Source organism: Cheilinus undulatus, linkage group 19 (genome assembly GCF_018320785.1).
Source record: "Cheilinus undulatus linkage group 19, ASM1832078v1, whole genome shotgun sequence".
Taxonomy (NCBI): Eukaryota; Metazoa; Chordata; class Actinopteri; order Labriformes; family Labridae; genus Cheilinus; species Cheilinus undulatus.
The window spans coordinates 32,349,687-32,638,044 of NC_054883.1; the positions used below are offsets into that span (position 1 = coordinate 32,349,687).

Below are 288,358 nucleotides of genomic sequence, written 5' to 3' on the forward strand. Positions count from 1 at the left end.
ACCTCAGTCATCTAAAACATCAAACAAAACCAACTGGCAGAATCAACTGTTTGGCACTGGCAGAGACGATTTGGCAAATTTCTCATGGGTGCAGCCCACATACTCAGTTCTGCTGCTCATCCCACAAATGCATGTTCTTTACAAATGTGGCTCCATTTAAAAGGTTAATAAACAGGCTTTCCAACGGCACAAGATTTATTGCCAAGTATTATCATTACAACAAAGAAATAATCTGCCAAACACAAATTTACTTAGCTTTTGTGTTAAGTTAAGCCAAAGTCCACACAGTCAGGTATTACTGGCCTTTCATACACACACAGACAGTTTAAGGTCACTGAAAACCAGGCCCTGTATGGTTTATCTAGAGAAATGGGAGCATCCTGGTGGGTTGGGCTGCTTTTAGGGTTGCCAGGACCAGTTTACAGTGACACTATGTAGATCATAGAGTTGCACTTGATTATTAAGTTTGTTACATTTAGCTGCAGCAAACTGTCAAGTTTTCCATTTTTCAATCTGACCATTTTATTAAATGGCTTATTAACTATCAACTCAAACTTATTACAAAGATCTTAATATAAGGTAAGACCCATTTAAAATTAAAGTTTACTGAAACAAAATTTAAAAAATGAAAAACTCTAACTTCCATCATATAAACTGTTGACTCCAATTAAAAATAACAAATCATGTATCATCAAAAATATTGTTAGATTTGAGACAGATTATTAGCCAGTGTGATTTATTTCTTGTTAATGGAATTCTAAACAAATCACCCGATTGGCTGAATGAACTTATGGTATCATCAGACTGAAATACACGCTGTCCTCTGAGCTGCTTCGATGCCCTTGAGCAAAGCGCTGAACACAGAGGAAAGAGTTTGTGTGACTTGTTTACTCGGTTATATAACCACTCTCTAACAGCAGAGGGGGAGCCTGTGTTCCTCAGCATATGTTAAATGGAGCTTCCCCATCTGTCTGTCTGCCAAAAATCAACTCTGACTCTCCAAAAGGAACAGTCCACTCAAATAGGTGGATATTTATCACATAAATACTGGAGTAAACTGGTCATTTATAGGATGTACCAGATGGTTCCTTCACAAGCTGGGGACAGAAGGCTTTGTCTAAAGGGGACTTCAAAATGGGACAGTCTATCAATAGTTTCATCCACTAGAATGCACTCTAGAGGGAACTACAACTTATTGCCCACGAGTAGGACACTACGAAGGGTGCTTTATCATGTTTTTTTAACCAAGAGCACCACCTAGAGGGCACTTTGACCACATTTTGGGGCACTTTGTCCTGTTTTGTCCACTGGGGCACCTTAGAGGACTTTGAATCATGTCATGTCCACTGGAAGGCCACCCTTTTAGGGCAATTCATCATATCTTGTCTACTACAAGGCCCCCTTAGAGGGCACTTTATCACAATTGTCCAGTGTAAGGGCATGTAAGAGGGCATTTTCTCAAGTTTTCTTCACTTGTAGGTGTCCTATAGGGCAATTTATCATCTTCAGTCCACTGAAAGCACACTGAAAGGGCCCCTTACATCATGTATTGCCCACTGAAAGGGCATCCTTTCAGAGCACCTTAGGACACTCAAATTTAACTTCGTAGGGGAGATTCCTATAGGGTATTTAATATGTTTTGACAACCTGAAAGAGCCACTTGAAGAGAACTCTAGTGAGCACTTTATCATATATTGCCCGTTGGACAGGAACCATAGGGGGCATTTCATCATATTTTGTCCATTGGACAGCAACCTTAGGGGGCACCTAATCATACTTTGTCCATCGGACATGAACCCTGGGGGGTACTTTATAATGTATTACCCACTGAAAAAGAAACCAAGGGGGCACTTTATCATGTATTACCTATTGTACAGGAACCCAAGGGGAACTTTATCATATTTTGTCCATTGGACAGGAACCCTAAGGGCACTTTATCACGTATTGCCCATTGGACAATAACCCTAGAGGGCACTTTATTATGTATTATCTATTGTACAGGAACCCTGGGGGGCACCTAATCATATTTTGTTCATCAGACAGGAGCCCTAGGGGGCTCTTTATCATGTATTGCCCATTAGACAAGAACCATAAGGGGCACTTTATTATGTATTGCCTATTGTACAGGAACCCAAGGGGAACTTTATCATGTTTTGTCCATTGGACAGGAACCCTGGGGGCACCTAATCATATTTCGTCCATCGGAAAGGAACCCTATGGGCACTTCATCACGTATTACCCATTGGACAATAACCCTAGAGGGCACTTTATTATGTATTGCTCATTGCTCATTGGACAAGAATATCATGTATTACCTATTGTACAGTAACCCTAGGGGGCAAATAATCATATTTTGTCCATCAGACAGGAGCCCAGGGGGGCACTTTATCATGTATTGCCCATTTGAAAAGAACCATAAGGGGCACTTCATCATGCATTGCCCACTGAGAAAGAACCCAAGGGGGCACCTTATTATGTATGGTCCAGCAGAAGGCCACCCTAGGGGGCCCTTTGTCAAATTTTCACCCCTGGAAGGTATCCCTAAAGGACCTTTGTCTCGTATTGCATATTGGACAAGACCTGTGTAGGACACTTTATCATTTATTACCCATTGCACCACCACCCAAGCGGGCACCCTAGCAAGTTTTCCCTCTTGAGGGAGTTTGTAGAGGGAAGAAAATATTTTGGCCACTAGAAAGCCACCTTAGAGGGCACTTAATCCCATTTGTCATGTGTAAGGGCACCTACTGGAGCACTTTCTCAGGTTTTCTTCTCATGTAGGTGTCCATCTATCATGTTTCGTCCACTATAAGCACCATTTACTGCCCACTAAAGGCTTCTTTCAAAGCACTTTGTAATGTTTTGCCTATCTGTAGGGCACCTTATAGGGCACTTTATCATGTTTTTTCTATGGATAGGGCACCTTAGAGGGCACTTTATTATGTTTTGTCCATGAGAGGGCACCTTAGTGGGCACTTCACAATCTTGTCTAATGAAAGGGTACGCTAGAGGGCAATAATTTATTATTTTTGCATAAGGGAAGGGCATCCTTATTGGTCACTTTGTCATGTTAAGTCCACTGGAAAGGCACTTTCAAAGTTCCCTCCTGGATGTCCCTTTAGTACATAAAACAAGATTAGGTGCAATCAAATGTGTTTTTTTTTTTTTTCAAGCAACAGGGTACCTGGGGATGCAGCCACTGGATTGGGACAGCGGACTGCAGTGTTTGACACAGTCTGAGTCCATTGATAAACACAAAAAGCTTTACAGGAGCTTTAAATAAAAAGTTTTCAGCATAAGAGCAGCTCTGTCCTCTCTGTCATTACTTCCTGTTTCACTTCCTCTCTCATCCTCCTCCTCTTCTTTCTCCTCCAGTGTGTATTCAATCTGACGGCGGCTCTCTCTGCTGGTTAGCGTCAAGCAGTGACACCAAAAACACACGCTGCATTGTAAACACACACACAGACACACGGAGCGTACAGGCTGGACAGTTGCTGAGTCAGCATGAATGAACGAGCGTGTAATGTCACTCGTTTCTTGACGGGTTTAGTCATGAAACACACAGTAGAGAGGGATTGTGTGCTTCATCTTCTCCTTTTTTTAGACTCCATCATCTCACCGTCCTCCCCGGTGTTTGGGACTCCCAGGAGAGACCTTTACTCTGGTTGAGTCTGTGCTCTCCCCGCCATGGCAGCCAAGTGTTGATGAGGTCCCAGGACGATTGGCGGGGGAAAGATGAGTCTGTTCCCTGACCTCTCTCTCCAGAGGGATATCACACACTTTCAGTATAAGACATGGTAATTATCAGCATTTTTGTTACAGGTTTTTTGTATTTAGTTTATATCTGTAGTTTATTTTTCAAACTAAGTCTGTCAACATTAGCATGTTCATCATGATGCACATACAGCCTCATATTAACTCATTAAATGTCTTTAATCACATCCCTGCAGAGTAGGGGTGTCAAACTCAGGGCCCGGGGGCCAAATCCGGCCCGTGGCACAGTTATACCCGGCCCGCAAGGTCATATCATACTCTTATTATAAGTGTCTCCATCAGTATGTAGTCTGCAGATTTTAAAATCACTTTTAAGGATGCTTTGACAGTAGGGGCCTGGCTCTGGCTTGGTGTACACTTGAGTCCAAAGTCTGGTTCTGTATGGTCACCATGAATGACTAAATACTAGTGTGAACTGTTGCACAATATCCAAATACAGGATGGAAAGTTGAAGTGGTTATATGACATTGTTATAGCATCAACATTTTTTTTCATTGGTTTGGCAGTTTGTCAACACTTTTCTATTTCATTTAAATCTATTTAACAAATGGTCTGTTATGGCCTACTTTGGCTGTATCTGAACTTGTGGTTCTCCTGTGATCTTGTGATTGCTTGTCTTTTGCTGCTCAGGACTGCACTTCAGAAATAGATCCAGTGGGTGAAAGCATGAGCTGTTGGTGGAGAAAGAGCAACACTACTGACCTCTGTTTCTCACTTTGTAGGTAAGTCTGCTTCTCACATCACTGATGGACACAGATAGGTGGGGGGCAATCATCATAATGTTTGACAAAACACTGCAAAGGTAGCCTCTTGGATTCCCCTATGGGACACAAAGTATGATGAATTCACCCCCATGGTGCCTCTCCAGTGATAGATCCATTCAAAAGTACCCTTTATGCTCTTCCAAATGTGATAAGGTGCATCTATGGTTCCCTTCCAACAAACAAACATGGAAATAGCCCACTAGCGTGGTCCTCTAGTACAGTGGTTCTCACCCTTGGGGTCAGGATCCCTTTGGGGGTTGCGAGACACTGAGAGAGGGTCTCCAGACACTTAAAAAAAACGAAGAACATCTTTTAATTTTACTGTTGCCAATTTACACCAGTTTTTTTCAAATTTGAACCCATTTTTATCACTTTTTCTGACCAATTTTTCCAATTTTAACACATTTTTGCAGCTTGAAACCCATTTGTTGTCCATTTTAAACATTTTTTACCACTTTTTTCTGCCTGTTTTTGCCACTTCTAAACCAAATCTTGCAACTCTTTGCCTATTGTTGGCTCTGATGACACATTATTGCTACTATTAACCCCTTTTACCACTTTTTAAGTAACATTTCTCATTTTGATATGCCCATTTTTGCCAGTGTCTATTTTTGCTTCAGTTAACCCCTTTTTGCCAGTCTATATCAATTTCCATCCCATTTCACCAAATTTCCACCTATTTATGCCACTTTAATGCCATTTTAGCCACTATTGAATCTCCTTTTACCACTTAATATGGTCATTTTGCCGCTTTCACACATTTTTGACTTTTTAATCTAATTTTTGCCTCTTCTAACCCATTTCTGCTACTTTTAAAATCTAATCTCCCCACACTTCCACCATCTTTGCCATTATTAACCCTGTTTTACACCCAAATTGTTTCCCATTTTAACTACATTTCACCATTTGATATGCCCAATTTTGGTAGATTTAACCAATTTCTGCCTGTATCAGCCTATTTTTTCTTTCTCAGTTAACCCTTTTTTTTGCCAGATTATATTAATTTTGCCATCCCATTTCACCAAATTTCCCCCCATTTTTGCCAATTTGAAGCCATTTCAGACACAATTGCACTCCCTTTTACCACTATTTATTCCCACTTTTGCCATTTTAACCCATTTTTGACCATTTTTATCTCATTTTTGCCACCTTTAATCCATTTCTGCCACTTTTACAATTTAATCTACCACCCTTTCCACCATTTTTTTTTGCTATTATTAACCCATTTTAGCTATTTTTCATGTATTTTAATTCTGTTTTTAACAAAAGGATTTACATTTTTAAGAGGGCTACTTACTACACAAATAAATAAAATTTGTTTCTTTGATAAGAGTGGCTATTTTCAGGTTAAATATAAAATAGCTACCAGAGTTTAACTTTACAATGGACCATGATATTGCTGGCCCCCAGAAAGTTCTTCCATTTTCCCCCCTAATGGGCAGCCTTGTCTGCACATGACTATTGTGAATGTGCATGGCTTCAGGGCCAGTAGGGGTCCCTGGTCACTGGCACCTTTATTTTGGGGTCACAGGCTGAAACGGTTGAGAACCCCTGCTCTAGCAGACAAAATGTGATAGATTGCCCTCTAAAGTGCCCTTATATTTAGTTGAAAAATTGTTGAAATGGCCTTGTAGGAGTCCTGCAGTGAAAAAACAGTGTAATTTGGAGTTCCTCTCTTATGTGGAATGTGATAGATTGCCCTACAGGTTGCCCTTCCAGTGGGCAAAATGTGACTAAGTGGTTCTGTTGTATAGTGGACAGAATTGAACGAAGTCTCCTCTATAGTGCTGTTCTAATGAACAAGACTGGATAAAGCACCCTCTAGAATACCCTTCTAGTGGACTGAATGTGATAAAGTGCCCTCTGAAGTGTCTTTCTAGTAGTCAGAATGTGATGAAATGCCCTCTATAGTGCCCTTTAATTGGACAAATGTGATAAAGTGCCATCTAGGATGCCCTTCTAGTAGACAAAATGCGATAAAGGGCTCTCTGTAGTGCCCTTCTATTTCACAGAATATGCTGAAGTGTTACCTGCCAGTTTGCCTTTTTATTTGACAAAATGAGATAAAGTGCCCTCTAGGGTGCTTTTTCAGCAATCAAAAAGGAAGAGTGCTCTTTAGTTTGCTCTATCATTGGACAAATGTAGTAAAGTGCATCTATGGTGCCATTCAAATGGAAAAAGAAACTGATAAAGTGCCCTGTTTAGTGTCTTTGTCCTGGAAAAAAAGTGAAAAAGTGTCCTTTAGGACAGTGATTCCCAACCTTTTTCTTTAGGGCTGCCCCCTATTCAGGTCTGAGAAAAGCTAAGGCCCCCAGGACCCACTTGATAAAATCAGATAAATTTAAATTGTTTTCAATGACAAAATCTGAACATGATAGGCCTGCACTTGTTCTTGATAAAAATCAATGTATAAACTACCCATTATTATGAGTGTATTAGGGCCACTCTTGAAAACAGCAACAGAGAGGATTTGTTCTTTTTAAGAAAAATCTCAAAATTCTCAAGTTTAAAAGGTCAGCAATTTACAAGAAAAAGTCAACATTTTTTACTTTAAAAGTTGAAAATGTAAGTGAACCAAAACTTACATTTTTTAGATTATTAAGTAAAAAATCCAACCACTATTTTCAGTGTGGTTTCTTGTACATTTTTGGCCTAACACTATTGTAAATCTACGGATTTTAAAATGTGACATCTTTGAGTTTCTATTATCATATTTAAGGACTGTATATACTTGAGAGTTGCAAGTTTTTCTAGTAAATATCCTATAGTTTGAACTCTGAAATTCAGAGATGTTTTCATATAAATAAAAAAAACTTTATAATCTCATAATCGCAGTCTCCTAAACATGTTAACTTTTTTGCTTAGAAATGAACAGATTCTTTTCATTAAAAAAAAAAAAAGCTTTAAGGTTGGCCTTCATACATTATGCTGCTAATCATGAGTCAATAAAAAATATATACAGTACGTACATCTATTTTTGACAGCCTGAGATCTTTGACCCCCCCGAGGGGTGCCTGGACCCCAGGTTGGGAAACCACTCTAATGGATGAAGGTGGTACGGTATCTTCTAGGATGCCCTTCCAGTGGACAAACATAAAAAACAGCTGCCCCCAAAAAAGCCCCAGAGTGCTCCACCTAGGGACAAATGTGTCAAAGTCTATAATGTAACCAGCCTTTCTATTAGTCAGGAGTTAATACAAGACTGATATACAATGTATATATATATTTAACAGAGTGCAAATAAAGAGATTGATTTGCAGTGATTTACAGTAACCCATCAATTGAAATTTAATTTTTTGGAGATTATAGGTGAGAAAACAATAATTTAATCTTTGTCCAACGTAAAAACATAAGAAATAAAATTTTAAAAGGTAAAAAGACAAAGCCAAGGGTTGCTGACTTTAGTGTGCAGGCTGAGCACAGACAGATGGCCTACTTCTCCTAAAAACAGAAAGAAACACACCTGAAAAGACAAAATAAGTAGAAGAGGCAGAAAGACAGGAATGAACCAGAGAAAGAGCTGAATGTCAAGCCCGCACTAATTGTTTCTATTTTAGAGAGCAGAGCTGCTTCTAGACTGATTTAAGGAGAGTCTACGTAAAAGTGACCCAAAAACAAAGGAGAGAGCCGGCTGACGCTCTCTGATAACACACACAATTAGACACACACACACAGATAACACTCACACAAAACCCCTGACTCAACATGAAACTCCACATGTATTCTCCTCATCTTCATCGTTATTATCACTAATCATCAGTTTAATACACAAATCTGTTTTTATTTGAGTACCAAAGAAAAGAGAGGAGGAAAAAATAAAGGACAGCAGGAGGAAAAGAGAAGAAAAACAGAAAAAAATCTATTTTTTTCTTTTAAATGGAGAGAAAGAGAAAAGATGCGATAAAAAGAGGAGAAATAACAGAGACAAGTTGAGATGGAGGAAAGAAGAGTTAGGAGGGGAAGACGGGGGGGGGGGGTACCTGCCTAATCTATCTGTGGAGCTGTGCTGCCACCTGCTGGACAGACAGAGGGTAAGAGGAGGAAACAGCTCCTTTCAATGGAGACATAAGAAAGTAACTGTATAAAATAGTGTTTCAATGTGTTTAACTTTTTTTAAAAGCATCTGCAGAAACATTTACAACAAAGAAAAACGAGGAGAAAAAAGAAAAACAATGGGACTGCGGCAGGGCCCCAAGGGTTGCAGTAAATGCTTGGCATACAGCACACCAAACTGTTTTCTCCACACCTGAAAATGCTTGATTAATCAGTTAATTATTAGTTGTAGAACATTTATTAGGACCTATAATCTGGCTCAACCTCTTTTCCTTAGAAGAATGTCCTCTCCTGAGCTTTGAGGAGGTCTTCCTGGAGTGAGTCCGTGTAAAGATTTTGGAAAACATCCATTAAAGAGGGGGTATTATGCCGTTTTTCAAGGCTTTGCACATCTCTCTTTCTGCCACTTGCTGACAATGTTATTAATCACAGATAGATAAATAGATGATAAATGCATAAATTGACCCCCCTTTTTTGCATAAACAGCAACATGGCATGACATGATGCCAGGCTGTCAACAAACAAAGGGCCGTTCCATTCCTGTTTACAGTACTTGGAGTCCTTGAAGCCTCATGTACTCTGACACTTTCCAGATGCAGTCACTTACGTCCTTAAAAGGAACCCAGCATGATCAGGCAAATTCACCTTACTGGATAGATATTTATATCTCTCATATTTATACTGAACTGAAAAATTTACTAGATAACTGCATTTGAGTAAATTTGAGCTTATAAGCTCACCAGAACCCATTATTGCCATAAATAATCCTTACCACTTTTTACGTCCATTTCTTCCCATTTTAACCACATTCACTAATTGTTATGTCCTTTTTTACCAGTTTAAACTATTTCTGCCACTTTCTGCCTTTTTTCTGCTTCAGCTAACCCATTTTTGCCAGTTTAGACCCATTTTCCCCACTTTATAAATCCCAATTCCCCACTTTTCCACCCATTTTTGCCCCTTAAACCCCATTTCCTCCTATTTTTAACCTAATTTGACAAATTAATTTCTGATAAGCACTGCACATAATTAGTGTATTTAAAACGGGATCAAAACGCGTTGCACGTAGAATCCCGGTATAAGGAGGCAGAGAAGGAGCGAGGAGGTCAGGTAAACGATGTGAAGCAACTAAACAGACAGTGATTGTAGCTACAGGGGTTTTATATTTCCTCCAGCTGCAGCTGCAGGAAACTTCTCAGTGTCATTGATTTTTTTTATATTAAAGAGTTGTATCTGAAAAAGGGGGATAAACTGAGAGTCAATCCTTGTAGAATGAGAACTTAACCCATTATTCAAATAAATAACTTATCATTATTATTATTATTATTATTATTATTATTATTATTATTATTATTATTGTATTTTCTGGTGGAAATTAGTATCAGTTAAAATCAGGGATAACCATGTTGGTCCCATGACCTACTTGAGTGGTTCCCAAAGTGGGCCGAGCCCCCAAAAATTAAAAACTAAGACATTATATGTACATAAGTATTCACAGCCTTTGCCACAAAGCTCAAAATTGAGCTCAGATGCATCCTGTTTCCACTGATCATCCTTGAGATGTTGCTACAGCTTAATTGGAGTCCACCTGTGGTAATTTCAGTTGATTGGACATGATTTGGAAAGGCACATACCTGTCTATATAAGGTCCCACAGGTGACAGTGCATGTCAGAGCACAAACCAAGCATGAAGTCAAAGGAACTGTCTGTAGACCTCCGAGACAGGATTGTCTCGAGGCACAAATCTGGGGAAGGGTACAGAAAAATTTCTGCTGCTTTGAAGGTCCCAATGAGCACAGTGGCCTCCATCATCTGTAAATGGAAGAAGTTCAGAACCACCAGGACTCTTCCTAAAGCTGGCCGCCCGTCTAAACTGAGCGATCGGGGGAGAAGGGCCTTAGTCAGGTAGGTCACTCTGTCAGAGCTCCAGTGGTCCTCTATGGAGAGAGGAGAACCTTCCAGAAGGTCAACCATCTCTGCAGCAATCCACCAATCAGGCCTGTATGGTAGAGTGGCCAGATGGAGGCCACTCCTTAGTAAAAGGCACATGGCAGCCCTCCTGGAGTTGGCCAAAAGGCACCTGAAGGACTCTCAGACCATGAGAAAGAAAATTCTCTGGTCTGATGAGACAAAGATTGAACTCTTTGGAGTGAATGCTAGGTGTCATGTTTGAGGAAACCAGGCACCGCTCATCACCTGGCCAATACCTTCCCTACAGTGAAGCATGGTGGTGGCAGCATCATGCTGTGGGGATGTTTCTCAGCGGCAAGAACTGGGAGACTAGTCAGGATTGAGGGAAAGATGAATGCAGCAATATACAGGGACATCCTGGATGAAAACCTGCTCCAGAGCACTTTTGACCTCAGACTGGGGCGACGGTTCATCTTTCAGCAGGACAACGACCCTAAGCACACAGCCAAGGTATCAAAGGAGTGGCTTCAGGACAACTCTGTGAATGTCCTTGAGTGGCCCAGCCAGAGCCCAGACTTGAATCCGATGGAACATCTCTGGAGAGATCTGATAATGGCTGTGCACCGACGCTCCCCCATCCAACCTGATGGAACTTTAGGGGTGCTGCAAAGAAGAATGGGGGAAACTGCCCAAAGAGAGGTGTGGCAAGTTTGTGGCATCATACTCAAAAAGACTTGAGGCTGTAATTGCTGCCAAAGGTGCATCAACACAGTATTGAGCAAAGGCTGTGAATACTTATGTACACGTGATGTCTTAGTTTTTTAATTTTAATAAATTTGCAAAAAATTTCAATACTTTTTTCACATTGTCATTATGGGGTGTTGTGTGTAGAATTTTGAGGAAAAAAATGAATTTATTCCATTTTGGAATGAGGCTGTGACATAACAAAATGTGGAAAAAGTGCAGCGCTGTGAATACTTTCCAGATGCACTGTACATTTTGGACTGGAGTGGAAAAATAGTGCAGTATCCACTGCTAGGCTCAAGGGCCTTGGCCACACTTTTTTCCTTTTGCAACATCCAACCTGAGAGAGATAGGTTTTATGCTGTTGCCTCAGTTAAGACAAAAAAAAAAATCAAAGTTGGACATTGAAAATGAACAGCGATTGGCAGTCTCACAACTGTGCCCAGTACTCAAGAACATCTGTAGCACAAAATAAGCTCACAGTCATCATTGAAATTATTCCAGGACTGGGTGTATAAATCTTAAAGATTTTAAGTTTTTATTTTCAGGGAATTGTTCAGCTTCAAAGACTTAGAATTTTAAAACTCAAAATTTTTAGGTTTTATGTTGTGGTAAATTCCATAAAAAAGGTGAATTGTGAATGATGGTATGCTAGTCGTACATTTACATGCTGAATATAAGGTGAGGGGTAGGGGGCCCTGAAAATTTTCACCTGCCAAAGGGGGGCCTGACAGAAAAAGTTGGGAACCACTGACCTACATGATCAGTGTTTCAGTTTGGGAACAGTTAGTGATGGACCTAAAATGAACATCCATTAAATAAAGCGTAACAAAAAAACTTTCTGATTTGGATAAAACTTTTTTAAAGACAAAATTGGTATCATCCAAAACCTTTATCAGATTTGGCCCCATATTTTTGCTCTCAAAGTACACTAGTTTAACGTATTTAACTTTGAAATATACAATTTGTTTTCTCCCAGAGGAGCATACCCCTGAACCTCCTAGAAAGGTCCCAGTGCACGTGATCAGACTGGTGCTACCTCTGTCTCAATTTAAGCCAGGAAAACCCCTGAAAATTAAGATATATAGTGAGTTTTTCAGTGCAATATACTGTAAATATGAGAGATACAAATATCTAACCCTAACCCTGATCATGCAGGGTTTCTTTTAAGGGCTCGGGATTTAGGGAGGAGATTGTGTGCAGAGACAAAAAAAGCACCAAACACAACAAAAAACCCCACAACCAAACTTAAAACATGAACTCTGTACACAAACTAGCAATAACAAGTGCCAAAAACAGCACACAAAGACAGAAAAAGTTAGGAAAGTTAACACTCACCCAGAGCTCCACACTCTCTCAACCATAGCACACACCATTCAGAGAGAGAGAGAGAGAGGGCTCAACTGTTTACTACAGGGAGGAGCAACTTTAACCAGGCGGCTTCAAATGTTCTCAAACAACAGGAAGAAACGTTCAGCTCCGGGTTGAATCCACTAAACTGAGCATTAAACTGAAGGCTTGTGTTGGGTGAGTGTAAATAAAATCACATCAGCAGTTAGAGATAAAAGCAGAAGTTGGTCAGACCTTTAATAATCAGTGCTGTGCTTTAAAACCAGTCAGTGAAATCTTAACTTTGTTTCTCAAACATACTGGCGACCAGTGAACGTGAGCTGAAACAGGGAAAGGGGTGAAAAAAGTCTGTTTATTCCGGTGAACCCGACAGACAGCGTTTGAAAGAATTGGCAGATGCATGAATATAAAGAGTTCTGATGTGTTCACACCAAGCGCGAGTAAATTTGTTCGCGCGAGTTTCTGACTGATTGTGACCCAAGAGAAACCGGTTTCCGCTTTGTGCTCGTGGTCTTAGCTTGCAGGGATTGCTCTGGTTCACATCTAGCGCGAACGATCGCTTTATTTGGAATGAACTGCACGCGCGTGCTTGATGTTTATTGATTCGCGCGTCAAATCCAAGCGGCAACATCCGGTCCTTAAAAAAAAAGAAGCCAATGCGGAAGTGCAGAGGGCTGGCTGAAGGAAACACCAACACCCGAAGTCACCTTGGACATCTGTTGAACAGACGTTTTGTACACAAGAAATAAACTAGTTTATAGCCTGGTTCAAAAGAAAAAAGAAACCAAACGTGTCTCCATGTCCTCATTTACCCTGTCAGCTATTTTTTGAACAAGAGATTTAACTTTAAGGTGGACTTTTGTACATTTTGTTCATTAGAGATAGAAACCATTGATCATTTATTTTTCCATTGTCCTCAAATTAAATTGTTCTGGTCTGATGAAAATTGATGACATACCCTCTATCACTTTTAACAGCATAATCTACTACATGGAGGATTTAAATGCAAATATCTCAGATTTGGTTAATCTTGTTATAATACTGGGTAAATATCATAACCATACCTGTAAATGGAAAAGCTGCAACCACTCTTTCTCTGCCTTTATCTTTGATTTCACCCACTACTTTAAATCATTGAAATGTCTAGAAAAAAAATAGAAAACCTGTAAAGCTGTACAACTCTATATCAAAATCCCTGTTATTCTAACACGTCATGCCTTTGCTTAAGTGTGCGCTTATATGATGGTTTGGATACCTGTTTTTTATTTTATTTGTATTCTTGTTCTTTCTTATATCTCAGTTTGTATTCTTGTATCATTCCACCATTGCTGTCATTGCAATCAAAGTGGCTGTTGTGAAACTTTCCCTTTCTTCTTGTTAATTTCTAATTCATCCAATGAAGGAGGAAAAAATAGGGCCACTTCCTCCCGGGCCAGTCCTCTTCCGGAGACCTCCGGGGATGTCAGCGGAGGATCTTCATGCTGATTGGCCATCACATGGCACGATTGCTCCGATTTTTCAACTCTCGTGAATACGCGATGACGCGAATGGTGCGTTGAACAAGGCCCAAATTCACGTCATTCGTGCGAATTACTGGCTCAGTTCGCACGACACGTGCCGAAAATTCACCTGATTCGTGAAGCCCGAGGCAAATCGGTGTTTGCTTGCGTCTTTACATTGACTTTACAGTTAATATACTTGTCAGAATAATTTTACTTGCGCTTGGTGTGTACACATGCAGCCACGACACAGCCGTTACACACACTCTGAAATCGCAAGATTGGTATTTGACTGAGGCTTTGTTGAATGAATTATCGTGTTCACACCACTGGGATCCATAATGTAAACCATAATATAAACCATGTTGCTGTTTGCAGATGTACATCCAGCAGACAGAGCAGAATCTCTTGTTCCCAGCTGTGTGTCTGTGAAGATCTACTCTTCCAAAGAGGAATCTCTAGTCTTCAAACATGGACCCGGACTCCAAGACAAGACGTAAGAGAAATATCTAACACCTTTTCACCTCTATTTTCATACTGCATATTTCTTCTCTGATGTTGATTTTTGCAGATGTGGTTCTAAAAGACAGATGGAAAAGTTCCAAGAGGATGGATCCTCCACTGAAGTTATTTAAAGAACCTGGACCCTCAGATATAAAGTAAGTCATCTTTCTGAGTCATTTTCCCTCTGTTGATTCCTCATAGTGTCTGTCAGCCACCTAGTAAAGCTGTAATCTGATTTAATTTGATGGCTCATTAAATCTTTTCCAGATTGTTGATTAACAAACCTGACCAAATCTGAAATGTACTGATGTCATCATTAATTGATATTATTTTAACCAATGTCCTACATGAGAACTCTCCCGTGTCTATTTTTGCCAATGATATTCATGATCACTGTGTCATTGCAACAGTAAGAAATGCAAAAATTCAAAAGCCAAGCCACGTATCATAAGAAAAATAAATATTCAACATTTTTTGGAACAGACTTTTTTCATGACCTTGGCGCTTTTGATTGGGAAAAACTCAGTCTTGTTGATGATGTTGAGTGTGCTTGGAAATATTTTTATGCTGGTTTTATTAGTATGGTTGACAGGCACACACCTTTAAAAAAAATCAGCATAAAGGGGTGTGGTAACCATGGTCTCTGAATGGCAACGTCAGCTAGAGGCAGTAACAACTACCCTTATATAGTAGGAAATAGTATAAACCTACCGATGGTCGGTTTCTACCTCTACCTACCTTTTAATAAAAGAATTTTCAAAGCAGATGTCCGTTTGAGCTAATTAAAAGTCATAAAATGCAGATTTTTACCGGTTGCAAATAATAAAAGGTGCACATGCCAGAAATAACGCCAGCATTGATGTGTCTAGTTCAGTCAGATACTTTAGTTTACAGCTGAAAATAAATGTTAAAGTGTTCACTACTTCTTTAAGAACACTGGACTTGTCTCTGTGTGTATCTGTGTTTACATTGTATTTTTAGATTCTTGATACTTTCACCATCAGTCAACAGTCAGTTTAGTAATAAGGACATCTCTTTACAGAGAGAGGAAGATGAGTTACAGTACGAAGAAGCAGCCGTCCCACTGTGCTGCCTGTTTGGGCATCCTGGAGGATCCATTCTCTACCAGCTGTGGACACTGGTTCTGCGGACAGTGTATCACCAAACAATGGTACCACCATGGTTCATCAGGAGAGTTTGCCTGTCCCCAGTGTGGAAAAAGATCCAGAAGACTGGAGACAGCTGGTCAGAGCAGCCTTCAACAAAGTAAGACTGAACACCTGTCTGATTCTGTCATCACCATTTCAGCAGAACTAAAAATAATTGTTCCATAAGGAGAAACATAAATTATTTTGATAAACTCCATGTGAATCGTTCATTTTTCAGATTTGGGAAGAAAACTTGTCGTGCCACAGGATATAGTTTGCACTAGTTTGATGCCTGTTAGTTATTTTATTTTATTTTATGATATAAGTATAGTTTATTTTATAGAACTGATGCTTTAATAGGAGGATTCTGTGGAGGCAGCTTATGAAAGGCTAAAGCTTAGATATGCAGATTTGGGGGCAGAAGCTGAACAGCAACGATGGAAAGTTAGGACTCGTCCAGTAGAAGTGGGATGTAGAGGATTTGCAGCAAGCTCAGCTGATTTATTGCTAAGAGAGCTGGGATTGCAAGGACAGAGGTTTCGAGAGACAACTAAGGAGATGTCAGATGAAGCAGTTTGGGCCAGTCAGTGGAGTTGGATGAGGATGAAATAATGCTGGCTTGGGGCAAAAATAAAGTACGACCAAAGCCCTTAACAACTCTGTTCATTTATTTTTATCATAATCTGCTCTCCTCATTTCTTTTTCCCTCATGTAAATGAGGGAGTAGGGGTAGGTAGAGCCACAAGCCACACCTGGAAGGGTGAGTGGTTGCCCCAGTCAGGGCCCCTCTCCTTAAGCTCTGCCTCCCCCACCCTACTGCTAAGCTCTCTCTCTTCCGGTATTTCACATTTTATGTTTTTTTTAATTTATTTTTTTTAATAGTTTCATGTGTAATTTCTGTAGTCTTTTTGTAGTTGCAATTATGAGTGGTATTAGCACAGGCAGTATCAGTATTGTCACTATCTGGAACTTGCATGTATGGAGCCTGAGTCTGTTGGAAGTGGCGATGCGGTTTGAGTTATGATATGTTAAGTAATTTGTTTGTTTATTTATTTCAAGGATAGCCCCTTGAGATGCATCATCTCATTTTCAAGGGGGTCCTTACAAAACAAATACATTCATCAGTAGTACAAAATCATAATTAGAGATAAATCCAAAACACAATACAGAAACATTTAAACGTAAAGACACCCACTCCACACACACACTCACAATCACTCACACTTAATGCTCCCCCAAGCCTAGCCACCCACCCCCCAAATACACAAGTAATGTAGAGAATATCTCTGTGTTGGGTGGTGGAAGCTGACATGGATGGGGGTGGCTCTGGGACTCTGGAGATCACTGTTCAGCTCTCTGGAGGTGTCGTGGGACTAAGTGAAACAAACATTTGCAAAGGGGGTGATCCCACTTGACAACCCTGGTGAAATTCTGGCTTTTTGTCTCCCATTGGTCTGCACATTTGGCCCGTGGGGGCCAATAGTAATGGTCAGGAATTTCTTCACTGAGCACCCTTTCTTTAGGAGACAAGAATCTGGGGATGATTAAAAATATGCATTTAATCCATCTCACAGGCAGAATTTGATCCCTCACCCAGGGCTTCTTATTTAGTTTCTATCTTTTCACATATTATGTATTTATTTATTTATTATATTTTTATCTACCTATTGGGACAGTGTACATTAATGAGCATGGACTTGTAAATGTGCAAGAGTGTAGCCCTTGGCTAATTTCCATCCGTAGTCCTTGGCAGTTTGATGGTATACATATAAAAAATGTGCATGTACATAATGAAAATATATATAAAATTAGACAACACATGAAGACCAAACAACATAAACAGTTAAACATTATGCAAAGACATACAGTTCCATGAAAAAGTATTTGCCCCCTTTCTGATTCCTGATTTTTTTGGATATTTATCACACTTAAATGTTTCTGATTACCAAACCAGTTTTAATATCTCACAGAGACAACCCAAGTAAAAACAAAAGACAGTGTCTAAATGATGATTTTATTTATTAAGGGAAAAATATCCAAACCTATCTGGCCCTGTCTGAAAAAGTAATTTCAAAGTCCTGACTTAAATCCAATTGAGATGCTGTGAAGTGACCTTAAACGTGCAGTTCATGCTTGAAAACCCTCCAATATGACTGAGTTACAACCAGCACAACCAGTTATTAGGTTCAGGGGGCAATTACTTTTTCACACAGGGCCAGATAGGTTCGGATTGTTTTCCTGTTAATAAATAAAATCATCATTTAGAAACTGCATTTTGTATTTACTTGTCTTTGTGAGATATTAAAAATGGTTTGATGATCTGTAACATTTAAGTGTGATAAATATGCAAACTAATCAGGAATCAGAAAGGAGGCAGATACTTTTTTTCACTGTAGTGTAAATAGTGAAAGACAAGTGATTTAAGTCAGTTTTACATCAGTTTCATTGAATTTAACAGGCATAAATAAGTTCCTATTTTACATAAAACTGGGGGGATGACCATTACTTACAGAGTATTCAGAAGCTTGTCATGTCTTGCCTCAAAAAGAGGTCATACTGACAACTTTTCCACTTGTCTTGTAAAATGAATATTTTGTATCTATATAACTTTTTCATGTAAGTAAATACTCAATAGTGTGTGTTCATTTTAATTTTTATTTATTTATTTTACCATAAATGTGCAAGGAACCATTTCCAGTAATGTTGTTGATCTTGATTTTCACCATTGTTATAACAATCTGGAAAATTTGCAAAAGCCGCGCTGTATTCAGACAATCAGTCTTCTCTGTTACAGGAGCTAAAGTGTGGAACTGAGCTGAAAATGCAGCATACTTTTAAAGATTTAACAAAAGTATTAAATCATGGCTGAAGGAGCAACTATACAGTTCCCTCACATAAAACAAGTGCTTACACATCTGTTAATCTAAAGGAACCATTTCCAATAGAACCTTCTGATTTTTGTATTTTATCTGTCTTGTATATTTCGACTTTACTGTTTTTGCGACCCACTGTGTTCTTTCTTTTTCCGTTATCTTTAACCTCTAAAAGCTCAATGTGGATGGGTAGTGAAAATTAGCACTTTGCTATAAACACTTCCTGCAATTTGTCTGAGACCTGTGCATGATTAAATGCCGCAGCATCAATGTTACTGTGTGTCAATGTTAAAAAAAATTAATGGAAATGAATGATCTCTCAGTATACCAGGAGATCCAAGAGATCCCGAGGTCAGAGGACAGGTCAAAGCAGAAACTCTTTGAGATCCAGTGCTCTGCTCTGGCCTACATGCTGCTCATGTCAGAGGAGGTTCCAGATGAGTTGGACCTGGAGAAGTACAACACATTAGAGGAGGGACGACTAAGACTGATTCCAGCTGTGAGGAGCTGCAAGAAGGCTGTGTAAGTCCGGATGTGATAAGTATTATAAATCGGTTTCATTTGCAAACAAGATCTTATATTGAATTGGTGGTACATTTTTTAGTTTTTGGGATTTTAACCATTTAAAGGCCAGTATGTTTACACAAGTCTACTGTTTTTAATAGAACAAAGTCACAAAAACTCAATTGAAATACAAACACACATTTTTCTTTTACACACACCATTATCCAACATCAATAACAGTGCACACTTACCATTTTAGTAGCAAGGCACCCTTGCAGAAAACAGTAAAAAGTGTGAAATTTTACTGCATGCTTTGAATGGGAAAAAAGTAGTGCCATCTGATGGGCAAAAAATAAAAATTAAAAATTGAAAGCTAGTAGTCAAAATGAAATCTTAACATAAAGGAATGCATTAGTATATGTTAAGATAAATGTGGGATCAACAATGGCATTTTCAATGGGACATTTTTGTCTTTAGGGACAAATGTGTCAGTTTTTGTATAGCTTAGCCCTTTAAGGCTAATTTAAGGAGCTGAGAAGACAATTCTGAAAAAAACATCCTCTAGCAAATTTGAGTTATATTTATTCAACACAGCCAAAATGGCTTGCAAATTTAAAAAATACTGAGTGAGAGTACAAAATGTCCCTAGTTTCTCTTAAGGGTTAAACAATGACACAAATACCATTAATGTGTGATTCAAATGTAATCCAGGACAGAGGGTGTCACACAGTTGGTGTGAAGATACATCCATAGATGGGACACATCATCAGCGATGTATCTTGAGGTCATTGGTGTTTCAGGTATCACAACATCATACACCCTCACTCAGGCGACCCAGCCAGGGTTGATCAGACCCTGACTTGTGTCCCAGCAGCACTGGCCCACTTCAGTTAATAGTCAAATGCACTACATAAATACTTTGTGCCCTCTTTTTCAAGTAATCTTAGGTATTATATGTCAAAACAGGATTTCTGTCTGGATGCTCTCAGAGGCTCACTGTGAAGTCATAGCCTCAGCTCTGAAGTCCGACCCCTCCCGTCTGAGAGAGCTGGAGCTGTGGTCCCCTATCGCTGATTCAGGAGTGAAGATGCTGTGTTCTGGACTGGAGAGTCCAAACTGTAGACTGGAGATTCTGAGGTCAGCTTACTCACTATATCTTATGAGCCAGTATATGAAATATATTCACTGTTGTTTTCATGTACAGTATTTTCTATAACCCACATCCTTTAGATAATTTAAAAAAATTTTCACACACACATGGAGTACAGGGGACATTTAAAAACACATAAGAAACAAGAAACGTGTGATGGTGAGGGTAGAAGCCTATAAGTCGCTTGTATAAAAACCACACCCAGGAGACATAAGGTGAAATGGTTGCCTCATACTTCTTTTTCCCATTGAATCTAGCTGTTGTGCCTTCCTATTGATGCTATCCATGCTTTTTAATACCTTATTGCCACATTTTTTGTGAGCCTGGTATCTTTTCAAGACTTTAAAGAGTGAATCCACACCAGTAAACCCGATAGTGAACATTTTTTTATCCTTTTTAAACCATCGAATTGAAATCGGTAACAGGAAGGAAAAAATGGTGTTGGAACACCTCTACTAAATAAGTTGAAAGATTTTTCCAAAAGCCAAATTAGTGATAATAAAGATTATTTTGTGTCTAGGTGATTCAATAATCTTTTATATACCAGCTTTTAAAGGATTTTAGAAGAACAAGACAATACAGAAATTGGGAAAATGATCCAGAGTTGTCTGATTTAAATAAAGTAATGACTTTGGCTACTTTGAGATTTTAGGGAATAATGTATGTTGCTAATGACAAACTAAAGATGAAGGTTTAAATTTTTTTTAGGAGGATATGATTGCTTTGATTAATGACCTGGAAATTCCATCATGACCTGAAATGGTGCAGAGTGAACCGGCTGTTGTGGTTAGAATAATAAGCAGAATTCACTGGCCAAATGGTTACACCAAAACGGGATTCAAGCTCTACTTCAGTGGTCCCCAAAGCCATGGATGGGCAAACAACATTTTCATGGGCCGACCATCAACAAGTAGGGGATAAATACGAAATAATAAAATGATTAATAAAAAATGGCATAAAAACAAAGTGCAGAGAAATACATCTCACTGTAATGCTGACTTAGTGGGGGCCCTGAGCTTGTTTCTCTGCAATGAAACGGTCCCAGTGGGAGACAATGACACCCAAAGTGTGTTCCTTATGTCCAGTCTGCTTCTTAACTTTGTTCTGGTTGCTGTCAACCAGAACAAAAATCAAGGCAGGATATTCTGCCTTGATTTTTGTTCAGAATCCTGCTAGAGTTGCTGTCTCCCACATACTTTTAAGGCCACCAATATCCAGCAGGTGCTCTTCGTCCTGCACGGACGGGCTTGTTACACCTGATATGTTTATAAATGGGTCGTGGATCCATGTCTCTGCACTTGGTGGGTCTTTTGTTCTTGGTGGTAACGAGCAAACTTATTTAAAAGCAAAGATAGGTGATCCTGCATCAGCTGGGAGAATGAAAGTCAAGGCTTAGTCTCACCCAAAACCCCTGCTAATGATGAAACTTGTCAAATGTCCTTCTGTTTGCTCGCCATCTCCACAGTTCCAGTTTGGCTTTGAATGCAGGTACTTTATCTGCCAGCTTATAGACAGATGTCATTCTCCCCTGAGTGAGTTTTTTTAATTACACTTTAAAACATATATACATGATGGAGTCTCCTCTCCTCCTCCTCCAAGGCTGACAGTTGAAGGTACCCATTTAGAATTAATTTGATTCACAAAACCAGAACACTAGTGGTATAATAAAAAGATCTAAAATTATGGCTGGTGAGACTTTATGTTGTTCCTCCTTGTTACAGTTACGTTCTTGTTTGAGTGGTGCCTTTTTAAACGCTTTGATTGGTCCGTTGGACGACGTGCTGTCAGCGACACACCTGCTGAATAATTTCAGCGCTACTGTTGTTGTTTTTGTCCACTGTTGTATTTTACTGGGAAACAAAGTGTTCTTAACAGGACACTGTTATCTGGGAATATTCAGGCTTTTGCTGGCGTTCGCTGTGGTTGTGTGGTTAGGACAGTGTGACAGTGCGTTGTTCTCTGGTTTCCTGTTCCACATGTATCCCTTCAGTACATGTCTGTACCGTACAGAGAGGCCCGTACCAAATGGGTACAGTACGAATGCACATACCTTTACACCCCTAGTATGGAGGGTGACTAACAATGCATAAAAGGCACTTAGTCTACAAATTGTATTCTATCCTTAAAAGCTGGCATTCACAGTTTACTATTTTATAAATGTGCGCTTACTGACAACATCACGTTCAACTAAATAATTCAATCTCAGCTTTATTTATGTTTTGTTTTTTTGTTTGTTTTTATTGTTCAGATTAGGAAGATGCATTTTGTCAGAGTCCAGCTGTGCATCCATAGCCTCTTCTCTGAAATCTAATCCCTCCCATCTAAGAGAGCTTGATCTCAGTGTCAACATGCTAAAGGACTCAGGAGTGAAGCTGCTTGGTGATTTTCTGCAGAGTCCAAACTGCAAACTGGAGATTTTGAGGTCTGAAACTCTTGTCACTTCATTTCATCTTCCCTTTTTTTTTTAGTTACAAGTGTCAGTGTGTTTCAATAAAAGAATCAGATCATTTGGTTGATTCCGCAATACGATTTTAATCTGTGCTGAAATTAATTTAACTAAAATGGATATTTTTCAGATTAAATATTCAGTTAGAGTAGCCCCACTGGCATCAGATCAGAGGCCATATTTTTAATGAAGAGCCTTCTGAGAAGCGTAAAATACTGTTTCAACAACAAAACAAACTGAAGCCATAAAAGTTTCAAATTCAATGACCAGTTTCAAAAAATGTATATCTGAGTAGAGTTGCAATCAATTCAGGGTGAGATTTATTTTAGTTCAAAATCAGACTGTAAATTGTTCCAAGAAAAGAAAGTTTCAGAGCTTTTTTGTCAACTCAGTTGAGTGGATAATGTGCGTGGTAAGCTTATAGTAAGGTGACTGACAATGACTAAAGACATAGACACTTGGTCTATAAATTGTGTTTATCCTTAAATGTTGCTGTTCATTAACTCATCAATGTGCACTTACAGTGCTAATTTTGACTGTAAGTTTCAATTTTAGTCTCAGTCTTAGTCTTTAGATTTAAAGCCTTTTAGTTTGCCATATTTTAGTCATTTCTACCCTTTATAGTTTTAGACTAGTTTTAGTCAACGGACATTCAAAAACATTGTACTCTAGTTTTAGTCCATTAAAAGTCCTTACATTTTAGTTTTTACCGGTAATCCAAGAGTTTGTGCTCTTGCCTTACTCTGGTACCAAACCATGGTTGCGTGTTCTATGCACCCTGCCAAACCTGGGATCCCTGCTTTCTACAGCTGAGAGGCAGAATAGCTACAGATGCATGTATTTTGACAGATTGACCCACAGTGGAGAAATGTCATGGATTTTGAATGTCCAACAAAAACATTTTAGTCTAGTTTTAGTAATCTTGATGAAAACTAAACTTACTTTTTTCAGTTTTAGTCACCATAGATATATTTTTGGCTAGTCTTAGTCTAGTGTTTCCTTTAGAAAGAAGACAGATATAGTCAACAAAATGTACAATATGACTCAATCCCACCAACATTGACATTTTTTTTTTCCAGATTGAGTGTATGTGGTTTGTCAGAGCTGTGCTGTTCTTCTCTGGCCTCAGCTCTGAGGTCCAACCCTTCACATCTGAGAGAGTTGGACCTGAACTTCAACGAGCTCCAGGATGCCGGAGTGGAGTTTCTGTGTGATTATCTGCAGAGTCCAAACTGCAAACTGGAGACTCTGAGGTTAGATATTCTGGTCACTTTGATGTATCTTTCCTTCTTTATTTTGTTATTATTGTCAGTGTGTTTCGATCAAAGTATCAGATTATTTGATGATTCTGCAGTATGTTTTTTTTTTCTCTGCTGAATTTAATGTATCTGACATAGATGTTTTTGAAATTACATTTTCAGTTAGAAAGATTTACCGAAATTGAGATCAGAGGTCTTTTTTCCAAACTTGACCCATCCAAGAAGAGCAAAATACTGTTTCAACAACAAACATATTCAACCAGTACAGAATAAAATTCAATTATATTTTTTTAAACTCTCTTTTGTCAGGTTTGGGTAAAAAACAACTCAAAAAGAAGGACCCACATGCCGAATAACTCAAAAAGGTTTAATAAAACAAACAAAAGAACTTACTTCAAATAAATCCAGGAAAACCAAAACTCACAGTCCAAAAAGCAAAGAAAATGCACACGAGTCACTAGGAAAAACACGAGGAGTAACACCAAGGAGAAACATGTAAAAAGACATGCGACAACAGGTGTGATAAACGAGACTCAGGTGAAACTAGTGAGGGTAATCACAGTGAAGGGAACTGAGGCAGGAAAAAAAAAACTGGAATCACACACACGAGAACTATAAAAGAAATAATGAAACACAAAAGGTCATTTACTAAACACACTAGAAACATAAAAATACACACAATAAACACAGGAAAACACTAGAGACCAGGATCATGACAGCTTTTTAAGTATTACGAACATAAATTCGGGGAAGGTGGGGTCAGAGATTTTTTTGTCTCCCCAGTCGATGAGTGGATAATGTGTGTGCAAGGCTTAACGTATGTTGATTAACAATGAGTAAAGGACAAAGACCTTCTATAAATGGCATTCTATCCTTAAATTTTGGCATTCACAGTTCATCTCATAAATTTGACATCAGTTCACCCAAGTAACTCAATCCCATCTTCATTGATGTGATTTTTTTCAGATTGAGTGGATGCAGTTTGTCAAAGATCAGCTGTTCTTCTCTGGCCTCAGCTCTGAGGTCCAACCCCTCCCATCTGAGAGAGTTAGAGCTGATTGGAAACAAGCTCCAGGATTCAGGAGTGAAACCTCTGAGTGACCTTGTGCAGAGTCCACACTGCAGACTTGAGTCTCTGAGGTTAGTGAAAGAGTTAAGGCAGCTCATGTTGTTTGAAAGGTGTTAAACCCTCTGAGACTGGTTCTGTTGTATACAAACAGAGGAGACACATGTAATTCAATTTAAATAACTTTTGAACCATCAGTTTCACTCGTTAATTCCTCTGAAACACCTATGTCGGCTCTTATAGAATGTTTTCCAGAAAGCCTGGAACTTGGCTTACTTTCAGGGTCTTTAACGATTAATTCCAAACCATTACAGCCTGATTTATGCTTCCACATCGTGTCGACGGTGTTGACCATTCGGAGTTCTGCGTCGAGGGAACGCATCGCTCTGCAATTCACCGCCATGCCGCTAGGGGGATGTGGCTGTGTCATGCAGTCAATGACCTCCAGCCCTGTGTCCCTGGAACTTTCTTGCCAGGAGTTTTTTGCCATTTGGCAGTCCTTGTAGTGCTTTGAAGACGAGTTGTAAAGGTGGTCATATTTACTAACCTCCTCAATTATTCTCTCTTCGACTTGATCCATCGTTGAAACATTGACCGCTCCACAAAAACTTTAAAAAATGGCAGTGTTGCAGGAAGAAAGACCAGAAAAACCAACTGCCAGAAATGACGTTTTGAGCGGACCAATCACAGCCCTTGCGGTCCTCGTCGCCGCAACGTGTAGTTAGGATTTTTTGGAGGTGTGCGTCAGGCTATGGCCTAGGGGTCCACGTCGACACGGAGGGCTACACATAGCTACACCGTTGACGCGACGCAGAAGCATAAATCAGACGTAACTCCAATTTTAAACCTTTTGATTTACGATCCATTTTTGATCATTCTTGCAGCTAGCAGGTTTAGCCCACTGCCATATTACCTGTTTGTATCTTAGAATGCATTGTGACTGGGCTTTGTCAATCACTGGCAGGCTGTTTCGTCGTCACGACATGTGTTGCCAAACAGCACATGTGCACAGACATAAACTGGAGGAGGGAGCCTGAATGATTCATTATTGGGGAAAGAGACACAGAGAGGCTTATATATGGCCCTCAGAGTCACTGCAGACAGGACCTACTGTAAATGATGGCTTAAATTCCCTAAAGCACTTTTTTTTTTTTTGTAAAATGTGAATATTTTGAAGATTTTTTGTCACAGAATGCTTATTTTAAAAAAATTTTGGTCCCAAGGACATAGAACAAGTTTGTACAAAAAAACTTTTTTTACTGTTTACTGTGTTTAGTTACTAAAAATCTTTGAGTTTTAATTTCTGATTAGTTTTGTCTTTTGTTTCCAGTGACATTACTGCAGCATGCATATTCTTAAAGCCTAGGTTATCCTGAAGAAAATGGATGTTTAAAGCTTGACTGTGCACCACAGGGTTGATGTCTTACAAGCATTTTAAGACAAAAAAGTCAAGGAGAGTCACAGTGGTTAAAAAAAAGCTTCGGGCTCAGAGGGTTAACTTGAGGGGTAAATTTCTGTTAATAGGTAGTATCCCAGCTTTTCTAAATCTACTGCATGAGCTCAAAAATCAACCAGTAAGAGGAATTGAGGAGCAGTGGCACAGAGGCACTTGTAGTAGTGATCAAATGAACACCTCTGGGATTTAAGCCTTAGGATTCTGCAGCGATAGCACGACTCAGAGGAATGCTTAGTGGTACGCAAACAAATCAGTGATGCTCTGAACTAATCTCCTGTATTATTTATCTGATTTTATTTATTGTAATTATTGATTTCCAGCATTGAATTCAAGCTGACTTTTGTTGTTATTCAAGTTAAAGTTATTTATGATTTTTAATCCATTTTTTTCCAACAGTTTTAAAGTCCTATTTGGTTTGATTGGTTATTTTCTTTTGTGCAGACACAAATTGTGAGATTCAACAGATGGTTGTATTCTTTACAGTGGAGATATAATCTATTGTAATTAATTTGATATTATGATGTGCAAAAGATTGTAAAGTTTGCTAACTAAGAGAACTTTTCTTCCAACTGGATCAATAGCTTTGGGGAGTTTCCCTTCGATAAGAGGATCACAGCTGATAAAAAAATATGTGAGTTTGAAACAATATATCCCTTCCTCCAAGACACTGTATACCAACAGCTGTTGTTTCTCATTAAAGTTTTTTCATACCTTTTTCAAACAGCTCTGAAAGCCCAACACTCCTCACTATCAAGAGACTTCAATGTCAAAAAGGAGAAGGAAGACTTTCATCTGCTTGATGATAGAACGGTGAGGATAATCCATTGGCCAGAAACTACTTGAATTTAAAATTACTGAGATTTCACTACTGAGATAACACATTTTTCAAAAGCATTGAGTTTAGTATTCTATCACTCAGAAATAAATCAGATAAACTTTAATAAAACAATTAAGAAGTTAGGCTTTTGTAACTAAATAACATTCTTCTTCTCTTATTTCCAGGCTCCATTATCCTTCTTACCTGAAAAGACCAACTGTACATACAGGTAATCTTACACAAGGCTTTTCCAGCTTCACTGATGGTTCATCAGTTTCAGAACCCACTGTTCATCATCTGACAATTATATGACTATCTGAAAATGTAGAGGGGATTTTAATTTCTTTGAACTAAATGGAATTATGCCTGTTAAAAACATCAATAAATCACGAACTGATGACTTGGTGAGTTTTAAGCAAAGCTCTGCCCTGTGTAAGACTGTAAGCAGTTAAGTGCTACTGTGACAAAAATATGATAATACATCAAACAAAGTGTAGATTTGAAAGTTACCAGGTCATGTGACCAGCAGGTCATTACATACAATTGAAGAACTCATATATTTGAAGAATTCAGAAGTACCTCCATCTGATGTGTCTGTGTGAAAGGGTTGCATGAATTCAGACTGTATTTGTTGCAGGTTCAGGTGTCCTGGTCAGGGTTTGTTTCAGTGTGCTTCGACTGGGCTGATGTTTTCTATGGCAAAGGAGGTAGAGCTTCGGTACAAGACTGTCCAATGGGATGAGGAAGTCCTCATATCAGCTGGCAAGATGGCCGCAGGGCCGCTGTTTGACATCCAGTGTCCTGAAGAAGCCGTGTGTCAGCTCCACCTCCCACACTGTGAATCAAAGGAAGGTAGAGTAAAGGCTGTCTTTAATGATGTATCACTGAAAATGTTAAAGTGGGGGTATTATACTTTTTTTCAAAGCTTTAGACATCTCTCTGATACCCACGTAGTAGCTTCACATGGTTTACAGCTCAAGAAACTCCTCATGTTTCTCACACTGGCGTCCAGAAAAACCCTTATTTTAACCTCCATCTGAAACGCTTCAGTGCTGTCTCTTGAGCCCCCCTCCCACGGACCTGCTTTCCTCCAGTTGGCTGATTTTCCCGGAGGCTGGCCGGCAGCAGGACTCAATGTTTTGTGCACGCCCCCTCCAATGTGGCTATATTGCTATGCTAGTACTTGTAAACTTTGAATGGACCGGTCCAACTGAGTAAAATATGGCGAGTGGAGTCTGGAGTATGGAGTCTGATCCTGATAGTTTGGATAGTTTGGAGAGAGAGGGGGAAGAAAACCAGCAGCAGCGAAGGATAGAGCAGGACATATCTGTTTGGTAAGTGTTTAACTACTGTGTTACTAAATGGTTAAAAGGCCTTGTGGGGGCAGTCTGTTCCGCTTTGCCGGCAGAACGGACAAACCAGTCAGGAGATCCTATTGCGATGGCCTCATCAGTTCGCTCCATCGAAATCTCATCTCTTGATCTTGGAGAGATTCCCAACCAACCGTTTTCATCAGTTTACACTCTAATTCCAAGATAACTGCCACATATGTTTATCTTGCGGTTTGAAAATTTGCATAAGTGAAGTATGGACAGCCAACATTGGGACTTTATATTTATGTTTTAAAAATCAGAAAAGTATAATACCCCCTCTTTAAATTAACGTGTTGGAATTATCATACAGTGATCTGTTAGAGGCACAGTGTATAATATTCGGCCCTGTAGCAGTTAGTTGATCAAACTTGGTTAACCTGAAACATAATCTTTGTAAGTTGACCTGTCTAAATGAGTGTTTAATCACTTTATTATAGACACATTTTGGACTCGGCCATCTTGGATTTGTGCACCTTGCACGTTTCTACAGCATCGCAGGAGAGACTAAATAACACTCATTTTTTTATTCTAATGTTTGCCACAGTTACTACCAGAAGCAAGTATTGCCATGAACACAAAAAAAAAAAACAGAGAAACCTACAAGATATGAGAGCCTAGTAACTCCCATGGAGAGTTCCTAACTGCTGTGGCAGCGTGTTTTGCCACACGTCTGACCTGATTTTAACAGTACGCCCTAGTTTGGTGAATGTTGATTGCGTCTCTCTCTGCTGTCAAAGCCCTCTCATTCTCCATGAGTTTTAACTCGGTAAATCTTCCTACAAGTGACTTAATTCAGTGTATAGTGAAACTGTGCCAGGAGTTTTTTTTTTATAAACAAAACCATTTTGTACAAATGTAGGGAGTTTTCCCCCCAAAACAATGCTAAATCAGGCTTTTACTCTGAAAAGCACAAACTAGACTTGTACCCATACTGTGTCTATCATTCCTGTGACATGTTGTACCAGGGTGAAAACTTGCTTCACAAGTATTAGAAGTTTAGGGAACAACTTTATTTAACAGACGCATTTTAGCTTCTGGCTAAACAAACTGCAAACGTATTCTACTGACATATTTTTACAAGGTAAATGTGGCTCTATTTCTTTTTATCATTTTCCTGTCTATCTAGACTGATAACTGTACAGAAAAATGGACAAGACCTCAATTCTCGAGTTTCTCCACGCTTGAGACGTAGCACTATCACAGTCAGTCTGAAAGCTCTGACTTGTTAACCTGCAAACAAATGGCTCTTTTCCACCGGCCCTTCTTAGCCCTACTCTACTTGACTTGACTCTACTCTGTTTGTTTTGTTTGTCATGGCTTTAACTAAAAATAAAGCCATGTCACGGCAAAGACGTGTATCTCATGTGTCCAGTCTGAGGTGGGCTTAAGAACGCCACCCCCAGCAGTCTCAGCCCAAAGCAGCACAACCATGGTCTGGTCCAACCCTAACTACATTTTAATATTAAGGAAGGTCTTAAGCCTACTCTTAAAGGTAGAGAGGGTTTCTGCCTCCCAGATTTTAATGAGTAGATCAATCCACAAGAGAGGGGCCTGGTAACTGAAGACCTTACCTCCCATATTATTTAGAGAACTGACCACGATAAGGCCTGCATATTGGGAGCATAATGTTTTAGAGGAGTAATATGTGGCACTATGGGCTCTATGGTGACATTTACATCATTGAGATTCATTGTTTGTTCGTTTGTTTGTATCCACATTAGTCACTACTGAAATAGGAAGTACTCATTCTGGGTTCCACACAGACAAACACTAAAAATTAGGGCTGGGCAATTAATCACAAATTAGATTAAATCGCAATATGGCCTGCTGCAGTTTTCAAACCGCAGAAGGTGCAATATTTCTTTGACCTGAAATTTGTGTCAAAATACCAGTTTAAAACATTTTTTGCAGCAGAGACGTTGTGCGTTATATTCCATGCAAACATTCAAGTGGCATATTTTAACAGTAGTGTACAAAAAATCTATTTTCTTCATTTTTGTATGTTTTTCTTGTTAAACATTAGAATTATATAAAATTATCATTCCCTTTAATACAACAGTTCATATCCAAAAATTGCAAAATAAGTCAAAATCATCGCAATTAGATATTTTTTCAAAATTGTTCAGCCCTAGTTTTATCTAATATTGTGTTGGCTGTAGTATAGAATAAATTATTGATTATTTTTGTTGGAAAATACATGAAATGAGGAACTTCAGAAATAATCACATATCAAATCACACTCGCAATATTGGGTTAAAAAAAAGATTATTTTTCCACATCGCTCAGCCCTTCTAAAAATGGAAATGAATGCCATCAAGTAAAAGACCTTATTGAAATAAGGGTGAAATAACAGCACAATAACAGTTTCAACAGATATCATTACAACCAAGATCAATTTATTGGCATTCCAATCAGGTGTGTCGGCGTTGGCGTGCTGTGTCAAACCTGGGAGCCGGTGACACCGCCTCCGTCCACAATTATAATTGGTGATTCCATTATAAGGAATATAAAGTCAAACCTGGCTGTAACTTTCTGTTTTCCTGGAGCTGCTGTCTCTGACATAGTTCGTGTCATCCCTGGCCTGCTTGCAGACCACCCCTCTGTGAAGAAGGTCGTTGTTCACGTCGGCACGAATGACACCAGTCGGCAAAAATCCGAACTCACAAAAAGGGATTTTTCTGAACCCTTCAAACTGCTGCAGGCCAGTGAGTGGATCATTTTCATTTCTGGCCCAATTCCTATGCTGGGTCAGGGAGTGGGTAGCTTTAGCAGGCTCCTGAGTCTGCATGAGTGGCTTCACTCTCAATGTAGAGTGCTAAACTTTACATTTATTGCGAACTTTGATTTATTTTGGCTGCGCTCTGCTTTCTTCAGAGGAGATGGGTTGCACCCAAACAACCTAGGTTCTCGAATGTTGTCATCAAACATATTCTACCATACTATGTCCACACAAGCATGACTTTTGACAGCTCCTGCCCCCTCTATGAATACCCACTCCTCATTGGCCAATAGTCTTTCCCTTACACTGTCACCTACAAATATATTTAGCCACGCCCCCCTCTGCTGGTTACACAAGTCATTACTTCCTCCAAAAACTGACCCTCCCAAATGTGGTCCTTGTGTTGTCACACCCAAACAATTCTCTCATACTTCCCAATCTGCTTCTAATATAAGCCCAGTGTCATCTACTCTCACCCCTTTGTCCATTCCTGTGATAATTACTGAAAGACCTGATGAACCATATTAAACACCAACTTTTTTGCCTCATAGTAGTAACAGGAACAACTTAATTCCTATAAACCCTGCCCCCGTTTCTGTGCCCTATGCCTCAGCTCCTCTCAGGGTTGCACTGGTGAATGCTCGCTCTATATCAAATAAATCATTTCTGCTCAATGACATAATCCAATCCAAAAATCTAGACTTCATGTTTATAACTGAAACCTGGCAAAGGACCAATGAAGATGCCCCCCTAATTGAGTTATGCCCTCATGATTTCTCCTTCATAAGCTTGCCCAGAACTTCTGGCCATGGTGGAGGACTTGCTGCTGTGTTTAAAAATAATTTTTCTTGCCGTTTGGTGAACACTGGGTCATTTTCTTCTTTTGAACTTCTAATGATTAAAATTGGCCACTCTAACCCCTTTTATGCCATTTTAGTCTACCGCCCACCTGGCCCAAATAGTTGTTTTTTAACTGATTTCAGTGATTTTTTGTCCTCCATCTTAAAACTCCCCAGATTTTTACTTTTTGTTGATTTTAACATTCACATTGATGAGGTCTCCGATAAGTTTGCTTCTGACTTTCTAAGCATTACTGAGTCATTTCATCTGACCCAGCATGTAACAGGCCCTACTCATGTCAGAGGTCATACACTAGACCTTGTCTTTACATTTGGTTTAAAAGTTGACTCTGTTGTTTCTGAGGAATTTTTTATCTCCGAACATTATGGTATCTTATTTGATCTGTCCTTCAACCTAGATACTCTGCCCTGCCGTCGAAAAATCAAATCTCGCATCCTTAATCATCTCACTGCAGAAAAGTTTTCTGCGTCCTTTCATTCCTGCCATTTGACATTACTGGGTGATATTGACACACAAGTACAGTCTTTTAATGAGCACTGTCTTTCTGTTTTGGATGAAATTGCTCCCTTAAAATCCAGACTGGCCCCTTCGAAAAAGCCGCCCCCCTGGTTAAATGATAATATCCGCTCCTTTAAGCGAACATGCCGTAAAGTAGAACGGTTGTGGAAATCCACCCGTCTTTATGTCCACCATCAGCATCTAAAAGAGCTTTTAACTGAATTTAATAGTATGGTTAAGGATGCCAGAGATAAGTATTTTGCAAATCTTGTAACACAGAACAGACATAATCCTAGAGTCCTGTTTGAAACTATTAATAATGTTGTCTCTTCTCCATCACCCACCCCCCCAATTTCCTCTGATGATGAGTGTGAAAGATTTCTTTCCTTTTTTGTTAGCAAGATCAATGACATCCAAGCACAAATCACTCCATCTTTTTCTTCTGCTGTTCCCTGCCCACCTCACCAAACAATCCTGGACAAGTTCTCTCCCATCTCCCTACAAGATCTAAAGAATCTGGTTAGAACTATGAAAATTTACTCTAGTCCCTTTGATATACTGCCCACCCAGCTACTAAAATCTGCAAAAGATTCCATTGGCCCATACATTCTTTCAATTGTCAATAAATCATTAGAATCTGGTCACGTTCCTTCATATTTTAAACATGCTGCCATTCAACCACTTCTCAAAAAAACAAACCTGGACCCCTCTCTGCCCCAAAACTATAGGCCCATTTCAAAACTACCCTTTATTTCTAAAAGTCTAGAAAAAGTGGTTGCCAAACAACTTACAGCTGCCTTGGACACTCATAACATCCTGGATAAGTTTCAGTCTGGTTTTCGTCAGTCCCATTCAACGGAATCAGCCCTTCTTAGAGTTTTTAATGACCTCCTGATCAGCTGTGATGAAGGTAAATGTTCTGTGTTGGTTTTATTGGATCTCAGTGCAGCCTTTGACACTGTGGATCATGTTATTTTAGTTGATAGGCTGAAGCAGTGGGTGGGCATTTCTGGCTCAGCCATTGATTGGCTTTCCTCTTACCTGTCAGAGAGAACATTCTCAGTCACTGTTAACAGCCACAGCTCTTCAAATTCCCCCCTGGTCTGTGGAGTTCCCCAAGGTTCAGTCCTTGGCCCAACATTATTTTCCTTGTACCTGCTCCCACTCAGCCACTTAATCAACAGTTTTAAAGACATATCTTATCATTGTTATGCAGATGACACCCAGCTTCATATATCTTTTACACCTCAAAATTACACTAAAGTGTCGGTTTTTACTCTGACAAAACAGAGGTCCTTGTCTCGGCCCCAGATGGTTTAGTGCCAGGGATTTTGGAGGAACTTGGTACCCTGTCTACTTATGTAAAACCTGTTCTTCGTAATCTTGGTGTTTCATTTAGCCACTCTCTATCTCTAGATCAACATGTCAATAATCTGGTCCGTTCTTGTTTTTCCCAACTAAGAAATATCGCACAACTCAGACACATTGTTTCTACAGCTCAGATGGAGATGGTTATTCACACTTTCATTTCCTCCCGTTTAGACTACTGCAACTCACTTTTCACCTGTCTTAGTAAAACATTTATAAATCATCTACAATTAGTACAAAACGCTGCAGCCAGACTACTTACCAAGTCTTCAAAAAGGTCACACATCACACCAATTCTGTATTCTCTCCACTGGCTTCCCATACACTTCAGAATACATTTTAAGATTCTTGTGTTTACTTTTAAAGCCCTGCATGGTCAGGCACCAGCCTATATTATGGAGCTCCTAAAACCTTACAATCCCAGCAGGACTCTTCAGTCCTCTGATCAGGGTCTGCTGGTTGTTCCACACTCCAGACTAAAAACTAAAGGTGACTGTGCATTCAAGGTCATTGCTCCAACTCTTTGGAACTCACTTCCATTGAATTTAAGATCAGCAGAAAAAGTTGATTCTTTTAAAAAGCAACTTAATACCTACTTGTTTGGTCTGGCCTTTACTGGCCTTTACTGGCCTTTTGTGTACTGTGTATTCTCTTTTTGTACCTTTGCATTAATTGCTTGTGTTTCTTTTACCTTTTTGTAAAGCACTTTGTGACCTCGCTGTTCTTTAAAGGTGCTATAAAAATAAACTTATTATTATTATTAATTTCTCTTTTGCTCATTTCAAATGAACTCAAAATTCATTTTAAATAAAAACTATCTTGAATTGTATGTTTCCTTATAAAACAGTGAGTGCAGTACCTACACAATGACACAGAGCTTCAGAACAAAGATAACCAGGAGATTCTACAGTTATGATTATGTAAACTCTCCAGAGCTGACATCAGCAGATACATTCTGACTCTCAGTGGTAACATACTCTAATAAAACCGCTCTCTTCTGTCCCAGGACTGCTTGTTGATGGAGGCTTGTCTGTTGTCCATATCACTGATGATGGGATGAGCTTCTTGGAGCCGTTGGAGATCACAGACACTCATGTGGTTGTGAACGTACCTCACCTATCCGCCTTTGGTCTGGTCTGGAATTTTTTTAAAAGGTTTCTGGAAAATTCCCAGCCAATAATTGGAGCAGTCCTGCTGTTCCTCCGACCTCCCTACATCAGACATCAAGTGCTTGATGTGTTTCTGGTGCCAGTTAACATAGACATGGATAAGGTAAACCTTAATATCATATCTGCTTTTATGATGAATGTCTCTGAATCAGATCATAAGCTTTGTATTGGGATTTAGGAGAAAAATATTTAATTTCTTGCTGTCTCTGAAGCTTGTTGAACAGCAGGAAGGAGCAACTAGAATAAGGATGTCTTCTGAGTGTCACCTCAGCGTTGATCAAAATTACAGTGTCTGCTGTGAACCTCAGGACTTCAGAGTACAGCCACTGGTGGGATAATCTCCTCTACTTATTCAGATTTACCACAGACATAATCATGAAAGAAATCAGTTTCATGTATAGAAGAGAAACGCTGGAATGTTTCTATAAGAGCTTGGTAGGTAATTTTATGCTTTTCTTACTCCAGCAAGCAACCTTTCGCTCAAATCATGGACCAAATTTTTTCTCAACATTTGAAGTTTTCCTCACGCCAAACCAAGAGGAACTGACTCTGATCATCCAGGACCAACACAGTAGAGAAGTCTGGAGACGTTATGTGCCTCTTACAGGTAATGTGACTCCATCCATCTCTCTTTGGGTCCTTTAGTCCACCCTGCAAAGAATTACCTGATGTGAGAATTAATGTAATATTATTTGTTTAGTGATAAAATTGTAAAACTGAAGAAATTAGGTATTAAACGAAGGTCTTTTTCTGTGGTTATTTTCCAGGCTCAAGGAGGGAATCTCTGCCAGGGACAGGGACAGGGGGCAGGGTTCTATCAGAAGAGACCCTGTTGTCAGTTAGGACAGAGTTTGTAAATAGAGTGTCAGTTCCTGTTCTAAACCAACTTATTGATAGACTCCTGGAGCACGGTGTTATTCAAGATGAAGAGATGGAGTCCTTACGCCCAGCAGGCAAAGCAGACAAAGCACGGGCAGTGATTGATTCAGTGCGAAGAAAGGGAGCTGTAGCCATATCAGTCCTGATCACTGCTCTTCTTCAGGTGGATCCAGTGCTTTGCAGAGTGCTAAACTTAAGATGAAAGCAAAGAAAGATCTGTGGGATGATGTGATGATGTAAAGAGCTGACTGTTTTACTGTTACACCTCATTTGTTGGAACCTTAAAATTATATTTTGAGGATGAAATATTCCCTCCACAGCAGAGTGTTGGTCAATATTTAAACATTCCTGTGCTGACACTTTGTCCGTCTTAGTAATTCTTTATTTCAGTACCAACCATTTCTTGTTTTTCACAGTTTCATTAATTTCACACCATAGATCAGAAAAATATGGACTAGGTTTATTCATAGATTTAAAAGGCATTTGAAACAATAAATCACAACATATTAATAAAAAAACTAGACATTTACAGTATCAGAGGGGTGGTCTTGAACTGGGTGGGACAGTATTTGAGCACCAGGCAACAGGTTGTGAAGTTTATGTGATAGTTTCTCTTCATGCTTGAACATGGCTTGTGCCCCCCCAGGGGTCAGTGTTGGGCCCTAAACTGTTTATGTTATACTTTACTTACATATGTAATGTATCAAAAGTACTGAAGCGTGTTTTGTTTGCTGATGACACAAATATTTTTTTCTCTGGAAATTATTTAGTTTTTATTGGAGATCACTTCTGAAATGAGGAAATTAAAAATGGGTTTTGATAGACATAAATTATCTTTAAACTTGAACAAAAAATGGTGCTTTTTGGGAATTCAAAGTAAATATTATGGTACATTTTTGGTTATATTTCTATGAACCAATCTCTAATAATGCCTTTTAACAGCTTTTTATAAGTAATTACAAGCATTCATAATTTATGACTGTTTATGAGCAGTGATTATAAGCTGTTATATAGAAATGCATTATAACTTAACATGTAACAAACTAGAGCATCTTATAAATCCTGGGTTTCATAAAGCATTATACCTCCCCCAACGTTAACCAGTTATAAATGTTCATTGAAAAGTGACTGAGTGCATTATAAGCAGTTCCTCTGCTCCTCTTCAACCTGAGTTATTCCAGCTTGAAATAAAGCAATTGTTTGGATAAGTACTGTGAAGCATTTTTATTTTACACTTTAATTACAGTCACAGTAGTTCTCAAGAAAACATGAAAAAAATGCAAACCCTTACACTGACGGACATTTAACACTCAGAACCAAAGAAAACAATCAAAGGAAAACCTTGTATCATCAAAACTCAGGAAAACACAAAATAATCAAACTTCCAACAAAGAACACTCCAAATCCCATCTCCCAGTTCCCCCAGTTTGTCTGCTTTTTGTCAAACACAAGAAGAAAAAAACTTAAGAGAAAAAGTTCATTTTAATAGAAAAAAGTTTTCATAAGTAATGGGAACCCTTGTACCTTTGGGATCAAATATTTTATTTATTTTATTTTGTTTGTTTGTTTTTGCTTACTGTCAGCCCAGTACGTTGGGGATCCAGTTTGTGTTTTGGCTGCTGGAGAATGAAGAGGGCCCAGCTTCCCATTGAAGATTGACAGCTGAGCTGTGCCTGCAGGATGAATCAGGAATTTTGCTTTTACCAGGCAATGAGCATTTTTGCTCCAGCTCAATTTAATCTGCTCAGGATGGGGAATATACAGGGGAAGAATGGAATAGTGGTACAAATGACCAGCAAATGGGTTAGTAAACAGAGGGGAATGGGTGTGAATGTGGGTGTAGCGTCTGAGTCGAGACAGTGGACAATCTGGTTGTCACAGTGAGTCACACCCAGTTTGTCAATTCCCCAGACCTCCCACCTCTTTATCCTCAGCAACTTGCATGCATATTCACACTGACATGCGCTAGATTTATTGAGCTGCATCCAAGACACCAAACATTGGTGTTTCGTCAAGACCACACTATCCAAGACATGCCTGAGACCAGAGTGCACCGAGCCCAAGACAAGACTAAGTGCAGCCGAAAAGTTAAAAAAAATGACTCCCTAAGTCCTTTTCTATCCACTTTTCCTTAACCCTGAAGAAAAACGTCACAGGGTCAAGGAAAAGTGGGAGTAGAAGGGTGGGAATGGAGAACCTTAGGAACCTTCCTAAGCAAAAAGTGGTATTAAAACACTTCCAACGACTTTTGGGGTCAAGATGGAGTTGAGACCAAGACAAGACCAAGACCATAAAAATCATTTTTAAAAATCATCGCAGGGTTGAACAGTAAAAGAGCACTCTCTCTTTAATGTAGTTTGCTTTTAAATAATTTTTTTTCAACAAAAAACAAGGTGTCTGCAACTACTTTCAAAGCACCACAATGCAAAAACCTCAAATCTTAGTGAATTTGTTCAACTAACTTCATTAAAAGCCACTGGCAAATCCAGAACTGTTTTAAATATCTGAAAATTAGAGATTTATCCAGATTTGTCAGGTGAATGAGGCCTAAAGTTAGTTTTAAGATGTATTTCTGACTCCTCCTTTCCAAGGAAGCAGAACATTCGGTGACCTAACGGCAGCTGTTTTAAGCCACATTTCAACACTAGTTAATCAGGAACAGTAAGGGCCAAAAGTGAGGCCCCAAGCAGACTCTGGTATGAGGCCCCCACCAAAAAAAAAAAACGTATGTATTATATACATTTATATACACAGACTGAAGTCTGCTAAGGACAACCTGAAGAAAGATTCTGATACTGGAAGCATGTCCTTTATTCAGATGAGACCAAACTAGAGCTGTTTGGACAAAGAAGGGAGAGGAGTATAACCCAAAGAACACCATCCCCACAGTGAAACACGGCGTTGGGAGGATTATGCTGTGGAGATGCTTCAGTGTGTCTGAAAATGGGAATCTGGTAGAGGTGGAAGGAATCACAAGGAAAAAAGGATATGTGAAGATTCAGGAAGAAAACTTGAAGCAGTCAGCAGCTAAAGTGGGTCTGAGTCGTCTCTTTGTCTACAACAACAATCCGAAACATCTGTGGCTCCTGGTGAAGAACTACCTCCAGAAGTAAAAAGTGATCCTTAGTGACTGGCCTGACCAAAGCCCCAACTTGAATCGTATTGAAAATCTGTGGGGTGAACACCAAAATCCATGTAGGAAGACCATCAGATCTGGAGGATCTTGAGAGACTGGATTGGATCTTGAGAGATTTTAAATAGAAGAAAAATCATCATCATTTAGACCCTGGTAGTTTTAAAGGAGGGTCTTCATTTAGATCCTGGAAGTTCTAATATGGGGTCATCATTTAGACCCTGGTAGTTCTAAAGAAGAGTCATCATTTAGACCCTGGTGGTTCTACAGGAGGGTCATCATTTAGACCCTGGTAGTTCTAAAGGGGATGCTCATTTAGTTCCTTGAAGTTCTAGAGGGGATCATCAGTTAGACCCTGGAAGTTCTGAAGGAGGGTCATCATTTAGACCCTGGTAGTTCTAAAGTTCTAGAGGGGATCCTCATTTTGATCCTGGTAGTTTTTCTTCTGTTGTTGTTGAATAATATTTTTGTGTGCAAAGTAAAATAAAGTTAGGATCTAAATTAAAAGTAGGGTGTTTAAAAAAGCTGGGTTGAAAATGCCTTGCTGTGTTTAACAACACCTGGGAAATACTTAAAGAATTACATTTTCTTTGGAGGGCTAATATTTTTGGGGAAATAACATCAAGTATTTATGAGTGAAGTGACATGAATTATGACCGTTTTGGCGTCATTCAATGCAAACTAGGAAGTGCACACAGAGTGAACGACAGAGGCAGATCAGTTCTCTATCAGTCTTTTCTTCCTTGTTGATGTTACGACAACCAGATCTGGAAACTGGAGAGAGACCAAGAACCTAATGGAGCCACAGGTTAGGAACCAACACACACTTCATAACTTGTTTGAATGTTTAACAGCTAGCAAAATAAAAGGGATGTAGTTTGATGTAAGAACTCTGATTTTGGCGACTGTTTCATCATTTAAGTCTTGACATTCAATTGGTCAGATTTATCTCTCATGCTTTTACAATTTCACTGCAATTTTAAGAGCTCTGCATTGGCTAGCAGTTTGATTTAGAACTGATTTTAAGATTCTTTCATTAGTTTTTTAGATCTCTTAGTGGCCTTTTTTATTTCTTTGGTTTGCTTTTGAGCCCAGTCCACAGGTTTTCAGGAAGCACCCTGTTAACGAGAACAGGAAGTGCTCTGTAATAGTCTCCAAAGTCAGACCTAAAACATTTTGTTTTATCTCATCTGGGGAAAAGCTTACCTGAAGACCTGAAGCCCTGCTAATGTTAATGTTTTTTAAAGCAAACTCTAGACCAACCTCTTTAGTCTTGCCTTTAACTAAATTTTAGATCATGCGCAAGTTCCTGTTGTTACAGAATCCATTATTTCTGACATATTTGCCAATGTTGCGTTTGGACTATGCACTATAGAAAATAACCTGCTCATTTAAACTGAGGTAAAAATTTGCACTCAGTTTAACTGAGTAACTTTCAACCAGGGGTGGAGCAAGGTGTTGCCAACATTAGGGGCTTAGCCCAAGACCAATGTTCCCTCTAATTGTCAAAACTCCTGGGCAGACATTCAACCCTCCTGAGCACCTACTTCATTAATTGTGGGCGTCATGTCACATACACTACGTCCACATGGCAGTACCATAGCAGCACCTCTCAACCCCATATATCATTATAAGTGACTCATGATTAATAATCACTGTTCAAGACATGAATTTCACCATTCATTTATTCACAAGCCACTCTCAATTTTAGCTAGCCACAATTTTGATGTCTGGAAATCTTGTTTAATTTTTATCAAGGTTTATTTCAAGGATTTACAATCCTTTGAATTGTAAAAGAAAACTGTGATTCTACCTTACAAGCATTTGTCCACAGGTGAAAACAGACATTACCAAAGTTTGCAGTTTCATATAAAAAGGCAGAAATCTAGAACATCTTGGATGAGACAAAACACATGCTCTGTTCTCATGCTTTATCAACCTAATCACAGTCAGGTCTCCTAAAGGACTTCTACCTGCACAAGTTAAACAGCACATTACAGAGAAATCACACTGTTAGAAACATCAGGGCTTAAATCCTTTTGTTATCAGTCCATTAGAGGAGATCTAACTCTTTCCTGGTCTCATTGTAGATCATTTTAGCCAGATTAATTCTTTAAAGCACAGTAATTACATAAAAATAGCCATCTATTTATTGTTAAAAATCATTAATAATTGTTTATTTAAATAGTAGATTATTTGAATGTGTTCAATTAAGTTTACACGGGAAAGATGTAATCAGCTGTTTTAACTCTTATAACTGTAATAAATAGAATGATAAAAACAGAGAAGTTTACAGCTTTACTATTTTCAGCTGAAGTCTTTTAACTCCTGTAGAAGTTTTCTCCTCCTGGCTCCTGCCTCTGTCTCTGAGGCTTTATGGTGTTTTTGATCAGTCAATTATCAATATACAGTAAATCTATCATTTTACTTGCAACGTGGCACTTTTCAAATGTTTTGATAATGAGCTCATGTACTGAGGTTAATCATTAGGGTGTATCGTCATGATGAAATGTAGAAGTGGAACGCTCGCTAGTGAGAGAGAGAGAGAGGTTATTTATATAGACAGTAGATTTAGTACATTTAAAGCAGGAGAAAAGTTCAGTTCTGTGTTGAATCCTTTTCTCCTCTGCAAAACGAAGCCTCAGGTCTACACCACCAACACATTAGTTTGTGTTTGTCTGTCTGTGAGTGGTGTTCATGTTTGTGTCGCTGTGTGAACGGCATGAAGCCAAAAGTGTCTGTGCAAAGATGCATGACGGACACATCGATAGACTCAGCCACATGGCAGTTATTTCGGGGGGAAAATTCAAGATTCAAAGATTCAAAGTGTTTATTGTCATGTGCACAGTTAGGAATCATGTTCCCCTGAACAATGAAATTCTTTCTTTGCTGTCTACAATGAATGCCACACAGCAAAGTATAAGATATAAAACATATAAATACAAGGAAAAACTACAAGACACAAAAATACACACAATAAAGAAAATTAAATATAGGCTATATAGTAAATATACATCTGAATGTACAAAAGGGCAGTGAAATAGAATAGACCGTTGAGCAGCATGTCAAGCTGAAAGTGATGTAGTGCAAGGCTGTATGTGCAGTACCTCGGCTGTATGTGTGTTGCCTTGGCAAGGTGCAATGTTGTGCAAACGGAGTTGTGCAAACGGAGTTGTTACTGAAAGGTTTGTATTTACAACAGTTTGAGAGTCCTTTTTACTTGTTTAGGAGTCTGATGGCAGTGGGAAATAAAGAGTTTCTGAGTCTGCTGGTCCTGCATTTCACACTTCTGTACCTGCAGCCTGAGGGCAGAAGTGTGAACAGTCCCTGCTGTGGTTGGGTGGGTGGGGTCCCTGAGGATGGAGGCAGCTCTCCTGTGGACTCTGCGGTGGTAGATGCTCTGCAGAGAGGCCAGTGGAGTCCTGGTGATCTTCTCTGCAGTCTTTACCACTCTCTGCAGGCGTTTGCGGTCCAAAGCAGAAGTGCTGCCGTACCACACAGTGATGCAGCTGGTCAAGCTGGTCAAACCACCCTGTATGTGTAAATCAGTCATTGAAACAAATATCCAGTTCACACACACTGGCACTAAGGGCTGAGCACAGTTAGAGGGAAGTAGAGTTTGTGACACTGATAAATCTAACTCACCAAAGTGCCTCACTGAGTAACACTCCGTGGCTGGAATCCACCCATATTCGGCTGCTGTCAGTATCAGGCCCTGCCATCGGTGTGTCGGCTGTTACATTATGCGATAGCCACACTTTACATCTCTCACGTATGAGGCATCCATGGAGGTATAAACCCTCGGCTACAGTACTAGATAGATTTTAATCAGAGTGGTTAGTCTGTGACTGAAGTGACACAGGCACAAGCAGACACACGACGTGAACGAGCTGTGAGCTCAGGCTTAATTAATGTGCTGTATGTTGGCTGTCTACCAAATCATACTTTAGAAACTTTACCTGTATTTTAGTCCAGCACTAACATTTTTTTCTTTTCCAATCTCCTTGACAAAAACCAAACTTACCTTTTTGCTAGAGTTTTGATTACCAAATATCTATTTTTAGCTAATCATTGTCTCGTCTTTCACATGTAAAGTTTTCTGTCGTACTTTAAGTTGACAAACTTAACTGTGATCTTTGTGCTTCCCCAGGATTCATCATCCGGAAGTGATTTGGAGACTTATGATGGTATTGGAGAAATGAAGATTAGATTGCCGCCTCAAGGATTCAACCATCTGTTGGGCAATTATGATGATATTGATGATGATGATGATATTGATGATGATGTTGTTGAAGAAATGGCGATGGAATGGAAGCCTCCAGCATCCAAATCTCTGTTCACGAGAAGTGATTCGTTAAATGTTTTACCCCCAGATAATCAACCAGGACCCTCAGACACAAAGTAAGTGGGAGTGTTACGTGTGGCTGGCTGCTTGTTTGGTTAACCTTCTCTTTTCGTGATTAATTACTTTGTTTGTTTTACCAGGCTTTTCTTTTTCCCAGTTAGATTATCTCTCCCAATGCATGTCAAGATTGTTGGGTTTTGTTGTTTTAGTTTGGCTGTAGTTCGCCGGTAGTCATGTTTTCTTGTTGTTTTCTTTTCTATCTTGAGTAGTTAGTTTCTTTTTGGGTTAGGTAGCTTCAGTTAGGGGTGGTGGCTGGTCTGATGGCCCATTGCGTGCTTAGCCACGTCCACCACCCCTCTTTTGTTCTTTTTGGCCAGCGCCTACAGCCCTTTTCATTTCACTGATTTCATTTATTAACTGATTGCCTTTATTAATTTGTTAAATTAGGCTTGGACTATTTATTTTGAAACTCAAAATCATCTGTTTGTGTCCTTTTGTATATGTTGCTGGCACTGTGCGAAATACGGGGGGTCTAGGGGGGTCTGATACCCCTTAATTGACACAAGAGACCCCTTGAAACCCTCAACTGCAAAATTTTGGGGGGTCTCTTGAGAAGTATTTATAATGTCATTTTTTCAATTGCTATTGTCACTACAGATACCATTTGAAAGCATGTCATGTTTGTTTTAATTAAGTTCATTGTAAAGAATTTATTCACATATAATAAGGAAGAATAATGTCTTTGATAAAGCTTCCAAACATGGGGGGCGCTGTTTCAAATGCTCCGCAACAATGACCTCACGTAACCCTGCCATACAGCTTATGCATTTCTTACCTCAGTGTGCTTAAATTCAGCGAAATATGTCAAAGAGAAAGCAAAGTTCTTTGCTTGAAAACTTTGGATTCACATCTAAAAGACTAAACCGAAACAGTGGTGAAGATGTAGCAGAGACATTCCGAGCTAATTCTGGCGAGGCAGCTGCTAGCACATCTACCGGTGAGTTGGGGACTCCAAAAAAATCTATTAAACCCAGACTTAATTAACTGTATGCGATAGACCTGCTGTACTGATATATATATTTCGCCATACGTCGGTTGGCTGGGTTCATAAGTGCGCATATGCGTGTGTATATTTACGCGAGCCCGCACGAGAGCGACGCACCAGTGTCCTATTTGGTCACAGAGCAGAGTTGTGCTGTGGTCCTGCAGCTGTGTGCAGCTTTGTTGATGATGATGCTAGACTGGGTGATGTGTGTTTAATGTGTGTGTATGCATTACTTGTGGTCCTGTATACTGCATGCTGTGTAACTTCAGCCTGATACTGGAGCGCTAGTTAGGGTGGCCCCCCGATTGTGGCCGGGTATTTCGCACACTGGTTGATGGTCTCTTTTGTTCGAGCCCTATTTTATCTATTAATAATCCAAGAGGCCATAACACTTAGTCTAAGTTAAACAAGTATTTATCCCATTAATTTTCATGAAGAGAGATATGCAAAGTCTTAAGTGATTAGAACCTATTGTGACTTCATGTACTTGAAGGGGTAGTGAGGCAGACAGCAGGAATAGGATACCCCCTTATGGAGTCTAGACACTGGTGGTGGTGTTCATGAGGGATACAGGATCAGAGGACCAGTGAGGATCAGGACTAGATGCTGATGAACTGAATGGAGGTGGCTGGGGTGGAGGAGTGTTGTGGTGTCCATACTGAAACGGCAGGTTGACTGTGAAAGAGAGAATGAGATTTAAAATATGATAGGTACATGATGATTGGTCAAAACATGTGGTGACAGAATCTGTTTAGCTGAGTATGTAAGAGAGTGAACACCCAAAATCAGCTGATCACTGAGCGAGAAGAGATAATGAGATAGAATAAGAGCTGGTCCTCTAGCTCCCAAACGGCTCTTCATTTGTAACCACTTTGGATATCTAAGTGTGTATTTATATAACTCAAAAAGTAAAAAAGATTAAACTGGCTCTCAAATGTGAGCCAGCTTCTGTCGTTTTCATTAAAGAGTCAGCTCATAAAAACCGTCTTGGCCTTGAACAGGACGTCATTACTTGGTCTCATACCTCACAAAAATTATATGTTTCATAGTATACCAGCATTTCCATTGAAAGCATGTTTAGAACAAAAAACAAAGGAAAGGAATTACTCCTTAAGGGAAGGCTATGCACTTTACATTCTTCTTCTATTTTTTTTTTAAGATTTATTTTTTGGCCTTTTCATGCCTTTATTTGATAAAGGAAGGACAGTGGATAGGCTTGGAAACAGGGAAGAGAGTGGGGAGAGACATGCGGTAAAGGGCCACAGGCCAGATTTGAACCCGGGCCGCCCGCGTACATGGGTAGCGCCTTAAACCACTTGACCATCTGCGTTCCCACATTCTTCTTTTTTTTTTGATAATTTTGGCCCTGTTCATGTGTATTGCATAAAAGTACACTGTTTAAAATCAAGAGTTACACTCAGGCTGTTAAGCACAAAAAAATTCCGCCATTGAAACCCAGTCAAACTGCACTTTTTTTTTTTTTTTTTTTAAATCTTGCATCAATTAAAGCTTAATACATGCATTTTATTATATCTGGGTGTCAGTCTGGGCTTTTGTCTTGGAATTGATCAGTTTCACTACTTAAAAGATGGCATCATTTTGATCATATTTGGCACATAGAGAAAAAAACATTCTAAACATGCAAAAATTAATGCATAAAAACAGTGTTGCTACCAATAATTGACATATCCCATGCTGTAATAATTAACACAAACAAATTTACTTTGCATGTAGTATACTGATAATAATTATAAATGATAATAAAATGTTTTTTTAATTGAAAAAACATGGTGGTATCATGACAAAAAATGGCATTCAAAGGTTTAAAATCTTTTTAAAAAAAATTAGGAATATTTGATATCATTAATTAGGTCAGTTATAAGTGAAAAAATAGCTCCATTAGAGTATAATGAAATATCAATGTAAAATATTTTTACAGCTACCATATGAAAAGCAAGTTTTCTGCACTTTGCAGCCTGAGTGTGAATCATATTGAAACCATCCCTGAGGATTAAAGGGGCCCAACTCGCTTCTTGACTCAGTATAAGACTCCTCCCATCATCCGTCTAGGCGTCAAGTAGGAGTCCTGCAGGGCAAAGTCACTTGTGATACTGATTTTCTCCACTCCAGGTAAATTAGTTATTTTGTGGTAAAAGTATCTTTTTTAGGACTTCATACCTAAAACCCCTTAAACTTGAAACCCACAACCTTCTTGGCCATCTGAGCATCTAGATTGTGTTGGTCAAATCTTGGTATTTCCAGCATCATTCAACAATCCGTTAAATTACAAAGACATATCTCCACAGACAGAAGAGGGGTCATATGGAGGAGCAGCCGTCCTGCTGTACTGTGTGTCGGGACCTGCTGAAGGACCCAGTCTCTACCAGCTGTGGACACTGGCTCTGCAGACAGTGTGCTTCCTCATACCAAGGACAGTCTGGTTCATCAGGTGACTCCCCCTGTCCTCAGTGTGGAGAAACATCCAGAACAGGACATGGACCTGAGGCAGCCAGTCAGACCAGTCCTGAACGAAGTAAGACTGTACTTCTGTCTGCTTCTGCTTACAATCAAATCCAACCCAAGTTTACCTCCATGTTTTTTCTTGTTCTTTTTGTCTTGTCCCACAGTTTAGCCTGCTGTTTACTCGCCTCTCTTAGAAAATCTGAATTCAAAATACTCACATGGCCCCTGTCTTTGTATTACTCAGTCAGAATGGTTCCTGGTCTTTTTTAATGTACAATTTCTGCCAAAATCTGAATGTCAATTTTTACATAGTAATTTTAGTCAATACTGGTATCAATAACAATGTATTGTTGTACTACAGGCCTAAAACTTCAGATGTTAAAATGCAATTCTAGGAATAGCTGATATAGGTCTGTTGGTCCTGCCTAAAACTCAACAAACTTTCTCATCAGCCGAAATTAAAGAGACAATATGTGCAAATGTTTAGCACAGATATATATTAATTTAAAAAGTGACTTTTTACTATGTTATAATCTTACTATTATAATTGGTGCCATGTCTGTCTATCTGTGTGTCTGTGTCGATTTGCATGCCACATCATTGCTCTAATTGTCCTTGAAACCTCTCAGAAGACTTCTTGGGTGTACTGGTTTGAAACTGGAACTGTGAATAAGTCTGTTAAACCCTAAAACATTGCGGCTAGTTATCTTAAGGGACTTCTGCTGCGTTCCATTTACCTCAGAAGTCAGAGCTGAGATTTGCCATCACACCAGAGTTTCCATATGAACCATCAACAGTCACAAAGTTACTCTGATGGCCACTCAACAGTCCCAGTCATCTTGATGACCCTATATGGTTTAAAAACACTGTGCAAAATACGGGGGGTCTAGGGGGGTCTGAGACCCTTTAATTGACACAAGAGACCCCTTGAAACCCTCAACTGCAAAATTTGGGGGGTCTCTCGAGAAGTATTTATAATGTCATTTTTTCAATTGCTATTGTCACTACAAATGCCATTTGAAGGCACGTCATGTTTGTTTTAATTAAGTTCATTGTAAAGAATTTATTCACATATAAGAATAAGGAAGAATAATGTCTCTGATAAAGCCTTTAGTAACCATAATTGCCAGACTAAGTTTCTTTGTTTTGGTTGATACATTTCCCATTTTTAGTGAGAGGCGGTCTCCATGAGGTTTTGGATGACCATAAGATCAGCCTGACGAGGAGATGTGAACGTGTGACTGAAGGCGGCGATAAAACAGGATGCAGAACCCTCTTAAACAGGATCTACACAGAGCTCTACATCACAGAGGGACAGAATGAAGAGGTGAACACCCAACATGAAGTGAGACAGTTTGAGACAGCTTCCAAAAGGAAGATCATCCATGACACACCAATCAAGTACCATGAGATCTTTAAAGCCCTCCCTGACCAACAGAAACCCATCAGAGTGGTTCTGACAAATGGCGTCGCTGGTGTTGGAAAAACCTTCACGGTGCAGAAGTTCACTCTGGACTGGGCAGAGGGTTTGGAAAACCAGGACATCAGTCTGCTGATTCTGCTGTCATTCAGAGAGATGAACTTGATCAGAGATAAGCGCTACAGTCTTCTGGAACTGCTCCATGTTTTCCATCCAACATTACAGAAGATCAGAGCAGAGACGCTGGCTGTCTGTAAACTCTTGTTCATCTTTGACGGCCTGGATGAAAGCAGACTGTTGTTGGATTTCAACATCAGTAAGGTTGTTTCTGATATCACACAGAAGTCATCAGTTAATGTGCTGTTAATAAACCTCATCAAGGGGAATCTGCTTCCTTCAGCTCTCATCTGGATAACTTCTCGACCTGCAGCAGCCAATCAGATCCCTCCTTCATGTGTGGACAGGCTAACCGAAGTCCGAGGTTTCACTGACACCCAGAAGGAGGAGTACTTCAGGAGGAGGTTCACTGATGATCTGTCCAGCAGAATCATCTCCCACATCAAGACATCCAGGAGCCTCCACATCATGTGTCTGATCCCAGTCTTCTGCTGGATCACTGCTACAGTTCTGGAGAACATGATGAGCACAGAGCAGAGAGGAGAGCTGCCCAAGACCCTGACTGACATGTACTCACACTTCCTGTTGGTTCAGACAAAGAGGAAGAGGCAGAAGTATGATGGGGAACATGAGACCAGTCCACAGGAGCGGTTGGAGGCTGAAAGAGAAGTTCTTCTGAAGTTGGGGAGGCTTGCATTTGAACATCTGGAGAACGGAAACCTAATGTTCTATGAAGAAGACCTGGAGCGCTGTGGTCTGGATGTCACAGAGGCCTCAGTGTTATCAGGAGTTTGCACAGAGATCTTCAAAAGAGAGACTGGGATCTTCCAGAAAACAGTCTACTGCTTTGTTCATCTGAGTGTTCAGGAGTTTCTGGCTGCAGTCTACATGTTCCACTGTTTTACCAACAGGAACACAACAGTACTGGAGGCTTTTCTTGGAGAAAACCTGTCGGGTTCAACTCTGGATGTTCTCCTTAACAGAACAATGATGAAAGCGCTAAGAAGTAAGAATGGCCACCTGGATCTGTTTGTTCGCTTCCTTCATGGACTGTCGCTGGAGGCAAACCAGAGACTCTTAGGAGGCCTGCTGGGTAGGACAGACAGCAGTCCAGAATTGATCCAACGAGTCATCAACAACCTGAAGAAGATGAATAGTTATAATATCTCTCCTGACAGAAGCATTAACATCTTCCACTGTCTGATGGAGATGAACGACCTCTCGGTGCATCAGGACATCCAAGAGTTCCTTAAGTCAGGGAGCAGACCTGAGGAGAGGCTCTCTGAGATCCACTGCTCTGCTCTGGCCTACATACTGCAAATATCAGAGGAGGTTTTGGATGAGTTAGACCTGGAGAAGTATAAGACAACAGAGGAGGGAAGAAGGAGATTAATTCCGGCTGTAAGGAATTGCAGAAAGGCTCGGTAAGGTCAGATGTGATGCGTATCATACATCAGTATCAGCTGATAATTAAGGTCTGTGAATGAAACAAAATCATATATTTTACTTGTTCATCTATAAAGAAAAGGTCAGCTTTAGAATTTTTTACACATGCATTGCTTTATTATTTCAATTTTTTGCCTCAAGTTAGATAAAAACTTTTTTCAGTTGATAGATTTGTATAGCCAGTATGTTAACACAATCAGACCTGGTCTGTAGTACTTTGATTATTAGTGAGGTATTTTCTCTGGAGGGGTCCTAATTTTAATCTCTGCAGGGATGAAAGTTCACAGTTAAACCAATGTGACAGTCTGTTAAATCTTTTAAGTCAATATATTATCCAACATATGGAAGTAAGCTAGAAAACCGATTTTGTCACAAATGCACTGTGTAAATGCCGTGTGTCCTCTTTCATAATTCATATTTCCTACTATGTATCCCAACAGACTGTCTAGCTGTGGTCTATCAGAGACTCACTGTGAGGTCGTGGCCTCAGCTCTGAAGTCCAACCCTTCTCATCTGAGAGAGCTGGAGCTGAGCTTCAATGAGCTGCAGGATTCAGGAGTAAAGCTGTTGTGTGCTGGACTGGAGAATCCAAACTGCCAGCTGGAGACTCTGAGGTCAGATTCAGGTTCTCTTTATTGTCCCATAAGGGGGCAAATTAGTTTTGCAGGAGGAGCACACATGTCCAATCTTTGATTGTAGTTTCTAGACATGTATTTAAAATAAAAATCCAATTCCAAAAAACTTGTGATATTTTGTAAAATATGATTTAACAGAAAACAGTGTTTTGATCCTATTCAACTTACAGTATAATAAATCAGACACAGTTCAAAGACAAGATATCTAATATTCAAACTGAAAGATGTTGTAACATTTTTTTGGAAACATACGCTCACTCTGAATTTGAAGTCTGCATCACAATCCAGAAAATCTCCCCAAATCTGTCCTTCTTCAGAAATTATGGTGCTAAAGAGGGTTCGTTTGGTGATAGGGATGGAAATTGATTAGATAAGAAAAGTAGATATACAGGTTTTTACTAACCTTGCAAAGCTGATGTGACATAAGAAAGCAGCAACAAGAGGCCGGTGCCATTATGGCGGAAGAGCTTAGCATGGATGCTGCTAAAGCACCAGTTTATCAGAACTTGATGACATTTCTTTTTCTAAAGAAGAAGAACGAACAGTAGTGAGTTGTTTTCTTTTCAAAAACAACAAAAGCCGTGTACCGACATGTCTACATGTTATGCAGTTCTATATGGTAGCTGCGCATGTGCACCTCGGTAGCGGCGATGACTTCATGTGTTTTGTTGATGACTGGCCCATAAAGATGTGACAGACAAAACGTTCATCAATTACACACCCAGTTTTTTTTTCAAAGTCTCTACCCTTTCCCAAACGCTGTATATCGCGGCGTGTCAGGTTAGCTTTTCACTGTTAACAACTCAAATTTTATCGAGTCTCTTTCTTTGAAGAAGATGTATGCCACCTTCAGTGAGAGTCAAAGACAAGCACACTTCAATTACTGGCTGTTAACAGTTAAGATAACTACAAATGTTAAACATCAAGTGTTTGGAAAGAGAACATGCTAAAATAAACCGAAATTCTCTTTTTTGTTGAAAATGTCTCAGTTAAAACAAACTGCTCTCTGGATGTTCAATCTCTGAACTTGAATTAGACTACAATATTACTGCTCAACAAAGCCTTAAAATAAATATAACACTAGTCTCTGGATCCTAGATCTCTGGATGTCTAAAAATAAATCAACATCTTATATAAAATTAAGGTCTTGTGCAAAAAGATGCATGCCTTGCATGAAATCACTGTACGACAGATGTTGCATGGTGCGCTGCTTGTGTCTTTTTTTTTTTTTTTGGAGAAATGAAGCCACACTTTTGACCACTTTAACCTGTTTTTGTGACTTTCTGCCATTTTACTTCCTCGACTTTACTGTTCTTGCTCATTTTGCTGACTGCCTCTCACTAGACCTTGTTTTTCAAGGTACATAGAAGTAAGGCATTGATAAAGCCGGGCATACACTGTGCGATTTCAAGCCAACCATACAACAGTCGTGGCAGAATGTCAACTTATACTGTACGTCTGAAACGCTTATGATGCACGACCATCACGCACGATTTATGTGCTCACACTATATGGCAGAGCCAGGAGAGATAATAATAATAATAATAATTTAAAAAATGATAATAATAATAATTTCTCCGTATTTCTTCGTATTTTTCTTCATTCAGGCTGAGTCGCTGCTTTCTGACAGAGATCAGCTGTTCTTACCTGGCCTCGGCTCTGAGGACCAACCCCTCCCATCTGAGACAGCTGGAGCTGAACTACAACAAGCTGCAGGATTCAGGAGTGAACCTATTGTGTGACTTTCTGCAGAGCTGGAAATGCGAACTGGAGACTCTGAGGTCAGTATTTCAGTCTAGCTTTTCTATTTTACCTTCTCATACTTTATCAGAAGTTTTATAATTGTAAATCATTTCTAGCTCTAGTTGGCATATGAATATTATACTATAGCATAGCTCTTGAACTCAATTAATGAGTTCCATCAGCAGTTTGTAGTAAAATTCATTCTGCTTCTGAGAATGACTCCCTTTCTTGTCATTTGAAAAAAACAGAACAAAATGAAGGAAAAAAAACTACAAATGTCCACTACGGAGGACATTTTTTAAACATTTCAATACTCTGTTAAAATACAGTTAAAATAATTCAGACAATGTTTCAATGTGTTGTTAGGAGGCTTGTATAAAATATGCCAACAACAATAAAATGCTCAGTAAAAAGTATTATGCAGTTACTTTTCCTCTTCCCATAAAATGCGCTTACACTGATGGACGCCATTTTCCTTAATGAGAAAAAGAAAGGGACCAAAGCCCCACCCCTTCACATTTGGTATCAGGGAAAAGCCTTAAATATCCTCTGTACATGTCAAAAGGTGTTTATTCAGTAGTATGCAGTGGGTGGGAGATATTCAGGTTTACAAATGTCCTCCACAAAGGACAAATTTTAACTACTGGTAGTCAGGAGGCTATGATGATTTACAGTAACATGATGACAGAAACACTGTTTCAGTTTAGGAAAAGCTCAACAATTCAAACATGGTTATGTTACGCTACACATTCAAAACATGACCATATGTAACTGGACATTAAATAGACTTGTTTTATTAACAATTATTGTTTTTCAGATTGAGCCGCTGCAGTTTGTCTGAGGTCAGCTGTTCTTCTCTGGTGTTAGCTCTGAAGGTCAACCTCTCCCACCTGAGAGAGCTGGAGCTGAGCTACAACAATCTGCAGGATTCAGGAGTGAAGCTGCTGTGTGGTTTCCTGCAGAATCCAACCAGCAGACTGGAGACTCTGAGGTCTGTCACCTTGTATTTCCTTAGGGCGTAAAAATAATGTATGGTTATAATAAAAAAGGCCACATCTTAATCTTACAAATTAGTTTAATGTAAAACACCGATACGGTGAACAACAAAAAATAACTTATTTTGGATCATTTAATGCAATATGACAAACCTTAGTGGACTGTGCTTTGGTGGTGAATCAAATATTGGTTGGACATGTGTATGTACATTACTTTGCATGACCTTTAGGCATGTTTGGGCAAAAAAAAAATTGGGGCTGCATTAAGTCACGCTCTGGATGTCCTTGCATCTTATCAGGGGCATGAGAAAATAACTTGTTGTCATGCTAGTGGTCTCTGGGCATTTCACCAGGGGTGAGATAGTCAAGATCTGCTGTTGAACTTGACTTTGGCTGCTAAATGGCAAGATGTGTGAGACGAAATTAAGCGTTGAACAATATTGTTTTTTCTGTGTCGATATCAATACCGATTATCAGTGGTGACTGATAACCAATATTTAAAATCAAATGTGTTTGTTATGACAAACAGAATATACTTCATGTGACAAATATAAAACTGCATTTTGAAAAATTAAGGACAGTACACAATGTAGTATTGCTTCTACCAACATGAGAAAGCACAGAGCAACACAGTAGCAGCAGGAAACAGGATGTGATAGAGGGAAAACAGCCAGAGGGTAAGACACATCTTGCAGTGGAGGCAAAGTAGCACACCTTTAAATTAACAATTTTTGTATGATTATCAATACAATAAATTGCTGATACTGATAATTGGCTGAATGCAAAATACATCGTCACGGACGATTGTCTACCCCTAGTTGAAATGTGTCAGGGTTGACTCTAGCTCCCCTTACTGTCTCTCTCTAGCCCCAGTTGTGGCACATCAGGCCCCATGATGAATCTGTGGTGCCCTACATGTCTGAAACTTATGCACATGAATGTATGTGTCAGTCTGATTTTATTTTATTGTCAGATCTTCTCCATGAAATATTCTTAAATGAAAGTTAACTAGAGAAGTTATTCAAAGTATCATACATGAAAATATATTCTACGATTTGAAAATGTACTGTAAGGAGGTTTCATCTGGTTATGAAGTTGACTTAAAACATAAAATGATTAACTTTCATGACTGACAGAAGTGGCAGACACCAACATCTGGATAATTTATCATTTTTGTATGGTTATTTTATGTCTGTCCTTCACCACATAGTTGGCCAGCAGAGTAGTTGCACAATGACTTAAAGAGCCTTTTTTGAAACTTTTACAGAAAATGCTTACCATGAATTGAAGGTTGCAAATTTGAAGAAAATCATTGGGAGTAATGCTAAAAGTTGTACAAAATGACACATTCGTTGCAGGAGATCCAAGTGTTAAACTGTACAAATAAATAGGAGGTAAATATATTATTAATTAATCATTATAAAGTCCTTATTTTTTTTTGCATGCATGGATATCAGTCACATCAGTGAGCATATGGACTTCATATAATTACAATTTAAATACTTTTTTTTTCATTTAGGCTAAGTGGATGCAGATTGTCAGAGTCTAGCTGTTCCACTCTGGCCTCAGCCTTAAACTCCAACCCCTCCCATCTGAGAGAGCTTGACCTAAGCTACAACAACGACTTGCAAAATTCAGGAATGAAGCTGCTGTGCAATTATCTGCAAAGCCAGAAATGCAAACTGGAAATTCTGAGGTTAGTTCACTGACTATAGCTTATAAACACATATACTCTGCTTCACTGGTTGCGTATGTCATTTTTTATCTCACTGGTCATTTTAATAAATTCAATCCACCTCTCTTTAGTCATGTTTCAAGTTTCAGGATGAAAATATTTCTGTGTTTCCTTGTAATAAAATCTGTTGAATTTGTTTGGAGGGGAGATTTTTATTAAAAGAAATGGCTAAACCAGTCAGTCAGTCAATCACTCAATCAATCAATCAATCAATCACTCAACCAATCAGTTTATTCACAACCATTAAAATACAATACAATCCATCGTGATACTTCATTAAAAAAAAGCTTATTTGTGAAAAGGGACTCCCGAGAAGCTATGTAGAGCTTTTAAATGGGGTCCAGACATAGTTTTAAGCAATTTGGGTAGTTGGATGGACTAAAGGAGATTTGGTATGATAATGTCACAAGTTTTCTGACTTTCTGTGATAAAAAGTGTCATGCATTTGTTAGGGCATGACACATATGAATATTCAAATAATTATGTGGATTAAAACAAAAAAATATACTTAAATATCTGTTAGTAAAATGTTACTGAGAACATACGTATGCTACACTTGAACATCTGAGCACGGGTGGTTGGGTTATAAGTTAATTTTTTTTTTATCTATGCTATGTTAATTCAGATTGAAGAACTGCAGTCTGGGAAAAAAGAGTTGCTCTTCTCTGGCCTCAGCTCTGAAGGCCAACCCCTCCTATCTAAGAGAGCTGGACCTGAGCAGGAACAAACTACAGGATTCAGGAGTGAATTTGCTGTGTGGTTTTCTGCAGAGTTCAAAGTGTGAACTGGAAACTCTGAGGTCAGTCACCCAGTTTATTTCTTGGTTTATTATTATTACTATTATTATTTTTATTATTATTATTATTATTACTACTACTATTATAAGGGATGCATAATAATTATCAGTACTGTTAAATTATTGGTTGATACTGCAAATATTTCATACAATTTTATTACTCAGTTTATACAATTTTTACTGTTTTAATCCACTGATAATAAAGACATGCTGTTCACTTCATGAGACTACACATTCAGAAACAGTAGGTGGTGTTGCGGTACGTGACATGTCTTTAAGATCCGAAGAAAAAGGAGAAGAAGAAACCTCTTGCTGCACAGAGAGTTTTTGGTGGGCTTTACTTTACTAGTGTGAGAGTTTTTCAGTCTTTAGGAGGATAACACGATTGTGTTTGTGAAACATGCTTCACAATGATCCTGAAGAGAGGGAAAAAGCCCCAGGGGTAGCCTGCAATGTGAAATATTAATACTTTTTTGTTTTTATGTTGATGATTACGGCTTACAGCTCACCAAACTCAAAAATGCACTATCTCATAATTTTAGAATATCCCAAAACACCAGTCCAAAAAACAATGAATTCATATCACAGAAATATTGAACTTCTGGAAATTATGCTCATTTATGCACTCAGTACTTGGTTGGAGCTCTTTTTACACGAATTACTGCATCTATGTGATGTGGCATGGAGCCAATCAGTCTGAGGTCCTGCTGGAGTGTTATGAAGCCCAGGTTGCTCTCATAGCAGCCTTCGGCTCATCTGGATTGTTCAGTCTGGTGTTTCTCATCTTCCCCAGAGACTCTGTATGGTGTTCACGTCAGACCCAATCAAACACGGTAATACCATGGTCAGTAAACCAGTTTCTGGTTGGTTTGGCTTTACTGTGGGCAGGTGAAAAGGAAATCAGTATCTCCATAAAGCTTCTCAATAGATGGAAGCATGAAGGGCTCTAAAATCTTTCGTTAACCTGAATCCTATTTAGTGTGGGTGTTTAGTGATTCCATTTATAACTATTTAAATTGTGAACGTTTCTTAATCTCAAAAACAGATCATCAAGACTGAGTATGGTTGAACTAATTTTTTGAAATGGTTTATTCTCATTTCTAGACTGAGTGGCTGCAGGTTGACAAATATCATCTGCACTTACCTGGCCTCAGCTCTGAAGTCAAACCCTTCCCACATGAGAGAGCTGGTCCTGAGTGAAAACAGCCTGCAGGATGAGGGAGTGAGGCTTCTCTATGAACTTGTGCAGAGTCCACACTGCAGACTAGAAACTCTGAGGTCAGTGAAGAATCCAAGGCAGTTCATGATGTTCAAGAAGGGTTAAACACAACTGATAACTGCTCCAACAGGATATCCCAGATTTTCACCGTCTACTGTTAGCTTTTAGATAAAACATCCAAAGGTGTTAGTATAGATGAAAAATTAGTGAAAAAACACTTCTATGGATGATCAAAACAATACCACTCTAAGTGGGGCTTGGATCTCTGTAATGGTATCACTACAAAGGGTCAGCCTAACTCAAGCTTGTGTGATATGGCCTAAAATGTATATCATGGTTTTCTTTTTCCCTGAAGTAGCATTAGTATTATATTGCAGTATTACAAAGTAGAAGAGCTTCATTTAAATGCTTATTCTGGTGTTACAACCCCATTTCTTTCCCTAAAACAAACCTGTGATGGTACACTCAACTCATGTCTGTGCTTATAATACAGAAAAGATTTTAAAATTCTTTCTATGTTCACTTCTTTGCAACTGATCCCAGGGCTGCCACTGGCCAAAACGGGGCCCTAAGCAGACTCTGAAATTAGCCCGCCCCATTCACTGTCCAATACGTGGGGGTTGGCCTGCCCAACATTTAAATGGTTGTTTAAGCCGTTACACGATGAAGTGCTGCAGCGTCTGGCCAAATACAAATCGAGCCGATTCAATGCAGCATGCAGCACTTGTTAAAGCCCTGGACTGGCTGACAGAGATGCTCTGCAAAGTGTACACTTTTGCTATGTTGCTTTTATTTTAGACATCCTACTCAGAAAGGAAAGAACACATGTTTTACTCCTCGTTTCCACATATGTATAGTTATGGAGGCAAGTCAACCGGAAGTCCTTCATTCCTATGACTGGGTGCTGAGTGGTGTCTGACCTGCCTGTGAAGATTTCTCCTCCCTTTCGTTATATTTTCATCTTGAATGTGCCACAAATACATAGAAAGGAACAAAAATTTTACGGTAGATTCCATAGAGGCCTTATGCCAGTATGCTAGCTTACCAAGCTACTAACAACATCACAGGTTAAGGTCGGCCACACACTAGACAATTTTTAAATCTTATGCAATTGTAAAAACGTGGGAGACCACAGACATCAGGACAATTGTAAACAATTTTTCATCTTTAATGCTTTGAACGCACAGACTAAACATCTCAGCCAGACTGTCAGATCACTGGAGACCACACACCTGCCAACATGCCTACGACTTCAGAAAAAAAAAACCCACAGTGTCTGTGATACCTTCTTGCTGTCCCTCCACAACAGGCGGCCCTGGCATGCATTGCCATGCAGCAAAAGTCATTAAACAAGGGAAAGACTCGGGATGAAATCCTGGCTGGAATGAAGCTACAGTTGTGTTTATGGTTGTAAGCGGTGAAAGTATGTATGATCCAACTGGGGACGCTACCCCGTCTGCTTGCTCTTATTGGTTGTTGTGGGTACTTTGTCAGTGACACTACAACCTAGAATCATAAATATCAAACATGTTCTGACATCATTAACAAGAGTTCTTTAATCTCTTTTAAAGCATCTCCACACTCAGGCAATGGTGCTGCGGGTGGAAATGGACACATACTGTCAATGAATTTCTTATAAAAGTGTACTCAATATGCAGTACTGTCATCATGACATTAATTAAAGCAGTACCGTGGTCATTTGTTGTTACCCCGGTACACCCTATTACCACAGTACTGCCCATTCTTACATTACATTGCAATTATATGTCTTGTGCAAGGACTTGGACTTGAAGTTTGCTAACTTAGAGAAAAGGAATTTCTTTCAAATTGGATCCATAACTTTTGCAATGTTGTATTTTTGAAGGATTAAGGGAGAGTGGGTCACAGCTGATGACCATGAAAAATGTGAGTATTAAGGCAATGTCTGCATTCATAAAGCTTTTATGAACCATTTATAAATAAGCAGATGCTCCTTGTTAACTTTTGTCCTTCTCTTCTTAAGCTCACAATCCTAATGTCACATCACTCCTGTCAAGCGACATCAGTGACAAACAGGATGAGAAGGAAAAGCTTCACCAGCCTAATGATGATAAAGAGGTGGGGGAAACACCTACACAGTTTGAAATTTTAACCATAAATGACTTAGATTTAAAATTTTTGAGATTTCACCACTGTTATATTTAAGTCAAACATCAATTATAAAATAGATTTTTAGGATGATAAGTGAGATATTTTTTCATGTATGGTCTCAGAGGTTTTGATTTTAAGTGGTTGAAAATAGAGCATAATAACTTCAAAATCACACAACAGCTTTTTCCCAATTCTTATTATAGCAAAATTAAAGTCTTCACATCCACTAGTTTATATAAGAATTGATCTGGAGAGCTTTTAGACTGTAAAGTTCTCCTTTTCTTAATTCCAGGCTTTGCTGTCCTTCTTACCTGAACAGACTAACTCTTCATACAGGTAATCAAATGCAACAACAACACATGATGAGCTCCATTTACAGTGCCTATAAAAAAATTTGACGTCCTTGCATATTTTACCCTTATATTGATTTTATAAATCAGTCATGGTCAATATAATTTGACTTTTTTGACCAAAAAAACCCTCTTCAGTGTCAAAATGAAATAGAGATTTCTACAAAGTAACGTCAATTAAACAAAAATATGTAGTGTTAAATAAGTGACTGCATAAATATTCACCTCCGTTAAAGTGACTGACCTAATTCAACAGAGGTCCAGAAAATTTTTGCTAGTAGTCTCACAGTTAGTGAAATGGGGATCACCTGAGTGTAGTGAATGTGTCACAAGTAGTATAAAGATTGTAGTAGTAAAGACACCCGTGTCTGGAAGGTCCAGTCACTAGTTAATCAGTATTCCTGGCTACCATTACACCATTAAGACAAAAGGACACTCCAAGCAATTCAGAGGAAAGGTTATTGAAAAGTAGAAGTCAGGGGGTGGAGACATAAACATTTCCAAGGCACTGAGCATCCCCAGAGTTCAGTTAAATCCAATATCAAGACACAGAAGGAATATGGCACATGTGTGAATCTGTCTAGATCAGGCCGCACTCACAAACTGAGTGAGCGTGCAAGAAGGAGATTAGTGAGGGGGTCTACCAAGACACCTATGACTACTCTGAAAGAGTTACAAGCTTCAGCAGCTGAGATGGGAGAGACTCTGCATCTTTTTTACATCAGTTATTGGTGCTATCAGGCTGCAGAATTTCAGATAATAGGCTGTGAATTAGGCTGTACAATGACAGAGTCCACACATTTAAAGGCAGATGTGCGGTTGCTATGTGTCATTCCAACCAACAAGTGGAATGAGTGGTTAATGAGTTTTAATATTTAGAAATGCAAAAGTACTTTAGCACGTCAGTTTTAGAAGTAGGTAACATAACACTGATGACCACAAACACACCACCCCCACAGTGAAGTACGGTGGTGGCAGCATCATGCTGTGGGGATGCTTCTCAGCAGCTGGCCAGGAAGGCTTGTTAAGATGGAGGGTAAAATGAATATAGGACAATCTTATTCAGTCTGCAAGAGAGATCTGTCTTGTCTTTGACCTTAAAAAGTTGTTTTTTGTTTTTGGCCAAAATCCAAATTCTATTGACCATGATTGGTAAATAATATCAATAAAAGGGTAAAACATCCAAGGGGTGAATGCTTTTGACAGGTAGTATATTTCAGAGCCCACTGTTAATCACCTGATAATGATGATGACTACCCTTAACAGTTAGCATGCCACATAAAGAGGTGCTATATTGGATATGTATTGTTTATGTCTTAATTCTGAATGGTATTGAGACTGTTAAAAATCACAAGCTTTAAGCAAAGTTCTGCTCTATGAAAGATTGTGAGCAATTAAACTGTGACACAGATATGACAGTAGATCAAATTAAATGTGTCCTTGCAAGTTCATTGGCCATGTGACCAGCAGGTCATTAGATTTCAATGAATATCTTGGAAAATAAGCTTTTATACAGTCAACAATTTCTCACTTTGAAAGCACATCACTTCAAGATGTATAAAAATATCATACTAGTTCTGCCTGTTGGTGTTTGCAGGTTCAGGTGTCCTGGTCAAGGTTTTTTCCAGTGTGCTTTGACTGGACTGGTGTTTGTTACAACAAAGGAGGTGGAGCTTCAGTACAGGACTGTCCAATGGGATGAGAGCCTCCTCCAATCAGCCGGCAAGAAGGCTGCAGGGCCGCTGTTCGACATCCATGGTCCTAAGGAGGCTGTGTGTCAGCTCCACTTCCCACACTGTGAATCAAAGGAAGGTAGAGACAATGTCTTCAAGTTTATATCAGTGGAGATTTCAAATATGATGTTTCTGATTCTTGTGCATTGCTTTGTTGAACTAACGGGCAATATTGGTAAGATATTAATGACATTGAACAATGCTTTTCCTTCCCAGCGTTGCTTGTTGATGACCTGTTGTCAGTCATCCACATCAATGATGATGGAATGAGCTTCTTAAAGCCACTTGAGATCACAGATACTCACGTGGTTGTGAGTGTCCCTCACCTGTCTGCCTTCGGCCTGGTCTGGGATTATGTTCAAAGGTTTGTGGGATTTTTCAAGCCAGTAGAGGGCCTAGTCCTGCTGTTCCTCCGACCTCCCAGCACAAGAAATCAAGTGCTTGATGTGTTTCTGGTGCCAGAAAACATTGACATGAACAAGGTAAAGCTGAGCATCATATCTTTATTCTCTTTGATGATTTTTTACTGAATCTGTAAACTTTGGTTTTTCATTTGGATCAGATGGATCTTGAGAAGGAAAAACTCACACTCGACTAAATATGCTTCCTTATGGATATGTTTTCATATAAAAATACAGTGCATTCAGGCCTCCTTCACTTATTCCAATTTAGCCTGATGCTACAGTTGTTTAAATTCATTTTTTCACTCATCAAGCTGCACTCAGTAAATTTATACAAAATAAAAGGACTGAAATATCACATTGACATTGGTATTCTGACCCAACACTTGGAAATCATCTTGTGGTAAAATAAATTGATTGGAAGTGATCTGGAAAGGCACACACCTCACAGGCGTGAGGTGGCCTCACAGCTGACAGGGATTTCAGAGCAAAAGTAAGAGAGGAAACCAAGAACCAAGATGAAAACGTGAAGGGGGTCTGAATTATTTTTCAATACACTGTACATCAACATATTGCATTGTTATGCAGATGACATGTAGTTGTACCTCTGAAGCCTGGTGTTAAAAAAATCTTGAGGTTTTTGTTCATCCCAAACTTTTATTTTTTCAAATCTATTTGTTCTTTTTCTAGGGCTGTCAGGCGGAAATTTTTGAAAATTTGGAAAAATGGAAAATTGGAAATTAAAGAAGAAGAAAGATAAAGATTTTATCACTTTTCAGGGCACCTCAGGTAGATTGCAGGTTAAGACAGGAAGTTAACCACGGAAAAGGAACTTTTATAGATTGAAAAGGCAATATGGGAACATTAAAAGGTAGATAGTTGATGACATAAGGTTAAGATAACTTCTGACTTAACCACTGAGCTGTCTGTGTATTTTTTAAAGTGAAATGATACATTAAGGAGCAGTGGTGGACTTATCTGACATTACTGAGGCCTTGTCCACATGGAGATGGAAGTAATATATTTATACAGAAATGCACCAAAAAGAGAGAAGAACAATACAGAGCATGCATATAAAGCACGAGCACAACCCTGTAATCCACCATTTTTGTCTTGGACCCCCGCATGCAGCTTAAGTGGGCTATGCTATGTATGACGTAATCGTTTCAAGAAAGATGGCCGTCCACATGGAGACAAAAAACAAAAACGTTTGCGTATACTCCTGAGTTTGTCTCCGTGTGGACAGAGCCTGAGGCTCCAGAGAGGCTTATGTGCCATAACCAAAGTCTATTGAAAGGGGCAATAAAGCATGAGCACATTCAGTTTGATTGATTATGATTGCCCTTAATGGTGTTGCAATGATGCATGGCTTTTTTTTTTTTTTTTTTTTACTTTTCTGTTGTTTATTGTAATTCTCTGTAAAGCACTTAGGTCAACAGTTTAATTCCTGAATGTGCATTATAAATTACATTTAAATTTAAACAAATTAAAATTGAAATATTTTTTCTGAAGCTTGTTGAACAACAAGAAGGAGCTATGAAGATCAAGACCTCTTCTAATTGTCCTCTCAACTTCGGTGAAAACTGCAGCGTCTGCTGTGAACCTGAGGGTTTCAAAATACAGCCTGAGGTCAGAAAACCTCATTCACTTCTGATATAAATATGTAGCCATGATTAAATATTAAATTCACAGCAATTCTGTTTCTATTATATTCCTGTTGAAGAGAATAAGACCTAAACATTTCTTTAGAGGTTGGAAAATAACAGTTTGCTTTAATATTTACAGCATGCAACATTTCACTTAAAGTATGGACCAAATTTTTTCCCAACATTTGAAGTTTTCCTCACTGCAGACCAAGAGGCAGTGACTCTGATAATCCAGGACCAAGACGGGACAGGGGTCTGGAAACGTCATGTGTTGCTGACAGGTAATTAGAGTCTACACAGGAATTTTTTTTGTTGTTGTTTTTATTTTACCCAGCAGTAGAAGCTGTCCTTTGATTCTGCATCAATGCAGAGGCAGAAGAAAATCACGGCACACTGACATTGCTTGTAGATTATCTGCCCTGCAGCTGGCTCTACTAATTTTCATTAACAACCAGTTTCCCTTTCAAACAGGGCTGATTTCTAAGCTTTTCAACAATAGTTAATTGTAAATGGCTCAGCTGTATCCTGAAAGTACATGCAGAAGTCCTGCATGTACATTCAGGCTACAGGTGATGCTACTTTTTGACTACTGATGGTGATATCGAGCAGAATTTGAACAAGGGGGGCCAGCCTTACAGATATGATTAGATCCAGGGAAAGAGAAATCTTTATCTGTGTAAATGAAGAAGTAACAATGACAAATATTAATGCAAAGAGGGAGCCATTGTGACACAGTGAAGACATTATCCCTCTGCAAAATAGGTCTTTAACCTTCATGTGTCCCTTTTGGGACAATTTCATTTTCATCTCAACACCATTTTACGAGTTTTCAAGCCTAAGGCATGAGCTATGGTGATATTTTTTTGTATTTTCATGGCATTTTGAAAAATGTTGTCTTGACTCATATCCCATTTCTAATATGTACTGGATACAAAAATTCTGATGTTTGTGTCCTTATAGAGTCCATTCACCTTCCATTATAATTAGATTTTTTTTTTTATTATCCTGGAACAATTAGAACAAAAAAACGTGCATGCACTAAATGCTGGGAAGTTTTCTTCAGTATGTTTGTGGAAGTTGTTATTTTTATTATTTATCACCAGATGGCATCATTCCTCTATTGTGGTCTATGGGGAAGACTTGAAAATGTGTGTGTGGATATATGAGTGTGCCAGTGTGTCTGTAAATGTGTGTTTGGGTGTGTGTGTGTGTGTCTGTTAATTGTTGCTTAATTAGTTGCTTTCTACTTAGTTGCTTTCTACTTCTTTCTTTTTTTGTCTTTTTTCATATCTAAGTACAGGGGGTGTCATGACAGAACCTGGCAAGTCAAGGGTTACATTTCTTAACAGTTATGAATATTTAATGTTTATGAGTTGAGGAATATTGGTTTACAAAAATAAACAAAAAGAAGTTTGAAAAAAATCTTGTTTGATACTTTTATAGCCTAATGTATGAAATGAACCATTTTGGTGCAAAGGGACACAAATGGATGTAAAATTAAAGGGATGCATGAAGGTTAATATAGAGGAAAAAACATCTCTATAAATGTATTTAAATATGTCAATATTTATCAATGACATCTGACATTAAACAAAGTCTTTGATGTGAATGTTTTACAGGTTCAAGAAGACTAACTCTGCAGAGCATCGTTCCAGCAGAGGACAGGGTTCCTGCAGAGGAGAGCGTTTCTGCAGAGGAGATGCTGCGATCAGTTAGGACTCAGTTAATTTCCAGCGTCACTGATCCTGTTCTGAACCAGCTTCTGGACAAACTGCTGGAGAGTGGTGTTATAATCAACGAAGAAAAAGATTGGCTTATGACCAAAGTCAGAGCAGACAGGGCAAGAAATGTGATCGACATGGTACAAAAGAAGGGACCAACAGCTAGCTCTGTCCTGATTGCAGCTCTTCGTGATATCGATCCATGGCTCTGCAGAGAGCTGAACTTACGATGAAGAAAAAGCGAAACCTGTGGGATGTGATGTTGTGAAAGGCCAGCTGTTTTACAGTTGAACAATTCTAGGTGTGGGCGTTAAATGGGAACTTTGTGGCTCAATCTATGGATGCACATTTGACAGAGGTGCTTGAAAAACATAGACTCATGTCAGAATTGTATAAAGTATGATGCATCTGGTTGTAGATGTTTTGACTGATGACTTGTTGCTCTATGAAATGGATTTGTTTGATTTCTGTTTGTAATAGTTTCTCTGTTCTATGTCTGTAACTCGGTGATTGTGTTGCTGCTGGTCTTGGCCAGGACACTCTTGTAAATGAGATGCTTTATCTCAGTGAGGTTCTCCTGGTTAAATAAATTTAACCCTCAGAGCTCACGTGGCACGGATCCATGTCGCAGGCACATTTCTTTATAAATCCTTTTGTAATGTTTGAACCGTAGGTCGTAGACACTTCATTTTTTTAATTTGAAAACTCTCCGTTGTGTCTTTCTGATTATGTCCTCCAATGATTCTTAGCTCTTACAGAACATGTTCCAGTGACCCCTGAACTTGGCTGACATAAGTCAGCATCATAAGACACTCTTGTTTTTCCTCAGAAAGCTGACCTTCTTGTCATTTGTTTGCTACCCTCGATATCTCCATAGCTCTGAAGGATGCTGTTCTAGCAAGCCCAGAACTTCGGTGACTTTTTGGGGTCTCTACAGATTGAATCCCCGGGGTTAGATCTGATAATAAGTGTCTTTTTATCAATTTTTAATCTATTTTTGATCATTTACTTAGGCTTTTTGCCCAGAGCATCGCTGTGTTGTTTACCGCAATGCACTGTGGGAGTTGCAGTCAACCAGTTGCGTCTTTACTGCCTAGAGGAATGGCACAAATGAATCTAATTGCAAAGAAGCACATGGACTTTTCTTTGTATCTATGTAGATATTTTAAAAACTGTAAGTCACAAAATGTTTGTTTTTTCACAGTTGTGTTCCAAAGAGAAGGGAGAACAACTCTGTTCAAAGAAAAGGCTCAGTCACTAATGCTTTCTGTGTCTTATAAATAAAAATCTCAGTTTCAAAATCCGATTTTTTTCTTTTGACTGTAGAGTCCAATAACTTTTCAAAAATTCAAGTGACATTACTTTAGCAATTATAAGATGTCATTTAACCATTTAAAGGTGTGTAAATGTTAACACATTTCACGTCACTTAACAGGAAAAGTCAACAGTGAAATTTTCCTTTACTTTAGACAGGATGGGATCCATGACAGTTAATGGGTTTCAGTTTACACAGAAATGGTTTAAAGACAACAAGGGGAATGTTCTAGAGTGGCTGAGTCAAAGCCCAGACCTCAGTCCAATAGAGAATTTGGAGTCAAACCTGACTGACTTTTGGATGTGCTGTGGAGCCATCATCACCTCTTTGACTCATGAATCTCCAGTGGGGCCAGACTGAGTAAATTTTGTAGAGTTAAATTATCAGTTTATTTGCCGTACTACTTCTACTGCTAATAATATTGATAATTAAAATGATAATACACAATGCTTTCAGTTTCATTAAGGTTCTCGCTCTGATGTCAATGTCCAGGCTTTAGAAATAAGATAGCAACATCAAAAATAAAATCTAATGACATGATAACATTATAAATACTGCATTAATCCTCCTATTACTGTTGTTAATAGGAAGATATCCTAACTTTTCTTTAAGGACAGAGTTGTGATTTATTCTCCAGAATTTTATTATGCAAATATAAGACTGAAGTCCACGTGTTCTGACCAGTTTTTTGTGCTCAGTTGTAGTTGTTCAATGAAAAGGTGATAGGCCTTGGACAGTTAGTAACCCTGACATTGCTTTTATTTTAATCAGTTTATCCTGATAGTAAGTTGGATAAAACAAATTTAAACACAGATTTGAATGTAAACGGTGAATTGTGACTTTGGTCTCACTCTGTGGGCAGCTGTTGATAGCTGAAGCATGTCTGCTGATGGATGTTTCTGGAGCAGATGGAAGCTGGAGACTGTTTGTCTTCAGCGTTTTCATCGTCACAGTCATCACAGAGCCTCTTTCTGTATCCGACACAGACAACCTAAAAAAGAGCCATAAAACAAAACAAATGAAGAGGTTTTTATACAGTAATGTAAGAATTACAGATAGACCAATCACAAAAATCAGGGCTAATACAGATGCTGACATTTTGTCTTCTCTTTCATATTTAAAGCAAATATTTTTTACCATTTAGGATGAGAGTATAGCTATGAAAATGGTGAATAAACCACGGCAACAAAAACCAAGTACAAAAACAAAAAAGTTTTACAAGTATATACAAAAGACAAAAAGTTTGATGAGGAACATTAGACCCAGGGATGATGATCTACAGGAGCAATTTCAAGACTTCTGTGTGTTTTGTACTTGACGTTGACCAAATTATTAGTGTATTTGTAAAAAGATTCTAACAATTTCTTAAAATTTGGCTCCAGTTTTTACTGAGTGTATACTAAGCACAGATGAGAATGAAATTATTAGCACCCCTACAAATTTTTGATGATCCCTTCAAAATCAAAACTGTCTTCAGAAAGACAGTTTTTAAATTTGGATTGAAAGTGATGCAAAAAATACTGAGAACATTACTCAAACCATGAAGATTTGCATGTTGACCTACATAAAAAACCCAGACCTTGCACTTTGACAAGGACCATGCAAAGATTATATTGCATGTTTCATAACTGCTGGATGATGCAATCTACCGCAGCATTTTCAAAACTTTCAAACAACATAATGTTCAGTCTAGATCTGCCCTTTGATAAATGTCCTAAAAGAATGGTTAAAAAGATAAAGACTGGTTGATTAAATCTGTTTTTAAAATGGGAAATTTTATTTTCTCATAAATATACACTATATGGACAAAAGTATTCTCTCTCCCAACCATTCCACAAACAGAGACTGTAATGACATTGTATTCAAATCCATGTACTTAAATATGGAGTTAGCCCCAATTTTTGCAGATACAACAGCCTCCACTCTTCTTAAAAGGCTTTTCACATGATTCTGGAGTGTTTCTGTGGGAATTTGTGCCCTTTCATTCTGTAGAGCATTTATGAGGTCAGGCACTGATGTTGGACCAGAAGACCTGGCTCACAATCTCTGCTCCAGTTCATCCCAAAGGTGCTGGATGGGGTTGAGGTCAGGGCTCTGTGTGCACCAGACAAGTTCTTCATCAAACCATGTCTTTATAGTCCTTCTTATGCACTGGGGCAGTCATGTTGGAATAGAAAAGGGCCTTCCCCAAACTGTTACCACACAGTTGGAAGCATAGCATTGTCCAGAATGTCTTGGTATGCTGAAGTATTAAGACTAGCCTTCACTGAAGAAAAGGGGCCTAGCCCAAACCCTGAAAAACAGACCCATACCATTATCTCTCTAACTTCACAGCTGGCACAACGAACACGTTTCCACTGCTCCACAGGCCAGTGCCGGTGTGCATTACATCACACAATTAGATTTGGTGATGTGAGGCTTGCATGCAGCTGCTCAGCCATGGGAACCCATTCCTGAAGCTCCTGCCACACAGTTTTAGTGTTTGCATCAATGCCAGTGGAAGTTCAGAACTCTTCTGCTATGGAATCAGCAGTGGTGAAGACATTTACACACCATGTTCCTTAGCAGTTGTTGACCCCGCTCTGTGATTTTATGGGGTCTTCTGCTTCATGGCTGAGTTGGTGTTGTTCCTAGATTCTTCCACTTTCTAATATCCCTGACAGCTGACTGTGGAATATCCAGCAGGGATGAAATTTCACCGTCTTATTGCAAAGGTAACATCCATCACAGTACCACACTTAAAGTCAAGGAGCTCTTCAGAACGACCCATTTAGGATCACAGATGTTTGGAACTGTGGACACGGGTCTGATCGAAACACCTGAATTTAAAAATTAACAGGTGTGGCCAAATACTCTTGTCCATATAGTTTTCTTACCTGTACCACACACCAGGCAGCATCACTACAGAGCACACCAGAAGGCTTATACCAGGGGTCAGGAACCTTTTTAGTTGAAAGAGCCATTTTTACCAGCAGAGAAAGGAAATCTTGCAGCTTAAATAGCCCGCTAGTTTAGGAGGATGCTAGTCATGTGATTTGATTAAGATGCATGTCAGGTATGAATGATTGTGCTCGAGATTACTGGCAGAACTAACTCGCAGGCGTCATTTCATTTTGATGCATTTATAGAATTTAGAACTGCAATAGAAATGACTGTGTACATATTTTTATTTTTATCTATAAGTGCCATTATCAGCATTATTTATTTTTATCCTTAATGATACTGATAAAATCCTGATCATTTCTTCTTTATTCATCAAAACACACTCCTTACACCTGCTGTCAGACAGAGTTAATGCAGAATGTTGTAGTAGCCTACTGTTCACCTATGGATGAAACCTTCTCCACTTCATCTTCATCTATGCTGCTGTGTCTGCCTGTCTACGTCACATACAGGTGTGCAGCAGGAAAGACGGTTTTGGCCTAATCAATAAAGTAGCATCCATGATCACTGGGTTACAGACTGCAATAAACAATACAGTCAGAAGGACAAACCGGAGCAATCAGGAATCACAGATAATCATTTCAAATGTCCATGAAAGAGAGTAGAATCAGCTGTTTACAGCCTTTCTCCCTCTCTGAGTGACACGTCAGCACCGTGGACAGCGGCACATTAACGCACGTGACATTTCCAGCTCAAACATCAACAATCTGATCTGTAACAACACAAATACACACTCCTACACTGAACCTTACATTGATTACAAACCAAAAATATTTAAATAATCATAAAATGTATCAATCTTCTGAATGAGGCAGACAAAAACACTCAAACGATGTGCGTAATAACAGCGCGTAATTGGAACAGCTACACAGCTGATTCAATGAAAGCAAACGGAGCTTAAAAACATACGTTTCACCAGGATGCTGTTCTTGTCCCTTTTATCCAAAAATCCATCATAATGGGATAATTCCACAGTGTCATGCTGTCCTCTCTGTTATCTCGTTGGCTCAACAAGCTAACAACGCGGGGTTATGGCACAGAATGTTTACCTTCCGCTGGTATGGCGTTACGTGCCAGCCTGACTACAGGAAGAGAGAAGGACAAACAAGTGCTTCATGGAGCTTCCTTTTTTTCTTTCTCTCATTTCGAAGCCACGGAAGAGAGGAAATTTGGGATTTTTCTTTCAGTAACGGATTACTTTTATGAAGATGTAACTAATAAGGGGATTACTTGAATTGTAAAACTAACGCGTTACGATACTCGTTACAACAAAAAAGTAATCTGAGTACTCTAACGGATTACTTTGTAAAGCGTTACCCCCAACACTGCTGGTGTATCAGTTTAAGTAGTGACCATGTAAACTAGTAACAATGTCTCTGTTTTTAATTGAACCGTCAAAATCTCCTCATCAGATCTGTATTTAATAAAATTAAGACAAACAGTCGTGGGCGAGCTCAGCTGGAAGTTGCATGGTCACTTTTAAAACTGAAACAGCGATCATGTTTTCATTGTTTTTACATATTTTAAAGCAGGATTAATCAATCCCAGCTGGTTTAAATGGCATTTGTCTTTGATAAACTACATCTGCACATATCGTCTTAAAAATTTTAACCCCTCGTTTCTGCCATGAAGTTGCTTAGTGCAGCCTTGCAGCTGTACACAGAATAAAGTGTATTTCTATACATTTGCTGCAGCTAAAAGAAAAAACTTCATGAGTTTCTCTTTGTTCTAGGAGAAAAAAGCATCATTACCTGTTCACCTTTGCCTTGAAACATGTCCATCTATCAATGCAGCGTGCAGCTTGATCCGTGTTTAAAGAAGAATAAAGCCACCTCCAGAGATCCAGGCTCACTCCTCTTTACTCTCATTCTCTGAACCTTGGCCTCTACTATCTAAAAATAAAATCAGAGGACATTTATTTCCTTCTAACCGATGTCGTCATATAAACCCTCCTCATCCCCACACATTAACCAAGCAAGTGAGGTTAACACTCAAAGGAATGAAGGCTTGACCTGGATGAATGCATGAAATTTGAAGAACCTTATAGATTTAAAAGCATTTCTAGCCCATGGTTATTTTACCTTAAAACCAAACACCCCACAGTTTAAGATGTACAATGAAATGTGCGTTAGCAGTTGTGGAAAAACTAAAATTTTATATTTAGCAGAATAGTTTCTAACTAACTTAATTTCTCAGCTTTAAACTCACTCAATAAAATCCTAAAAACAGAGAAAAGAAAACAGAGGCATTAGAGTTTACAGCAAATCATCAAAGTTTATTCTCTGCACATTTAAAAGCAAATGAAAGTAGAAGCTTGGATCTGTGAAAGACATCCCGTCATTTTAGAGAATAAAAAAACAAAACTAAACATCAGCTCAGCTCTCTGAGGATCTGTGATCCGTATCAGACGAGTGTTAGTTTTATGTTTCTGCTGCTTGTCTGATTTTCAGCAGTATAAACCAACATGAAACAGAAGTCTGGATCCAAACTCAGAGGTCATGTCCTCACAGAACCACAAAGCTTTAAAACTCTGCAGAACAGGTACTCTAAACCGAGCCCAGAGCCTGCAGAGTGAATCAGTGCCGCCCCCTAGTGGTAAAATAATAAAAAAAAAAAAACAGTGCACAAACCCCTGCCCTGTCTGTCAGCCCAGTCTAATAAATTAGCTCAGTAAATTTGCAGTCGTCTACCATCAGCCAGTATTTACACCAGTGCTTCAGCCAGTTCAACATTTTTACATTTCAAAATAAAACAAAAAGACTCAGATTTACTTTCAGAATAACGGTCTGATTATGAAAAAGATGGTTAAAGAGAGAAGCGAGAAAAGTAGAAAACAGGCACACGTCAAGGACTTTTAACCCCTTAATGGACAAGAAGAGAAGAATAAAGATCCATTTCTTCAGTCAGAAATCAATGACCTACTCTACTGACTTTAAGACTGTCTTATTTATTTAGGGCATTGTTAGGGCCACATTCAAGAAGATTCAAACTTTTTTGATTTCAACTATTAAGTCTCATAGGCAGAGAATAAAATTTTAATAAGAGCGAGTCATTATGAGATACTAGTGTTTGAAATGAGTTTCCTCAAAAGGGCGTCTGGAGATAGGGGAGGAGCTCAGAGTAGAGCCACTGCTCCTTCACATTGAATGGACCAAGTTAAGTTGGTTTGGGCATCTGATCAAAATGGTTGCCTCTCTTTTGAGGCGTTCCAGACACGTCCAAATGGGAGGAGACACCAGGGCAGACCTAAAAGTAACTGGAGGGATTAAATATCCCATGTGGCCTGTGAATACCTCAGAATCCTCCAGAAGGAGCTGGAATATGCCACTAGGGAGAGGGATGTCTCCTGATTGCCTCCATTTGGAGGTCTTCCAGGCATGTCCAAATGTATTAAACCCAAGGCACACCCAAAAGTTACTTTAGGGATTACACATCCCACCCAGCCTGTAAACACCTCAGAATCCCTCAGGAGGGACCAGAAAATACTATTCTGGAGAGGGATTTCTCCTGATCGCTTCAATTTGGAGGTCTTCTGGGCTTGCCAAAGAGGAGAAAACCCCAGGGCAGACTGAGAAAAACTTGTGAAATATCTAGCCATAGCATAGCCATGCATAGCAACATAATGACTTCATTATTGTAAATTTGTTCAAAATGAAAGAATTTAAGTGCAAGTATTTGGATTATTTTTTCTTAAATGTGGCTCTGACACTGTCCTGTACCAAAGTAAGCCATTTTAATTCCTCTATGTAGTGAAAAAATCTGAACATTTTCCGCAGACATACATCCACACTATCTATTTTGCTCTGATAAATACTTTTCTGTTGTTTCATTCAAATCTTGAGTTATTCATATCAGGATAGAAATGCTGCTTTTGCCATGATAAAGACTTATATTGTTTTTTTTTTTTCAGGGTATTGATTAAGTTTCCTCACACTAGCAATGCTAGTTTTCCTGTGATTCACTGTTGTGTCAAGATCTCGAAAAACAGCTGAATTTTTTTTTACTCATAACATGAAAAACAGCATTGTTATACCAAAAAACAAACAAAAAAACCCCCAAAAAGGCCTATGCAATGGTCTTTTTGGGCTTCCATACAATACACTATTTGGAGCTTCCTTTTGTTTAGACTGCAAGAAGATATATGTAATAAAAATACTGCATATTCTTTTTTTTTTTTGCAAGAGTCAGTATTAAGACAAATGCTTGCATGGAAAAAAAAAAACAAATTCAATCAAGGACATTTTTGTTTCAAAAGAAGAACATGTCCAAACACTAAAAAATAAATGATCCAAGAAAACATCACCTTGTATAGCAGTTTTCTCTGGTTTCCACAGACAAAATGAAAGGAGTTATTAATTTCATCATTGAGAGAAAATGTTTAAGCACTGAATAGATTTTTTGCATCCATTTTTAAAGGTGGGTTAATTAGAAACCAAAAAAAAAAAAAAGCAAGAGATCAAAATTCTTAAAAAAGCTGCAATAAGAAGTAAAGTAGTTTAACGGCTATTCTGGCATTGAAGTTGGCATTTTTGTTGTTGTTTTTTTTTTTTTGACTATAAACTCAGCAGAGAGTGAACAATTTTACCGGACTTGAAAAATGCATCAAGCTTTTTTTCTTTCTTGCCTCTCAGGGCTTTCATACCGTTGAGCTTATTTGAAATTATGCAGTGAAAGATTTCCCTTAGTTTCTGTAACCTGTGAGCTTCGGAGATTTCATTTGGTGTGTTGAGATTGAAGTGGAAGAGAATTGTTGAGCTGACGGATGTCAACGGATTAGCGGACAGGTTTTAAAGACACTTCGGCTGCTCCTTTTTTCCTGTTTTAGGTTTGCAGATCTAATCATAAACAGGAAAAAAGGAGCCTATGGAGTTATGTTGCCACCCTGCTGATGTGGTATCCTAACTTGTGGGCATTCCTCATTATTTCAGCAGACTTTTGAGATCCTTTTGAGTCAAAATTGTGAAGTAAAACTCTTTAATTCTGCTATTTGTCTTCAAATGAGTGCAGTGAAAATGTCTATCATGCTGTTGTCAAGTCTTAAAGCCTCGTTGCTGTTGTTGCTTCATAAGTTCAAAAGCCAAGGCCAAAATCCTTTCAGAGATGACCGAGAAACATTCATGTTTGAGAGGTCAGAATAATGACTTTAATTTCTGCTTTGACTCCTCCCTTAACGTGAACAAGCCCATATTATCCCTCCATATTTTGTGAACCAAACACTAGATTTTCACATGGCTTTCACCACGTTGATACCAAGTTCATCCAGCATTTTATGAGCCAGGTTCAAAGGCAGCACCACAATTAGCATAACTGAAATAAAGTTTGATTTTCTAGGACTGTTTTCATGCAATAACAGGACATAAAATGACACTGGGATTGCAAGTGAAACCATTCTTGCAAGCTCCTCTCATTTACGTTTCTCTTCTTTTTGACTCTTCATTTGGTTGCATTTTTTTAACCCAGATTTAAAAGCATAATTGAAAACCTTTTGCAGGTTCCTTCAGACCAAAGGAGCTCAAAATGTTTGACTCTGCTATATTTAACAAGAGGATGATGTGAGGGATGTGTAGACTTTTCTGTTGCAGCATCAGAAGTGTGAATCTGTCATATCCGAATATTCTCGGGACCAGTGCATTGAAAAGGAATAAAAAAAAAAGCTACAGAGCTGAGAGAAGAGATCTGACACAATTTCCAAACTCAAAACTACAGAAAAAGTTAACAATCGACAAACAAAACTGCATTTGTTACCGGTTTGACACACCAGAGTAGGGCTGAAAACAATGATCATTTTTGCGATTGAGTAGAATATGACCGTTTAGTCTTAAACATAGAAAAACAGCAACAAATGTTTATCACAAGTAAAAGCCGGAGTTCCAACAACATAAACATATTTGAAGCCAAACCGATTGGTTAACCATTATTTTTCAGCCGTACACCAGAGTGGGAGGTAATAAACAAAGAAACAATCAAAAGTGTCCCATAATGATCAAACAGCAGTTCTCTTACAAAGGCAAACATCTAAAATTAAGTATAGAAAAACGTCCTCACCTGTCTTTAACCCCACACACCTGCTCCGAGACGATGCCTCCCCCTCTCTTCTGAAAACAAACCTGCCTGTCTATGTGTCTGTATATGTCTGTGGTTGTGTACTGAACAGTTTTTAAGCTGAAAGTAGAGCCAGTCATAGCTGTGCTTGGCACTGGTTAAAGTTCATCAGTAAAGGGGGCAGAGTTGCGCTCAGCGTGGCGCTCACAGCCCTCCCTCCCTTTCCTCCTCCTACGTAGATGGGTGGATAGGATCTGCCGCCGTGGCGTCAGGCACCCGTCACTCGTCTGATCCGGCTGAGCGCTTTTGGCTTCTTTTGCGAGGAGATCTTTTTGGAGATGCTTTGTCTGAAGAAGAAGGAGAAAAATAGAGTGTGACTGGTGGATTTACATAAAACAGGAAATTCAAACAAATTTAATACAAATCTTCTTATCATAGTTTAAAGCAGGATTTCCCAAACTTTTTCAGCTCAATTCCCAAATAACAAGTTTGCATTTCCCATGGGACCCAAACTTAGAGCAATACATTCTGCAATGTAAGGATGCACAACCTTATCAGCATGGGCAGATATTTACTTACAAAGTCCAATATTGGTATCAGCAGATATGAAAAATTTCTGCTGATATGTACAGCCGATATATCAGTCATACATATCAGCATTATCAGCCTTAAATATTGGCAAATCTAACACTCTACCATCAGGTGTAAGTGGGTGACTAGGATGCCACACTCTGAAGGGGGCCCACCATGAGCCCTGAACATCTCGACCTAAATGTAAAAAACTACCAGACTTGTCTACCACCCCGCTCCTCTCTCAGTCAGTCGCACTGAGCCTCTATGCACAAGAAGCACTAGGTGTTCTTTATAATAAAAAAAGGAGTGTCTATAATCTCCATCGGCTGAAATGAGTTTGAAAATATTAGCATATTGGAAATTAGCAAAAATCCACTATTGTACATCCCTAATGTGGCCCCATGGAGTGTTAGCGTTCAACCTAGTACATAGAGGAAAAAAAGAGCACCAGCTCTGTTAAAATGTAGCCATTTTCTATGCATTTTACTCTGCCTGTCGCCCCATGAAAACAGGCTACCATAGGAATGGGTGGTAATACGGTAATACCTTATCCCAGCGTTTTAAAATAGACACAGTGATGCTCTAATTACAGTCATGAAGTCGGTGCCATGTAATGAGTGCATTTTCATAATAAATACCAGAAGAATATGTGTGTGTTTATACCAGCACCACTGCCTGTGTGTAAAGATGCTTAAAAAGTGATGAACGAAATCCTGAGAATGATTTTGGTCCAATTTGGCAAACAACAAATGTGCACATGTATTCCAGCGTATTGATATCCATGTGCTTAGGCCTGGCACCATGCTGGGTTCTCTAAAGTTAGACTATTAAATGTGCATCACTACCTGTAATGTGATTCAATGCAATGCAAGTTTAAGAACACTTTTATTCTTCTGTGTGTAGATCAGTGATGAGAGCTGATGATGTACATGCCATTGATAAATAAAGCAAAAAAATAGTAATAAGGCTTATCTGTATAAAGCACACAGAACACTATGCTCCAAGATTATGTGCAGTAATAGTTGTGGATTATTTTTTTCATATTTCTCCTTAAGAAGGGTGGGAAGAAAGTTCATCAGAGCCGTTATGCACAGAAAGAGAGAGGAAAAGAAGGAGACAGCAGGATTATCTGATCCTCTCCTGATGTAACTGAGTTTAGCTGTAAGTGAAAACAATGCATTAATAATAAATCTCCTTCAGCATCCCCATAATGCAGTTTTTTTCTTTTTAGACTCAAAGTATTTAATTACAAGATTGAATTAAAGGCCGTTTAACCACCTGACAGTAATACTGTATACCCCAGTACAATTTGGGGAAAGTCTGATGGTATTAAAAAACATATACCACTGAATCCTAGGTCCATGAGTTAATAAAAAGGCAGGTTTGAAGCAGTGGGTGCCAGACAATGTATACTCAGGACCTATCATTACCTCCTTAATAGCAAATCGCAACCCAAATTTAGAACCTAATTTACACACAACACACAAATGTTTGTGATATAACAGGAAAAGCTGCATTTCATGCATTCTCTGTTTTGTTTTGTTTTTGCCATGCCAGTAAGCATTATTGAAATATAATTTATGGGCTGGGGGGCATGTTCATGCGCACATCCACAATCCACTAAAAATGACTGGCCTAATTTCTAATGATCTGATAGGTCAGTTTTTAAGAACAATGATCTAGTAGAAGCATTGTAAAGAAAGCAGCTCTACTGATTTGAAAGGAAAACAACCGTTTGTCAATGAATGCTGCTGATCAAATACATTAAAGTACAAGAATTAAAAAATATATTCAAATCAGTGTTGAGGAAGAAATTAAAAGAAACAAGCTCCATGTGGTTCTCACAGGGTTTAAACACAAACGCACTCTGACAAGGTAAAGCAGACCTCACCTCTGCGACTCTGCACTGAAGACGCAGGAAAAGATGACAGCAAGGAAGGCAGAGAGGGAAGAGAAGAAGAGAAGAGAGAGTGATCGTCATGCACAGTGAAGTTAAAAGTTTAATCAGGAGCAGGTGAAGCAGGAAGAGATCAGACAAACACATCAGCTGATTCTGTGAGCAAACAGAGAGACGGTCGCAAAGTGTCTGAACGCCAACATCATTCTGTGTCTAAATATACTCCTTTGACTTAAAGATGGGGTTTCTACACTTTTAAAAATAATATGTAAGACTTTCTTCAAGACCTGAACTGAGAAAAATGAATACAAGTTTTTGCACGATGAACAGTGACAAGTGAAAAACTAAGTGGCTTGAAAAAACACTGCAGAAAGGTGCTGAATTTAGTCAGTGAGGAAAAAAGGTGCAGGAAACAGAAGCAGAAGAGTTGAGGTGAGGTTTGTGTTGAGGAGCATGTGTCCAGGATGACTCATACGTACTGATCTGGTTGAGCGTTTCCTGTGGGATCCAGCTCAGGTCGACATCATTGTGGCTCGAAGTTCCCATTTCCACTTTTGGAGCAGGACGCCTCCTCTGCACACAAAGAGTAAGAAAATAGGCATGTAAAATCAGGATTACGACTGCTTGATGTTAATGCAAATCCATTGTCTTCAGAGCTGACTTTTAAAGAAGCAGTAAAAAAATAAATAAAGAAAACATTTTTTTGTTCTGATTCTTTGCTTCTACTGCTGTCTTTTGTCTTAAACGTCCTTTAATATATGTACCTTCCTCGACTCCAGCAGCTGGTGAAGGCCGACAATGACCAACAGCCCGAGGCCTGACAGGAAGACATACATGAAGATCCTGAGAGAGGAAGAAGAGAGAAGCATGTGCAGATGTAAGAATAAACAAGCCTTTGGATGAAGGACAGAGAAGAAAATTATAGTTGTTGCAGACAGAAAATTCAAGCAACTAAAAAGCAAGGGTGTAAGCAAACACTTACGTCTCTCCATCTAGTCCATCTTCTTTCTCTGTGATTGTGACTGTTTGGTTGAAAACTGCATCCTGGAAAATGTTTCCCTACAGAAAAACAACAAAAAAGGTTCAAAAGTGAGTGAATACATGCAAAAAAAGATAGGAAAACAGGAGAGAAACTATGAATGAATATTCAAAGAAAGCAACGGCAAAGACTGGAATAAAAGGGACGGCGAGTCAAAGAGATCAGAGGAGAGGAAGTGTTGATAACAGAAAATGTAGTATTAGATAGGTTACTTTCTCTTTGTCATAACTGTTGAACTCTGCCCTTCTTATCACTTTCTTTGAGAAACATCTCGTCAAGAATATTTGGAAAAGCTACCTGCAATAAAATACCTTATAATAAAGGGAAACTGTTTTGTGAAAAAGTACTTAAACAGTTGAAGGTTTAATGCCTAATTCACACGGGATTAGTATTACCTGGGAAATGCTTGTAATTTGTAATAATCATGCAGGATGTCTGCTTTTCACCCCTTGTGATTCAACCATGTCTGTGATGCAAAGTAAAACATCCAGGGTCAATCACCAAGCATTTCAGCACAGAGAGGTCCATTGGTAAAACTAATGCGAATCAGCATCTCTGTAATTACGGTAGTAATTACGTGGCTTTTTACAGCCCTTGTGGATTTTCTGCTCTTTCCTCATCAGTTCATTTCTTACGTTCACAGACTACTTTATTTTGCTTTATTTACTTCATTTTAACTTTCAAATGCATGCACACACCTCTGCTCTCTTAATACATATAACACTTCTGCTCTGCTTCCTACAGCTTCTCTTCACGAGTTCCTGATCTTATACTGGGGTTATCTAACTGTACACTTCATAAATAACAGTTTATATTTGTGATATGTCGTGCAGTACTCGGTGACTAAGCTACAACAGCTGATCTGTCTGAGGAGGGCTGCTGTTGGTACATAATGATCCAAACCCAGTACATTACAGACTTTGTTTATCCTGTGCGAATGCAGGCGACAAACACTGATGTCAGGGGGTAATTTCTAAATGATCAGAGGTCCACAGGTAATACTTATCCTGTGCAAATAGTACTTAAGACTGAATAAATTACCCACAGATGTATCCTCTTTAAGCCTGGCACACACCAAAGACTTTGTAATCTTAACCAGTTTTAAAATATTCTGGTGCTCTTGCATGACAACAGCTTTATAGTCATTTTTTATGGTGTTTGGTGTGCAACAAGAGAAACGACATGGCACACCACACACTGACAGATTCAGTCACCAACAACCAGAGTCTCCACTCTCAAAATTAGAAGTCTCACACACTCAAACATCACTTAAGAGTAAACACGCCAAATGGGGATAGCTGTTTGCCACCGTCTACTCCTCTGTGGAACCTCTCCCTGTCAGCTGGACTGTGGTATATTTTTCGGTCCATGTTGTATTAACACTGGTGTTGTTGCACAATGTTCCTCCATTTCTCACATCCATATAACTTCATGCTTCACCTTTACCATCATCGCCATGGCTGTCAGCTTGCTTCCTGATTGGTACACTGTGAGGTACAAGTATCTAAATAACCTGAACTAATCTAGAAAATGTTATAAAGCTTGTGTGAAAATGCTTATGACCCCCACGTCTCCTTACACTGCTGTCCTTGTAATTGAGGTTTATAACGAGTCCGAACGGCCGCCCTCCCATTGGCTCTGCTGGGATGAAGGAGTACTCGAAGGTGGCCTGTCTGCCGGAGGGAACCACGGTGCCGAGCTGGAGAGCGGTGAAGTTCTGGATGTAGAACTGGTAATCCTGACAGAGAGAGGCAGAAAAAAGGAAAACAAGTCAGAATCATTTCCCTGTCAGTCCAATGATGCTTATTCTATCCAGCTCTGCAAACATAATGGTCAAATGTCGATTACTGTTTTATTTTTGCACCTGTGGGTAACGGAAAGAGGCGTCCAGGGACTCCACAATGAAGTTCTCTGATCCTTTGTTGGTGAAGCCAAGCAGGAACTTTACGATGTTGTTAGCAGGGAAGTCTGGAGGGAAACAAACACATTATTACCTCTGAGTTTGATCTACCTTTCACTTAAGAGTCATTGGACTAAAAAAATATATAATTTAAACAAAAAAGAAAATAAAAGTACCAAAATATGATAACAAAAATTTAAAATAAATAGAGAAAAGGAAACTAAACCTACAAATATAAAAGCAATTACATGCAACATTTTAAGTGAGTAGTTCATTTATGCCTTTGTACATAGCTATACTGTATATACTCATGTGCATAATGCAAGCATACAAAAGGTCTATTTTCCATGCTATATTTTGTAATTACTTTACTTTTATGTCATTTAATTTGATCCTGTTTCTTTCCTGCTTGTTCCCTTTTGTTTTATAGGTATTTACAGAAGTCAAAATGTTAATTAATTGGAATTTCTTTTTAATCATTTTCAAGCCTTAAGTTGGAAAAAATAGACTTTAAATACACGAAAACACAATAAAAAGACAAATGTACACGTATAAAGCACTTGCTTTAGGATTTCATTATTATATGCATGGACTATTGTATTTTGTTCAGCATTTTGGCCTGTATTTGTTTGAGATATGCTATAAAATCAAAGTTATAAAAGTTTTAAAAATATATATCATTCAAAGTGAATGAAAACATCAAGGAGAAAACAAATACCTACGATTACTTCACCACAGTTTTAGATTTTTTCAAGTAATTTTATTCTTTTTTTCCACTTAAAAAACATTATTTTCTTTTTCCCCCACATTTATTCTCTTTGACTTCATACAGCACATCTCTACTCTTGCACCCCTAATAAACACAGCTAGTATTTTACTCCATATACTTTTAACTGTTATCCTGTTATGAAATCTTAAGAAAGAGTTACCTTCTCCTTTGACAAACAGGATGGTGGTGTCAGCATTTGGAGAAGCTTTCACCTCTCCCACCAACGCTTCTTCTTCTTCATCTTCTTTTTCTTCCGTCTACAGACACATGCACACGTTTATGTTTATGATGGTTGTGGAAAAGATCCACTCATCAGGTATTTTCTTATTTTTAAAGCTACTCAACTTGATGATGAACTGCTCCAAGACTTTTTTTTACTTAGTAACTCACCAATTCTACATTTTCGTCATCTTCCACTTCTGCCTCATCGTCTTCATCCTCTGCTGTCACATCGTCCACAACATCTTCATCCACAGCCTCTGCCTCCTCATCCTCAGTCAGATCTTGGGCGCTCACCACTGGCCCTGACAGATGAGGAAATATGGATAATTTTACAAACACATGCTCTTTATGGGTGTGTTTTTTTAATCTGTATTATAAATAAGGACAATGCTAGGTAAACTTTTAAATTTGAGAGCTCATATGTTGACCAAAACCAACTACCTAACCATACAAAATTTCACTAAACATAAATGAAAGTTTAAATCCAAGTTGACTCCGAGACTTCAATTATCCTCTGTGGTTCAACACACATTAAAACTAATATTAAAGTAGAATTTAGGATTTGATAAAAGATCGTGAAGAAAATATTCACTCAGGAACAAAGACAGATTTAGAGATGCAACAATCATTCAATGTTCCTCAATGTATCATATTATATTCAAGGAAAAATACTGCACATGGGAACTCTTTTACAAAGCGGACCTGGCCAAGAGGTCAGCAGAACATGCATAATCAATAATACATAAACTTAGCATAAAAAGTAAGGAAATTTGTGTTTGGTAGATTATTTCTTTGGTGTAACAATGCTTCTTGGCGATAAATCTTATACCGTTGGAAAGCCTGTTTATTACCCTTTTAAATGAACAAGGAAGTGAAAATGTCTCAAGAACGTAGGGCATAGCGGCTCTTAGATCTTTGAAGAAGAGAACATAAATAAGAAGGAACTAAGCCAAGAAGAGCCTTGTATATCAGAGTCAACCAATGAGTTCACCTGTGGACACTCAAAGAAGACCAGTCAGATTTAACAGAGTTCACAGGGATGAGTGAAGCAACTACAACCAGTGACAAACCTCAAAGCACAGTGATGGACAGTATTTAAAGTCTGTAGACATTTGGCTGACGCACTCACAAACAGACCATCACCATAATCAATCAAAGGTAAAAATGTTACAGGTACAAGATGTTTACAGGCTCTGAGGGAGAAGCAGGGTTTAATATGAGCAAGTCTGCAATATGTGCTTTGAACAACAGCTCATGATCAATACGAAAACCCAGATATCTATAGCTTGAGACTAGCTCAGTAGGTCTGCTTTGCAAAGTTATAATTGATCGGACATTTCCTGGTAATTCACTTGAATTAGAGCATACCAGGAGTTTGGTTTAGTCTGCAGTTAAAACATCCAGGAAATGGATGGACAAGACACTTAACCACAAATTGCTCCCACTGCTGCGTTGGTGCAGTGTCAGTGTGTATGAATGTGATTAGTGAACACTGATGGCCACTCTGCATAGCAGCTCTGTCATCAGTGAGTGAATAGGTTTGAATGAGTAGTGACCAGCAGTTTAAAAAGTGCTTTACATAGTAGGGTTGTGTATCATTTAAGTTTCTGTTAATACCAGTGCTAAACCATTACTATTTATACTGTGCTGGTGCCTAAATCTATACTTTAAAAAGAAAAACAGTGCATTGAAAGTTAGTGGGAGATAAAAATCAGTTTGGGTATCAAAAATGATTTGTAGAAATATCTAGCAGTACATGGAATAAGAAAAGGAAACCAGTTTAACTTCTTTATGCAAGAGGCTCAAGCTAAATCCATATACTGGCTATGTGTCAGACACAAACAACAAAGTAAATGTATCATATGAATATTTACATGGTAGGAAAGCAGAATCACAGACATTAATATAGACAGCAAAACAATTTAAACGCATTTATGCTCAGCTGGAATAAAGTAAGTGTACAAGAATCACACAAATTCCTTCACATATTTCTTGCCTCTTATTTAGGCTAGCAGGGTATAGAAATGAGCTATTGATATCTGTGTTGTAATTCAGTTCAGTAGGAATCAGATACTGTATTTTAAAACTAATCTCTATAAGTAGCTGTCAGTTGACTAGAAAAAACTCTAAAAAGGCTAAAGTCAATTTATTGTTCTTGTTTCAGCCAAGCTGGGTGGATGAGAGCAAATCAATCTCACCATGTTCATACTCGCTGCACCTGTATGTGACAAAAAAGAGCCTAGCCCTTTGAAAATACTGAACCATGTGAATACAAATATATCTCTAACACAGTATTAGGATCAAAGCTCCTGAATATATAAAAACACAAGACAAACTGTAGCTTCTGCTTGAGTTGTGTCACTGAAATGCATCCCTAGTCCTCCAGAATCTCCCTGCTTTCAAAATGGATTTTAAGTTGGTGTGTGTAAAAAACTGGAAGCCATAAAAGCTAACAATAACTCAAAAGTCTACTGGCTGGAGGGCTGAATCACAGCCAATATTTAAGTTAATCAGATCTGCTTTGAAGCTCAGCCAGTCACACATTTAAGTCTTCATAAATAATGACATTTATGATCATTATACTATACTTTTTTTCTTCATACATCTAAAGGCTTGGTTCAAATTAAATACCTGGTTCATCAAATCACAAATTTTAAGGTTTTACTACCCAATGTAGACAACCACTGAGTGAGGCTCCTACACTTGAGCCGTTAGCTGTTACAGCTGCGAAGGCTAACTTGACAACATGTGACATTAGCCTTTTACTGCACCTTTCTTTGTATGTATTCATCAGTGGTGGTATACGATACAGTAAGCTGAGATTTTAGGCTTCTTTAGTATAAGTCTGACTTGATATACATCCATGAAGCTGTCATAAGGGGCAGTTATCATGTAAGGGGAGCCACTTAGCCTAATGCTAACAGCTAGCAGACAGCCAGTAAGGACACGTCAGTCTAATCAGTCTGATAAACTACAAACATGAAGCAAACTACTGTGCTAATTTCTTGGCAATTAAACATTCATATCAAGAAACTCCACCGGCAAATTCATCGCTAAATCTCTGAAATAATGGAGAAATATCTGATTTTAAAGTCCACATTCACTTAGAGCTAGCACATGTCAAACAGAGAATGGCCTTCCTCTTTTTACAGCAGCTAGTTAGCTGAGCAGCTAACGTTAGCCTGCTAAGGCTTGATGGCTACTTAAACACTGTTCCTTTTAAACAAAACATCGTAAACAGATGAAACACAAACCTACCTTTGACAAGAAGTGACGCCGGGAAGGCTAATAGTGCTAGCAGCAGTAGTTTAGGTAGAAACTTCAGCATTTTGAAGCCGATATCAGTGCGTTCTCATTCAGTGTCTGTCAGACAGCCAGGCTGTGAGCGTTGCTGTGCCGCTTCCGTTACGATCACTAGAGCGCATGCGCAGGAGACAGCGAGCAGTTGGTGTATTGGCGGAGCGTGTCTACCTTTAAAAATAGTGTCTACCCTGAGGTTTTTTTCTTATCTGTGTAAATTTACGATATCGATAAAGTAGGAATAGGAAAATGTTTTAAATGCAAATGAGTTTAGGCTAAAGACAACTTTTATAGGGATAAAGACTGAAACCGAGCTTAAAGGGGGAACATTTTTCGACTGCGAAACAGATTTGGCCAGTACACCGGAAGTTTTTCATTTTTTTTTTCCTTTTTTCTTTCTTTCTTTTTTTAAAAAAGGAGAATTTACCATATACATATATAATATTTCATTTTAATCAAGTAAAAATTCTAAACAAGCATTTTTTTTAAGTATTGAGGTTTCACTGATTAACTGTTCTATTTGATATTTGTATATTTTGCGTTTGTTATTTTTTCTCATTACTTTTTCTTATATTTTGTTTCTATTCACACATCTTATTTATACTCATTACCACATATTCTAATGCAGTCAGTGTTATCAATTCTTTTCTATTTTTCTCTGTCAGGCACTTTGAATACTTTATAAATGACTTTCAGAAATAATTAAACATTTGATGTGTTGTCTTTAATTAAGGGGTTTCATTCTAAGAAAATGTAGTTGGTGGCTGTAATGCAACCACATACAATAATGACAGTCATTTACATTGTTTCTGACATTTTCAATACTTTTCATAATATTTTAATTATAGTTACTATTATTTTATATATTAAGCTGTGTTTAGATATGTTTTACACATCATAGAATGAACTATAAACACGCCTGATGTGTAGCAGCATTTATCATGCCATACAGAGCACCTATCAAGAAGAAGGTGGCCTGTGTACAACTGATGTTGATGACTTCTGGTTTTAAAGAACCACGTTTCACTGCCAAAGGTCTGAATGTAAGAAAATTCTTTAAAAAAGTATAAATGTATCTCTCTAAAATCATATTGACCAATAATGCTTAACAAATACTACAATATTAAAAAGAAATCTAAATCAAACAAACCCTTCCACCAAAGGAGTTTAAACATTGAATCTCCCCTTGAGAGATTAATAAAGTATATCCTCAAGAACTTTAAATGAATCAGTGTGAGTCAGTTCTGATAAAACATGTCAGTGTGAAAAAGAAAGACACATTATTGTTGACAAAGTATGTTTTTATTTCTACCACATGTAAATAACACACTGAATTCTATGCCAAAGTAACATAACTGAGATTAAATGATAAAGAATCTCAAATAATATGTAAATAAACTTAATATATCATGTGTTGACCAACAGAAAACTTTACAAATCGTGTCATTAGATGTCAAAATTGCAGGAAAATAAAAGTTTATAAAATGAGGCAAAGTGCCTCAGTTAAAATATGAACACTCAGTAAATTATATTCTATTGCATTTAATCTTAATGAAATCAAACATATAAAATATTCTCTGTTAGAATACACGATGACGGCTGAATGAAGATTTTTTTTTCATTTAATACATGACCAGGATGCAATCCACACAGCAAGACAACAGACCCTAAAAACACTAACTACTTTATACGTACATAAAAGAGTAAAATATATCTCTCCAAAACATGGACAGAGCCCGTGTATCAAAATACTCTGCAACATACACAAATCTCCATTTCTCACTCAGTCTAATCCATAAAACCTTGTTTGTGTGTACAGCACGCGACGTGAAAATTTTTTAATTGGAGTTAGAAATAAAAACAGAAATCACTGATGAACAGAAAGACACAGTGTGTTAGTTCAGTCCTTTAGAAACACCAGGGTTAGTGCTGCTGTGCCATGTGATCTCTGTAGATAATGTCAGAAGTTTGAACTACACTCACCTGAACATGAAAACTCAAGATAAATAAACCACCCCCTTCCTATGACGTTGATAACGTCTTTAATTCCTCCTCTCATCCCTCTGTTCTCTCTCTGTCCTTTGGTTACATCAGAATTTTTTATCTGCCCACCCTTAATATTAAATTCATGCCTCATTTCTCCTCGCCCTTAAACTCAGCTCTTATAAACATACTTGTTTCTACATCTTCTGCTCCTCTCTACTTCTCAACCCTCCTTAAAGAAAAAGTCTGGTGATAAACAATACAACTCCTGTCAAAACTAAAAAGTCAGTCTCCCAGGTCCAAGCTGATTTGACTTGCCTTGGATCCAAATCTTTAAAGAAATCCAAACTATTCTGCTTAATGTAGAACATCAGGATATAGTGCATCTGTGGGGACTATCTTAAGAAGCAGGTGTGTTCAGATTTTGTCCTTGTAGGGGTGTTTTGTGCAGCAAAGTGCTCTGAATGAAACAAATGAACCACAGTGTGGTCCAGCTAATAATCATTATACTGTATGTTTCTAAGGTGTCATTAGATGACTAAAGTACTATTAATGCAGGACTAGTATTACCTGAGGATCTCTGATAATTTGTGAATGCTCCCCTGACATCAGTGTTTGGTGCTTTTGCACAGGATAAGAGAAGTCTGTCACTGTACTCCAATTTACAGACATTCTAAAGGAAAACATATGGGTAATGCATGGCTGCAGCAATGAAAACAGTGAATTTTGATTTATAAAGTTCATACAAAAAATGCCATGCTATGCACACCACATCCTGCAGATGACACTTGCTGCATTCTTCTATACATTCTGTTAACCAGAGCGTGCACTGAACAACATGAGCTCAAGCCTTTCACATTCAGAAGGCTGTGGGTTCGATCCCCAGCTCCTCCAGTCACAGACACTTAACCCCAGTTTGCTTCTTCTGGGGGCTTCTTCAGTGGTGTGTAAATGAGTATGGATGCATTTAAATGTGATCAGCTGATACTGTTGGCCAATTCTCCATAGCAACCTCTGCCATCAGTGAGTGAATGAGTAGGTGTGACCTGTGGTGTAAAAGTGCTTTGAGTACTGTACAAGCTCAAGTCCATTTACCAAAGTCAAGCATCCCTCAAGTTAATCTCCTGAGAAAGGAGAACATCTTATGTTAAATATGAACCTCTCCTGTTACTTTTGATAGTTTCTAAGCAGTTGATGTTGTCAATATCATTCGGCACTGTGTTACTCAGGAATTTTGACTCTGCAAATTACAGACATGGTGAAAACATAGATGTCCCTTGGTAATAATAGTCCCGTGCAAATATGGCATAAGGAACTCAAATGAAAAGACTACACAGATGTAATGTATGCAGAGGAAACAGTGTCAGTGTTCTTGTGTTGTTTGTGCATATTTTGCTTGGACACACTTTTTGCATGGTTTTAAATCCAAGCTGTCATATTTTTCTTTAAATCAATTTGTTAAAAATATTCACTTGGATCGCAGTTTCTCATTGAGAAGTTGCATCAGTGTACTTTGAGGCAGTTCAATTTGCTGGTTGAAAATCTGGGGCAAATGCCGTTATTTAATTTTTAGTTTTTAAAAATAGAGAAAAACCAAACACACAGACAAAACCCCCAAAAAGTTCAATTTCCTAATTTTTCATTTTTGATCAAAACAAAAACTGAAATTCAGAAAATGTGTCAAATATTTGTTTTGTCAATTCTGTTTTTTGTTTTCTTGTTCTAAAGAAAGACTTGGAAAAAACTGGTAAAAATATGGACCAATAAGAAATGGAAAAATAAAAATAAAAGCCCTCGTGTCAAAATAAAAGCCTTTATAACCGTCCATGGTGATTACAGTATGATAATAGGCCTGCGGCCTTTTGCAATGCATCACAGATGATGTTAACACTAAATTTACTGGTGAAATAACAGACAACATTATCATTTGAAGAAAAATAAATAAATATGAATAAACACATCTGGACTGCTGAAGATATTTATCCTTGTACACAGCGCCAGAATATTTTTCAATTGATAATTGTATTGTTTGGGGAAAATGTTTCTTTATAATTGCAAATGCAAATGAATATAGAAATAAAATGTTTAAGGAAACTTAATTGAGAACAGTGAAATAATTTTAGTGATGTCACACAATTTAGGGATTATTTGTACGAATAAATGTTTGCAGTTAGCCTTAAATTAGAACACCACCTCTGTCTTTTGGGTGGCTGGGGGTCGGGTTTAAAATCATTTTGTGTTGCCCCCTTCTCTCAAGCCCTTCAGCATCTATGTGTGAAAAGCAGTGAACTCTGTAAGCAAAGCTCCATGCAGCAGAGCGTGCAGTTGAAAACAGCCTTGCTGCACAATCTGGTGAAAAACAAGAGCTTCCTGCAAATAAGTGTCTTTTTGCACTTGAATATTAAAAAGACGACATGCCTTATGAATAAGACGTAGAGATTTAGCAAATAACAAAACACTAAATGCACATATTACTGAGCTATTATCTGTTTCCATACATGTTTAGCAAATATACCCCTCAACAGTATTTATTTTAATGCAACTAATAGAAAATAATAGAAATAAAGATTATCACCAGACTTGTCCATAAACATCCCATCCTGATCACCTGTTTTATTTTCCATTTTTTACTTTTCTTGTTCATATTATGCTTGAATTCTTGAAAAAAATCCAAGTTGATAGTCTAATAAAGATTGTTCCAGGCTTTAAATATAATCAAAAGTCTCTAAGCCCTCAAACCTTCCTCTTTCATGCATCCTTCCTCTTTTGTTCCTTCCTCTACATGAAAGATTTGACCTAATGTATTGACAGCATGCTGGATTTATACCTTAGCTTCACTCTCCTCATTTCCAACTCCAGATACTCTTTAGACTTGAATCAGCAGTCTGTGATGTTCCATGTATTCCAGCGGTTATTTTCTAATCATGTAATTTACCCTTGGACAGCTTTGAATTCTCATTTCCACCCAGTAAGTAATCTCCTACATTTCCCAAAATGCCTTTCAAAAACAAGAAAAGATGAATACAGCTCTGTAGAATTGGCTGATTGTTTTTTATGGATTTGATGGGCTCTCTTTGCTTGATTGAAAAAGTGAAAGCTTCATTTTATTGTAAAAGTTTTAAGATATGTTGTTGGAGAATGTGACTGATCCCTGAAATACACAGAGCATCACCTGCCGCTGATTTTCTAACAGTGATGTAGGATCTTATTTGTACATTTTAGCCCTCCCTGACCTCTTTCCTTCCTCCCCTTCTAGTTGCAACACTCCACGTAGTTCGCCGGCAGCATGCCCGACTTTCCGGTTCTCTGCACGGTGCCATACATCCAGCCTTCATCAATTGGCTGAGCGTTGATGATGACATCGCCGTCCCTGAATGAGACCTCATCGTGGTCCTGAGCCACATAGTCGTACAGCGCTCGGTAAACACGCTGATGAAGAGACAGAGGCAGAGTGGGACATTTGAGCTTTAATGATATGTGATTAAACTTTAATTTCTCACGAAGCTTCAGGCTTGGTTTGGATGCTGCTAAAATGCATATTTTAATTTCTTTTAATGATGTATTCTGCTGAAGTCCAAACCCAAAAATAGGTTAGAACTGTGCAAAAACTTAAACTACCAGCATTTCCCTATTATTGAGCTGGTGTATACATACCATGGTGGCTGAGTGTGGCGGGGAGGTGACGGATCTGACTGATGACATGCTGGTCTGGTGCATGTAGCCGTGATACTGCTGCTGCTGCTGCATCTGGACACCCTGATGATATGCTCCAGGAAGGACGGGAGCTAAGAGAGAAACACAGAGAGAGAATAAGTGCAAGAAACTCTTCCTGCAGCTGTTGGATGATATTCTGAGCAAACGGTGACTTTTAGGGACATTTCAGGGAACATCAAACCCTGTAAGAAGACTGTGAGTTAGTTAAAATTGTGGATTACAGTCAAACACATGTGAGTACATCTCTGTGCCATCGCCTTCGTCCTGTTACTGTGAGCTGAAGTGAGAAAAAACCTGGGGAGAGATACCGGGAGTGTCGTTGCTGCTGCGGTCCCAGAGCTCAGAGAGAGAGCTCATAGATTGAGCCTGACTGTGGGTCAGGGACTGCTGAGAGTGCTGCCGGCTCAGTCTACGATCAGCCCGCTCTGACAGGCAGACACCAAAAGAGGGCGGCACAGAGCAGAGAGAATTCCAACAGAGAAAACAAGGAAAGAAAAGATGATGGATCAACAGAGAGTAAGGACTTTATTTATGAAAAACAAACACAAAAACCTATGAAATCTAAAACTTTAAAGACAAACATGATTTGGTGATATTCTACATTTTTTTCTTCTCGGTAACAAATGCCACAAAATCTCCTATCTGAGATGGGATTCTTAGAAAAAACATTGAAAGAGATATCCATCCATTTTCTACACAACTTATCCCATTAGGGGCCAAAGGGGACGGGTTGCCAGTCAATCACAGGGCTGACATACAGTATAGAGACCGACAACAAGGCCCGCTCACACTCACACTTACGGGCAATTTAGAGTCACCAATCAACCTAATGAGCAAGTCTTTGGAGGTGGGAGGAAGCCGAAATACCTGGAGAGAACCCATGCATGCACAGGGAGAACATGGAACCCAACCAGGAACCTTCTTGCTCTGAGGACACGGTGCTAACCCCCCTGCAACAAATATATTGTTGCAAAATTGTTTTTGAAGATCATAAAAAGGCTCAGCCATGTCTATAAAATTAAAGCAAAACAAAGAAATGGAATTGTGCATATGAATGAGAAAAATGTAGAATATCACCTGATTTTAAACAAATGCAAAACAACTTAATTATCAAAATGAAATAAATAAAACCAGAGGCTTGTTTTTGCCCTTCCAAACCCGTGTTATTTCAAACAAGTGGAAAACCATCTTTTTAGACCTGACTTTGTCTTGTGAATCTGTTGTTAAAGTCGGAGTTTAAAAACACTTTTTCTTTGGTAGTTTTGTCAGAGATGAGAGCCAGGTGAAGTACCAGACATCCTGCGGAGGCTTTTTGACTGGATGTTGTCCTCCAGAGGGTCAAAGTCAAAGATGGAGCCGGGGTCTGTCCTCCAAACCTTCAGGTCTTCAGAGAGGAGGGAAACACTCATTAAGACAGAATGATTTTAACATGAAATAAGATTATCCAGCACTTGAGTGCTATTTGCACTAATGCTGCCATATTTAAACTGCCCTTGCATGGCTATGCTTTGCTGCTCCTTCTGCAAGCCTCTTTTTACAGCCCTCCTCCACCTCAGCTCCTCCTTTATTCTCCCTGTGACTTCATCAGTGTCATAACTGCTAATAAAGAAAATCTATTTATAACCACACATCATGTGTGTTTCATGACAAAGTGGTCCTGACTGAACTTAAGTTATTGTATAATTGTAGAAATTACTTAAGGTTGTACATATTCCCATGGAACAATAAGACTTGGCTTAAGGCACACAAGTGTGTCTTGTCACACCATTTGGGAACCACTGGCCTTGGGCACTGTCTGGGTGGGTAGTAGGGTTTCCATGAGGCTTTGGTCATGCTGTGGATGTTCCAGGGGCCTGAGAATGCTGATGGTGTCCAACAATGTGCGACAATATGTGTCTAGCTTGATGCTGGCCACCCTCCCTCCTCTCTTTAGCCCCAGGTTGTGGCATGTTGGGCCCTGTAATGAATCTTTAGCGCCTTACATGCTTATAACTAATGCACATTGCTGTATGTCAGTGTAACATTTCAGTTTTTTCTTTTTAATAAATTTGCAAAAGTTTCTAATTTCTGTTTTCACTTTGTCATGATGGGGAAGTGAGTGCAGATTAATGAGAATAAAAATGAATGAGAATGACTATAGCATCTGACTGCAATGTAGCACTGTACACCGAATGTACTGTACATCTGTTCATGCAGCTTGAAACAGGAAAGGTTAGAAAATAAGGATGATTAAAAGACAAACTAACCTGGAAACCTGGAAAGAAGTAGCAAATAAAGTTTGTTAGGCTTGAGCATCATCGGTCTTGCATTCATATTATGGACTGATTATAAATGACAAATGTCTCTCGATCATAATTTATTTTTAAAATGAGAGCGAAAAAATATCTCTTGACGCAATAAAAGTGCAAACTTTGTGTTATCTGGCAAATTATATAGCATAAAACCTAAACATAGTCATAACAAAGCTTATTATTTAAAACAGTCAATTTGCTGTAGTCAGTTGAGCAGCTCTGCGCTCCTTAATCACAGAATTTCAGAGAAAAGGCTGTCCGGCATCACTGACCTACGATGATGCCTCCCGGTCGTCTGTCCATCTCCGTCATCTGGGGGTGGATCCCTTTGCTGTATCCCGCTTCTCCCATCATCTGATTGGCTCTCTGGTAGCGTTCCATGCTGGGGTCATCCAATCCTGGTGTAAAGCCTCGACCGCGCGACCGCTCAAAGTCCTCATGGTACTTGGCCTGTTGAAGGAGATGAATCACAGCAAAAACATTTATGATTCAGGGGCAAAATGATGAATAAGTCAAAGATTTAATCAAACAGTGAAGTTAGAAATCATGTGCACAAACACTCACACACATATATATGCATACAGGTGGGGGTGCAGTTGGTCAGTGAGCAAATGAAACACACAAGAGTTATTTTAAAAATCCTTTATTAATAGCAAACACACACACCAATATTACACGATTTTTGTAAGACTCAGGAGCTGCTGTTTAACCTCTTCTTTACTTCCTTGTGGTAGAAACAATCCCTACATAAATACATCTTTATGTGGGAATAATGTGTAAGATAGCAGGTTTCAGTCTTTGTGCAACTATAAAAAAACATGAATGTTGTCTTGTACACAGACATTTAGGAAAAGACGCAGAAGCAGAGCTGAGGTGGGCATCATACACACCAATAAATATGCATATTTAAGATGAACCTTTAAGGCTCAATTATGTTCTCTCCCTGATACATGTCTACATGCTCTCTGGGAGTTTACAGATAATAAACAGTTGCAGTACCACTAGGCCTCTGGTGGATGCATTGTTTGACATCCACCCCAAATTAATGTGTACCTATGTGGGCATTATTTCATTTACAAGGAATAAAGTATGTCTATTTTCATACGTGAGGGGTGCAAAAATAAGCCTTAGGCCTTAAGGTGTTTATGATTAGACCATGAAAATGACCTCTACTATCCTGTTGTAAAACCTATGTTGGTAAAGGACTTCATTTCTGGTGGTGCTGGGGATTTACTGCATCATAAATTCTCACCATAGCAGCCTGTTTTGAAGTTCACCTGGCCTAATTAAACATTTCGGCTTTTAAGACCAAATGTATGTTTTGAACCAGGCTGTAAACATGTTAATTTCTGCCACTAATAGAACCCTAATGGGGATGCTTTAGCTATGGGAGCCAGCCTCAAGAGGTCACTTAAAGTTCTGCAGATTTTCAGAATATAGGAGGTTGCACCTTGATTACAGCGCTCTGGTTAACAGAATAGATCCTATCTAATGTAATGTTTGTTTCCGTAATAAATGCTAAAACACGTGGTCGACCAACAAATCCTGTGTTTGGAAAGGTAGAAATACTGTTTTTTATTTTAAAGCGTCGGCTGCTTTGGAAGAGACTTGAAATAGCAGATTCCTGAATTTAAAAATATCCCAATTTTAGCACAAAATTCTGGTCCAACCTGACTGGTTCATATAACAGCATGCATATTTTTAACATTCATCTGGGAAACCTCCCATATAAAGCATCTGGGACTTTTCAAAAAATACAGTCTGTCAGATTTTGTGTCTGTGAAAAGCTTTAAGTGCTGCTGGCTGTCACCACGTCATTACCCACTATCTAAATCCGCCTCTCCACAGTCCTATCTCAAAAAGCCCCCAAAAATCCATCTTTAAAGAAATGTTGTCCAGCTCTGATAAAACTGCTGCCATAAGGCCAGCTCACACTACACTATGTTTTTGGTCATTCATGACTGCAACATGTCAGACTATGCAAATAAAATCTTGTCTTGGTCAACATCCTGGTCATTCTACATATCCCGACGTTATCGTATGCTGACGTCACCACTGTATCCTTGACTGAGTGCAAGTTCACAGGTAGTTGGGGGGGTGGGTCAAAGAGTGTAAACTCTTCAGCAGAAGCGCTCTTTGTGATTGTAGTAGTAAGCATGTGATAACATAAATAAAATAAATACAATGCCTCCAGTTCCCTGGAAGGAGAAAAGTAGGGATTCTTGTAAATGATGATGCAAAGATAAGGAGCAAATGCTCTCCTGTTGGTAGGCATGAGGATTCATGTGGTTGACATCAGGTCAGGGTGTCAAACTACATGATGATGTAAGAAAAATTCAGACATGCTAGGCTTGTTGAGTCGGGCATCTTGGATGCGTCATTAATGATGTCATTCTACAGACCATTTGTCATTCCCAACGGTCAAAATCGGTCCCAAGTTTTGACGATGTTAGAAACAGCCAAAATCTGGTTGAATTTGTGTAGTCTGAGCCAGCCTATACAATAGCTACATCCAAGCTAAACGCTACACTAATGGCAGCCAGCACTATCTGCTTCCAGTCCAAGAAAACCCACCTGTAGCTACCGCCTTGTTCCCCTTAGATAATGCTGACTGGTCTGGCCCGTTCTCAGATCAGGCACAGTCCTTCAGTACTGAAGCTTTGCAAGATGGATGACAGTTATGGAATTTGGACAATCCATCTGCTTTGCAAATTAAGTGTTGTGTAGGTGGAACACAAATTATGTTTTTATTCTTACATTCAATGGTACAATAAGACGTTTTCCCCTCATAGCAGAAATCTGGCTTACTTCTCTTGACTTCGTCTTTCTGTTTTCTGCAACAGTAATACACCCCAAACTACTGTATCATACATGACTTCTATTCCAAAATGATCTATTACGCTGTCAGAAACTTAAATATTAAAAGGCTGAACTTTAACGACAACAAAATTATTCTTAGCTTATAGCAGATATACACAGATGTCCTTCAGCATTCTGTCAAACTACACTTTTAGGTTTAAGAATCTGTTCATCTCTGCTGCAATCACGATTTATTTTGAATAATAAAGTCAGTTAAGCAGCAATGCTTTAGGATCATTCATGTAAATTTTCTCCTTTATGTTAATTTTAAGGTCTTGAATAAGTGACTCATTAGATCACACATTCTCACACACTCTCAGGCCTCCATGCTGTCTGCTGGTTTGTCGTTAGTAGAAGTACGTCAGTCCCACACGAGGTGCCACACCAATCATGTTAGCTCCTCCCACAGGTCGACCACGAGCCATGGCAACAAGTCCTCTACCATGGAGACGGAATCCTGCGTCTTCCTGACGCGCCTGTACTCAGGCGTGTCCAGCTCAGTGCAGCTCCTCCCCCTCAGCTCCTGAAGACCACGCTGGTATTTCACCTGTTCAAACACATTCAGACAAATTCAACACAAAGTGTCAGCTGGAATAATAACTGTATCTGTGAGGGTTTATGTGTGAGCGTCTTGCCGAGCTGATGTTCTCCTGGTTCTGTCGGACTCTCTCCAGTTCAGGAGTCACGCCGACGCTGACAGCCTTCACCGCACTCTGTTTGTACTTAACCTGAAAAAAGGCAGACAACATGATCTAAAAAAAGATACAACAGCAATTATTATTAAATAATTAAATATTAAATCATTATTTTATAATAATTATTATAAAATAATGATTATTATTTTGCTGCAGCATGATCGAGAGACATGGCTGAGATTTCCAGCCAATTTAAGCTCAAATTTCAGGTCACATGACTAACTTGGAAGTCAGACTGGCTTTTAGCCTGATTATACATTGTTTGTCATGCATGGTGCATGACTGCTGACCAAGGCCGCCCATAAAGGGGAGATAGGGGAGAGTTTTCTGTGGTCTAGTTAAACAGGAGGGCCTATGGAGGTCAAGAAAATCACAGCCCATTGAAAAGTTAATCTGTGGTAGCCATATTCTATATTTATCCTAAATAGTAACTACTCGTATCAAAGAAACAAAAAATAAACTTTGTTTTTATTTTGCTCTAGTACAATACAGTCTAATTTAAATGTAAACCCCCTTTCCTTAAAATTTACAACAAAAATCACAGCTGCTCATGTCAACAATATGGATGGGCAAATTGACCAAAATATTTGGAATGTAATTCCAGACCTCATAGTTAATGGATGATGTGCACAAATGTCAGGATACCAGAGAATAAAGCAGAGGGAACTGAAATAACTTTAAGGGGAAAATAATTAAGTAGAAAAAGAGTAGAAAAAGAGAAAAAGTCAAAAATGGATCAAGAAAGGCAAAAAGGGCAAAAGTGAACAGGATGAAAAGCAGTTATAAAGTTGCAAAAAATGGGTTACAAGAGGCAAAAAGGGGTCAAGAAGGCAAAAAAAATGGTAAGAAATTTGTAAAAAATGGTTAAACACTGGCTAAAATGGGTTAAAAGAGGGAAAATACAGTGAAGAAGGCAAAAAAGGGTAAAAATGGAAGAGGAAAATAGTGAAAAGAAGTTAATAATTGGTTTCAAGGAGACAAAAAAGGGTCAAAAAAGTAAAAAGGGCAAACACAAGTTGGAAAATGGTGAAAAGTGGTAAAACACTGGCAAAAATTTGTCACAAGAGGTAGAAATTGGTCAAGAATGCAAAACAATGCATAAATGGATAGGAAAAAGGGGAAAAGCAGTTAGGGAGGGGCAAAAAGGGTCTAAAAGAGGCAAAAATGGGTCAAGAAAGGAAAAAAGGGGCAAAAGTGGATAAGAAAAACTGTGAAAAAAGGTTAAAAGTTGGCTTGAATAGGATAAAAGCAGAAAAAAATGTAAAAGATTTGGAAAAATGGGCAGAAACAGCAATGAAAATTTGGGTATAAAACGATGAAATCAGTTTGAAATTCCTCATTCCTGTTCAACATGGTAAAACACCGCGAGCCTACTGAATATGAAAGAGTCCGCATTAAAGCACTTCATGATGCTGGATGGTCTCTGAGACAAATGTGACAGGTGGTCTAATAAATTTGTTAAGCACTGTACATCAGAACCCAATAATAGTAGGACACACTTTTCAGCTCTGAAATGATGTAACTGTTAGCCAGGATGCTAGCACCAATGTTACTGATCCAACACACATGCTTACACATACACACATGCATATATCAATAAATTAACCATGAAGGGCCCATCCACTGGGGTTTTCAGGGTCCCAGGTAATTCTGTGGGCAGGCTTGCCACCAACCACAGCCCCACCAGCTGATCCAAACTTATCAGATGGATTTCTGACGTGGTCAAAAAACTGCACAGACTCACAAAGAACCAACAGAACCATGAGCAAATTTACCAACTTTGTTTTTTTTTTTTTTTCTTTGTGAACTGTCAGGGGGCGTCTTAAATCACCACAAAAACTACAGGAATGATGTTTGATGTGCCTACTCTGCAATAAAGGAAATACATTTGCAGGAAACAGGCCCATCTGCAGACCTTCAGCTGACACAGAATAATTGTTATTATTTAGCTGTGTTTGCTCGCGATGCTGTTTATGTGTGTGTGAGGGAGATGGCAAGAGTGGTTTCAACAGTGTAGAAGTTGGAAGTGTAAAAATGAGACAACAGATCTGATTTAAATCTCCACCTATGAGACATTTTCAAGGAAACTCCAATGGCACTTGTCACGGTCCTATCAAACATCACTCTGACAACATGGGCACTCAGGTTGTGGCCAACCATCAGACTGTACAGTGTGAGCACAAAATGTGCCATGGTTGTGACAGACACGCCACCAGTTATAGTAGTAAGATGTCAGATAATAATAATAATAATTATAAATGGCTTGTAAAGGTAAAATGAGTACATTTGGAAATGTAAGTGACTATGTTTGTGAGTGCTTGTCCTCACTGAGCTGATGTTCTCCTGGTTTCGTCGGACTCGCTCCATCTCCGGTGTGTCCATAACAGCGGTTCCACAGCCCACTTCCTCTCTGTACTTGACCTGATGGGGCACAACATACTGCTGTATGAGTCCCTAAGAGATTATTTAACTCTAAAACTTTTGGGCTAAAACAAAATAGCACAGAGTTCCTTATGTTAGAATGCTTCTAAGCTGTTTTTACCTCGTATACTAACACTTAAAGATACTTCATTGCTATTAGTTAAGACATGATTTAGCTTTATATCAAATAAAAATTTAAAAACATTGAAAGCTTATCAGGAACAAGATCTAAGATCTCTTCATTCCAAGGTGAACTTCCTGTCCAATTTTCCTGAGCTATTTTCTAACTTCACACCTTTACTTTCACTAGTGTTACTTTTGTTACCACCAAAAATGAGAAATCTTAGTAAAATTAGCTAAATAAGCTTATTATGTTGTTTTGTCTTTTTATTTTTGTGAAGGTAGCTCTCATTTTTTTACACCAACCGAAAGAGTAAAAAAGAAACCTTAAAGCTGTAAAAAGGTACAGAATTTTACATTAATTTTACATCCTCATCATTGCCTGCAAATCTTCCAATCACCTTTTTTATTTTTTATTTTTTATTTTTTTTACATATGATGTGCATGCATATTTACATCACTGATCTTTTTGGCGTTCTCTCTGGCAAGAACGATTTCTGGTGTTTCTGTGACTGAAGACATCAGACCTCTCATCAGCTTTGAGTCCCAGCAGTACCGCAGCTAGAGGGCGAGAGAGAGCTGTGTTAGAAACGCTGGGTGAGGACGGTTAAAGCCCAGGGTTGTTTCCAGGGATACACACTGCAAAAGTTCAATTTAAACACATTTTTTGTCTTACTTCTTGTCAAAAATACATCATTACACTTATTTTAAGCCACATTCCTCAGAAAAATCCACATTAACTTTTTATTTAGGCCTGACATTTTTATAAGAATGTCAACTATTTTCTTGTCCTTGTATCAGATTTGCCTCCATGCCGAGGTTTAATGCAAAGACAAATCAACACATGTTAATCTCAAATTCCCTCTAAGCTGAAACTCAGTTAAAATAAATGCATTTTAAATACCCTCCTGGGACAGAAGAATCTTGCGAACTCTACTACTGTCTCTGCCTCAATGACAGCAGATTTAGCAGTGCTTACTTACTGGTATTTCCTTGTTTTAAATATTTGATTATCAATATTTAACAGTCAGTGGTGAGCTCTGAAATGCTTCTAATGGTACATCAGAGTTAGTTCATCCCAAACTGACCGACGTCAAATGTCATTTTAATGAAACCAACATATCAGGTTTCTCAATCTTGAAATAAAACAAAATGTTTTTCTGGTCTTGTCAGATAACTGTGGCTTAAATTTAGTGTTATTAACCAGGAATTATAATTATTCACTGGCTTGGATTTCAGATCATGCAGTCAATGTTTAGATATGTCATCACTCACAGAACTGATGTGTCTCTGGTTGGCTCTGACTCTCTCCATCTCTGGTGTCTCTGAGACCAGACTGTAGTGTCCCTTCAGACGCTCTGCCTCATCTTTATACTTTTTCTACAAGAAGAAGGAGAATTAGGGAATAAATCAGCCCACCAGCTCACACTCTGAGATCTGTAGGATGAACATTTATTTTTATGTTTTAAAAAGTATGTATTTGTCATGAATACAGTAAAATAAAGTCTTTTTGTGGTTCTGAGGCATGAGACTGATAAAAACGCACACTGACAGTCTTTGGATAACACCGTGTCATAACAGTATTGCATGCTCTCTGTCAACACTGCATCTGCTAAATCTCTACCTTTTGAATTTTAGTTTCCCCTTGTACAAATAACATCTAGCACTTTTAATGCAGAGGAACACAACTGTGGTGTTTTGTACTGAGCCAAATACAAATGCAATGAGTCAAACAGTTTAGCCTCCATGATGACCCAAGTCAGAACAATAAAATTTCAAACATGGATATGGATGCAAGTGATGCAAAACTATCTCAAGCTCTGTAGAGGGAGGGAAGTGAAAGAAAATCAAGCAGATATTCCTGTCCGACACTCCTGATACCTTGTCATCTACCTTTTTCATTGTTCCTCTCCCATCTCAGTGTGAGTGACAGAGAAAATAGGAACAGGGTAAAAAACAGCAGGCTGCGCTGCACTGCTTCATATGCAGACTATCAGGTTACAATGATAGGAATCAATATAATCAGACTGGTTTCATCGCATCATCATCATCATGCCATCATCATGGCATTAATAATCACACCTCTCACACACCTGGCTGTAGACGTCTTTAAGGTAGGAGGCGTGCAGCAGTTCAGGTGTGTCTGTAACCGTCCCGTATGAGTTTTCTCTCAGCTGATCCATCTGCTTGTAAGACCTCTGAGACACAAACCATCAGAACATTTATTATTAAACGATAAAAAATATTTAAAACTTTTAGTTTTTTACTTAGTTTCCTGTCTTCTGTCTAGAAAAAAAGAAAGATTTCTGCTTGTTTATTTTTTATTTGTGCTGTAGAGTTACAGGTCAGTAGGCTACAGATGAATATGACTCAAATTTCAAAAATGTTGGGGCACTGTGTAAAATGTAAATTTAGACTGAACATAATGATTTTCCAAATTTTGTTTACCTTTTACACAGTGCCCCAACTTTTTTTGGATTAGAGGTTGTATAAAAACTATGTTTCACAACCTGCGCAATAAAGCTTAGACTATTTTCTTTTTTTTTTTTTTTGTTTATTGTGCAATTATTGGTTATTGTGAAATTATATTTGTGTTGTGTTGAGTAATTTAATGTAAAAATAAAAATAAAAGTCAGAAATGGAAATTTAAAGCAACTTTGGAGAAAAAAGTGAGGCTCTACCTGGCTCTGGATCTCTGAGGCTCTCTTTGCTCTCTGAATTTCCAGGACGTCGTTGCTCAGCTCCATCCCTTTACCTACGATCTCCCTCTCTAGATCTTTACGGTATTCCTTCTGCAGAGCACACACATGAACACAGCCCATTGATGCTCAGATTAGGGTCTTATTCAGGGTATTTTTTACATGTGTTTATCTGCTGTGTGGTTTACCTCGTTCAGTATTTGACTGGCTTTTTTGACCCTCAGCAGCTCCGGTGTTTCCTCCAGACCAATGCCAGATAAGCCCCGCCCCTTCACTTCCTGCTCCAGGTCTTTCCTGTACTCCTTCTACAGAGTGAGAGAAAGACATTTAAGCTTCAAATATTGAAAATTAATGAGTTATATTAAAATCTAAAGTGGAATAATGCATTAGCAACATTTCAAGAGAAAATTAAAAAAACAACATTACTATTAGAAAACTTAGTTAAAAAAGTTAGCCTTTTGGTCTGTTGTCCTCCTACTTCACAATGCAAATAAACTGAATGGACCAAAGGTAAGACGAAAGGGGGAAGCATGTTTTAAATCAACCTTTAGGATCTCTAAGAATTTGAATTAACTAAATTCTCATCTTGAAATCCTTAAAATAAGGAAAATAGTAAAAAATCCTACTTCCTCGGATCTCTAAATTAATTGAAACGAGTAAAAACTTTATACCCTCTATTTACTGATCCTTATAAAACTATAAAGTCCAAAGTAAAGGATCAGGTGTACAGGTTACCTCACTCAGCAGGCTGCTAGCGTGCCGAGCTGTCAGGTATCCAGGTGTCTGGTCAACATCAACCAAAGCTTTCCCCTTCATCTGTTCCTCATAGTCCCTCCGATACTCCCTCTGAAAGAGAGAAAGACAGAAAGAGAGAGTGAGGAGAGGACCCTTATCTAAAAACTCTGCTAATAACTCATCTCTGCAGGAGAGACAGATTTTTAAAATCCTGTCGTAACTCTGTTACTCCTGGTCGTATTTATTTTTACAGTTTGGGGTCTTAATAATTAAAGATACAAAACCTTCAGCACATTTCAGAAGGATTAGCGGGCAGCATTAAAAATGTGCTGTGAACAGAAAGTTACTTTTCCAAAAACAGAAACAGCTGTTACATCATTCTCTCCCTACCCAACAGACTAATAATAAAAATAGTCATTTTATCCTGCAGCAGGCAGGACCTGCTCCTCTTTGGTCCATGGACTGCAGAAAAACATGGACATAGTCTCTGTGAAGCAGCAGCAGACTCAGAATGTTTGAGGGGCAAAAGCAGAAGCAAAAGCAGTGTTTGAAGCAGGGCACTAGTGGACAAAAAGTCATACATTTATAGTAGAATAGTTAAAAATAGATATCCTGGATGACGATTCCTTCCAAATACAAGCACAAAATAAAAGTTATGCCACATATTTTTAAGGCACAAATCCTAAACCAGCTGAAAGTTTCTTTGTGACACACTTTTGGGAACCAACCCACCATATGGGAACCAAGGTACTAGACCAAGGTTGAACATTGTCTTTATTATCCCTTTGAAGGATTCACCACAAGGCCTGACATGCCACAGCCAAGGGGCTGGAAAGTGGGGGTGGTTCACCACGGCGTTCTCCTTGTGGTGGAGCAGTTCAGTTATGACCACAGCAATGTGGTGGTGAGTTAAGCTCAACACAAATAAGCAGACATGTCACTCCGCAGCCAAGGTCAAGCTTGATAGCATTTCTTTCGTCTGGGCCTTTTTACGCCTGTTGGAACGCCTGGAGACTGCTGAAGGTTTTCAGGCCCTTGGGCCTTCCACAGAAAGACCAAAGGCTTGTGGCAACCCCACTACCTGCCTGGGCGGTACCCTCAGTCGTGCTTACTTGCCTTACCCACCCCTTACTCTGCCCTAAAGGTGTGGACTTTTTATTTTTTTCAACAGAATATTTTCCCATACCCCTGGTTAAATGCAAGGATATCCAGAGCATGACTGGGGTTGTGTTAATCCTCCTTCCCTCCTGATAGTGCCCTCAGACAGCCTTCCTGCCACATCTAAATCCTACTTCAGTCCTGTAAATTCATCATACCAACCATAATTACAGCAAAAAAGGACACAAAACACAGACACTCAATAAGACAATGAGCAATCAGGCATCTAAAAAGCCATGTGCAGCTGGGACACTGAGTTCTTAGTCTCTTTGTCCTGCAAGCTGGCAGGCTAAATCTGTGGCTGAACGGGAGCAGCTTAAACTCAGAAAACAAAGGACAGCTGCGACCAGCCAGGACCGAAAATAATTCATGTTTTTAGGTTGATAAAAGTAGACAAATCCTCTTGTGAAAAAAAAGCATTATAAGGAAAAAACATCATAAATAATTCTGAAATCACTGAGGACTTTACCTCACTCTGCATCTTCTGAGCTTCTTTAGACACTTTATATGTCTGAGTGTCTCCAAACTCCATCTGAGAGCGGCCTTTGTTCTTCTCATACTCCTCTCTGTACTTCACCTGGGACAGATTTAGATTGGTTTAACTAAAGCAGAGATAGAGAGGACTAGATCAAGAGCAGCTTCAGTGACAGTCACCTGGCTGTGCAGCACAGCGTTCTCCTTGTGGTGGAGCTGTTCAGCTGTGTCTAAAGCAATGTGGTAGTGAGCCTTGTTCTGCTCATACTTCTTCTTGTACTCCACCTGAACAAAGAGTAAAAGCTCACTGATGATCAAATATCCTCAAAAGAATCTCACACAGACTCTTTGGCTCTTGTATTAACAGTATTATCGATCAGAAGTGTGATGCTGTCGTACGTTACTCTGCAGTTTGCTGGCGTGCAGAACATGTTCCAGCTGCAGGAGGTTTGGCAGGTCTGAAGAACCTTCTGGTTTCTGGTTCCTGTTGGTCTTATACTTCACCTGGAGGATGGATCGATTCTTCATATTAGCACGTTACATTCTCCTGTCATTTTCAAAGGATTAATATTCCTGAAATACTAAAAATTAATGTTATTTTAAAATATAGGAGTACAGTTCTTGTCAGAGACAGGCCCATTATATGAAAACATGAAAAAACTGGTCACTACAGACGTACTGTTTTATAAGTAGGAAGAATATTTTTCTAACACAAAACAGCGATTAAATGTTAATTAAATATCAACATTTTCTAAATTTTCATAAATAAATCTATACCTGGATCCCCACATTTTACTTTTTGTTAATGTTTTGTTAAATAGTTATTACATTTCTAAAATTTAAAACTATGTCATTTACAAAATCATCAAACAATTTTGGTTAATTTTTTGAAGGCAGGAGTGAAAATATTGATCTTCAGCATTTTGCATTATAATTTTAGAATGAATAGGAAACTTTGAGAACAATCAGATTTGAATGAACTACAACCCCGATTCCAAAATAGAGGGAAAAATACAGAAGTCAGTGATTTTCAAACCTCGTAAACCTATATTTCATTCAAAATAGAACATAAACAACATATCAGATGTTAAAACTTAGACATTTTACCATTTCAGGAAAAATATTAGCTCCATTTCAATTTGACAGCAGCAACACAAAAAAGGAGAGACGGGACAACACAAAAAATGTTCCCCAATGTTAAATAGTGAAGACTTTGAATATCTCTCCATCAACAGTCCATAATATCATCAACAGATTCAGAGAATCTGGAGAAATCTCTGTGAGAAAAGGGCAATACTGAAAGTTAGTGCTGGTGATCTTGTGGCCCTCAGGGGCCTCTACATTAAAAACAGGCATGATTCTAAACTGGAAATCACTGCATGGGTTCAGGAACACTTCCAGAAATCATTGTCTGTCAACACAGTTGGCCATGCCATCCACAAATGCAAGTTAAAGCTGAATCATGGAAAGAAAAAGCCAGAATAAGCTCATTTAAGATGGACTGAGACTACACGGAAAACTGTTCTGTGGTCACATGAATCAAAATGTGAAATTCTTATCAGAAACCACTGACACCCTGCCCTTTGGACTAAAGAGAAGAGGGACCATCCAGCATGTTATCAGAGCACAGTTCTAAAGCCTGCATCTCTGATGGTATGGGGTTGCATTAGAGCCTATGGTGTGGGCAGCTTACACATCTGGAAAGCAACTATCAATGCTGAAAAGTAGAGAGAGGTTTCAGAGCAACATATGCTCCCATCCAGACAACATCTCTTTCAGGGAAGGTCTTGACTATTTCAGCAAGACAATGCTAAACCACATACCACAACCATCACAACAATATGGCTTCACAGAAGAAGAATCTGCGTCCTGAACTGGAACCTTTTACCGTTAGATCAGCAGAAGAGTAAAAATCCATTAAAGAAGACCCAGCTAGAATCCTACATTAGACAGGAATGGAACAACATCCTTCTCCCAATACTCCAGAAACTCATCTTCTCACTTCCCAGACTTTTATTGTTAAAAGCAGAGGGGATGCTACACAATGGTAAACATGGCCCTGTCCCTAATTTTTTGAGATGTGTTGCTGCCATCAATTCAAAATGAACTAATATTTTTCATGAAATGGTAAACTGTCTCAGTTTTAACATCTAATACGTTGTTTATTTATTGTCCCCATGCTCCATTTAGAGTTTGATTTATTTAGGAAAAAATTAGTGTTATTTATTTTTTTAGCTTTTCCCAGATGTATGTCAAATACATTCATGCAATGATATGAGTCGCTCTGGCGTGTCAGGTTAGCGGTTTTCTGCCGACAGGGCTTTATGTTATGAGGATCCTTCAATTCTCAACCCAAATAAAGGGACAGAACGATTACACACCCGAACAACAAATCAGTCTGCCAGAACACACAATTCAGTCAGGCATTTCAACAGGCATCCCAGATAGCTGCGATCAGCCATATTAACCTTGTCTTGTTAGCTGATATTGCTTTAAGTTTGGGATATTCGACACTCCTTGCTTTGCCCCTGGTAGTACGATGCATCCATACTATATTGAAACATGACCCCACCTCTTCTAGTCCCTTGCTGGCCTGTACTCACATTACTCCAGCCCCAGCTAGGTCTGCGCAAGGATGCATCAATGTGTCATAGTATGAAGAGTTTTACAAGACATGGTATCGAAGTCCGCACAATGGAGAAATTCACAGATTTGACAGTACTAACTTTACTCACTTTCTGGTCCATTTTGAGTCATTTTGGTTATGTTAAGGCTGCGCACCCATGCTTGTTCAAGAGCAACCATACCGTGCTGAAGCCAACCTCTTCTATCAGTGCTAGGGCCATGGATGTGTACTAGCCTGAACGGGGTATGGACTATTCACACTGGTCAAACTAAGTTTAACAACAGTCCTCGGATTTAAAAATACTACCTTACAATAACAATTTTTCCTAGTTCCAGGTTAAAATATTCCCATCATCAGTCTATTGCCAGTCATTTGCTCTCTATCTTATTTAATGTTGAAGCTGTACTTTCTCTGACTGACAGTCTGTCAGAATGACATCTGCCTCCTGCTCACTCCTACATTGTTTCTATAATTAGGACATCATGGCTCCAGTTAGTGATAAAAATGGTGGTGAACATTAAGCCCAGCCTCCAGGCTACTAATGTTAAAATGAACCCCATTAGGGTTCTATTTTCAAGCAGACTGTGGTTCTAAAGTGAACGCTGAATCTATGTTCCAAACATATTCTCCTCTCTAAGTTTGTCTTGCTGGTTTGGTTCCAAATTCTGTCCTGATCTGAGCCCCTATTGCCAGTTTTTCTTCTGAAACCTGTTTTCTTTTGCCGACATGGTGATGCCGCCTGTTCCTGGCTCGGCGAGAGAGTTTTTTTTCTTTCTCTGAAAAGCAGCTTGGAGTGAACGTTCCTGAACACCAGGCAGTGTTCAACACAACACCCTGTTACGTAATGTTGTGGAGTGAAGAGGCTCTTTTCTGTAGCTGTGTGGGCAGAGAGCGGACTAAAACTGAACCATGGCCTCATGAGTGAATGTGTGTCTATGTAGAGTAGTTATCACTCAGTCATCTTCAGGTTCATCTGCATGTTTTAACCTCTGTTTAGTTTATATTATCTGTATGTCTATGACCTCACGCTGTGCCTGTTTTTGCATTTTATTTGTGGCTGTCCATCAGGTGTGTGTTAGTGAATAACCTCTGCAACTTCACCAACTCTCATCCTACAATCGGCCTGCATTTGCCTCACAAAGGTTGCCATGGTAACACCCACACAACAGGCCGAGTTTCAGAGAGTGAGTCAAAGTGAATGAGACACACATACACCCTAAAAAGAAGTCAGTTAAAGCTAGTTTTCTCTGGATGGTTGGAGAGAGAACAAAACAGATCTGATTATTGTTTGCCTTGTTTTTTTTTGCTGTTAACAGCAAACTAAAATTAAAATGAGTGGTCTTTTACTGTTTTAACCTTTTTATGACTTTTTAAAATTGATTTTCATGTTCTTGGTCTTAGTCTTGGTTTGTCTCAGTCTTAACCCGCAAAAGTCTTGGCCTTGTCTTGGTCTCAGTGCACTCTGATCCCAGGCATGTCTTGGTCTTGGATAGTGTGGTCGTGACTACAACACTTGCAGGAATTGAAGGACAGGGGTTTGGAGCTGATGGGTATAAAAGAAAGTTAAAACTCTGCAGTTATCATCAAAACATTTCCACATTCATTGGCTATGATCACTACACTTTACAAAAAGAGTAAAGAGAGTATACGTGATGTATCGCAGCTTTTGCCATGTGGCATGTAAAAAATGACTATATCATGACCACTGAGTGTAAATTATGTGGACGTTTTAAGCCGTCAGCCTGCATTTTTCTCCAGAGTTTCACTTCTCCCACTGTCTCATCAGCCTCTCTCACAGCAGACAGCACACTCCCCACCCATCCTGGAAACTCTCCTTGGTGCAATTATGGCAGAAGAAATTGGCGTGGATGCTGCTATAGCGTCAGTTTTATCCAGGGTGCAAACTGTTGAAAACCCAGAGGGGGGGACATTTTCTTAAAAAAAAAAGAACAAAACAAAAAACGCATCTTGTTACTGGCCTTTAATCTGGGCATATACTGTGAGTCTACAGGCCTATTCTCACCTGATGATTTTTGAGTTTAAGGTGCGTAGTTTGAGGGCACAATGGGAACACTCTGCTTAATTAGCTACTCATGACGTGGAAGAATTTCTGACTGTAACACGCGCAGAGCCACGAGTAGATTCCGAAACGTCAGGACATTTTTCCTGTATAAACTTCTCTGAGCTGATCATCAGATGATCCATCAGGGACAGAGAGAGAGTTATCATGAGGAAAAACTCAAGTCTCAACAAGTCTGAAAACTTCTCAAAGTTTTATCAACTCCTTTCCGTCATCGATCTCATCCACAGTCACTGATACTGCACCTGCTGAGTCATGTGATTTCACTACTGGATTAACGTTTCTTTATGACACGACAAAAAACGGCAAAACAAAGAAGGAAAAACGAGAGTTAAGGCTGAATTGTCCTGGCTCATTGGATTGTCTTTATGTTTTTTTAAAGTAAAAATTTAGCTGATCTAAGTTCAGACTGACAGCACAGCACACTGCTCTCTTTTGCTCTTCCTCTCTCTACTTTTCTCTCTCTCGCTGCAATAAACATTAATGATTTTTGCTTATCAAAAAGAGAGAATTTCTCAACATTTAAGTCAAAAATCAGTCTTCTGATTACTGATTTATGGGTCTCTGGGATAGCAGAAAATTAAGGCAATCATATTTTTGGATTGGGCAATAAGAGCTGCGGGCTTTATAAATAAATTAATATGACTTGTTAGTTGCTACGTAAACAAAAGGCTGTCTCTATCATAGGCTAAATGTTTCAAACATCTCCAGTCTTTAATTTAAGATGAGAAGGGGAAATGGTTTAAACTTCAGATATTACTAGGCCCAGACAAAGCAGTAATCCTTTCGCTGACCCCGGTCCTGATTTCACTCATCACTGAGAGAACTCAGGCTGTGCGCGACTATGGGACCGCAGTATGAGCACATAAATATCAAATTTTGGTCGTGTGTCATAAGTGCTTCAATCACACAGTGAATGCTGACATTAGACCACAGAGTAGGATGCCCTTTCCCAGCCAGCGTCTATGGGAGATTTTCCAGATTGATGTGTGAAACAAATCCATCTGGTGTGCCAGGTTACAATGTCAATGCTTTGAACGGCTGTAAATGTCACAAAACTTTGGCCTTTTGTTTGTGATTGTGTATGTGCTCTCATCCTGCCCTACATCTAGAGTTCTTCGCTTGACATAATGTCATGTGTCAATGGCCTATTGTGTGTTCTGATGAAGTACTAAGAAAGCTGGAGGGAGCAACAAGCACAGGAAAACAGAGATGCACACTGATGTTTACAGGGACATAATGACGTGGCACCCTGGCCAGCTTCAGCCAATGCTGGGCTCCAGCTCTAGCCCAGCATCAGCCCTGGAACCTGGACCTGTTGGAACAGATGACTCACCTGACTGGCCAGAGCAGAGGCAGCTTGTGTGTGTTTGAAGGAGAGACAATCCAGAGGGTTGTAACAAGGACGCTGGCCCTTTAAATCCTTGTCGAAACTCTCCTTATACTTCACCTGGAGGAGAAAGAAGAGGGTTAAAAAGACTCTGAGACTGACTATCTGTCCTGAAAAGTTCACTAAGATCTGGCCAGTGCATCCTGGGTAGACACTGTGAGTATTTCTGTTACCTGACTGGCCAGTTTTGAAACCTCCTTGGCATGCTGGATGTCCGTTCGATCCAACAAGGATCCGTCGCTGTAAACTGGCTGATTTGTGTTACTTTTATATGCCACCTGTGGTTATTATTATTTACACAAACATAGAGTGTATCATAAAGACATGTATTTATGGTAATAATTAATCAAAACACAGAAAATAAAGAGACATAGATACACAAAAATTAGCAGTGATGTTTGAGGACATTTGAACTTCATCACACAAAGCAGGGCACAAAAACATACATTCAGAATTAAATAAAAAACACGCAGAGTTAAAGGTATCTTAAAAAATTAAAGAAGGATTATGCTTTTATCCATTAGAGATGTTGAACCACCCACTGAGAGAAAGTCTGAGAAAACACACACAAACACACACCTATCAGGCCGCTCTTACATAATGGCAGTTCAGTGTTAACAGAAGAGCATTTTCTATAATTTATCGGCGCTCCAGCTCACAGAACAGCTGCTTGATGGCACTGTTGTCATGGAAATCACTGTTGAGACATGTTAACACACCCACACACATACACGGACACACAGATGCAGACTAACATCGCTGGCCAGTTTGGCAGCATTGCTGGCGTTGACGATGTCCGGTCTGTCTGCCACCGTGTTGTAGTGATGGAGATCCTCTTTGCCTTTTCTGTAGCTGACCTGAAAACAGTCAGAACAGGAAACAACAATCACTTCCAGTTCCTTTAATTTTTTAAACCTTTATTTATCTCAAAAGGACATAAAGGTTTCCCTCATCTCCAATGCCAGTAAGATTACAACTACTTCAAAACAAGTGAAACTAAACAGCACATGCATATGATCACAAAGGGCAGTTTCACAAAGGAGATAGTTCACTGTAATAAGAATGGAGAGAAAACATAAAGAGCAAAGTTGCCTCTGCCTTTCTTGTGTTAATAAAGTTTAATTAATTAATAGACCAACCACAGAGCTGAAGTGGTACCACTTTACCGCTCATTTATCCAAACCTCTGGATGGTTAACAGGCAACTGCTTGTTACTCCGGTCAGTTTTTTTTAATTTTTGCTTGCACCAGGTTTGACCCCTTTTTTGCCCTGAGAACTGCTTTTGGGCCCCACAATCCTTTTTAGTGTCTACAGTCTGTTCCTTTGCATTCACAGCAATCACAGCCTCAGCTCCAGAGAGCTTCCCACTGGCATTTATTGTTGCTAGGTGACAAATGAAGCTTAGCTTAAGTTCAAGCAGGAAGACTGTTTCATTTCAATTCACCCTTTCAATCAGTAGTAACCACTCACCTGTCCCCCCTTTTCCCGTACCTGTTTCTGCTCTAGTAATCAGCTGGTATGGGCGTCTACTCACTCTAGCTTTGAGCTAATCCCTTTCAACCACGACCCCTCTCAATCCAACCATCCTGCAGCTGTCATATTTTAAAATCTGTTCTCTCTCCTTCACGGTCAGTCTGTCATTTTAGTGCAATCGCTGCAACCCTCCACCACCGGAGCCACCTCCATTACATCTCATCGGTGTCCAGGTCAAGCTCTTCCATGCATCCTGCATCCCTTTAAAGCTTCTTCCAATCACCTCATCAGCGTCTGGGTCAAGCTCCTCAGAATTCTCTTACTCATCTTATCTTACTCCTTCCATCACCACCAACAGTGACTAGACTCCATGGGGGGTATCCTACCCTGCTGTCCGCCTCACTACCCCTTCAAGTTCATGAAGACATCACGATGGAGTCTATACGCAAAGACATTTTACAATTCCAAATATTGCCAAACAGTTCCAAACTTGTAGAATAAGTCATTGTTAAACTCGTATAAGTCTCTCCTGATAATATTGACTTCTGCTTCCCTCCGCAGTATCCGTAACATTATTTTTTTTAACAGGTCTGTGCAGTGATGGATGTGACGTGAGACATACGCTCATCTTGTTGACACAGGGCTGTCATATAGAAAAAAGATGACCAGACATGCTCACACTCTCCACCTACGGGCAATTTAGAGTCACCAATCAACCTAATGAGCATGTCTCCAGACTGTGGGAGAAAGCTTAAGTACCCAGAGAGAACCAACACATGCATAGGGAGAACATGGATTTATACCAGGAACCTTCTTGCTATGAGACAACAGTGCTAACCACTGCACCATCGTGCAGCCCTAGCTCAGTTTTATGTTGATTCTAACCAGATAAATGCTCCTACTACCTACATATCTGCTGTTACTAATGCACAAAGCTGGTGTAACAACGGGTTAAATTTAGTCTTGTTAAGACCAAACTGCACACAGATGAGCCGGTTGTGTCGCCCACACACATTGTTACATAACCACTTATTTCTTGGAGATATATCAGTGAGAGCTACAGTAAAAACATGGACCAGTTACCTCGCTCTGGTTCCTGTTGACCTCCATGGCGTGCTCCACCTCAGGCAGAGTTTTCATGTTGGTGTAGCTGGACTTCCCCTTCTCACGGTTATACTTCTCTTTATAGAACTTCTGCATGGAGACAGAGCGAGAGGAGGGAAGAATCAGCCACAAAAGGAGGGAAAATTCACAAAAAGAGATTTAAAAGGGAAAAAAGGAGCATGACAGATAAAAAAAAGGGTCTAAAGATTAACCCAACACTTAATTTGCTCTCAGATACAATGAGCAACTTCCAACTGTGAAAATAATACACCATCAGCATGGCATAGAAATAAATATTAAATTGTGTGAACAGACCAGAGCTGCTGCCATCTGTGTTCAGTTTTAATTTAAATGTTCACATTTTAGAAACAACAGATTGGTAGCTCTGCCTCAAATTGAATTTATGTCTGGTTTAATGATCCAGTATAGCGAAAATAATGTAGTTAAAGTTAATTTACCGCAAAAGCAACAAACATACTGACAAAGGGGAACTCTTAAACAGAGTTTGGGCATATTTAGAATAATAGCACATTTTGGCTCTAATGTATAAATATGTGCCATGCATTTTTAATTGCTTGTGTGACAACCCTGATGTTTGCTGGTTGTTGTGTTTGTTTTCAGGTACTAGGGGGTGTGGCCTGGCAGGTGATCGGGGTCAGGACATAGATTGAGAACACCTGGGCCCTGTGTTCTTATCCTCATAAGAGCAGGCTCGTCGGTTCCTCAGCGAAAGCTAGGGAGAAGGTGAGGCTGAGAGACCCAGCTCCTCCTTTGACCCCTGCTCCCTATCTTTGTTATATTTTGTTAGTTTGCTTTAGGACTTTTTCATATTATAGTCACATTGAAATATTGGTTGTTTATAAATTTATGCTTTGTTTCACGTAACTCCATGTTACCTCCCATTTTTTATCATGGGCTTAGAGCTGGCCATGGCACCTGAGCAGAATGATGGAGCTGCAGCAACAAAACAGGCGGCTATGGCTGCATCATTTTTTCTGTTTCAATGGTCAGACAACCAATCAATAAAAGTTAGCTTGATAAATGTGGCTGCTGACCAGCAACTTTTGTGCTCCTCCAGGTAAAATGAGTCAGAGTTGATCTGTGGTTTTTGGATGTTGTGTTTAGACTGCTTTTTGTGTTGAGAAGGAGGCTTTGTGTTTTTTTTTCTCTCTCACTGCAGGAAGGCTGGGGAGGGCAGGAGTACTGGGCTTTAACAGCTGCAGCCAGTCTTTGGACTTATCACCTTGTGTTGAGCCTTCAGATGCCAGAGTATTTCCTCAGTTTCATGTGTGGTACCTGGCTCTCAACCTTCAACTAAGTGTGCTTTTGCTTTTTTTTCAGTGACTTTTTGACTATTTGAACACCCTGCTGTCCTCTTCTCATAGAGTGTCTCCTGCAAGTGCTTCTGCCACCAGCCAACTCACTCACCTTCATTTGCTCCTTTATCTCCTCTTAGTAAATGCTTTTCACCAACAACCTTGGCTCATACTCTACTTCAGGGTCCTAGTCAGCTATTCATCAGAAAAATAACTTTCAAAGAGTAAAATAACAGCTGTTTCTGGTTCTCAAAAATAATTTTCTCTTTGAAAAAAAGCTCTATCTTTGTTGTGGAATGAACTTGTTGGATGTCTTCTAGAGGTCTTGAGAGATTGACACATCATCATAGGAGCTACAAAACATCTAGCCCAGTAGGAATGCAAGGAGTAGACTAGAAAAGCTCAGCAGCTGTTGTCTAACAATACATGACTCTTCACTATCAGTGGAGCCAGTTAGTAAATCAAATTCTTGCTGAAACTGGTCCAGAATAGAGCAAAAACAACTTTTCCACCAGGCAAAGCTCCCAGTCTGGTTCTTTGCTCTTCTTTAATAAAAAAAATATTGTCCAGTTCTGATCAAACTGCTGCTATAGTTGCATTCACACTAATCTCTTCATTGGCCACCATTGTTTACAGGCTTGCAGTCCCTTCAACTTAACCACACCCTCAAATGATGCTGATTGGTCCAGTCATTCTCTGATTGGGAATAAGCCTGTCAGTTCCAAGTGTAGCAAGATGGATGGCCGGATGACAAGACATGGAATCTGGCTCATCCAACAGCAAGACTAGGAAAAATCAAAGTTGCTAGAATTCCCGGGGGCAAGAAGTGATTTCTGCATCGGGAAAGTAGTGAAATATTCAGGCAAAGGAAAGCAAAAAAAAACAACTAACCGATAGGTTGTTTGCAGTCATGTGATCCTAAATGTCTGTTTGGGATCAGGAAGTGGGGGACAGCCATAACAAATGAATGGAAGCTCTAATTAAACAGTTCTAATTAGACAGCTCTAATTAGACCTGCAGCTGCAATTATCATCAGAAAATTACTACATGAACTGAGACAGACTACACTTCACAAAAAAGGGATTTTTTTCCAGTTCTGCCTCAGAGGTGATCACTATCATAAATACTCAGTCCTGCAGAACTTGTCTAGACAGATGATGGGAGACCAGAGTCTAGAGGAGTCTAGCACTGAGCTAAGAGGCTAGCTGAGTCCCTTTTTCATTAAAAAATCCTTATTGATAGGAAGACAGTGGATGGAGCCCTGAAACAGGGAGGAGAGAGTGAGGAGAGACATGCCGGAAAGGGCCACAGGCCGGATTTGAACCGGAGCCATCCGTGCACATGGGGCATGCCCCAATCCACTAGGCCATCTGCACCCCACACAAACATGCTTTTAATGGAAACACTGATGTACTATAAACTGATGAGCCTCGTGGCTTGAGTCACAGAGCAATGATGAGCGGTTCATGAACGAGCCTCTCCAGTGAAATGGCTCTTTAATGTTAGCCACTGTAACTAGCTTCCTTTTAAGAGCCAGTTTCCTTTCCTCCATTGTTTGTCATTATTTAATCCAGAGTTAAAAAAGCCAAACTGGTACCAGATGAAGAGTTGTTTGGGAGCAAACCAACCAGCTCTACTGAGCTAAGCCAAATAATCTGGATCTTTTAAAAGAGAGATTTCCTGTCACAACGAGCGAGACTGAACAGACATCTGCTGAAGAAACACAGGCAAGATCAGAGTTTAATGTGCTAAACCATGACAAAACTGGACTGAACCAAACCAGACGCCTTTGTGGAAACAGGTCATACATGAGTGTTGTGTGACAGAGCTCATGCAGGTGTTTTAAATCCAAGTCGGCTGCCTTTTCTCCCAGAATTTTTTTAATGTTTTTTTTTTTTTTTTTTTTTTCTTCCTGAATATTTCATTAATTTTGGTACGCAAAAGTAGCTTAAGAATTAGAAATTTTACATTCTCACATTTTGAACTTTTGGAATAATAGTAAACAGCTTTACAACATGGCCTTTTGGTAGCGTTGCTCAATGCTAAATTCACTTCTTGCCCTCCAGAGTGGGTTCTCTGCTGTTTGATATCATCTGCAAAGAACCTATAACAGGATATGATAAAAAAAAAAGGAGAAAACAACTAAATTTCATTTGTTATTACAGCTATATGGAGTACATTAAACTTCATGGATGTATGTTTTGCACAGGGTTTCCAACATCAAAGACCTACAGACACATTTTTCCAAGCATATATTTGCAACCCACTTAAAACAGCTCCATGACCCACTTTTTATCCTAACCCACCTGCTGAGAACCACCAGTTTAGTGGTTATATCCAGAGCCCCATTTTTAGGCTTTTCCTGGTTTTCTATTTTCTGTCCTCTCTTCAACAAACAATCCCAATCTAATCAACAAACAATCTAAAGAAAGTCTGTATGGTTGTCAGATCTTACATTGTTATATCAGGCTGTATTTCTCTTTGGTTGTGCAGTAAACCACATAGATTAAAAAAACAACCCAACCAGTTTGGTAAGAAACACGTCAGTGTTCAGCCTGCAGGTCTGGGATCAGTTTCATTGTATCACGGCTGTGCAGACACTGGGACTGTCTGGGCTGGCTCTTGTGTAGGTGGTCTCCGTTATATGCTCCAGTTAGCGGTGCATTGCTCGGTCAACAGACATGAAACCAGAAAGCATCAGGCCCTGTGCCCCAATTTACCCCAGGCTTTGATTTCCTGCCCTCTGGGCAGACTGACACTGAAAAAGAAAAAGTCTATCTCTGTCAGGATCTTTTTTATAGCATTTCGGATGCTTTAAATAAAATCTGAGCCGAAAACAAAAAAACTACTGATGTGCATTTTACTGAGAAAGATCCCACTGCAGCCATTACAGCCTGTTTAATGGCTGCTGGATGAAACTACTTCTATGATCCTAAAAGTCATCTCTGGAAAAGTAGGTCCAGGCTTTCAGAAATCCTGGGATTTCCTCCTAGGACGATTTACAGCTGTGGTTGCGTCTTCAGAGATGTCAATTTTTAGAAGTGATCCTGTTTCTGCCCCAGTTTATGAGCTCTTTGTGAGAGTGTGGGAGTGTGTGGTGGAGGGCAGTAGGTCAGTGTTTGTGTCCTCAGGCAGTACAGTGGCATACAGCTGCTTTGTGTTCATGCCAGAGCAGACAGAAGATACCTCACATTATCTTTCTCTGTATATTTTTGAAACTGAGAGCAGCTCACGGTGTTCCTGGGGAAGGGGAATTCCTTTATTTAGGGTTTCAGTGTGTTTCCACATGCCTGGAGCAGAGCATTTTGGAAAAGAGTGTAGGTTTCTTTCCCATTTTTCACCTGATGCTGATGTTGTTTTTGCACCATACACTCGTGTTGCTTAAATAGGAAACTCCCAGCACCCATGGGTATCTTGAAATGAGGAGAGGTCAGGCTGCATTGGCGTATTCCTAACAAGGCTGCCCATAAGGGGGATAAAGGGGATTATTTTCTGGGGCCAAGCCAAATGGGGGGGGCCCATGAAGGCAAGGAAAATCATGGTCCGTTATAAAGTTCTGTGATAGCCATATGTTATATCTAACCTGAATAAAAACCACTGTTATCTAAGCCATAAACAAAAAAAGAAGCTATTATGCTGGAGTATTGCCTTTTTCAAAATGTAAACCCATTTTCTTATAACAGATTTACTTTTTCTGGTAATGTTAACAATGTGGATGGGTGCACTGAACTAAAAAATTTGGAAAGTTATGTCGGACTTCATAGCTAAGCCATGGTGTGCACAAATGTTAAGATACCAGAGATTAAAGCAGAAGAATTTGAGGTAGCTTCAATGGAAAAGAATAATTAAATAATTGCATAAGAACAGCAAAAATGGGTTAAAGTGGCAAATATGGCTCAAAGTATTAACAATTTGGCAAAAAGTGGTAAGAATGAGCAGTTAAAGTGGCAAGACGCAGTTATAGGGTGGCAAAAATTGGGTTAAAAGTAGAAAAAATTGGCGAAAAATGGTGGAAAGTGGTTAAAGTTGCAAAAATGGCAGTAAAAATCATGAGCCTTGGTTAAAAAGTGGTAAAAATCAGTTAAAAGTGGCAAAAAGGTGCAAAATGGGCATCTCAAGTAGTGAAAAGATTAAGAAGCTGCAAAAATTGTCTAAAAATTACAAATATGGGTTTGATATGAATATAAATGTGGCTAAATGGGCACAAACACTGATGAAAACGGGTTAAAAATAGCATGTTTTAATAATTCGTACATCGGAATCCAATGATAGTTTGACAAACTTTTCAACTACAAAATGAGGCAATGATTAGCCAGGATGCTAGCGCCACTGTTACTGATCCAGCACACAAGCATTGATACTATCAATAAAACACAACTGGGGACGGCCCATTCATTGGGTTTTTCAGGGGCCCAGGCAAATCTGTGGGCGGGCCCGTTTCTACCACAAGGATGCAGGAAATAGCTGAGCCAGAGATGCTCTTAATCGGCCATAATTTGAGGGTAACTCACATCACTCTGCGTCTTGGTCAGCTCCTTAGCGAACACCGTCTCAATAGTTTGGGGCATCTGAGCGTACAGGCTGGAGCCAGCCTCCTTCTTACCCTCCTCCCTGTACACTTTCTGCAACACAACACAAAACATCTCTTATTTTATGGTGGTAAATAAATGATAAAAGCATCAAACAAATTATGAATCACTTCCTCTTCTTTGAAGTGAAGCAGCCCTCTTAGCTTTGAAGCCTCAGGCATTACAGGAGAGCTATCATGAAAATGAAGAGGGATTAAAGGTCAACCTACCACTTTTACAAACATTAGGTAAGTTTTGATAACGAGTACTCATAATACAACTCTAGTACCTGTATCTGACCCATAATGTAACTCTTCAGAGGATCAGATTTAAGCTAACTGAACAAAGCAGAAGATCCAGAGTCATCAAAAGTCTTCAAAACATATAAAAATTCAAACCTAAATATAGCCATGTTTCATTGTTGCTGCTATTGTTTTGAATGAAAAACATTTTTTTCTGAACATTTGTTCTTGTATCTAACTTTTTCAATGACCGTTATAATTTTCAACTGCTCATTTATCTATTCATGTACTGTATTTGTAATTGTAATCTACAGATTTCTGCAGATGTCTCATTAATAATACTCATTAAGTATTATTATTACTATTTGTAATTTAAACTTTTGCATAAAAGTTAGGCAGAACTATGAAATTACTTTTAAGTTTAAGAATATGTGAGTACACAGGACTTTATCAGGGTATATATATATCAATGAATCTCTGTTAGCACACCAGTTCATAGTGGATGTTATCTCAAGACGCTTTACAAAGACGGCCGGTCTAGACCTTGCTCTCTGTTTTGGCCTATTATAATAGACCAGAGCACAGTACTAGCAGTATTCAGCCCTGTTACCATGGCAACATAAACCTTCTTTTTAATGGGCAGGAATGTCGTGAAGACCAGACCCATGATGTCAGTAATAATTTTTTTAACCTTTTTCAAGACCCTCTTAATATATTTTAAGACCCCATTGCATCTTCAATTTCTAACCAGTTACATTGGTGACAGCTAAATGCATGTTCTGTGCAGATTGTGAGATGAAAATGTGACAACATAGTCAAGAAAATGCAGATAGTCCTTGTTTTTTGTAGAATGCAAATAAAGCTTTCTTTGAGATGCTAGTGCTGCTAACATAATAAACTCTGTGCAAGTATTACACAAGGTAAAAGCTTCACTATAAAGCTGCTTTTCATCTGTAGAGCCCTGAATAAATGTTACAATGTCTGCTTTAACCACTTTCCAGAAAACTTTAATTTTCCAATCATTTACATGCACACATCACTCGATGACAAAGTTTACTTGCTAGTTAAGACACAGTGGAGCTTTAAGGATGCACTGAACATAAACAAGGGTGCTGACTGATGTCTGATCTGGTAGAGTTCCATCAGATTCTCACATGCAATTAAAACTTAATGTAAAAATGTAAAAACAAACTGAAAACAGTCTTGATAAATACATAATTAAATCTTTTAGGTTTTATTCGGAGCAGTGCTACATCCACTCTAGACCTATCAAAGTATTTCTGATACATGGAGTATAGTGTGCAACTGTTTGTTCTTTCTTTCTGTTTTTTATTTTTGGGGCTTTTCTTCCTTTATCAAGATAGGACAGCTAAAGAGAGCAGGGCAGGACATGCACCAGACAGCACTGAGACAGAGAATCAAACCATCAATCAGTGCGCCGAAGACTACAGCCTCGGCACATGGGCGCCTGCTCCAACCACCGAGCCAAACTGGCGTCTGTGTGATTGTTTTTAATTCAATTTGAGCATTAATGATGTCTCCATACTTCCCTTCTCACTCCTGTGTGCCTTCTGTGTTTGCACACTGTCCTGCAGTCTCACGCCACAAAAAGGAGCATGTCTCTGTGCCAATTAGGAGAAATATACACAAGCTTCTACTTCACAGGCACATGGCAGTCATCAGTTCAAGAACACAGGAGAGAAGGTTAAGAACACATCATGAATCTGACATGGGGTTCTCTGAGAAACCATTAAAAAAGCAAATTGAAGTAAAATCTTAGGAGGATATTGATAAGCCCATTAATAATAATTCTGATATGTGTCTAAACAAGTAGAAGTCATTCTTCTGTGTTTTTTGTTACCTCGCTGTGCAGCTGACTTTGCTCCTTGGCGTGTTGAGTTTCTTTGGTCTCTGGCAGCAGAGAGTACAGAGAGTTTACCAGCTCCTTCTTACCCGCTTCTTTGTATTTACTCTGAGAAAAGAACAATATCAAGATCAATACTTGCAAAATAACATGCACCATATGATGTCATTCTTTCCACCTATGGATCCTTTTACAAGTTTCCAACTCTCTCCACTATCTTACATCTCAAATAAAGGTATAAAAGCCTGAAAACAAATCATTCAAAAACATATTTCTTTTCACTCAGCTTCAACTATGCTGCATCCTTTGCATTTAACTCTGAGCTTATTTTTGGTGCTCTAACATAAATAAAACTGGATTTAGCTGAGTTTGTTTTCAGTTGCCTTGGTTACTAAAGATGAGCTTGGTTCTCTTACCTAGTGCTCCAGTTTTTAAACCATATATCTGTGTCCTCTTTGTGGCAATGATGCATCACATCTATTCAATGTTTTCTTTGCTTTTTAAGGTTTATGTTTGGGCTTCCTGCCAATTTACTATTTTAATGAAGAGAGGACGGTGGAGAGAGTGGGGAATGACATGCAGGAAAGGAGCCATAGGCTGGACATAATCCCGCAATGCCTTCTTGGAGGATTTAACACTGAAATGTAACAGCATATAAACCCTTTTGCTGATGACATACGGCTGTTTTTTCAAAATGTAGAGACATGGAAGTGAGTTAAATATTTATATGAAAATTTAGGACCGTTGTATTTCGTGTTCTTCTGAGTGCTGAATTTTTTGAACTACAGGCTGTGAAAAAAAGGTTCTTAAAGCAGAAAAATCACACAAAACTCATTCATGAGTGCTGAATTTCTTCATCAATTATTTATCTGTAATGTAGGGGAATAAAAAGTGGAGCAATCCCAAAAACACAACCAGCTATTTCAGGCACTCTGAAATATTCAGACGACCACAGAGCTAGCGTTTCTCACCTCGCTGTGCATCTCGGCCATCTCTTTGACAAACTGAGTCTGCAGAGTTTCAGGCAGCAGAGAATACAGCGTGTTGGGTAGATCCTCTTTGTCCTTCTTGTACTTTGTCTAAAAAAGAAAAAAAACAACATACAGAAAATGAATACAGAAACTGGTACATGTGTTTCTCTTTTCTTCAGAGAATTGTGAAGTTTTCACAGCTTAAAGCAAGCTGATACTGAAAAACAAAAGAGAGATTGAAAAATTGGAAACAGCCAGCAAACTTCTTTTGGTCAACTGCTCAAAGCCTCTACATTTTTTATTCCTCTTCTAGGCTTTCGTATTCAGAAGTCATCATATGTAAACAGGAGGATATTTCTCCACTGTGCTTAGGTATGTGAGAACTTCCTTCAGAATTTTTTTAAGTAATTTCAGTATTGTTTGTTTATTCATATGAGTGTTTTACATTTAGGGAAGGGATAGGTGAAGGTGACTGGACAAACACTCTGTCTTTCGCAATTATTACAGGCCAATCAGAGTGATTAGCCAAAATGAGGTTTTGAGTATGCACAGCTTCAGTAGTAACCTGAGCTCGACAGGCAAACACAACCAGAGGGTTGAACTGTGGAGCTTGTTTGTGGATAAAACTCATGTCAAAGCCAGAGATGTGTAAAAACATCTTCTCTGCTCTGTGTGGCTCTTTGCTTTTATTTTAATAAAGAAATGTGGCCTAGTTTTGATGAAACTGCTGCTATACTACAGCTACATCTGATCTAACCGCTAAACAAGCAGCATCCATTGTATACAACTAACCCTCACCTCTAACTTGCAAACTCACACCAAAGCAAGCTGGAAGAACAGTGAAAACATCTTTTGCGTCATGACAATCTTTCAGTGCTGTTCTTGGCTCTTGCATTAATAAAGTAATGCAGTCCATTTCTTCCAAAAATGCTACATTTGAGCTAATTACTACACCAGCGTCAGCCATTGCTACCCTCTCCAAATACAACAAAAACCATGCCTGTAGCTACCACCTCTTCTCCTCAAATGACGCTGATTGGTCAGGTCTATCTTCAGACCTGGTACAGTGGTTTCAGGTTGGCGCTTTTCAAGATAGATCAACCTGTGAATTTCCCTTCAGGGATTAATAGAGGATGTCTTCTCTTCTTCTTTCTTTTTTCCAATGACAGACATGGAGTCGTAACCCCAAGTTTGGGAAAGGCTGGTCTATGAGATAAATGAGTGTAGAATATTGAGAGACATACATGAACCAAGTCCTCACCTCGCTCTGAACTTCAGAGATCTGCTTCACAAACTCCATCTCTTTGGTCTCCGGCATTTGGTGGAAAATGCTGCTGCTGATCTCCTGTCTGCCTTTCTGCTTGTATTTATTCTGCAATGAACATAAACAAAAATCAAGATTTAGAAACTCAGATATTTAGAAAACTGTTGCATGCATTTACATTAAGCTGCGGTATGCACCAGAGAAACCATGCAAATGTCCACCAACCTCGCTCTGAAGCTCCATGGCAGCTTTAGCGATCTTCATTTCTTCTGTCTCAGGCAGCGCAGAGTAAAGGTTAGTGCTCAGATCCTTTTTACCTCCTTTATACTTCACCTGGAGAAGACAGAGAATACTACCAGACTGATAACAGGCCAATGACACAGGAACTTAAGCAACAACTGCAGAGTTTTGTCTCTAGTTGTTACAAAGGTTAATTAGGACAGCACTGGAGACTCTTGCATGCTGTTATAGTCAAATCTCTACAGCAAACTTCAACACAAATCCTAACAAATCTGAAAATCCTCACACGCATGGTAAAGAGTGTAGATTCTCCTGTACCTGACTCTGCAGCTCAGTAGCCTCTTTAGCATGTAGCATCTCCAGAGTTTCAGGTAACTGGTGGTACAGACAGCTGCTCGCCTCCTTCCTGCTTGCCTCTGCGTACTTGGCCTAAAGGAAACATCCCCGGTTAGCTGCTGTTTCCTCCACAGACAGCTGGTTAGCCTCAGGTGCTGTGGAGTCATTGTTTAATGTGTCTGGTACACACTCGGATTAACAATCGGAGCCTATCTGTGATGATTACAACAACATTTAGTAGATGGAGTTTGATTACCTGCAGCTACAGGAGCCAATCACATTTCTAGCAGCACTTCAATGCACTCAGACATCTAGCTCATAGACTTCCAGACCTAAACTTATTAATGAACGTTTTCTATCTGAAACATGTTCAAATCTGCAAGGTTGAAACAACTTCCAGTTTAAAGTGAAAATATCATAACCAGCTGACCTTTGATTTAGCAAAATTTGACCTTTGTTTTAAGGTCAGTAGTATGGCTTACTAAATCCAGTGAACAAAGATGTAAAAATAAGGGTTAAGCGTTTTTCCTCACCTGACTCTGCAGCTCAGAGACACTTTTAGCTAACTGAATCTCTGCGGTTTCAGCGAGCTGAGAGTAAAAGCTCTGAGAGAGGCTCCTGATGCCGTCCTCTTTGTATTTACTCTGAACGGAGAGAGGCAGAGAACAGAAGAGAAATTAAACAAGTTATCCAAGAAACAACAGACATGAAGAGGAAAGTCAGCTGTCATCATTACGTCTATCTGTTGGTACAAGTGTGTTCTGGTTTTTATACCTCGCTCTGCATGTCCGACATCTTAGCAGCGAGCTGTGTCTCCGCCGTCTGCGGCAGCTGAGAGTACAGACTAGACGACATCAACATCTTCCCACTCTGCTTGTACTTGTTCTGAGGGAAGCAGCAGCAAGTTGAATAAAACAAAGGGGAAACAACGTCTAATGGCTTAAAAATAATCAGTGCAGGCAGATGTGCCTGATGTTTTCTGTTTTAACAGGCTCAAATTTTTATTCTAAGTGTCTGAAAGAACCACACAAACCTTGGAGACATTTTTTAATCAGAAACAGCCATTGTGTCTCCCTCCTCAGAGCCACCCCCATCAAAAAAGTTTACCCCACAGAATTCTGGAGATACGTCTCTGACAATGACCGCCAAATTCGTAGTTTAAATCACCCTAGTGTGTAAGATGCAGTCTGTTTTGGGGGGTTTCTCAGAGATGCTGGGGCTCTCATCTGTCTTTCCCATGTGGACGTTGTAATCCTGCTAGCTAAGGCTGTAGATAAATGTGCCCAGGTGGTCTCTACATATTGATATCTATCATAACTACCTATCAATTAGATAAGCACAATTGTCTGCTTCAACACAACCATATTTCACTTACAAAAACAGAACGTTTCACTGTGGGAATTGCTGGTCTACTGCTGCTTCAATCAGTGGGCTAAACAGCTTGGCTGTGTTCTGTCAGATTGCCTGTGTTCAAACAAAACTTATTCTAGAGCCACACACCAGTATGCACAAACTAAAATGGCAGCTACACTCCAGAAACTTTGAGCTATTCTGAGTTAAATTACTGCTTCTGTCAGTGTTGTCTGGACGCTTTAAGGAGAGTGATGTAACAGCTGTTTATGGTTTAAAATCATCGTCTTGCTTGAGCAAAAAGCTCTGTAGAGATTTGTTCTGTTGTTGGACACTTAGAACAACAATCTGAGCCTGTGAGTGATAAAAGACAAACTCCTAGTGGTCAAACTTTGATAGAGTAAGAGAATGCAACATTGATGGCAGCCTGAATAATACTACCATCATTTCCCTTCTTCCAGCTGAATATTTGAGCTACATTACATAAACACATCTGTTGTGGGAAAACTTTTGCTGATGCTTCTGTGGCTACAAACAGAATCTTTAATATTACTGCATTTAGCAAAGAGTCTTCAAAGAGAGGGAACATTACTCATTCATACATGTCTTTGAAGGGAAACGCAGCAGCCTGAAAAATGCAGCAGAGTGACTGTGCAGAGTGTTGGTGAGATAAGATAAATGTTCTGTGTCTTAAATCTGCTCTAACATGAAATAACATGGATGTTCAGCTCCAGCCTGCAGCACAAACAGCGTGTGTGAATGTGTGACTGTGAATAATGGATGTGTATACCTCACTCTGCAGCTCAGTGACCTCTTTAACGTGCTGCGTCTCTAAAGTCTCAGGCAGCCGGTGGTACAGAGAGCTGCTGGCTTCTTTCTTTCCTGCTTCCTTGTACTTCACCTGCAGGGAGCAAAGGGTCACACATCTGCTTAAGTTGGATAGAAATTACTTTGTTGTCTACCTTTTGTATGAAAATGACTGCAACTTTTCTTAACGTTACAAATACAGGTGCATCTTAAAAAATTAGTAAGTTATGTTTAAGTTTCCACAGACAGCAGTCACTGGGACGGTTTGCAGCTGAGTGCGTAGCGACTGGGATGAGAGTCAGCACCTCCAAATCCAAGGCCATGGTTCTTTGCCTCAAGTGAAGGAGCTCAGGTATCTTGGGGTCTTGTTCACAAGTGAGGGCAAAAGGGAGCGTGAGATTGACAGGCAGATTGGCGCAGCATCAGCAGTACTACCAGCGTTGTGCTGGACCGTAGTGCCAAAGAGGGAGCTGAGCCGAGAGGCAAAGCTGTTAATTTACTGATCAATCTACCTCCAAACCCTCACCTATGGTCATGAACTCTGAGTAATAACCGAAAGTATGAGATTGTGAATACAAGCAGTCAATGGGTTTTCTCTAGAGGGTGGCAGGGCTCAGCCTTAGAGAAAAGGTTAGGTGCTCAGACTTCCAGAGGAAGCTAGGAGTAGAGCCGCTGCTCCTTCGCATCAAAAGGAGCCAGCTGAGATGGTTAGGGCATCGGATCAGGATGCCTCCTGGTCGCCTCCCTGTGGAGGTATTACGGGCAGCACCATCAGGGAGGAGTCCTCGGGGAGTACCCAGAATGCGCTGGAGGGAATATATATCCTGTCTGGTCTGGAAGTGCCTTGGGATCCCCTAGAAGGAGTTGGAAAGTGTTGCTGGGTAAAGGGACGTCTGGGTGGATTTGCTTAACCGGCTCCCCTTGTGGCCCGGCCCCGGATAAGCGGAAGAAGATGGATGGATGAATGTAAAGGTTCATTTTCCCCAGTGATTTACTTCAGAAAATTAAATTTCCTTTAATTCTACATTCATTTCACACAAAGTGAAATATTTCAGAACGTTTTTGTTTGAATCTTGATGATTACAGCTGACAATAATAAAAATCCACTATCTCCAAATACTGTGGAAAAGTCCTGTTTGCAAAGGTTTCCTGAGCCTTCATTCTCTCACTCAGGTTCAGTACACAAGCACAATCATGGGGAAGACTGCTGACTCGACGCTTGTCTAGACAACAATCACTGACATCCAGGGTAAGCCACAGGAAGTCACTGCTGATAGGAAAGGCTGTTCTCATAGGCTGTATCAAAGCAGATACATGGAAAGGGATAAGTGTGGTAAGAAAAGGTGTACAAGCAACAGGGAAGAGCTCAGCCTTCAGAGGATTGCCAAACAAAGCAGATTCCAACTAGGGTTGGACTGAGGCTGAAGTGAGAGGATTAAGAGTCACTACACAGACGGGTCCAGGAAATGCACTGAAAGTTTGGTGCTCTTATAGTGGAGCCACTCCTGAAGAACAGACATCATCAGAGTCTCACCTGGGCTAAAGAGAAGAAGAACTTGTGGCCTCAGTGGTCCAAAATCCTGTTTTCAGATGAAACTAAAGTTTGAATTTTATTTGGAAATCACAGTCCCCGAGTCTGGAGGATCGGAGAGGCCCAGAATCCAATGTGCTTGAAGTCCAGTCAGGATGTTATGAGATGAAAAGTAGTTTGAAACAGTCCTTATGTCTCTCGTTGAAATAGTCTCATGTTTGGCCAAACTTGCACAGAAAAAGCAACTAAATATTAACTCCAGTGAGACATCAGTGAGAGTCATTTTGCCCCCCCAGGGGGTCCTGGACCCCAGGTTGGGAACCAATTCTCTAAGTCATGGTTTCAGATCCAAATGGTGTAGCAGTGCAGCACTTATTTAAATCATCACTCTAAGAGTCATCATTATTAAATACATCTCTTTGAGTTCTTTTTTTACAGACTGGGAAGAACTGAGTCACACTGTCAGAATGGACTAAACATTGTTTTAAAAACATAATAACTGTATTTCAATAATTGGAGCTCTGAATCAAAAAGCAGTGACTAAAATTTTCAGCATTAACAGCCCTTTTTCAACACATTTTACAGTTTCTGCGTCAGTGAAGATGGTGACAAGGGACAAAAAATTCTGGGGAGCTTTTATTCTTTTAATAAAAGAAAAAGATTTTGGAACTAGCTGTTCCATCTCTAAAAAATCCACTTTGTTGAAGAAAACATTTATAGCTGCCTTTAAAAAACTACTGTTAAAGAACAGCAAATAAAAAAGGACTTAGCTAAGCTTTCAAATAGCAAGCACTGCCAGCAGAGAATGGAACATACTGAAAGCTATTCAAATGTCACATCACACATTTTGAGGCTTTATTTGTTTATTATAGTTGTTTAATTAAAGCATTTACTTAGAAAAATGACAGCACCATCATTAAAAGAATAAAAGTGAGAGCTGTTCTGTACCCCCTGGTGAAGGACCATGTCAGTATGGAGTAGGCTGGATGGATGGATGCAATAATTATATCCATGCACAGTGAGTGAAATAAAGCTCTTTACAAATAAAATCAAACATTCTTTTCCAATTGCATTGTTATGGGAATTGGACAAAAGTCAAATCTACAAACATGGATGTTAGAATCTGTATCAGGAGGATAAAAGTAAAAGCAGAAGTTACCAGGGATAAAGTCAAAAATAAAGACTAAAACTGTTGCTGTTCAGTCTGCTGATGGATGATGGGGGTTTATTTGGTTTTTAGTAGAGATGTCCAGAGGAGAGTGATAAGGAGGACAGAGAATTAGAGAGGAATCTAGCAGCTCTGAGCGTGTTTCTGATAAGACGACCAGAATAGACAGCAGTGGTGGCTTTATCAGCTGGGTGTTCACACGTCAGAGAGTCTGAGATGGAAAACAAACTCCTAATCTACCCTCTTAGAACAAGGAGGAAATTTCTGAGAAACTTTTTGTCAGTGCTCTTGAACTATTTGTCAAAAAATCCACGCAGAAGACTAGAACCAACATTTATGTTTGTTTGTCTCTGGAGACTTTCATCTTCACGTCTCAGCTTTTAAAAAGATGACAAAAATCCTCTCATACATCACTGATGGAGTCAACCGTATGTAAATCCTTACAAATGAGAGTTTCTCACCTCGCTGTGTGTCTCGGCCATCTCTTTAACAAACTGAGTCTGCAGAGTTTCAGGCAGCAGGTTGTACAGTGTGTTGGGCAGATCCTCTTTGTCCTTCTTGTACTTTACCTTAAGAAGAAAAAAGAATAGGATGGTAAACAGACTTGAGCTTGTGTAAATTTTCTAGACATCTCACCTCTACTCAAAGTGCTTTTATACTGCAGGTCACGCCCACCCATTTACTCCATATTCACACACTGACAGCAGAGGTTGCTATGGAGAACTGAACTGAGTTAAACCTTTATTATCAGTTATTTATAATCACTGCATGTTAAGAGTGTTTTAACAGTTTAAAATGAAAAAAAAACAACAACAAAAAGGGAATTTTATGTTAGGTTTTAGTGAGAAGCACAAATTCTCAGCTTTCAGAAACTTTTAATTTTTCCAATAGCGAAAACAGTCCAGTGCTTATGGTAATGAAGTATCCTGTTAAAGAGTTAATTAGGTCCCACAGTTGGTGTTTTTATTGCTATTTTTAAATATATTTAGGGTTGAAATATGGTAATTTCTTAAAAACATATTTCTTTTATATAGTATATGCCTACTTTAATGTAGTTCTGCTACAGTAACAGTGTTTCCTCATAGCATGAGGTGTGAGCAAGCGTCAGGAACAGCCTAAAAGCAGCACAGCATGAAACTGCATAACAGAGCAGCATTAAGCAACATTTTTCCCCTGTTGCCCTGTTCCAATTTTCCTCTCTGTGGCTCACAATGACATGAACAAGGAACAAGGAAAGAGGGAGATGGGAGGGTACCAGGAGAGTCAAACAAGAAGATTTCCTTGATTTTATTTTATTTTCCTTGCTAACAGAGCTTGTTTTTGGTTTTACAAAGTGGAGTGTTATGCTTGGACTTGTGCTAAGACGGAAGAAAAACTATGCAGCTCAAAGCTGCCAAAGAATCCTCAATGCAAACACAAACTTCTGTTTCTTGGCAGTCAAAATAAAAGCGTTGCATGTCTGATTTTTTACAAGGAAAAGCTGAAATTAACAGGGTAGATAATACAATATTTACACGTGTCTTTGGCATTTTCCAGTCTGTGCTGTAATGTTTCAAGGGAATAAAGTAGAGCTAATAAAGCGGGTCACAGCGACTGTTTACAGGTATGTTGTGTTTTCCTATTGTAAGGGCCAGAAATGGGTCAAATTTCAGGGTCCTCACCTCGCTCTGTATCTCTGACATCTGCTTTGCAAACTCAGTCTCTGCCGTCTCAGGGAGTTGTGAGTACAAGTTCTTACTGATCTCCTTTTTCCCCCCTTCTTTATACTTAACCTGGAGGAGACAACAGTGGTCACTTTAAGAAATAAACCAATCAGAGACTGGATCACAGAAGGTTCGGATCACAGACAGAGACTGGATTAACCCTCACCTCGCTGTAAACATCTCTCAGCTCTTTGGCTAGCTGTGTCTCTGTGGTTTCAGGAAGCTGGTGATACAGAGTTCCACTCGTCTCCTTATTAACGTCCTGTTTATATTTCACCTACAGAAATATGGCAGAAGAAGAGGGTCAAAATGTACAGTTAAGTTTCAGCTGATTCAAGAAGACAACAAAATCTGCAGCCCACAAGAGAATCTTCAGTTCTTTCTAGGAAAAAGTTGGTCCAAACGCTCTGTCTGCAGATACTAACACTGTTGCATGATAACACCCAAACAATCTTATTTCACATCATCCTGAGTGGTCTATACAGACTACTAACTGACTGTTACTACCTCTTGAATATCTTATCTTAAGACCTAGTAACACAGGTATTTATAGCAGCAGTTAAGACTGTAAGACTACATGTCATATTGTACCTTCACTCACCTGACTCTGCAGCTCTGAAACCTCTTTAGCATGCCGAGTTTCCAGAGTCTCTGGCAGTTTTGAGTACAGGCAGCTGGAAGCCTCTTTCTTCCCTGCTTCTTTATATTTAGTCTGGAATATAAAAGAGCCAGAGTCAATAAACTGATAAGCAATTAAGTCCTCTTATAAGTACAGATCATTGATAAATAGTTTCTTAGTCAGCTTGTGATAAAAAATTTGGTCATAATGTCACATTTTCTTCCATAAAAACTAGGCCTGAACAATCTATCATTTCACAACCGCAATGGCAGTATGCACATGCACAACAGTCACATTGCAGGATGTTAGTCACATGAACTGAAGACGGTCATACTGCCACTTCCATGTTGCTGGATGTTTTCATGATCAATCGCCAGCAAATTCTGCCTGATATCCCCATCAGCTATCAGAGAACTGAGCAGCATGTGTGTAAGTCAGGCTGCAGGTGACGGTGATATCAAAGAAGGGGTCCCATGTTAACATGTAACTTTGCCTGTTTAGATGTTTTTGATTGAGATAGCTTTTGATTTCAGTAAATATGACCTCCTAATGCTGCAAATTCAACAAATGACCATTTTCAGTTCTTTTCAACCTATAAAATCTTTTAAAACTCTTTTGTGCATAATAATGTGGAACAGTGCATTTTGAGGTATTCATTTTAAAAAAAGGTTATCATTATGAAGTTTGTTCAAAAACATTTGAATTATGCTCTAACGGCTGATGACTTGAAAAATATTCTGACTGTCATTTGCAATAATATTTAGGAAAATAAGAAAAATGTCATTTGCATAAAAATGTGCAATGCAGTGTAGTGTTTTGAAAGCCTCCGGCATACCCTCTCAGTGTTTTGCGACCCCTAAGGGGGTCCCAACTCCCAAACTGAGAACTACTGCTCTAGAGGAGCGTATTAAAATACTTCTATATTTGACATTTATTTAGACCCAACATATCCAACACCTGGTCCCAGGACTGAACCATTAGAGCAGGGCTATTCAATTACAAATTCGACTGGGCTAAATTTTAAAATCAAGAAACGTAGCCGGGCCAGACATGTTGGGTGCCCAGTAAGAAGCTGATTATGTCAAATTTCGAACCAATACAGATCAATTTGATGAACTAGAAAAGCACTCAGAGAGCGTAGACCTCTGCCATTACCCCATCTCCCAATAGTACAGAATCCTTCAAAAAATTCCTGGATCCAGACGGTGATCCGGATCACTCCCAAAATTTAATCAGTTCTTCCTTATGCCATTTCTGACATTTCCTGAAAATTTAATCAAAATCCATCCATAACTTCTTGAGTTATGTTGCTAACAAACAAACTAACAAACAAACCCTGCTGATCACATAACCTCCTTGGCAGAGGTAAAAATATGCACTTTTTATTCATAGTCTCCCTTTTAAATTTGGCAACATGTTGTAGTTAAACAAATCCTGAAGTAGTAGAAATGTTTTTATTCACTTGAATAAAAATTTAAAACAATTGCATGAAAAAATAAAATGAAATTCTGTAAATAATCATTTTGGTCACATCTTACCCAGGCATATCTTAAAGTGCATAAAAACTAAATTTGCACAGTTGTAGCTATAGTTGAAAAGGACATGTTTTATACTCGGTATCTTGGGGCTACCTCTGTCAGCATCGCTAGCCACTTGGTGTTGCACTCACGGTGTGAAATATTGGGGGAATTTATGATAACTTGCAAAACAGGTAGCCCTCTGAATCTCTGGCATTACCACAGGCTGGGCCACTTGGAGGTTGGTTCTGCGCCGTGTGTGGCCCCAGGGCAGCAAATTGAATAAGGCTGCATGAGAGTTGCCCTCCATACAGATAAAAATGTTTGACTTACCTCACTTTGTAATTCAGAAACAGCTTTGGCAAACTGGATGTCGTTGGTTTCTTGAAGCTGGGAGTAAACACTAACCATCTGGCTCCTCTTCCCACTCTCCTTGTATTTGTTCTAAAGACGAGACAAAAATGGAAAATCAGAAAAATCCACTACTATGTGATCTTTACATACTGTGGTTCATCTTTTTCTTTAAACGTCTGACACATATAAGCTCAGGGGTTTATGTCTGCCACTGCTTTCTCTACACAAACAGAGTTCAAGTCAAATAAGTGAAATAAAAATCAACAGACTCTTGTTTTCAAAGTTTTCTCTCATCTCTTTGAGGAAACTAGCAGATTTGAGCTCATTTCTGTGTTTCATACTGATGAAGATGATGTAAGATCTGCTGCGATCTTTTCTCTCTGGTAACAAACAGGCTCAGCTGGACATCGGGTCAAAGCAGGAAAAATGAATCCCTGATTCAGATTCTTATCCTCAGAGAGTTTTATACTTTAGAGAAGAAACAGAGATCAAACTGCACACAGAAGCTCAAACTTTCCACTTGGTTTATTGCTAATGTTATGATTTGACCCTCATGTTTAATAGCTGGTTCAAGCTAAACTTAAAACAAAACTAAAGTCCATCTTTTTAGCTGTAAAGTATACGTATATACTGGTGTTATTGATCAGTTAGGGTCAAAATCTTGACATATGAATCAAAAGTATTTGTAGCTGTGGCTATTTTTAAATTCTCCATGATACTGTAATACTGTTTCAGGGCCTTTAAGCCATGGTTTTCAGAATTCAGTATCCTGACCACTTACACATGTTCTGCTTTATCTGCTTTTGTCACTGTCCTCACAGCGCTCTCCATTTAAAACAGTCCAACTTACTGTATATAGCAGCCCGCTCACTTCCCCTACTGGCCAATCAGAATAAAGAAGGGGTGGGACTTATGAACCAGCAATGACAAATTGATCCAGCTCTCATTTCAAGGGTGAATTTTTCAGTCCTACTCCTGTTGCTAAATTCAGGACAACAGTGATATCTCTTTGAATAAAGGGAAAAATGAAACGCATACGGCTATTAAAACCTTAACTGATTATTTTCATAGTTTTACACCCCACATATGGTGATAAATAATCACTGATTTGACAGTTGTGTTTGTATATTTTGTAGTGTAAACTCAGCACACCACACACTAACAGATTATGTTCCTGACTACCAGAGTCTCGGCCTGGTCTCATCTCTCAAAACGTCAAATTTCAAGCAGTCAAACGTGGCTTTAGAGTAGACAAGCTGAAGTGGTTAGCTGTTAGCTACATCCACTGTGGTAGCAATTTCAGTCCAGCTCCCTCCCACTTCTGTTTATCTGTGGTATGTTTGAGAGTTTGTTTTGCTGCAACAAATCAACAAGTTTCTCCTCCATTTTCTGACATCAATCCACTTTTAAGCTTCCTGTTTACTATCACTGCCATAGCTGTGTTTTCATTTTACTTCCTCATTCATCCAGCTTGCTTCCTGATTGGCTAATGCTCTGCTTCACATAACAGTTCTGCTCGTGTTTGCTTGGCTGTCGTTGGTGCTCACAACACAGAACAGGATTAAATATTTAACATGATTAATATTTACTATTTTGAGTCTGAGTGCCTCCGATCAGGTCAGAGGAATAAATTCTTAACACACCACTAACCACTAACCTGACATGCCAGATGGATGTGTGAAACACAACATTTGGGAAAGGGCAGTGCCCTTGAAAAAAAACTCGGAGGGTGATTGGATGAATGTTCTGTCTGTAACATCTTTACGGGCCAATCAGAGCAACAAACACTTGACATTGTCGCCTCTACTGAGGTGCGCGTGCGCAGCTACCGAGGAATAAACTGCATAGAGAACTGTTTAACGCAAACCATGGTGACTACAGACATGTCAGTACACGACCTTTGTCATCTTTGAAAAGAAAACAACTCACTACTGTCTTTTGTTCTTCTTTTAACAAAGAAATGTCATCAAGTTCTGATAAAACTGGCGCTTTGGCAGCATCCACGCTAATGTCTTCTGCCATTACTCCACTGCACCCCAAAGTACTGCCCCTCATTGCTGATTGGTCCTGTCACTTTCTAACCGGGCCCAAACGGTTCAGACGGGAGCTTTGCAAGATGGATTCGCCAGTGAGAAACAAGGAAACGGGCGCATCCATCTGCTTTGCAAGGTTAACTAACCACAGGATAATCTGGCAAAATAATCTTTAGAACCATCTGATTTTACTGTCTTTGGTCTTTTGTCAGAGTTTTTATCATCAAAGATCTATTTTAGCTAGTCTCACTCCCATCTTTATCATGGAAATAAGGGTAACATTTTTAGTTATAGTTTTAGTCAACCAAATTAACACAGCTGGGTTCTAGTGGTTCCTTTCCTGTATGTCATTCCCCACTCTCTTAACCTATTTTTCAAAGAAACATCAGTAAGAAGCACCCTGATACTGAGGTTGTGGATTCTCCAGAGCATAAATCCTGGCCGTGGACACAGGAAGTTAGACAGGAAGTGGGAGAATGTTTGTAGTGTGTTCTGTACCTCACTCTGGATCTCAGTCATCTCTCGGGCGAACTGGGTCTCAGACGTTTCAGGGAGCTGAGAGTAGAGAGACGATGCCATCTCCTTCTTCCCTTCCTCTTTGTACTTTTTCTGTCCAAACAAAGAGAACCAAAGTGAATGAAGAAAATAAAATATCCATGATCTTTATGTTATCCACAATAATGATAATGGTAAAAACAAGCAGCTTCTGTTGTACTTGCCCCACAGTGCAGGCCTCTAGACTTAGTAATGAAACATTACAGAGAGGGTCACTATCAATCTTTAACTTAACTCTATAACTTATGCTGTGATATCATTCTTCTGCTGTATATCATACATTTTTAGCTTGTGTACAGTATGTCCTTGGACCACATAGTGATCTATAAATTTGTTGTTTCAGTATCCCTATAGGGATCGACGTAACTATAATTTGCTTAATATAAAGATATTCTGGGGCTTTTGGAAGGGCTTGGGCCTCACTGTGTACTCCAATGTGATTTTTTGGATAATCAAAATCTATCCTTGTCATTTTAATAATCTCTGTCCACTTATTTACATTTAAAATGCATGCATTAATCAATGAAAATAATTTTAGACATGTCCCTCATATGTGATGCGCACATATAATGACTCTTGAGGCCCCTTAAGGCCCCAGGTGATGACTTACCTTTGCCTAATATTAAAAGCCCCTTTGGGTACTGGGCATATTGTATCACTGAAATAAGTGAACTAGCCCTTTCAAAGTGAACACATTATTTTTTTAAATCAGTAAAGCACATTTTAAATACGAGTTTGAGGTAAAAAGATGAAGATAAAAACTCACATCACTCTGTAGTTCGGCCACTTCTTTGGCGTGTTTGGTCTCCAGAGTTTCAGGAAGTTTGGAGTAAAGAGATGACGTCGTCTGCTGCTTCCCCGCTTGCTTGTACTTCACCTGATAAACCCAAAAACATCGATATGAACACAGTAAATGACCACATAGACTACAACCACTCCTCTGTGTCAAACCCTCCTGATCCTACTCTGACAAAAACCCTTTATCAGCCCTTAATCCTATTGGTGGTTGTCAAGCAACAATTTATGACATCATCAGGCCTATCAGCTATCAGCCAATACAATTTCAGATATAGTTCCCCTTTGACATGGAGTAACTGAGGTGACTGAAATAATTAAGTCTGTTAAAAAGAGAAATAATTTAGCAGAATAAATCAAAACTCTTCATTTAAGATTAAAAACACAGAAATAAAGAATATGGCAATGTTTTGCATCAGGACAAAAAACCATCAATAACATTCAGAAATCAAGAAAAAAAAACTGAAATAATTAATGAATGCAATATGAACTAATCAATAAAAACAACATAATGTAATAAACAGTCTAGTCTTTATCTTATGAAAAAGTAAAACCATGAGAAATGCAGTCTACACTGTGTTCACAACTATAATACATAAACTGTTTTTTGTTTATTTTTTCCTAAATAGTCTTTATAATTGGTAGTATATAGGATTATTTATCCCTCAACAATTACCTTGTAATCTGGATTTTATTTGACAAAATTACCAATGATGACATGGCTTTTTTTCGCAAAATTACATAAAATGCAAAGTTGCAAATTATAATGCAGACAGAGTTTCAAACACTCAGTAGTTTCCAAATGATTGAAAACAGAAGTCTGTGTGTGCTGTGATTTTAGGAGGTAACTTTTTCTCAAATCAAAGCTATTTCAAATAAAACTATCTTTACAGATCCAGTTCCATATTAACATAGGACCCCTTCTTTGATATCACCTTAACAACTCTCTCATATCCATGTCCAATTCCATGTCTGCTTGTATTTCCTTTGAGGATGCCAGAATTGCCTCCAGAGATGCTTTTGAGGTAAACTACCCACATAGAGCTGCTTTTAAGGATGCTCCACAGGTTCTCAGTAGGGCTAAGGTCAAGGGATGATGGTGGCCACAGCAGGATTTTTTTTCCCTTTATGCCCATAGCATGGATGGTGGGTTGTTATGCGTGAAAATAATTTTATTCTGAAAGTCAAGGTTCTTCTTTTTTATACCAGGGCAGCACATAGGCAGTTACACACTCCTCATCCTTTGCTGAGGTCGTTTTGATGCCTCCAAGTACCTAAAAGGGGCCTACCAACTCACTTCCTATGATTCCAGGCCAAAACATCACTCCACCTCTTTCTTGCTGACGTTGCAGCCTTGTTAGGACAAGGTGGCCGTCCACCAACCATCCAGACCATCTAATGTAGCATGGCATTCATCAGTGAATAAAACTGTTGGAAAATTCATCTCCATATATTTCTGAGCCAGTCGTTTCTCCTTATGGGCATTGGTTCAGGTTAGCTGAACTAGAGCTTTACGACCGTTCTTCCTGGTATCTTCCTGGTACATCATCAGTCATCATCAGCAGCATTATATGTTTTAAATTGCATGATTAGACTGTTGTAGTAATTTCCAAATCCCACCATTGATTCCCCAGGCACTCAGGAAGAATGCCTGGGGAATAATAACACTTGATTTTGAGTGTACCTCTTCAAAACCTCTATTTGAAGGGGCAAGTAGCTCCAACACTTCAGCCTACCTCTCCATTCAACAAGAATCAGGACATTTCTAACCCTAGATGTGAACATTAAAGTGTAGGGTTAAGACTTAGTGGAGGGGGGGCAAGGGGCAAAATAGCTCTGAGCCCTGATCTAGGGGTAAGCTCTTATATTGAAGCTACACAATTCATATACCAGAATTCAGATGTTAACACTTTAAGGCTGGATAAGTTTAGGAATATGAGGAGTCTCAGAGAGTCTGCAGCAGTGTCAGACCCAGTGTTTTATCTCAGAGACGTCTGTCTGCTCTTAAACATCCAACACACTCAGATAATTCCACCAACATGGACAGAAATAAACCCTGACCCTGACAGCTTCCTCTAAAGAGCCTCACCTCTGTTTCTGCCAGCTTTAACTCTCCTAACATCCTTAAAAATTCAGACTGTATTTTAAGTATAAAACTCTTCGCTTTAAATTCTGCATGTAGATATTAAACATCAATGTTTGAATACTGATGTTGTGTTGTGTCCACTTTGAACATTTTTAAGTAAAAAAAAACCAAAAACGCAAAAGTATACAGGCTTTAATGACACTAATACAACACTAAAGCATGCTATGAAGTAGATAAACAGTGTGATAACTCCTCTCAATTGAGTGAAAACCTTACAGAAACACTACTGGAGAATTACAGGTGCAAAAAAATGTCAGGTATGCAAAAGTGCATTTGTTTGTGGGCTTTGTGACAGACTTAAATATCTTAATTATGCCTTTTGTTCACTGTTAAAAACACATTTTTGTCCCTATTTAAAGTTTATGAAACCAGATTAAGCCTAATAAAGTCAAAGTAAACATAAAACAAGTTCTTCAGAGCACAAAGAGAATAAATTCTCCTCAAACAGAGCCACAAAGTTAAAAAAATTCACCACTGAGTGCTATGACCGCTGCACGATAAAATGTATGATAGCAGATTGCATAAAGAATGGCTATCATTTAGCATTTTCCCTTATTAAGCTAGGAAATGCACATTAAAATACAGGATCTATTCATCAGTAAAGTCCTAGTGAAGGCAGCAGAGGGTTAAAAGTTGCACCTTAGTGAATAATCATTATAGAGGATGCTGTTTATGTTAAAGAAATGCTCTCAAAGCAACATTTCATTTTGATGTCATTAAACATCAACAAAATCAAAAAAACCTGGTGTGTCATAATGTCACTCATTTGAAAAGCTTTCAATTCTGCACAGCTTTAAGAGGAGAATCAATAAACCAGGATTAGATCACTTTCCTCTATTCTACAGGATAAAAAGAGTGAAAGTGTTTCTCACCTCACTGTGCGTCTCAGCCATCTCTTTAACAAACTGAGTCTGCAGAGTTTCAGGCAGCAGGTTGTAGAGCGTGTTGGGTAGATCCTCTTTGTCCTTCTTGTACATCACCTTTAAAGAGGAGGGAAAATGCCATGTTAATGCAAACAGAGAAACTTTCATAACTAAAGAAATCGAGAGGAAAATAAACAGAGCATGGCTGCACCTCGCTCTGGATCTCTGACATCTGTTTGGCGAAGTGTGTGTCTGCTGTCTCAGGGAGGAGGTGATACAGAGAAGAGGAGGTGTCCTTCTTACAGCCCTCCTTATACTTCAACTAAATCATGAAACAAACACAAAAATTGTGACACAGCTCAGTCCAGAAGGTGTCTGTCTATTACGTTGACTTCATAGTCAAAGATCTCTATGGTGCACATCTTAAAAAAGGTTAACACCACAAAAAAGGACTTTTGAAATGTGACTCTGGTACATGATCCAGAAAGCTTCTGAGGTATGAAAGTGTGTTTCACCTGACTCTGGAGCTCCGTCACCTCTTTGGCTAACTCGGTCTGAAGGGTCTGAGGGAGGCTGGAGAACAGAGTGGACGCCATCTCCTTCTGCATGTCCTCTTTGTACTTCACCTGCAGGGACAACAGGAAGTCAACATGTCTGACTGATGGAAAATATGTTTTCTCTTTGCGAAGCTCACATTCATTGAATTCAGACTACAAAAAAATACAGAGCTGCAGAGATGTCTAAATTTCCCTTTTTTGAACAAGCTGTCACCACAACCCCAACATCTGATATGTTGTTTATGTTCGACTCTGAATAAAATATGGGTTTGTGAGATTTGACAATCACTGACTTCTGCTTTTATTTACAGTTTATTATATAGTATATTTTGATATTTTTGTTTAAAGAAATGTCAAATAGTTGTCACAATATCAGACTTGTTAACTTTGTTATTATTCCAGTAAAAATCAAATCATACTGAAACCTGTTTGACACCAGTGACAACACAAAAGGTTTAAACAGTTAAATGAATGAAGATTATGCTCTGTACCTGACTCTGTATCTGTGAGGCTTGTTTAGCGTGTTGAGTGTCCAGAGTCTCAGCCATCACTGAGAACAGAGAGCTGCCGGCCTCCTGCCTCCCAGACTTCTTATACTTGTTCTAAAAAAAGAAAAATATTTTGGGACATTGGCATTGAGGTTATTTACATGGAGCTTGCATATACAGTGCCTGAATCTGCTGTAAGTACCAACACTATTAGGATTTTATCTTTGCATATATGTGCTGTATCTGTTTATACACAGCCCTCTCACCTCGCTCTGCAGCTCAGAGACGGTTTTAGCAAAATGAGTCTCAATGGTTTCTGGCAGCTGAGAGTAGAAGCTCTGAGAGAGGCTTCTCTTTCCATCCTCCTTGTATTTGTTCTGAAAGCAAAGACAAACAAAAGCAAATTATGATTGGTTTCTACAACTTAAACAAGTTAGAACAAGGCTTCTCTATTATTTTGGGTTTTATGGAGATACTAAATCTATGCTGTGACGGGATGTTCTGCTCTTACGTGGCTCTGCATGTCGGTGAGCTCTCGAGCGAACTGTGTCTCCAAAGTGTCTGGCAGCTGATGGTAAACTGGACATGACAAATCCTTCTTCACAGCTTCTTTATATAAAATCTAACAGAAAGAAGATAAAACACAAACTATAAGAGTGGTTTCTACGTTAAGAACTTCATACCTCACATTTAACAGCGTTTTCACATAAGACATGATTGTTTTGTACCATACCCGGGCATGAATGCCCCCCCCCCGCTTCCACATGAGAAACATTGCTTCTTACCAAACCTGCGTACGTGTTCTGTGCAGTACAGCAGATGGCAGTATGCATGGAGTTGGTCTGTCGAAAATCTGCAGACAGTGGAGTCTAACCTGCTAATACGGATGTTTTTATTATTCTAAGACGCCAACAAAGACCCTTTTCCTACTTACACATCTACCATACAGCACACAGGATGAAATACGCCTGAGACCACCTCTTTAAGCAGACTTAGGCATGGTGCCTGAGTATAGTGCATTGAATTCCACACTAACCAAAGAAAAACTGGACTTTGAGGGCAAGAGTTCTCAGATTCCTCATGTAAAAATACCCTTAGATGCTGTGCTGTGATCGATGCTCCTTTAAGATTTTGATGAAGCCTGTGATTACCTGACTCTGCAGCTGTGAAGCCTCTTTGGCGTGCTGCGTCTCCAGAGTTTCAGGAAGACGATGATAAAGAGACGATGACGTCTGCTTCTTACCGGCTTCTTTGTATTTGATCTGGAAGATACAACAGGGAATTTGTTTCTGAGATCATTTTGATGATAGAAAAATAACTTTTTTTAAGATTGTATTTTGCAGATCAGAGTCAAACATCAAACTAAATGAAAGAAAAACATGAATCCTGTGGAAAATGGTATTGTGGTATTCGGCTCCTCTCTGAGTTTCCATGAGCATACTGAGTAATTTTTCGAGTATTTACCTGTGTTTTCGAGACTAACCTTTTCGTGTCCTCCTTTTTCCAGTGCTTCACTCCCTGCCTCACACCAGCCCAAACCCAGTGCACTCTCTCTCACCGGAGCCCCTCACTTACCTGGACACCTGGACATCCCCCCCCCACTATATTCATCTGTGTACAATAAACCTTTCAAAACTTTGTCAAGTCTGGTCTGCCTTCTGGGTCCAAAAAAAACCCCCACATCCACCACAGGTATTTTGTTTTTCTTTCTTTTGGTGAAGTTTGCCTTTAATTAATAATCAAAGTAGAAAGTTAGAAAAGAAATGCAAGAAGGGAATCAATATAGGATTAAACAGACAAATAAAGTTTATAGTTTTAGTGGTTACCGGACCATTATAACATCCACTGACAAACAAATTGTCTGTTTGGTTCACGCATAAACATCTTGGTCTGTGCACGTGGCAGTAATTCAAGGCTCAAGGGGAGTCCAAAAATAACTATTTGTGAATTTTTGTCTTTTTTCCTTATAGTATCTTCAGAGCAGCTTCCCTCTGTGCAGAACTACTGCACAAATTATGACCACAGATGCACTACACAGCCCTGGTCATGGTTTTTGGAACTCAATTAAAAACTACACTCCAAGTGTAGCGTTTTATTTCCTGTCAAAAAGTGGCACTGCCGTTAGGCTCAGCAGCACACTGAAGAGAAAGGAACAGGCCACAATTACGCACAGGCAAGGAAAAGACGACCTTTACATCATCAGTGCTGCTTTAAAACCCCTTTCTTTTTGCAAATTTAAGCTCTTTATTTCCCATTGATGGCACTTTTGGTCAATTTTTGTATATTTCTGCACTTTTTGCCCATTTTTGGATAGTTTTTTGCCCCTTTTTGCCTCTTCTTTTTGCCATCTTTCCTTATTTCGCTGTGTTTTTTTTTTTTTTTTTTGTCACTTTTTAACTATTTTTGTCCCTATGCCCATTTTTGCTATATAAGCATATTTCTTCCCATTTTTGTCTAGTAATGACACTTAAACCCTTTTTAACAGCTTTTCACCCATTTTGGCAGTTTTTTTTTTTATCACTTTTTGCCCTTTTTTCATAGTTCTTCGCCTTTTTGCCCATTTTTACCACTTCTTTTTGCAATCTTACCTCATTTACCATAATTTCTACTTTTCACCTCGTTCTGCCTCTTTTGTTGCCCTTTTTGCCTCTTTTAGTCAGTTAATGTCATTTTTGACTATTTTAACCAGTTTTTGCCACTGTGTCCACTGATGCCACTTTTTTGCTTCTCTTTGCCCATTTTTGCCTATTCTTTTCACCAACTTTACCTATTTTGCACATTTTCTTGCCACTTTTCATCTATTTCTTGCCACCCATGCCCATTTTTTGCCATTTTTATGCATAATTCTGCCCATTGTTTGCCTACTGATGTCACTTTTTTGCAATTTTTTACCCACTTACGCCAATTCTTTTTGCCACTTTAGTCCCATTTATGCCATTTTTGACCTTTCTTTTTGCCAACTCACCCCAATTTTGCCATTACTTCCACTTTTCACCCCTTTCTACTTCTTTTTTGCCCTTTAATTGTCTCTTTTAGCCCATTTTTGCCCTTTTTATTGACTATTTAAACAAATTTTTTGCCACATTCCATGTATTTTTTGCTCATTAAGATCTCATCTGAACAGATTTCTGTAATTTAATTAATTGAATCTTAGCTAAAAACATTAATATAACCACCAACTCCTGAAAAATGTAGGGTTTAAATCATAACGGGCCCATAAATACAATTAATGGGAGAGATAGGTTGAGTCTGCAACTCTGGACCCTTAGCTCTAAGTGAAATAAACCAGACTTTTCTCCAGTGTTCACTGAGAAGTCTAAATCCCATGAGATCTGGTCTAGTCTTATTTGAATTATTTGCATACTGAGTTGCCACTGACCTCACTCTGCAAGTCCGTGAGCTCTTTAGCATGCTGGGTGTCGAGGGGGTCAGGGACCAGAGCGTACAGGTTAACGCTCATCTCTTTCCTCCCCTCTTCTTTGTACTTCACCTTCAAATAAAAAAACAAACTGAGAACAAATCTGCTGTAGCCAACATTGAACAGCTCAGTCTGAAATCACACGGGCCTTAAAATACTACAGTAAACATCATTGGCAAATCAAACATGTTATTGATGTAAAGAACCAAATAAGGTCAACTTCATCAGGTTTATTACAGGAGAAGATTAGGATCTCAGGTCAAACATTCTATTAGAATTTTAGTACAAAAGTCAAATATCACCTTTAAGTCTCAGAAATCTGAAGATGTACAATTGAATGATTTTGGGCTTTAAGGAGAGAAGAGAACGATCCATAGTGAAGGAAATCAGGATGAAAGTGCGGCAGGTCAGAGTCCAACCCAGACTGCACAATCTGACTTCTGTACATGGGATGCATGATATTCACTGGTCATCCAGCACCAGAACAATAGTTTTTTTTCCAGAATTTTCATTTAATTGTAATGACATTGAAGCATCTCAACACATTAAAAAAACAGAAAAATTTTATTCTTCAACAAAATAATATCAAATTTAAAATATACTGCAAATCTTTTTTGTGTTGCTTTTCTGTGTTTTTTATTTATTTTTTATTTTTTATTGTTTATATAGATGGATTTTAATTAAGTCAAAAGTCTGACACAAATCGGATGAAATCAAAACTATAAATGTAATGTTTCCCACATGGACTCTTCCTCTCTTCATATCTTTTTATTCCAGACTAATGAGGACATAATTCTAAATATAAACTCATAAAATGATACGTAACAGCTGTCTGTGACAGTCTCACCTCGCTGAGCATCTCTGTCTGCTCTCTGGCGAACTGTGTGTCGATGGTTTCAGGCATCAGGTGGAACAGACTGGAGGAGTCCTTTGAGCTCTGCTTGTACTTCAGCTGGAGCAGATATGAAGAAAACATGTCAGCATATTCACATTCATGGTCCAGTTTAATCCAAGGGTATTAATGAAAGAATAGAGCACGAGGAAGATGAGCACAGACATCAGGATGAATCAAAAAGGGACGTCTATATGTAAAATATCTAAACACACCTTGCTCTGCAGCTGAGATGCCTCTTTAGCGTGTTGTGTTTCCAGAGTCTCTGGTAGAGTTGAGTACAGAGAGCTCGATGCTCCTTTCTTACCTCCTTCTTTGTACTTTATCTGAAACAAAAACACATGATTATTATACTTAAAACTGCTTTTTTTTAATACAGCTTTGTTCATATGAAGTATTGGGATCAGTAAAGCGGGCTATAATACTGCCATTACTACTATAAGATCAAGACGGACAGCTCCACTTCAACTTTTACATTTGATTCACTCTGTTTTTCTGTGATCATGCCTTATTTATTTGTCTCCAGAGTCATGAAAGCAAATAACGAACACAGAAACAGTCTTAACCTCCTTTTAGACATTAGCATGTCATGGTCAGGTCTGTCACAGTAGCTAGAGTACTGTTTGTTTTCTGGATAGCTGGAATATCATCATGAAAAAGGCTTTATTAATCACTATGATGGGAAAAACTAATTTTTTATCCCAAAATTAAAAAAAAAGATAAAATAAAAAAAGATAAATAAGTCATGAGCACTATAAAACAACTAGAGATGATTTGCCATGATGGAAAGGTGGACTAAATTAAACATAAGGCTACATGTCTTTAGAGCACTTTAAAAGGTAAAACAAAGCACACTCTCCATAGTGATGCTGAAATTGCTCGTGCATATTGTAACTCTGCACAATTCTCTCAACTCACTAAAGCACAAACAAAGCAATGGTTTGGTTTAGTGGTTCTAAGTTGCTCGGGCATCAGGATCCACCACCACCTTCTTCGGAGAAATTGCAACCCAACTTGAAAAAACTGTCCAGTGACTCAAATGTCCATCTATCCATTTTCTAAACTGCTTATCCCATTGAGGGTTGCGTGGGGCTGAAGCCTTTCCCAACTGTCATTGGGCAAGAGGCGCCCTGGACTGATCACAAGCCAATTTCAGGGCTGACATACAAAGACAAACACCTACGGCAAATTTAGAGTGATCAATTAACCTAATTAACCTAATTTGGTAGTGGAAGCCGGAGTACCTGGAGAGAGCCCATGCTTGCACAGAAAGGCCCTGACCGGGAAGTGAACCAGGAACCTTCTTGCTGTGAGGCATGGCATAAACCACTGCGCTGCCATGCAGACCCCCACTCAAATATATTTGACAGGGAAAAAAAAACTGTACTTTGAAGCCACAATTGAACCAAAACATATTGAAACATGGAAAACGTCATAATCAAACATGTTTAAAGCACATTATTAGAGTAGGACATGCTTGCATACATATTATTTTACAGCATTTTCACAAGACAGCATAGAACGTTGGTCATTGCTGTTAACTTGGGAGAACCAGCTTTTTTATGTGGTGAAAAGGAGTTAGATGAGTTAAAATCTTAACAAAAACACTGATATTAACCCATTATCACAGGAAGCCTGAAAAATGTACAGATGTGTTGTATGTCCATGTAGGGCTTCCATACATTATACACTTTTTGGCATATGTCATTTCCTGGCACACATCAGAGATCCATAAGAAAGCTTTGTGATCCATTTTTGGGACCTGGTCCAGCATCCAAGAACCAGAGTTTAGTGAGTATTTAGTTCATATCATAGAGTGCTTGTTTAGTTTACATTCCCTACATAAAATTCTAAAGTTGTATTTATTTGAATTTAATTTGATTAGATTTTTGATTTTTTTTAGTCTCCACAGGGACCTGAGTACCTAATTTTAATATTCTTATGTCCCACATGTTGAAGACCAATCATAAAACCTCCTTGAATCTATAAAATAAAGAGTCAGGCGTCATCTGCGTAGAAGTGTTTATGGATATGACTGATTCAGGATAGATTAACTTGAATCTAATACAACATTTATTTAAAAAGCTAATCCTGAAATATTTTCACAGTTGGCCTTGATCCACTCCTGTGTTGTCTTGGCTGTGGTCTCAGGGTTATTATCAGGTTGGAAGGTGAACCTTCAGCCCAATCTTAAGTTCTGAGTGCTGTGGAACAGGTTTTCATTGAGGATATCTGAGTACTTTGCTCTGTTCAGCTTTCCCTCAATACTCTCCCATTCCCTGCTGCTGAAAAAACACCCCCATAGCATGATGCTGCCACCATCGAGCTTCACTGTTTGGACGGTATTGGGCAGGTGATGAGTGGTGCCTGATTTCCTCCAGACATTACGTTTAGAAATGAGGCCAAACAGTTCAGTCTTGGTTTCATCAGACCAAAGAATCTTGTTCCTCACAGTCTATGAGTCCTTCATGTACTTATTTTGCAAACTTTCATGTGTTTTGCACTGACAAAAAAAGAGAGGCTTCTGTCTAGCCACTCCACCACAAAGCCCAGATCAGTGGAGGGCTGCAGTGATGGTTGTCCTTCTGGAACTTTGTCCCTTCTCCACACAGGAACTCAGGAGCTCAGTCAGAGTGACCATCAGGTTCTTGATCTCCTCCCCTACAAAGACCAATCTCTAATTGCTCAGTTTGGTCAGACCAGCTCTTAAAGAGTCCCGGTTGGTCCAAACTTCTTCAATGTGGGAATTCTGGAGGCCACTGTACTCTTAGGAACCTTCATAGCAGCAGAAATGTTCTTGTATCCTTCCCTAGATCTGTAACTGTCAACAATCCTGTCTCTGAGCTCTGCAGCTCTGCAGTTCCTTTGACCTCATGGTTTGGTTTTTGCTCTGATATCATTGTCAGCTAAGAGGCCTTCTATATAGAGGAGTGTGCCTTTCCAGATCAGGTCCAATCAGTTTAATTAAGCACAGGTGGACTTCAATCAAGATGTAGGAACATCTCAACAAAGATCAGAAAAGTGGAAAAACCTGAGCTAAATTTACAGTTTTGTTGCAAAGTGTCTGAATACTTACATCAACGTGATATTTCAGGGTTTGTTTTCATAAGTTTGCAAAAGTGTAAACATTTTATTTCCCCTTTGTCATGATGGGATACTCAGAGTAGATTAAAGAGAAAAAAAATTATTTGTTTGACTCTAGCACCAGGCTGCAACATAAGAAACTGCTGTTTAAGAGTCCAACATAACAAAAACATACAGTTTCAACTACTGTCTCGGTGGGTTGCCAGGTGGTGGAAATTTTGAAGAGATGGAAAATAAAATGTTGGGTGCTGCAGCTCCTCATAGTGCTCAAACGGTAGCTGCCAGTCTGCATGCCAGTCCTGCGACTGGGACATACAGGCAGGAATTTTCCACTTGGCCGTAAGGACCACAGCTGAAAGCATATACTGTACATCCCACCAGAGCAGTTGTTCTCTGCTTGTTGGTCAGGACTCAAAAGTGGGTCCTGAATGTATGCTATGAAAAACTAAAATGAAGACAAAAATCTACAATGCACAGAATCCCTAAGCAGACATTTTTTTTTTTTTTAACTGTACTCCATTTTGCCGTAATAATGAGTAAATTTCATAACTTTTTTCTTAGAGCTTGACTTACTTATTAGACTGACAACAGAGCTGGTTTTCACTGTATGAATTTGTAGAAGTCTCTAGAAAAGAACCAACATGTATATGCTGAAGTAAAATAAAATGCATGCATGCATGTCATCTCGGGCTTCTGTAATGATGTGCTTTTTTATTTTTTTAATTCATTGGAGGTATTTTTATGCCTTAGTCCAGAGAAGAACAGTTGAGTCAGAAAGAGGGAGGAGAGAGTGGAGGATGACATGCTGGAAAGGAGCCAAGAGCTGGACCGACAGCGTACTCTGGGCAGGCATTACAGCTAGGCCGTCTGCACCCCATGTTGTGCTTTTAAAACATGCCTGTCCATTTTATCTTTTGAAATCATGTGTTTTTTCATCTAAGGTCTAACCAGTGGTTTTTTTCAGTAAATAAGTATGAATGGTTGATAAATTTTAAATCTGGGTCATAATTTATCATTAAGGAGTTGATGGAGACACCAATGGAGAACAACCACACTGATCTGTACCTCCTGATAGGGCGAAAAGTCAAACATTGTTTTTCTTCTATAGGTAAAGCTCTGTTTGAACTTTCCAGGCCTTTTACAGGTGCATTATAGAAATGTGTATTGTTTTTTTCTTTCAGTGAATCTAACCCATATCTTTCCAGATAGGATATCATCATACAAATACTTGGCTTCAGAAATCCTTTATTAAAAACCTCAGGTCATTTGGACATCATCAAGCATGTTTATTCTGCTTTCTAGTTAAACAGGACTCAAACTTAATGCTTTTTAGTAGAAACGTGCTGTAGCAGCATTAGGTAGTTATAGATCGTGTCTACTTTCTCCTTCTCACCTCGCTCTGCAGCTCAGAGACACTTTTAGCAAACTGAGTCTCGGATGTTTCCGGCAGCTGAGAGTAGAAGCTCTGAGAGAGGCTTCTCTTCCCGTCCTCCTTGTACTTGTTCTGCAAAAGATCAAAACCACAGAATGAGGCGGATATACATATAAAATGATAAAAACTTTATTTTCTTAAAGCTCCTGGCAGGGTTGAGGATTCTACAACGTCAAACTGGATTAAAAATTCAGCAGCTATTTGTGGATGCCATGAGAAGCCAAAAAAGATGATTTTCCTTGTGCCTTCCAGAATATCAGCTAAAAATCTGCTAGCCCATATTTCTCTGGCCCCAGATCAGATATTGTTCACGCCGGTGCTTTGATGCAGTGACTCTAATATCCTTTTGATCCTGTTTCTGATGCTAATGCGTCCTCTGATGAGCGTCTGAGGTATAAAACATCAGAGAGCATTACATAAAGTGGTAGTGATTATTTATAACTAATCAAAGAGCATTCTTACTGCAGCGCTCTCTGTGCTCCGGTTATTTTAAGGAGGCTTTGCTCACAGCACATTCAGTCCCCTCCTTCATGTTGGAGTTTATATAATTTCATTTTAAGATGTTTGAGGCTCATAAACTATTGATGTTCCCCCAGATTAGTTTAGAAATGATTTCTGTTCCCTGCATTGTTGAAAAAAATCTAAATGAAAAAGACATGTAAAGTGTTTGCATCAAGATATTTTAAATCCTTAACTAATTTTCAAACATATAAGTGAAAATTCCCAATTCTAAAACAGTTTTTATCCTTTTAAAATGGGCCACTCCGAGTTAAAAATTCTGAAGTTATGGCCAATGTTGGGGGTGAAATCACAGCAACAAATCCTGGTCAGTTTGTTGATATATTCAGGTGGACATGTCTAAAATTTTGAAGGTATTCCTTCTAGGGCTGGAAAATTAATCACAAATTAGGTTTAATCCCAATATGGCCCGCTGCAATTTACAAATCACAGAAGATGCAACATTACTTTAACTTGAAATTTGTCCAAATAGCAGTTTAATACATTCATTTTTTTTTCCAGCAGCAGAGATTTTATTCACATTATGAAATAATTTAAGTGCAATTTTTTTAAAAGGTCGACAAGAATCCTCCTTTTCATGTTTTTGTTTTAGTTAAAATTAGTGACATAAAAATGATAATCCCTTTCAATAAAACAATGGGTATCAAATTTGCAATATTAGCAGAAATAGCTCTTTCTGTCTAATATTGATAAGCTTGCCATTAGTTCATACCCCCAGCTGCAGTCAATTTATAGCCAGCTTCACCTCCTCCACCCCAGCCGCCTCCTTTATAGCCTAAAGCTTGTTGCACCCTCATATTCAGGTTCATGCTACTATGGATTAATTGCTTCTTAAATAGTTTCTTTGTTTCCAATGCACATTGTAATTTATGTATCTATTCATATGGGGGTTCCTCGCCATGCACTCCCTGGAAAGTCAAAGCAGCTGCTTGATCAACCCAGGTAGCATCTTTGGAGCAGAGCCGTCTCTGACAAGTTGAATTGTATATTCATTTTGCAATAAAATGGTTAAATGTACGATTACTGTTCCTGAATTATTTTAGGTTACGATATTGAATTATTTATTGCTTGAATTTGTTGAAAATGCAGAAGTTGAGGAACCTAATAAGAATCACATTTTAAATTGCAATCGCAATATTGGGAGAAAAAAATCACAATTAGATTTTTTGCAAATCGTTCAGCCCTAATTCCTTGAGGATTTCCATAGACAAGACTCAGACAAAAGAAGACATATGTAGATATGTGTCAGTATTTGGCTGTGCATGTTTTTACCTCGCTCAACATGTCGGTCATCTCTCTGGCGAAGCTGGTTTCTGACGTGTCAGAGAGGGTGGAGTAAAGAGAGTTTGCCATATCCTTTTTCCCACCTTCTTTGTATTTGATCTAAAATAAACAGAATCGAAAAACAAGTGAAGAACAGACGAGGGAGGTCTGGATTTTTTCACTGAGATGAAAAGAAAATGGTCAAAAAGTGGCTACAAACTGGAGTCATCGTGATGCATATTTACAGCATGTTCACATTATGAACAGATGATTTAATAAAAAACAGCGTGTTTACCTCACTGAGCAGCTCTGCAGCTTCTTTAGCGTGCTGAGTCTCCATGGTGTGAGGCATCAGGGAGTACAGACATTTATTCACCTCTTTCTTACTAGCCTCCTTGTACTTGCTCTGTAGATCAAAATAAAAAGACAATTTAAAACCTCTGGTGACTCTCAGATATTATTACAGCCTGAGTTCATGTGACTTTTATTCTGTATTTTACAGTTTATCAGTCTCAATCTCAATGTAAAAAGACAATAAAAAAGCTCCTTGTTCTTTACCTAACCACTGTACTCCAAGCACGGTGTAAACACAGCAGGATTTAGAAATATAATTGCTTATCTCTCCATAAATAACTCTTTCTGTCTGACTGATTCTTCCCTCATCGTTTGTCTGATTGCCCTCAATCTAAATCATTAATCAAATTTGAAATACCTCGCTCTGCAGCTCTGACAGCTGTTTGGCCAGCTGAGTCTCTGTGGTCTCTGGGAGCTGATGGTACAAACTGTTATGGGTTTTCTGCTTCAGACCTTCTTTATACTTCACCTACAGGAAACAGGAAAGGAAAATCAGATCATGTGTTTATTTGATACAGGACTGAGAGAGAATACAGTCTGTTGAGTTTAGATAAGCTAATTAGACAAGTAGCTGTCTTATTTGGTCACCAGGGTGGGACGACTGAATGAATCTCATCCCACTTAAGCTCCTTCACACTTTGACACAAACTCCAGTAGTTCAGACAGGACGATAGAATTTGATCACACCCCATTTAGACAATTTCAACTGATTTGCCAGTTTGCACTCAGGGAACACTGACAGCAGATGACATGGATTTACAGTTCAAGAAACAACTGCAAAGATTTGAGGTTTTTAAGGAAAGATTTACTGCAAATCACTGTAAGCCACAGCCTGGTTCTGCCTATAAATCACTGGAAATGTGTAATTTAGGCAGTGTGTAACATCTAAACCTAAACTGAAACTTTAATTAAAATGTGAAATCAAAATCTTAATGTTGAATCTAAATAAAAATATGTAAAAACCTTGATGTTATATTGGTTTCTAAATGTTAAATATTAACCCAAATTAAGTATCTAAATCTAAATTATAACTTTAAACCTAAATGTTATATCTAAATCTAAACATGAATGGAAACTAAAATGTTAATGTTTACTCCCAACCAAAAGGTTCATCTGAATCCCTGTGAAATCTAACTCAAAATGTTAAATCAAAATGTTAAATCTAAACCCTGTTACACCTTAAGCAAAATGTTAAACCAAATTTAAATGTTTTATTTAAAACAAAATGTTTTATCTAAATCTCAGTGTTCTATGAAAATCAAAAAGGTAAATCCAAATGTTAATGTGAACTCCAAACCTCAAAGTTTAATCTAATTCAGTGTTAAAAATAAATTAACCTAAATGTTGAATTTATTCCTAACGGTGAATCAAAACCTAAATATTAAATGAGGAATTGACTTTTAAATCGAAGTTAAATGTTGAATCTTTATCTACATATATCTAAATGTAAATATTGCACCTTAATCTAAATGTTTAATCTAAACCAAAACGTTAGCTTTTCACCTAGATTTAAAATTAAAAATTAATTTAAAATCTAACTTAAAAATCTGAAGCCTAAATTTGAATATTATATCTAAAACAAAAGACTACATCCAAATCCAAATGTTGAATTTCCACCTAAATGTTAAATCTTATTCTGAATGTTTAATCTAAACCAAAATGTCAAATCTAAACCTAAAGACTGACTCTTAACCCAAATTTTAAATCCAAACTAACATTTCAAATCTTAATTTTAAATCTGGAATGTAAATGTTAAATCTCAATCTGAATGTTATATCTATAAACACTGAATCTGAAATTAAATGTTTACTCTTTAACTAAATTTTAGATCTAAAACTAAATTTTAAGTCAAGATGTATTATGTGAAAAGTAAATATTACATCTAAATTTGAATGTTACATCTAAACCAAAATGTTATATCTCTATGAAAATAATTACACTTAACCTAAATCTTAAATCTAAATGTTGGGTCAAACCCTTAATGCTATTTCTAAACCTAAATATCAACTGTAAAAGTTAATTTTTAACCTTGAATTATACCTGAAACTTAAAATGATTTCTCAATTAGAAATGCTCACAATCTATAAAGCTAAATATTAGGAATATAGGCAAACTATGTCATTTCACACTATGTACTACAACTAACATTTATGTTTAGATTTAACATTATATCTAGATTCAACATTTAGATTTAAATTTAATATTTCAATGAAGATTTAACATTTAGAAATGAAGACCCGATTATAAAATGTCTAGAAAGTAGTTTTTTTTTAGTCATTCTGCAGAAGATTGCTTGCACTGCTATTAATACTTTTGTGCACCTTTAGTGTCACGGCTCAGAATCCAGCTGAATTAATCTAAATTAAATACGAATTGATTCCTCTCCCAAGTACCTGCCTAATGAAACAGATTTAAATGTTTAGAGCTTCTCTACTTTTTGATAAAATAATACAGGAGAACATATTCTGTTAAAGAACAGTGACATAGAAAGGTACACAAGTATCAAAACTTCTGTCAGCCACACTCAAGACTTTTAGAAAAAAATAATCCATCATATGCCTCGGTAGCTGGTGGACAGAAAGACCCATAGAGGTCCAAACAAAGAAGTCAGAGATCACATGTTTGAGTACCTCACTCTGCAGGTTTGAGACTTCTTTAGCGTGCTGGGTGTCGATGGTTTCAGGCATCAGAGAGTAAAGGTTGATGTTCATCTCCTTCTTACCGTCCTCTTTATACTTCACCTGGAAAAACAAATAGAAAGGGTTGATTTCTTTATAAACCATGTCAGTTGTGAGTGTAGAGTCTGTTTGCTCTGTTGTTACCTCACTGAGGAGCTCGGAGACTTCTCTAGCATGAGCCGTCTCTATCGTCTCGGGCAGCTGGTGGAACAAAATGGAGGAACGACCTTTCTTCAGAGTCTCCTTGTACTTCAGCTGAACAAACCAGGAGAACAGATCATTATTCATCTTTGAAAAATGGAGGAACGAATCTTTGGTTGTAAGTCCATGTAGCTGTGTGATACTCTGCAGGTAGGGCTGTCTTTACCTCGCTTTGCAGCTCTGAAGCTTCTTTGGCGTGCAGCGTCTCCAGAGTCTCCGGCAGAGTGGAATATAGAGAGCTGGACACGTCTTTCTTTCCCTTTTTGTACTTCATCTATGATCAGATCAGAGAAAAGACTCAGTTCAAACTAAATCAAAAGCTTAATATTAAAGTTTATTTCTGCAGCTCCTGTAAGTTAGGACATGTTTGTCACACAGCAGTCATCACAGAACGTCCTCACCTCGCTCTGCAGCTCAGACACATTTTTAGCAAACTGAGTCTCAGTGGTCTCTGGAAGCTGAGAGTAGACGCTCTGTGAGAGGCTCTTTAGGCTGTCCTGTTTATACTTTGTCTGTAAAACAAAAAAAAACAATTTTAAAAGATTACTTTTTGTCTATTTACCTTCATTGAATAGGACAGCTGAAGCAGCTTTGTACTAATCTTATATCTTTACTTCTCCATCCATCAAACTGAATATCCCCATATATACTGTATCAAATCTAACAGGGATGCTATCTCCACATCTGTATTCTCACACATAAACAGGTGATATGAGCCTTATTATTCTGATATGACTCAGTGCACTGTGGTAGAAATGCAAATCACAAGCAGAAATCCTCTTTGATCCTTTTAAATGATAATCACACCTGTAACGACCACTTCATGACAGAAAACATCAAATACACCAAGCAGGAAGCACCGCAGCTTTCTGCAGACGCTCCTGAAGGTTTAATGACTCTGAACAGCTTCTTTCATGGACCATGTGATCTGATATGAGGATCATGTTAAGTATTCAACCACAGTTTCTATATTCTTATTCAACCCTTAGAGCTGTCAGCTATTTTTGAACCATTGTGTCTCATCTGGACTTTTTGTCTTAAAAATTGTGTCGATCATCAACCCTGTTGGGCACAGCCAAGCTCTAAACATCTTTTTTTCAGGACAACCAGGGCTTTAAGAATACTTGTGTTGCAGTAATGTCCCTGGAATTTTAAAAAAGTTATGGGACTATAAAGACAAGAGAAAAAAACTAATCAGAAATTAAAACCATTTTTATGTATTTAACAGTGCAAACATTAATGACTATGGGTTTTTTGCCCAAACTTGTTCTCTTATCTCTTTGGGACTAAAGAAATAAAAATAGTCATTCTGTGACAAAAAGTCTTCAAAGTATTCACATTTTAACAAAAAATGTCCTTGCGCTTTTGGGAATTTGGGTCATTTTTTAGAGTGCAGTGACTCTGAGGGATACAACACAGCCTCTCTGAGTCTATTTCTTTCTATTATGAGTTATTCAGGTTGTCTTCTTCAGTTTATAAGTCTGTGCAATTGTATTGTTCAGCAAAGCATGACGTGACGACAGAACAGCTTGCCATTGGCATCTTGGGATACCAACAGACAATATGGCGGCAGGCTAACTGCAGTTACGATAGAAACTGAGTTATAATTGGATAAAAAGACGTCTGACATCAGAGTTACTGGTGTGAATTTAATCTTTAAAGATCTGGGAAAGTCAGCCAAGTTCCAGAATCACCAGAAAACATTCTGTCAGAGCTAAGGAGGTGTAAAGAGCGTCATGAGAACGGAACAATGGAGATCTTTCAGAGAGAAAAAAAGTTAAGTGGCTATGATTTACGGTTCAAAAGTTATTCAACTTTGAACAACATGTCTCATCTTGTCACATATGACAACGCCATCCTCAGAGTTACAAAAAAAAGGATGCGATATAAGTTAATAATAATTTTGACTCAATAACAAAAAAAGAAGAAAAAAAACTTTTTGTAAAAAAAAAAACGTAAAGCCTGAAGATGTTACTGTCCATATAAGGAGCTATGTATTATTACTACTGCAATTTACCAAGGGTGTGCCTGCAGCACGGATCCATGCCTAGTGTGCTCTTAGAGTTAAAATGCATTTTAATGTGACTTCACCGTATATTATCACAGATGTCATTGTGACATTCATACTCATGGGACAGGCTTGGACAGGAATCTATAGCCTGATTTAAGCTCCAGTACAGATCAACCACTCTGGTCAAATAAACTTGACTTCAGGCATCAAACATGCTTAGACATACCTCATGTGAGTCTTTCCTTAGACTACTGAGAGATGGGACATCTCAAGATGCATATGGTATATGGATATCTGTTACCTGACACGCCAAACAGACTGTTTAATATATTCATTTCATAGATTTCATATTTATCTGGGTAGGCTTGCTGTCAAGGCATTTGTGAAGTGCAGGACTTATTTAAAAATTCTTGGGAGGTGATTGGACAAACTTTCTGATGTCACAACAACCTACTGATAAACACTACCATAGTTTAGGAACTGTGGATTAAGATGTGGATTAAACGCAGTGGCCAGTAGGGAGAAGAGCTAAAATGTCTTCTCCGCCAAGAGGAGCTTACAGTGTTGCTCTTTGCATTTGTTCTAATAAAAAATTGTGGTCTAGTTTTGTTTAAACTGCTGCCATGCCGATGTCACAACCAAATCAACCGCTGCAAACCCATGCTGAAGCAGGGCTACAGAAGGGCGGAAACATCTTTTCAAGCTTTCAATGATGTTTCTTGCTCTCTTAAACTGCCGCTATACTCCACCAAACTCACCATGAGCAACATGGGAGCTGCTCTTGGCTCACAGTACAGTTAAACCCCGCCCGTAGCTACTGCCTCGTTCTCCTCAAATGATGCTGATTAGGGCTGGGCAGTCAATGGATAATTAGATTAAATTGGAATATGGCCTGCTGCAATTTTCAAAACGTAAAACGTGCAATTTTTTTTATTACCTCAAATTTGTGTTAAATACCTGTTTCACACTTGTTTTTGCAGCAGAGATGTTATGCATAACATATCATTCAATCATTCAAGTGCCATTTTTTTAGAATAGTCAACAAAAATCCTACCTTCTTAAATTTGTACTTTTTTTCATATTAAATATGAGAATGACAAAACCCCTTTGATGCAACATTTCATATCCAGTTGGCAATACAAGTCAAAATTATCAGAATGCAATATTTTTAAAGAATTGTTCAGCCCTAGTTTAGGAATAAAAGAAAATTAAGGAATAATCGTGTATTACATCGCAATCGCAATATTGGGGGGAAACAAATCGCAATTAGATTATTTTCCAAAATCATTCGGCCCTATCGCTGATTGGTCTGAACAGCGTCTGGTTTGCCAAAACCATAGCAGACAAGAGCTTTGCAAGATGGATTTGCCTGATGGCAGATATGGAGTCTAGCCAATCCATCAGCTTTGCAAGATTAGATATCTGCTAAATCTATTTATAGCATTATTTTTATGAATAATCAGTCATAGCTTTATCTCATATTAAAGTGATGAAAGTTCAATTTTGTCCTATGTATGTCAGGAAAGGGAAACTCAGACACTGATATGGGGGACTCTGTCAGATATTAGTAGTAAAATGACTGACATGACATTCAAATGCTGTTACCTCACTGAGCATATCACTCATCTCTCTGGCAAAGCTGGTTTCTGACGTGCCCGGCATCGTGGAGTAAAGGGAGCTGGACATCTCCTTTTTCCCACTTTCTTTGTACTTAATCTGAAAATAACAAACATAAATAATCACTAGCACAGTCTAATTAACATTACTGTCTGTTTAAAATGAAGAAAAACAAAGAGAGAAGATAGAAGTGCTTGGTACCTCACTGAGCAGCTCTCCAGCCTCTCTAGCGTGTTGAGTCTCCAGAGTTTCAGGAAGAAGAGAGTACAAGCAGCTGTTTGCTTCTTTCTTTCCAGCTTCTTTATACTTTATCTGCAGACATAAAAATATCACATTTATCAAGAAAGAAACAGCATCCTATCTGCTGTAAAGGTATAAAAGCCCAACAATAAATCATGTCTGAGTCTCTTTTGAATCAAAAAACTCAAACAGCAGCAGCAGCTAGAATATTACAATAACTACTGATGCTGTTGTGGTGTTTTCATTTAAACATTAATTAGAGTGTACCCATCATAGTAAGTAACTTCAATCATCCTCTGCCTTTAGAAATCAGTTATTTTCGGTTTTATTGGAGGTGATTTTCCATGAAATTGCGGGATGAGTGGGAAGATATGCTTCAGAGAGCTGAAGTGGTTCAAATCGCTTCCTGAGAGTTTTTAAATCTCCTCACAGAGCGGCAGATTTAGCTCAGCCCTCCTCATGTGGGGCTTTCACTGCTTTAGTAAATGTTGAATTTTTACCTCCTGCTGCCCTGGCTGTGAAAAACTGGATGTTCTCTTTCTTTTCAAATTCAAAGGACACATATTTTTAACACCTCTTTCACACATACACATTACTGTCTGTCTGTTTCACACGCCACTATCATGACAAAGAAAGCTTCCTTTGTTTCATCCTGTTGCCCTGCCATGCCAATTACATCCAGTACTGACTGTTCAAAAGCAAAAATTTGCTTAAAAATACATCATTTATTTGGTCTGACTAAGAACTGGAAACACTCTTCTTCATTGGTGTCAAATTTTGCAGCTTGCTGCTGCTGATGTGATTAAAATAAATAAATATCCCCAGTATTGGCTGTGCAAACTCTGCCTCTATCTCATTTTATTCCTTTTATGCACCCTTAATGTTATTGTAAATGTGTTTGAATGATACCTTTTCATCATGAAGGCCAATAAAAGGCTTTTAAATATCCACTAAAAGTTGAAGCTCTCTCTTCAAAAAAAAACAGACATTGAAAAAATTATTTCACCTTGCAGAAAACAGGAGGTTATTGACTGCTCCTGCCTCATTTACCTCATGTTTTATGATTTAATGTATTCTGCAAATGTAAACATGCATCAAAACACAAAACCTCCAGAACACAACACTGAAAAAGTGAGAGATGGCTGTTTTTGGTTTACTAAAAGGACCTCACCATCAAACAAAAGATTCAGGCAGTGAGCCACAAACACCAAGAGACTCATCATCCCAGGATCCTTTACAGCACTTCACACAAGGTGTGAAAAAGACTCACTCTCCTCACTGGAGTAGACAAAGGGAAAACTGAGGGGGTCCATTGGTAATAAAAAGTCCTGTGACACCTCCTCTTTGACCATTCCATCACCTGTAATTACACCACAGTAGCAGACCAGCTGCCTTCAACTGTGTGCTTTGTGCTCCCAGCTTCATGTGAAAGTTTGGCAGAGTCAGTAATCGACTGATATATTGCTGCTAGAAGGTCCATAAGAACCCTGCTCTCTTCTGACAGTTGATTCCTGATGCCACAAGACTTTTCACTTGCTGGAGACACATCAACCATGGAAGAAGCATCCATAGATTAACCTCTGCTTATCCCTGGATCTGGCTGGACATCAGATTCTAATCACAAGTGGTAAAAAAAAAAGTTTGATCTGGGCAGAAATAACTGTAGGAAGCATTTCAGGATTTGTTGAAAGCTGCATTTGTTGTCTTATTGTGTCTGCTTATGTGTTGTTGATTTTACTTTGCTGTGTCCATTTATATCCAGTGCAGTGCCTTCACCTACACAAAAAATAGTGGGACAGCTGTAGAACAAAAATCCGGCCACTGAGGTTTCTGTGTGGTGAAGTTTGCAGACACCTTAAAAAAAGAGTCTCTGTGAAATCCGTCATTTCCATGTGGAGTTTGAGCGTCTACTGTCTACAAAACAGTAACTAAACTCTCAGCCAACAGTGACTGTTGTGAGAAAGACTCAGCTTGTGAGCCGCTCTGCCTGTTAACTTGCTGTCTTTAACTGGGGAGCGTTATCAGTCTAACCAGCAGTCCACAAGGTTTATTAACAGCCCCAGTTCTAAAAAAGGTGGGGTGCTGTGTAAAATGTTAATAAAAATAGAAGTCAGCAATTGTCAAATCTCATAAACCCATACTTCATTCACATTTAAACATACTAGATATTGAAACTGAGGCATTTCACCATTTCCCGGAAAATACTGTCTCATTTTCAATTTGATGGCGGCAACACATCTCAAAAAAAGTTGGGACGGAGCAACAAAAGGGTTCAAAAGTAAGTGGTACTAATGAAAAACAGCTGGAGGAGCATTTTGCCAATAGTTACAATAGTTGTGAACAGGTCAGTCACATGACTGGATATAAAAGGAGCCTTGTAGATAGGCAGAGTCTCTAAGAAGTGGCAGGGGGTCGCCAATCAGTGAAAAACTGTGTCTAAAAATTGTGGAACAATTTCAGAAAAATGTTCCTCAATGTACAATTGCATAGGATTTGAATATCCCACCATCTACAGTCCATAGCATCATCAAGAGATCCAGACAATGTGGAGAAATCTCTGTGAGCAAGGGACAAGGTTGACGGTTAGTATTAGATGCTGGTGATCTTTGGGCCCTCAGAGGCCACTGTATTAAAAACAGGCATGATTCTGTACTGGAAATCACTGCATGGGCTCAGGAATACTTCCAGAAATCATTGTCTGTCAACACAGTTGGCTGTGCCATCCACAAATGACAGTTAAAGTTGGATCATGGAAAGAAGAAGCCATATGTGAACAGGATCCAGAAACACAGCTGTCTTCTCTGTGCCAAAGCTCATTTAAAAAGGACTGAATTCCTGGCTCAGTTCTAACGCCTGTATCTCTGACGGTATGGGGTTGCATTAGTGCCTATGGCATGGGCAGCTTACACATCTGGAAAGGCACTATCAATGCTGAAAAGTAGAGAGAGGTTTTGGAGCAACATATGCTCCCATCAAGACAACGTCTCTTTCAGGGAAGGCTTGACTATTTCAGCAAGACAATGCTAAACCACGTACCACATCCATCACGACAGCATAGCTTCACAGGAGAAGAGTCTGGGTACTGAACTGGGTGCTGCAGTCCAGAACTTTCAAAAATAGATAAGCAAAGAAGACCTAGAACTGTTGAGCAGCTAAAATCCTACATCAGAAAACAATGGGACATCACTCCTCTCCCAAGACTCTAACGACGGGTCTCCTCACTTCCCAGACGTTTACAGACTGTTGTTAAAAGAGGGGATGCTACACAATGTGACACATGACCCTGTTTCTACTTGTTTGAGATTTGCTGCTGCCTGAAATTCAAAATGAGCTAATATTTTTAATGAAATGGTCAAATGTCTCAGTTTCAACATCAGATATGTTGTTTGTGTTCTATTGTCAATATAATATGGGTTTGCAAGATTTGACAATCATTGACTTCTGATTTTATTAACAGTTTACACAGTGACCCAACTTTTTGGAACTGGGGTTGTATTTGGTATACTTTTCATTTCTTTTTAATGCACCTATGACCTTTCTAGAGGGAAGACGTTAAAATGCTGAAGTGCTTGCACAAATCACTTACAGGTGTAATTACAGCCTGTTTTCTTGCTGTCTTCTTAAGTAACCTACCAGGGCAAGTTTTAAAGCTTTTTTATTTCTGTTACTTGGACCTGAAGATGTTTTAATTTGGGGCTGAGGTTTAAAATACCCCAGCACCTCATAAATATGTTCTTTAGCTATTTTTAACTTATAAAATGGTGTCATTCTGTGATGTCCTGTACCTCGCTCTGCAGGTCAGACAGCTGCTTGGCCAGCTGCATCTCTGTGGTCTCTGGGAGCTGATGGTACAAACTGCTCTGAATCCTCTGCTTCAGACCTTCTTTATACTTCACCTGTAGGAGACAGGAGGGGATCAATGCACTGGACATGAATGCTGACGTTGCTTTATCTTGCTGACAACAGATACACGCATGAAAAAGCCTTCAGGTTGATTTTAAATTCTGAGCTTTTACAAAACAAAAACATTATCCACAGAATGGCGTCCATGACGCGACGTTTTTATTATAATGTTAAAATGTCAGAGTGAAACTAAATACCTCACTCTGCAGGTTTGACACCTCTTTGGCGTGCTGGGTGTCGATGGTTTCAGGCATCACGGAGTAAAGGTTCATGCTCATATCCTTCTTACCATCCTCTTTATACTTCACCTGCAACAATGAAATAACACAAGCACGTAATTTAAAAAGTTAGGCAACACATAATACGAAATTCCTCATGGCTTTTAAACATAAGAATAGTATGCATAATTTATTCAAATTAGTGTTGAACAGGTTTTTAGGGAGCCCTGTTTTGTGTTTAAGCTTGTTCACATTAACAGAAGCTTTTATCCTGGTTTTCCTGGTTATCTGGAGAAGTCTGAAAGACAAAGATTAGTGTTAGTGTTCATTTGGCGGCTATTTGAAATTGAAACTAGTCTTTGTCTTAAAATTGAAATGCCCTTTAGTTTAGGTCAGTCATTTTCACTCTGTATTTTTAATTAATGTAAATGTAAAACCCTAATTTTAATGCACTATCAATACTTTAGCTACATGCAGGCCCTCCCCAGTTCTAAATGATTGATGATGTCAATACGTGTGTTGGATCGGTAGCATTGGTGCTAGCGTCCTGGCTAACAGTTACCTCATGTTGGAGCTGAAAAGCAACTTTTTCAGAGCATTAATATAGTGTTTGCTCTTTTTACCCATTTTAGCCACTTTTTTGCAGCCCATATCTGCATCTTTTGCCCCATTTTTTTGCCATTTTTGCAACATCTTTGTTGCCCCTTTTCACTCATATTGCCACTTTTCTGCTGCTTTTAGCCAATTTTTGCCACTTTTCATGAGGCATAAAAGTGCCAAAATTGGACAGAAAGTCCAAACACCCTTTTTGCAACCTTTCATCAATTTTTTGGCTTCCTGTTGCCAGTTTTTGTCAATTTCTGCCACATTTTTTGCCACTTTTTACCCATTTGTTGCTGCTTATTGCCCTTTATGACAGTTTTCACCCACTTTTTGTCCCTTTTAGCCAATTTTTGCTACCTTTAACCAATTTTTGCCATTTCTTTGCCACTTTTATGCCACCTTAACCATTTTTCACCACCTTTTATCCATTTCTGCAACTTCTTTTTACCACATTTTGCCAATTGTTGCCCTTCATGCCACTTTCACCCATTTTCTTGTCTCTTTCAACAATTCTTTTTTCTGTTTTTAAAATGATACTATTCTCTCATAGTAAAGTTATCTAATTTTTTCTATTCTGTTTCTGGCATCCTGATGTTTGTGACATTATGGCCAAGCAATGAAGTCTCTATTACTTTCCATGTCGTTTAGTTCAGTGTACCACTTCACATTTTTAACAAAACCACTGAAGAAGTAATTCTGCTTTAGGGAAAAGAGGTTTACATTTAGAACAAGGCTGTACTGTGCTAAAAATTCATGTTTTGTTGCTTTGATAAGAGTGGTTATTATTCAGGTTAAAAATAACTTAGAAAAAACTTTCACATAACTTAAAAATAAAAGCTTACATTTTTGGTGGACCATGATTTTGCTGACCTCTGGACCCCCTCAGTTTGCCTAGGCCTGAGAAAGCTCTCCCCTTTATTAATTCTTATTGGTCTACATAGCTACATTAGTTACATAGTTTATAAAGTGAACGTAGCTTTGCCAGCTTTAGCTACATTAGCTAGCTAGGTTATCTATGTAGCTAACATAGCTTTCTTAACTTCAGTCCTAGCTTCTTTAGCTTTGTCAGAATGTTTTCATGGAGGACGAGCTTTTTTCCTGTAATCAGCTGGTTCTCTCAGCTTTATTACCATTTTGTAATCAGGTTTTGCAGATCAGGTTTTAAAATTTTAACTTTTGGCATCCTAACACTCATCCTAACCAGAGGTTTAATCTGATTTTATTTTGAAACTTTAGGGTGTATTTCTGTTCTGACAGATGGTGCGTCTCATGTGTTCGTCTGATAAGGTGAGATCTGCTGTCTGCAGCCAGACTGTCTTGGTAAGCCTGCACCTTGTAACAGTTGAATGGTGTAATGTACAGTGCTTAACAAATTTATTAGACCACCCTAACCCTAATCAAAGTAAGGTTTATGCCACAGCTGCCCTAAATTAACAGCATTGGTAATTACTAAAATTATTTTTTATGTTTCTGCAATGGCTAATACACCAATATGTAGAAGCTCTTTAACTGAAATGATATTTTTAATGCTAAAATATAGTTATTATTGTTATCCATGAATTTTCATATTTACTGATCTACAAAAAAACTGAAAAAATATTAAAGTGCATTAATATTTCTTGATTAAAATGGCAAATTATAGTTATTTACTTGCATTCCTGAACAGAAATGAGTTTTAGTGTTTGAATGTTATGCCTGATTAATTTCTGACTTCTCAGAGAAGCCCAGTGAGCTGGCTCAAATTTGGGTGAATTCAGTTTGAAATCCCTCATTCCTGTTCAAAATGGTAAAATGTGGAGAGCTCACTGAAAATGAAAGAGACCGCATTAAAGCACTTCATGATACTGGATGGTCTTTGAGACAAATATGACAGGTGGTCTAAAACATTTGTTAAGCACTGTACCTTTAAGGCATACTGTGTTGCTGAGTTACCAGAGGAGCACTTGAAGGTTCTTTGAGGGATGCAGCCTTTAATCAAGCTCCTGATTTCCTTTATGCCCCTCAACAGTAGCATAAGCATTTGCATAACTACTTTTTTCTCATTTATGATGAAACAGAGGCTGAAGAACTAGGTTTTATAAGGTTGATGTGTTGTTTCTAAAAACAAAAGACACGTGTGGTCTGGAAACCCCTCACATGTGTGGTTGTGCTCCTTTGGCAAGCTTTATTTGCACCACTGCGCTTAAAAACACAAGAACCAAGAACCCCAACTGTTACAGGCAGCAACCTCGAGTGACATTGCTGCCCTTGCAGAAAAAAACAGTACGTGTGTATTCGTCTATTACAACCTCACAATTATCGCCGTAGGCTGATAACACGGTTACTATCTCTAGCAGGTGAAAACAAAAGCTACACAGATGGGATGGTGGGATGTCTTCTAAGCCTCAGTTTCTCAGTATATCTCCTCAGTTCCACTGTCCTATCTGATTCAAGGCATAAAAGCCACAACAATAAAATCTTTAAAAAGTTACAGCTGCACAGAAACTGCATGTTGTGGGTTTGGATAAACCTAAATGAACTCATCACAAAAAACAAAAAAAACAAACAAAAAAAACAGTTTAAACCTTTTTTACTTGTAGGAGACCCCCAAAATACTGGTGCAAGATTTAAACCAGATTTTAAGGTAATCCGTCATTGGTGTTTTTGTGACTATAACACTTTATATCACACTAAAACAAATGCAGAAGGGTATATGCAGCTCTACATGTCCAACACCTGTATTTTGTGAGCTCAGACTTTTTTAATCATCAGATGACTTTTAATGAAAGAAGTCATTTCATGGTCAAATAAGAATCTAAATATGCCTGATAAAAACAAGAAGTTTGAGTGGACAGATTTTAAAGGACATGTTAATGGCTTTAAGCTTCATCAATCCATAGGAGCACTTCCAACACTTATGTACATTACATATGTTTATTTAGCTTAGAGGTCTAAAAATATCAACTTCCCCCTAACAAATAGATGCAAATTTGACCATTAAACCTTTCATTATGATCTCTGCAATAGTATACTGTTGTACGTACGTCACTGAGCAGCTCAGACACTTCCCTGGCGTGAGCCGTCTCCAAAGTGTCCGGTAGAAGAGAGTATAAACACGAGTTCACGCCTTTCTTGCCTGCTTCCCTGTATCGCGTCTAAATAAACACACAAAAACACACATTAGAGTATCTATAGTTTTAAGACAGATCAGATTTAAAAGAGTCAGAGGCTCTGATTTCTCACCTGGCTCTGCAGCTCAGCAACACCTTTGGCAAACTGGATCTCAGCCGTCTCTGGGAGCTGAGAGTAGAAACTCTGGGAGAGGCTCTTCCTGCCACCTTCTTTATATTTACTCTGAGAGAGGGCAGAAAGATCTGTTGGTAAAGAGCTCCTGTTGTTCAAATGATGCCTCTATCAACCACTTTTTACACCCCTTTTTGCCCATTTTACCACAGTTAACCCATGTTTGTCAGTTTATATCATTTTTTTTCACCCCCTTCCACCTAATTTCCACCAGTTTTTTGCCCTTTAAAGCCATTTGAACCCCTTTGTTATCCACTTTTTGTGCCAGTTTTTGCCACTTCAATCCATTTTTGGTTATTTTTTGCCACTTTTATCTAATTTTTCCTACTATTAACCCATTTATGTTCTTTAAAACTCCAATTTCACCACCTTTCCTACCATTTTTTGCCACTATATACCAATTTTAGCCATTTTAAGCCATTTTAATTATGTTTTTAACAAAAGTTATTTTCATTTAAAGAAGGCAAAATGAATAAATAAAGATATTTGTTTCTTTGATAAGCTTGGTTATTATTCAGGTCAAAAAGGGTTTTCACAGCTTAACCTCACAATGGACCATGGTTTTGCTGACCTCCATGGTCCCAGAAACCTCCCCCTTTATCCCCTTGTCTTCATATGACTATTTGTGAATGTTCCTGGCTGTTCAAACGCCTTCAGGTACAGTGGGGGTTTCCAGTCTCCGGCACCTTTATTTTGAGGGTCACGAGCTGAAAAGGTTGATAACCACTGCTCTACATGACTCTATATCCTCAGATAGCTTGAATAGTTCTGACATTATGGCTAATAATCAAATCTGAAAAGCAGCATAGACTGAATGATGTTGAGGATGTTGAAGGAAAGCTTTCTGTTATCTATCTGTTGACTTGCCTTTACTTTAATTTAAGCTGCTATAACTGCATAAGCCTACACTGGGTATTAGCAAAGCATTTCTACCTTACCTAACCTCATCCATCTTGCCATATCTATGGTCTGCTCAATCTAATCCAAATTCCAGGCTGTTTCTGATTAAATAAAGTCAATTCCCGAAGTAAAATGATGGTATGAGCTTAACATATGGACTTGTACATTTGAGATACATCTCAAAACTTTTCTATACACTAGTAAAAATTCATGTTTTGTACCTCACTCTGCATCTCGGTCATCTCTCTGGCAAACTGGATCTCTGTTGTGTCTGAAAGCTGAGAGTAGAGTGAGGTCGGAGCTCCTTTAACCAGCAGCTTAGGCCGATAGTTCACCTGTACAGAAACACAAGAAGACAGAGAGACACAGTGTTAGTATCTTGGGTTTAAAATCCTAGCTGTGCTTTAGAGAAAACTGTTCTTATACCCAAGAACTTCATATTGATTTTGTCTGACAAAACTACATACAGGTTTCTTTCAAAGAGAGATCTTTGGTTGGAGAGTTTGATTTGATTATTACTTAAAGATCTGACATTACTCTCTTCAAAGCTTCCAGACTCCATTGCCAAAAACAGTCATTTTACACTGAAGAAGACAGCCACAAAGAAGCGCTGCTGGTTAACCACTGCCATGTTGGAAAAGTCTGCCATAGTAACAGTGAGACTTTGATGTTTGAAATGATTGGTTTGATACAGTGCAAGTTTTGGCAAATAGTAGCACAAACAAAATCGGATGAATAGAGACAGCAGCGCCTGCTTATTAAAAATGGTCTAGCAGCGTTGAAGAGAGAGATTTTGCAGCTGGTCTTGGTTTTGACACCAGGAGGTTCTTAATCAAAGCGATAATAACAGATGCAGGTAGAGATACCCTGCTAAGCTCTGCCCACCATCACTGTTCTTGTTTTGAATTGAGGGAGCTATGCAACAAAAACTACACTCTTAAAGGTGTATTTACTGAAAGGCAAACCACTGTTTTGGCATCAGGGCTGTATTTCAGATAATGAGGGAGAAAAGCTGTTAAAATTGTTCTTTCTGGTTCATGCTGCATGCTACTCACAAAGCATTCTGCATTTTTTGGCATTTTATGACTTTATTAACAGATGTAGGACAGGATGCAAAAGTGGGGGATGACATCGGGAAAGGAGCTGTACTTGCACCAAGTCTTACAGGGCACCAAAGAGGGAACCTTGTCAAATGTTGGTTATTAACAGCACTGGTTCCCAACTTGGGGTCCAGGCACCCCTAGTATTATAATATATTAGGGCCATCCTAAAGATTAAAAAAACAGATGATCAATTAATTTTTTTTTTGAAAAAAAAACTTTAAGTTTTTGAAGTTTGAAAGTTTGATATTTACAAGAAACCGACCCAGAATTTAAGACTTTTTAAAGTTTTAAAGTTGGGCGTCATAAACTAAAAATTTCAAGTTTATAAAGTCATAAATTTAAAACATTATGAAGTTGTAAATCAACAAGAAACCAAACAAAACCAGAGGTTGGAAATCCCAATTTTACAGAAATGTCTCTTCTTAGCCCTGAGGATAATGATAATATTAAGATTCTTGGCTAAAATCACTAGTATTTCCTTTTTTCTCCTATTTCAGATCCAGTAAGACGTCCAAATTGATTAGGCACTCCACTGAAGTACTTTTGCAAGGAAAACAGATTCATCTGAAGAATTTTATTCCATAACCTGGCTATTTCCTCCACTATAAACTCAAAAAAATCTAGGTGTTGGTTCATGTACTCTTCCAGTCAAAGATTTATTGATTTTTTTAAGATAAATTTACAGTTAACAGATAGAACTTTTGGCATAAACTTCCTAAGTAAGTAGGCCTATTATGTTACGATTTTGTCAGTGAAAATTAAAATTGCTGGTTATTTTTCCTATTTGGTCCTTGGGAGGGATTAGCTTTCCTAGGATAAAAGTAGGAGGGCCCTAAGGAAAAAGGTTGGGAACCACTGACTTACAAGGTACCAAAGGGCATTTTGTCAAAATTTGACAAATGGAATGCAAGATTGCCACATTTTTCCTCTGAAGGGGGCCACAGAAGATGGCACTTTGTCAATTTTGGCCACTTAGAGAGCACCCAAGAACACAATTTCTCAATTTTTCTCTGCTTAGAGGTCCTCTAGGAGTGGCAATAGCCCCCTCTTTTCCCTCTGAGTCCACTAGTGCTTATAACCATAGCATAGAATTATCCTGGTCCATCACAGTTAAGCAGGACAAAAGAAACCAAAGCAACAGAACAGCATCATCACTACGTTGCAGTCGTTGACTTAACATAAAGTAATTCCATGCTGATGATAAACAAGCAGTGGCTGTGATGGATGCACTGTCACAGCCTCCATATCCAGATGCATCCTACTCCTATCTGAATAATTTAAAATTTCTCTGGTTTTGAGGAATGTTAGAAATGTTTAAGCTGATGAAAGAGCTCAACGACATATGAGTATTCTTTTTAAAAATCAACATTGAATTTTGAGTGCAAAAATTCTACATAATGTACCTTTAAGATCAGCATATCAGAGGCAAAAAAAGCACCTTAAGGTGTTTTATGTCGCTATTAATGCGACTGGCTTCAAGGTCACTGGCTTCAACAACCTACAGGAAAAACTCTGTATCATACTTATCATCCTGTATTTAACATTAAAAATTTTAATACTGAACCCCTTAAAATAGGCTCTGAGTACATGGAAAAGCTCATCAGATCCATTTGATGCTATTATTTCCATATTTCCAACTTGCCCATGTGTCCTAGTTTTTACTTGTGTACATGTGTTTGCTTACCTCACTCTGCAGCTGTGAAACCTCCAGAGCGTGCTGTATTTCTGGAGTTTCAGGGAGCTGGGAATAGAGGGAGATAGAGGCCTTTCTCTTCCCTTCTTCTTTGTATTTTTTCTGAGAAAAAAAAAGAGAAATTAGATTAGATTGTATAAGACTAAATACAAATGAAAATCATTACCTTAAATTCTCTTTCAGACATTTTTTAACCAGACCTTTTTCAACACAAAAAAATTGATATCTCATTTTATCTGTCAGTGTCTCTGGGGATTACTTTGACTCCTCCTAAACTTTAGATCTAAATTCTGTGTTTGCTTTCTGTGTTTACTTCATTTGATGCCCTCAGAGCCTCATGGAGCCTGCAGCTGCAGCATCAGATAAACTCTCCACGTTGATGCCCGGACTTGAAATAACTGATGAAATATGTTGAAACACAGCTGCTGTTTAAGTCAGGATGAGTATCGTGTTGGAGTACCTCGCTCTGGAACTCGTGAACGGCCTTGGCGAGCTGCATCTCCAAGGTTTCAGGAAGCTGAGAGTACAAACTGGTGCTCATCTCCTTCTTTCCTTCCTCCTTGTATTTATTCTGAAGAGCAAAGTGGAAGTTTACTGGGATAGAGACTTCAACAGAAACATCACTTTAATGAAATCTAAACACCCTTAAATCACCATAAACAACCTACTCACTCAAATGTTTTTATCCATTGGGTTTTTCATTCTATAAATCTATCCATCCACCTATTCATTCAACATCTGGAGCCATCCATCTGTAGATCTATCATTAATCTTTCATCCATCCATCCATCCATCCATCCATCCATCCATCCATCCATCCATCCCCCCCCTGTCTTTACCTCACTTAGCATCTCAGTCAGCTCTTTAACAAACTGTGTTTCTGTTGTTTCTGGCAGCAGAGAATAAAGAGAGGTGGAGATCTCTGTCTTCATGTTTCCTTTGTATTTGACCTGAAAATAAACAAACAACTTTGTAAACAGCAAAATCATGCTCCATTTTCTCTGAAACCATACAAAAACATGAACTTCCATCTAATCTTTACATTTTTTGGGGTAGAATAGCCACCCAGGTCTTAGCTGTATAGTTAAAGACATTATTTCATATGAGAATATTTTAAAGTTAATGTTTAAAATGACTGTGTGATTTCCTTCTCCTTTAAATTTTTATATCCTTACCTCACTGAGCAGCTCTGAGGCCTCTCTGGCTCGTTGGGTCTCAGGAGTCTCAGGCAGGATGGAGTACAGAGACATGGATGCCTCCTTCTTTCCCTCTTCTTTGTACTTTGACTGAAAAGTGAATACATTTAAGCAAAATGATTACTATCTTTGTAAAGACCAATTCCAGACCTTAAAATAAGGCTGTTTTACTGGAACGGGTTCAATGAGAGCCCTCTGAAATACAGGAGTTTAATCATGTATGTTGTTCTGAGTGCAGACCTCAGATATGACGGCGCTGATATTCTTGGAGTGGATGAGTTCGGCTCCTGGGACAAACATACTCTGTCCCCTCATCTTCTCAAAGTCCTCTTTATACTTCACCTGCAGAGAGGAGGACACAGTAAAATGTGAGTGTCTTTATATCTCATGCAGGATGAACTCCTGCTGAACTTCTGCTCCATCCCTGGGAGGGATATTTTGTTAGTAATTCGGCAAGTTTCACTCACAATGAAGACATAGACTGCATTAATAAGAAACTTTTTAACATCTACTGCTTTGTTATCTATTAAACCTTTATAAATCACTCAAATCTATTAGTTTATTAATTAATTCTTCCATCCAGCTATTTATCCCTTCATCCATTTCTCTATTTTCCATGCAATCATCATCAAAATCCACCATCAATCTGTTCATCTAGTTATTTTAATTCGACAGACTTCTTTACCATAAAATGAAAGCAATGGCTCATTTCTAGGCCATATAAGATCCACAGCACTGATGGACTTTATTTCTGCAGTTGGCGTTGGGCTGAATGCAACTGGACCGATGGTCGGGAAACCAGACTGACAGATTTTGTTTGAGACTCCCGGGAGGGGAGAACAATCAAATTAATCCACAGAAGACAAGCTGTCCACCCCAATCTGTTAAAAATCCGACGCTACACAAAGTGCACAATGATACCAGAGGATGAGTGAATCTATTCAGTTTATACTGTTTTATTTCTCTGTTTTTGACTTTAAAATCAGTCCCTTCTCAGATGTAAACAGCGGTCTGACATCATGGAGGCGGTGGATGAGAGGCAGCAGAGCCACAGCAGCTGGAGGAAGCCGTGGAGCTGACTTTATGAAGTGGGTTGACTTGAGCTGATGAGTCACTGTGCTGCTGCTGCTGACGAGTTTGACTCACAGCAGGGAATCAATATCTCACCCTCCCACATCCTCCAACAACATCCACCCTCATTCAGCGCTTTAGCGGCGAAATATGGGCGCCAAAGTGCTGCTGCAGGAATCTAAAGGAGCTTTTGTCTTTGAGCACTGTCTGTGTTAAATCAGGGATGCTCATTAACAAGAATGCCACCTCTGTGTTTACTTCATAGACTATGTCAAAGATGGACGGCATTACAGCTCCCAATAAGTGAAGCCAAAATGTTAAGAGCTTGCCTGATTGACTGGCTAAAGTAAAGGTCAAAGGCTCTGCCTCCTCCATGTTAACAGATGGGACATGTCAAACCATTAAAAAAAAAACAACAGATTTTTAAAATTGTTTCACTGCACTTATGGTCATGATGGTGCATGTTTCTGCATTTTATACTGGTTTAAGGGTCACCCTTGTTAATTTGACACAGTTTTACAAACAGTACAAAAGAGCATCTTCTAGAAAATATTTTCATGGTAGTTATGTGATGATTTGATGAATGGTGAGTGGTGACTCCATTCACTTCACATTCACACACCAATGGAAGAGGTCGCTAGGGAGATTTGGCAATCAGTAATTGCTAATCCCATTCATATGCATCATACACATTTACACGCCACCAACAAAGCAGTGTGAGCAAATTGGGATTGTGTGGGCAAATTGCTGTTAAATGCAGGGTATTGGTCGCATGGCTATCTACAGTAAAAGAACTTGTAACTGGAACAAGGTTTAGTCAGATGTGATGACATTTCTTGGATGTCTGACCTCTGAAATGGTACACACCATAAAAAACGGAAACACAAACCAGACAATGACCAAAACTCACATCACTGACAAGCAGGCTGCACCTCCGGTTAAATGCTGGGTCTGGGAGAGGAGGCTTTGAATCCGAGGATGCCTGTAAACACAGAAGAGAACATGAGACTTTGAGTTCAGAGTCATTGCAGTAGGAATGAACTAATAAGACAGCTTTTTGTGCAGTTACATTGACACTGAGTCCTTTTTATGCCAAGTCTCCTTAAAGTCACTCTGTTCTAACAGCAGGGGGTCCTGCTTCTCTCCGCTACACTTCAGGCTGTTTGGTAATAAAAAGACAATCGTGGCAAACTGAATTCCCCTTCTAAGACTGAGAACCTGTGAGTCAACCAAAGGAAACTTTCCTTATTCACGCTCCGTTAATCCCTCGCCTCACTTAACGGGCCCGATTGATTCCTAAAAATCCCACTATCAAAAGCTAATAATGGCACATTTTCATTTGTAGTTCCACTAATCCTCCCTGAGCCGGCATGAAAACCTGCAGTGCCAGGCAATGCCCCACGCCAAGGTCAACACAAAGACTCCCAGTCAGAGTTGAGAGAGGAGGGGGTTTCTCTGCAGACAAACTAAATCTGCCTCTCAGCAGACTTCATCAAAGAAAAGCTAAAATCCTCAAAGACGTTCAGCGGCACATTCGGCTCAGACGCTGTTTGGGAACATGGTGTGGAGAACTGAAGCAGGAAACTTGATTAATAGAGGGAGTGATCTAATTAAAGCACCAAAGGGTCCGACAACAGTCAGTGTGAGGGAGTGGCACCACTAAAAATCAGAGAAAACTCAGCAGTCTGAAGCTTGAAGCTCCAACAGCAGCTGGATCTGAATGAAGATCTTTAAGAAGCTTCATTGGTTAAGAGAAGAGGTGAAACAACATCAGGATCTTCAGCCTGGTCTAGATGCCTTTAGATCAAGCTTTCAGTTAACATGACCTACAAACCCAGTTCCAAAAAAGTTGGGACATTAAGTAAAATTTGAATGCAAACAGAAAACGGTAATTAGCAAATCATTTTCAACCTATATTTAACTAAATACAGCAAAAAGACAAGATGTTTCATGTTCAAACTCATAAAAGTTTTTTTGGGGGAAATATATACTTATTCTGAGTTTTATGCCTTTCAAAAAAGCTGGTACAGGGGCATGTTTACTACTGTGTTCCATCACCTTTTCTTCTAACTGCACTCTGTCAGCATCTGGGGATTGAAAACTACACTTGTAGAAGCATTGAATTCTTTCTGTTCTTGCTTGTTTACATGTAAAGTTTCTCAAAAGTGTGGGGTTTCCCATGTTACATTTTGAGCTTCATAATTCTTTGAACATATTCAGTGGAAGACAGGTCTGGACTGCTTGGAGGCAGTTTTTATTTTGGCAGCTATTTTAAATCTAGTCTTATTCTTTAGATTAAAATGCCTTTAGTTTTAGTTGTAGTTTAGTCAACTAGGTTTTAGTCAACTCAAAAAGCAAGATCTATTTTCAGCTAGTCTGAGTCTATTCTTCCTTGTGGAAAATATGTAGTTGATGAACATTTTTAGTCATAGTATTATTCAACTAAATCAACACTGTGTAACACAATGCAGGCCAGTCTAGACCCTGACCTTTTTCACTGTGAAGCCATGCAGTTGTAACTCGTTCAGAATGAATCTTGGCTTTCTCTTGCTGAAATACGCAGCGACGTCCCTGAAAAAGACATCATCTGGATAGAAGCATAGACTGATCCAAAACCTGTACGTACCTCTTAGTATCAAAGTTGCCTTCACAGATGTGCAAGTGACCAGTGCCACGGGCACTAAAACACCCCCGTACCATCACAGATGCTGGCTTCTGAACTTTTAATAATCTGGTTGTTTTGTTTCCTCATTAACCAAGAGGACGTGATGGCCATTATAAAAACATTTTCGAATGTGGACTCCAGTGGGCGAGGCTTCTAGATGTTGTTGATATATGACTTTCACTTTTTGTGGTGGAGTCTTAAAGGTGCAGTTTGTAAAATTGGGGCGAATTAGCAACAACCAAAAATAAAGATTCTATACTGATACGTGCACTTCTGGCAGTAACTGTTGCAACCAGGGGCAATTTTAAAAATTGTATTTCTGTTATTTGGTCCCTTCAGTGGTACTGTAAAAACATGCAAGATGCATGAATTCAAGATGGTGGACTCCATAAAGGGATTCTCTCTATGTATTAATAGAAGCCTTATCTTAAGTTAATCAAAATACAACAATTTCATACACTCAGGTTATTAAACCCTCATTTAGATAGACCTGTTTGTATATAAAGCGCTTAATTTTTACCAAGTTTGTTTAGCGAAATGCTAACAAGGCTAAATGTTAAACACTGCACCTTTAACTCACATTTGTAGATGCAGCGGCGTACTGTGTTAATGGACAATGATTTTCTGAAGAGTTCCTGAGCCCACGTAGGAAAATCCATCAAAGAACGATGATGGTTTTCAGTGCAGTGCCATCTGAGGGGTCATCTGAGGCAGTGTTAATTTTGGCAGCTATTTTTAATTAAAGTCTTAGTTTTAGTCTTTAAATGAAATGCAATTTAGTTTTAGTCACATTTTAGTCATTTCTATTCTTTTAAGTTTTAGTCGACGAAAACTCAAAAAATGTTAGTCCAGTCTTAGTCCATAAAAAGTCCTCACATTTTAGTCTTTACTTTTAGTCCAAGCATGTATATTCTTGCCTAAATCTGGTACCAAATCATGGTAGTATATTCTAGCCACTCTGCCAAACCAGGGGTCCCTGCCTTCTACAGCTGAGAGGTAGAATAGATACAGATGCATTTTTTTTGGACAGATTTACCCACAGTGGAGAAATATCACAGATTTTGAATGTCCCACAAAAACTACATTACATTTTAATCTAATTTTAGTCATCTTGATGAAACTAAACTTAGTTTTTGTCAGTTTTAGTCATCACAGGTTTTTTTTTTGTTGGTTTTAGTCTAGTTGTTGTCATGGAAAAAAAGGCAACGAACATTTTTTAGTCATAGTTTTTGTCGACAAAATTAACACTGATCTGAGGGGCCAAAGGTCCCTGGCAATGTTGCTTTTCATCCTTGGCTCTTTCGTGCAGAGATTCCTCCAGATTCTCTGAATCTTTTAATGATATTATCTTGATTGATATTATCTTGTCTTTGTGCTGAATGTAGTTAAACACAGGTTAAAAAATCACTGTATTCTGTTTTTATACACATTTCACCCATCCTACCAGCTCCTGCAGAAACTTGGTTAGTTTAATGTATTACTGTACAGCCACTTTTGTATTCTAACTACTTTCTAGGAATTCAGAATGTACTACATACTTGATTTGACGGTGCATTAGGGAAGAACAACATGAATACTTTTAATGTGGCTGATGTTAACAAGTTAGCAAGAAAACTGGTTCTAAGTCAAAAGCTGAAAACAAAACTTTACAACATTTTTAACACACTCTACAGCATATGCAGAAATGAACAGGATGTCTGCTTTACTTTTTATATTCATGCTTTCTGACTGTTTCTTAACCTAACAATTGGAGTTAAAAAAATAAATATTACTTGTCATTCAGGACTACATCAAACTTAATACAGAAGATGTTTCTCATAAAATTTAATGATAAAAAAGAGAGTATAACTTCAGAATATCAGAGGTGAATTATGTCTTCAGTATCCAGAGGATACTGTTTTTTTATGTGACTGTTTTTAGGCTTTAAATGAGAAAGCATTTCAGACATGCAGATACAGATAAAATCAAAGATCTTACCTCAGTCTCCCAGGCATCTAACAACTTCCTAGCTCGGCTCTCCTCTTCTCCTCCACTCTCCTCCTCTTTCCCCTCCATCTCTGCTTCAGTTTCTTCTTCGTCTTCTGTCTTTGCTTCATTTTCCTCCTCTTCTTCCTCCTCCTCTTCTTTCTTCTCCTCTTCTTCTTTCGTTTTGTCACTTTGGACCTCCTCCTTTATCTCCACCTCCATCTTTGTAGTCGTTTCCACTACTGTAGTCAGAGTCGTCACCGTTGTTTCAACCGTCTCCTGGAAAGATTCTACTATCTCTCCCACCACCTTCGTCACTTCTTCTTTTTGGTCAGCACATACTGGAGCAGCTGGGGCCTCCCCTCCCTCCATGTCAGTCAATTCTAGAGAAAAAGCACAGTTTGGAGAGTTTACTGATAACACCATTTAAAAAACAAACACAAGAAGCAAAGTGAAGGCAAATAAGACTAAAAGACCAAGGAGAGGGTCATTGAAGGGGGATTAATTGGGTTCATTTGGACAAAAACTACTGAGAAGGGAAAAATGAACACAGATATACATTATGGTGGAAGAAAAAATGAGCAAAACTTCATACCCTAGTATTTCAAATAAAAGCCCATCTTAATTTAAGGCCTAGTCCCTTTTACTAGCTTGATGTAGCTGCACGTTTACAAAAACCCCCCAGCTGTCTCATATAAAGGCAGGGTCATTTCATTGACTGAAACAAATAAACGCTCAGGCTTTTAATTGAAGTTTGAAGGTGGGGGGAGTAAGTCTTTGCTTCAGGTGAAGGAGTTCAGGTGTCTTGGGGTGTTGTTCATGAGTGAGGGTCAAAGGGAGTGTGAGATTGACAGGCGGACTGGTGCAACATCCGCAGTACTCTGGGAGTCAGGCCGTTCCATTGTGGTGAAGAGGGAACTGAGCCAAAACGCAAAACTTTCAATTTAATGGTCGATCTACCTCACAACCCTCACCCCCGGTCATGAACTCTGGGTAATCAATGAAAAAATGAGATTGAGGATACAAGTTACCAAAATGAGTTTTTTTCAGGTGGCTGGGCTCTGAATCAGAAATAGGTTGAGGAGTTCAGACATCTAGAGGGAGCTAGGAGTAGAGCTACTGCTGCTTCACATCAAAAGGAGCCAGTTGAGGTGGTTCAAGCTTTTGATCAGGATGCCTCCTGAGTGCCTTTCTTTGGAGGTCTTCTGGGCACGTCTAGCTGGGGGGAGAAATTCGAGGAAGACCCAGCATGCGCTGGAGAGTTTATATATCCTGTCTTGTGTGGGAACACTTTGGTAACTCCCAGAAGGAGTTGGAAAGTGTCGCTGAGGACAGGAGATACTGGGCTGATGGCCCAAGATAAGCAGATGATGGATGGATGGATGGATGGATGGATGGATGGATGGATGGAAAACCATGTGTCTAATGCTGTTGGTTCAGGAGAGCAGAAATGGGAAGGGTCAGCTGCTAGATTCAGTGGTGGTGGTTGCACTTTAAGAGGGCACCAGGGCCACTTCCCCCTCCCTGATCCAGCTCATTGAATACTGGGTCCCCAGGACCCAGTGGGCTGGACAAGATGTCAGGAGGGGGGTGTCAGCTGAGAAGACACCTGAAGAGATGGGGCCTGGGCCTGACAAAGGCCTGGACAATAACCAAAGAAATAAAATAAGGGAAGTAGTGAGGATGAAATCATGGCTGAGGTATCAACCGAGTTTGATATTTATGAATCATGCTAGAGCAGGCACTGGCATGACTGGGAGCAGAAGAATAATCATGTAGACACTGCACATTTTAGAATTATCTAGACAAATAATCAGCAGCAGCCAGCCTTAATTCAGAACTCATCCTTCAATCTCCAGAGCCTAAAGCCAGGCTTAAAATTGTGGAGTGTTTGTCAAGCTGAAGCATACCCACCTCTGTCCATTACATTAGGAGAAACAGTTTAGAGAGGTCTAGAGGGAGGTGGATGATTGCTGCCCTATTGGAACGATATACCTGGTTTGTCTTATACATCAGACTACTTAAACATCATATATCAGACCAAATATAAGCAAAAATGGAAAGAGAAAGCACTCATCAATCCTAAAACTGCACACTAAGACTGACTCAGTCACTCTCCTGTCACAATTCTTCATGTTTCCATCTTGCCTTCTGCCAAGGTGACCTTTAGCTCCACAAAGTCAACGTGTTTGAGTCAGTCCTGGCCCTCCTTCCAGATTCTTTAAGCTCATGGTCACTAAATCAGAAATCTCTTCTTAATGACCACGCCCATTCAATAGCATCAAATACATTTGTCTACTTTTGAATTATCTGGTTCTTACAGTTGGTCTCCTTATTGCTGCACTTACCTTGTTTGTTTTATGGCTGTGTTTCCACAAATGATCTCTTTTGGTTGCCTTGATTGTTCGGTTAGTGTTTGAGCTTTCCAAACAACGTCTCTGTTGCTTGCTGATCCACACTTCTTATGTGATATATAGCCCTCTCTGTTGTGTTGGTTCCCAGTTCTGAGAGTCGTCTTGTAACCTTTCCTGATTCTGAATGTTCTTGATGCTGTCTCTGTTTCTTTGTACTCTCCTGTTCGCCGTCTTTCACCTTCTTTTAACATAAACTATAAACTCACCAGAGGCCAAGCTACTTCGTCTGCTCTGCCTATCTCCTGTGATGGCTGATCATCTTCTGCGTGTCAGTTCATCGGGTGCTTCTTATCACTTTTTAACTTCCACATTTAGCCCTCTACTCGAGACCTTATCGCCACCATGCCCTTCGTCTCAGTCACAGTGCCAGTGCTGGGTAAAGTGTGTCATTGTGAGTGTGGTATTAAACAAAGATTGGTACCTATGAAGAGTCTCTGTAGTCTGAGTGAAAGTCAAAGGGTTGAAGGTGAGTAAGCTGGAAGGAATGTAAGATATATCACATCTTAAAAAAAAGAGTACATTCAAGATATTATTATTATTATTACATACAGCATAAAACCTCAGCTGCTCTTACAAAAATCATAAACTTTGAAGGGTTTTTCATTATTGAAAATATTTTTGGCCATTATAATCATGATTTGAAATTCCAAAGTTGTGACAGCCCTACTTTGAACACATGGTGTCTTCAGTGTCCTGGATTACAGCTGAGTCCTGGCTGCACCTCGAGCTGGGGTCTATCACTGTCTCATCCAGAATCACAGTAAACAAGTCTCTCTGAGGATTCACAGCTTCAGTAAGAGTCTGTCTCTGCTTGAAGCTAAACTGAGAAGGACATGGTTTAGAGATGGTTAAAAAGAAGCTGCCTTGTGACCGGGGGCTCTGTCTTCCTCTCTGCCTCAGATCTTCTTAATGAATTTGGAAACACAAAGCTTTTCCTGGGAGAGATCTGTGTGATCCTGTCCTGATGTGAACCAGGTTTACTGCCAGGGAAACCTCAGCAGAAAGGCAATTGCCTCCTTAGTCGCTTTGGACCCTGGAATACAGAGCTTTGTCCAAATCCAAGCATGTCTTCTGTCTTTACTTTCTTTTTTATTTTGTTTCATTCTTTCAACAACAAAAACTAACAGACAGCTCACATTAAATCCAGCTGTGGACAAACTAAAACTCTGTTTTCTTTCTTAAATTGCTGTCAGATTATAAAACAGGATTACACCCTGATCTGAAGTCGTCAATTTTTGGGGGTTTCAAATTTCACTGGATAAAAGTCAGAGAGGTTCTAAAGAAAAAAGACTGGTGTATCCTGACCTCAGCTATAGTCTTCCTCACACCTTCCTCCTATAGGCTTTTCATCTTCTCTCCTCTTCCATCACCACCCGGTCAAGCTTGAATATAACAGAGTAATTCAATGAAAAAAATGTGTGGGCTGTTGAATGTCACACCGTTTGAAAGCAGGGCAATGTGTGTATCAATTAAAGTGGAACAAATGAGGAGGGAGAATCGGTGGTGTATTTACGCAGCGGAATAACAGGATCACACGGTCAGGTAAACAGAGGAGGACCGGAGAGGGGAGGAGGGGAGAGGAGGAGGCAGACAGAAAGAGGCTGGAAATAGATGAGGAAGACGCAAAAAGACAAAAAAATAATGGAGATTTATTACATTTGTTGGGATGCTAAGACAAGAGCTGACAAGTTGGACCTGATATGGAACAATGGATGAATCTGGACAACCTGAGCTCAAAGGTTAAGTCATTAAATCTAAAAAAAAGTGTAAATGCTGTGTCATGGATATAAAAACAGATGGAGCACAAAGCAACAGTGGCTCGGTAGGTAGAGTTGGTCAACTCTGTAAGGTCAGAGGTTTGATCCCCAGCTCCTGTAGTCACATGTTAAAATATCCCCAAGCAAGGTTTATTTTTACTGATTGACACACTTCCCATCAGCCTTTACCATCCATGTGTGAATGTGGAGTGAAATGGTGTGAATTAGAGCTTTCATCAGGCCCAAAATTCCCAACCTTACCCAGGCAAAGCCAGTGCATGTTGTCTCTGAGCCTGGCCCATCCTGTCCCATTAAGTGCATTCATGATCTCGAGCCCGATCTACTGTAAACTCAACATTTATTTCAATAGGTATACTTTACATGATTAAAGCTTTAAACTACAATTCAGAGTTGTTTCAATGACACAGACCCATAGACATCACTGTGTACTAAATGCACATAGCTGTTTGAGGACCATCAGTCTGTTAACGGATGAAAATAACAGACTGCACTGTTTGCATTATTGAAAAAATGCCTATACTTATGTTAATTTTTTACTTTAGTTGAGTACCTGAGTTAACTTTGGGGCATCATGATGACAAAAGCGTCTCAGTACAGTCATGAACATGTAACTGTTTCAAACGACAGGTCTTCTAGACATAAGTGTTTCTTTTTTTTTAATTAGAGAAGAGAAAGGGGAAGTGGAAACTACAGTTTAGTCAGGAACACTCTCATACATTTAAGCCTTTTAATTGAAGGCTCTGCTCAAAAGATGCTCTCAGGGTTAGTGAAAGCAGCATGCTTTAACTTTCCAGTGAGCAAGAAATTCCGATATAGATAGATCTATGACAACCATATTGAATACAATAACGTTAGTTCAAGAGCAATTGATACATAGTAGCATGAATCTACATATTAAGGTGCAACATGCTTTATGCCATAAAGGAGGAGGCTGGGTGGAGGAGGTGAAGCTTTGCCGGCAGCAGTAGTGTGATGAGTCAGCATTAAAGGGGACATATTTTACCCTTTTAAGACAAGTTTATACTGGTTTCAGAGGTCCCCAAAACATGTCTGTGAAGTCTGTTGCTGAAAAAAACACTCCTGTTTCGGGTTTTTGTCCCACTAAAAAAACCCTCTGTTCCACCCCTCTCAGGAAATGGATGTGGCTCGATGGATGTGGCTCTCCTGATCCTCCTCTCAGAGGATCAGGAGAGGAGGGTGGAACTTTCTTCCAAGTGGGGAGGGCCGACCAAACCTGGGGGTGGTGCTAACTCCCCTTATGACATCATGAGAGGAAAATATGAGAACGGCTTGTTTCAGAACATATTTTGTGAAAGGTGGAGAAAGAGAGGGGGGAGGGAATGGATTTTTCTGGTACTTGAGGGGACTGTCGACAGGCCAGAAGCACATACTTATGTTAGAAAAGCCTGAAAGTGATTTTTGCATAATATGTCCCCTTTAGTGCAAGCAGAGATAAATGAGAAGTATGTCATATCTAAATGGACCATTGTGTTGAGCGAAAGAGCTGTGATTGGCTGTGGGAGCGGGGAGGTGATAATTGAGATCAGCTGGCCATCAGTTGATCACAGTTGGGTGCATGACTTCTGTGTCCTGCAAGAACTAACACTAAGCTTCATTTATTATCAGTCCTTACACATCCATCATACTTTGTGCCCCACTCTCTGGCTTGATCAAAAAACATAATAATGGTGGATGCAAATGGCAGTGAGAACCAAATGACAAAGTTCTTTTGAGATTGTCGAGGCTCCAGCAGTTTTTAACCCTTACATGTGCAACACAATAAATAGGGCACCATGGACTTGTTACCGGGGTATTATTGTTATGATGAGATTTTGATACCGTTACATCCCAAGTGGAGTACAATCATCAGGTAGTGTTGGTCGACTCTCTGCTGGAAGGTCAGAGATTCAACCCCAAGCTTCTGCAGTCCCATGTTGCTGTATCTTTGGGCAGGTCAGTCAACCCCAAAATTCTACCACTGCTGCACCAGAAGCATGCAAATGAGTTTGAATGGGTTTAGTTAATACTGATGGACACTCTTTCACCATCAGGATGTGAATGTGGAGTGAATGGGTGGGAATTAGAGCTTACATCAGGCCCAAAATTTCCAGCCCAACTCTATCCTAGCCCATGCATTTTGTCCCTGAACTTGTCCCGGGCTCAAGCCTGATCTAAACCTGATATTTATTTCAATAAGTAGGTTTTATAATCAAGTTTAAATTACAATTCTGTATAAGGGTTGTAGTGACAAATGAGATCTCAATGAGTGCAGCATATATTATGTATTACAGATGTGGTCTATTTATTGTTTATGATAATTAGAGCAGTGAGGATGAGGAGCAGACCACAGCCACCTGTGTACTGAATGCAGAGTTTTCTTGAAGATCATCAGCCTATTAACAGATGTTTTTTTGACTGAGAGCCCCCAAGTGATAGAATTTACATACTAGGTGTTATGGGGTGCAAAGGTTTATGACGCCGTGTTATCCGTGGTAGAAACACATGAAGTATTTTTGCCTATTCTGATGACTGTGTTTCTCTGAATAACTTTAAAATATGTGCAGGACAAAGGTGATGGATGTTATGTAAGATTGCTCATGCTTTTCTGCTTTTTTATTTGGATCTCTTTAAACAGGATTATGCAAACAGGTGGGAAGACTGTTGCCTCCCATGCACTGTCCCTTTTTTAAACTGCAAGTAAAGCAGTGGTGTCATCAGACGATATAATATAGTAATGTAAGTCAGAAATCTGAGATTTCTGTACATAAAAAAGCAGTGCTTAAGACTGTTCAGTTCTCACATTTTTAATCTGCTTTTAAAATAAAGTGAGGATGTAATTAAACATTAAACTATGTGACAGTGTCTTTGCTTTATGCATCAGTGGGCTGTAGCTTAAATAGTTCTTATTTTACTAGTTTCTGGTACCAGCCTCATCGTTGTGATGGGCAATCCATCTCTTTTTAGAGAACCAGATCATTTGCCTCAGCTCAGTAGAGTTGGTTGTTTGCCTCCCAAATAGCTCTTCATTTAGTACCAGTTAGGCTTTTTAACATGTGAATTAAATAACGACCAAGGATGGAGGAAAGGAAACTGGCACTCAAATGGAAGCTTGAGAGCCAGTGGCTCACATAAAAGAGCTGTTTAGTAGAACAGGCTTGTTGATGAACGGCTCATCTTTACTCAACCACAAGGTTTATTGGGTTGATAGTACATCACTGTTTCAATAAATAACATGTTTGTGACTAAATGACGATTTTTTTTATACGTCAAAGGGGCTCAGCTGGCCTCTTAGCTCATTAAAGACTCCTTTGGACTCGTTTCCCTTCAACTGGCTAGACGATGCTAGGATGTCTGCAGCACTGAGTAAATTGTGATCTTGATCGCCTCTACGGCAGGTGAATTTGTTAAACTGAGGTAAAAATCACTATTATGTAAAGTGTAGGGATTGTACTCAGTGTTTCTAGAAATCCAATGACAACTGCAGTGTAGAGCTCCATTTAGAGCTGTAAAGTACTAACTTTTCTCTGTTCCCATTCATTCCAAACAGCTGTCCCTCACTTCCTGACCCAACTGACATTATGAATCACCTGATTGCAAAGAAACCTATTCCTGCCACTATTTCTCTGTAAGCTTTTAAACTTTTCACCTTACGTGTCACTACTTTTGTGACTGAAAAGCAGCTCTCATTTTGTTCTGATTTGACTAGTTCGCAGAGCTGTAAACATCACAAAACCTTGCCTTTTTGATCGCACTTCTCTACGCAGAAATCCCTCCCTGCCCCCCATCTGGAGTTCTTGGCAATGCTAAGGTATCATCTGCAAACAAACTACCTTGTTTGGGTTTTTCTGCCCTTTAGTGTTTCAAACCCTAATCTTAAATGTCAGTAGATGCTCAAAGACAAAAGAGAGAAGGAATGTGGAGTAAGTGAGAAAGATAGACAAACTACCTTAGCTGTTTATGGTCACCAGGTCATCAGGACACACTGGGATGCAGAATCTGTATGCACACACTCATGTACACCAAACATACACAAACAGGGAAAAAATTACAGATGCACTGCTGTTACCTCTTCTTAATAATACGTCATAATAAAAAATGAAAAATAAGCCACAGTTACTTACACTCTCTGCTTTCAGGAGAAGCTCCTCTTAAACAGCCGAGGTCAACAACAACGTAGGGCCAGATGGCGCTGACTGTTTGTGTTTGTGCAGGTGTGTGTAATTGTGCTCGCTGACTTAGTTGCACCCCTCACCATTTTCCACCCATTTCTCTTTCATTCATCAAATTTCAAACACTCTCTCATGTGCAGACACAATAAGATGAATGTAAAAGAGTGTATTTCTGTTTTTTGTTTTTTATACGTACGATACTGATCTGCTCCTGGGTTTTTCTGAGTCTTTGCATCTCTGGAGTGTCGGACACAATGCTGAACCCTCGACCTTTACTCTCCTCAAAATCCTTCTTGTACTTCACCTGCAGAGAGAGAAAAAACAGAGAGAAATTTACCTTGTGTTAGCACCATGCTAATGAACTCAGATGTACATCCTGGCTAACAGTTCCCTCATTTTGAAGCCGAAATGTGTGTCAAGCTATTATTGGGTTCTGATGTTGGAATTATTTATTTGTGGTATTTACCCATTCTTTGTCACTTTTATCCTATTTTGCCATTTTTCACCCATTGTGTCACTTTTTAACCACTATTTGGCCCTTTCTTTTTCCAATTTCTGCAACATGTTTTTGCAACTTTTTGCCTACTTTAGCCACCTTCTGCCAATTTTGCACTTTTTGTCAATTTTTGCCAATTTATTCCTGTTTGTGCCCTTTTTCATCCTTTTGTACATCTTTTTGAAACTTTTTGCCTTCTTCAGCTCCCTTTGCCATTTTTTGTCCATTTTTGCTGCATTTAACACATTTTACCAATTTTGACATTTGCACATTTTTGACACTTTGTCAATTTCAGCCCATTTTTCCCATTTCTGCCTCTGTTTGACCACTTTTGCAACTATATGCCCTTTTTTTATTCTACAAAAAGTTTTCACAGTTCTTTCTATTTTATTTCCTGGCATCCTGACATTTGTGCTCATAAAGTCTGACATTACTTTCCTAATAGTTCGGCACATCCATCCACATTGTTAACATCACTAATAAAAAGATAATTCTACTTTAATAAAAGGGGTTTACATTTAGAAAAAGGCTATACTGAACTACAGCATAAAAAAATAAATTCATGTTTTGTGCTTTCATAAGATTGGTTATCATTCAGGTTAAAAATAAAATGTTTTCACAGATTAACTTTAGAATGGACCATCATTTCGCTGACCTCCAAGGGCTCGCAGTTTGGCTGGGCCCCAGAAAGCTCTCCCCTTTACCCCCACTTATGGGCGGCCTTGTCTCCATCCAGTATAAAACTCAATAACAGCAGCGTCCCTGCCAAACCGCGTGGACAATTTACAGCAACAAAAACGCCATAAAAAAATGACAACAACTGAGCAGCAGGCGGTCAGTCTTCCCTCGACCTTTAGAGGAGAGTCTTTGGCTCATTGAGCCGTAGAGTTGTCCTGCTGGTGTCTATCAGTCACCAGTATCAGCCTATTAGAGTTACATAAAGCTGTAAACTGCAGAGTGGCTCAGACAGAACCAGCCTATGTGTGTGTTCTGGTACCCCGCTTTCACTGTCATTGTTCTCAGGCTCAGTACAAAGCCGATTAAAGCTCCATTCAACCATCCTGGGCTCCATGCAGAGCTGGTATGACAAGCTGAAGAGGTAAAACACACAAACAGACACACAGACTGTTAGGATAGCCTTTGGTCTAAAATTATGGGGAAAAAAAAAACAACAACAAAACAACAAGAATGAGGAGGAAACAACAAACTTCAAGCTTCAAGTCAGACTGGTGCAAATGGAGTGTACAGAGCTAATGCACAGAGAGGAGAAGAGCAGACATTTTTATTTAACTTTCTCATATTGATACATGTTTAAGTTCAATTTTGCTGGATTATTGCCTCTGCCTCTACCACACCACTTAGGTCCATGTTTACACTGCATCTTGAGTCCACATCACGTTGATATTAGATTTAATGTGCAAAGACAGTGCACTGTGGCATCCACTAAGGGTCTCCATCACCCGTACCTTTTTGAAAACTCCTTCCAGGGTAGAGACCCATTCCCTGGGTTTGTCAGGAGCCCATTCTCTGGGTTATCAAGGCCCATTCTCTGGGTGTTTCAGGGGCCCAGCCTACTCCTTGGGCGGGCCTTTGCTGCTGTAGTGCTCCTACACATAGAGTTTATGTCATCATATATGGATCTGATGGAGGAAGGATGAAGGAGAGGATCTGAGGGAGTAAGGATGTAATGAAGGAAGCATGTGAGGGATGTAAAGGATGATGAATCTGTTTTCTGACACATTCGATGATTTCACATCAGCAGCTCGTTGGCTGTGAGACAACACCAGCAGACATCAGCGGGTCACATGACCGTGATGTCACATCCACTTCTCTGCACCTCCTCACAAGTAGGTCAGAGCTGAACATGTGGAGGTTTTCCCACAGCGTGTCCGTACGCTCTGACTGTTCACTGTCATTGTGTGTTATAATCAGTTTCCTTCAGCAGGACGGAGAGCTGCGGCGCTAATATGAAGTGATTTCAACATCACCTCAGGGACGACACACACAAGGATCAGAATAGTTAAAAGACAGAGAAGGAGAGGGAAAGTTGAAAGAGGAAGAAGGTATGATTCATATCGACCTCTTTCTTAGAGAGGTAGAAGAAAGAGGAGGAGAGACGTCTGTTTAATTAGAGCAGGGGAGAAAGTCAACTCAAAACCCATCAATGTACAGATGAATCCAGGAGAAACACACACACTGATGGGCTACCTTCACTCTGCTGGTGTCTCACTGTAGCAACCAAGCTTTTGAACCAAAGCTGACCCAGACATGACCTTTTTTCTTCTTCTATCATGACCTTCTATGCAACTTTATTGTTGAAAGTGACAGTCAGTAAACGTTGAGGAGTTTTGGCTGCCCTCACAGTCATGACAAAATCTTATTTTGGAAAAAACAGGAAGTACACAAGCCTCTGGCTGGACCACAGTCGGACATTCAGAGAGTTGTCCCTCAGCCACTCCTGTGTTGTCTTAGCTGTGTGCTTAGGGTCATTGAATTTCCCTCTGGATTTATAATCTACTGTCATGTTGGAAGGTGAACCTTCAGCCCAGTCTGAGGTCCTGAGTGCTGTGGAACAGGATTTCACTGAGGATATCTGTAATTTGGCCCATTCAGCTTCTCTTAAACCCCTGACTAGTGTCCTGATCTCTGCTGCTGAAGAACACCCGACACCATGATGCTGCCACCACTATGCTTCACTGTTGAGATGGTGTTTGACATGTGATGCCCGGTTTCCTCCAGACATAACATTTAGAAATAAGGCCAAACAGTTCAATTAGGCTAAATTTTAAGTTGTGAGTGTAGATGGTAAAAATATGAGATGTTAGAATTATGAGTTTTCAAGGTCAAGGTTTAAGATAACATTTGAAATCAATAGTTTTAAAGGTCAGAATATAGATTAAGATTTTAAATTGTGACTCTAAATGAGATATTAAAAATTGTGAGTTTTAAAGGTTTTAAATAAGAATTAAAAGTCAACGTTAGGAGTTGAAAACGTCAAAATGTGAGATAAAATTCAAAATCATCATCTTAAAAGGCCATAAATATGAAATAAAAAGTCAAAATAATAAGTTTAAGTCTTAATACAGAGATGCAAAATTGAAAATATGAAATGACAACACAAATAAATTCCTTTTTTCTACATTCCTTTCTTTTTATCTAATTATCTTACTCTTTACTTTTCAAACTATTATGACACAAAGGGATATTTCGGGATTTTTGAAGTTGGGTGGTATGAGGTACTTGGCTGTAGTAGTGGCATTAGCCTCCAGTGATTTCTGTGCAAGTTGCTCTGGTGGTTATTAAGAGCTCAGAGAGATCCCGCAGCATAGTTACCCACACAGCTGATCAGAGGATATCAGTGCGCAGCGGAAGGAGACAAAATGGTGAAAGCTGCACCGTAAATTAGGGCCTGACACGGAGGGTTTTCTTGGGAGAAGTAAAGTGCTTTGTACATTTTGGACACAGTGTACAGGCAAGCCAACATATTTTCTTGGCCCACTTTTATGTCAAACTCGTTCCACTATGCGGTTAAAACATTCCCATCTACAGCCTATATGCCCCAGATCTCTCTGAACTAGTAATAACAACCAGATAAACTGTCACAGAAATCACTGGAGGCTAACACCACAACTATAACCAAGTACATCATACGACCCAACTTCAAAAACCTTGAAATATCCCTTTAAGGATATTTTAAATCATCAGGTTAAGTTTACATTTTGATTCTGGAGGAAATCTGCAGACCTCAAACCGATGTGCCAGTTACAATAAAAATACGATATGATCCTCCGGACCCGGTATAACTGACCCATGGGCCGGATTTGGCCCCCCAGCCTTGAGTTTGACAGCCTTGAGTTACAAGGATAAACTCTCTAAAAGCTCTTTCCCTGCTGGGATCCTTCATTAAAGAAACAAAGCTTCCCCTTTAAAGAAAATTAAACCAATGAGGAGGAGGAAAAGATGCTGATACTTTCAAAGCATGTGAAAGATGTAATTTAAACATCAAGGACTTTAACATGATGGAAAAGAGACAGGGACATGATGAGAATATGAACTAGAGAGAGGAGACAGAGGAAATAAAGCTTTAAATCTGTGCTCTGTAAATGACAAACTGGTAATAAACTGGTTTTTATGGGGGCATGACAGCACACAGGCACAAACACGTATCCCAGGACAAACAGCACGTCTCCTTCTGCTGACTGCTGAGTGGACATCTGTCCTCTGGTGCTGCAGTCTGCAGAGCTAACATGAGGGCATATGGCAGAGGAGGGAAGCGTGTTTCTTCTCTCATACGTGCTCTTTAAATCAGCTTTTTATCAGTAAATCGTCACAGTGACTCAGCCCATCTTCAGGAAGCCAAGCTGTCACAGCAGCTTTCTCTGACACACCGGAGGGCTTGTTTTCATCACCATGTGGTGCCAGGGGGGCGGGGATAAGTGCCTTAAATCTGCAGATACAAATATACAAATATAGGGAACTGATGGACGACTAAGCAGAGGTGTTCGGAAGTTAGTGCGACAGTTTTACCAGGCTTTTGTCCTGCCTTACTGTTGAAGGATTGACAAAAAAATCTAATTTCTCAGAGATCAGTCAACATCAGGGCTGCTGTGTTCGTCTGAGGTCATGTTCCCATGTTTACCTGGCTCTGTAGCTCACTCTGCTGTCTCAGTCTCAGGTTCTCTGGTGTGTCGGCCACGATGGTGAACGACGTCTTGGGGTAATGTCTGGAAACAGAAAGAGCACGGTCACACAGGAAGTTCTGATGTCATGTTTACAGTATTAACCAATAGTTTTCAGCTGCTGGAAGATCATTAGCTCCTGTGCAGTGAACTTGCTGTCTCACAGTGATTTAGGGCATGTCTGTATACATTTTGGCATTTACACTGCAAAAAATCCAAGAGAAGCAGTGCACACAAAGCAGTGCCTATAACAATATTCATCCCCTTGGATGTTTTACTCTCTAATTGATTTCATAAATCAATCATGTTTATATAAATGGGCTTTTATGGCAAAAAAATACAAGAAAAAACCTTTAATGTCAAAGTGAAAACAAATTTCTACAAAGTAATGTTAACTGAACAAAGAAATCTGTGACATAAAAGGAATGATTGCATAAATATTAACCCTCTCATGTCAGTGTTTAGTAAAATCATCTTTGGCTGCAATCACAGCACTGAGTCTGTGTGGATAGGTCTCTATCAGCCTTGCACATCTGGACTCTACAATTTTACTCCAACCTTCTTTGCTAAACAGCTCAAGCTCTGTCAGGTTGCACTGGGATCAGGCATGAACAGCCCTTCTCAAGTCCAGCCATAAATTCTCTACTGGACTGAGGTCTGGGCTTTGACTCGGCCACTCCAGAACATTCTCCTTGTTGTCTTTAAACCACTTCTGTGTAGCTTTCTCTATATGCGTCAGCTCATTGTAGAAAATAAATCTCCCAATCCATAGTTCTCTTACAGATAGAATAGGATTGTCCTCCGGGATTTACCTATATTTTGCCACATTCATTTTCTTTTGCAGCATGAACACAACCCTGTAAGCTGCCATCGTCGTTTTGGTTTGATATGCACATGCGGCCTAAGTGCACTACACTATGCGGTTGGCTGTCCACACGGAGATGAAATGGTGAGCGTTTACAGATTTGTTCACTCTGGGACCCGGTTTCAATAAGTAGCGCTTATGGTCTCCCAAAACGCTGTTTCCAGGTAGATGAAACGCCGATACAACAAAAAAACTTTTGCGTATACTCCTGAATTCGTTTCTGTGTGGACAGGGCCTTATACTTCTCAATAACCTTTTCTCTGAGGTGCTTGGAGTGTTTTGTCTTTATGGTGTAATGATAGCCATGAATACTGATTAACCAGTGACTGGACCTTCCAGACACAGGTGTCTTTATCCTACAATCACTTCAGACACATTTACTAACCATATTACTACTTGTGAGACTACTAACACCAATGAGCTGGACCTCTGTTGAATTAGATCAGTCACTTTAAAAGGGGTTAATATTTATCACTTATTTTGCATTACAGATTTTTATTTGATTAACATTACTTATGAGAAATTTGTTTTCACTTTGACATTAAAATGTTTTTTTGTAAAATAGTCAAATTATATTGACCATGATTGGTTTATGAAATCAAAAAAGTGCAGGTGAATACTTTTTATAAGCATTGTATCTAGTTGGCTATAAGTATTAATTATAATCTGTGGATCATGTGATTCTTCATGAAAACTGATCAGTAAAGATCACTTTCTGGTAAAGTGGGCATCTCAAATGTTCAGTCATTTTAAAAACAGAAGGCTGCTGCCTGTAAAATGTCAAAGGCTTTTATGTGAGGAAGAACAATAAATGAACAACTTTTACAATTAAAGCTACATGATACTAAACTACTTCTTATCATTCAGGACCTTTCAGTCTCCTGTTCCTGACCTTTATGATATAAACCAACCTATGTGTACCTAAAAACAGCATCAGGGAGTCAGAGCTTTTGTCTGCAGAAACACAGAACATGAAGAACAATGGAGCCGTGCTCACACGTGAAAGCTGCCGGCGTGGAGGATAGTGGGTGGGGGACACGACTCCCACTCTCCACCTACAGGGACTTTCAGAGGTATTTTTCCCTCAAAGTGGAGTTCTGTACAGGAAGAGAAACCCTTCATGTGGGTGTTTGTGATGTCTAAGCCAAGAAAAGCTCCAACAGTCAACAGTCTTTGCGCTTCAAATGCTGCAGAAATCCTCCAGCTCCTCGAAATTGAGAGTCGGTTGAGGAATAATGACTGTGATGAGATATTCAGCACCACTGTATGTTTTTGTTTTATAATGTTGTAAGCTTAGTGTGTTTAAAATTTAAATTTACCATTAATACAGACTTTCCAACCTGGGCAGCACACTATTATCTCTGTGTTGCATAGGAAAGTGATGGAGTGGAGTGATGTTTTGGACAGGAATCATAGAAAATGAGTTGGTAGACCCCCTTAAGGTGCCTGAAGGTTTCAAAATAACAGCTGAATATGTGGAGTTCCTAACTGCCCATTTCTACCATGGTATAAAAAGAAGAACCGTGCCTTCCAGAGTAAAATAATTTTCATGCAAAATAACACACCAACCCATGCTAAAAAATCGTAAAGGGAGAAACTATAAATGGACGTACAAGTTCAACGGAGGAGAGAGTTGTTAAGGTAATATCAGAGAAGGGTGTTAATGTTCAGCTGGATCTGTAAAGATGTTTTTTATTTAAATGGCTTTGATTTAAAAAAAAATGACCTCCTAATGCAAAAATTACAACAAAGTTCTGTTTTCAGTCCTTCAGGGCGCATTCACACCAGAGCTGTTTGGTCCGCTTTAAACGAAACTAGAAAGAAACTAGAAAGAAGAAACTTTAAGAAAAGAAAAGAAAGAGAGAAGAAAAAAAGAAAAAAAAAAGAAAAGAAACTTTAGAAACTATTGAGTGTTTTCAAACTCTGTTTTGCATATCTTGGAACACTACATTTTGAGTTATTTACTAAAAAATGCCACTGTCATCACTGGTAGTTTTGTTGAATAAAATCCAGATTCCAATAAAACTGTTGAGGAATGAAAAATCCTATTGACTGCTGATTGTATCAACTATTTAGGAAAGAATAGTTCCGTATAACAGGTCAGTATGTGAAATGATGACTGATGTGGCTGGGCTTTGTGTTTAATATTTCTGTCCAAAGTCAAACCATGGACCACGGTCAGTTCTCCTGTGTACGGTTGATGATAACACCGTGTGATAGCTGAGATCAGAAACACTGACAGAGACAGCATCCACTTTATCTGCTCAGAGCTGATTCAGTGAGTGTAAATCATCGATGCCAGCAGCACATTCAGCAGCTCAGTTTGACCACTCCACTGAACTGTCCTTCACTCTTCTCCTCCTACTTCACCTCCTTCTGCCTCCCACGCTCGCTTTCACATCTACACTGTCTATCCACACAAAGAACACCCCTCTCTAAAACCAGTCCTCTACACCAGTGGGTCTCTACTGGTCCAGCATCAGGACCACAGAATTAATGGCCCACACAACACAAGTGTATTACATTTTTCAATCATAACTGAATGTTTTTAATGAAAAATAAGACTGTTTGGACTTGAGGTGGAACAGATGTGATAGTCTCTCTGGATCTGTACTTGTGTTGCTGTAAAACTACACACCTCTGATGGTCTGACCCACTGATCTCTGTACGACCCTCCAGGCTGAAACTGACCCACACCCACAGACACAAATGTTAAACAGACCTCAGTGTGAGTCTTGTATGCAAAAACAACGTCAGAGACATAATCCAGCCCTGAAGTCACAAACAGCTTCATTCTATTGTTTCTTTGTCTCCCAGATATAATCATGATAATGTCTGCTGAGGTCTGTGTGTTTAACTCATCATTAGTGGGAGCTCATAAACACTCATCATCATCTTTACACCGCAGTGTCTGTCTGTGTTTGTCTTCATTATAATGAGTCTGTTTTATTTAGAAAAACCACAGAGAGAAAAACAGCAGCTCCTTAAATCTCCAACTGTCACTGCCTCTGTCTGTGTCTAGATCAGTGATTCTCAACATGAGGGTTGGGACCCTCTTGGGGGTCGCAAGACACTGAGAGGGGTCTCCAGATGCCTTAAAAACTAATAGTATTTTTAAAATTACACTTTTGCCACTTTACACCAATTATTGCCAACATTCAACCTGTGTTCATCACTATTTCCCCCCAATTTTAAAGCTTTTTTGCAACATTTTAAAACCTTTCCACCACTTTTTTTCTGCCTGGTTTTGTCACTTCTAAACTAATTCTTGCAACTTTCTGTCTGTTGTTGCCTCTGCTCACCACTTTTTCTGCCAGTTTTTGCCATTTGTCACACATTTTACTATTTACTATGTCCATTTTTGCCAATTTAACCAGTTTCTATTTTCTACCTCAGTTAACTTATTTTTGCCAGTTTGAAACAATTTTTCATCCCATTTCACCAGATTTCCCACCCATTTTTGCCACTTTCAGGCTACTTTTCACCCCCTTTTACCACTTTTAATGCCTTTTTTTCCACTTTAACCCATTTTTGTCATTTTTTGCTTCTTTTCTGCCATTTATATCTACTTTTTGCTACTTCTGACCCATTTCTGCTAGTTTCAAAATCCCATTTCACCACCTTTTCCACCATTTTATTAAACCATATTAACCCATTTTAGCCATTTTATTACATTTTAAATCTGTTTTTAAGAAAAGGGATTTATATTTTTAAGTAGGCTTTTTACTACAGCACAAAATAATTAAAATATATATATGTTTATTTGACAAGAGTAATTCAGGTTAAATATATGATATCACAGCTAAACTGTAACCTTCAGGTACAGTGGGGGTCCCAGGTCTCTGGCTCCTTTATTTTGGGGGACGTGGGCTGAAAAATTTGAGAACCTGGTCTAGTTTAGGAACTTTCCTTTAAAGAGATATGTAAATCATACGTGAGCCAGCTGCTGCACCTGTATCAGGCAGCTGACCCTACCTATCCCCACTCTCTTGAGCACGCCAGCATTGACACAGTTTGCCAACCTTCCCAAAAAATGCAGCAAGGAAATGACATCACAAAGGATTCCATGAGTCAGCATCCAGTTTAATAAGAACCCATCTTAAAGACGTGTTTGAACTCGTTACTCTTCTGTTGTAAGTCGATGTTGAGTCCAGGAAGCGAGCTTATAATCAGAGTCAAAGATGCAGTCGTAAACACTGCAGCTAGTTAGAGTTGCTGGTTTTGCTGCCAAAGCGTAGTTGAATAATGACAAACACACTACTTATGTCAGTTCCTTAACAGAAAAAGTCTGTAGTTGTTCTTGTTTTTTGAGTGTTTTTAATTTGAACGCCCCCAAAAGGAAATTTGCTTTAGTCAATATCAGCTTTACACACCTCAGTATTACAAAAGTGAAATTTAAAACTACAAGAAGTGAAAACAGAGAGACTTATTAGAACATTTTAATGGGATCTTAAGCTCAGACATGAGCTCAGTATGGCATCAGGTTTGTTTAAGGGGGAGGAGCATCTGAATATGCATTTAAATGTGTCATCTAGTTCAATTTTGTAATTATGCAATATAACATTGTTACCATGAAGGGCGAAAAAAATACAGTGATATGATATGGCTGCAGGCAATCCTCTATTTAATTACATAAAGCAATCAGTAAGGACCTGAAGTGCCAGGATGTGGTCTACTGTAGACCTCTGAGGTGTAAAGCCAGACTGTTCAGGTTGCTGGTGCTGGAGCAGCGTCACGGATCTTGTTCAGCAGTATCAGTGCAAGGACTTTGCCTGGCACTGAGAGAAGTGTAATACCCCTGTAGTCCTTACACTCTCCGCATCACCCTTTCATTTCCAGACTGGGACAACGATGCCCAGCTTCCAGTGAGTTCTTTGATATCTGACTCTGTCAGCATCGTGCCATCAGTCGCCTTACTGCAGAGCAACGTGGAGAGGATGCAGCTGACTTGGCGCTCTGTAAGGTGAAGGTGGCACTCTACCGTCTCACACGGGCCCCCACATGTCTCTGCATCACCCTTGCAGCCTCACATCTCAGTCTCCTGCACAGTTTGGTCATATCCTGCTACTCTCCATACCAACAGTTTCCTCAGGGATGAATGTAGCAGGGCAGCACTCACTTAAACAATCAATCTAAAAGTCACTGAATGCATATCTTTGACTTCATTGATTCACTGATCAATACATCAGGAAGAATGGATTCACACTGTAGATCTAGACTTAGAAATTTGCTCTGAAATGAAAAACATCTGAGCTGAAAAAGAAGTTAAAAATGGAATCAATCATGATTGAATATTAAATTCCAGTGACATATAATGCTTAGAAATTGAGCATTTGACAGCCCTTAAAGTAATGCATCACACATGTGACAGAAAGGTCACCACCACCTAAAGGAAATGTGAAACAGCGCCCTCTACCTGCCTGTATGGAAAAGTCAACCAGAGATTCACAGACTCAAAGAGAAGTCCTCAGAGCTGTTTACTGACAGCTCTGGGGACTTCTCCCCACCTAATTCTGGTTTTTATCCTTTTTTAGTCCTGACTTTTTCCTCTCTCTTTTTACAGATCTCACTCTGACTTTCTTTTTCTGACGCACAAAAACACACAAAGACTTCCAGTAGCGGTGTACTTGGTTGAATGGTGGCCACGGCGGAAAAACAGCCAGAGGGGACTTCAAGTATGTGTGAAAACGGTGGCATTTCTTTAAACCAACGGCTGCTTTGTTTCACTTCACAGTTTAACCCCAACATAAACACACACAGGCGCTCGCACAAACACACTAACATGCTCAAGTTTTGTCCTGAAGTTTCACTTCACCTGTTAGCGTCGCTACTAGCAACCATGGATGCTTTGTTGGTTTGTTGAAACCCAATCCTCTGAGACAAAGAGCTGCTCTGTGGGATATTTCACTCACACAGAGCTGGCCGAGGTGACTGTGAGCTGGCCGGACAAGCAGCTGGAGACAAAAACAGACGACGGACCAACAGGCCGCTCTGCTCACTCGTCTCAATCTGGGTTTTCTTTTCAAAAGTAACAGACTTTTAATGAATTTAACCCAGCTTTCTATAATCCAAACTTAGAAGGTTTGAGTTGCTGAGAATGTGTCAGAAGTACTGATGAGCTGGTAACAAAAACTAGCCACTAGTTCAACGTTACTACCTTCAACTAGAACTACAGCCTGGCATCCATGTTTGGGAGGGGCAGAACATTCAAAAACAAAACTCAGAGGATGATTGGATGAACGTTCTGTCCGTCACATTCCCTACAGGCCAACTGAAGCAACAAATGATACGACAAGGCAGGCCTGGGCCACCGCAGAGGAGTACACTTTACAAAAAAAGAGATATTTTTTCCACAGTTTAACTGATTCACCTAGCATGGAGGCAATCAAGATCACAATTTACCCAGTCCTGCAGACCTCCTAGTGTCAAATTCCCAGATGAAGAGAATCAAGAGTCTAGTGGCTAGTACTGAGCTAAAAGGCTAGCTGAACCTCTAACATATAAAAACATAATCATTCATTAGTCACAAACATGCTTTTATTTGAAACAGTGATGCACTATCAGCCAAAACACAAAAAACATTGTGGGGTAAGCAACCTAGTGATTATATGCATATGAACGGGCCTGCCGGTTCTGTAACATTAGCCACTGTAGCTAGCTCCTGCTAGTGCCTACCTTTCCTCCAGCCTTTGTCGCTATTTAATCCAGATCTAAAAAGCCAAACTGGTACCAGATGAAAAGCTGTTTGGATTAGGGTTATGACTGGGGAGATGGACATCAGCTGAGGAAACACGATAAGGATCAGAGTTTAATGTGCTAAACAATGACTACACTGGACTGAACCAAACTCAACCTCAGACCACACGCCTGTCCATTCCTGCCAACTGCTCTTGCCCCATGAGGTTTCTTTTTAACTTTTTCTTCATGACTTTCAGGACACAAAAGCACCTTAAGAATAAAGAATGTTTTATTTTCTACGCTTGAATGTTTGGCATAGTAAACAGCCCAGAACACGGCCTTTTGGTGGCGTTTCTCTGTGCAGAAATAACTTCTTGCCCCACAAGAGGAGTTCTCTCCTGCTGCAGAGAAGCTATAGCTGTACACTAATCTCTTCACTAGCTGCCATTGTTTACGGGCTTGCAGTCACTTCAACTAAAACACGACCATAGCTAAGGCTTCTTGCTCCTCAAGTGACAGTGATTGTGTTTACATGGACTTGAGTATCCCAGTTTCTGTTTGTGCATGTATACATTGGCAGGAACCGGGATATGCCAGTATCCTGGTTTTGAGAAACCCAGTTTTGCTACCTGGAGCAATCAGGTAGGAATCTGGAAAAAAATCCAACAGCTTTGCAAGATTAGTTATACACCTCTGTGAGGTAGACAATGAAAACAGATGGGTGGGTCAACACAATCGGCTAAGGAGCATGTTTCGTTGCTGTGACATCGCATTGTTCACCATGAAACATTCATACCTGGTAATCCCTTGCTGCCTTATTCTATTAATGCATCAGGTGGTTTAGAGTTATAGGTAATATGTAAGGGGAAATAACCTCAAGGAAAATATGCGCAAGGTCTACACATACAGACAGCTAAGTGTCAGGGCCTGTAGATGTGCAGGGAGCTTTAAGATGCCGTTTCATCACTCCTCTTCTGTAGGGATTTATTTAAAATGGAGCAAGTACTGCACTCTAGTTTTACAGATCCTACCAAGAGAAGCCAAAGTCAACCAGTCTAAACTTTTTCATCAACTACTTGAATGAATTTGTACTTTAGATTAATGAGATTCCACTTCAAGCTGAAATTAAATGAGACTGGAAGTGGAAATACCGGGCAGGTTTATGTAACAACAAACACAGACACACAAAAATCTCAATATAGCCCAAATTCAGGAGGAAAACTTGTTAGGCACTCAGAGAAACTCTAAGGTGGTTGGTACCTTCGTCATCCATGCCACTAGCTAAAAATAACCTCAGCCAAAAAGCACAGGAACAAACCCACAGAAAGAGTGTCCTTTTAACTGTTTCCAATAATACCTACAGACACATCCTGCCTTTCTCTTACTGCTCGTTAAGACACCGCATTAACAATACACCAGTGTGTGTGAGTGTGTGTGTGCTGCAGTGTGGTGGGTGTGTTTAAACACAGATTTAGATGGACTATTGTCTATAATGTTGCTGTAACATTTACTAAACAACAACAGTCTCCAGGCTCCCAGCAGCAGTGACGCACAGAGTCAGAGTGAGTGTTACTGTGAGATCTGGAGAAAAAAAAATTTCAGAGATTAGAAGCAAAACTAAGTCGATTTGGTGTTCCTCTTGATTTCTCCTGCTCATGGTGTTTTTAGATCCTGTTCAATCAATCTAATCTACTCTGCTAATGCTGTACTACAGTATAGCATTTCAGAGTAACGCCTACTTTTCAGGGTTTCTGATTATTTTGTTAAATGAAGCTTAGGGTTAGTTCATGTGGGACATGGTAGACATACGCCCAGCTGTAATCAGCTGACAGCCAGCTGATCCCTGTTATCGCCTCCCAGCTACCACAGCCAATCACAGCTCTTTTTACATATGATGTACTTCTTATTAATCCCTGCTTGCATTAATGCTTATGCACCACACTGCTGCTGCTGCTGGCAATGCCTCCTCCACCCCAGCCTCCTCCTTCATAGCTTAAAGCTTGCAGCACCCTCATTTTCAGATTCATGCTACATGGATTAATTGCTTTGAACTAATTTTACCGTATTCAGTATGCATTATCATAAATGTATCTGTATGGGGTTTTCTAGCTATGGAGCATCTCTGGAGCAGAGCCTTCTCTGTCAAGTAAAACTGTAGATCCATGTTGCAATAAAATGGTTAAATGTATGACGAGAGTGTTCCTGACTAAAGTAAAAACTGACACCATCACTGTAAGGTTGATAAATATCCAATAAAATGGTGAGTGATTGCCATGTTTTATTGTTGAGCAATCCACCTTTCCTGGTTAGATTCATTTCTGATCAAATTTACAAACCAAGAAATTTGGTCGCCTTCTTTAAAGGTAACATGCCAATTTACTGAGGCCTATCTTTTGAAACTCACACAGATCCATCCATCCATTTCCTACACCGCTTCCCATTCTGGGTCGCAGAGGGCTGAGGCAAATCCCAACCGTCATTGGGTGGGAGTGGCAGCAAGGCGGCGGCCAATTGCAGGGCTGACATATAGACCAGGCACTCCCACACCTATAGAGTCAGCATGTCCTTGGTGGTGAGAGGAGGCTGGAGTGCCCAGAGAGAACCAGGAACCTTCTTACTGTAAGGTAACTGCACTAACCCCTGTATCACCACGTATCCCTCAGGCACAGATGCAGATGTAAAATCAGTTGGTAATCAATTATGTTTAATAACTGTGATCTCAATAATAAGCAAAAATTATCCTGATTTAGATTTTTTCCATAATTGAGACAGTATTGACTGTACCTGTTCCTTTCTCATCCTAAAGCATAGGGCCTATTTCCCTAAGGACAAAAAATGTCTGCTTCCCAAAAACTGCTTTAAGATTTACCAATATTTGTTCCACTTTCAACGAGTCAGTCTTTAAAAAATACTAAATTTTTCATGGACGCAACCTGCATACTCAGCTCTGCTGCTCATCCCACAAATGCATGTTCCTTACAAATGTGGCTCCATCTAAAAGGGTGATAAACAGGCTCTCCAATGGATTTATTGCCAAGAAGCATTGTTACAACAAAGACATAATCTACCACACAGAATGTCCTTACTTTTAGTGCTAAGTTTATTCATGTCAAATACTGATTGAATTTTGGGGGGTTAATTAACCCTTTAAAGGCCATTATGTTTGCAAAACTCCACTGTTCAAAAAGAAATACATTTTCATAAAATAAATTTTACAAAGTATTTGATGATTTTTTTTAATCAAAACTCACACTCGTGGCCATAACAACAAAAATCGCCAGCTTCCTAAAATCAGATGTAAAAATATACATCAACTGATTTTCCACTTTAAATAAATAAGTCTTTTAAAACTACTTTAGCTTGAAATATACATATCAAATATATTTAATAATTCGGGGATTTTAACCATTTAAAGGTCAGCATGTTTACACAACTCCACTGTTTATAATAGACACAAAAAATCAATAAAATACACACACACTTTTTTAACACACACACCTTCACCCAACATCAATAGTGACACACACTCATCATTTCAGTAGCAAGGCATCCTTGCAGAATAAAAGTGTGAAATTTGGCATCATGCTTTGAATTGGACAAAGTAGCGCCATCTGGTGGACCAATATAAAAATAAAAATTGAAAGCTAGCAGTCCAAAATGATCAATTAACATAAAGGAATGCTTATGTTAAGATAAATGTGGGGAAAAAATGGCATTTTCAATGGTTTTCAATGAGACATTCAATGTGTCGGTTTTTGTGTAGCTTAGTGATTTTAGGCTAATTTAAAGAACTGAGATGACAATTCTACTTTTATAATGAATTTCCACTGGCAAATTTGAGCTATATTCAACACAGCCAAAATGGCAAAAAAAAAAACAACAAAAAAAAGAATAGCAGAAAAATTGTCACTAGGATCTCTTAAGGGTTAAAGTAACTACAGTGAAGCCAAGAGTCCCATCAAGACTTCTTGCCTTTTCACTAGAGGAGCAAAGTGTGTCTGTTTCTCAGAATCTTAATTACCTTTTAATGGTAGGTTTACTCTGGATTACTTCAGCTGTCTGAGCCAAAAAATGACACTGAATGTACTCACACTTTAAAGTTATTTATTATGTCATAACATGGTTAAGATCTGTAAGAAGTCAAAAGTCCAGCTGTGTCAGGTCTATCCTGAGCCACCATGGAGCAGATCTGTCACTGAAGTTAAATCTGTCATCTTTCTCAAAACTTTGACTTTACTGTGTTTGTTGTGCTTCCTCTTTCTGTCAGCTCCCTTCATAAGTTGCTCTTATTTTGTATAATCCACAAAGTGCATCTTCTGCAGTCCACAGGCTTCCCCCAACATTACAGGAGATCTGACTGTAAATATGAAACAGTATTAATTTTATGATTTGCAGGGTGCTGGTTGGCTTAGCAGTGTAGTTGAACACCACTTTTGATGCTTATAGTCCCTGTGTGGGCAGCCTGGGTTTGAGTCCAGCCTGTGCCTCCTTTTCCATATGCCATTCTCTCTGCAATCAGGCTCGATCCACTGTTTTTCAAAATCAAAGTACAAGAAGACAGCAGGTCAGATTTATCTCAACACACCTGGACATTAAAAAAAAGCTCCCCAATCTGATGTTTCAAAGAAAACTGCTGCTATGTGAATGTGGTGAATGGAGCTCTCTTTCAGGCATTTTCTGTGATGGAAAATTAAATGCCAAGTGGAGCAGGAGGAACGACTGTGATCATGGCTGTCACTGGAAGCTGCAGCAGGCAGGCAGCATGATGGGAGCCCACCCAGTGACACCACAGATCCCAGTCCTCATCCTGTCAACAACAACAAGGCATTGAGCTGCAGGACGGGCGGATGATGGTTTTACCTGCTGACATAAAGAAACATGGATGCTCTTTTCATGATTCACAGTGAGAGAGACGCAGGACGAGGAGGAAGACAGCTGAATGTGTGTGTTTGTGGGTCAGTCTGGCCTCTCTCCATGTTCCTGCGTAGGTGTTGATGAAAATCTCAGTGTGAGCTCAGGACAGATTTGGCTCCTGAAAAACCTCACTGACAGCTCAGCCACACAACAAACATTAACTAGGAGGGACATGATGAATCTGCCTGTACACTCTATTATTATTATTACTATTATTATTAAGACTAAAAGCATGCTTTATGTAAGTGACATAGTTTAAATGCTGGGAATAACAAGAAACCATTCCAGGCCTGGTGCTTGATTCAGTCTAAGAACTGTCAGAGAATCGATTAGCTTTTCCACAGTTTGATGCTGACCAGAGAGCCTCATCATTACGTCACTGTACATGTCAGTGTGCTATTCATTTCCCCAACAACATGAGCACCAAATCCAGGTAAAGCAACAGAGATTGTGATACTGCAGGTTTTGCAAACCCTCCTCAAAGTCCAAAAGCTGTGACTGCTGTGAGCAGCACTAAAATTTGAGGTGAAAGGTAAATTACCTGTTTTTTTCTTTTTACAATAAACTTCAGATGCTAAAGTTATCCTGTGATGTAGTTAACCTTACAGTAGCTTACGGCACCATCACACCTCCGTACAACTAATCTGCAAGACAGTATTAGTTTTTACAGTAACTTCAAATTTCCACATACTACAACTGTGCCACCATCCATCGGTGAATCGCACTGCAAAGCAAATCGCTCTCTCTCTAGTAAATCTGAGCAGTTCCCCTGGTCTGGCTCCAGCCCATCCCTGAAGCACCATGCCACTCTGCTTCCTCGGAGATACACTGCAGGTCTATTTTTGGCGATGTCCACTGCTAAACCGCTTCAGTCTACATGGAGCAGATGAAAAGATGTGCAGAGTATCCAGTCGACTTCAAAATGAAATACAATGCACAAATTTCAGATCACTATAACATTATTACGTCTCATCCTGCAGCACAAACAAAAGGTCATCAGGAGGTCAGTGGGTCACAGAGCTACAACAGCGCCACTGATGAGGAAAAGTAAACTTTGGAAGTGAAAAACCACAGAATTTTACAGGATACTAGGATGATTGATGATTGACTAGGATGATGATTTGGGAAAATAATCTAATTGCGATTTTTTTTTTGCAAACACAATATTAGTTTAAACTAGGGCTGAACAATTTTGAAAAAAATATCAAATTTTGATGGTTTTGATTCATTTTGAAAATTGGATATGAACTGATGTATTAAAGGGAATGATACTCTTATATTATAATCTTATAACATGGTCTTGGTGAATACTTGATTCTGATTGGCTCTGGAAATTCCATTCATGTCAATTAACTCCTCATAAACGGACACCTTTCAAACTTCTCAAGTAGTCCTGGTCCAAAAAAATCTTTTCACTGTTCCAAATTAATGCGCAGCAGCCGTTAGCTGTTACATTAGGAGTAACTATAGCAACCTGAAACAGTCATATTTTCTGAGCAGGGAGTACAGCACTGCCAGCCTAAGAAGCCTATGGACCGTCATCAACCATCACTTTACTGACATAAATAAAATGACAGACTCTAGGTTTAAGACCTGTAACCTATGACGGTCTAATCTTTTATATCCGATGTTGCTGACATGAACACGAATGTGTATATATGTTCTCAATTGTAATGAGAGGTTCTGTTCTGTGTTTACTTATAAAAATTAGCAGTGACAGTGGCCAGTGATGTGCGCTGGATATATGTGACAAAATGCACATGTGCTGTGTGTCTATTGACGTGTGTCAATAAAGTTTTCTCACTCTCAGAGAGAGGGCGCGAGATCCAGTTAGAGCAGAGCTGATGCCCACTGTGTGATTATTCCTGTTGATAATTCAGTCTAGTACTGGATATGCATGTTAGAAATGCTGAGCAAACCGACTCTGCTAATAGACATACATCTTGTTTTCAGGCTCACCTTAACACTGAGAGGTGAGTATCACAAAAAACTCACTTCCCTCCTGTTCTAACTGCTATAAACTATTGTCAGAAGATTCAAATAACACAAACATGAGAAAAAAAAACATTATTTCTTTGTAGAGCCAAAGGAAACGCTTCTGATAAACTGGCATGATAATATCTGATAAATATTTACGTGTCTGACGGAGAATCAGAACCTGATGGGCATGGACAGCTCCGTTTCCCGTCTGTGACCTAGTAGTGCAGAAGGAGGAATTATTCTGTTTTTTCAAACAGCTGGTCTGCTAAAAATAAGATTTCTATCAGATGACTGTTCACGTTAATGTACAGGTTAATAGTCTGATCACATGACTGTCCGTCTCACTCGTCTTCATGTCATTTCATTGACAAATTCGTTCAGAAAGTGCACTGAGTGGACTTTTTTTTTTGTTCTGTTGTGACTTGGTATCTATGGCCCACCTATTTACTGGAGTAGTGAATAACGTTTACATTCCTTAAGAACCTTATGGGATTGGAATGGCTATTCCAGTTACTAGTCAAGCCCTCAGGCGTTGCTAGGGGAAAGAAGTTGTTGTTTTTGTAAAACTTTCTATTCTGATCACAAAACGTATGAAATTATAAATTAGTAGTTTTATTAAACTACTAATGTCAAAATACCCAAAAATAAACCTTTAAAAAAAAAAAAAAAAAAAGACCTATTTCCCATCACAACATGAGACATCAGATGAGGAAACATGGGCAAGATCAGAGTATTAGTTTAAGAATTAAAAATGTTTTTATTTTTGCACTTTGAAAGCTTGGCATAGTCGTAAAAAGCTCAACTCATGGCCTTTTGGTAATGTTTCTCTATGCAGAAATCACTGCTTGCCCCCCAACAAGAGTTTTCTGCTGCTACGTGACATCATCTCTAAAACCCTAAACAGGTTATTAACAAATCCTTTCAGTGATTGATTACTTTATATAAATATAAAAAACTTTGTCCAGTTTAAAGTCATAAGTGCTACGATCCTTCAGCCAACAACATGGGAGTAGAAGAAACAAACAGTGATGTCTGCAGTCCACCATGTGTAGTGTGTCCTACTTTGACTTCAGACACACTGCAGCATTTACACAGCCCCGGGCTCAGACTAATCCTGTGAATGTGAGTCTCAGACTCAGTGTGTTGGGGGGGGGGGGGGGTATCTGCTTGATGTCACATCACCACATCACCACCATCAATCATCATCATCACTATCATCATCAGAGATGACTGCTGCTAGATTAAACCCCAGGTGTGTTATTATTCCAGGTGAGTCTGATCTGAACCCTGCAGAGAAAGAGAGCAACCCTGCTGTTCTAGAAACTTCTCAGAGAGTCGCCCTCGTATTGAACCTTTAAATGCCTCGCTGAATGTGTCGCCATGGAAATTAAAACTTCAGTGCATGAAAGCTGAATCTACCTGAGGCCTTTTATTTCTTAAAGGAGAACGGTGATACTTGCTGTTTTAACATTAAACATGGCCAAAGATTCAGAAACTGAGCTGACAGTAAAGAGGCATTATTCATGACAGATGAAATCAAACCACAGACTTCTGTTAATGGTGCAACAATTAGCCAACATGACTGTCAAAAAGCCATGATATAACACTAATTTAACATTATTAGTTAGTTATGTAAACATGTACATTTCTTATGCTGTGCTGTGACCTAAAATAACTTCATTTTCTAAAGCTGAGACACCGAGAGGTGAGCCTGAAGTTCTGCGCCGACTCGTGTTTAATTACCTCACCTTCATCACCAACATTTAACGCTCCTCACCTCCTCTCATGCTTCTCTGTCGTAGGCAGTCGCTGATAAAAGGCTGTGACAAATGAGGGGACGTAATTCAGGCTGTGCTTTTTAAGTAAAAGATATTATCACCCAGGAGATTTAATAGCCAGCTGCCAGGCTGATTCATGGCAGAGATTAGAAAAAGAGCTGTGTCTTAGAGAGGACATGGAGAGAGGAAGAGTCCTAAACAAAGAGGGGGGAAATCAGGAGGAAACTAATTACTGAATATTTCAGATCTCCTTCAGAAAAATCCCAGAGCAAACCTCTTTAGAGCAGAGAGATTTGTTAACAGATGTATAATCTTGTTCCAGATTTTCTCTTTAAGAGCTTCTGCCACGCTTCAAATCTGCCTACTCAGTGAGAAACAGATTTGATTATGTTATGTAATTACCCCCAATAAAATAAAGAAGCATTAAATCTTATCATCTGGGACTGTTCTGGTAACTCAGAGCACAAATCGCCAACTCATGTTTTACATGGAATTAGACTTGACTCATTCAATCATCACACCTCTCACTACGCTTCAGCATCCTAAAATCATTTATGATGGTTCCTTCGAGCAAAATTATTGATCACTGGCCATTCCTCTGATAAAGGTTTAACTTAACCCATCTATAAAGGACACTGGAGAAAAAAAATGAAAGAGGAGACATTGGACAGGTAATGAAAGGAAAAAAAATAAAAGATGGAAAAATGAAAGGAAATATGAATACAGAGGGGCTGTAACAATATAATGAACATTCTTCTTTATATATAATAAGCCCTGTTCTTCTCTCATTCTGCATCATCTCCTGTTCTCTACTTCAGACTCTCACTCTCCTCAACCCAACACAGCTTTAGGTGATGGCTGTTCAACATGCCTCTTAAATAAAGGACGGAACCGTAACAAATAAAAGTAAAATAAAGAAAAGTGGTAAAAACATTAAATAAAAATATAAAGTGAAGTAACTAGGTAAATGAGAGTAAAGTAAGGTAAGTTAAGTCAAGTGACATTAAGTAAAGTAACATTAAGTCAAGCAACTTTAAGTAAAGTAACCATGAGAAAAGTAACATCAAGTAAAGTAACGCAAAGTAAAGTAAGGTCAAGTAAATTAATGTTAAGTAAAGCAACACTAAGAAAAGAAAGGTCAAGTTAAGTAACATTAAATAAAGTAAAATTAAGTGAAGTAACATTTATTAAAGTAACATTAAGTAAAGAAACCTTAAATAAAGTCACATTAAGTAAAATAACATTAAGTAAAGTGACATCAAGTTATATAAGGTCAGGCAAAGTAAGGTCAAGTAAATTAATGTTATGTAAAGTAAGGTCAAGTTACGTAGCGTTAAGTAAAGAAAGGTTCAGTTAAGTAATGTTGAGTAAAGTAACATGTAGTAAAGTAACATTTATTAGAGTAAAAATAAGTACAGAAACCTTAAGTAAAGTAAAATTAAGTAAAGTAACATTAAGTAAAGTAACATTAAGTAAAGTAACATCAAGTGAAATAAGGTCAGGTAAGTAAGGTGAAGTAAAGTTATGTTTATCAAAGTAACATTAAGTAAAGAAACCTTAAGTAAAGTAACATCAAGTAAAGCAACCTTAAGTAAAGTAACATTAAGTAAAGTAACCTTAAGTAAAGTGACATTAGGTAGAGTAACATTAAGTAAAGTAACTTTAAGTAAAGTGGCATTACTAAATGTCACTTTACTTAACATTAACATTACTTTAGTAAAGTAATGTCAGTAACATTAATTAAAATAACAAAGTAAAAAAGTAATGTAATATAAGTAGAGTAATATACAGTTATATCAAGGAAAGGAATGTTAAATAATTTAAAGTTACTTTAAGTAAAATAGTATAAAGTAAAGTAACATAAAGGAAAAGAAAGATGGGAAAAGGGAAAGGAAAGGAAGATGGAAAAAAGGAAATAAGAAATAGAAAGAAGAGGAAAGAAACTATGATGATGAAGAGGGACATTCAAAAGGCAGAAGAAACAATTGTGAAGGAGGGGTTTGGTGAGGAAGAAGATAAAAGAATGGAACAAATAGAAAGAGAAGCTAAAAGAAAATTAAGGACCAGAGACGACAAATTAAGGGGATGAAAGGATATAATGGTAAAGGAGATGAGAAAAGGAAAGGTGATAAGAAAGAAAGAAGAGGGGGAATACAGAGGAGAGAAGAGAAAAGAAGACGAGGAGGGTTAAGAGAGTTGTTAGAGAGGTAGAGAGGTAGAGGAAACTGAACTGAACTTCAGAACTTCAAACAGGAGTAGAAGGAGAATAGAGAGAGGAAGGTAAAGAAAGAGGTGGATTGGAGTTGATGGATGGATGGATGGATGGATGGATGGATGGAAAGAAAAAGCTGTGAGAGCGTCTGATGAGAAAAACAACAAGAGAGCAAACAGAGCGCTGTGTCATGGCAGCTCTTCTAACACCATGACACTGTCTCCAGTGATCTCCTCTCTGTCTTTCTCTTCACTCAGCCATGCGTGACACTCTCAGTCAGCCTTCAACAGACACATTTCTCATCCTCTCATCCTCCTATCCCCTCTTCCTCTCTCTCTTTTCTCCCACAGTGGCGGCTGAACCTCTTCGTCCCTCTCCGCCTCTCCAATCCTTAGCATTTCTGTTTATTTACATGTTAAAAACTGTCTTTAACTGGCTCTTTGTTCAGTGTCCTCACTCTGGCTCCTGTCGCCCCCTCCCCTCCTCGTCCTCTTTCAGCAGATTCTCAGCTCAAAGCAGCAAAGATTAGAAGGAGTGTTACATAAGTTTCCCGTCACATCTCTCAGCAGCTCGCTCTCCATCTTTGTGTCTTGCAGTTGGATTTATTCTCAGTCTCCCCTCTTTGCTTCCCTCTTCTCTCTTTTTCTCTGGGATAAAGTCATTAGTTTGTGCTGTTTCTGCAGCGACTCCTCGTCTTCGTCTTAACTCGGTGATAACTTTTAGTTGTCCCCTGGATTGCTCTTTAAAACTCACTGAAGCTGAGACGTGTAGGTCAGGTTAAAGCTGCAGCTGCATGACAGTCCTCCAACGTATATAAGACATGACAAGCATGAGTTTGTGTACGCCGATTCATATTTGCAGCGATTGGCCTACAACACAATTCATTAACGCTGTGCCTTTTGACTTATTTACATAGTTTTAGAGTGTATACTTTATTGTGGAGCTTTAACAAAGCATCACCCCGTTTGGCTGCACTGAGACAGACAACAGCAAATAAACCCTGATTTCTAACACCTACATGTGACACATCTCCTGTGTTTACTACGAGCAGGAAGAAGTGCTTTAAAGAGAGCTGACTGTGATCATGGAGCAGGTGTTTCATCACATCCAGGTGTGCCAAATTAGTTTCCCTGTGGACGTGCTTCTACATGGTCCAGTTGTTTTCCAGCTCTGTCACTTTCTCAGTCACAAAGAAAAAATAAACTTCTGAGCCAGAGTATTTTTCATCTTTTAGTGTGTGTTTGAGTGGAGCAAGAGTAGTGAGAGCATGTGTTATACAGGGGCATATATAAATTGGCGTGGAGGGGGCAAACTGAGGTGAAAGGATTTTATTGAAAATCCATATTTATGATTTTGTTATGGCACCAGTTTCGAACCAGTATACCCAAGAAGTCTTCTGAGAGGCAGGCCCACCCACAGAATTGTCTGGGCCCCTGACAAACCCAGAGAATGGCCCCTTTTCAGTTGTGATTCACTGATGATGTCAGTTGTATGTGTTGGATCAGTAGCATTGGTGATAGCGTCCTGGCTAACACTTGCTTTATTCTGGAGCAAAAATGTGTGACAAACTATTATTGGGTTCTGATGTTCAAAACACTTATTTGTGCAAATTTTTAACCCCTTTTCATCACTGTTTCCACCCATTTTTGCCAATTTTCTTCCTCTTTAAACCCATTTTTGCCTCTTTAATGCGATGTTTGCCTCTTTCCACCCATCTTTATCACTTGTAACCAAATTTTGCTACATTTAAACCACTTTTCACTACTGTAGCTGCCCATTTTTGCAGTTTTTTCACCATTTCAACTCATTTTTGCCACTTCCTGGCCTTGTTTTTGTTTTCACTGTTAAGTCTTTTCGGCCACATCTTGCCCATTTTGACATTTTTCCCATCCATGTTTCCCATTTGTTTTTTAAGCAATGTTTTTGCCCCTTTTATCCCATTTTTGCCATGTTAAACCATTTTGTGCCACTTTTCACCCATCTTCACCTCTTTTAACCTATTTTTGTTATTTTTTTTAACCGTTTTTCACAACTTAAGCTACCCTTTCTTGCTACTTTTTCACCACTTCAAACCATTTTTGCCACTTTTTAACTTCTTTCACATTTTCCCTTCCATTTTTCCCGTTTGTCATTCTTAACCTTTTAGTGTTTTGCGATTTTTATCCAATTCGTGCCTCTTTACACAAATTTTTGCCTGGTTTCAACTACCTTTACCAATTTGTAACCCTTTTGTCACTTCTTGCTCATTTTTGCCGCACTGCTTTTCACATTTTCCTTTCCAGTTTTTCCTGTTTGTCTTTCTTACCAATTTTTTGCCACGTCACCGCTTTTAACCAACTTTAGCTGTTTTTTTAACCCTTTTCACTCATTCAGTTGCCCTTTCTTGCTCATTTTTTTTATAACATTACTAATTCTGACACTTTTATGTCACTTGTCCATTTTTGCCACTTTTTAACTGCTTTTCACATTTTTTCTTCCATTTCTTCCTATCTGTCTTTCTTAACCAATTTTTTTAAGCTTTTATCCATTTTTTGCCACTCTCTAAAGACTTTCTTACACTTATTTTTTTTATTGACTTTTTCCCTTGTAATAATGTAAATATTTTCCCATTTCTTTCACTTTATTCTCTGGCATCCTGACATTTGTGCGTATCATGGCTTAGCTATAAAGCCAGACTTAAATTTTCAAATGATTTAGTTTAATGTGCCCGTCCACATTAACACTATCATAAGTAATCTATTCTGTTTTAAGAATGGGGGTATATATATTTATAATATATTTTGGAAAAATATTGTACTAAAGCATAAGTAAAATTCATTTTTGTTACTGTGGATATAATACAAGTTTAATGCAGATTATTTTTATCATAGATTAGCTTTACAATGGACTATGATTCTCCTGACCTTCAAAGGCCCCATCATTGGCTGGGACCCAGACAGCTCTCCCACCCTTATGGGCGGCCATGCTGAGAGGTATCAAGGACAACTGGAGTAACAGTGTAGCATGCAAATTGAGACAGTCGGACTAACATGTTCACATGCAGTAGTCTAACACAATTATTGGAGTCTTCCTAACTGCATGTAAACGTCCGGTTTGTAAGCTCTGCAGCATCCTGGAGCTGCAGCTAACTACAAACAGAATTTTAACACAAAAACCTCACAGGGCAGATAACAGGAGCATTTTTAGCTCTTAAAGGAGGTTTCCCCTCAATAACGACGGCTGCATTTATGCCTGAAAAGCAGCCACTCATCTACTTATTCCACCTGCTGCCTCTGAACAGGCCATCCGGATAAAGATGCCTTTAATGTAAATGATATCATATCCTGCAGCTGCTGCATGATCTGTTCCCCTCCTGAAGCAGAGGAGAAGTGAGCAGGAGTATTTCTCTCCGTGCGGCACAAAAAGACAGCAGTTATCTAGGTTATGTGGGCAGCAGCAGCGTTACATAACCACCCAGCCTTTATCACAGCAATCTGAGCTGCTATTAACATGAAGTCCACATGTAAAAACCATGTTAACCCGTCCGTTTGAGCACAGAGACAGAGAGCGTGGGAGAGAGAGGAGAAGAAGTGACCTCTTTTAGCCTTCAGATCACTCACATGTGCCTTCATCTCCACACTGGGAGCTGAGTTACATAACCAGCTTTGATTATTACTAATTAGCATAACGGCTAACTTAATTAAACCAAAATATCTCACACAGGAGGACGCCTGCTATGGATGGAGTCATCAGACTGTTTGTGTCTGCTCAAAGCTTCTTTCTTTTAATCAGAAATAAAGAGGACAGCTACTCCTCTAAAGGATGGCTGTACTTTTAGTCGGTTAATGCTCAGATTTTTAAACTGCAATTTAATTCTGGAAAAACTCAAACGATGTTGTTCAGCACCAAAACACCGTAGGTGTTTGCAAGCAGAGTAAAGTCACATGATCAGAGTTTAGTATGCTGCTAATGACATACTAAAGGTCAGGTTAGCACACAGTATGTAGTTCAAACAGGGTTGTTTCTCAGGTTTAAAGACAGATTTAAGACCCAAAAGACACAAAGAGTTAGCAGATTTTTTGGGGCATGTAACATCCACTTTTCTTTGTGTCTCCTCCTCTTGAATCAAAGTTTCTTAAAGTTGATTTTCTCCATCTTAATCTCCATGTTTCTAAGATTTTTGAACACAAACTAAACACACTCTGGTAAATGCAGCAGTAAATTCTATTAGTTTGCATACAAGCCAGCTGATCCACTAAAAAAAGAGCTTTTTAAAACCCAATGACAAAGTTTTACATTGTGGAGGCTCCAGCGACTTTTAAATGTGGTGTGTGGAAGCATTTTGGTTTCCTGGTTTGAAAAAATGAGCAAGGAGAAAAAGGTGACGGACAAATGAAAAACAACATGCAGACACGGCCGAACTGTGGTGACATGCTTGGAGGGAAAATCATCACTCCAAATACATTTGCAAAGATACTTGTAGCAAAATCCAGCCAGGCCAAAAGACTCTTGAGGAAGTGTTCACAATCCCACTTCTCCATAACAGTGCGAGGGCTCAACAGATCACAAGGTGAATATATCACCGAAGACCTACAGCTGTTTTCAGCACTGGACAAAAAAGGTTTTAGAAGTAGAGATGATCCGATAATGGTTTTTCCTTCCAGATATGATTCCAACATCAAGGTGTTGGGTATCGTCCGTAGTGAGCTCTGATTCAATACCGGTGTGAACTTTCTGGACTGACTATGCAGACTAGCAACTTATTTTAGACATATCAACAAATAGAATCATAATGTACAGCATCTCTGTGACCCTAGAGTTGTTTTTCTTCTGATTATTGTGAGTTTCACTGCTAAATATTAAAATAACAATACAGGGCTGCATCATAGGCTCTCTGTGTCTCTCTCCATTATGCTCTATTCGGATAGCATCATGTGATTACGGAGCAGCCTGCCGTTGGCTGACAGACCCTCACAAAGGGTAAACAATATAACTGTTAGCGTTCGAGCTAGTGGTAATAAATGATTATAATTGGATTAAAATGGATAAAAAGACGTTTTATATTAGGTTTACTGGTGTGGATTTAATCATTAAAGTCCCCAAAAGTCACACAAGTTCCAGGCTGTGCTGCCGCACAGGATGCAAAGGCATTAATAGTGTCAATGGGACGGCACAACAGCTAGCTTCAAGAGGAAAAACAAGTAAAAGGAAAAGATTTATGGTTCAAAAGTTACTTAAGTTCTGATAAACTGTGTCAGTTATTGTCGTGTACAACAGCGCCGGTCTGGAAGGCATTTTAACGAACACATTCAGAGAAAAAATGTCCCGCAGCCACCATTCTTTGCTGCTGCAGGGGGTCCTTTGGTTCTTCTTCATTGATCTAAAATGAAGCGTTTACCGGCAGCGAAGAAGAGTTGATTTCCGGTTTATAGCGTTAACATTTAATATTTCTAAACCAAGCAAAATATAAAGTTACACCCAACAGTATTGGATCGGTGCATAAACTCGTGTACTTGCCAATACCAATACCTGCATTTTAAGCGATATTGGACGTATTTCTGATACTGGTATTTCATATTTAGAAGGTGAGTAAACAAACTGGAGCCAAAGTACAAGGATAGATTTTTAAGTCTAATGCCCACCTATGGCACTTTTTTGCACATATTGTAAGATTTAAAGTTTAGTTGTTTTTAGTCCTTTAAGCCAGTGGTTCTCAAGTGGTCTAGCCTGTTTAGCATTGTGGTAACCATCCTTTACATAAAATAGTTAACCAACCTGATTGTAAAAATTCCTGCTGTGATTTCTCAGTAATTTTGAGCATGTTTATTTGAACTTTTGTGCTTTTTTGGTTTGCTCTATTTTCTTTAAAGTTCACGTGTTCAAATCAAAGACACTGAAGAATGTTTGCATATATCTGAACCAACAAGAAATGCTATGTCAGCAAAAACACAGAGAACTGGATCCTCATCAGCAGGAGCGACTTGACCAGGAGACACGTCTGCTTTAGAAAACTCAAGAAAAGTTCAGTAATGTCAGAATTATAAAAATCAGCTCAGAGGTCAGAGGGTGTCCTTGTTCTTAGAGGTCAGTCATACACTACGGATTAGATCTCATCACATGACCTAGGACTAAATACGTATATTAATATGAACTATGATGTTTCTATGGTGTTTCTGAGCATCAGATCTTCTTTTCACATCATCTAGCACCAAGTTCTCCTTCTTTATTCAATACTGAAGGTAAAACCTTGTTTTGGTTGTATTAGTCCTTTAATAAAACCACTCTTTGAGAATGTGTTCCTTCTCATGTGTTTCTGTAATCTCTCTCCCCTCTTATCCCCCCTACTTTTAGGTCAGCCTCCCTCTTTCTGAGCTGCAGAGGGTCTTAAGAAACACGGGACCACATTGGGAAAACCTGAAGACCCTCAAGTTTACTCAGGACTCAGACATTCAGAGAGACCCTTTAGTTGTCTCTTCAACAAACGCAGGATTGAAAATGATCAATGAGGAGTTTTAACTGTCCCACAGTCTCACCTATAAGAAGCCAGATGTGAATATTGATTGTAAAAAACTGTTCCAATGACTACCAGGAATTTAACTTCCCACTTAATCAACAGAGAAAATAGTCCCTGGGAACATCCCAACCAAGAAGCTGAGCTAAAGCAGCTTCAGGAGGATGCAGCAGCACTGAGGCCGCCACTTCAGATGTTTGTACTGTGAGAACCAACACATCAGACATATCCCACTACAGGCCTTCGACAAACAAAGCAGCCAGGCCTTTTCACAGTTCACATCAGTTCTATCAGACGGAAAACAACATCATCAGAAGGAGCCTCAGCCTCACAGAGACTCACTTTAATTACAGGACGCTGATTTGAGTGCTGAGCGCGTCATGTAGCGCTGAGGTACAAACACGAAACTCACTGATGAGTAAGAGCTCCCTGAAAAGTCTGCTGCTGTTTCTGCACAGTAAACAAAGCCGTCATGTTAACTTTACACGCAGACAGAAGAGACGAGAGCTGAGGCCGTGGTGAAGGAGCTAATTAGAGAATCAGACACGAATACAGTCAACATTTAAGGCAACATTGACAGCTATCTTTGCTTTTAGTTTCAACTTTCTATGTGACTTCAGTCCAACAAATGAGCAAAGTACGTTCAGCCTACAACAGCACAGCCAAAGCTCTGAAATTAGGGATCCAAGATACAGAGTTTCTGGCTGAATTTAAACGATAAAAACAATAAAATTACTGTAAATTTTGGACATAATTACGTCACCTTTTTCCCTTTGGATCCTGTGGGGGTCTCCAATCTATTGCGTGGACATATGGATCAGTCTATCTGGGGAAATCCACACAAGTGAGAGGCAAAAAAAATCTCAGAAGGTGATTGGACAACGATCAGTCTGTCACTTTCTTTAAGAGCCAATCAGAATGACGAGACAAAATGAGGGAACAGACATGTGCAGCTCTGGTACTAACTTGGAGGGCGTTGGTGGGTAAAACTCACTCCAACACCAGTCAGGAAGAGAGTGAAAACGTCTTCTCTTCCAAGAGAAGCTTTCAGTGTGGATCATTGCTCTTGTTTTTATAAAGAAACTGCAACTATATTATAGCTCTAGCCAACCTAATGACTAATAATTCTTTGGCGTTTTACCATAAAAACTAACTTTTCCTCGTCAGTGGTGCTGTTGTAGCTCTGTAACCCAGGATAAGATGTAATATTGATATAGAAGTTATTTACGATCAGTAGTCCGTGTATTGTGTTGTATTTTGAAAGTACTGGATATTCCTCGCTTTTGACTTCCTGTTTGGAGCTTTCTGACCAACCTGAATTGAATCCGTTTGGCAGCAGCTGGCTCTGAAAAAAAGACTGCAGCAAATCTCCAGCGAAGCACAGCAGTGCTTCAGGGAAGCACTGGTGTCGGACTGGTGCGCGGGCAGTGAAACTGCTTTGGCTGACTAGGCAGAGAGCGATTTGCTCTGCAGTACAATTCACTGACAGATCACAGCGCAGTCACTGAATGTGGAAATTGGAGGTTATAGTATAGCTAAACCCTGCCCACAACTATCTCGAACTCATTTCAAAGCAGGTCAGGAGAAGAGTTTAAACACCGTCACGGCCCTCCTTTTGTTACCTGCACCCAGGCTCACCCCCAGAACTACCTGGGCCCCTGACAAACCCAGAGAATGGGCCTTCTCAAGTTGTGGTTTATTGACGACATCCATGCATGTGTGTTGGATCAGTAGCATTAGCGCTAGCATCCTGACTAAAAGTTACTTTATTTTGGAGCACAGTAATTGGCTTCTGATATTCAAATTATTCATTTTTGCTATTTTTGAACTCCTTTTCATCACTTTTTCCACCTAATCTGCTACATTTGTTTCCACTTTTAACCCATTCTTGCCACTTTTTTGCTCTCCCCTCTATCCACCCTGATGGCCGGCCTTGCCTGCTTCCTGCCCCTGATTGTGTGGATTGTCCGATCAGCAGGATTTTGGTTGGATGAGAGCTCAACTTCGACCAGCTGGCTGGAGGGTGTTTGCCCTACAGACCTGGGACCAATGACAGACATCTTTTATATTTAGTAGTGTTTAAAGCCTCTGTGTTAAATGGAATAAAAACCCACCAGGTCCTTCACAAGTTACTGAGAAATTCTTCAGTAGAAGGCAAACAGACCCTGTTAGTCTGAGGACATTAGCCTCAGTATGTGAAACAGAGGAGAGCTGACATAAATGAACCTACAAGGCTTCAAGGAAACAGGACTTCAGATGTGTGGTTGTTAGACGTACATGTCACGCTGCACGTCAGTTTAAAGGCCGAAAGATCAGTAAAGTCCAAACAGACAGATCTTTGATTTGACAGGGAGGGAAGTTATTTATTCGATTTATTCATTATTTTAAATGTAGAACAATCTGGAAGAGGATTTTCATAAGCACTCCACCAACAGAATGGCAGCCATGGTAATGGTTCCCATCATGCATCCTGACTCATACCCATTCCTGGACAGTCATTATTCATCGCTGCACCTGTGACATCAACACCCGTCCATCTAAATATCATCGATACATTTCACAGCCTCATCAGCCAGCTGGAAATTAAACTCACATTCATTTTAACCACCTGAAACCCAAAATGTGAAACACTTTAAACACCGCCTGCGTTCTTTCTCCACTGATTTGGCCGATAGGGATCAATCCGTGCCTTGTTGATGGCTGTGAGTGTACATTCAAAGAGACTTTCTCTTCAGGGTTTACGTCGTGTTTGTTTAAACGAGAGCGGAGACGTCTGAGCAGAAACAAAGACAGTGTGTTCATCGAGCTGACAGGAAACGCCTTTTTAACCTCACAGGGTTAAAGGTCACTCCAACCACTCAGTCATTAAGACCACAGTTAGTGACTGTGTACCTCTGGATAATTGACTCAGTGTTTGTTAAGCCAATAATTGGGAGCTGGGGGGTCTGGAAGGAGGGTGAAACAGACCCAGTGATTTTTTTCTCTTCACTGCTGACTAAGGTTTAGCAACTCATCCAAATCTAGACTTCACCGTACACCAATGCTTCCTTTAAATGTAGGATTATGATGCAGTAAAGAAAAAAATGAGGCTGCTAGCCAAGTCATGCTTTGAGCTGTGAAGCAGTTGCTGAAATACACAGTGAGTAATAGCAAATTTCCAATCACATCGGACTGGTACACTTTCAGTAACGATGGGGAGTGTTTCAGGATTATACTGGGATTTTGGTGACACCAGAATAGGACATTGAAATAGGATTTTTTGAAATTTTGTCCACTACCAGGGCATTCTTAAGGGCACTTTATTGCTTTTGTCAACTACATGGGCACCCTAGAGGCCACCTTCCCCTTTTGTCTACATGAAGGGCACCCTAGAGGGCACTTTACCCCTTGTCAAGAGGGCACTTCACCACTTCTTTCTACTACAAGGGCTATCTAGAGGGCACTCTACCATTTTTGTCCACTACCAGGGTACCCTAGAGGCCACCTTGGTACTTTTGTCCTCTACAAGGGCACCCTAGTGGGCACTTTACCACTTCTGTCTACTAGAAGGGTAACCTGGCACACCAGATGGAGCGTTTGGGAGAGCCTTTGAAAAAGAACTCGAAAGGGTGATTGGATGAATGTTCTGTCTGTCACATCTTTACGGGCCAATCAGAGCAAGAAAACACATGACGTAGTCACTACCGAGCTGCGCCCCTACAGGAGTAAACTCCATAGAGAACTGCATAACATGAACCATGGCGACTGTAGACATGTCAGTACCTGACTTTTGTCTTTTTTGAAAGAAAGCAACTCAGTGCTGTTCTTTGTTCTTCTTTTAACGAAGAAATGTCATCAAGGTTTGATAAAACTGGCGCTTTAGCAGCATCCACACTAATCTCTTTTGCCATAACAGCACCGGCTTCTTGTTGCTGCTTGCTTACATCACGACTCCGCTGTGCTCAAATGTACTGCCCTTCAATGCTGATTGGTCCTTTCACTTTCTAATCAGGCCCCAGCGGTTCAGATGGGAGCTTTGCAAGATGGATTTTCCAGTGAGAAACACAGAAACAGCTGTATCCATCTGCTTTGCAAGGTTACTGGAAGGGACACTTTCCTCTTTTGTCTACTAGAAGGGCACCCTGGAGGGCACTTTACCACCTCTGTCTACTAGAAGGGAAATCAAGAGGGCACTTTCCTGTTTTTACCAATAGAAGGGCACCATAGAGCAGTGGTTCTCAACTGGTGGGTCAGGATCCAAAAGTGGGTTGCGGAGCAGTTTTCAGTGGGTCACGAATGTGTGTCTGGAAAAAAATGGTGGCAAAAGTCTACCAAGAACATGCAACCATACTGTTTATTTTACTCTGTTTCATTGTGATAATGGGAAAATTTAAATTTTTTATCAATATAGACCTGCTTTTACCATGTTAATGAAGTAGTTTCTCAAGATCTCTGGAAAACTGGCTAAAATCTATACATTATCATGGGGACAAGGGGTGTAAAACATGTCAGTTTTGCCCTGTCTCTTGTTCCTGTCATCCAAGATCTTAAGGGAAACATTTTTATTTACAAAACTTGCGTTCTTGGAAATTTGGGTCATGATTTGTCATCAAAGATATTGGTGGGTCCTGAGGTTAGACCAGTTGAGAACTGCTGCCTTAGAGGGCACTTGACCACTTGTCAAGTGGGCCTTTTCGCACTTTCATCCACTAAAAGGGCACCCTAGAAAGCACTTTAGCACTCTTTTCCCCTAGAAGGACACCCGAGAGGGCACTGTACCACATTTTGTTTAGTGAAAGCGCATAGGAACAGCACCTTGGAGGGCATTTTACTGCATTTGTGATGAGCACCAAATAGGTGTCTCATTACCTGGACAGCAGCCTGAAGGGCACTTTATAATTTGTCCAGCTTAAAGGACACCCAACATTGGTAGGCCTAAATGTTTGTAGTTAAACATGAGGTACAACACAGACTCAATAACAAACTTCAACTCTGACATAATTTAATATTCAAAACTACCACTCAGTAACAGGGTCAGAAATCCCAACCACAGCCTTCTCTCTGTGCTGGTGCTGGAGGTCATTCTAACTACATTTGTTGTGCTGTTGGGCGTTGGAAGGCTGCATATCATTCAGTTAATAACAAGCCCATCATGTTCAGAGTAAACAGAATCAGCATCAGAGTGGAGAGAGAGGAGCAGGGCTGGGCTCACAACCAAAACCACAGAAAACAACCGCGAACCGTAACCATCAAACCACGGCTGCTATAAAAACATGAAGGGTCTACTCTCAGATATGAACGGGCACAGATGTTGAAAGTAACACAGCAGACACAGCCAGGGGAGGGTGTTTATGCTCTGAGAGCTTCACAAATAGATGATTAAACACTCTGAATTAACTTGGCAAGAAGAAACAATAAGCAAATTAAAGGCAGGGGTGGAAAGTTTCTAATTACAGATTATATTTAGCCCATTAAAAACAATTTAGATTTGCTTTTAATGAAATCTAACATCAGTCAACCTGGAACACTCCTTTTTTAAACTAACTGAATGGAACTAGGGATGTACAGATGCATCATTTTAATCAGCCCTGTCAACAAACATCAGCCTTCTGCTATACTGCAGCATGGCCAGAAAGCAGCAGCCAGTCTCTCTCCAATCTAGTGAATTAGTGATGCACGATAAGTATTTTTTTGAACCGATACCGATAACCGATAATTTTCTACTCCTGATGGCCGATAACTGATAATAACCGATATATTTTTTCAATTGTTGATTTAACAAAAGAAGTTAAATTGATGTGTTTATCCACATCTGGGGGTAAGAGGAGTTAATATGTAGTGAGCAAAGATATTTATAACTCATTCTTACTAATATCACTCATGTTTTTCAAAAAACAGAACTATTTTGACTTTAGAACTGTTATTATAGTTAACTTTTTTTAGTTCAACATTTGTGTACCAAGTACAACATACACGAACAACTGACATAGGTTTTCCCCATAAAACCAAATGATAACAGGCTGTTATGCTTAACAATTGGAGATATTTGGGTCTGGGGTTTTTTTTTGTTGTTGTTTTGCTGCTTAAGCCAGAATTAAAGCGAGCTGATGTTTTACATAAAGATTAAAAATATGCACTGACATAAGTCGTATCAGAGATAGGTTAAGAATGTAAAGTCCACCGTGGTCTAACTGAATGAAACCACGTCAAACAGAGCAGGCAGGTATACGTCTATGAAGGTAGCGATGGATCAGGAGACTGTCAGACTGATTTTGTTATTATAACATTGCGCCTTTTGGCTTTTTTGCAGTTTTCAATGCCTGCTTACAATCAGCGATCTTCCTGGTATTAGCCGTTGACTCGGTCCTAATGTCCGCAGCTGAGGCTAGTGGCTGCTGCCGCGTTGTTTTAACGTTGTTAGGATGATGACTCTTAAGTGACTTATAAGATCCATCGAGGACTTCTTTCTACTCTTTGGGGAGTTTGCAAATTCTACACACACGGTCGTGTTATCCTCACCGTAAATACTGAATAACACCACCGTGTTGTTAGCATTTTAGCACAGGGTCTGCTTCCTCTTCTTCTCTGGTGCCTAACAACGGGTTGTGTACTGCGGCGCCACTCGGAATGTGTAGTCTCGTGAGAAAGAAAACAAACACCTTTATTATCGGTGGATTTTATCGGTTAATATTTTATTATCGGGATAATAAAAATATGTAAAATATATGCAATATCGGCCAATAATTTATCGGTACTGATAACTATCATGCATCCCTAAAGTGAATGCTGGTAGTTCACCTTACTCCTGATGTAAGGTGTTTTATAAGTGAGAATAATTCTTTTATTCTGACACGCGTTGATCTGTTTCTATGATCAAACATGAGAGAAAATGTTGGGACAGTGGAAGGAGTAGTAAAAAAACATCAGGAACAGCACCAGCCCAAAATTTGTCTATATTTTATTTGACAAGGGAGGAGATTTTAAGTTAAAATATGTGTTGACAAATACAGCAGATGTAATGAATGTCTCAATTCAAAGGGTGCTTAGTTTTTTGTCACTGATTAGAGTGCAGAATTCTTCAAAGTAAGGCCCCATTGAGGTCCAGCGGAAGAACAGAGATTTGAACACTCCACAGTAAACAATGCAAACCTCAGGAGCTTTGTGATGTTATTCAGACTGTATTCAAAGATGTGAAAGGGAAAGCTCTAGAGAGGACGACTCACGCGTTGCAGTAGGGTTTCTTGTCGTAGCCTTTGTAGTTCTTCATGTTCAGGGTCATCTTGCAAACCTCGCAGTGGAAACATCCTTTATGCCAGTTCTGAGGAAAAACACAGACAGAATGATATATTAAAGGGGACATATGCAAAAATCACTTCAGGCTTTTGTAACACAAATATGTTCCCCTAGTCTGTCCACAATCCCCTCAAGTACCAGAAAAATCCGTTCCCTCCCCCCTTCTCTTTCTCCACCTTTCAGAAAATGTGTGCTGAAACGAGCCGTCCTCAGATTTTACATCTAGTGACCTCACCAGGGGCCTAAGCACCCGCCCCCAGGTTTGGTTGGCCCTCCCCCACTTGGAGGAAAGTTGGCTGCAGACCTCTACAATGGGGAAGGTAATGACGTACATTACTTGAGCCGTAACCAACAGCAGAATTTTTCACAACAGAAGAATTTTATGAATAAAAATCTGAAGTCTACTGAGCGGGGATAAATTTAACACACTACACCACAAACTAAAGAGAACCCAAAGAGGCTAGGTTTAGGCCAGGGTTAGTATTTCAGACCATGAATGCAACACTCCACATAGCCTAGCAACAGCCTACCTACAATTCACTGCGTTGTTTTCAAGCGTGGCTACTAGCGATGCTGACAGAAAGACCCCAAGATACCGAGTATAAAACATGTCTTTCATCAAACATGAGCTTTTTGATGTGCTTTTGTCATGTTGCCAAATTCAAAAGGAGACTATGAATAAAAAGCACATATTTGTCATCAAACTAATCTGTATTGGATTAAAATTTGACATTACCAGCTCATTACTGGGTGCAGAACATATCCGGCTGGGCTACATTTCTTGATTTTAAAATTTGGCCCAGTTGAATTTGTAATTGAACAGCCTAAAGGTTAGGGTTAGGAAAAGGGGGCTAAAATTAAAAATAAACCACAAACTAAGGAAAAATCCAACAAGGGTTAGTGTGTCGTCTCCCACCCCACAGTCAAGGTCAGCCTGTTGTAGAAGTCTGCAACAGGTGAGTCCAAAATGCCTCATCATAGAGGTCTGCAGCCAGATGCCGCTCCATTATTACTGAAACCAAACATCCACTACAGATACTATGAGACATGTTTAAGAGGGGATTTTGCAAGAGTATGAAGATGGTGTGCCTTAAGATTCTGGCTTTATCTGAGGTGTGCCTTGGGAAAAAAAGTTTGAAAATGACTATGCTATAGTATCAATCACATTGTAAAGCTTCCATCTTGCATACTGTTGGCCTCTTTACAGGCACAATTGTTATTTTTTTGTTTTATAGAGTTTTGGATTCTTCAGGGTGATAAAACTCTTTCATCTGTTTCGTTGCTTCCTCCCTGCTTGTTCCCTGTCATTCAGGTTCTTGGTGAGATGTTTATTTAATACCTAAAAATAACATCTCAGACATTGTTCAAAGATCAGAGAGCTTCAGAGGGTCTTGTTGATTCCTTGCTGCTGCATTTCACTTCCTGATTTCTTTACTAAACACTGGGTGAAGACTGGAGGGAAAAATGTGGATTTATGCACAATTCATATAAACATTTGACAACTTTGTAAAAAGAAAAACAGGATCTGCAGCAGCACTGATCAAATATGCCTCCTCCTACTCAAACTCTCATTGTAATGACAAAAACTAGGAGTGATGAACATTATGTCACCTATTTAATCATGATGGGAACGATTCCTTTTTAGAGCTATCGATACCCTTATTAATGCTACAGCTATCCTTTTCGCTGTTTTGCAGAAACAACAAGAGAACAGCGGCCTCCAGAATTCTTAAATGGAAGAAGATTGGCACAACAAGGACTCTTCCAAGAGATGGTCTCCTGGCCAAACTTAGCAATGGGGGAGGAAGGGCCTTAGTAAGAGAGGACACCAAGAACCTGATGGTCACTCTGACTGAGCTCAAGAGATCCTGTGTGGAGATGGGACAAAGTTCCAGAAGGAAAACCATCACTGCAGTCCTCCACTGATCTGGGTTTATGGCAGGGAAGTGTAAAACACAAAGCCTGTTTGGAGTTTGCAAAAAAAGCCTCTGAAGGACTCTCAGACTGTGAGAAACAAGATCCTTTGGTCCGATGAAACCAAGATTGAACTGTTTGGCCTCAGTTCTAAATGTTGTATCTGGAGGAAACCAGGCAAAGCTCATCACCTGCCCAATACCACCCAAACCAAGGTTATTATAATTAACTAAATAACTAAAAGTACAATAGAAAAATCCTTTTAGATCACTGAAACTAAATTAAAATGAATCATCTTATAAAAAATGAACTCTATGCTTTCAAATCTACCTAAAATAAAGTAAAATAAGGGACAAATTATCCTTAGTTTTGGCCTTTGTCAGAAGCAGACTGACTGACATGAACACCCAAGACTGGGACGGGTAAAATCGCCTGATTTGAATGAAGAAGACCTCACAGAATGGTTATCTAGGTATCGGATTGTATTCAAACATCAAAATTGAATAAATAAAATGATACATGAAGAGCCGTTTTGGGTCTTGCCCCTGACAGGGATCCCATATTGCAGAAAAACACTAAAACAGATAAAAACGAAACTAAAACGAAGCATTTTTAATAATAATAATAATATCTTGAATTTATATAGCGCCTTTCAAGAAACCCATGGACGTTTTTTGCAAAATAAACACTAAACTAACAAATCAGCAGTAAAAACTAATTAAAACTAAACTGAAATTTAAAACAAAGGGTAAAAACAAAATAAAAATGAAACAAATGAAAAATCCCACACTATTATAACCTTGATCCCAGCAGTGAAGCATGGTGGTGGCAGCATCATGCTGTGGGGGTGCTTTTCAGAAGCAGGGACTGGAAGACTGGTCAGAGTTGAGGGAAAGCTGAATGGTACAGAGGGATCCTCAAGGAAAACCTGCTCCTCAGCGCTCAGGACCTCACACTGGGTTTAAGGTTCACCTTCCAACATGGTAATGACCCTAAGACCACAATCAAGACAACACAGAAGTGGCTTAGGGGGGACTCTGTGAATGCCAGCTAGAGGGGTCCAGCCAGAACTTTGACTTCAACCATATCCAACAACTCTGCAGAGACTGGAAAATGGCTGTTCACCAACGGTCCTCATCCAACCTGACTGAGATGAAAAAGCAAAGAAGAATGGCAGAAAATCCCCCAATCCATGTATGCAAAGCTTGTGGCGTCATACTGAAAAGACTCGAGGCTGTAAATGCTGCCAACTGTACCTAGCAAAATGTAGATTAATGAGAGAAAAAACAAGTTTAGACAGCTGTAGCATCAGGCTGTGACATAAAACTGAAGAAGTGAGGGGGTCTGAAAATTTCTAAATGCAGTGTACATTTCTACTGAAAATACATCTGACTGTCTGTACTTTTGTAGACTTTCATCCTGGTAGCAGCTTTAGGAGAAGGATTCTTCCCTACTGGTACTCAGACATCATGGAAGCAAAGTTCCAGCTCAGATGTTTCTGGTTTTAGAGGTTTAAATATTGTTCCTGTGCTGTATAGGGGTGTAAAGAGACAAAAATTCTCATATAAAAAATAATCTGTTTTTCTGCAGTTTTTGGTGATGTGCGTTGTTTTTGAAAAGAAGGAAAATGAAATACCTGGTGCTGCTGATCCATGTAGCCTTCACTGGTGAGTGGTAGCTGCCACTGCTCTACACTTTTTGCCCTTAGATCACCATACAGTCATGTGACTGAAGGCTATGAATTAACCACAGATAACTGATTTTTGTGATCAATGATTAACAGCATTAATTCCAATCTACCAAACACAATTTTCTGGCTAATTTTGCTGATCAATCAGGACGACCCTTGCAAAAATTTACAGGAAGTTTGAATGAAAAACAAACAGCAGAGGTCACATTAAACTTCTGTCTTACTAGCTTCTAGAACAACTTAAATTCTGTTTCATATCTTTGAGGAAAGATGCCTCCATTCTTGTAAAAGTCCTGATGAAATGAGCTTTTGTAAGAGACAGCAGGGAGCCTTGGAATCCTTGGATGCTGAGTGTGTTTCTCTCTCTCTCTCTCTCGCCCTAACACTCTCCTTCTCACTTTCTCCTCAGCTTTTCTGGCAGCCTCCTCCTCCTCTAAATCACGGCCTCGTTCATTGTTTCAGCTCTTTTATTCCTTAAATCAAGCTTCAAACAATGCACGGCCGTTTAAACAGGACGGCAGATAGGGTAAATTTAGTTCATGTTGGTTAAAACCAGCTGGCATAGAGAGTGGTAAAGGTTAATGTTTTGTTCATGTTAGTCAACACAGTTTTTGCTACAGCTCAGTGAAACAGGAGTCTTTGTTAATAAAGATGAGAGCTGATATAATGTGCACTGTCTTCATGCTGTTGTGTCATCTGATGCTTCATACGACAGACAGAGAGTGCATGAGACTGCTGAGGATCAATTAATAATTCATCATCATTATGCAACAGACTATAAGAGGTGTTAACAAGCAAGCACAACAAAAAACCACCTACTTCATCTTTATAGTGGAATAAAAATGGAAATAACTAAATTATAATATCTACCACTTATATTTAAGGCCTGAGCACCAACCTAAGGATGGCTAGGACCCTGCACCAACCTAGGGCCAGCAAGGACTCGATTGTATCTGCGTTCTTCACTAATTCAAGGCCTTTTTTGGGGGCCTTACCATTCCCAAAACTCACCAAACTTTCCCCAAAATTGTCCCCCTGCAGAAATAGCCAGAGCCAAGTCCACAAAACAGTGACCCCTGAGGGGCACCAAAAGTGAGATAGGGCCCTGGGTAAGAGCTACGTACGAGCACGAGAATTTGTACATATATGTATCATGATTAGACGAAAAAAGTCTCTATCCTCTAAAAAAAGGGGCTATCCTCTAAAATGTTCAGGTACTGCACTACAAACAGTGAAAGGTCAAAATGTGGCCTTTTTCTGGCGTTTTTCACTGTTGGTGATTTTGCACATTTAACAAACTTGTCAGGGGGATTTCATCTGACTGACTCCAGAATTTTTTTACTCAAACTAGACAACCTGGGGGAGCAGGTGGCCTAGTGGTTAAAGGCGCTCCCCATGTACGCAGGCGGGTTCGAATCCGGCCTGAGGCCCTTCACCGCATGTTTCACCCCCACTCTTGACCCTGTTTCTGACTCTATCCACTGTCCTCCTCTATCTAATAAAGGCACAAAAATGCCCAAAAATAAATCTAAAACAAACAAACAACTAGACAACCTGGAAACCCAAGGTTGTGCGAACTGTGAGTTTTTACCAAAGGGCAGGGCCGTAACCAGAGCCCAAACTTGAACTTCTTTCTTGTCTGTTTTGCTGTGAAATTACACCAATACTGCCTTATAACTTTTTAGGGTTTATTTCAGTCATCACCAAACTTCACAAGGATAGTCACACATTGATCCTGAATACATCCATGCGTCAATATCATTACTTTGTCAAAGTGCCCCGTTCTGCTAGTTAAACATTCACTCCACTGATTTTTTAATGTGTTTTTTATGTGTTGCCACAAAAAAAATCAGCCCCTGCACAAAGTTTTGGTGTGCATATAGGTCATCATCAGATCTACAAAAAAGCCTCTAAGACACATGCCCAAATCCCAACAGGAAGTCCACCAGCTTCTTCGCAATTTTATCGCGTTAATGATGATGCCAAATGACTGTAACCTCTTGTAACTTTTTTATCCTTTCTCTCATATTATTATTAAAAGTTTATCAGCATATGTCAGAGGTGTTCAGATATTAATCTGGTACAATATTTCATATATGTATGATGGCACCACCTGCTTTTTAATGTTTGTTTGATAGTAAGTTAATAGAAGATATTCCTTTATTAGTCCCACATTGGGAAATTCCAAATTTACTGCAGCAAGAGTGGTGTAAGCAAAGCACGCAATAGAGACATGGAAAAATGAATAGAGCAAGAAGGGCATGCAACTGAGGCAATGAATACAAAATAGGAAATATAAAAAAATAACTTACAAATTAAAAAATATGTAAATAGTAGTTATAGCTGTTTAGTCACATCCCAACCCCAATTGTGCCTCCAAAAATTAGTCAAAGGTTGTAGGGATGCACAATATTGAATTTTTGACGATATCCGATATGCCGATATTTATAGATTCATTTTAGCTGGCACCAATATCGATACTAATATTTAAATATGTTTGACATAACCAAAAATTTAGTCCTTAGAACATAATTTAAGTTTGGAGGATGAAAAAAGACACAAACTGTTTTTCTTAAAAGACACTTTTAAGTTTAAAGAATGAGGATAAATACAGAAAAAGATCTCGACTTACATTGGTCTGCTGGTCAAGCCTAAAACTGCAGTGATTTATTAGTATGTATGGCCAAATTTTATACTGAATATATGCTGATATCCATGGCCAAAATATCAGATGCAAATATCAGCAAAAATACTGATATCGATACCAATATCAGGCCGATAATATCGTGCATCCCTGAAAGGTTGTGTTCAACCTCCACTCCAGCAATATTTTCAACTTCCATACCACTCTTGAATAAGATCAGACATTTGTTTTGATACTATGGCAGAATAAAAGGTCAACTGTGGATCAGTCGTTCATCCCACAATCGGAAGGTCAGGGGTTTGATCCCTTAACCCCAATTTGTGCCCACTGCTGTCTAGTGATGGCCAGTCTTATACCATCAGTGTGTGAAAGTGGAGGTAATGTGTATGAATGGGTTGGTTTAAACGTCAGTGTAAAAGTCCTCTGAGTAGTCAGACAGCTGAAAAAAATGCTATACAAGCTCAACAAAAATGGCTCGTTAACCCCCACGTTTCATTGTTTTCAGTTATCGAAGTTACCAGCAAACTCCAGCACACTTTCTAAATTGCTCAAATATGTTGGCAACGTTTCGGTGCTAACGGCTGTATAAAATATTTCCCAACAAAACTACTTTCTCTTTGGATTCTTATCACAAACTTAACATGGTGTAAAGAATTTCTTCTTTACTGTAATTTCCCTATCTTTAATTGACATTTAGTTTCCAAATAAAATGTTGGCAGCATATTCAGGTGCATCTCAATAAATTAGAATATCGTGAAAAGGTTATTTTTTCCTTTGATGGAAGAGAAACTTTTGCAAATTCATCCCATACAAAGACAAATACTTAAATTCTTTAGTGTTAAAAATGTTGATGACTACAGCTGACAGCTCATGAAAATCCAGAGTTTCATAATATTAGAATATCAAAGAATATCAGACCAAAAAGAATTTATGATACAGAAATGCTGACCTTCGAGAAAATTCTGCTCTTTGATGCACTCAGTTATTGGTTGAAGCTCCTTTTGCAAAAATTACAGAATCTGTGCTTGTGTCATGGAGCCAGTCAGTCTGTGGTCCTGCTGGGGTGTTATGAATGAAGCCCAGGTTGCTTTCATAGCAGCCTTCAGCTCGTCTGGACTGTTGAGTCTGGTGTCTCTTATCTACCCCAAGAGATTCTCTACAGGGTTCAGGTCTGACCAGTTGGCTGGCCAATCAAACACAGTAATATCATGGTCAGTGAACCAGTTTCAGTATCTCCATAAAGCTTCTCAGCAGATGGAAGCATGAAGGGCTCTAAAACCTCCCAGTAGATGGCTGACAGTGTTGACTCTAGACTTGCAGCAGATGACATGGCACCCAAAACCATCACTCATGGAGAAAACTTCAGACTGGATTTCAGGGACCAGGGATTCTGGGCCTCTTTAATCTTCCTCCGGACTCTGGTACTTCAATTTTCAAGTGAAATTTAAAACTTGGACCACAGACCAACGGTCCATTTGGTCTCTTCAGCCCAGGTGAGATGCTGATGACATTGTCTGTGGTGCAGGATTGGCTCCACACTAAGAACACAAGGCTTGTAGTCCATTTCCTGGAGTTGTCTGTGTGGTGGCTCCTGATCCACTGACTCCAGCCTCAGTCCTCCTTGTAAAGCCCCCCTAAGTACTTGAATCTACTTTGTTTGACAATCCTCTGAAGACTGAGCTCATCCCTCACATTTTTCTTGCCACACTTTTCCCTTCAGTCAACTTTCCATGAATCTGCTTTGATACAGCCTCTGGGACCAGCCTGTCCTCTCAGCAGGGACCTTCTGTGGCTTACCTTCATTGTGGAGGATGTCAATAATTGTCTTCTGGACAAGAGTCAAGTCAGTAGTCTATCCTATGATTGTGGTTGTGTGTATGAACCAGAATGAGAAAACGAAGGCTCAGGAATATTCAGGCAAGCAATAGTCGAATTATTTGATGAATCTAGAATATATGGAGGTTTAACTTTTAGAAATAAGTTACAGGGAAAAAGAATTATTTTAGAGGCACCTGTATATGCATTTAGGAAACTGATAATCTATCGTCCGGTTGCAGTGATGTAGCTTTTTAAAGTCTGTGCACTTTTCAAAACCACTCTCCGTGGAAACGGAGGGTGTTTCCTTTAACACCGAATTATCGGTTAAATTTTAACAGCCTGACCTCTGAAAGAATTTGTTTAAATCTTCATCAGAAGAGGTCTGTGAAAATAAAACCACCAGATTGTGTGTGGATTATCTGACAATCTCACACAGAGCTCACCTTGTCCAAGCAGCTGACTTTCTCCGTCGGGTAGACGATCTTCCCACAGCGGGCACACGGAGGGTTCATGCTCCAAACCTCCTCTGAGCTCCTCTAACGGCTGAAATCCACTCGGTACACGAAGATGTTAGTATATCCCAGACCCAGAGACCCCAGTGTTCCCAACGGAACCTTTCGCTCAAAGATACAGAGAGAAAAAAGTGATAAACTGAAAATGTAAGAGAGAAACTCCTGCGCTGATTCTCCACTCTGAGGCTCACCGTCCGGTCTGAAGTGTGGATGCTGCGCTTAGATCTAGCACTACGTTAGCAACAAGCTAACGGCAGTAAGCAACGACGAAACCGGAAGTCGAAGAGAAGAAAACAGGAAGTTTTAGTATGGTCCGAAAAAAAAAAAAATTTATTTCATCTATGGCAAATGAGCATTTTAAAATAAAGCTTTATATTTTTTTCTATTGTTTTAGTTCTGGTAATATTTTAAAAACTAACAAAAATATAGATTTGCATAGAAATGTTCTATGAAAACATCCATATATATATATATATATATATATATATATATATATATATATATATATATTTTTTTTTTTTTTTTTTTTTTTTTTTTTTTCTACAATACACAAAATCTTTTTGCCTAAAATGCTACAAAGATACTGTTTGTTAGCTTTTTAAATATTATTTGTAAACGACAGTCAAAGGATAGATGGATACATTCATAGAATTAGGACAGTGTACATCAACTGAAAATATGGGTCAATGGTAGATTCGGCACAACAGCTCATTTTAATTTGTTGTCCTAAGCTAATTTAAAAAGGTAATTTAAAAAGCATAAAGCAAAGTTACAATTACATGACATTTTATTGGATAGTTCAAAAGACAGAATACACACAGACAGTGGAATGGACTCATTTGTTGCATTGCATAAGGCAAACATAAACATAAGGATGAGATTGACTCTCTGGCCTAAATTATAATATTTATATAATATTTATTAATTATTTTATGGTTATTAAATTTGACTAGATTAAAAAGTTTTCTCGATTTTTTACATAAATCTAGTGAAAAAAAATCACAATAGTTACTATTTTGATGAAAGTTGCATTTGATAACAATCATTCCCCTGCTATACCAACAAAACAAAATAACAAAACAAGTTTGAAGTTTGAAGTTTTTATTATATTATTGTGTTATATGTACAATCATATGTCCAGCCCACATGGTCTTCCATGACACCAAGAATACAAACAAAACCAGGATCAGAGTGCATAGTAGTTCTCTCATCATTATAGAACAGAAAAGGAAAATAGAGATAAACTTAAAAATAGCAAATTAGTTAAATAAACTCTGTTGTCTTTTTTCCAGGCTTTTGAGATAGAAAAACAAATAGCAAGTCTAAACACATCAAACTTAAACAGCCATTTCAATTTTTGCTCATCAAGAAACTGCAGGATTTCAGGATTTTGTCAAGTCATTTCATGAAGCAATACTTCTCTTAGATCATGTAAAACATTTCAGTGGTATTGAGGTAAAGATATCAGAACCTGCATGCAGAAAATAAATCATACATGTTTCCCTGCAGTCAAGTTTGAAGAACATTTTATCATTGAGATAATAGCAAGCTACTTTTGTAACAAACTTTAACATCAACCTCCCCCTGCTGGCTTACAAAGATATGAACTCAGGTAAAAAGAAGGTCCTTCCATGGAGATTCACAGACATGATCTTATTATGTAAGGCAGTGACTCCCAGCCTTTACTCCTTGGAGCTCCTCTTGTTACTAAGCTGAGCCACCCTGGTCCCACACAAATTAATACACGATGTATTATCTGTCAAAATGAAAAACATAAAATGTAACATTTTAAACTGAAAAAACCCCATATAAATATTTTTTATTACGATTTGTCAATGCACACAGATCATTAACTGCACTGCTCCATACCCTAGTGCTCACAAGTCATTTCATGCCGCATGTGGGAAGCCAGTAACCAAATGGACAATGTCACTCATGGTGCAGATGTGTCTAACATAAAAAACAACAATAATTCACCATAAACATGAGCAAAGGAATCCCAGCAGTGATAACTGTACAACAGGTGACATCTAAACACATGGGAAAACTCCACCTGCTGTGCTTGGTTAAACTGACACTCTACAGAGTTGAATTAACACTGAATCTATTAACAATGACAACTAACTCCAACACTTGGGCTTAAAATCCACTCTGAAATCTTTAATACATTTGTTTCCACCCTCTAGGTTTTTCTGTTTATCAACAATTAAATGGCTCCCTCTGCTGGCTCACATAGGTAGTTGTAACAGGGGGGTCTGGAGCACCTGGGAGGTTGTTATTCATTTGTCAAATAAGAAACTGAAACCAATAAAAAGTCCTTTGTTTTTTGGTCATTTCTGTGGTACTGCAGAAACATGTAAGATCCAAAAACCCATTATGGCAGAGTCAGTGGAGGGGACCCTCACCATGTATTAGTAAAATTATTATTATCATAATCTAATACAGGTGAAACAGTTTTATGTAGTCAGGTGATTAAAGAGTGATTTAAATTTTATCTTTAAATACTGTGTTCTATTTTTACCAAGTTTGCTTTGCTAAATGTTACTAGGCTAAATATAATATACTGCCCCTTTAAGTAGATGGTAAGGAGATATCTCAAGACATATTGTCAATCCATTCCAAGTATGAAGTTATTATCGTTGCTTTCATTATGAGTACTTTAAATATTTTGAGAGCATGAGTTATTGATGTTGTGCTCACATTTTTTTTTACCTTTCCCTTAAAAGCTTCTTTTGTGCTTTTCTATAAACTCATACCTTCAATGACACAATCAGATTTCCTGTGTTGTGCTCAAACCATTCCCCTCTTGTTCAGGATACTTCTGCTCAACAAAACTGATTTTTTTCTCTCTGTGTGTACTCAGAACTCCCTATGCATACCCAAAACATATTTCTTATCTTTGATTTTAAAAAATGTATATGAGGCAGGTATAGAATGGAACAAAATATTTGCATTTCCTGCATTATGTCATTGGTTTTGCCTCATGAGTGCACTACGACATAGTGCATGTGTTTAAACTGCTGAAGACAACATTACAAAATTCAACAATATTGACACCAGTACTGATACTGGTTTACCACATCAGCTTCACATCAGTCCCAGGTGTTCACAGAGGAAGGGGTCAATGTCACACAGAGCCTCGATCATCTCTGAACTCGCAGCTCCACCTTTATTCTTCACCGTGTCGATAACAAAACGAGCTTTGTCTCTTTTGTCTGGTATCGCTTCTGCTGATTCCCGCTCAGAGTCAGTCATCACCGTTTTCTCAAACAGTTTGTCCAGCACACTTTTGAGGACGGGTCCTGATACCCCCTCGATGAAGCCGCTCCGTATTTCAAACAGTTTCTGGCATGAGGGCAGATTTGGAGCGCTCTGTCCACAGGACCTTTGGACTCCAGAGGACTGAAGACAGACTCGTCTCTCCCAGACACTGAGTGAGCTGTCGTTGTGCTTCAGAAACAGCTTTATGTGATCCATGGTCTGCTCTAATCTCACCTGGAATGATGGGAAGTAGTTGTCGAAGTCATCAATGTCAAACTCTGCTGTTGTTGGTTCCACTAGAACCGAGTTGTCGTCAGGACACGTGGACAGACTGTACTCCTGCTGTGGGTGAAGTCTACAGTATGGAGACGTCTCCGTGTAGCGCTCATCTCCAACTAACTTCTTCCTGGTGCGCAGCACGTCTCGGAGCACCACATTCCTCGGCAGCATTAACACATTGAGGAGAGAGCTCGGTTTAGGATCAACCGGGGGCTGGTAGAACAGCAGAACCAGAGCTCGGACCGGGACAGCTGGAGAGTCCTCATCCCTAACAATGCCAAAATCAGAAAAGCCTGAGACGTTTATGATGACATGACTCTCCGTTATCTTATGAGGGACGATAAACTCCATGCCCTCATCATTCACATGAGCCACTGACAAGAAGAGACCCCCACCTGTGGAGGGGATCTCACAGTGTGGGAGGTGGAGCTGACACATGCTCTGCTGCTCACATTTGATGTCAAACAGCGGTCCTGCAGGCTGCTTATGGTGCTGGGAGAGTAACTTCCTGTTCCAGGTGACTGACCTGTAGACCACGTCTCCTTCTCGCTTCATGTGGAACACCAGACTAGTCACACTGCACTGGTACAGACCTGGAATGGAGCACTGGAACCTGTAAGTTTCATCGTCTCCATCAGCGCTGATGTCTGGTGTAAACTGCTCACAGCTGGTTTTCAACAGCAGATCAGGTAAGCTACATGCTCGTCTTAAGGTTTTCTTATCTGCAGAGGTCATGTGACACAGTGAGGGAGAGCTGTGAGAACGAGGGAAAGATCTAGGAGCTCCTTGACTCCAATCAGGACTGGAGGAGTAACGGGTTTGGATCTGAGAAGAGGGTGGCAGGGTGTTTGTGATGGGGCAGATCACAGCTGTATCAACTACATCCAGATCAGACGTCAGGTCCCATAACTCCTTGCTTTCTTCAGTGACACTGGGATGTTGGCAGTCTGGGTCAAGAGTGGTTGGTGATCTGGATGGAGAGCATGTTAGGATGTAGTCAGAAGGTTTGGAGTTGCTGCTGCTGCCTGTGCCTCTGTCTACTATGTCCTCCCTGTTTAAACCAACAAATCTACATCCTTGTTGTATACTCCTGAGGGGTTGAGAAGATTGATCCTCAAAACCAGAAAGAGTTGAAGGCATAGGTGTTGGAAGGGGAGGAACTAGGCCAAAAAGGTCACTGATGTCTGAGAGTAACCCTCCTCCTAGCTCTTTCAGAATAGTTTGATCTACTGACCCTGCACAGCAAGGGACAGAGAGATTTATGTTCATGCTCTCTGTGTCTGTGGTATGTGTCTCCAAACAGGAGGAGCTCCAAGGCTGTTGGTGGTGGGCGTCTCCGTAGACAGACAACAGGTCAAGTCTGCCTTTACCCAACTCGTCTTGCTCTGTGGCTGAGTCTGTGCATGAGTCTGTGCCTGAGTCACTGCTTTCAACATGCTTAGCAGAAAAAGAGAAGGTGGGGGTCTCTGATGGACAGCTTCGAGAGCGTTTCCTTTTGCTGGGATATTCAGGTAACAGTCCACCTTCATGTTGATATGGAGATATAAATAATGATTTCATGCCCTTGTCTCTGGAATGGAATATGTGAGATGAAACTATATGGGGAGGATGTGCTTTTCCATCGGGCAGTCCCCTCTGAAAATGACTGGAAAGAGAAGACAATGGCAGACCTGAGTAAGTCCTCTTTCTAACTTGATAAGGTTGAGGTAGGAGAGGGTCTACAGAACTAAAACCTGGTGTAATTACTGGAAATAGTCCACTTATGGGTTGACATCCTGGTGTTTCTCTGTTGTCAGACAACTGGTCAGGTAGTTTTTTCACAAAACTGAGCCCCAAAATCTCCTCAAATCTGCCTTTACCCAACTCTTCTTGCTCTGTGGCTGAGTCTGTGCATGAGTCTGTGCCTGAGTCACTGCTTTCAACATGCTTAGCAGAAAAAGAGAAGGTGGGGGTCTCTGATGGACAGCTTCGAGAGCGTTTCCTTTTGCTGGGATATTCAGGTAACAGTCCACCTTCATGTTGATATGGAGATGTAAATAATGATTTCATGCCCTTGTCTCTGGAATGGAATATGTGAGATGAAACTGTATGGGGAGGACTCAAACTTGGACTCAGACCTCTGACAATGTCTTGGTCAGACTGATCTTGGGTAACAGGCTGACTTGGTCTTAGCTGATGGGGAGTTTCGTGAAGGGATGCCTCAATATAATTAGAGACATCTTCATCATTATAAAGGCTGGACTGGACGTCTTCACAAATAGGATGGGTGGAGGAAGAGGGAAAATTAGATGAAAGATGGGCATTTTGGTCAGGTAGCCAGTCCTCAAACCTGTTCTTGAAAATCTTCTTGTATCTGCCTTTGACCAACTTTTCTTGCTCTGTGTCTGAGTCTGTGTCTGAGTCACTGCTTGCAACATTCTCAGCAGAGAAAGAGACGAGGGGGGTCTGTGATGGAGGGCGTTCAGAGCGTTTCCTTTTGCTGGGATATTTAGGTAACACTCTACTTTGGGGTATATATGTTGGTGCTCCTCTGTGGTCAGACAACTGTTGTGCTTTCACCCCCACCTGACCTCTGCTTGTAGAGCCTATGGTAGGAATAAGATACTTGAGAGGTGATCCTGATGATCCAGTGGAATTTTGACTCAGAAGTCTGACAAAGTCTTGGTCAGACTGATCTTGGGTAACAGGCTGACTTGGTCCTAGCTGATGTGGAGTTTCAGGAAGGGATGCCCCGGTATAATTGGAGACATTCTCATCATATAGGCCGGACTGGACTTCTTCATAAATAGGATGGCTGGAGGAAGAGGGAATATTAAATGAACGATGGGCCTCCTGCTCAGGCAGCTTTTCCTCCAAACTGTACCTGAAAATCTGCGGACCCCTGCGTCTCCTTTTGCTGGAATATACAGGTGACAGTCCACCTTGGGGTTGATATGCTGGTGTTTTACTATGTTCAGGCAACGTATGTCTTTTAACTGATAATGGTTGAGTCAGGAAACCTGCTGGGTTCAAACTGTAGGGATCAGAGAGTCTTGAGCTACCACACATTGGCTCGAATCGGGGAGATGTTCGGGATGTTAGGTTCCATAATCCCTGCTTCAGTTTCTGTTCTGCTGTTAATTCATTTTGATTGGCTGAACTTTGACCTTCCTGATTCTGACATGATGGCTTATTTCCATCTTTATTTAATCTCTCCACCTGTGAGGATTCAGCTGTTTGCTTACTGCTTCCAGCCACAAACATAGCAGAGAAGTCAAGCAGATCTGATAGTTCTTTTTCTCGTTCCATCTTTTCTTCTTCAACTTGATTTCAAATCGGCGATTTACTTCATCTTCTTCATGCATCCTCTTCTTGCCACAGACCTTTGAATTAAAAAAGACAAATTATTTTAAAATGAGGATGTGTCTTAGCTTTCAAAATAAAATCCTACACAGATGCTTATCACATAAAACAGTAATAATAAAAAAGGAAGTTTTTAAATGCAAACATTTACATGAAACACACATGATGCAGTTACTATGCTTAAATTAACACCTGGTGGTGCTGTTTTTCTACTTATTACTCTCTCAACAATAGGTGCCATCATTTTTAAAAGTTACATCAGCTGCTTCTATGAACTCATGAATGCATGTGGGGAAAAAGAAATGAAAATAAGCCAAATAGGCCAACATATTAATCCAACTGTGAGCTCAGTATAATAGCAGTCTATTCGCAGGTAACATTTTACTCTAACGATAAGAGTACTGCTTAATATTTATATTATTTAAGGCCTACCTGTAGGGAAGAGGTCTGAATTCAGGTCTTTTACTAAGAAAGGATTACTTCAGTGGTATGGTGGAGGACTTAAACATTTTCTTCATTCTTTAGATCACAGAAGAGCTACAGGTTTAATCTAAAACTGTTTTTTCTTCATTAATAAGGGAGACACAGTCTTATTGTTTATTAGCCTACATTATAATAATGTATGGCAGGGGTGTGAAACTCAGACACAGCAGGGGTCAGATTCTGAATTTAGGTCTAACATGTGAGGCTAACAGGATCAACATTTAACCAGAAACTGTCAACATCATTTTCATCTGTAATTAATTAATGGAAAAATCTGAAAAAACCATAAAAATCTTAGATATAAGTCACACTTATAGCCCTGTTTGGGCTAATCAAAAGTAGTAAAATGTTGATTTGTATCAGTTTGGTGCAAATGTCAGAAAAAACACCAGCGTTGATGTGTTTTTATCATAGTTCAGTCAGATACTTCAGTGTACAGCTGAAAAAGCGTGATAGTGTTCCTCCTACCTCTTTAAATTAGGAGCTGAAAAGGTCCAAACACAAGATAAAATTCAAAATGATACATTAAATGGTCAAACTTAAAATTGGTCATGACTTAAAATTTAAAATAAATCTAAAAGGTCTAAATATGAGATACAAATTCAAAATCAAAAGTTTAAGCTATAATTGTGAGATGCAAAATTAAAGATATGAAATGAAAACACAAATGAATTTCTTTTCCACATTCCTGACCTTTTATCTAATTACTTTTACTCCTTACTTTTTCAATTTTGTTCTACTTAACAAGGATATTTGAAATCATTTAGATTAAGTTTACATACCAGTGGACCAGGTATAACTGTACCAAGGGTCAGATTTTGTCCCCGGGCTTTGAATTTGGCACCACTGCTTTAAGGGACTCTCGCAACTTGAACTTGACCCTCATGCTCACCGTACGCTCCTTTCCTGTCTCCTCCCTCTCCAGCTCTGCCTCCTCCTCCTCCTCATCAGTATCATCGCAGTGTCAGACTGTCTGCTGCACGGACTGTAGAAGTCTTTACAACTTTAGCTGCATCTTGATTGAAAGTTTGTTCTAATTTGACGGGCATTAATCGTTTTCGCGCTTAAATCTAGTTTCCTCCGAACATTTTCACTCCCTAACCTGGAGAAGAGTGGGGAGGGGAAAGAGGGGAGGGTTAAACTTTTAGGAGACGTTATTGGTCCAGAGAACTGTCGTTATAAAGAAAACAATGAATAACCGCTGCCCTAGCTCTGTGGAAACGGTGCTTTACGGAAAAGACTACAAAGAAAAGTCAGATCGGTCTTAAAGTACCAAATCACCGCAAAAATGTCTGACATGGCAGATTGCCAGTCCAGTACGGTTTCCGTGAAACTTAATCACATTACGCTGAGCTATTCTAAGGGTGACCAAACGTCCTGTTTTCCCAGGACGTGTTTTCACGTCCTGTCTTGGCCATCCTGGTTGTTTTTATAAAGTGATGAAAATGTCCTGGTTTTCATTGTTTTTCATTGGGCAACTAAATTGATGAGTCATTGAAAGGGAATTCTATTTGTGCAATACAACTTCAAAAACTTCTATCCATACAGAGGAGGCATAGCTACTTTAAATGTATTGAAATTGTAAAGCATCTTTGAGTAAACTTCGAGTATCATTTGAGTCTCTCATTGCTGGACAAGAAAATGGTCACCCTAGCTATTCTTGATTTAGCCCTTATATAGACTGTCATCTTTGATGACGTGAAAAGTAGCCTCGTTTTTCATCTCTTCTAAGACCAAAGCGTTTTACAGTTCTATTGTGTGTGTGTGTATATATATATATATATACATATATGTGCGTGTGTGTGTGTGTGTGTGTGTGGTCATCGATGTGTATTTACCTGGTTGGCCGGTCTCAGCTTCCTCTTTAAATCCCTGTCTTCATTTCTGTCCTGTTTTCCGACCAAATCGGACATTTTTTTATATAAGTAAGAACATTTCCGCAGTCCGTGTAGCCTACCGCCAACACATCCGGAGTCACACAGCAAAGTCAGTATTTCCTCTTCTCAGATACTGACGTCACACTAATTATTGACTGTGATTTAAAGGGGTGGATCCATGCAGATCCATGAGATGATTAGGATGCCAGGTTATTGAGGGGTCAGGGTATCAAAGTATAATTTCCATTTCCTGGTTGAAACCATGACTGGTACCCTGGCCATTGATTAATTGGTCTGTTTTCTCACCTGTTGAATAAAAAGATTAACTTTATTCGATCTCATTGTTTAGATTTTATTTTACCTCATAGTCATGACTTATCTCATATCACGACTTTTGATAATTTTTTCCTCATTTTGACTTTAATTCTCATAAATTAGACCTTTTATCTCATAATAACGACTTTTTAAATGATTGTTTTTCAGGTGCTGACTTTTAATTCATCATTAAGATATTTTATCTCATATCATGACTCTTGAATGTAATATTTGTTATTATTTTGACTTTTAATCTCATATTATTTAGATTTTCTTATATCCCTAATGACACTTTTCATTGATAGTTTTGAATTTAAGACCATTTTATTCCTTTGAATATCATTGATAAGATTTTTTTTCCTCATATTATCGCTTTTTATCTCATAATTTAGACTTTTTAATCTCAAAATGAGGACTTTTTTTTAATCTCATATCATGACTTTAATCTGTAGTTTTGACTTTTGTCTCCTGTTATGAATTTTTATGTCATCTAGACCTTTAAAAATCTCACATTATGAATTTTTAAACAATAATCTCGCCTTTTTTTCTCAATATGACTTTTCTATCCCATAATTCAACTGTTTTTCTCATATTATAACATTTGATTTGATAATTTAAACTATTTTTATTATGTTTTTGTATCAGTACTTGTGAGGGTTTTTTTTTAATCTATTTTAATGTTCAATATCATAAATTTGACTTTTATCTCATATTGCTTTTTATCTCATATTATGACTTTTTATTTGATAATTTGATTTTTGACCTCGTTTTCTGATTTTTAAAAACATAATTAAGATTGTATTATTTCACGTTATGGCTTTCAATATCATAATTTTGACTTTTTAATATCATTTAATACTTTTAAATCTTTTATTCTGTCTTTATAATCAATAATGTTTCATTTAGACTGTTATTATTAACAATAATACATTTTATTTATGAAGCACTTTTCATAAAACTCAAACACTGTACAATGCAGACAAACAATACAGACACAAATGAACATAAAAAGTAGATCAAGCAGACAGACAAACACAAAAGACAGAACATCACAATCACAGATTAAAAGCCTATCTAAAAAGGTGAGTTTTCATCAGCAGTGATTTGAATGGAGGTAAGTCTGTGCTGTTTTGAATATGTGTTGGGAGTGAGTTCCAGAGGGAGGGGGCAGCTATAGAGAAGGCTCAGGGGGCTGAAGCTGCTGCAGGTGGTGTGGATTTTCGATTGAAAGAATGAAAGAAAGGAATTACATTTTTCAGTGATGAAAGATGAGGAGACATTGTCAGGGGGTTTGAGAAGATTGTTGATTGTGGAGAAAAGTGCTTTTGGGTTGGAGGAGTAGGAGTGGATTGTTTGAGAGTAATGGGCAGGCCGGGCTGCATTGAGAGCTTGCTTATAGTCTTGAATGTAGTCAGTGTAGGCTTGTAGATGGACTGCTGTTGAACCAGTTTTCTTATGGAGTCTTTCAAGTTGGCGTTTGCCAACGTGAAGTTAAGCTGTGATTATCATATTTTATTTTAAACCTGATTAATAACCAGAACAAATTCAGAACAAATGAAAAAACAACCTCCTATTGCCATTGAACGACACCAAAAATGATTGAGATTGAAACGTTTTGATCAGGAATGACTTTATGTTTCATCCATTTTCCAGAAATCCACCTGCCAGCTGTTACTAGCAAATATAATTCATCAGTTTATTCCTGATAAAACTGTCATTTTCTATTCCAACTTTCAGCTTCAGTCGTTTTAGGAGTATAATTTTCCTGCTTGGGTTTTTCACATATCACTACACAGAGTGTAAGTGTCAAACCCAGTGATGGAAAACATGACAGACACAGAAATATCCTGCCAAAATATCTCAATCGCCCCCTTGTGGCTGGCTGTGATATAAGGACTGATCTCTCTCTCATTGTTACATACATTTGGACAAAATACTGATTATTGAAAAGTTACAAGGACTGCTTTAATCCTGTCTGACTTCAATCTGCAGCTCCTGACTCACACATATATGCTGTAGTGTTAGGGTTCGTGGTTTCTTGTCACTCGCAGGCTACGAGAGCTCAGAGCACAACGCATCTCTACTGCTCTAACCAACCCTCCTTAAATGTGTGTAAATGTGCCTGCTGTATTTTAAGAAAAGAACAGAGAGAGAAGCCGTGTCCACTCAGACTCACCTATGGGGGCCTTTTGTGGTCAGAAGAAAAACCCCTCCTGAAAATATGTCCTCAGTAATCCCACAAGAAAAAGAAACTGTGTAAGGTTACTCCAGCAAATTGAGTGACAATGTCCCACCAGAGTCTAACATATGGTTTTAGAAAACCTTTTAATTTTATTTGCAGCTCAGTAAAAAAAATGCATTAAATCACTCAAAAAGCCAGATTGACAACCAAATTGTCAGATTTAACAGATTACATGTGAAAGTAAATTCATCACCAACAAAAATGGATTACATGAACATTTTTGAAAAATTCCATGGATGAAAAATGATGTAAAAATCAATTTAGAAGCAAAAACAAACATATTGGTTCAGCATGAATAGGTACCAAAAATTCAAAATGGTCAAAAACTTATGAGTTGAAACCACAAAAGATAACTTTTGGTTAAATTTGGTTCTCTATCCTGGACCATAGAAACTGTTTAATCTGATCAGCTGACGCTGCCTTCAGTGAGCGAAGATACCATCATGGGTCTCCCTGACTTCGAATAGCCGTTGGGTAGTACTTGTTAGCGTCCAGTTTAACCCTCTTTTGCAGATAGGTTTCCCTTCAGCTGAACGAGTAGTAGCGACCCCTGAATGGTTTGTTCACCGAGAGGAGTTATCATCGATCGGCCACAGAAGGTCTCAGGACCGAGGAACATGTGTATGCCAATCTAGCCAACAAGTTGGAGTCTGCAAGAGACCCGATGAGCAAATTGGGGCCACCTTTTTATACCTGGTTATGCTGACGTATCTGAAAAGTCCCACCCCTTCGAGTTAAACTTTATACACAGTTTTGAAGTTTGCGAAAACACGAGTTCACTTAAGTTCACCAAGTTCTCGGAAGAGTTCACCTAAGTTCACTAGATCAGCAGCAATAGAGGGTTCAAAAGTTCACCCAAAAAGTCCCTTTTGGTAATGTTCTTTACTGTCTTTCTAAGATGGCGATGCAACACCTGCAGAAGACGCCCCTTTTGACCTTCACATTTCTTCCGCAAGCAAGGTTTCGGTTCTGCAGGTGCAGCAGCAGCCATGATCTATCTATACATGTGCACACACAAAACTAGAGAAGCTTAATTACTGCATAAGAAATAAAATAAAACATTTGTCTTGCTGAACCTGACTTCGGTTAAATATTCCAGAGTTTAAAAGAACAACTGATAATCAAACTGGGATTAAGAATAACTGTTTTTTCAATGAAAATAATTTAATAACACTTGAAAGTTGAGTCTCTTAACAAAACAAAAATATGTTAATTAGACTATATAAAAAATTCTTGAGTTTATTTGAAAGTTCAGCCCCCAGAGTGACTGTAGAGGGAAAAGTTGTCCAAATGTCCCTTGCCCTGGTCCAAATGTGGTTGATGATCACTGCTGTAGTGCATAAAGCCTTTTTCAAAGAGTAAACCCCTTTTCTTTAAACAGAATTACCCTTTTATTAGAGATGTAAACAATGTGGATGGGCATATTGAACTAAATGATAAAGAAAAGTCATGTCTGACTTCATAGCTAGGCCATAATCTGCAAAAACGCTGATGTGCTTTTTTTGTCAAGGAATAGAATAATTGTGGAAAGTGACAAAAATGGGTGAAAAGTTGCACAAAAGTGGCAAAAAGAGGTTGCACTAATGGACAAATAGTGGGGAAAAAAACAAAAAAATGGGTTAAAGGCATAAAAAAAAATGGGTCAAAAGTGGCAAAGATAGGCATAAAGCAACAAAACAGTTGCCAAAAAGGGGTAAGATGGCAAAAAGAAGAGGTAAAACTGAGCAAATATTGGCGGAAAAACAGTGCATGCAAATACATTTTGTAAAAACAATGCATAAAGTGGAAAAAAATTGGCAAGAGTGGCAAAATTAGTTTAAATCAGCAAAAATTGACTTAAAGTGGAAAAAAATGGGCAAAAATGGGAAACAGGTGGAAAAAATTAAAAGGAAGCAAAAATGTAGTAAAAAAAGAGCAAAGAAGGTAAAAGGGTGGCTAATTTAGGGGGAAAAAAAGTCTAAAAAAAATTGGAAATATGGGCAAAAAGTGAAAAAAGGCAAAAGGGGTGAAAAGAACAAAAACTGGATAAAAGTGGCAAATAAGTTTAAAAACAAGTTTAAAAACAAAGAGTAGAGTAAAAAAAGAAAAAAGACGTTTATGATGACATGACTCTCGGTTATCTTATGAGGGACAATAAACTCCATGCCCTCATCATTCCCCTCTCCAATTTCTGTTCTGCTGTTAATTCATTTTGATTGGCTGAACTTTGACCTTCCTGATTCTGACATGATGGCTTATTTTCATCTATCTTTAATCTCTCCACCTGTGAGGATTCAGCTGTTTGCTTACTGCTTCCAGCCACAAACATAGCAGAGAAGTCAAGCAGATCTGATAGTTCTTTTTCATGTTCCATCTTTTCTTCTTCAACTTGATTTCAAATCAGCGCTTTTACTTCATCTTCTTCATGCCGCTAACTGTTTTTTTCTCACCACAGACCTTTGAATTAAAAAGACAAATTATTTTAAAATGAGGATGTGTCTTAGCTTTCAAAATAAAATCCTACACAGATGCTTATCACATAAAACAGTAATAATAAAAAAGGAAGTTTTTAAATGCAAAAATGTACATGAAACACAGATTATGTAGTTACTATGCTTAAATTAACACCTGGTGGTGCTGTTTTTCTACTTAATACTCTCTCAACAATAGGTGCCATCATTTTTAAAAGTTACATCAGCTGCTTCTATGAACTCATGAATGCATGTGGGGAAAAAAGAAATGAAAAATAAGCCAAATAGGCCAACATATTAATCCAACTGTGAGCTCAGTATAATAGCAGTCTACTCGCAGGTAACATTTTACTCTAACAATAAGAGTACTGCTTAATATTTATATTATTAAAGGCCTACCTGTAGGGAAGAGGTCTGAATTCAGGTCTTTTACTAAGAAAGGATTACTTCAGTGGTATGGTGGAGGACTTAAACATTTTCTTCATTCTTTAGATCACAGAAGAGCTACAGGTTTAATCTAAAACTGTTTTTTCTTCATTAATAAGGGAGACACAGTCTTATTGTTTATTAGCCTACATTATAATAATGTATGGCAGGGGTGTGAAACTCAGACACAGCAGGGGTCAGATTCTGAATTTAGGTCTAACATGTGAGGCTAACAGGATCAACATTTAACCAGAAACTGTCAACATCATTTTCATCTGTAATGAATTAATGGAAAAATCTGAAAAAAAACCCCTAAAAATCTGAGATATAAGTCACACTTATAGCCCTGTTTGGGCTAATCAAAAGTAGAAAAATGTTGATTTGTATCAGTTTGGTGCAAATGTCAGAAAAAACACCAGCGTTGATGTGTTTTTATCATAGTTCAGTCAGATACTTCAGTGTACAGCTGAAAAAGCGTGAAAGTGTTCCTCCTACCTCTTTAAATTAGGAGCTGAAAGGTTCAAACACAAGATAAAATTCAAAATGATACATTAAATGGTCAAACTTAAAATTGGTCATGACTTAAAATTTAAAATAAATCTAAAAGGTCTAAATATGATATACAAATTCAAAATCAAAAGTTTAAGCTATAATTGTGAGACGCAAAATTAAAGATATGAAATGAAAACACAAATAAATGTCTTTTTCACATTCCTGACCTTTTATCTAATTACTTTTACTCTTTACTTTTTGATTTTGTATGACTTAACAAGGATATTTGAAATCATTTAGATTAAGTTTAAATACCAGTGGGCAGATATAACTGTACCACGGGTCAGATCTGGTCCCCGGGCCTTGAATTTGTCACTCTCGCAACTTGACTCTTATGCTCACCATACGGCTCCTTTCCTGTCACACCTCCCTCTCCTGCTCTGCCTCCTCCTCCTCATCATCAGTATCAATGCAGCAGAGCCATTTCTTGCTATATGCAGACTATGCAAATGCATAGGGCCCCACAAGCCAATAGGGTGCCCCAAAGCTGAATGTTCAGCCTCATCTGAGGAGAATTAAAATGACCTATCTTTATCCCTTACAGATATCGCTAAAATTGGAGACCAGCTCCTCTGTATTAAAATTTGGGTTAAAAGCAGTAAAAAGCTCTGAAAACTTAGTGGCAAAGGTAGGGGTAAAAACACGATGAGAGACAGTTGTGCTGCTAAGAACAGGTAAAATCTAAAACCACACTAAATAAAACCAGTTTATAATCAGACACACAGATATCCTTGGTTGCAAAGTTAAAAGGGCAGAGACTGTGGTAAATAACCAAATCAAGGCTGTGACCTTTTGTATGGGTAGGGACTTGAATGGACTGTGTGAGGTTTAAAGACTGCAGGGTGTCAATAAAATTGGAACTAAAAGCCTGAGGACAGCAGACATGAACATTAAAATCACCTAAAATTGAAACCTTATCATACTTGGATATGAAATGTGATAGAAAGTCAGAGAATTCCTGCATAAAATGATTGTTTTGTTTAGGTGGTCTGTATATTATTAAAATTAGAACTGGAGCTGTGGCGTGCACAATAAAACCAAGGTGTTCAAGAGATGTGAAAGGATGATAGGAAATAGGTGAGCATTTAAAATCTTTTTTGTAGATAACAGCAACCCCCCCTCCCCTGCCTGATAATCTGGGTTGATGTAGATGACTAAAATCCGGGGGGGGTCGCCTTGTTGAGTGTGCTAAAATCTCCCTGAGTGTGCCATGTTTCTGTGAAAACTAAAAAATCCAAGTTATTAAAAGAAATAAAATCATGACATAAAAATGATTTGTTACTAAGGGATCTGATGTTTAAAATACCAAAGTTAACTGGAGTGGGCAGAAGGGACTGAGAGCTGGAGGGGAATGTGGATCAGGTTATGGTTGGCAGAGGAGGGGGTGGACAGTGGACGGGCAGAGTGTTGGTGGGAGATGATGGTCGGTATGGGGAAGCAGGTATGCCAGATTGCCAGTAGTTTCCGAGAAACTTAATTACATTGGGCCAATCTTGATTTAGCCTTCATATAGACTGTCATCTTTGATGAAGCGAAAGTAGCCTTGTTTTTCATCTCTTCTAAAACCAAGGAGTTTTACAGTTCTAATGTGTGTATAAATCGATGTGTGTGATCATCGATATGTATTTACCTGGTTGGCCTGTCCCAGCTTCCTCTTTAGATTCCTGTCTTCATTTCTCTCCTGTTGTCCAACCAAATCAGACTTTATTTATAAGCAAGAACATTTCCGCATCGACGCAGTCTATGTACCTCCAGAGACAGCAGCCTACACATCTAGAGTCACACAGCAAAGTCAGTATTTGCTTTTTTGATTTCCCAGATACTGACGTCACACCACTTATATGCTTATGATCTAAAGAGGTGGATCAATGCAGTTCTGTTCGGGATGATTAGGATGTCAGGTCTGTTTTCTCACCTGTTGAATAAAAACATGTACTTTATTCTATCTCATTGTTTAGATTTTATTTTACCTCATAATTATGACTTATCTCATATCACAACTTTTTGATTATTTTTTCCACATTTTGACTTTAATTCTCATAATTTAGACCTGTTATCTCATAATAACGACTTTTTTAAATGCTTGTTTTTCAGGTGTTGACTTTTAAATTTCAGAATTAAGATTTTTTTTATCTCATATCATGACTTTTGAATATAATCTTTGTTATTATTTGACTTTTAATCTCATATTTTGATTTTTTTAATCCATAATGACACTTTTCATTGATAATTTAGAATTTTAGCTCATTTTATGCCTATGAATATCATTATTTGGATTTTTTCCTCATGTAATACATTTTTATCTCATAATTAAGACTTTTTTAATTTCAAAATGATGAATTGTTACCTCATATCATGACTTTTATCTGTAATTTTGACTTTTGTCTGATGTTTTGTCTGATTAAGATCTTTAAAAATCTTGCATTACAAATCTTTAATAAATAATCTTGCCTGTTGTCTCATTATGACTTCTCAATCCCATAATTTTTTTTTCTCAAATTATACCTTTTCATTTAATAATTAGGGTCCGAGGACCCCTTCTAGCAAGAGCTAGAAGGGGTCCTTGCCCTATTGTATCTGGTCCGTTTCTTTCTTCTTCTTCTTCTTCTTCTTCTTATTCCCATGCCTCTTTGAACCTTTATTTGACCCCCTAAACATGCTAAAAACTCACCAAATTGGCACACACCTCAGATTCAGTGAAAAATTTGATAAAATTAAAAAAAAAAAAACAAACATGCCAAAATGTGCTCTCTAGTGCCACCTAGGCACACTAAAATGGCCCTCACGGCCAGTAGGAATGTCATAGAGAGATCAAACCAACGCTGAAACACTTGTCTCATCGAGACCCCCAAATCACGCACTGACACCCCTAACCTATCTCAAACAGGAAGCCGGCAATTTGCCTTTCAAAATAAAATACTGCCCAAATTTTGGGCTCCGAACAAAATGTATAGCCTCCTAGCCTGTAAATGGTACCAGCTTGAAACTCGCAGAGAAGACTCACTAGGTCATGCTGATCAAAAGTTCTGAACCAATTTGTTGTTTCTCGAACGGTTTCCGAATAGCAAGCCCTCAAAGTTGGTCAACCCCAAAGAAACCCTCCCTGCTGCTCCCATTCAAATGAATGGGAAGAGTAGACTTTCGCTCTGCATAAGCTGTGGCAGTTGGGCCTCTACACAAAAAACCAAAGGTCCTACAGCTTTACAATTACATGGATGGATTCCTGACAAATTTACTACAAAAATATCTTATTTTTAGAGAGATTTGGTCAAAACTGTGGCATCTGTGAGTTGAGATTCAAAAAAATTTCTGTCAATTGCACTTCTGAACAAGAGAGCAGTTGGTGATGATGTCACTCACTGATTGAAAGATCAAAGTAGCTGGAATGCAGGCATTAGTTACCATGGCAACCGGGCAGCCCTCAGTTAGCTCTGATCACACATGGAGCCGTTCCAATAAAGCAGCCCATTTAAGCAATGCTGTAACGGGATGGAGGGACTTAAGGTGGCTTCTCATCCACATACAGTCCCCCATAAAGTCTTTGGCAACATCAGTCGCCAATGACAGCCACACATATATCCCATATGAAGTGAATGGGAGAGATGGCGCATTTGTGTGTGTGTTAGCGTGCGAAGCACGCATGAGTGTGTGTTTGTGTGTCTTACAGATGCAGGTTTTTTGAACATTACAATAAGCTTACCATGCAGCTTACTGTGAGGTGAGGTTTAAAAAAATTCTGTCAGTTTCACTCTGGATGAGGACAGTTGATGATGTCACTCACTGACTGAAAGCTCAAAGCAGCTGGTGATGATGTCACTCACTGAGTGTCAATTCAGTGCAGCTGGTCATGTGACTCACTGAAGGCAGGAAAATGGAATGTGTAATACACACCCCTTATAGTCTGAGGCTCCTGACAGAGCTGCAGGTGCACACCTCAGTCTAACTTTGAGCAGGTCAAAGGGTCAAAAAAGGACGAAACCCTCAAAGTGGAGGTCAAACGGGCGTGAGAGATGTGCAACAGAGTGAGGACCCATCCAATGCTGTTTGCAGCTTTAATTAAGACTATTTTATATCTTCTAATGATGACTTCATCCTGTATTATGTTTTCTGTATCAGTAATTTCGAGTTTTTTTTATCACTTATTATAACTTTCAATTTTATACATTTGACTTTTATCTCATATTATGACTTTTTATTTGATAATCTGACTTAACCTCATTTTCAGATTTTTAATAACATAATTAAAATTCTATTATCTCATGTTATGACTTATATATGATATTATAATTTTGACTTTTCAATGTCATTTGGACCTTTAATTTAAACCTTTCTTTCAGACTTTTTAATCAGTTATGTTTCCTTTAAGCTGTTATAGTGACTTTTAATGCCATTTAGACTTTTTAGAACCTCATAATGGGACTATTTTTTTTTTTTTTTTTGATAATTTCACATAATCTCATGATTAAAACTTTTTTATGTAATTGTGGAAAAACTAGAAAGCTGTATCATATAAACCTTCATCTTTCCATCTCTGTTTTCTTCCATTTTCATTTTATAAGAGGTATTTATCTGTTTTAATTATTATTATTTACCTCGATTAGATAGATTTTTTTTATGTAACTGAAACAGAAAGCACCGACAAAAGAGGGCAGACAGTGTTTTAGGGTGGAGGTGTGTACAGTTATCATTTATAGTTAGTAAATGAGTAACAGCATAAAGATTATATGGGGAGTATGACAACAAGAAGTTGACCAACAATCAGAAACTTCGTCTGATAGAGTGAAGACTCAGCTCACAGCTCTGCAGCTCTCAGGTAAGTCTGAGGAAAAGATCATATTTTAAACTTAATATCCTAAAGATGGTACTAAATGTATTTAGTTAGTTTTTGTTTTCTTTGTAAAGCTCAGTTTTTATTCAGTTTTAGTTTACTAAAATGATTGTTACATTTTAGTTTCACTTATTTAGTTAGTTTTAGTGAACTAAAATAACCTTGGCTCTGATTAACTTCATTTTGTTTAAAGTTAAAATGTCACTTTATTCACACAGAAAGTCTTCCAAACTAATGTTAGGACACCTATTGGGGTATTTCCATTCTATTCTACTTCCCATGTCTTCTTTTACATTTCAGAGGGAAATTTTATCCTTAATACAAAAATAATTTGACAACTTTTATGACATTAAATATAATACAAGATATTTTCATTCTGGTTATACATCAAGGTAAATTCAAAAGTCTCCAGGTGAAACAGGAAGTAGATTAATAACTTGTAAGCCTTTTATTACAGGCTCAGTAAGAGTAAACACTGTAAGTTTCACCTTTACTCTCTGATACTGTCTAGTAGTGAAAGAGATGTCTCTCATATTTAAAGTCAGCTCTGTCTCTGTACCAGCCAGACTGGAGGAAAATACTCAAAAAATAAGCAAAGACAAACAACTCCTGTGTTCTAAGAGCTAAATTACTGCTTTTGTCTGTATTCTGGTGATTGAAAAAAGTGACATGATGTCAATTTGTGATTAAAGAAAGCTTCTAACACTTACAGAAAGGTCTCTTTTTGTAGGAATCCTCTCTGTTCCCAGTTCTTTACACAGATTTAAACTTGTCCAGCTCCAGTCTAAGAGAAAAGGTCAACCTTTCCATATTTATCATCTAAATGAAAACGTGTCTGCCTCTGTTCTGATTCCTGATTTTGTCGCATATTTATCACACTTAAATGTTTAGATCATCAAACCAATTTTAATATCTCACAAAGACATCCCAAGTAAATAGAAAATGCAGTTTCTAAACGATGATATTTTTTCTATTATTAAGGGGAAAAAAATCCAAATCTATCTGGCCCTATGTGAAAAGGTAATTGCCCCCCTGAACCTAATAACTGGTTGTGCCACCCTTGATAGCAATAACTGAAATCAAGCGTTTGGGATAACTGGTGATGGGTCTTTCGTATCACTGTGGAGGAATTTTGGCCCACTTGTCTTCGCAGAATTGTTTTAACTCAGCCATATTGGAGGGTTTTCCAGCATGAACTGCACGTTTAAAGTCCCACAGCATCTCAGTTGGATTGAAGTCTGGACTTTTACCTTAACTTTGTTTTTCTTGAGCCATTCAGAGGTGGACTTGCTGGTATGTTTCGGGTTGTTGTCCTGCTGCACAACCCAAGAGTGCTTGAGCTTGAGGTCATGAACTGATGGCCGGACGTTTGCCTTCAGGATTTTCTGGTAGACGGCAGAATTTATCCATCATCATCATCATCTTTATTAGCAGACATAGAGGTCCATAAAAAACACAACAAATACATAAAAACAGGATTAAAAAGAGTATCAAAAACAAACAAACAAAAGAAATAAAAATAATCAACGGACAAACAACATACCTCCCTATTGATAAAAGACATCTATACCAGTGTCTCCACAAGGATGACTGGTATCTTACAACACTATGACTGGGATTAGTCAATAGCATTATAATGAAGGTCTGAGAGTCCTCTCGCCTGTATATAAATTTGTACATCAGATTTCTCATAAGAGCCTGGAAAGTGTAAATTCCTGCTTGACAAAACATCTCACTTGCACTTTCCCATCGAGGTTTTTTTCAGCAGTATCCTCATTGCGTCATTATAAGCAACATGAAGCTTTTGATTAAGCTTAATTTTTTTGTACTTAGACCACAAGGGGGCGGTATATATATAGGGGTACAATAAGCTCTAAAGAGAACAATCTTGACATTATCAGAGCCCAAAGAAAATTTCCTTGCCAAAATGTTGGCCTGTAATGTTGGCCTGAGCATACAGCATACGGCAATGTTTACACATCATCATCATCATCACACATTTTATCAGTGATGAGATGTCCCAAGTATTTTGTTCTGCTACTGACGGTGAGCTCCTGCTCTGACAGGTAAAATGAGGAAAGTTGAGATCCTTTATCCTCTTTAGTTCTCAGAACCATGCTCTTTTTGGCATTATATTGAACAACAAATTTTAACCTATACTCAGAACAAATATTCAATAGCTGCTGAAACCCCGCACTGCTGGGGGAAAAGAATGACCAGTTCATCAGCATACATAAGATGACTGATTATTTTCTTACCCAACACATCCATTCAGTTGCTGAGATAAATCATCCATGTACAGATTAAAGAGAGCAGGAGAAGCAGCCCCCCCCCCCCGTCATACACCACTGCTCACACCAAAACATGAAGAGACTAAATCTCCCCATTTGACTTGCATACTCTGATTGGCATACTAATAAGCCAATTTTTTTTTCTGTAAACTTTAACAGCTTCTTTCATGGCATAAATACAAAGATCAGTGCCATGCTTGGATTTAAAACCAAACTCATTATCTGTGGTACCTATATATTTAGTGATCTGATCTAAAAGAACCCTCTCTAGTACCTTAGATACCACACTGGCAAGTGCAATGGGCCTATAATTATCTAAGCTCCCAATCTTTCCAGCTTTGTCCTTAAAAACAGGCACAAAGAAAACGGACAACATAGAGTCTGGAGTGCTCTGCAGTGATCTGATCTATGCCACTTGCTTTATTATCAGTGAGCTGTACTATTGCATGATAGACCTCCCTGGCTGTTTTTTCTGTTACATAGGATCCCCCTTTAACACAGCTGAATAAATCATGATAGCATTTCCTCCATAACTCAGCCATATTATCTAACTATATTATTGTTCCATCAATCACAGCAAGTGGTCCAGGTCCTGAAGCAGCAAAGCAGCCCCAGACAATCACACTGCCACCACCCTGTTTGACTGTTGGCATGATGTTCTTTTTTATCAAATGCTGTGTTATTTTTACTCCAGATGTAATGGGCTGCACACCTTCCAGAAAGTTCAACTTTTGTCTCGTCAGTCCACAGAATATTTCTCTAAAAGTCTTGGGGATCATCAAGATGTTTCTTGACAAATGTGAGATGAGCCTTTGTGTTCTTTTTTTTTTTCAGCAGTGGTTTTGGCCTTGGAACTCTCCCCATAGATGCCAATTTTTGCCCAGTGTCTTTCTTATGGTTCAGTCATGAACTCTGACCTTAGGTGAGGCCAGTGAGGCCAGTGAGGCCAGCAGTTCTTTGGATGTTGTTCTGGGTTCTTTAGTGACCTCCTGGATGAGTTGTCGTTGCACTCTTGGAGTCATTTTGGTTGGCCGACCACTCTTTGGAAGGTTCACCACTGTTCCCAGTTTTCTCCATTTGTGGATAACGGCTCTGACCGTGGTTCGCTGAAGTCCCAAGCCTTGGAAATGTCTGTGTAACCTTTTCCAGACTGATAGATTTCGATCACTTTGAAGGTTTGGATTTTTTCCCTGTGACGATCCTACTGGTTGCCTGTTTGCTGGCTGTGGTGTTTGTTTGTTTTTTTCAGGAACCAGTCGATGTGGTCTGGAAAGTGATTGGGATGGGGATTAAGAACACCTGGGCTCTGCGTTCTCATCGTTATAAGAACAGTAACATCAGACCCGCTCCTCACTTGACCCCCACTCCCCATCTTCGTTATATTTTTGTTAGGTGGCTTTGGCAACACTTGATTTTCTTTACTATTATTGTCATATTTAACTGTTTGTTGTAATAAATTTATGTTTCGTTTCAAACAACTCCGTTCCATCTCCTGTTATTTGTCAATGGCTTCGAGCCGGCCACGACACCCTTAATAGATAAAATCATCATTTAGAAACTGCATTCTCTGTTTACTTGTGTTGTCTTTGTGAGATATTAAAATTGGTTTGATGATCAAAAACATTTAAGTGTGATAAATATGCAAAAAAAAATAAAAAATAAAAAAAAATTAGGAATCAGAAAGGGGGCAAACACTTTCTCACAGCCCTGTATATTTGTTAGCAGTACCCTTTAGCTCAGAGTTTATTGTCCCCAAATTTAGCACTTCAAATAAAACTGGCATTTTCTTCCTTAGTACATTAGGCTGCCCTAAGGAGGGATTAAGGGTAGGCCCCCAGCCGAACTGGGGGTCCATGGAGGTCAGCAAAATCATAATCAGTAAAGTTTAGATGTGATAATCATATTTTATTTAAACATGGATAAAAACACTCTTATTACAGCAACATAAAAGGGAATTTTATTTATTTAAATTGTAGTACAGTAAAGCCTTGTATTACCCTTTTATTAGAGATGGTAACATGTGGATGATCACACTGACCTAAATGATTAGGACAGTAATGTCAGACTTCATAGCTAGGCCATGATGTGCACAAATGTCAATATGCCAAATAATAAAATGGAGGGAAATGAGATTACTTTTTGGCAAGGATTAGCATAATTGTGAAAGGGGACAAAAAATGCATTAAAATATGCATAAAAAGCATAACTGGATTAAAGTGGCAAAAAGGGATAAAAGTAGGAGAAAAGTGGAACAAAAGTGGAAAAGAGAAGTTGTGTAAATGGACAAATAGTGGGGAAAGCATCACAAAAATCGGCAAAAATGGGGGAAAGCAACAAACAAGCGGCAAGAATGAGCACAAAAGGGCAGAATGGGCAAAAAAATGGCAAAAGACGGCTAAAATGGCAAAAACATGGCAAAATAGACATTTCAGAAATGGGTGAAAGTGGCAGTAAATTTCCAAGAAATAGAAGTGAAAAACAGGTGGCAAAATGAAAACAGGGTAAAATCAAGAGTAGCAAAAGTGAGTTAAAAGTGGCAAAAATGTACATAAAACTGCAATAAAATGGGCAAAAAAATGGGGTAAGGTGGCCAGAATAGGATGTAAAACTGGGAAAATGGTGGCAAAACAATGTGTGAACAGTGGCAAAAAAGGGGAAAGGGTGGAAAAAAACTAAAAAGTAGCAAAACAAATGGTCAATATCAGAAAAAAAATGGGCAAAGGGAAAAAGATGGCTAAAAACTGGCAAAAAAAAAATGTAGAAGCTGTCAAAAGGTTGCAAAAAAGGGGAAAATGCAAAAATTGGCAAAAAAGTGGCAAAAAAGAATTTAAACCATAAACATCTGCCAGTGCTGTGCCCAGGTCGTAGATGTACAAATTTTCTTGCTTTTTAATATCTTTTCCTTGTTTTAGGGTTTGGGAACAGAAGAACCAAAAAGAGGCTGAGAAGAGGGCAGTTCAAAGACATCTGAAAACTTCTCATGACAAAAATTCAAGAACAAACAAGAGAAAAGAAAAACAAAGAGCAGCAGTTGAATAAGCATGATGGTAAAACCCAGAGAGGGGAGAACCAAATAAAGGACACTGAGTCGCTGCAGTTTGGAAAGTGTCTCTAAAAGAACGAGAATAGTTATCTTCTTGTGTTTGTTGGTCATCCATTCAGCAGCATGGCGTCTGCTGTGGAACAAGACAGAACTGAGCCAAAAGACTCATGTTTCAGCAGGGCAAGCCGGAGGATCAGAAGGTCTCTGTCCAGGATTTGCAGATGCTGTGTTCCCTACAATCGGCTCTATAGAAGGGCTAATGTTCGGTGTCAGTGCAGTGGCATCGACAGCACCACTGAGCACCTTCTTGGTCTAAAATTGCTGGAACCATCACCATGTAATTACCAGAGAACTAGTTCTACTATGTATAAAAATCGCCCCGTTTCCAAAGTTCCACCTCCTCCTCCTATGGGGACATGCAATGTAAGACATCCACCAAGTCCACCATGGTGGCCTCCAGTTTGGTTTAACACTGAAGCCACAGGTTACAGTGATGTTCTGGTCGAACCAGATGTAGTTGATAGAGCTGTGATCTGCCCCATCACAAACACCCTGCTACCCTCTTCTCAGATCCAAATCTGCTCCTCCTCCAGTCCTGATTGGAGTCAAGGAGCTCCTAGATCTTTCCCTCGTTCTCACAGCTCCCCCTCACTGTGTCACATGACCTCTGCAGAGAAGAAGACCTTAACACGAGCACGTAGCTTACCTGATCTGCCGTTGAAAACCAGCTGTGAGCAGTTTACACCCTACACCAGTGCTGATGAAGACGATGAAACCTACAGGTTCCAGTGCTCCAGTCCAGGTCTGTACCAGTGCAGCCTGACTGGTCTGGTGTTCCACATGGAGCGAGAGGGAGACATGGTCTACAGGTCAGTCACCTGGAACAGGAAGTTACTCTCCCAGCATCATAAGCAGCCTGCAGGACCGCTGTTTGACATCAAATGTGAGCAGCAGAGCGTGTGTCAGCTCCACCTCCCACACTGTGAGATCCCCTCCACAGGTGGGGATCACTCCTTGTCAGTGGCTCATGTGAATGATGAGGGCATGGAGTTTATCGTCCCTCATAAGATAACAGAGAGTCATGTCATCATAAACGTCTCAGGCTTTTCTGGTTTTGGTAACGTCAAGGATGAAGACTCTCCAGCTGACCCGGTCCGAGCTCTGGTTCTGCTGTTCTACCAGCCCCCGGTTGATCCTGATCTGAGCTCTCTTCTCAATGTGTTAATGCTGCCGAGGAACGTGGTGCTCCGAGACGTGCTGCGCACCAGGAAGAAGTTAGTTGGAGATGAGTGCTACATGGAGACGTCTCCACACTGTAGACTTCACCCACAGCAGGAGTACACTCTGTCCACGTGTCCTGAAGACGACTCGGTTCTAGTGGAACCAACAACAGCAGAGTTTGACAGTGACAACTTCGACAACTACTTCCCATCATTCCAGGTGAGTTTAGAGCAGACCATGAAACACATAAAGCTGTTTCTGAAGCACAACGACAGCTCGCTCAGTGTCTGGGAGAGACGAGTCTGTCTTCAGTCCTCTGGAGTCCAGAGGTCCTGTGGACAGAGCGCTCAAAATCTGCCCTCATGCCAGAAACTGTTTGAAATACGGAGCGGCTTCATCGAGGGGGTATCAGGACCCGTCCTCAAAAGTGTGCTGGACAAACTGTTTGAGAAAACGGTGATGACTGACTCTGAGCGGGAATCAGCAGAAGTGATACCAGACAAAAGAGACAAAGCTCGTTTGGTTATCGACACTGTGAAGAATAAAGGTGAAGCTGCAAGTTCAGAGATGATCGAGGCTCTGTGTGACATTGACCCCTTCCTCTGTGAACACCTGGGACTGATGTGAAGCTGAGTGAAGACACTGTGCAGAACAAAAAATAGACAAAAGGCAAAAACACTGATTAAAAAGTCATAATACAATGACAGCTTTACACCCAATCAATCTGGGATTAGGGGGGGTTTGGCAACCATTCATCCCATATCTATTATAACAACTGTAAAACAATTATGTCACTAATTGACCCACAATGACAGCTTTTACTTTGATGAAGATGATGATGATTATTGTTATATTTTCCTGTTCATCTGAGATTGCCTCCAGAGATGACAATCCTTGTTTTTCCAGTGAGGGAGATGCCACCTCACACCATCAGACTGCTACTCTATGCAGCAATCAACATAGCATTCTCCTGGTCTTCTCTAAACTTTGACTCTATGATCTAACTGCCATAGGCAGACTCTGCACTCATCGCTGAGCAAAGCGTTCCTCCACATGTTCAAGTTATTGAATGGAAGTTGGCTGTAAATTTGGAGATGGTAAACGGGCTCACTCCAAATAAGGCCGCAACTTGGTTTTGCGAAACACCAACTTAAAGTTCCTTAGGCCAGATCAGTCTAATGTGGCATGCTGATTCTTGGTGCAGACACCTACCAACCTCTGCCGCAGGGTCCATGCTCACAGGTGCCGATAATCAGGTACCAATCAGGCACCTGTGGGTACCAGAACCTAAAAATGAGAGTCAATACAGACAGCAGAATCAGCTGTTTGGAATTGGCAGAGAAGATTTGGATAACCCACATACTCAGCTCTGCTGCTCATCCTACATGTTCCTTACAAATGTAGCTCAGTTTAAAAGGAAGATAAACAGGTTTCACTCGGGTATAAGATTTATCACCTACAGGCATTGGAAATAATCTACCAAACACTCATTTCCTTACTTTTTTTTGCTAGGTTTATATTTGCTTTAATCTTCAATCTTTTATGGCAACCATTCCTCTCATATCTACTAGAACAGTTGTAAAATAATTAGGTCACTAATTTACCCACAAGGGCACCTGCTGATTATTTTGATTGTTAGTAGTATTAGTAGAAGTATTTCATGTTAATCTTTCTTTTTCTGGAAATGGTCGGGGTATTTAACTGAGGGGTGTTACTTTTACCGAGCGTGTTATTGTGGAAAAACTATAAATAAAGTTGCAAACAACAAAAACTCCTCAGTCTTTTTGCTTGTTTTATTCAATTTTCATGAAATAAGAGGTATTTATCTGTTTTAATTAGAATTATTTCACTCAATTAGATGGATTTTTTCATGTTACTGAAACAGATAACGCTGACAGAAGAGGCTGGATAATGTTTTTAGCTTATGTAGGTATGTATGGTTCTTTTGAGTCTGTGAGAAATAGGACAAGAGGAAATGGGCAAAAACCGAAGCAGAAAGTTGACCAACATTAGAAACTTCGTCTGATAGAGTGAAGACTCAGCTCACAGCTCTGCAGCTCACATGTAAGTCTGAGGAAAAGATCAGATATTAAACTTAATATCCTACAGATTTAAGTAGGGCTGGTTTAAAAGATTAAAGACTTTTTTAAAAGTCTGGTTTATTCATGTCTGAGGAGGAAACGTTGCACTGATGATGATCTGTTACTAATCTTTGATTTCAGTTTCTGTTTTTTGATGAACTTTATTTTGTTAAAAGTTAAAATGTCACTTTTTCACACAGAAAGTCCTCCAAACTAACATGTTAAGACACTTTACTCACTTTATTTTCATTTCATTCTACTTCCTATGTTTTCTCTCTTATATTTCAGAGGGAATTTTTATCCTTTATAGAACAATAGTTTAATTTAACTTTTATGACATAAAATATAATACAATGGACATTTTAGTTCTGGTTATACATCAAGGTAAATTCACAAGTCTCCAGGTGAAACTGGAAGTACATTTATAACTTGTAAGCCTTTTATCACAGGCTCAGTAAGAGTAATAGTACTTCCCCTTTACTCTCAGATACTGTTTAGTGGTGGAGGAGATGTCTCTCATATCTAAAGTCAGCTCCGTCTCTGTACCAGCCAGACTGGGGGGAAAATATGCCAAAAATAAGCAAAGACAAACAAACAACTTCTGTGTTCTAGGAGATGAATTACTGATTTTTTCTGCATTCTGGTGATTGAAAAAAGTGACATGACGTCCATTGTGATTAAAAAAGCTTCTTTCACTTACAGAAAGGTCTCTCTCTGTAGGAATCCTCTCTGTTCTGTAGTCAGACACTGAGGAAATATTTTTCTTACAAGAGAAATTATAGCTACCATCAGCTAAGGCTGAAAGCAGCACTGAAAGGGGCCCTTGCACCTTTCCACACGCTCAGGTGTTATACATGTCAGGATCCTGGCAATGCTGCAGAATGAGCTGCAGGATCCATGCCCACTGAAAACACAACGGTCTACCAGCTATGGACTGTCATGTCATTAACTCAAAACATGAAGAGAGACCTCACAGTGTCACCACTGAATCAAGTCATGCAGATCTCAGTGGGTCTAATCAATAGATGGCGCTATGGCTGATATTTAATGGTAGCATACAGAAATGTTCAGGATTGGTCTGGAATCACAGTCTTCCTCTGAGTGTCTGAGTAACAGTAACTTAAAGTCATTTTTACATTGTTGCAGTGAACCAAGGTGATCTACAACAGGTACATCTTCTCCTTTGTTAAAATCAGGTCTAATTGATTTTATAAACTCTATCCAGGTTTTTAAACACAACTTTAAACTTTTCCAGCTCCAGTCTAAGAAAAAAGGTCAACTCCTCCATATATGTACCCTGTATATTTGTTAGCATTACCCTTTAGCTCAGTGTTTATTTTTCCCAAATGAAGCACTTCAAGTAAAACTGGGATTTTCTTTCTTAATACCCAAAGTTGTCCTAAGGGGGATAAAGAGGAGAGCCCCCAGCCAGACTGAGGGTCCACTGAGGTCAGCAAAATCATGGTCTATTGTAAAGTTAAGCTGTGATTGTCAAATTCTATTTTAAACCTGGATAAAAAAAACACTCTTATCAGAGAAACATTAAAGTGAATTTCATTAGTTTATGCTGTAGTACACTGATCATCAACTGGCAGCCTGGAGTCCACATCTGGCCCCCAGAAAATTATCAGATTCAAAACAATTGAAAAAAAAAAAAACCCAACCACCTATTGCCTTAAAACAACATCAAAAATTTGTTACTAGCAAATATGATTCATCAATTTATTCCTGATAAAACTGCTGTTTTCTATGTCAACTTTCGGCTTCTGTTGTTTTAGGAGTGTAATTTTCCTGCTTGGGTTTTTTACATATCACTACACAGAGTGTGTCAGTCCTAGTGCCGGGCAACATGACGGACACAGAAATGTTCTGCCAAAATATCTCAATCGCCCCCTTGTGGCTGACTGATCTCACTGTCAGAGCCAGACAGTTACATACAGTGCTTAATAAATTTATTAGACCACCTGTCATATTTGTCTCAAAGACCATCCAGCATCATGAAGTGCTTTAATGTGGACTCCTTCATTTTCAGTGAGCTCTCCACGTTTTACCATTTTGAACAGGAATGAGGAATTTCAAACTGAATTCAGCCAAATTTGAGCTGGCTCACTGGACTTCTCTGAAAAGTCAGAAATTAATCAAGCATAACATTCAACCACTAAAACTCATTTTTCTGTTCAGGAATGCAAGTAAATAACTATAATTTGACATATTAATTGAGAAATAATAATGTGCTTTACTATTTTTTCAGTTTTTTTGTAAATCAGTAAATTTGAAAATTCATGTATAACAATAATAATTCTATTTTATCATTAAAAATATCATTTTGGTTTTAGAGCTTCTCCATATTGATGTATTAACCATTGCAGAAACATAAAAATGATTTTGGTAATTACCAATGCTGTTAATTTAAGGCAGCTGTGGCATAAACCTTACTTTGGTGAGGGTTAGGGTGGTCTAATAAATTTCTTAAGCACTGTATATTTGAAAGAAAATAAAAATCTTTAAACAAAAGTATGTTAAATAGACTGTTTAAAAAATTCTTTAGTTTATTTTAAAGTTCAGCCCCCAGAGTGACTGTAGAGGAAAAAGCTGGCCCTTGTCCAAATATGGTTGATGATCACTGCTGTAGTACAATAAATGCTTTTTTTCAAAGTGTAAACCCCTTTTCTTTAAACAGAATGACCATTTTATTAGAGATGTAAACAATGTGGATGCGCACACTGAACAAAATGATAAGGAAAGTAATGCCTGACATAGCTAGGCCATAATGTGCACAAACATCGGTATTCTTTTTGCCAAGGGATAGAATAATTGTGGAAAGGGACAACAACAGGTGAAAAGTTGCACAAAAGTGGCAAAAATTAGTCGTATAAATGGAAAAAATGGAAAACATTCCAGGAATCTTTAAAATGGGTTAAAAGTGGCAAAGATGGGCATAAAGCAACAAAAACGTGGCCAACATGGGGTAAGATGGCAAAAAGAAGTGGTAAAATTGGGCAAAAGTGGCAGAAAAACAATGCATGCAAATGCACTTTGCAAAAACAACGCATATGGGGCAAAAAAAATGGGACAACAGTGGCAAAATTCATTTAAACCTGCAAAAATGGGCTTAATGTCAGGTAGGCGGGGCAGTGGGACACAACTGCAGACAACAGGTTTCTTAAAGTTATCCTGGAAGGATAACCACTAAATCGCAAGCGATAAATGGGAAAAGGGGGAAAAGCTTATGTGACCAGAAACTTTCAAACTCATGAGAAGTAACACTAAGAGATGTTCTCAAAACCTCTGATGTGAGATAATGAGTCAGCACAGAGTGCTGCAGCCTGAGAATATATATAAGTTTGCCACACCTGGCCCCAGTCAGTGGCAATCAGCCACACACACCTGGCCCTGCCCTGACTGACTCACACTCTGAGTTATCAGGCTGATCTTCCTCACATTTAAAGTGGAAATTAAAAAAGGAAAAATTGGGTAAGGCGGCAAAAAGAAGTGGTAAAACTAGACAAATAGTGGCAAAAACAACAATGGCAGTGATCAAAGGCAGAAGGTATAGGTCAAAAGGGTGAAAGAAGCAAAAACAGGATAAAGGTGGTCAAAAAGTTCAAAGTAGTGTCAGAATTGATGAAACCATATACCTTTGCCAATACTGTGTCCAGGTAGACATCCTTTTTAATATACTTGTTTCTTGTTTCAGGGTTTGGGAACAGAAGTAACAAAAATAGGCTGAGAAGAGGACAGTCCATAGAAATCTGAATTCTTTCCATGACAAAAACTCAAGAACAAGGAAGAAAAAAAGAAAAAGTGAGATACTGAGTCACCGGAGTTTGGAAAGTGTCTCTAAAAGAACAAGAACATATATCTTCTTGTTTTTGTTGGTCATCCATTCAACAGCATGGCGTCCACTGTGGAACAAGATAGAACCGAGCAACAAGACTCCTGTTTGAGCAGGGCAGGCCGGAGGATCAGAAGGGCTCTGTCCAGGATTTGCAGATGCTGTGTTCCCTCCAATCGAGGTTGTAGAAATGCTCAACCTCTCATGCATCACTGTCCTACCAACCGAAGATGTCAGCAGTTCCCTATAGGGGATGTATCAGAAATGCCTGCTCAAAGAATGCCACCAATTCCTCCGTTACCATTTGTTGTTGGGGGGAGTTCAGCTCATAGTGTTGAAAATGAGAGTAAAAGCTCAGTGAACCCTGAACTTTTTGAATATGACGATATTGAATGTATGCAAAAAGAAACCCACTCCTGGAGCTCATATTCATACGACACTTGTATGATTGAATCTGAATCTAAATCTGAATCTGTGTATGAGTTTTTCTCAAGATTTACAGATCCAGATATTTTCGACCCTCGGCAGAAATCCTCTGATGATGATGATCAAAGTCCACCACTTTTGCATGGTTTCTTTTCAAAAAGAAGCTTAAGGAGCAGGTCAGATAGACCTCCAGTGAAGTTTAACACCGAAGCAACAGGTTACAGTGATGTTCTGGTAGAACCAGATGCAGCTGTTAGAGCTGTGATCTGCCCCATCACAAACACCCTGCCACCCCTTTCTCAGACCCAAACCTGCTCCTCCTCCAGTCCTGATTGGAGTCAAGGAGCTCCTAGATCTTCCCTTCGTTCTCACAGCTCCCCCTCACTGTGTCACATGACCTCTGCAGAGAAGAAAACCTTAGCACGAGCACGTAGCTTGCCTGATCTGCTGTTAAAAACCAGCTGTGAGCAGTTTACACCAGACATCAGCGCTGATGGAGACGATGAAACCTACAGGTTCCAGTGCTCCAGTCCAGGTCTGTACCAGTGCAGCGTGACTGGTCTTGTGTTCCACATGAAGCGAGAAGGAGACGTGGTCTACAGGTCAGTCACCTGGAACAGGAAGTTACTCTCCCAGCATCATAAGCAGCCTGCAGGACCGCTGTTTGACATCAAATGTGAGCAGCAGAGCGTGTGTCAGCTCCACCTCCCACACTGTGAGATCCCCTCCACAGGTGGGGATCACTCCTTGTCAGTGGCTCATGTGAATGATGAGGGCATGGAGTTTATCGTCCCTCATAAGATAACAGAGAGTCATGTCATCATAAACGTCTCAGGCTTTTCTGGTTTTGGTAACGTCAAGGATGAAGACTCTCCAGCTGACCTGGTCCGAGCTCTGGTTCTGCTGTTCTACCAGCCCCCGGTTGATCCTGATCTGAGCTCTCTCCTCAATGTGTTAATGCTGCCGAGGAACGTGGTGCTCCAAGACGTGCTGCGCACCAGGAAGAAGTTAGTTGGAGATGAGTGCTACATGGAGACGTCTCCACACTGTAGACTTCACCCACAGCAGGAGTACACTCTGTCCACGTGTCCTGAAGACGACTCGGTTCTAGTGGAACCAACAACAGCAGAGTTTGACAGTGACAACTTCGACAACTACTTCCCATCATTCCAGGTGAGATTAGAGCAGACCATGAAACACATAAAGCTGTTTCTGAAGCACAACGACAGCTCGCTCAGTGTCTGGGAGAGACGAGTCTGTCTTCAGTCCTCTGGAGTCCAGAGGTCCTGTGGACAGAGCGCTCAAAATCTGCCCTCATGCCAGAAGCTGTTTGAAATACGGTGCGGCTTCATCGAGGGGGTATCAGGACCCGTCCTCAAAAGTCTGCTGGACAGACTGTTTGAGAAAATGGTGGTGACTGACTCTGAGAGAGAGTCAGCAGAAGCGATACGAGACAAAAGAGACAAAGCTCGTTTGGTTATCGACACTGTGAGGAATAAAGGTGAAGCTGCAAGTTCAGAGATGATCGAGGCTCTGTGTGACATTGACCCCTTCCTCTGTGAACACCTGGGACTGATGTGAAGCTGAGTGAAGATGCTGCAGAACATGCTGACCTTGAGATTAGAAACCCACCAATGTCCATGAAACAGTCAATATTGATCTCTTTCTCATCTTAGTAAATAATGAACATATCTTTTTAGCGTATCAGGTGTGTTTGGGTGTTTTTAGTTGCCAGAGAGACACTATTGTACATTGCTCATGTTTGAGACAGTCAAAACGTAGATAAACATGACTCATCTACTCTTATAAGACAGCCATACCATGCCCTTATGACTCTTTACTACAACTTTTTTGTAAAACGGCCAGTGTCCAGTCGTAAGTTAGCAATCATTACCATGCTCTGGAGGCACGTCAAGCTTTCAGGATGCTGAAGAGAGAATGTTTTACACGTGCACAGGGAGGCAGTTTCAATCAGAAGTAACCTGAATGATAGGAGAATGGTTTCAGGAAAATTAAGCAAAAAAACTCACAGTCTGAAAGCAAGCAGACATTTGGAGCACAGAGAAAATCTAAATAGGAGGATGCACTATGGGATGGGATGGGATGGTATCATGTCTGTGTAGGCGTTCATTCATCTAGCTCATGATTATCAAAACCTTATCAAGGACTGGAGTGAGCTTCCTGAGGAACCTCAATCAAGACCATTGATCCTTTTATGGAGATTTAGACCTCATCGTGTCCTATCGTATTGCATTGCGTCATATTGTAATGCATCGTATCTTATTGTATGGTATTGTATTGTATGTATTGTTTGGCATGACATGTTATCATGTTGAAAGAATATGATATGACATGAAACAATACGATGCAATGCAAGGGATACAATATGATAGGAAACGACATGTTATAACCGATATGATGCAATACGAAACAATATGTGATAAGATACAATATAATGCCATGCAAGGCCATGCAATTAACCTGACACACCAGATGGATTTGTTACACATTCATCTGGGAAACCTCTCATAGACGGTGTTTGGGAAAGGGCAGTGCCTTTGAAAAAATACTTGGAGGGTAATTGTATGGACGTTCTGTCTGTCACATCTTTACGGGCCAATCAGAGCAACAAAACACCTGACGATTAGATTCTTGCCAAATCCGGTTGGGAGAAGGCTAAAAATATCATCTCCGCAAGGAAAAGAACTCAATGCTATTCTTTGTTCTTCTTTTAACGAAGAGATGTCGTCAAGTACATCATGACTCAGCCGCGCCTTTGGTTACTGCTCCTTACTTGTGATTGGTCCTGTCATTTTCTTACAGGGCCCAATCTGTTCAGATGGGAGCTTTGCACCAGTGAGAAATACGGAAGCAGGCGACTCCATCTGCTTTGCAAGGTTACCATGCAATACGATATGATGAGATAAGGTCTAAATCTTCGTCAAAGGAAGTGGTCTTGATTGAGGTTCCTCAGGAAGCTTACTCAAGTCCTTGATAAGGTTTTGGATAACCATGAGTTATATGAATGAGAACCTACACAGACATGATACATTGATATGATCCGATACAATATAATCATTGCAATGTGATAAGATAAGATAGGATGCGATGTGATATGATAAGATACAACATAAAACTATAAAATACAATGCAATGTGTTAAAATGCTATACAATTCGATACAATGCGATATGATATTTGCAATACAAGATACCATGCGATACAGTATGATAACATACATGCGGTGCGATATGATGCAACACAATGTGATGTGATATAAGATACAATACAATACAGCATTTAGATGATATACAATTAGATAAAATGCTGTATGTTTCGTTGCCATACCACGCGATCCGAAACAATACAACACAATGCAATACAAAGCGATGCAATATGATGCACTTCAATACAAGACACCAGGCATTGCAATACAATGCAATACAATGCCATGTCAGATAAAATACAATTAGATACGATTTGACACAATTCAATGCGATATAAGAAGATACAGTACAGTAGGATGATATATGAGTGATAGAATGAGATGTGGTACTATTAGAAACAGTACGATACACTATGATACATTATGATGTGATATAACACAATCCAGTCCGAAACAATATGGTATGATTCGTTGCAATGCAATGGGATATGATAGAATACAACACAATGATATGATACTTTGACATGATGCGATGCAATGTGGTGCGGTACGGGTCAGTACAGTACAGTAAAATACAGCACAATATGAGATTACTTAACACATAATGATATGATATAATATATATCATAAGATCCAATACCTTCTATATGAGAAAATATAATCCAAATCTTCATCAAAGGGACAACTGGACTTTATAGAGGTTCTTCAAGAAGGTCAGTCAAGTCAAGATTTGGATTCCCATGAGCTATAAATGAGAGCCCACACAGACATGATACAGTGTGATATTGACATAAAATAAACTTACAAGTCAGTTCAAAAGGTTTCAATAAAACAGCGGCATATCTCAAATTCCAAGTTATGGAGGGCAAAACACTGACATTTGACCAGTGGGCCTTCATCAGAGCATTTGAAGGCCGCATTTTCTCCGCAACTTGGGTTTTCAGATTTGCTTCCTGTTTTTGATTCCTTTGGAAAAAAAAATTGAGTTTAAGCTAAGCACTCTACTCATAGTCTTCCCCTCCAACTGACACAAATTTGTTTTGGAGTTCTGCATTTGTTATCTTTGTTGAAATTTTATTTTTATAATGCTTTGACATTCTATGCCATCACACAGCTCCCTTTACCAAGAATCGGGTGTTTTCAAGTTTCCAGAAACATCAACCTATATGTTACGTTTATGCTGGTGTGTTTCTGGTTGGCTCTTAAAGTTACAGGACGTCTCACCTACGGCCGGTGGTTTCTATGAGATCATGAGCTCATGACGGCTAATGCAAAAAAATAAATAAATAAATAAATAAAAAAATTCCGTGTACTTTCTATTATATAAGGCCTTCAAAGCCCTTAATTTCCCTCATGTTAACCAGTTAAGTTTTATTTTATGGTGCCCTAATGACCTCTTCTTTTTGATAATGTGCTTGATAATGTGCTTGTCTGTATCAGCTGGTTATGGAAGAAATTCAACAGTTTAACAGTAAGAGGGAGATCTTGGGGCTCAATTTGAATGTCAAGAGGTCCTGAATGAGTTGTGCCTGAAGAAAAAACTGAGATGACTAGAATTATTCCAGTTTGATCTGTTGTGAACCACCTAGCTGAGAACAAAACAGGCTTACAGAACAGCAGGTGAGTCAGACCAGGTTTCCTGTTGATAAAACTGTGTGCAGAGTGTATGTTCTTTGGGGAATCACCTTGATGTGTTTTTTCCTGAGAGGAAACTTTGAGGAGGTTTAGCACCATCTGGTGGCTGAAAATTGATCTACAAAACCATCAAACCCTTTTAGCAGTCTTAGAACTTTTTTTCTGATGAATTTAATGGCAGCAACACATCTTAATAACTATGGTGTAGCATCCCCTCTTCTTTTAACAACAGTCGAGTGAGGAGACCAGTTGCTGGGAGAGTAATGTTGTCTCATTCTTGTCTGATGTAGGATTCTAGCTGCTCAACAGTCCTGGGTCAGATTTTTCCATTTATGATGCTTTGAATGTTTCTACTGGAGGCAGGCCAGTTCAGCTCCCAGACTCTTCTACTGTAAAGTCAAGGCATTCCCTGACAGAGATGTGTTGGATATGTTGCTCTAAAACCTCTATCTACTTTTCATCATTGATAGTTCCTTTCCACATGTGTAAGCTGCCCACGCCATAGGCCAGTGGTTCCCAGCTTTATTTCCTTACAGCATCCCCTACTTGTATCGTAAAAATGGTGGGCCTCATAAGGACCAACAAGGAAAATAAAAGACGCACTGCTGTCAAAGATTAGCATTAACTTTAATCATTTTCAAAGATAAAATCCCAAGAAAACAGGCCCAGACACATTTGTCACTACCAAAAGGCCTTCTCTGTATGATCCAGTAAGTGTGTTACATTGATTTTAGTTGACCCTTAGAGGTCCACTGGCTATTTTGCTATTTTGTTAACTTTCTTTAGACCAAATAAACCACTCAGAAAATGTATACCATGCTCATGTTTGGTCTAGTCTTTGTTAGCAGTACCTCAACTTTATAAAACGAAGACTAAATATTTTAGTCTTCAATTTAATTTATTGTATCAGATATACGGCCTCCAAAAACACAACATTTCCTGTTTTACTTTACATACTGACATCAAACAAAAAGTGAAAGAAAGCTTAAAGATCATGCTTTTACAAGCCTTTAACTGTCATTTGTGGATGGCATGGCCAACTGTGTTGACAGACAATGATTTCTGGAAGTATTCCTGAGTCCATGCAGTGATTTCCAGTACAGAATCATGCCTGTCTTTAATGCAGAAGCCCCTGAGGGCCCAAAGATCACCAGCATACTGACCTTCAGCTTTGTCAATTACTGACAGAAATTTCTCCAGATTCTCTGAATCTTTTATGATATTATGGACTGTAGATCATTGGTCCTCTACTGGTGGGTCTGGACCCAAAATGGGTCATGCAGCTGTTTCTAGTGGGTCCGTATGTGTGACAGGAAAAAAGAAATGTGGCAGAAAGTCTGTGATTTACAAAAACCCAAGTAGACAGCATATCCACATATATTTGTGGGTTTTTTTGTGATGACAAGTAAATGTCAGGTTTTTTTTTTAAGGTTTCAACCTATTTAACTCTTTTTCCTGGATAATAAAGTTATTTCTAAGATCATTGGAAAATTCCTTGAGAAATTACCAGTTTTTCCGTACTGTCTTGGGAAAATTAGGTCATATAAAATGTATGTACCCATGTCCTTGTGTAAAAATGTGCTTTTAAACATCTTCTATCTCTTTGTTCAGTCATGTTTTGCTTCCTCTGGGGTCCAATTTGTAACCTTTTTATTAAATACATGTCAGTGGTTGATGATTTTAAAGAATGTGGGTCATGATTTTTCATCAAGAGGTGACGGTGGGTCCTGGTACCCAACCAGTTGAGAACCACTGCTGTCGATGATGGGTTATTCAAAATCTTCACAATTTTACAATGTTCTACCTTTTTACTGACTAACAGAAAAAAAAATACAAAAAACATCTTTAATGTCACAATGAAAATAGATTTCTACAAAGTAATGTCAAATAAATGTAGAATAAGTGACTGCATAAATATTTAAGTCAGTATTTAGTAGAGTCACCTTTGGCTGCACACACAGCACTGAGTCAGTGTGGCTAGGTTTCAATCAGGCTCAAACATCTGGACTCTGCAGTTTTACTCCATTCTTACTAAACTGCTCAAGCTCTGTCAGGTAACAGGGATCAGGCATGAACAGCCCTGTTTATGTCAAGCCACAAATCCTCTATTGGATTGAGGTCTGGGCTTTGACTCGGCTGCTTGTCTTGTCTTTAAACCATTTCTGTGTAGCTTCCTCTTTATGCTTCAGCACATTGTCTTACTGCAAAATGAATTTTCTTCCAGACCGTAGTTCCCTGTTGGGTTGAATAAGATTGTCCTCCTGTGTTTTTCTATATTCATTTTACCCCCTTTACAAGCTTTCTAGAGCCACCTGCTGAGAAGCATCCCCACAGCATGATGCTGCAACCACCATGCTTCTCATCAGACTAAAGAACTTTCTTCCACTTGATCATGGAGTCTCCCACGTGCCTTTTGGTGAACTCTACTCCAGATTTAATCTGAATGTTCTTCAAAAGTGACATTCTCTTTGCTACTCTTCCATAAAGCTTGACTGGTGAAGAACCTGGTCAACAGTTTTTGTCTGCAGAGTCTCTCTCATTTCAGCTACTGAAACTTGTAAATCCTTCAGAGTATTCATAGGTGTCTTGGTGGCCTCTCTCACTAGTCTCCTTCTTGCACGCTCACTCAGTTTGTAAAGACGGCCTGATCTAAGCAGATTTACACTGTGCCATAGTCCTTCCATTTCCTGATGATGTATTTAACTGAACTCTGAGGGATGTGAGGGACTTATACATTTCAATAACCTTTTCTCTGAGTTGCTTGGTGTGTTCTTTTTCTTCATGGTGTAATGGTAGCCAGGATTACTGATCAAGTAGTGACTGAACCTTTCAGACACAGGTGTCTTTACTACTACAATCACTTGAGACATTCACTGCACTCAGGCGATCTCCATTTCACAAACTGTCCAAGGGGTTAAGTACTTTTTATAGGCACTGTAGAGGTTAGATAGGTTTTCAGGAAACCCTTCATTGGCACTGATAAAAAATCAAGAGGCACACCATTCATTCAGAAAAACTAACATTATTTTACTTTTTGAAAAATAAATATATCTCGTCGTCCTAGGGGGGATTATCTTTTTAATTTAGCATTTTGAGTTTAAAGTCGAATTTAGAATTGCTCTAGTGAATTTAGAGAGAACATTTTTAAAACTTACTCTTTACAAAGTGAAAAAGAAAATGTATGCAAACATGCCCTCGTTTGGCTTCCGTATAAAAGCTATTGCATTCTCTATCTCTCACTAAATAGGGATCACATTTTACAGACAAAAGCTCGTTTCTGTCGTTTTGATCAGTTGAAAGCTCTATTTCCAATGGTATTGAATGCCGCATGATGCCATCATCAATCCATTGTCCAATAGGAGCTGAGATGGGCGGGTCTTAATAAACTTGTCGACCCTTTCCTGAACTGACTGAGGCCCCAGAGTCACACATGCTTGGTCTAAAAACTTCGTGTGTATTTTGTGGACAAGGCTTTGTTGTTTATCATTCTTTAACGTGTATTTTAGATAAAATAGAAGCTCTCAAACACCAACGGTACAGCTAACGCCACGGCTTTTATCTTTATATTAATGAACAGCTTTTCTTCGATGCCTATAGACACTGCCAAACTGAAAACGGGTTATAGTAGCACGTTTAAAGACAACAAATGAGACATATTATATTGAGACGTGTTCACCAAATACAGATAAATAACATTAAACAGCAACAATACAACCAGAGGGGTCCACTAACTCAGAAAATAAATTGTAAAACGTCAAAATAAATGGATTTTTTTTGCCAACTTTAGATTTGTGAGGTTTACATTTCTCTGTTTTTAACTTTAAAAACTGCACAAATTTAAAATGAGGGTAGTTTTTCAAGCCTTTTCCTTTTGTGTAAGGAATATTTGGCTGAAATTAGAATCAAATTAATGAAGTAGCTATGCTTCATTTGCCAACAAATTCAAATTGCAGACAACAGGCCTAAGTGATATATTAAATCTGAATATTTTATAGCCAGTCTTTTTCAAACATTCCTAAAAGGTATTTCTATTAAATCAGTGCTTCCCAAGCAAAGCTGTAGTCAGGCCATGATAAACCATTTACAATAACTAAAAATTATAGAAACAAACCAAAAAAAAAAGCAATCACATTTTCAGATATCGTATTGATTTTGTTCTGATATTTTAATTCTTATTTTACATCTTAGAGGCAAAAAAACACAGCCAGAAGACACAGCCAGAAGTTTTACCTCATGTCACCTTTTTAGAGTACTTTGTCTGGTGTCTGATGAATAAACCATTCTGCTCTGCCACTTGCTTCCTGAATTTAAGAATTAGCATCTTCACAGACATTAATACTACCTGGAAAGAGTTTGCTGGGCCATGAAGTACATTTACAGAGATAATATGAGAAAAAAAAATGTAAGTGACTTTGCAGATGCCTAATTAAAACAGAATAAATGGCAACGGCTTATTGAATGTTCTTGGTGACCCCACAAACACTTTCTTAGTAATGCTGATGCACCTGAAAGCAAAGCATTTGTATTGATTCCCCTGTTTATGAACGTTTATAAACCTGATAGATAATAAATAATTACATCAGTCTTCTGTTATGGCTATTTGAGGGTTTTGGTGGGCCCCAGAAGATTTTTAGGCCTCAAATTGGGCGGCAGCGTCCTGAAGTTCAGGAAAGGCTGCTCTAATGAAACATACATACATTTCCACAAGGCAGACAGTTGTTTGGGACCTCGTGCTCCAACTGTGCCTGGAAGTACAGTCAAAACATCTGTGCATCAATATGTCTGAAGTTACTTCTCATGATCAAGATGCATTTTCAATGTAAAGAGGGTCAAGAGTGAATAGAAGAGCTTCAGAATAGATTGTGATTAACCAAAAAGATGCCTGGGGAGGACTCCAGGTCCCTTGAAAAATGTCAGAAATGTCTGTCACTGTCAAAACAGTGAAGTGGTTTATTATTGTACGGAAAAAAAATGTATGCAAAAGAAATTAAAAAACTTAGGTGAAAGAATTGGGCTTTTATAATTTATTTTCTCAGAAGTTACACTCAGCCAAGAGAAATGTCAAAATATTTAGATTTGGTGAGTTTCAGTCAGAGGTGATGAAGTTCCACTGGGTACTTGGGTATTTATATTTCAGATTTAGTTATAGTGTAATTCTCAGATTTTTAATCCAAAAAGAGTGACTTTAAAATATTTAGTTCCCTCTTTATGTCCACAATGAGCTAAAAATGGCAGAGCTTCATACTGGTCTTTGTCTGAGGACTCCAAATTACTCCAACCACCCATGCGTACAAATATCACTTTTCACAGGATATCTACTGTATATAGTACCTTGAATAGGAGGTCCTTGACTTTATCAGGAATGATGCAGTGGCAGACTCAGGATGTTTCAGGGACAGAGGTATAAATAATACGAAAGGATGTCAGTAAAAATCAACTACATATTTTCCAAATGACCATGTTATTTTTTTACATTTAACTTGTTATGCATATATTTTTATTTAAAAAATTGATAAAATATACCACTTAAACAGATTTTCAAATATCTTTTGTTTTCTGGAAAACATCTTGTGACACCCAATGTCTCGTGACCCCCAAGTTGAGAACCACTGCCCTAGAGGGCAATTTGTCAAAATGTCCCAGTTTACACATCACCAAAGAGGGCACTTTGTCAAACTTACCCCACTTGGAGGGACACCCAGTTTTACAGTGTTTTTTTTTTTTTTTTTCATTCTTCCAAACATTGGGGTGCCAACCCCCCCCCCCCCCCCCACCCCCCCCCGAGTCCACCAATGGAGTGATGTTTATATGAACAACACAAATGAGACAACAGCCATCAACATGATCAGTAAACTTAATACAATCGAACCAGATACAGAACATAGGAGGGAATACATTTCAGACAATTTAAGTTCACATACATAGAATATACAGGTGACACTCGTTCCTTCAGCCGCTGAAAGGTAGGATATCAGTGTAATTCTTTGTTAATTTAGCTGTCAGTAAACATTTATAATGTTTTGAGTTTTATTTCGTTGACACATGAGAGAACAAAGGGAACCTGTCCACATGTCCCCATTGCAGGCCCCCCGGCGAAGCTCTGACTGTGATTGGCTGCGCCGTCATACGGCCTGACCAATCGCATTGTACCACACTGAAAGCAACTAACGTCGACTTCTGTGATTGGCCGAATCGTTTGGCGCCTCTTGAATCTGCTGCAGCCGTAGTGGGCGGTGAGTTCGAGACAGTGAGCAGTTTGAACCGTCGCTGTGCTGAGGCGGAAATATTAAAAATTGGCAAATTGTTCATAGATAGGGTGGAATTAAACGGTGCTATATACATTTTTGAATAGAAAATTTATATAATCACCTGTCAAAAAGTAGAGAAACGGTAGGGATTTCTGTTGCCGACTACTGAGGAGGTAAAGCCGGTCTCGCGCAAAGTGCATCGATCCCTCCTCCTGAGCTAACCGCTAGTTAGCCGTTGAGCTAACGTTTGTGCTAGCCGGAACACAGAGCCAGCTAATCCTCAACACAAAGGACGACTTCTCTACTGTTCCTTATATCGAACCAGAATATCCCCATTGAATGAGGACTGGTTCTCCTGCACAGGTAAGAGAAGCTGTCATGACTGTAGTCTCGATTCCCAGCGCCTTCGTTGGGATTCAAATGGCCCGGGTTTGTTCTTGATGATTTGTGGATGCCTCAATCTTTGTTAACTAACCAACTGTTAGCTAGCTCGCCGGGGTGTCGTGCCAAATTTAGTACCCCTGTCAAAATTGATATCTTGGCGAAAATGTCAACTTTTCAAGCGGTGTTCATGTAAAGAAAACATTTATGTCAGGATGTAAACAAAGGCTTGAATACTTTGGACCGTGTTCAAACGGGTTGTGGGCTAAAGAGAAACACTTCGAGGGGATATAAACTTGGCACGACACCGCAGTGCTATCGTTAGCATGGAGCTGTCTTGTTATTGGAGTCGCAGCTCACAGTGCCAATAGATATGAATCACTAGATGTGAACATATCAGAATTTATTCAAATCGACATCCTGTGTCACCAACCATGACTGTTTCCTCTCACGATAAAATATAATTACATTTCAACAACACAAGATTTTATTAGACTTTTTTACAGTAATAACTTTATTTGGATAGCACTTTTAATATCATACGCACAAAGTGCTATAATGTTTTTGCAAACGCACACAATTATTAACAGGAGAACCAAAACACATATAACCAACCAACACAAATAACCCAAGCATGTCAAAAACTTGCAGTATGTGAGAAATATTTGTATTTGGGATAAGGGATGCCAGTACTTACAGCTGGTATGTCGCCGCCTTTCACTCTGAGAAGTTTAGGCAGCTCACCTGACAAGTAAAACGCCTCTTGCACCTTGTGTTATGAAACATTTACCCTTTTTACTGTTCCCTTATTTTCCTTTTCAACCCATAGCAAGTTCCCTTTTCTGTTTATGTAGTAATTATTGATCTAACTGAAGTGCCTTATTTACTTTCAGGATTATAAAGGGCTGTGTCCAAGAAGGAAGTCAGTTACCCTGGGTTTGAGACAGTACAAGAATCCAAAATGAACAGTTTTCAATGCAGAAACTGGCAAAAGGGAGATTATCAAAACTAACCATAGACATTTTGAGGTTACTTACTATTTAATAGGTTTTATTATTATTATTATGAATAGGATAGGTGCTAACAGAGACAGTTGTTTAAATGAAATAGTTCAGCCTATTGTGTTAGAAGTCTATGAAAGAATAATAGGGATGCACAGTATTGGATTTTTGCTGGTATACAATATGCCAATATTTACAAGTTAAATTTAGCTGATACCTATGTTGATAACATAGATGTAGTTCAGAACTAAAAGTTAAGTCCTTTTAACACACAATTCAGATTTGCAGCATGAACATATTAACACATTTCAGTCCTTAAAACAGACATTAAAGGGTAATTTATGAAGATGAATTAAAGAGACAACCTCAGCTGATGTAGGTCTGTTGGTCCAGCCTAAAACTACACTAACATGTTTGTACATCACATATTTACAGCTGATAAAGATAGATTTTTATAGTTTAATTAGCAATTGTAAATATCAGCAAAAATGTTCATATCTGCCTATACCAATGTTTCCCTTTTAAAGGTAACACCTTCCAACACCAGTATCAAACTGATAATATTGTGGATCTGTACTAAATAAGCTAGAAATGATTTCACAATAGATGATTCAAAAATAAAAGCAAAGAAACCATTAAGAGACAGAATGATAAACAGATGTTGCAAATAATTTGTACATATACTATACGATCAGCATGATATTGGTTTTGGAAGACACATTAAATTCAGCAAATATTTACAACCAATATAATGACTGCAATTATCGGCCTATATCGTCTGTTTGTATGAATAAGTTAAAGACATTTAAGGAATGACCAGCAGGCCTGCATCAGCTGAGGTTGTATTCTTTGCCCTTCATTGTTTCATACACTTTAAAGAACATTTTAAGGACTGAAATTTTAGGTCTTATCAACATTTTCATATTGGTATTAAGTCAGTCAATGTATTAGTGCAATTATGACAGTGTGTAGGATTTTCACAGATTATTTTGACAGCTGAAAACAAGAAATTAACTCATAATTGATCTCTGGAACTTCCATTTTTGTGTCCTGGGTATTGAAACAGGTCTGGATATATATGAGTTTTACCTGAATCAAGCAAATTTTAAATTCTGGTGTGACAAGTTTCCGGGGTTCTCTTATTCATTCCTCTCCAATTCACTTGTCTTACCTAAAACATGTAGTTTAACAAAGCTTTAGAATTTTACAATATTACAGCTCATTCCAGTAAGAGTGATCTGATAGTTTTAAACATGTGGTATCAAAAACTATAAGTATTGAAACTTAAACATCTTTATGAAGCATATTGTTAAAACTACAACTATACAAAAAATTTAAGACACTGTGGCATGTCTAAGAGAGTATTTTGCATGGATGTAAACTTGGTGTGTCTTGAAATTATAGCCAGATCTTTGGTGTACCTAGGGCAAAAAGTTTGAACACCACTGCTGTAAAATATTTTTGACAGAAAGGATGTGCATTAATGTGATATTTTTGTAAAAATATTATCGATTATGCTCAATTTTTGTTAGCTTCTTCACTCTGAACTCAGTCTGTGGTTTGATGATCAAGTTTGGCAGAATGTGTCACTCCTCCACATCTCTCACAATCTGACACATGGCTTATCGACACGTCTCCATGACAGCCGTCTGACACATCTAACTGAAAGTGAGAGGTTGTAGTCAGACCCGCCAGGCTGGTAGGAAGGGACTCACTGCTCAGACGAGGCATTATTAGGGATAAATGAACCGTTTTGGGCATGTGGACAACAAGTGACTATACTCAAGCACACAGGTCCATACTACATCGACAGTACATCTTAAAGGTGACATGATAGCGGAACTTACTGACCTACCCCTAATGCATCCAGTCCATCGTGGCTCTTTTACCATGTCTTGGTATCCTTACATGTTAGGCTGGGTGATTACAGTATTATAGCTGCAGCTGCTTCTCTGACCTCCTTGAATGGCGTAACCTGCTTCTTGGAATCATGGACTCAAAACAAGCAGGTCATATGTTAAAACGCATCTTTGAAACATTTTTCTAAACCATTATTGTGCTTAATGCTTTGGGGACGGGCTTTAAAGGAACCCTGCATGATCAGACAAGTTCATCTTGTTGGATAGGTATTTGTATCTCCTATGTATATTTAACTAAGAACCTCACTAGATATCTGCATTTTGAGTAATTTGAGTTTATAAACTCACCAGGAGGCCGCCATGTTTTGGCCCGCACTGGCGCTGTGACGTCACAGTGCCGCAGCACCCCTCACATTCATATGCAGTAACTGCTGTTTCAGACTGGCCAGTTTTATGGCTGCATCTCAGGGATGCTGCACATCTCACGCATGCATGATTTTAAGATTTGAGGTCTCTTCTGTTTTTTCCTTGCACCACAAGCAGTTATCTGTCAAACTAGACAGGAAAATGATAAATGCATAACCATATTTATGTCCACATTGGTAGAATATGTTTGAAATCTGTTTCTATGAACCAGATGAAGGCCACAAGCTAAAATGCGCCTGTTTAATAAAATTATTCCCCAAACTTCTATTTATGAAGCTTTATGTTTCCACATGGTTCAGAATGATGCAGGTAAAGATAAACAGCACGAAAACACTTCCGGTTTGCGCTTTTCAAAGTAAAAGCCCAATTTTGCATTTCTTTGGAATAATCTGAAAAATGAACTCAAACAAAGCACAAACCTAATTCTGAAATTTCAGTTGTTCAAAATTGTATTTTTTACAAGGTGTAGGGAAGAGGGATTTTTGCAGCTAGTTGAATCAATGGCTTTATGAATTTTACCCCTCTGTGGTATTTACAAAGTGTAGAAACTTCCTAGTCATGATGTTTCTTTCTCTTCCAAAGCCCAATCCAGTCAAGTACTAGAAGTCTTGGTGAATTTTAATGTCAGTGGTGTCTTTAAACTTTTTCCTTGTTTTGCTTGGCTGCAGGTCTATCATGGTGCTGACAGGGAAGCGCTCGGAGAAAGGTCCTGCCTGCTGGAAGAGGAGGGTGAAGTCTGAGTACATGAGACTACGGCAGCTCAAACGCTTCAGACGGGCTGATGAGGTCAAGGTTTGTGCACAAACAGGCTTTCATTTAACTATTTATTCAAAGAAATCACTAAAGTTATGTTTATAAAAGGCGGGGTCGGACAAAACACTGACTCGTATAAGAAGGAAATCCCCAAGAATAATAGAAGTTAACTTACTTTTCTTCACTAAGGTCGGCCACACACTACAGAATTTTAAGCTTGATTTGAGGCCCCGTCCACAAGGAGACGAAAACGATATATTGCTGTTTCGTTTTGATAAAGTTTTCCGTAAAGACAGGATCGTTTCTGGAAATATCCACATAAGCACAGAACCACTGGAAACAACTGAAAGCGCTGTAGTGTATATGCCAAACCTGTACATGGCACTGTATTGCTGCCACGGAAATGCACCAAAAGGGAGAAGAAGATCACAGAAAACTGCCACAAACTTTCTTCTAGTTGCCCTTCTGGTTGTTCTCCGCATTGGATTTAAGAACATATGGTGTATGCGTTTTGCGGTGGTGGTAAAGGAGCATCAGATTTGCTGTAAAAGCCATAACAAGCTCAGTATCTTCTGCAGCACGAACACGACCTTGTAATCCGTCATTATTGTTTTGGCCGGGCCCATGCAGGCGTCTAAAGAGAGCTACGCTATGTGTGACGTAATCATTTCAAGAAAGATGCGGCTGGCATCCACACGGAGATGAAACGGTAGTCATTTACAGACTTGTGCACTCTGGGACCAGTTTTCAAAAAGTATCGTTTACAGTCACCCAAGATGCAGTTTCTGTGTGGATTTTTGCTACACCTGTAAAGCATGCATGATCACCAAGGTTGCTGGCAGGTCGGCAGGTGTGTGGTCTCCAGTGATCTGACAGTCTGGCTGAGTAGTCTAGTGTGTGCGTTCAGAGGATTAAAGATGAAAAATCTTTTGAATGGTCCCCAAGTCTGTGGTCTCCCACGGTTTTAAAACCGTTTCAGATTTAAAAATCCTCTAGTGTGTGGCCCGCCTAAGCTGGAAGTAAATTCTCTTCTGTTTTTTTTACCTCTTTGTCTCTCTGAGGTTTTATTCATTTATGAACTCTCTGCAGGGTTAACTGTGAGAGTTGAGTACACAAATGTATTTATTGCTTACTGTTTTGTTTATTTCAGTCATTGTTTTAGCAGCAACCAGTAAGAGGAACAGTAGATTATCATGGATTGTTTGGTGTGTTTCCACTGCTCTTTGCAGTAAATTTTCATATGGTTGATCTCCACCAGAGCATGTTTAACACCAACCGCCAGAAAATCATGGAGCGGACTGACATTTTGAACCAGGAGTGGAAGACCAGGAGAATCCAACCGGTTCACATCATGACGTCTGTCGGCTCTCTTAGAGGAACCCGAGAGGTAAGTGGACAAATGTTTTCTTCAGGATGCTGACATTTTGAAAAAATCTTTGTGAAGGTGTACATTTATTTCAGTATTTGCTTTTCCTGGGTTTCTTCTGCAGTGCACAGTGGACAGCGGGTTCTCTGAGTTCCCCAGGCAGGTCATCCCTCTGAAAACCCTCAACGCTGTGGCTTCAGTCCCAGTCATGTACTCCTGGTCACCCCTGCAGCAGAACTTCATGGTATATGTGTAGAGTAGATCTTTACTTTTTTTTTTTTTGTTTGTTTTACAAGTGAAATGGTTTCAGTGTTGGTAGAAGTGCTTTTCAGTGCCACTATGTAGTTGCCCTTAAAGAATTAAAAACTTCTGAGGATATCTACATTTTTGTGAACACAGCAGCTCAAAAACACTTTGACAGATTTTTTTCAAACTCTTCACAAATGTCACCTCTGCCTCAAGGATGAACTGATTACATTTGGTGATTCAATGTCCCTGTCACTGCAAATCTTGTGCACACAACAATTCAAGAATATATTGGAATATATTAGAGGTCTCTGTGAAATTTGTTGAGGAATTTTCAGCAATTGAAAAATGTGCTTTGTTTCAACTTCTACATAAAAATGGTGTAATTCCCTTTAATCTAATGGTTGTGATGTATTTTTGACACTAGGTGGAAGATGAAACAGTGCTCCATAACATCCCCTACATGGGAGATGAGATTTTGGACCAGGATGGGACTTTCATAGAAGAGCTAATCAAGAATTATGATGGAAAAGTCCACGGTGACAGAGGTAAGTGTCTGTGTTATCAGCACCTTCAGTGAATTGAACATTGTGACAATGTGTCAGTGTTCAGATCTCTTTTGATTTTATGAAAAGTTCCTTTTTTTCATTCCTTCCAGTGTGATATTTTGGTTTTTATTTGGTCCCAAATTGTTAAAAAATGCATATAGGATTAGCAGCATGTGAATTCCATTCAAAGAAAAGGGAAACACCACACAGATTATGAATACCTTTCTGCTTAGGGTAAACAGGAGATCTTTGTTATTTTGCAGAGTGTGGTTTTATCAACGATGAGATATTTGTGGAGCTGGTCAACGCTCTGTCTCAGTACAGCGACAATGAAGATGATGATGAGGATGAAGAACAGGACTTCAAAGTAGACAAGATGGAGATGTGCGATGGCAAGGAGCATCCAGAGGACACCCGTAAGGACGGTCTCATTAACAGTGAGAGTGAGTCTGACAATAGTGATCATCAAAAAACATTATCACAGCCAGCAGCCTTTTTATGATAAGTTTTGATAGACTGTGAACTCATCAACAGATCATGGATACATCAAAGAGTGTGATAATGCTTTCACACTTGTACAGCACCCCTGAAAAATTCCCAAATTATCCGATTTAATTGCATTAGTGAAAATAAACAGCAGAGCTTTTCATCCAGACTTTACTAAGATTTTTTTATGCATGCTTCCTGAATTTTTCTGAAGAAAATTGGGGTTAGTAAATGTTTGAACACAGCAGGGATATTGTACCTGTCACACTGCATATTTGCACCTGGCGCAAAACCAAAATAGCAGCATTTAACAGGATGAATAAAACACCTGACGTTGCAGTGATATATCATGTGAAAGATACTAAACAGACAGTCTGGATGTACTTTGAAACTTCTTGCTATGAGGTGCATGTTGCACCAGATTTGAAGGATTTGAGTAGTAATTTGCCTGAAATTCTCTGGAAATTTTCAGAAGTGCATGAAGAATTGTTTTCTTCTATGTGAAAACTGACTGCAACACTTCTCAACATTTACTTTTTGATGCCTTTACAATACTGGCGTGTTCTTATTGGATGCCAATTAAGTATTTAAATCAACTGTTGGTGCAGTGGTGCATTAATAAGATGCATCTTCAAGCAAAGACCAGCCTTACTTTCAGAGCTGTGCCCTTTTCTTGACATGGGAAATTACTAGGCGTTTGTTGAAATAAACCCCCAGAGATTGGCTGAACAAGGGCACAAATATTGAGGTTTATGTGCCAAAATTTTAAAGACATGACTACAGAAACACTGCTTATTACATGACTAATTGTAATGAAATGTGAGGGATTAGAAGTGTCTTATATTTTGCGGTTTTCTTTGTCACTAAGAGCATTTCCAAGCTTTTACTTTCTCAAAATAATTCAGTTTAAGGGCAAATATACTTTGCATGTCCTAATTGATTGTTTATCCTTATTCATGCAGGTCGAACTAGCAATGACAGCAACAAGAAGTTTCCCTCTGACAAGATCTTTGAAGCTATTTCCTCCATGTTTCCAGACAAAGGCTCCACAGAGGAGCTCAAAGAAAAGTAGGTTTGGTTTTTAGGGACAGGGAGCACATAAAATGGCAATGGTAGACTCATAGTTTTGTTTTTTGAGACTATTTATCAAGTAAAATAAATACTGCTTGATCCCAAAAGAAGGAGTGGATGTGAAGGACAACAAAATCATTGGTTATGTTCTCGTAAAGTGACTAAAAATAATGACAAATAATGCATGTGTGTTTCAGTTAACATTTTATACATTTGATCAAATAGAGCAGCTTTTATATTTCTGCATGTTTGCATCAGATATAAGGAGCTCACAGAGCAGCAGCTGCCCGGCGCTCTGCCTCCTGAATGCACGCCAAACATCGACGGTCCGAACGCTCGCTCTGTGCAGCGGGAGCAGAGCCTTCACTCCTTCCACACTCTATTCTGCAGACGCTGCTTCAAATATGACTGCTTCCTTCACCGTAAGTAGAAATCATTTCGTGTGCAACATCGTTTAGGAGTACAGTTTTCATCTTGTTAACTTGCGAAAGAGCAGAACAGTAATTATAACCTGGTTTGACACCTTTAATGCTGACAAATTAAAAGCAGAGAAACCTAATGTTCACTTTATTTCCCACTTAAAGAGAACTGACTTTATGAGGATCCATGCAGATTTCAAAAAGCTTTTGAATTTTAAGTGGATATGGAGCTGGTGTTACTAGTGTTTCCTGATTTATTTCTAGAGGGAGATAGTTGTTGACTCTTGTCTATCAGAAATCCTAATGTCAAGTTAAGGTCATATAGTAACACCGTCTGAAGAACTTTAATGTCTTCAAATCTAAATTGTACTTTATCTTTTACATAATTTATCCCACTTTTAGCTTTCCACGCAACTCCAAACACTTACAAGCGCAAGAACCTTGAGAACCTGGTGGACAGTAAACCCTGCGGCATTGACTGCTACATGTACCTGGTTCAGGTGAGTCAACTAATGATGGCGGAGGGGAACACCTTGTCAGTTTGAAAAAAGTTGACAGATTTTTCAGTATGAAAAACATATTAAAAATGAGAGGAGGATTAAAACATCTTGGAAAATTCAAATCATCTGAGAGGGGATTAAAGTAAATAAAGCATCATATCACATGTTGAGGGTAGTTTATGTGCTACAGTTTTAAGAATGAGCTACAAGCTCACAGCAGCCATGTAGACCTGGAAAAAACAAGTCTGATGCAAGAGATAAGCTACCCAAGAACATTTGTTGTCATTACTACAGTTATTATTTTGGCTCTTTTGTTTTACTTAGCTTTTTTTTATTTCTTTTGGGAGAAAAATAAAAGAAAAAATTAAAGCATAAAACCAAAAACATATCGGCACCGTCAGGGCTCGACAGTCCGAGCGTTTCACTCACATTTTCGCCTAAAAATAGGTGTGTGCGAACTGTACAAAATATTTAGGGGCACATGTGCGCTTAAAAAAAAAATGAGCCGAAGGAGAGATCCATGGAGGAGAGACGCCTCACTTGGTGTCTGTGTAGCCATGGAAACACGTCGTCGTCCGTGCTTATTTATTCATCTCATGTTAAGGACATGTTGGACAGCTCACCGTCTCGCTGGCAGCTCATAATGGCCAAATGCAAGAGCAGAAACCCCAAGACAGCGCAATTTGTTGTTTTTTCATTGTTTATGTGGAAAAAAGACCGTCGGAAGGAGCTGGATTTCCGTTTTGTCTTCTTTGATGCCGGCTTTTCTTCTTGGTCGCCGTTTGTTTGTGATGACAGTGCCCCTTACAGGCAGAGGTTGTAGGTGTTCAGACGGTTTGGTCTGTTTGGCCAAGAGCAGTATGAATGCAAACCAAACCAAAGGAAAATGCAACAATGTAGAAGGGACTACTTTTAAACTGCATGTTTTTTTTAATGGAGTTCCAGGTAGTGAGGCAGACTATCTGCTGATCGACTTCAAAGAGATATGTGGCTTACGTTTAAAGCTGCAGCTATGCTACATTTTTTAATTTGCACTTTCCGTTCCAAAATGGACCGAGTCCCCCGGACTATACAAAACACGCAAAAATGAAACCTATTAGTCACTTAGACCAACTCCGACTGATGTTGTCAAATTTGAAGTACCAAAATTAGTAACATTAAAGACAAAATTAAGTTGCAATACTTTTTCAAAACTTGATGATTTTATCTTTCTCTACATTTTGTATATAGTACAATTTGTATATAATAATTTTGCTTGTAAATGTCTGTTTGCATCAGGTTTATTACAGAAAACACATTATTTGGTCAGTTTTCATTGTGCCCCTGAATTTCTTTATGTGCTCCTAACTTTTTCAACTTAGGAGCACATGTGCTCCTTGGGAAAAAAATTAGCGTCAAGCCCTGACCGTCAAACATGCATCAAAATGATCGCCCCTATTATTTTCTTTGAAAATACACACCAGCAGCAGTGAGACGCATGTGGATGTGCCTCGCCACAAGACTTTTGGCCACTGCTCTATTCCTGAAGCCACCAGCCACGGATGTTGGAGTGCTTCCCCGTGACAACAGCTTTTTAATCCAACTTGACTACCTTATTAGTAGCTCTGTATGAATGAATAGAAAAATAAATTTACCGCCATCTTTTGTTTGGTGTGCAGAACAGACAGGAGGCCTCAGCTGCTGGTGAAATACCACTGCTCCTGTTGTTTTTTCACACCTGGTGAGGCAATCCCAGAGCGGGCTTTCAGCTCTGGTATCAAGCGCCTGGCCATGTAGTGGCTATTGGAGACTTCAATCTTAGACGGGCTGCTGTCAGTGTGTGTTGAGGACTGAAACTGAAGCACGTCAAATGACTTGATGCACATTGTGTCACTGTTTCATGCTCTCAGGACGGGATGGTAAATGAGTACCCTGCAGGCGTAGTGGCAGAACGAGCCAAAACTCCCTCTAAACGAACGGTGGGCCGCCGCCGTGGTAGACTCCCTAACAGTAACAGCCGACCAAGCACCCCGACCGTTTCCTCAGAAACCAAAGACACAGACAGCGACCGTGAGGGAAGCAAAGAGGATGAGCGAGACAACGACAAAGACGATGATGACAAGAAGGATGACAACACCAGCAGCTCAGGTATGATTGCTTATGTATTAAGGACAAGAGTCCACTGAACAAGTTCCTCAAAGCGTCATGTTCCTGTACTTGTCTCCTCAGAGGGTAACTCTCGGTGTCAGACTCCAGTGAAGATGAAGCTGACTGGTGAAGCCGAAGCTGTAGACTGGAGCGGGGCAGAAGCTTCTCTCTTTAGGGTTCTCATCGGGACGTACTATGACAACTTCTGCGCTATCGCACGACTCATCGGCACCAAAACCTGCAGACAGGTGAGCCATAGTCATACCTAGTTTTTTTAAATAAAGGCTCTAATGGTTTTTGATGGATGCTTGAATATTATCGTGACTGTGTGCTGCAGGTTTACGAGTTCAGGGTCAAAGAGTCGAGTATCATCGCTCGAGCTCCCGCTGAAGATGAAGACACGCCACCCCGAAAGAAGAAGAGGAAACACAGACTGTGGGCTACCCACTGTAGGAAGATCCAGCTGAAGAAAGGTCAGTGCTCTGGGATGGTCATGATTTCAGAAGTGGAAACTTTCAAATGATTCCAGTTAAAACAAACAACATGGGTACCTATTTCAGTGTAATGGAGACAGAGAGAAGTCCTAGGCATCCAGTAATGAGTACAAATTTGAATCACAAAAATTGCAAGCAAATAGGTTTTACTGGACAAAGACCGTGGACACCTTTTGGAACCAAAATGGTGTATTTTACAACGTATTTGTGCAATTCTTGGCAGTATTTTGCTCGCAAAGTCTGTGTTGACTGATAAATTCAAAGCAGGGTTGAAAAACATCTGTTTGACATTTTTACTCTTCTGTCCCTTTTTTCAGATGGCTCTTCCAACCATGTTTACAATTACCAGCCATGTGACCACCCTCGGCAGCCCTGTGACTCCTCGTGTCCCTGCGTCACAGCCCAGAACTTCTGTGAGAAGTTTTGCCAGTGCAGCTCTGAGTGTAAGAACATGAACATTTGTTTAATGCGTTTATACACCTGTCTAAATGACACTAACTTCTTGCCCTGTGTGGTGGCTGTGCAGGTCAGAACCGGTTCCCAGGCTGTCGGTGCAAAGCTCAGTGTAATACCAAGCAGTGTCCGTGCTACTTGGCAGTGAGGGAGTGTGACCCCGACCTCTGCCTGACCTGTGGTGCTGCAGAACACTGGGACAGCAAAAACGTGTCCTGCAAGAACTGTTCCATTCAGAGGGGGGCTAAAAAGGTAGCATTGATGATGTTTTTCACCCATGAACTCCTGACTTTCTAGATTCCAGGACATTCAGGCCCTGATGTTTTCAGGAAAATCCTTTATAAATGTACTTTAAAATCAGTTGTGCAAGATGCACTTTAATATTTATTTTTTCAACCCAAAAATTTGGCTGCATCCTATCATTCAGTACGACCAATTTGCCCATATATGTCATTGATTTTGCACTCAAGACAAAAGATAATTCAAGATCAAGAGAAAACAAACCAAAACCAAAATGCACCAGTTAAAGTAAAATAATGCTAATGGATGTCTACTCGGGGCTTCTTTTTTTATGTCTCTTTGCCACAATTTTCTATCCTAGGCACGCATTCATGACACACATATAACAGTTCTTTTTGGGTCCTGACTCTCCAGCCGAGAAGCACTGATCTAACCAGCCCACTGTGATGTTTTTAAACCCATTTTCCCCTCTCTCTCTTTGTCTTCAAGCATCTTCTCCTCGCTCCGTCAGACGTGGCAGGTTGGGGCATTTTCATCAAAGAGCCGGTACAGAAAAACGAGTTCATCTCTGAGTACTGTGGAGAGGTACGACGACTCTTCTCCTTCTTTAGAAACCACACAGACAGCAGAGATGTGTGGGATGGACTGGAATGTTTGCTCCAAGGGATCTTAATGAGACAATTAACATTTTTAGTAATCGTGACAAGTTAGTTTGCATGATAATAGAACAACTAGACCTCTTAACACCTGTACTTTAGCATGCAGGAGTTTGTGTAATGTTTATATAAGAAATTATATAAAAATAATGAACTGTTTTCTCTTCAGATAATCTCTCAGGATGAAGCTGATCGCCGAGGAAAGGTCTATGATAAATACATGTGCAGTTTCCTCTTCAATCTCAACAACGGTAAAACACAAAAGCCCACATACACAAAAACAGATTCACAGCCTGTTTTCTTTAATTCAGTTCTTGAAACTAGAAGTTATCACTTTGGTTGAAATGTCTTTTT

At 39.1% G+C, this 288,358-nt stretch overlaps 8 protein-coding genes and 1 long non-coding RNA gene across 17 annotated transcripts in view; 4 read left to right on the forward strand and 5 right to left on the reverse strand.

The window, feature by feature from the left end:
- The first annotated feature begins 12,709 nt into the window (after positions 1-12,709).
- LOC121527242 (NACHT, LRR and PYD domains-containing protein 1-like) lies at positions 12,710-37,397 on the forward strand. 2 transcript variants are annotated; one of them, XM_041814102.1, is made up of 17 exons: positions 12,710-12,773; positions 14,474-14,591; positions 14,667-14,754; positions 15,642-15,865; positions 18,944-19,142; positions 20,091-20,261; positions 22,523-22,696; positions 23,800-23,973; positions 24,946-25,119; positions 27,083-27,132; positions 27,226-27,311; positions 27,504-27,547; positions 27,956-28,170; positions 35,144-35,409; positions 35,519-35,635; positions 35,772-35,913; positions 36,074-37,397. In XM_041814102.1, the coding sequence occupies exons 2-17, from the start codon at positions 14,567-14,569 to the stop codon at positions 36,385-36,387; spliced, it is 2,463 nt and encodes an 820-aa protein (XP_041670036.1). In that variant the 5' UTR covers positions 12,710-12,773; positions 14,474-14,566; the 3' UTR covers positions 36,388-37,397. The 2 variants fall into 2 exon arrangements, with proteins under 2 accessions (XP_041670036.1, XP_041670037.1); XM_041814103.1 differs by having other exon boundaries at positions 14,682-14,754.
- Positions 37,398-40,075: 2,678 nt separating this feature from the next.
- LOC121527241 (NACHT, LRR and PYD domains-containing protein 12-like) lies at positions 40,076-66,514 on the forward strand. Of its 3 annotated transcripts, none has more exons than XR_005993386.1 (18): positions 40,076-40,126; positions 43,469-43,719; positions 47,015-47,241; positions 48,344-50,132; positions 50,595-50,768; positions 52,397-52,570; positions 53,350-53,523; positions 55,047-55,223; positions 55,888-56,061; positions 57,163-57,336; positions 59,142-59,182; positions 59,280-59,374; positions 59,700-59,743; positions 61,355-61,569; positions 61,707-61,972; positions 63,404-63,520; positions 63,729-63,818; positions 65,157-65,230. XR_005993386.1 is itself a non-coding variant. In XM_041814100.1 (18 exons), exons 1-18 carry the CDS (start codon positions 40,115-40,117, stop codon positions 65,489-65,491), a joined length of 4,581 nt encoding a protein of 1,526 aa, XP_041670034.1. In that variant the 5' UTR covers positions 40,076-40,114; the 3' UTR covers positions 65,492-66,514. The 3 variants fall into 3 exon arrangements, 1 of the variants encoding a protein (XP_041670034.1); XR_005993387.1 differs by having other exon boundaries at positions 63,744-63,818; positions 65,157-65,178; XM_041814100.1 differs by having other exon boundaries at positions 63,677-63,818; positions 65,157-66,514.
- Positions 61,425-71,392, reverse strand: LOC121527243. The gene is made up of 4 exons (XR_005993388.1): positions 71,268-71,392; positions 67,425-67,564; positions 61,817-61,942; positions 61,425-61,552 (listed from the first exon to the last, which is right to left on the reverse strand). It is a non-coding gene; the product is annotated as an uncharacterized LOC121527243 (long non-coding RNA).
- A 380-nt stretch (positions 71,393-71,772) lies between these two features.
- On the reverse strand, positions 71,773-85,357 carry ssr1 (signal sequence receptor, alpha). 2 transcript variants are annotated; one of them, XM_041814082.1, is made up of 10 exons: positions 85,217-85,357; positions 82,127-82,260; positions 81,897-81,993; positions 80,932-81,035; positions 80,647-80,805; positions 79,011-79,087; positions 78,793-78,871; positions 78,508-78,601; positions 78,023-78,037; positions 71,773-75,905 (listed from the first exon to the last, which is right to left on the reverse strand). In XM_041814082.1, the coding sequence occupies exons 1-10, from the start codon at positions 85,284-85,286 to the stop codon at positions 75,838-75,840; spliced, it is 897 nt and encodes a 298-aa protein (XP_041670016.1). In that variant the 5' UTR covers positions 85,287-85,357; the 3' UTR covers positions 71,773-75,837. The 2 variants fall into 2 exon arrangements, with proteins under 2 accessions (XP_041670016.1, XP_041670017.1); XM_041814083.1 differs by lacking the exon at positions 78,023-78,037.
- Positions 85,358-88,942: 3,585 nt separating this feature from the next.
- Positions 88,943-184,949, reverse strand: LOC121527230 (nebulin-like). 4 transcript variants are annotated; one of them, XM_041814085.1, is made up of 68 exons: positions 184,814-184,949; positions 176,688-177,058; positions 172,956-173,027; positions 171,215-171,316; positions 170,954-171,064; positions 170,618-170,728; positions 170,239-170,349; positions 169,770-169,880; positions 167,204-167,317; positions 166,023-166,133; positions 165,824-165,934; positions 162,177-162,287; positions 161,862-161,972; positions 158,038-158,148; positions 157,825-157,935; positions 154,610-154,720; positions 154,375-154,482; positions 154,152-154,262; positions 153,960-154,070; positions 151,688-151,798; positions 151,271-151,381; positions 150,985-151,095; positions 149,155-149,265; positions 144,893-145,003; positions 144,633-144,737; positions 143,747-143,857; positions 141,519-141,629; positions 140,879-140,989; positions 140,634-140,744; positions 140,371-140,481; positions 139,838-139,948; positions 139,534-139,644; positions 139,332-139,439; positions 136,285-136,395; positions 135,462-135,572; positions 132,910-133,020; positions 131,042-131,152; positions 130,607-130,717; positions 130,399-130,509; positions 129,199-129,306; positions 126,022-126,132; positions 124,656-124,766; positions 124,415-124,525; positions 123,864-123,974; positions 123,531-123,638; positions 123,303-123,413; positions 122,042-122,149; positions 121,068-121,178; positions 118,908-119,018; positions 113,060-113,170; positions 111,259-111,360; positions 110,677-110,781; positions 110,450-110,563; positions 104,807-104,911; positions 104,588-104,692; positions 104,403-104,510; positions 102,776-102,886; positions 102,229-102,345; positions 102,023-102,133; positions 101,435-101,539; positions 100,617-100,721; positions 99,798-99,902; positions 99,129-99,221; positions 96,741-96,833; positions 96,548-96,652; positions 93,519-93,696; positions 90,896-91,026; positions 88,943-90,670 (listed from the first exon to the last, which is right to left on the reverse strand). In XM_041814085.1, the coding sequence occupies exons 2-68, from the start codon at positions 177,045-177,047 to the stop codon at positions 90,494-90,496; spliced, it is 7,692 nt and encodes a 2,563-aa protein (XP_041670019.1). In that variant the 5' UTR covers positions 177,048-177,058; positions 184,814-184,949; the 3' UTR covers positions 88,943-90,493. The 4 variants fall into 4 exon arrangements, 2 of the variants coding, with proteins under 2 accessions (XP_041670019.1, XP_041670020.1); XR_005993384.1 differs by lacking the exons at positions 88,943-90,670; positions 90,896-91,026 and having other exon boundaries at positions 93,563-93,696; positions 96,416-96,652; XR_005993385.1 differs by lacking the exons at positions 88,943-90,670; positions 90,896-91,026 and having other exon boundaries at positions 93,564-93,696; positions 96,420-96,652.
- A 208-nt stretch (positions 184,950-185,157) lies between these two features.
- On the reverse strand, positions 185,158-231,181 carry LOC121527232 (LIM zinc-binding domain-containing Nebulette-like). The gene is made up of 4 exons (XM_041814087.1): positions 230,910-231,181; positions 222,331-222,425; positions 190,172-190,256; positions 185,158-185,340 (listed from the first exon to the last, which is right to left on the reverse strand). The coding sequence occupies exons 1-4, from the start codon at positions 230,976-230,978 to the stop codon at positions 185,167-185,169; spliced, it is 423 nt and encodes a 140-aa protein (XP_041670021.1). The 5' UTR covers positions 230,979-231,181; the 3' UTR covers positions 185,158-185,166.
- Positions 231,182-232,100: 919 nt separating this feature from the next.
- On the reverse strand, positions 232,101-240,317 carry LOC121527747. The gene is made up of 2 exons (XM_041814810.1): positions 240,182-240,317; positions 232,101-237,880 (listed from the first exon to the last, which is right to left on the reverse strand). The coding sequence occupies exon 2, from the start codon at positions 237,804-237,806 to the stop codon at positions 234,066-234,068; it is 3,741 nt and encodes a 1,246-aa protein (XP_041670744.1). The 5' UTR covers positions 237,807-237,880; positions 240,182-240,317; the 3' UTR covers positions 232,101-234,065.
- Positions 240,318-256,664: 16,347 nt separating this feature from the next.
- Positions 256,665-263,432, forward strand: LOC121527409. The gene is made up of 2 exons (XM_041814370.1): positions 256,665-257,807; positions 263,367-263,432. The coding sequence occupies exons 1-2, from the start codon at positions 256,731-256,733 to the stop codon at positions 263,397-263,399; spliced, it is 1,110 nt and encodes a 369-aa protein (XP_041670304.1). The 5' UTR covers positions 256,665-256,730; the 3' UTR covers positions 263,400-263,432.
- An 11,527-nt stretch (positions 263,433-274,959) lies between these two features.
- The window catches only part of ezh2 (enhancer of zeste 2 polycomb repressive complex 2 subunit), a 17,067-nt gene continuing 3,668 nt past the window's right edge, over positions 274,960-288,358 (forward strand). Inside the window, exons 1-16 of one of the 2 annotated variants that reach the window (XM_041814079.1) lie at positions 274,960-275,341; positions 279,314-279,437; positions 280,657-280,785; positions 280,889-281,008; positions 281,438-281,558; positions 281,822-282,001; positions 283,007-283,112; positions 283,374-283,537; positions 283,937-284,034; positions 285,924-286,161; positions 286,243-286,409; positions 286,499-286,634; positions 286,973-287,098; positions 287,182-287,360; positions 287,838-287,933; positions 288,174-288,255. In XM_041814079.1, coding sequence (XP_041670013.1) covers positions 279,321-279,437; positions 280,657-280,785; positions 280,889-281,008; positions 281,438-281,558; positions 281,822-282,001; positions 283,007-283,112; positions 283,374-283,537; positions 283,937-284,034; positions 285,924-286,161; positions 286,243-286,409; positions 286,499-286,634; positions 286,973-287,098; positions 287,182-287,360; positions 287,838-287,933; positions 288,174-288,255 — 2,059 coding nt within the window. In that variant the 5' untranslated portion in view covers positions 274,960-275,341; positions 279,314-279,320. The remainder of the gene's footprint in view (positions 275,342-279,313; positions 279,438-280,656; positions 280,786-280,888; positions 281,009-281,437; positions 281,559-281,821; positions 282,002-283,006; positions 283,113-283,373; positions 283,538-283,936; positions 284,035-285,923; positions 286,162-286,242; positions 286,410-286,498; positions 286,635-286,972; positions 287,099-287,181; positions 287,361-287,837; positions 287,934-288,173; positions 288,256-288,358) is intronic. The other variant, XM_041814080.1, reaches the window with a different exon arrangement.

Excerpts from the sequence above, each read along its gene's own strand:
- LOC121527232 (XM_041814087.1), bottom strand. The coding sequence starts at position 230,978 with ATGAACCCTCCGTGTGCCCGCTGTGGGAAGATCGTCTACCCGACGGAG. Across the intron at positions 190,257-222,330 it reads AAGAAACCCTACTGCAACGC|ACATTACCCCAAGACGTCGT; the intron begins GTGAGTCGTCCT and ends TTCTGTTTCCAG. Across the intron at positions 185,341-190,171 it reads AGAGTGAGCTACAGAGCCAG|GTGAAGTACAAGAAGGATTT; the intron begins GTAAACATGGGA and ends CTCTCTCTGCAG.
- LOC121527242 (XM_041814102.1), top strand. The coding sequence starts at position 14,567 with ATGGACCCGGACTCCAAGACAAGAC. Across the intron at positions 19,143-20,090 it reads AGGAGCTGCAAGAAGGCTGT|GATTTCTGTCTGGATGCTCT; the intron begins GTAAGTCCGGAT and ends ATGTCAAAACAG. Across the intron at positions 35,914-36,073 it reads ACGTTATGTGCCTCTTACAG|GCTCAAGGAGGGAATCTCTG; the intron begins GTAATGTGACTC and ends GTTATTTTCCAG.
- LOC121527409 (XM_041814370.1), top strand. The coding sequence starts at position 256,731 with ATGTATAAAAATCGCCCCGTTTCCAAAGTTCCACCTCCTCCTCCTATG. Across the intron at positions 257,808-263,366 it reads ACTACTTCCCATCATTCCAG|GGTTTGGGAACAGAAGTAAC; the intron begins GTGAGTTTAGAG and ends TTCTTGTTTCAG.
- ssr1 (XM_041814082.1), bottom strand. The coding sequence starts at position 85,286 with ATGCTGAAGTTTCTACCTAAACTACTGCTGCTAGCACTATTAGCCTTC. Across the intron at positions 80,806-80,931 it reads CCTCTTTCCGTTACCCACAG|GATTACCAGTTCTACATCCA; the intron begins GTGCAAAAATAA and ends TCTCTCTGTCAG. Across the intron at positions 79,088-80,646 it reads TCAATTACAAGGACAGCAGT|GGAAACATTTTCCAGGATGC; the intron begins GTAAGGAGACGT and ends GTTTTTCTGTAG.
- LOC121527230 (XM_041814085.1), bottom strand. The coding sequence starts at position 177,047 with ATGGAGGGAGGGGAGGCCCCAGCTGCTCCAGTATGTGCTGACCAAAAA. Across the intron at positions 139,645-139,837 it reads TGACGGAGCTCCAGAGTCAG|TTGAAGTATAAGGAGGGCTG; the intron begins GTGAAACACACT and ends TTCATGATTTAG. Across the intron at positions 96,834-99,128 it reads ACCAGGAGAACATCAGCTCA|GTTAAGTACAAACAGAGTGC; the intron begins GTGAGGACAAGC and ends GCCTTTTTTCAG.
- LOC121527241 (XM_041814100.1), top strand. Across the intron at positions 43,720-47,014 it reads CCAGGACCCTCAGACACAAA|ACAGAAGAGGGGTCATATGG; the intron begins GTAAGTGGGAGT and ends ATATCTCCACAG. Across the intron at positions 59,183-59,279 it reads AGCTGATGACCATGAAAAAT|CTCACAATCCTAATGTCACA; the intron begins GTGAGTATTAAG and ends TCTCTTCTTAAG.
- LOC121527747 (XM_041814810.1), bottom strand. The coding sequence starts at position 237,806 with ATGGAACGAGAAAAAGAACTATCAGATCTGCTTGACTTCTCTGCTATG.